Below are 288,358 nucleotides of genomic sequence, written 5' to 3' on the forward strand. Positions count from 1 at the left end.
AATAAATAGAGGGCATAATGTGACAGGGCTTTCCAATCTCAATGAATGCACAACCTATGCCATCTAGAAACTGTGCAACAAACAACCACTTGTGCAGGAAGTATCATGTGGTGGAGCTTGAGCTCTGGACTTTGGAGCTTGAGCAGTAGCTATTACCATACATCTGCATAAGTGAGATCTGCACGCACCTGCACGGATAGCATGTTTCAGCAGGGGGTCACTGTGCAACTTTCGAATGTGTGAGCAAGGAAGCAAAGGGTGAATATCACATTGACAAGAGGAACCAGACACACAATGCAGGAGTCCCCCCATTACAGCCTTCTCTCAAACCAATGTTCTGTTAAAGAATAAAGCATCGTCATAGTATGTTGAGCTATTGATAATCATAGCCAGGGAAATGCAAACAGAATTGAGTGATTTTTGAAGGATATTATATCTTTCAACCTGGTGTGTGGGAAAAAGTGAACTTCCACTGAAGAGCTGGAAATGATATTGTGGCAGCTTCTTCAATGCTACATGCTGGCCAGAAGGTTGGTATACAGGGAAATATTGTTATAAGGTATATTTTAGTTACATTAGTTAATGTAAAAATATCTTTCTTTCATATTATATATTAGTTGCCTGTTAATTAATATTTTATCCATCATGATTTCAGATTATTTATTACAGTAAGAAGTCTTGAATAGTTAAATCGCGTCTTTTCATTCTTTCTGTTGGTGAATACCAACTCTGTAATTTTTTCCAAACTATTTGCCTCCTTGGGGGCTGTAACAAAATCCGTAAGACTAAACAAATTTTAACAACTACAAAAACAGCAACCTAAATTTATACAATATCTTGGAACAAAGAAAAGCATTTTAAAAGAGGCTATTTGACAAAAGATTTGATGAAAGAGCCAGGTTTTAATGAAAGTCTTTAAGGAAGAGATGTGAGACGTGTAGAGAGGATCTTCCACAGATTGGAGTCTGAAGATACAACAGCTATTGGTAAAGCAACCGCAATTGGGAATGGTCAATAGGCCAGAATTAGAGGAAACTTGTTTATGGGACTGGGTGGGATCACAGAGATAAGGAGGAGAAACTATAGTGGGACTTGTAAACAAGGATTAGAGTTTTAAAATTAAGACTTGTCCGGACTTGTCCGACCTGCCTATCTTCTTTTCTACCTATCCACTCCACCCTCTCCTCCTTGACCTATCACCTTCATCTCCTCCCCCACTCACCCATTGTACTCTATGCTACTCTCTCCCCACCCCCACCCTCCTCTAGCTTATCTCTCCACGCTTCAGGCTCACTGCCTTTATTCCTGATGAAGGGCTTTTGCCCGAAACGTCGATTTCGCTGCTCGTTGGATGCTGCCTGAACTGCTGTGCTCTTCCAGCACCACTAATCCAGTATTTGGTTTTCAGCATCTGCAGTCATTGTTTTTACATTATTTTGAGGGAGCCACACCGGAGTGATAAGGGAATGGGATTTAATGTGAGTTAAGACACAGAACATCATATTGAATCAGACCATGTTTAATGGACCCAAATCATACAGAACAAAATAGATAAGCTATATTTCACACAGCTAACTACAATATCTGAATGCTGCTCCTCATTCATGAAGATAAATCCAAAATATTCAATGAGAACCATGCATCAAAGCCTCCACACAAAGGTCATATTTTAAATCTTTAACAAGCCCTTCACTATCCTTATCATATTGGACCCTTTCCTCATAAAGTATCTTGGATATTCCCTGATTTTGTTTGCCAAAATTCTTTAATTCCCTCTTCTTGTGTTTGTGATCTCCTTTTTAATTTCACCCCTGCACTATCAGTTTTCCTCTGGACTTTCTATGTGGAGTGGTCAGTATTTGGCAAAACTCCTTTTTGTTGTTTCATCCTGCTCCATGTTTCTGACATCCAGGTGTGTCTAGATTTGGGAGGCATACCTATTTACATTTTTCCAACGTGTGTGCCAAAGCTTATCTATTCTCCTTAAATACCTCACGGCCTCACCCGTGCTCGGACATTGATTTACCTTTAAGTAGCTACTTCCTGATTATTTTTATCAATTTGTAAATGAGATTAATAAAACTGACCTTTCCTTAATTTGAAAACTTTACACTTGGCTTATTTATGTTTTAGATTAGATTACTTACAGTGTGGAAACAGGCCCAACAAATCCACACCGACCCGCCGAAGCGCAATCCACCCAGACCCATTCCCCTACACTTACCCCTTCACCTAACACTATGGGCAATTTAGCCTGGCCCATTCACCTAACCTGCACATTTTTGGATTGTGGGAGGAAACCGGAGCACCCGGAGGAAACCCACGCAGACACGGGGAGAATGTGCAAACTCCACACAGTCAGTTGCCTGAGGCGGGAATTGAACCCAGGTCTCTGGCACTGTGAGGCAGCAGTGCTAACCACTGTGCCACCATGTCACCCACTGTACCACTAACTAACTAAATTAAAATAACTACCGCTAAATAACTACTAAGTTAAAATAACGAAAATAAAATTCTCTCTTACCAATTCTCCGTTCACCGGCCTAACTTCTTTCCTGGAAACTCTGTCCCTTTACTTATTAAACTTGCTAAACATTGGTTAAAACATTCTTCTGAGTACATGTTAAGAATGTTGTATCTGTTACACCAGCTAATATTAGAATAAATGAAATTCCTACTACTCCTGGCTAATTAACCTTCATTAGGCTAACACCATGGAGGTGGCTTCGCTGCAGCAATTGGTGTAGGGTGAGGCTGACGATTAGAGCTAATAGCTCCATGGCTCTGAGAGGCTATGGGCATGAAAGGCAACCCAAACAACCCGAACAATGCCACAGTGGTCTGTTATCTCAGTTGGTTGGACAGCTGGTTTGTGATACAGACTGATGCCAACAGCATGGATTCAATTCTCACACAAACTGAGGCTAGCATTAAGGTCCCACCTTCTCAACCTCAGCCTATGCCTGAGGTATGGTGATCCTCAAAATAAAACAACAACTAACCATCGCAATGGTCCAGATATACAGATAGGCTGAGATTTGTAGGAGCAGCATATTAGGACAATGTGGAATCACCGATGCAGTAGACTCTGTCAGAATCTCCTGGGAAATTGAAGATTCTGATGGGCAATCCCTTTACAACATGAATCCTCCAAAAGTATCCATTAAAGTCAGAGAATTTGGAACACTCTGCTTCATTTACCAGATTTCAGGAAAAGGTGGAGAACACGGATTTAACACAAGTGCCAAATGAACATAAGAGTATATGAAAGAAACATATTCTGAGATCTGAAATGCAGTGCCTGAGACTGTGGTGAAGACAAAAGAACTGCAGATGCTGGAATCCAAAGTAGACAAGCAGTAGGCTGGAAGAACAGAGGAAGCCAGGCAGTGTCAGGAGGTGCAGAAATCGACTATTCGGGTGTAACCCTTCTTCAGGAATGGGGGTGGGTGTGGGGGGAGCTGCAGGTGTTGGAGGAGGGTTTTGGGTGGGGAGAGGGGCAGAGTGGTGAGGTAGGAATAGGTGACCACAGGTAGAGAGTACGACCTGGTTGGTCGATGGGAGGAATGAATCTGGTTGGTGACTGGAAGGAAGGGTCAGTCAAAGGAATGGAAGGGAAGGAGAAGAGCTGAAAATGCAATAGGAGGATGAGAAGGGAGCTTATTCAAAATTGGAGAACTCAATATTGAATCCTCAGGGCACATTTCACTGATGTAAACTCAGGGTATGTTTAGCAGAACATAAAACTTAAGGCATGTTTTGCTGAGGATCTTAGACCGGCCCACTGAGGCTGACCTGACCTTCCAGTCACCACCCATTTTAATTTCCCTTCAAACTCCTTTTCTGACATGACCACCCTCGGCCTCCTTCGTTGCCACAGTGAATCGGACCGCAAGTTGGAGGAACAACACCTCATCTTCCACTTGGGTAGCCTACAACCCAGAGGACTCAACACAGAGTTCTCTAATTTCAACTAACCTCTGCCCCCCCCCCATCCTCCAACTCCCTTTCTAGCTCCTCCCCTCTCTTCTATTCCTCTGACCGACCCATCCTTCCAGTTACCAATCAGATCCATTCTTCCCATCGACCAACCAGGTCATACTCTACCTGCGTTCACCTATCCCCACCACACCACCCTGCCCCCCACCCCCATACCCACCCCCAATCCTGAAGAAGGGTTACGCCCAAAATATTGACTTCTCCACCTCCTGATGCTGCCTGGTTTGCTGTGTTCTCCCAGCCTCCTGCTTGTCTAACTGAGACTGTGGTGGAGACAGATTCAATCATGGCTTTCAAAAGAGAATTCGAAATCTGTCTGAAGAGAAAAATACTTGCAGGAAAATAGAGATTAGCTGAAGAAACATTCTGTGCTGTATCCATTTTATGATTCTGTAACATGCAGTCAGTAACATTACTCATCCTAAAAAAGGTGCTCAATTACGAATTATTTTCTGACAGTATTGCACTTAGACATAAAATACCACCTTGGCATAAAAATGGTGGAAGTAGACGAACAGACAGACCCTTCACTTGTCCATGCGGACCAGATATCCTAAATTAATTTAGTCCCATTTGCCAGCACTTGGCCTATATCCCTCTAAACCCTTCCTCTTCATATACCCATCCAGGTGCCTTTTAAATGCTGTAAATGTACTAGCCTCCACCACTTCCTCTGGCAGCTCATTCCATATACACAACACCTTCTGTGTGAAAAAGTTGCCCCTTAGAGTCCCTTTTAAATCTTTCCCCTTTCATCTTAAACCTATGCCCTCTAGCTTTGGACTTCCCCAACATGGGGAAAAGATCTTGGTTATTCACCCTTTCCATGCCCCTCTGTAAGGTCACCAATCAGACTTTGATACTCCAAGGAAAACAGCCCCAGCCTAATCTGCCTCTCCTTATAGCTCAAACCCTTCAATTCTGGCAGCATCTTTCTAAATCTTTTCTGTACTCTTTCAAGTTTCACAATTTCCTTCCTATAGCAGGGAAACCAGAATTGAATGCAGTATTCCAAAAGTGGCCTAACCAATGTCTTGTACAGCACAACATGATCTCCCAACTCCTATACTCAATGCACTGACCAATAAAGGCAAGCATACCAAACACCTTCTTCACTATCCTATCAACATGCAACTCCACTCTCAAGGAACTATGAATCTACACTTCAATGTCTCTTTGTTCAGCAACACTCTGCAGAACTTTACCATTAAGTGTATAAGTCCTGCCCTGATTTGTCGTTCCGAAATGCAGCATGTCAGATCTATATGAATTAAACTCCATCTGCCACTCCTCTGCCTATTGGCCCATCTGATCAAGATGCCATTGTAATCTGAGGTAATCTTCTTCGCTGTCCACTACACCTCCAATTTTGGTGTCACCGGCAAACTTATTAAGCATACCTTTTATGTTTATATCCAAATTATAGATATAAATGACAAAAAGCAGTGGACCCAGCACCAATCCTTGTGGCACACCGCTGGTCACAGGGATCCAGTCTGAAAAGCAACTCTCCACCACCACCCTCTGTCTTTTACCTTCGAGTCAGTTCTTTATCCATCTGGCTAGTTGTCTCTGTATTCCATGTGACCTAACCTTGCTAACCAGTCTACCGTGAGAAACCTGACTGAAGTCCAAATAGATCATGACCACTGCTCTATCTTCATTACTCCTCTCTGTTATTCTTCAAAAAACCCAAAGAGGTTAGTGAGACATGATTTCCCACGCACAAAGCCATGTTGACTATCCTTAATCAGTCCTCGTCTTTCCAAATGCATGTAAATCTTGTCCCTCAGCATTCGCTCCAACTGGTGTTTGGCTCACCAGTCTATAGTTCTCTGGCTTTTCTTTACCACTAAAAATGGAAAATTTGAATGTAGAGACAGAGACCAACATTTGGTCTTTCAAATCAGTGGAGAGGAAATTCAGCAGTTCTTTACGATCATGTAGTTTGTTTTTCTCATCTCAGTTTCCTCTGCTCTCAAGCATTGTGGCTATTTCAAGAGAAACTATTCCTCTAACTCATGCTTTTACCTCTAGAATATCCCTGCTTTTAAGCAGAAAATCAAACTTGAAGTCAGTCAGAAGTAAACAAAATCCTCTCAATCTCTTAGCTGCTAGACAAAAGCCAAACAAAATTGTTGTAAAACTCATCAAAAGCATTTCTGCTACAAGCATCTCTCATCATTCAGCTCGTACAAATATTGTGTTAAATTATATTTATTTTGTTAATGAGAAGTCACAGGGTTAACGCTCAGTCCGTGCTAAATGACTTGATCTTTGCCAACAAGATAATGTCATCAGATTTATTAATAACATTTGACTAACGTTTTGCTTCATATTATAGTACATCAGCAATCTGAATGGTTTGTGTATATTTTTATTTGTAAATATTGTGCATTTCCTTATACTGTATATTTAAACTGTTTACATTTTCAACCATTACAAGCTGTCAGTCACATGTTTCTTTTGTGTCTGTAATTTATTAAACAAAACAGTGCAGTACCACAGAAGTATCAACCAGTTATATGGAGATATGCAAGAACACGGTGCAGTATATCACCTTAATTCACAAAAAAACAACTTACTACTGAATCAAATTAAGCCCAATAGCCAAAGATAGTGTCCTGGCAGCCTTTGCATTTAGCTAACAGTCTGATATAATTCTAATGTGAGCATTATCTTTATCACTTAAAGTTATTTTAAAGGACATACATATTCCACAGTGAAAAGAGCCAAAATAGCCTAGTTAGCAATATCTTTCTGTCATTAGCTTGGCACTGACAAGTCAAATGCAAAGACAATGGTTCAATCCAGGCTGGGCTTGCTTGCTGAAAGTTGATATTTTGGATGTCAATCCTCAGCAAAATTATACCAAAGTGAGGAACAATTGCTCTTCTGGCTATTAAGGAAAACAAAACAAAAAGAATGTGAGACATCGTCATCAAAAAGGATTCTCATTGTTTGGGGACGGAAGGGCTGAGAGGCAAGAATCCAGAAAACTCAACTCAAATTTGTCACAATGACATCACGAGAAAATTGATATTTTCAAACAACACAAAATTACAACATCTTATTGCACATTTAAAAGGCAGTCAGCAAAAAGTGACCATAGAACTACTCAGCTCAGTGAAGGTGTCATTGTTCAGCTGGTCATTGGACTTGTTCACTTTGTAAAGAAATTTGTAAGATATAAGGTTCCTTTTTTTTAAATAACCAACTAAACATATGGAAAAAGGAAGGTACTCCGCTTCTTAGTGAATTAACCCTCTGAGGACTGATAAATTAATTTCTAAATTTTGCACTAACATAATAGCAAGGGGCACAGACCACAAAGAGACCATGTAAAACACACAAAAACAGCTTTCTGTATCAGTCAGTCAAAATATAAACATCCTATCAAGTTCAGGCACAGTGTCGAGATACTACTGCAGCCCTCAAAGGGTTTAATTGATTAACTTAACTTGAAACTAACAACCAATCATCAAAGTACAGACCACCATTGTGGCATTATTTCATGGAAGAGACAAACTTGTGCTTCAACATCCCAAGAGGGAAACATGTACCACAAACTTACTGGGAAAAAAGTCACACACTGCAAGAGAGTTACACAAATCTCCAAGGAAAGAACACAAGTCATCAATAGACCGTTAATAATGATCCAATTAAAACATCACACAGTGAATACTGAATTTCAGAGTCACACTTTGTTAGTTAAATCAGTGCAAGTCCACTTTACATCAAACCTATCCTGTATAATTTGAAAAGACAAGGTCATTGTCAACTTCAACTAGATTCAAGAATATTGTATCCATCACTTTACAGTCAGTGCAAGAAATCTCTGCTTCAACCCGCATTACTGACCTCACAACATAAGCAAACTTCAATGTGCTTTTTCTTTTAAAACGGGAAAAAACAGTAAGTGCCTATACGTTTTGTTAAACCAAGCAAGCTAAAGGTGTCTGATTGTGGTGCAGCTTCAAGATATTTCAGTCAGGAAATGTGTAGTAAATGGAAGATTTTTGAGAGAACTTCCATATGTGAGAAGATAGATGTCTTTTCATCACAAACACCAAAGTCTTTACACTCAACAGTACAGAAACTGAAGTCTGATTGACAATCCGCACACGTAATACATGCAGGAACCAGAGAAGGGAGTAATAGGTTATCAGATCAGTGTAACCAGAAGCAGCAGTGCTACATGTCTGACCACTTTATTGGCCAGACAATCTGCTTTTTCTTTGAGAAGGGTGTCTGAAAGTTTGTAAAACATGGCGCTGACACCACAAGTCCTATTTTCTCACTTTCTCGGTATGTCGTTGATCTGGAGACATTAACAGTTCCCATTTATTTTTTATCAGCAGCAAATAACTGATTAGAGCTCAAGCCATTTTCCCATCCACTGTTTGCCCTTGTTTGGTTCAAGTCTTAGTAAATGGGATAAAGACCACCCAGAAACAGTTGAAGATGAAGCAGTCAAATTTCAAACGTATCCGGGAACTGTATTCAAGAACTGCCAGAGCCCAAAGCAGGAACAGAGAGCAGTGAGAGCTCAGGAGCACTGCAGAGCAGGGAATAGTCGTAACCTGGGAACAGGTAAGAGTCTGAAGCCAGGACAGTCCAGAAGCATAGACGCGAGGGTAGCCTGAGCTAGGGAAGAGTCCTTGCAAGGACCTAACTTATTCTATAGATGATACTTCCGCAACAGTTCTAATTGCCATGGGTATTTTTGCTCTGGGAACCTGTCAGGTATCTTAATTTTTAGAAAATCTTGAATGCATTTCTCTAACTCTTCCTCAATTGTCAGTTTCTCTTTGATTTTCTTTTTGCATGCGTTGGATTCACGGGATCCACTGGTGAGTGTCCTTAACAGATCACTTTTCCTTCGGAATTCACTTTGCTGCACTTGTTGCACTGGCCCTTTTTTGGCTGGTCGGTCCAGGGTCTGGATATTGGATTGCCGGGTTACTGGACCACAGATCACTGTCTCCTGTGGAGAGCTGGCCTCAGACTGGCTATCACAGCTTGAAGTGGATAGTTCATTGCAGGACGTAATGCTTTCTCCATCCTTTTCACTTTTATCATTTCTGCAGCCACATTCACACTGTGGTGAGGGCCATCGGGAAGAACCACCTGGAGAAGCAAAAAAGAAAGAACACTTTCAGAATATTGTGTGAGTTCTGCAAAGTGCCATCAACTTAGAGGGATATTCACTTGTTGATTATTTTTCAAACCTTTTCTCCTTAAAATGGATAACAGATGCATTTTAAATGTAATAATATCACATTCAAGTGCCATGACAATGGATTTCAATATAATTTACATCACTATATTGTTTTCCCAATAAGCAATGGGATTGTCAGTTTCCATGAAGACCCTATCCCTCCAGAGAAGGTATCTTTTTATGAAAAATGTCACTGTTCCAAATACTAACCAGATTTTTTTTTGTTTTGACTTCATCTAAACTGTTCTTAGTGTGTACTTATTCAATTGTTTACAGAAAACTAAGTAAATAAAATGTTCCATATTGTAATGTATTATATTGCCACTGTCTATTCAGTCTCACCTTTCTCTTCTTTACTCAGAGGGAAGAATGATCAACATACCAAAAGGTATCAGAGACACCTTTAGTACATTGCCCCCAAGAAATTTTAAATTTGGATATTCTTTAACATCTTCCAGAAAAACAAATAAAAACAGGAAATGTGAGAAACATTCAGCAGATCAGGCATTTCTGTGGATAGAAACAGAATTAATGTTTCACATCAATCGCCCCTCTGTAGAACTATGGATGTTGCCTATCCTGCTGAGTAGTTCCAGCATTGTCTGTTTTTATTTCAGATTCCTAGCATTTAGAATATTTTGCTTTTGTATCACAATAACATTGTCTGTTTCTCCCTTAGATTTAAGAATCACAGACTGGCATTAAAAAAAAAGTAATTCCAAATTCCATTCTGCAGTGAAAGAATAACTGTATTGAAATATTGTTAATGTTATCCTGTTTTGTCCCCTTAGGTCAAACAAATACTAAACTAAATCTGAATCTAAAGTTGGGCAGCACCATTCTAGGTTCCAGCACTTGCAGGAATCTAGTAACAGGAGTTGTCTTAACTATCTTCATTGCCAGTGTTTGGAAAGCACCCTGCTGTGTGTCGATTGTAATATGGGAGTATATCCCTACAATACACAAGCAGGCACAAGTCAACAAATTGCAAATAAGAGAACAATGGCTTCCATTCTGTTTCATATCAAATGAAAAACTAGAATGTTTGATGATGGAACCATTGATTAAATTCCAACATCCAACAGCTGATCCAGGGACATTAAGCTTGAGCTGGATAAGTGGAGTGAGACGTCAAATTTTACAGAGATGTAACTTTTTAAAAAAACGTTTTGCCCGTGTACCAGCTATTTCCAAGGCTCTTGATCTTGGAGCTACATTCTTCTGGATGGCAAACCCTATCAAGAGAATCCATCTTTAGTCAATTCAGTTAGGATGGGAAATAGTTAGGAGGGGCATCTAAGGACCAGGCATTTGTATACTATTGGCAGGTGTCTGTGTCATTTGCAGCATATTTGGAAGACAGTAGTGTAGCTCTAATGTCACTAGCCTAGCAAATGAGAGACCTAGCTAAAGCGCTAGGGACATGGATTTGAATCCTACAAGGCAGTTGGTGAAATTTAAGTTTAATGAATATAAATATATACTGTATCTAGTTATGATGACCTTTGAGTCTATCATCAACTGTTGTAAAAAAATTATTTGGTTCACTAAAATTGCTTAAGAAAGGAAATATGCCACTCTTATTCAGTCTGGATTAAATAAATCTCAAGACCTATAGCAATATGGTTGATTCTTAAATGGACTAGCAAGTGAGTTCAACGCCCGTTAAAGACGGTCAACAATGCTAGCCTTGTCAGCGATGAACAAAATAAAAAGAGTGGAATGTTGTTGCAGTTTGGGTAGTGGAAGACAAGTCTAAGAGGATTAGTCTCAGTCAAATCACGCAAGACACTCTCCAATCAAGGAGTCCCAGCACAGTGAGTTGATGACAATGTTCAATATCATTTCACGGGCTTGGCTAGTTGTTTAGCTGGTATGGGCAGTCAGTGTTAGGATCACCTTTTCATTGCAGATGAGGAGCCACTGTCAGGTGCTCCACCACCCATCTTGGTCTTTTCTGCCCTCCTGTGGGCTGTTTTCTGCTGGAATTAGAGAGGTAAAGATTGAGATGTAAAATGCACAGCTGATAGTGCTAATGCAAGTGGGGAGTAGTTAGGCATGTCTGAGGCCAATCAGAGTTGGTGATGTGGGGAAATTGGATGGCTCAAAGTGAGTAAGGGGAGACGTCACATGCAACAGTCAGACTGGTAGAGCATGAGGCTTGATGGAAGGATTGCGCAACAGCAGACATCGAGTGGAAGGTAGGAGAGGGAAGATGTTGGCACTTATCCTGGAGGAACGAAGATGAATAATGACCTTCTTGCTACACTGCTAGATGATTCTGCTGATGGTCAAGACCACACTATCCCAAAAGCAACCTCGGATCAGGCTGGCAGGATCTGGTATTGTGTCTTCTTCTGCTGGTTATGGGGTAGAGGATATTCTTCCTCTGTGTCTCCCCTCCACCAGGACTTCCAGTTCCCTGGTCACCAAGTAGGGTGCTAATTTCTCCTTATGTGCCATATCTGGGGCAAATAACAGGAACCAAGCAGGGCAGCTCCACTGTCCTGGTGCACAATGGCCTTTTGGAAATGGTGCTAGCAGCAGGAATCATGACACTTCTGAGTTGCTGCCAGGTGGTCTATATATATGAAACCTAATGTTGTTGTTAGTTCCTTTATGGCTCCTCATTTACACCCATAAGGTCTCCACTATGTGCTTTTCCCTCATTGCATCCTCCCTCACCATAGAAATGGTTCTGTTTCTAATCAGTCATGCTAATCCATCCTCTCTGCTGTTTTCTCTATCCTTCCTGTATAACCTGGTATGTTTAGTTCCCAATCCTGACCATTGTTGCAGCTATGCCCCCACAATGGTTCCTACATCATAGTTTCCTATTTGAATCTGTGCCTGTAGCTCATTTAATTTGTTTCTTATATTTTGTGTTTGTATAAAGATCTGCAGATGCGGTTTCGGTATCCTTACTGTTGAAGTTCAGTGATCCTTAGTCTCCCATCGGTATACTCCAGAAACAACTGATGAAGGAGCAGTGCTATAAAAGCTAGTGCTTCCAAATCAACCTGTTGGACTATAACCTGGTTTTGTGTGATTTTTAACTTTGCACACCCCAGTCCAACACCAGCACCCCAAAATCATCCCATGGGTAATGGTATCTTTCCCACAGTGGGAAATGCAGTAGGACAGAAGGTGGTGATCAATATTTGGAGACCAAATACTCCAACTCTGGATCAGTGGTGATTGGAGCTCAGATTGAACCTGCAATCTGATCAAATCTGACTTTGGATTGTCAATGCAAAATGTAGTGATTCATAGTTTGTGAGAAGATTTGTAGCTCGGGTGCTCATTGTTGTGGTTCTGTTCGCCAAGCTGGGAATTTGTGTTGCAGACATTTCATCCCCTGTCTAGGTGACATTCTCAGTGCTTGGGAGCCTCCTGTGAATGCCAGAGGAAACATCACAGAAGCACTTCACAGGAGGCTCCCAAGCACTGAGGATGTCACCTAGACAGGGGACGAAACATCTGAAACACAAATTCCCAGCTCGGCGAACAGAACCACAACAGTAGTGATTCATGTAGGTTTGCTCGCTGAGCTGGAAGGTTCATTTCCAGACGTTTCGTCACCTTACTAGGTAACATCTTCAGTTGGGCCTCCGGGTGAAGCACTGCTGATGATTCCTGCTTTCTATTTATATGTTTGGGTTTCTTTGGGTTGGTGATGTCATTTGCTGTGGTGATATCATTTCCTGTTCTTTTTCTCAGGGGATGGTAAATGGGGTCTAACTCGATGTGTTTGTTAATAGAGTTCCGGTTGAAATGCCATCCTTCTAGGAATTCTAGGGATCTCCAATATCAGGGTTCTTAGCAGAGGCAGTAATGCAGAGACTTGAACAAACAGCTCTACCAATCATCCAACCAAAATTTTGGGTCCGCTGCATGGATGACACTTTTGTCATCACTAAACGAGACAAATTAGAGGAAACGTTCAAGACCATCAATAATGCCCTTACTGGCATAAAATTCACTAAAGAGGAGGGAAACAACAACAAACTGCCATTCCTAGATGTCACAGTAGAGTGAACAGCCGATGGGGAACTTCAAACCAGTGTCTACAGGGAAACAACACATGAACTAAATACTGAACTACAGAAGCAATCATCCCACAAATGAAGCTACATCAGAACATTATTTCAATGAGCCAACACATGCTGCAGCACAGAGGAACTATGCAGAGCAGAGGAAAATCACCTATACCATCTATTCAAAAAGAATGGATACCCAATGAGCACATCCACCGATTTCTCAGCAACAAACCCAAACAAGCAGACAAAACACATCCAGAAACCTTAGCCACTCTCCCCTACATCAAAGATATCTTGGAAATGACTGCCAGACTACTCAGACCCCTTGGCATCATGGTAGCCCACAAACCCACCAACCACACTAAAACAGCAGCTAATGAACTTGAAAGACCTGATACAGACAACAAGTAAAACTAATGTCATTTACAAAATACTGTCCAAGAACTGTAACAAACACTACATTGGACAAACAGGCAGTAAACTAGCTACCAGGATACATTAACACTAACTAGCCACAAAACAACACGACCCTCTCTCACTAGTATCCTTACATACTAATATGGAAGGATAACATTTCGACTGGGACAACACATCCATCAAGCCAAACAGAAACATGCATGAGAATTCCTAGAAGCATGGCATTCCATCTGGAACTCTATCAACAAACACAATGAGTTAGACACCATCTACTACCCCCTGAGAAAAAGAATAGGAAATGATATCATCACAGGAAATGACATCACCAACCCAAAGAAACCGAAACATATAAATAGAAAGCAGGAATCGTCAGCAGTGCTTCGCCTGGATGCCCACTGAAGCTGTTACCTAGTTGGGTGACAAAATGTCTGGAAATGAACTTTCCAGCTCAGCAAGCAAACCTACATCCAGAGCCTCAACCTAAGCTACAAATCTTCTCAAAACTTGCTATGTAGTGATTCATCAATTGATAGGTCTAGACATCTTCAAAAGAATTAAATCATGGCTATTGTTTTTCTGTTCAATTATTCTAAGAGAAAAGGCTCCAATTTAAGTCATTAATATAAAAAGTGCTAGGTTAGCCTCTTGTGGCTATCTAAATGCATAAATGTATCTAAGAATACAGCTCACAGCCCACCTCAGATGATGTTGGGGTAATGCTACAGTTCTACTATACTAATGTCATGTTGCAGATTAGTGGAAACAAATCAGCAGGGATTATGTTGTCACTCTTATGTGCCTCTGTCTGAACATAAATATACAGTGAAAGCAGAATGAATTAATGTTATTTTTGCCATAGTGCCATCAATATATGTCAGCAAAGGTTTAGGCTAAGATGAAGATGATGGAGAGTATGACGGAGAGAAAATTGGACATGGGCAATTTTAATAAGAGGCAGTTGTGATCATTGCCATTCTATTTTAAAGAAATCCAAACAACAGATTGGAATAAGATTCACAAATGCAATTTTTTCAGCTCTTCCCCAGAGCATCTCTTTCATGTACTACAGTAAATTCAATAAATCCATGTTTTTAGTGGGAGCTGCACTTGAAGGGAGCATAGGTTGTTGTAACCCTGTCTTTGATCTGCATGTCCTTTGAGTACATTTCACCACAGGGAATGTATGATAGATGAATTTAGCCTGTAATACATCCATCTGGCCTTTTTAATACACTCTTGAGAAAGACTTTGCAGAGCATTTAAAACCATCTTTTATTCCTCTACAGTTTATATCAGACTCTTGAAGCTTTGGATTGTTACAGATTTCTATAACAGCTGTTGTAGTCCGTTGATGCGTTTCTATTGACTGACTCTATTTATTGCAAAATTATCATTCATTTGGGATTGACCAGCCTGCACTCACTTCCGTGGGTTCTTCTTGTGACTTTTCCATTCATAGTAATCACCAGAGTTGTACAATATTCCACCGATATGCTTTTAGACTGCTGTCTGTTTATCAGTGACAGTTGTTTCCATTGAAGCATGCAGTAATAGCTTTAATGACTTGATACATTCCCCACTCTCCTTTGGAATCTGCACAGCTCTTCAATGTCGATGGTTTCTCAATAAGATGACAATCAAGTATATTAGCAGAATGATACTGCTCATAACCGTTTTGATGGATTTCTGCATTTTAGTTACATGAACAAAAAAGGATTCTACATTTTAAAATCTTTATATTCCAGTGATAAAAGTGATGCAGTGATAATGTACCCTTGAAAGTCACTGAAAGCACGTGGCACTGAAATTCCTGTATTAACCTATTTGTGTACTCGTGCACTTCAACAAAATCAACTAACTTTTATCGAGTAAAACATAATTTCAAAATGATGAAGTTGTTACTGCAAATTCAAAACCAAAAAAAACTGCAGATGTTGGAAATCAGAAACAACAACAGAAGTTGCTGGAAAAGCTCAGCAGGTCTGGCAGCATCTGTGAAGAGAAATGAGAGTTAGCATTTTGGGTCAGTGATGCTTCCTCAGAACTGACGAGAGCTGGGAAAAAGTTGCTTTTTATGCAGAAGATAGGGTGGAGAGAGGGCGTTAGGAGTAAATGATAGGTGGAGATAGAGACCAAAGAGAGAGAGAAGACTAGTTAAACAGACAAAGGAGTGGATAACAATCAGCTTGGGAGAATGAATAGCAACTAATGGGGACAATTAGTGGCTAACAATGGGTGGTGTGTAATAGAACAAAGAGAACAAAGAAAATTTACAGCCCAGGAACAGGCCCTTCGGCCCTCCAAGCCGGAGCCGAGCAGACCATTTTTGGAGATTTACAAAATCATGAGGAGCATGGATAGGATAAATAGACAAAGTCCCTTCCCTGGCTTTGGGGAGTCCAAAACTAGAGGGTAGAGGTTTAGGGTGAGTGGTGAAAGGTATGAAAGAGACCTAAGGGGCAGCTTTTTCATGCAGAGGGTGGTACATGTCTGGAATGAGCTGCCAGAGGAAGTGGTGGAGGCTGGTACAGTTGCAACATTTAAAAGGGATCTGAATGGGTATTTGAGTAGGAAGGGTTTGGAGAGATATGGGCCGATTGCTGGCAGGTGGGACTAGATTGGGTTGGGATATTTGGTTGGCATGGATGAGTTGGACTGAAGGATCAGTTTCCATGCTGTACATCTCTATGACTCTATGTGAAAGGAGAAAGTGAGGACTGCAGATGCTGGAGATCAGAGCTGAAAATGTGTTGCTGGAAAAGCGCAGCAGGTCAGGCAGCATCCAAGGAGCAGGAGAATCGACGTTTCAGGCATGAGCCCTCTATGTGATAACAAGGCCTAGTTGTGGGGGTTGTGGTAAGGACATGGAAGAAGGTGCTTCTAGCCCCAAGTTATTGAACTCAATATTGAGTCCAAAAGGCTGTAGAGTCCCCAAGCAGAAAATGAGATGTTCATAGAAATTTACAGTGTGGAAACAGGTCACTTGGCCCAACAAGTCCACACCGACCCTCCAAAGAACAACTTGCCCAAACCCATTTCCCTACCCTATTACACTACATTTCCCATGACTAATGCACCTAACCTGTACATCCTTGAACACTATGGGCAGTTTAGCATGGCCAATTCACCTAACCTGCACATCTTTGGACTGTGGGAGGAAACCGGAGCACACAGAGGAAACCCATGCAGACAAGGGGAGAATGTGCAAACTCCACCCAGACAGTTGCCCGAGGCTGGAATCAAACCTGGGGCCCTGGTGCTGTGAGGTAGCAGTGCTAACCACTGAGCCACCGTGCCGCAGATGTTGTTTGTCCAAATTGTGCTGAGCTGTGCTGGAGCACTGCAGCAAGCCTGAGACAGAGATGTTGGCTATGGAACAAGGTGGTGTGTGAATGCAAAGCAAGCATGGAGGTTCTATTGAAAGTTATTTCCACATCATTGGGAAGATACTATCCAATTTTCTCTAAAATTCTTACAAATATGCAATTGTAAAAGTACAATGGACAGTTAGAAAGAACCCCTTGACTCATGCTGGCCACAAAAGTACACTTTGATCTCTAGATTGTAATCCAAATATACATTTAAATGATATTTTTAAAGTCAGGAATAGCTTGAGCACTGCTAATCCAAAGAGTTTTATGTGTCCACACACACAAATCACCAAAATATTGTGGTCAAGTACAAAAGAGTAATGAAAGGGAGTATTAGAATGTTGGTCTTCTTATGAACCAGACCAAAACCTCCTCAAAATACAGTAGGAAATTATCCTAGATGCAAATTCTTTTTTATTTTGAAGGTAAGTGTAAAGCATTACATTCCAGATGTATATCGATTGGTCAAACTACTCAACTTTAAACAAAACACCCTTTTTTTTACACCATAGTTAAAATGCAGACAAAAAAATGAAATTAAAATATTGACTTAACTATAATTCTATCAAAATGCTTAACAAAATAATATATAAATTAACTACAACTAATTAATTGTTCCAATATAGTAACATCCTATAAACATACCGTAGCAAAGGCAAATTCAGGAAAATATATTGTCTCAAATGCAATTCTAGCAGCAGAAGGAGAATCCCAGCTTTTAGCTGTAACAAAGAGAGGAATTAAAACTTCCACATCCAATTTCAATACCCCAGCAACTGAAGAAAGCTATAAACTAAAAATTCTGGTTCTGTGGAAGTTTGACTCCACCTATTCAGGCTGCTTCTATTGTTCCAACATCAAACTAAACCCAAGGCCTCAGAAGCTGTTTATTTTATTGGCTTGGAGCAGACTGCTCAACAGCTCTATCTCAACCTTTCCTCATTTAAAAAAAGGACAACATACACTTCTTAAAGCCATGTATCATCAGAACCTTTATATCTTTCTGATATCAAGGTAATGTCATTGGACTAGCAAGCTAAAGACCCAGGATAATACTCTGGGGACACAGATTAAAATCTGACATATAATGGAATTTGGATTGAAATGATAAATTTGGAGTTTAAAAATTAGTCTCGATGATGGTGATCATTGTTGATTATTTTAAAGACCCAGCTGATTATCTAATCTCTAACCATTGCCCCTTGACATGCAATAGCATTACCATCATAGAATTCTCCACTATCAATATCCTGATGTTACCATTGACCAGAAACTGAACTTAATTTACCACATAAATACCATGCTATAACAACAGTTCAGAGACAGGGAATCCTGTGGCTAATTCTGAAAATTATCATTTGACTCCCTAAATCCCCTTTATCTATAAATGGTTATGGATCAGACCAAACCCTCTCAAGACCTGACAAGGAGATAGCCTGGATCCTGACTGTTCCTTATTTTAAAGGCAAGTGCCAAGCCTTGCATTCTAGATACAATTCAATTGGTCAAACTATCAGACTTGAAGCATAAGACACTTTGTTGATACACTATAGTTAAAATACAGACAACATAAAAAGAAACGAAGAGAATTGCTTAACTGGAACGCAATTGAAAAACTTAACAAAATAAAAAAAATACTCATTAACTCATATAGTAACATCCTATAAACACATCCTTGTCAAAGGCAAAGTCAATAAAATAGACTGTCTCACATACAATTCTAGCAGCAGGAAGAGAACCCAAGCTGAAAACTGGAGCAAAGAGAGAAAGAGATGTAACAGCTTTCATAACCCCAACAATTACAGAAAGCTAAATTAAAAATCCTGTTCTGTGGGAGCTTGACCCTACCCATTCAGGCTATTTCTATTATTACAACTCTTAAAAATATTCCAAGGTCTCACAAGCTGTTTACTTTATTGGTTTTGAGCAGACTGCCTGGACCTCTGTCCCAATCTCTCTTCATTAAAAGGAACAAAATATACTTCTTAAATCCATTGTACTACCACATGAGGTACAAGTCAGAAGTGTGATGGAATGCTTTCCACCTATCAGGATGGCCACTTGTCTCTGTATATGCAACTTCATTAACAGTCTGAAGCTCGACACCATCCAGGAAAAAGTAGCTAAAGACCCAGGATAATACTCTGGGGACACAGATTAAAATCTGACAGATAATGGAATTTGGATTGAAATGATAAATTTGGAGTTTAAAAGTTAGTCTCGATGATGGTGATCATTGTTGATTATTTTAAAAACCCCAGCTGATTATCTCATCTCTAACCACTGGCATTCTATCCACCACCATAAACATTCCGTCCCTCCACCACTGATACACAGTGACCAGCAGTATGCATCATTACCAGAAGCACTGCAGCGACATTCCAAGCTTTTTTTGGCAGTTCCTACCAAACTCATGACCACATAAAGCACAAGGACTGATGAATGGGAGTACCACCACTTACATGTTCCCAAACCATACACCAAACTGACTTGGAAATATATGAACAACTCTTACTGTTGCTGCTTCCCAATCCTGAAATGGTTTTCCTAACAGCACTATGGATGTCCCTCACCACATGAATTGCAATGATCCAAGAGTCAGCCCATCACTGCATGCTTTATAGCAATTAGAGGTGAGCAATAAATTCTGGTGTTGCCAATCATGCCCACATCTCCTAAAGAATTAAAACAACAAAAGGGTTGAATATAAGTGCAAGGATATTTTGGGACAGCTACATCAGAACCCATTGGGAGTAATGTCTTCATGTCAGGGCTCAGCACCTTAGAAAGCATATTTTTCTCTTGGAAAGAATGTAGTGTAGTTTGATCTACTAGGGGACCAAGGGTCAGAATACGAGAAGAAATTACATAAACTAGTCTCTTGGAATAGAGATGGTTAAGGGGTGATATAATTCAGTTTTATTTTCGGTCTTTCAAAGGGTAGATGACAGAAACACTTCCCTCTCTTGAGGATACAGGCACCTAACATTAAACTTAGAGCAGGCAGTGATAGAAAGGTAAAGCTGTTTCCTCCGAAAAGCAGATGTGAGCTCAAACAACAAACTGAATCTGTAACCGATAGATTTTCTTTCAGCCTGGGGTAAAAGGGATATGGAGCTGGGGTAGGTAGATAGTGTAGAAAAGTGCAGTTCACGCTCACATGTGTGAATGCTAACAAGATTTATTAACACAATGATATTATACAAGGTATAATAAGAGACAGGGGAACAATGGTTTTCTCCTTTTCCTTAATTTCTTTGGCAATTCAAACATGCATATTCTATAAAGAGTATCTTTTTTTTCAACAAATGATAGCAAAAACGCTTTGTTATTTTGCTACTGGCTGTTGTGGTTTGTACACAATGTATGCATAAGAAAGGCCCACAGCCTCTTGTGCCTGCTCCATCATTCAATAAAATCAATCCTAGTCTGACTCCCCCATAATCTTAACAATCTTCAATAACTTTTTACTCTTTTAATCTATCCAACTCTCCCTTTATATAAACAAGTATAGGCTAGTTAAATATAGCAAAGTGATAGCTAAATAAGTTAATACTTGACATGTTAATAAGTAATCTATGCCTTTCATGATACCATTACAGAGAGTATATTTGTTTTATATTAAATGTGTACTTTTTCATGTTGCTGTTTTAACTGACAACTGTAAACTGACAAAAGGTTCTCAGCATCAAGCAGTTCTCATGTCAATTCCAGCTGCCCAGAAATTATGATTTGTACAAATTGAGCTGCCACATCTGTGTCTAATAAGATAAAGGGTCACAAAGAAGACATTAATTACAAAATTTGCACCTCTTAATCTAATTCAAGTTTGATAAATCATTACACTTCCTACACTCCAATACACTTTCCAAAGTATATCTCCATCCATCCCAAATGGTTAGAGTTAACTCAATGGCTTTTAGTCTTGCTCAAACAAAAAATAATTTATCAAATCTATGCAAGTACTGAATTAACATTTTTTAAAAAACCCTGGCTTTCTTTCTGTTTATATGGACTAGAGAAAGAAATCTTCACCACTCTTGATTTCTTTAGTGATGGAAAATATCCTCAGTAATTACAAACAATGCAATTGATGCATACACACTAACCACAAAGCAGCTACAGTAAACAACATTCTTCCCCCCAACTATAAGACAATCTAGAATAGAAAGTGTAACAAATGTATTGCTTCGACAAATTTGCTTTATCATTAGATTAACTACCATTTTAAAATCTGAAGAAATATTCTGAATTGCAATTCCCCGCTTCTACATACAAGACAGTCAAAAGAAAATCTATAACATATCATCTAAGTTGTTTCGTCATTTTCCAACCTGTTTAGTTGATTCCGCTAACTTTATTTCAACAGTCATAGAGTCATGGAGATGTACAGCATGGAAACAGACCCTTCTGGTCCAACCCATCCATGCCAATCAGATATCCCAACCCAATCTAGTCCCACCTGCCAGCACCCTCCAATACCTTCCTCTTCATAGTACATAGAACATAGAATATTACAGCGCAGTACAGGCCCTTCGGCCCTCATTGTTACGCCGACCTGTCATATCAATCTGAAGCCCATCTAACCTTCACTATTCCATGTCCGTCCATATGCTTGTCCAATGACGACTTAAATGTACATAAAGCTGGCGAATCTACTACCGTTGCAGGCAAAGCATTCCATAACCTTACTACTCTCTGAGTAAAGAAACTACTTCTGACATCTGTCCTATATCTATCACCCCTCAATTTAAAGCTATGCCCCCTCGTGCTCGTCGTCACCATACTTGGAAAAAGGCTCTCCCTGTCCACCCTATCTAACCCTCTGATTATCTTATATGTCTCTATTAAGTCACCTCTCAACCTGTTCTCTCCAACGAAAACAGCCTCAGGTCCCTCAGCCTTTCTTCATAAGACCTTCCCTCCATACCAGGCAACATCCTAGTAAATCTCCTCTGCACCCTTTCCAAAGCTTCCACATCCTTCTTATAATGCGGTGACCAGAACTGTACACAATACTCCAAGTGCGGCTGCCCCAGAGTTTTGTACAGCTGTAGAATAACCTCATGGTTCCGGAACTCGATCCCTCTATTAATAAAGGCTAAAACACTGTATGCCTTCTTAACAACCCTGTCAACCTGGGTGGCAACTTTCAAGGATCTGTGTACCTGGACACCGAGATCTCTCTGCTCATCTACGCTACTAAGAATCTTACCATTAGCCCAGTACTTTGCATTCCGGTTACTCCGACTAAAGTGAATCACTTCACACTTGTCCGCATTAAACTCCATTTGCCACCTCTCAGCCCAGCTCTGCAGCTTATCTATGTCTCTCTGTAACCTACAACATCCTTCATCACTATCCACAACTCCACCGACCTTAGTGTCGTCTGAAAATTTACTAACCCACCCTTCTATGCCCTCATCTAGATCGTTTATAAAAATGACGAACAGCAGTGGACCCAATACCGACCCTTACGGTACACCACTAGTAACTGGACTCCAGGATGAACATTTCCCATCCACTGGATTAGTGGTGCTGGAAGAGCACAGCAGTTCAGGCAGCATCCAACGAGCAGCGAAATCAACGTTTCGGGCAAAAGCCCTCCTGATGAAGGGCTTTTGCCCGAAACGTTGATTTCGCTGCTCGTTGGATGCTGCCTGAACTGCTGTGCTCTTCCAGCACCACTAATCCAGTATTTGATTTTCAGCATCTGCAGTCATTGTTTTTACCGAGTTGATTTATTTCCCATCCACCACCACCCTCTGTTTTCTTTCAACAAGCCAATTACTGATCCAAATTGCTATATCTCCCACAATCCCATTCCTCCGCATTTTGTACAATAGCCTACTGTGGGGAACCTTTTCGAACGCCTTGCTGAAATACCCATATACCCATCCAGATGCCTTTTAAATGTTGCAATTGTACCAGCCTCCACCACTTCCTCTGGCAGCTCATTCCATACATGTACCACCCTCTGCATGAAAAAGTTGCCCCTTAGGTCCCTTTTATATCTTTCCCCTCTCACCCTAAACCTATGCCTTGTATCAATTCCCCATTCCAAAACTGCTTATTCAGGGATTTCTGTCAGTCATCAGTAACATCAGAATTGAGTTCCCCAAAAAATGTTATCTCATGCTTGCATATCTCTAACTCTACACAGAATATTACGTCATGGAACCAGCCCTAGCTCAATGAAGATTAGAAAATAACACTGCAAGAGTAGCAGCATAACATGGCAAAGTAACATGGCAACTCAATGAAGCCAGAGCAAGATGTAATACTATACAAGATACACTGCATCGACTCATCAAGCCATCTATGATAATATCTCCCAAACCTGCGATTGCTATCACCTGGAAGGACAAGGGCAGCAGAGACATGGAAACCCCATCAGCTGCAAGTTCCCCACCAAATCACACATTATCCTGACTTAGAGCTACATCATCATTCCTCCATTGTCAAGGTCGTGGAACTCCTTCTCTAACAACAATGTGGGTGTACGTAGCTGAGTTGACTGCAGCCTTTCAAAGTGGCAGCTCCTCACCATTCTTCCAAAAATTATTAGGAACGGGAAAGACAGGCTGACCTAGCCAGCAATACTCACTTTACAAGAAAAAAAGAAACCAGGTCTGGCTGATAATTAACAATTGCTTCCAGACAAGCAATAGCCAGCTTCAACATGAAAGAATATAACCACCCCTCCTTGATATTGAATAACATCACCATTACTGAATACACCAGCAAAAACTTCCTTCAAGAGTAGGTCAGATGCTTTGCAACAAGTAACTCATCTCCTGACTATCCAAGATCTGACCACCACTCACAAAGCAGAAGACATGACTGTGATGACACGTTTTCCCCTTATCTGGTAAGTGTGGCTCTAAACGTGACACCATCCGTTTGATTAGCAACCCATCCACTACCAAAGGTGGGGTGCAGCAGTTTGGAGCATCTACAAGATGCTCTGCAGTGAGTATCCAAGGCTCCTTAACAGCACCTTCCAAACTGATGACATTGACCAACTAGAGGGATAGGGGCAATAGTTGCATTGGAAAACCCCCACTTCCAAATCCTCCTTTAATTCTCAAACCACCCAGAATTAGAAGTATATAGCATTTCCTTTCCTGTCATAATAGTTGCTAGCATTGTCAATGATGCCCACATCCCATGAACAATTTTTTAAAAATGGTAAGTATTTGCCAGTTAGGATGTAACATGATCTCCTCCTGACGCAAGGGCCTGTCATTTTCCTGCTTTAAATTCTGAGAAGGAATATGATAAATATTTATTTAATTTGATGTTTGTTATTATGGAGGTATCTTGCAAAATCTCACAATGACCATAAATCAAAAATAATCTTATTGAATGTGAAGCATGCAATAAGCTCAGAAACTTTTCCTTCTGACAGGGTGCGTGTTCTCTTTTCTTCATTCTTTTTCTCTTCATTCACCAAAATGAATCAATGAATAAACATAATAATAAATACAAAGAAAGGCAGATGCTGGAATTCAGAATCAAAAACAGAAAGTACAGACGTGGCAACATCTGTAGAGAGAAAGCAGTGTTAACCCCAAGCTTCCAGTTGCCTGCTACTTCAACACACCACCATGTTGCCATGCCAACATTTCTATCTCAGGCCTCCTGCATTAGTCAAGTGAAACTCAACACTAGCTAGAGGATCAAAACCTCATCTTCCACCTGGATACCATACAGTCCTCAAGACTCAATATTGAGTTTAACAACTTCAGAATGTAATTACCCTCCTCCATGTCCTTTATCCTCTCCACACATCCCTAGGTCTTGCATTGGATGCATTGCTCCCTCATCAAACAATCCATTTTTAGTTAGTCACCCTTCTTGTTAGCACCCCACTTAACATTTATCACTACTTTGGACTACCAGTAGCTATCTCTTTGTTCATCGATCACTTTTTACTCTCTTTCATTGGGCTCCATCTCCATGTACTCTATTGACACCATCCATCCCCCCCTCCCCACCCATCATTATCATTAATGATACAAGCCTTCACAAGAGGCTCAGAAAGAATATTCAAATATGCACTCAGCATGCAGATGTCCCACTGGTCTACCACAGAGAAATTTAAAGGATGGTCTCGGAAAATCCACTGGAAAAGCCCACTATACTTACACACCTCTGCCCTTATTGAAGTGCCATTGTTCCCAGAGGGAATGCCTTTACCACCAAATCAGAAGGCTATGGGGTAAAAGACACTTTGATATCTCAGCACATAATTCAGAGATCAGTGTAATTCCAAGGTATAGGTGCATCATCAGAGGTTCTCCTTTTTAGTTAAGATGTTGAACAAAGGTCATGACTAACTGTTCTGGTAAAGTGTAAAAACCCTCACAGCACTATTCATTGAAAACCACGAAACTCTCCTGGATTCTTGGCTGACATTCCTTCCTCAACCTAAGACACCAAAGATAATTTACCTGGTTATTAATTTAACCTGCTGTTTGTGGGATTTTACTTGGTAATTACATAAAAATAATGATTATAATTAAAAAAAAGATAATTAATTGGATTTGCAGCATGAAATGCACTCAAGAAATCTTTCTTCTGATATGGCACATGTTCTCTCTTTTTGCATAATTTTGCTTGCCATTCCTTAAAATGAACCAATAAGCAAACACTCCTGATTTTCCCTTCCAAATTCTTGGAATTAGAATATTAATTGGCCAGACAATTGGAGAATTATGTATCAAAACATTATGATAGTGATAAAAATGGATAATCAATTTTTAACTTCCCCTAAGGAGATCTTTCTTGGATTAAAATGGTGTGTGTGTGTGTTTCCTTTTTATTCGACTCAAAAGAAGCTGGTAAATGCCTTCATATTTTACCTAATGTGTTTGTTAAAATATTGAAGTGTGATGCAGCTGTATGCGAAAAAGAATTAAAAAGCATTGCAGCGGCCAACCCTAAAAGAGTGAAGCTGATTCACCCCTCCTCACCAGGTTATAACAGTATTTACCTTTTCATCCCAGTGCATTTTGTTTCAAATGGTTCCTCATTTTAAAGAATCTTGGGCTTGGTTTGTATTTCCATCCCAGAAATTTGTTTATCGTTCGCAGTAATCAGAGAGCAATCAGAAGACTATTCAGCCAGAGAGAAGCTGCATTCTCTTCGTCGCACTGTAAATTTGGGCCATATCCTAGGCCGAAGCCTCAGCTATCCACTAATAAATATTAACAGTTTGATAATTTTTTCTGACAAAATACTAATGTCAAAAAATAGAAAGAGCTATCATTTTTTTCAGAATTTTAAGGCATCACCACTCACTCCACTTAATCGTATGATAAATGAAAAAAAGTGTTGTAAATGTTAAGATTCTAGTGAGTTTTTCTAAACAGCTTTTTCGTACAATTAGTTATGCTTATAAAATCACTCATTGAAACAGTTCCCTTGGAAAGTACGGCTGCACTATAATTCCAGCAATAGAATGAAGGATGAGATTCTGCATTTGTAATGTTAAATGCTGGGCTTTAACAAAGGGCCAATTAGCTGTCCAAAATGTAAAATATGCTGTGAACCTGAGGATATATCTTAAAGATTTTAAGCTGATGACAGCACTTAGAGCTATTTTAGAAAATCAACTGTTCCTTAAGACAGAAAGCTGAACTCACGAACACAGCTCAAGAAACTGCTGAATCTAATAAGCTCACAGGATAGTTAGAACACTGTCAGACAACAATACACTGTATCATCTTGCCCTGTCAGAAACACTAGCTATCTGCTAATTTGTGCTTCAAAGTGATTTGGTTATAAATTTAAATTGAAATATACAATTTTAAGAACAAATGCTCAGTAGTGATCATAAATCCATTACTGCAAAACAGGAAAGATTATACTTATGATTAGTATAAATTTGATGTCTAAAGAGAATAACATTGTACCTGTTTATCTATGGCTGAGGTGAGTTCTCTGCAAACGCTGTGCAATGTGCAAGCACAGAGCACAACAGTATTAGTTATAATAGAGGATGTCTGACTCTACCAATTCTTCCAGGGTCGGAGCTGTTTAAAGGTGATTGTATTGAGTTCACCAATCAGATTAATCGAATAGTACTGTAGCAACCCACCAAGTAACTAGAGTTCTCAATCAGTTGCAAAATGTTACAGCCTGATTGTTGATGATTATATCCCCTGTGCATATGGCTGAATTCATCTGAACAGCTCTCCGGAGGGGATAGAGTCCAAAATTTCCTATTTTCAAAGGATTAAGACGAACTATGAAACAATTACTGCATTCAATTCTGGTATCCATGCTCTAGGAAAGATTTTGTTAAATTTGAAAGGGTTCAGAAAAGATTTATAAAACATTACTTATTTTGCATAGTTTGAGCTATAGGGAGAGTTTGAAATAGGCTGGGGCTATTATCCCTGGAGGGTTGGAAGCTGAGGGGTGACCTTGTAGATGTTTATAAAATCAATAGGTGCATAGATAGGGTGAATAACCAAGGACTTTTTTCCCAGGATAGAAAGGTCCAAAACTAGAGAGCATAGGTTTAAGGTGAGAAAAGAAAGATTTAAAAGGAACATAAGGGGCAACTTTTTCACACAAAGATGGTGTATGTATGGAATGTGTTGCCAGAGAAGGTGGTGGACGTAGGTACTACAACAACAACAACATTTAAAAGGCATCTGGATGGGTATATGAACAGGAATGATTTAGAGAGGTATGGGCAAAGGGGTATGCACTGCTGCCTCACAGCACTGTGAATCTGGGTTCAATTCCACCCTCAGCTGACTGTCTATGTGTAGTTTGCACATTCTCTCCATCTATGTGGGGTTTTTCCAGATGCTCTGGTTTCCTCCCACAAACCAAAGATGTGCAGATTAGATGGATTGACCATGCTAAAATGCCCATAGTGTCCAGGGATGTGCAGGCTTGGTGGATTAGCCATGGGGAATGCAGAGTTACAGGATAGGGTAGAGGGTACATTAGGATAGGATTCCCTTCCGAGAATCAGCAAGGACATAATGGGCTGAATGGTTTGTTTCCACACTGTAGGGATTCTATGATTCTATGAAATGGGACTAGATCAGTTTAGGATATCGAGTCGATGCAGACGGGTTAGGCAAAAGGGTTGTTTCCATGCAGTATAACTCCATGACTCTATGTGCACAAAGCAGGAGGTTCCTTTCATGTTCAAAAAGACTTGCTATGTTTCAGAGGTTTTGGTGCTGAAAGTTCTAATGTAAAACTGTCTCATCCATGAACATTCTGTGCTTTCAGATTTTCAGCTGCAACTCATTGAAGGATGACTTCCATAGAGCAATTAACATAAATTTAAAAGAAAAGTACAGAATGATAATTCTTCTGAATAAACTCAGAAACTTTGATTTGCTATAATTAGCATTTGCTTTCAAAACTGAATTGCTGTAAGTCTTTCAGACTTAATTCTGCAAGGTAGTTTCCTTTAAAAGATTACAGACTGTGGATGTGCTCATTTATTAAACGATGCCAAGGGAAACAAGTTTGAAATCTACCATTCAGCACATGTACAATGCTATATGGAACCAAATCATTGACTCAGAATATAAATACATAAGTAAAACTGAGAATACATGTTTTCTTAGCACTCATCTATAACACTGACTTTCTGACAGATACATTTGATAGCTCCTGATAATTGATTTGAGAATCATGATATGTGGGTAATCAGAGTCTGTTGATTGGAATACAGGCAAAGTTCAGCCTACCCATTTTAATCATTTCAGCATTCAGCCAATTCCTGTTGATAGACTGAATGTAGCAACAGCAAGCCAATACTGAGACTGGTCACACCACTTAAACCTAGCCTGCACTTTATAAACAAAAGGGACATTTTTGCCGAAGAAGATGCATGCAGCCACTATGAAAATGAATCTTATGGAATATGGATCTTAAAGGGTTAAATTGGGCAGTTCCATTCAGCAGTATCAACTATGACAATGCCACTATCTCTATAGGCAGAATCTCAAAGGAGTGAGACCTAACAAAATCTCTGCAGCAAAGTCTATCAATTTAACCTATAATTAGTTGCTAAAATGCAATAAAACAATATCTTGTTAACCATAAGAAAATCTTCTAGTTATATCAGAGAATTCTTCTACATTTTAGACCAAGCAAGACCTGTAGTTAGATGGTGGCAGTAACCTTCATTATGAGCAGCAGCTCAAACAGAATAGTGGGTTAGTGAATGGTAAATGCATTTCAGGCCTTTTCAGAGAAACATGAAAGTTAGTTTCTCCTGGAGAAGGCGAATTAGCAACTCCAAAGCAGTGACAGGCTGCACTATGCATACCATGAATTATGGGAATGGACTTAAGTCAGAGTTTAGCAATGAGCAAACAGACATTGGGAATCTGTGAGTATAGTATGAAAATCTCTGCTGGGCCAGGAGAAACTTTAAAAGGGCATAGTAATTCAGGCTGAATAAAATGTGATGTTAGAAAATTTACTGGTAGCACAGGTTGAGCATCACCACCATAATGAGTGGGCATCACCACGCACAGTGACAGAAAAAGAAGTGGAAATAAATATTTATTTGAGGTCACAGGCCTGGGCAGATCACAAAGTCAGTAACTGAGATCATAAGGCTGGGCAGAGTAAAAGACAAAGCAGACTGTCTAACAGGGAAAGAAAGTCTGTTAAACCATACTCAGGCTACAGAAGAAGTGGGAGATAATTTCATCAGAATTTTGATTAATGGAGGAATCTTTTACCACGAAGAGCAGAAATTATTCAGAAAAGGCTGTGATTAAAGAAAGAATTATTGTTAAAGCCACAAACTGTGAATTCCTACGATAAAGTGGTGATAAAAGTGGAATGTTCCATTTACCCATGAAATGCAGGCATCCTCCATTTTAGATGGGTTAGGCAGGAATCTATCATTCTAGGCACAAGATAGTGGGAATGTTCTATTTGAGTTAACAAACATATCTCCAATATATCAGCAAAGATCAATACAATTGCTATTATTGTGAAATAAAGGTCTTCAAGCAAGTAAAACATATAATCACATTTGGAAGATATGGCATCAGAAATAATACCCTGAAGATTTAATTTCAGAGATGTACTGAGTAGAGCATATAATTGGACATCTTGGAAAATGAGCTTCCAGAGGAAGTGGTGGAGTCTGATACAATTATAACATTTAAAATGCATCTGAATGCATACTATGAATAGGAAGGGTTTAGAGGGACATGGGTCAAGTGCTGGCAAATGGGACTAGATTAATTTAGGATATCTGGTCAGCATAGACAAGTTGAACTGAAGGGTCTGTTTCTGGGTTTTGCATCTCTATGACTGTATGACTCTAAAACAATGTCTGAGATAGATTTTACATCAGATATTAAATCAGAATTTGAACAAGCAAATACGCTTCTATACAGAACTAGAATGCAGTTGATATTGTAACTTGCGAAAGGATAAAAAAAGCAACAGCTATTTTTGAATAAGTACCGAAAGCGTTTGACAATTATTGTACCATCAGAACTATACAACTTTTGAAAGAGCAATATTTACTGAGAAAAGTCAACATTCGGGGAAAACCATAAATGACTGGATCAATGATCTCTGCAGATCTGTGGAAAAGTATAGTTATGGTGACTTCAAGTCAAAATGCAGAAGAAACAGAATTTTTTTATGAATTGCAGATGAGTCTTTATCAGATGTATTACTGACTGAAGAAGACATGACTCTAGAGAAGCCATTCAGATCATAAATGAAGCAGACATCCAGAAGCAATGGTCAATTCTAAGGAGAGAAGATCAACCTTGGCACTAGAAATTAGCAAAGTCCATTCAATTCTCAAGATGGAAAACTAAAAATGACAAGTGAAAAATAAATACAGCAAGTAGGAGAAGCACCAGACGTTAAAGTCTTTTTATCAAAATTGTGGAGGAAAGAAAACTCACGAGCACAGGGAGTACCCTCAGAAATAATTTTTAAAATGAATACTTGATTAGTCTGATATGGGTCACTTTCAGAAAAACAAAGTGTGTAAGTGGGATAGTTTCAGAAAAGCAAGAAATCAGATAATTACCAACGCTAAGAGATTAATGGGTGGAACTGTCTACAACAGAAGGAAAACCTCAAGTGTTCCTGGGAAATTTGGTGATCCAGATCGCATATTTTGGCAAGCAGATATATGTCACTGTGATCTCACAAATTTCAAGTGAGACACCAGGCTGAATATCACTATTTTATCAGAGAGTGAGCCGTGGTTAAAGAAAATGTTTACAGATAACAATATTGCAACAATATGGTCTGGGAATACAACATTTAAGATTAGAGGAATGCTCCAAGCAAATCTCTATTATCGGGAATGTCAAACATTAGAAAGCCCATAAATACTTCACAATCATAAATTCTCCTTGAGTGTGAAAACATTTCTTGACTTCAATCTTCTTAAAATTGTGTCAGGGTTAAACTACATAAAATTAAAGAACAGCCAGTCAAGGAACAGGTGGTCAAAGAGCAACTCGTCTAAGGACAGTTGGTAGAAGATTTCAGAAGACTCCCCAGATGTATGGCAGACCCTAAACAAAAAACATTGAGATTAGTTTTGTTGGCAGAAGAGCTTGGTTTTATAGTGTCAATGAGATGGCAACCCGTGACTGCACTCAATTGGCAGAAAGGTTTTCCACTGCTACCCACACTGAAGTATGCTTAGATTGCGAGAGACAGCAAGTTTTGTGAGGAAAACATTCAATGAGCTACTAATGAGCAGCATACCTAACTTGAACCACCTGATGAATCTATAACTGAAGCGACTCAGGGTGTAGCACATGTTGGTGAAGATGTAGAAACGACAGTTCAAATCTGACACTAGAAGCTTAGAAGAGGCAAGTCTAATCAGAATATTTGACTTTCTTATCTTTCTATGAAAGATGTTCAATAACTGTGGCAGAGATTATGTCAAGCCAGAAGCAAATCTCAATGAGCAAAGCTAAGGAAATGAATATGTTAGTTTAATCAATAATGCAATTGCTGAGAGTGAAGGAGAAAGCCCAAAACAGCCAGCAAATTCAACGAAAAGATTTACATGTTTCAACACAAATCTGCAGGTGGATTGAGAATAAAAATCTACTGATGTCGATTGAAGATGCGGTGCATATAACTCCTAGTCCAACAATTCAAGATGCTGCAAAGAAGAAATTTTCTGTTATGGAAAGTCAGGATACGGTAAAGAAGGAAATGCTTGCTTCAGCATTCTCCCTGAAACAAACTGCAGAGTTTCAGAGCCGTCCAATTTAAATGGACCTACAGACTTCAGGCTGCCTGAAAGAAGACCAAAGGCAAAATAAAGTGCTAGTTTCTCGAGTTTGAAGCGGATGTGTTCTGGGAGAATCGTGAAACCACCAGATGGCCTGAATGTTAAAGTCAGAGATTTGGGAGGAGGTGGGACAGTGATGAAGGAGAGCATTGATATTACATTTCCATGTGTATAATGAGAACAAAAGCTGAGAGATATTGTATATGTATCTGAAACAGTTAATACTTTGCAATGTCATTATTGTTACCCACTATGACAATATTATCTGGACTTGTGTGCAGAGCAGCTTAGGGCCATGAGGAAGTGAAACCTAACACCTAGACCTCCTCAAAGTCTCTGTAATAATATCTATCACATCAATGTAATCTGTAACTAGTTGCTAACACACAATAAACTGCATTTTATTAACTACAAGAGACTCCACTTGTTAGATCAGGAAAACCTTTTCCTCTGTCACTCTAAACCAAGCAGACACTTTAGTTTCCTCCACTTCAAGATTTATGGTAGCTACCCATACAATGTAGCAAGCTGACATATCAATACAAGAACTCACTCAGTGTAATGAGCTGGTATATCTATCTACACAACAGCTCTGACCCAGGAAACATTGCTGCAGAACGACACAATGGATTAATTGCAGTGGAATCCTTAGATTAGGTGGTAGGCAAGAGGCGGTATAATGCTATTCACAGAAGGCCAGGATACCCTCCAGAAACAGACTCAGAATGCATTGTGGGCAGAAAGCCATGATTTGAGCCCTGAGGCATTTAGAAAGCACAGGATATTCAATTACCCGCACAAGTATGCAAGGTCAATGAATGCATATTTAAATATCACATACTACCAACTGCTGAGAGCAATGTTTCTTGTAGATTGCATATGTATATAGTACATGCAGTTAGGCAGTGACCAGTAGGTACCACACAGGCTGTTCACAAGTTGGTCCTTTCAAGATAACATAAAATTGCCTTGAAATGTTTAAAGGTATTATGCATGTAAACAAATAGATGACTACTGCTGTCTTGTGGCTATTGTTTGCCACCTCTACCAGTTGTTCATACTGGGTGAGGTTGTTTGATATAATGTTGGGCTTATCAAGTGATTACTAGTCAGGATACACAACTGTAACACATCTACAGGAGAGGCACTGTTCTTAGATAACAAAAATTATTTGTTACATTAAAACAGTAAGTTCAACTGCATTTGGTGCAGACCTTTGGAAGCTGATACACATACATCTGTTCCTTCCAAAAGCTAGATTAAGTCTCCTTGTCTCCATTCAGAGATCATACATGATAACAGGAGAATGGTTGAGCCAATGCCACATGAACATGAACTCCTTCAGAATCATTACCTCAGACAACACATGGAATTTAGAGGAGAAATTTGCTGACAGTCCTTTACCCTTTCTTGCTCACTTAAATCTATCATCATAACCTTATATTCCCTTCTCCCTCATTGATATTTTAAATCAAAATGTTGGAATACACTGCTGGAGTAGGTGCAGCCTGAACCCAGACCTCCTAGCACAGAGGTAAGGAAACTACCACTGCACAAGACCCTCCCTTCTCCTTCATATGCTTATCTCCCAATTCCCGAAGTTTGCGTGGCATCTGTTCATTCATACATAATCTCAGACATTTTTATACCCACACCTTTGTCAGGTTTATGAAGAAGTACTAAAGTGAGTAAAAACTCCTTTATAAATTGGTACAGCACTCTCAGTATCCTTCAGAATGATGTCAAATGGCAATTGGATAGGCATTCAAAAGACATCAACTTGTATGGCTTCAGGGATTAAACCTGGAAATGGCACCAATTGGATTGACTACAGAAAACCAGCATAGAGTCAATGGCCCAAATGGCCTTTTGGTTTAAGTTATAATGACCCTATGATTGTCTAACATTCCCACCAGTTTGGGATCCATCAAAAGTGTGTGCAAAACCACAGGTGAAATTTTAAAACTCTAAGAACACCTGCAGCGTTTAGAACACAAGCACAACGGATCCTAATTTTTCACCGCCTGTCCAACTCTGATATGAATCGAGTGTCTTGCCAACATAGTTGACATTTGGAGAGAGTATATGAGGCTGAGCAAAGTGGATTTTGGAATGCCCTAGTACTTCAATCAGGCTTATATGGCAGCTTCTGTTCTTATCTGTTGTAACACCTGTCACTTTAATACAGAGACTCAGTTGGGTTATATTCTGATTGACGTTGCTGTAGTATCTCTACATGTCATTCAGGTTCAGATGGAGCACAATCAATTGTTGTTTAAAATAGCAATATTTTTCATTTCAAGTATCAGTTCACTTTCTATTGTGCTAATATATTATACCTATGCATCAAGTTATGCAGATTTCATTTCTAAATGGTAAAATACATAATTCAATTTGGAAGAATGTTTTGCACCATATTGCATATTACACTTCATTCTATGTCCATATCCATATCCTCTTCAAACACTATAAACAGTTAATAAAAAGTGCAATTTGGAATAGGGGATGAGAGATGTTTATTTGGTCAGATTGTTCAATTTTGAATTGACTAAATAATTATATTTAGCCTGCTAGATTTGAATCTACAAAACATATTACTCTGCATCTTCAGTCAACAATGCAGAGGGCCTGGGCAGAACTAGAATTTGGAAGAGCTCCAGGAAGTGCTATGAATAGGTTCAAGAAGAGTGGGGGGGTGGGGGGGGGAGGGGTGTGGGGGGGTGCGCATCCAGATTCAGGGATGCTTCCCTTGAAACCCTCCGAAGTGCAGTCAGCAGCAGGAAGGACAAACCTTTCCTCAGCACTGGATGAAAGAAACCTGCTGCAAGTAGATAAAGTTAGGATTGCTGAGGACACGAGTGGTAGAAGCATTGCATTTTTGCAGTGGAGAAAACAGATTACTCATCGAACCAGGTCAGGAAAAGTGAGGACACTTGCACATACATGGGGTCATATTATGTGGTATTAAAACAAAACACTCCTTTCTTCCTTACCAAGTGTACTTTATCAACTTCACTCCTCACTAAGTGTCAGCACCAGCCACCATTCATATTCAATGCACTTTCCACCCTTGCATGCAGCTTTCTATGACAGACACACACCTCAACTCTTCCACAGTGTGATGCATCTGTCTAATTGTCCCTGTCATTGAATGTACTGCATCCACTGGGTATGTACGTGACCTTCAATCACTCACTGGTTGGTTATTTCACCATTTGTGGCAGAAGCAAGTGCAGAACACAGGGAGAGGAAATGGGCAAGTAAAGGGACAGTGGGAAGCCTTCAAAAATGAGATCAGGACAGTCCAGAGACAGTATGTTCCTGTTAGGTTGAAGGGCAAGGCAGATAATGTAGGAAATGCTAGATGACTAGAGAAATTTATATTTTGGTCAAGAAATAGAAGAAAGCATATGTCAGGTACAGACAGCAGGGATTGAGTGAATACCTAGAGGGGTATAAGGGCAGTAGAAGTATACTTAAGAGAGAAGACAGGAGGGCAAGAAGGGGGAAGTGAGATAACTTTGGCAACTAGGGTAAAGGGGAATCTAAAGGGATTCTACATATATGTTAAGGATAAAAGAGTAACTAGGGAGAGAATGGAGCCCATTAAAGATCAGCAAGACCACCTATGTGTGGGATCACAGGAGATGGGGGAGATATTCAATCCATATTTTGCATCAGTGTTTACTGTGGAGAAGGATATGGAAGTTAGAGAACTTGAAGAAATAAACAAAATCAAATTTGTCCAGATTACAGAGGAGGCGGTACTGGCTGTCTTAAAAAGCATAAAGGTGGATAAATCCCTGGGACCTTGATCAGGTATAGCCGAGACTACTATGGAAAACTAGGGAAGTGATTGCTGGGCCACTTGCTGAGATATTTGTATCATCGATGGTCACAGGTTAGGTGCCGGAAGACTGGAGGTTGGCTAACGTGGTGTCACTATCTAAGAAAGGTGGTAAGGAAAAGCTAAGGAACCATAGACCGGTGAGCCTAGCTTCAGTGGTGGGCAAGTTGTTGGAAGGATCCTGAGGGACAGGAGTTACATGTATTTGGAAAGGCAAGGACTGACTAGGGATAGTCAACATGGTTTTATGCATGGGAAATCATGGCTCACGAACTTGACTGAGTTTTTTGAAGAAGTAACAAAGAGGAATGATAAAGGCAGAGCAGTGAACATGATGTATATGGACTTCAGTAAGGCGATCGACAAGGTTCTTCATGGTAGACTGGTTAGCAAGTTTAGATCACATGGGATAGTCAAGTAGCCACTTGGATACAGAACTGGTGCAAAGGTTGGAGACAGAGGGTGGTGGTGGAGGGTGGCTTTTCAGACTGGAGGCATGTGACCAGCAGTGTGTCACAAAGATTGGTGCTGGGTTCACTAATTTTCATCATTTTTATCAATGATTTGGATGTGAACATAGAAGGTATAGTTAGTAAGTTTGCAGATGACACCAAAATGGGAAGTATAGTCAACAGCAAAGAAGGTTACCTCAGAGTACAATGGGAAATTGATTAGATAGGACCGATGGGTCAAGGACTGACAGATGGAGTTTCTGAAGAACATAAGAGCTAGGAGCAGGAGTAGGCCATCTGGCCCTTCAAGCCTCCTCTGCCATTCAATTAGATCATGGCTGACTTTTTCATGGCCTCAGCTCCACTTACCCGCCCTCTCACGGTAACCCTTAACTCCTTCATTGTCCAAAAAAAACCTATCTTAGCTTTAAAAACATCACTGAAGTAGAGTTTAATGTAGATAAATGTGAGTTGCTGGATTTTGGAAAGGCAAATCAGGACATGACTTATACACTTCAAGAGAAGGTCTTGGTGAGTACTGCTGAACAAAGAGATCTTGTAGTGCAGGTTCATAGTTCCTTGAAAGTAGAGTCACAGGTAGACAACATAGTGAAGGTGGTGTTTGGTGTATGTTTTCCTTTATTGGTAGGTGCGTTGAGTATAGAAGTTGACAGGTCATGTTGTGGCTTTTCAGGACATTGGTTATATCTCTTTTGGAATATTGCATGCAATTCTGGTCTCCCTCCTATAGGAAGGACGTTGTGAAACATGAAAGGGTACTGAAAAGATTTATAAGGATATTGCCAGGGATGGAGGATTTGAGCTATAGGGAGAGGCTGAAAATGCTGGGATTAAATTTTCTCTGGAGTATCGGAGGCTGAGGGGTGTATAGAAGTTTATAAAACCATAAAGGGCATGGATAGAATGAATAGCCAAAATCTTTTCCCCAGGGTAGGGGAATCAAAAACTAGATGGCATAGGTTTAAGGTGAGAGGGTAAAAATTTAAAAGAGACCTAAGGGGCAACTTTCTCACTCAGAGGGTGGCATGTGTATAGAATGAGCTGCCAGAGGAAGTGGTGGAGGCTGGTACAATCACAGCATTTAAAAGGCATCTGGATAGGTATATGAATAGGAAGAGTTTAGAGGGATATGGGTCAAGTGCTGGCAAATGGGACTAGATTAGGTTAGGATATCTGGTCGGCATGGAGTGTTGGACCAAAAGGTCTGTTTCCATGCTCTACATCTCTATGACTCCATGACTCTATGGCGAGAGGTGGTTCATCACAAGTTTTACAACTTGCAGATGCAGATCAAGAGAACCTGAAAATCAATGGCACCTCCTAACCTCTCCATCAGAGATGGCTGGACTGAGAACTCCTAGCTAGCTGGTGATAGATGTGCAAGTATCTCCAAAACATCTGCTGACTTTGTTTTGGGTTACACCTGAAACGTCGACTTCTCCACCTCCTGATGCTGCCTGGCTTGATGTTTTCTTCCAGCCTCCTGCCCTACTACTTTGTTTTATCAACAACAACTCAAGACCAAGTATAGTGATTGCCAAGAATGTTACTTTATCACAACTAATTCATAGTCTTGTAGGACCTTCATGCTTAAATCAAGAATGACCGGAGATGACTGAGTTTGAATTCTCAGAGGACCATGCACTGAGAAGAATACGCCATCACAGGATGTGGAGTCATGCACCAGTTATAATGCTTACATTTCAAGTGGGTCCAGTGAGATAGCTGATTAGGTTACAACCTGGTGATTCACATCTCACAAATGAGTATGAGCAGACACTGGTGGAAGGAATTCATATGGGCATGCATAGGGCCAGGAAATGTTTTTCAAATTCTGCTCAGCTTGGTATAGTTGCCAAATTTCATTAAGTGTTATTGGGTCAGATTGACCGATATGAAATTGAAAAATGATTAGATTATACAGTATCCCAATCATTGCCCCACTATCAATTTTTGGGTTCAGCAGCTCTGAACTCCACCTTCCTGTCCCCACTCCCTTACCCCATGTTCTTAACTGCTGGGGTGGAAAGACCACCACCCGTCATCACCACTACCATCCGCAAAGCTAATTTCTTTCTCATTTGCCATGCTCTGACACTTGACAAATCTGTCCTGTGATCCCACCTTCCCTCGCTCCCTCAACTGCCATGCTCGGACCTATCTTTTAGCCTAGAATCCCTCCTGAACCCTTCTCTATCTTGAACCTTCTCCCTTCTAATCTGAAGTGGCAAATCCTGCTCCATGCCCCAAGTCTTTTCCAGTTGCTGGGGACTGTCACCATCCACAAAATCTTACCATTTGTGTTCCTGACCTGGCAGCTGTCTGCAAGGTCCATCAGACTGGCAGCTTGTATGTAACAGAATAAAGGAATAACAATAAGGTCCTGATGTCAAAATTGGCAGCATCTCTGTGATTTCCAGAATCCTCCCCTTACTCTATTAATATGAAAACATTGAGGCAAATATATCAACTAAACTACAGCAGTTGATTTAAATTGTTGTGGGTTCCCCCCCACTGGGTGTATGTGTGACCTTCAATCACTCAGTTTCAGCACATAGACTGGTACTGAGGGAGTGCTGAATTATCCATAAATCTGTCATTTGGATGAGACATTGTATTGAAGCCTTGTCTGTACAGATAAAAGACCCCATAGCATGATTTTATGAATAAACAAAGTGTTGACTTGATGTCCTGGCTAACGTCCACCCCTCAAACAAAATAGATTAACTGATTATTTATCTCACTTTCTGTTTATGGAACCTTGCTATGTGCAAATTAGCTGCAGCATTTGCCTACACAGCAACTTGAAACATAATTTGCTGGCTGCAGACAGCTTGGGGCTGACCTCTGGGTATGAAACATGCTATGTAAATCCATTACTATTCCCCCAACAGATATTTCATAAGGCAAAGACAACATTCCATTCAGAGTCTATAATGCAAAGTAAAATGGCATCTCCTCATGTGGTATTGCCAACACTAATTAATTCACCTAATTCTCTGCCCACTAACTCTGCACTTCCATTAACAGGTACATGCAGATTACCCAGCACATTAAATAGCAGCATTCATTTGCTGCAATCTGCTAATACATTCATTAGCCAACACCACTTACTTATGATGTAATATCTCACACTAATTGTACGGACCCATTTAACTGTTAATAACAATATTACAATTCACTTGACGATAATTGTGGTACAAATTATAGCCAGTGAGTTGAGCAGAGTTTGCATTCCTAATATAAAATTATCAATTTTATATCTAGCCATCAGAATGAAGTTGCAAGGTTTAGTCTAAATTGATATAAACTGGATGATGAAACTAGTTAGCATGGTTAGTATTGGGAAATGACTTTGGAGCTCACTGTACTGTGGGATTAATAAAAATAACTTCTAATTTATTTTGTTTGCCCTACAAAGAGAGATTGAACAGTTTAGGCCTATACCCTTTGAAATTTAGAAGAATGAGGGGAAATCAAATTAAGGTATTCAAGATGATAAAGGCCTGGATAAAGGCTTGGAGCGGATGCTTTCTCTTGTGGGACACCCTATGACAAGAGGTCATCGTCTTAGGAGAAGGGGTAGCAAAGTTAAAACAGAGTTGAGGAGAAACGACTTCTCCCAAAGAGTTGTGAATCTGGAATTTGTTACCCCAAAGTGCTGTGGATGCTGGGATAGTGAGTAATTTTAAGGAAGTGTTGGACAGATTTTTAATTGGTAATGGTTGAAGGGTATGGAGAGAAGGCAGTAAAATGGGGGTGAGGAGCATATCAGACATGTTCGAATGGCAGAGCAGATGTGATGGGCCAAATAGCCTAATTCTGCTCCTATATCTTATGAACTTACAATGCAATATCAAAGTATAGGTTCAAAGGTTGATAGTAAAGCCTCATTTACATTCCATTGTTAGGTTGTTCAACTATTGTCAACAGCAGTGACAAGCTCCCCCTCCCCCCACCCACCGCCCCCCCACAATTTGAAAGGTGAAAAGTTCCTGACCATCAGCAGTTAAAATAATTTTATGAAGGATCTTTGCAAGATTCCTTAGAGGGATGTTTAAGGAGCTACTTTTTCATGTTCAGGAGCATATTTTCATTCTTTATTAGATGACGCACATAATAGCAAGAATTCTCTTCTGTATCTGTGTTTTCTTTTGAAGGAGGAGTTTGCTTCTTTAGAAAGATAAATCAGCATAAATACTAAACATTGAGTACACAAATATATGCATTATTAATTTTTTTAAAGTTGATGTCTACAAATAAATTGTTTCAATTAATTTATTACAAATAATGTTCTCACCCCACATCTTTTTATGCATACACCAAAATAAATAGTTTAATGTATATGTTATTTAAAAATGATGCAATATTCATGCTGATTTTCTAGGAGTTCTTACGTATGTAATCAGGAACAATAAAATTTGTGACTAGCTTTCTGAAAACCTTCATAAAAATTCAACGGAGAGTACAGACTATCATCTAGGTTAACATTTGCTGATTAGCTGCCAACTTGTATTCTGTTCCTGTATTTTTAAAATATGTAAGGCCTCAACCATACTGATTGCCTCCCCTTTACAGAAAGTTCTTTTGTGTGCACTCTATTCTCAGCATGATTGATTATAAATTTAGTCAATGATGGATAAAGCTAGGCAATACATGAAGGTTGTGTTACCTACTTTCCCCATCGTCCCAACCGTCCCTTGGCTTAGTGTTTGTGAAAGTATCCTGCAAGATCGTCAAGAGATAGGCCAGGTTAGCTCCTTCAGATTGGCCAAGCACACGTTCCTCATTCTGTCATTGGCTGCTCCAACAATTGCAGGTTCTGTCTCAGAGGAACAGCAAGTGTGAAAGATAGGAAAGGTGTGATTGGTGAAGCTGGAGCAACTGTATGCACTTGAGGAGTTCCTAGTTTCCCACTACAGGAGCAACATTTTTCCAAATGGTCACCCCTGTGATTGCAATTTTCATGATGTTTGGGGTTTTGGGGGCCACTTTCACCCACCACCCGCCATCCCCCAAGCATTTTGAGCATTGTTTACCACCCATTTAAAACATGATTGCATTTTTAAAGTGGGATTGTCATTTATCTCTGTGCAAACTTAGGGTTTCTGGGGAACAACATTTTGAAGAAACAACCAGCATGATTCTCAAATGTACTGCTTAATATACCTGTACTTGTACACATACAAGTTCTGTTCCCTTCAGATGGCATGTGGCTGCTTGAACAGGTGGGACTGGTGGCAGACAACTCAATACCTCACTTTCATGCTAGGAAATAACTTCCAATAGTTCCAGTGTATTTGCATATTATCTGGCTACTTGTGTCTGTTAATTCACCTTTCTAATGCACTGTCTATGCCATTTGGCTACTAACGTTAGTTCTGTTGCTTGGGAATGTTGAAACATGTAATTGCTCTTGCTTGAAAGGATTGTCCCCCTCCTGCATATGTTCTGTGGGGTCTATTTGCAAATATACAAGCATAAGAACAAGAAGCAGGGATTGTCCATTTTGATCCTTAAGCCTTCTCCACTATTTAATAACTTCATGGCCAATCTGATTGTTACCTCAACACCACTTTGCTACCTATTCCCAATAACCTTTCACTCGCTTAATTACCAAGAAATCAGCTACCGCCACCTTAAATGTATTCAAAGATGGGGATCTGACCACATTTTAAAGAAGAGAGTTTCAAAGACTCACAACCTCAGAGAAAACATTTTGTGTCTTCAGTATCTAAAATAGTTTCCCCCCCCTCTATTTTTTAATGGCGACTCTTAGTTCTAGAATCTATCCCAAGAGGAGACATCTTTCCATATCCAATCTGCCAACACCCCTCAGGATCTTACATCTTGCAAAACGTCACTTCTTAATCTTCTAAACTTCAGCAGATATAAGCTGAGCCTGTCCACTCTTTCCTCATATGACAGCCCACTCATTGCAGATGTTAGTCAAATAAATCTTCTCTGAACTGCTTCCAGCACATTTACATCTTTGACGCCCAGATCCCTCTGCATCCCAGAACTCTGCAATCTCTCACCAATTTCAGTATTTCAGTAAAATTCTTCCTTTTTATTCACAGTTGGACATGGCAGGACTGCAGAGCTTTGATTTTATTTGGTTTGATTTATTTATTATCATTTCTACCTTGTTACAAATAGAGTAAAAAGTGTTGCATTTTGTCAGCAATATCTGGTGCCATCTTAAGACACAGAAAAGTAAAACAAAATATAGAATATAAAGGCAGAAAAATAAAGTCTCCAACTTTACAGTACATCTTGTAAAGTGCTCATCATGGATCATGGGCTGGTGGTCAGGTATGAGTCCTCTTCACCACACCATCGCTTCTGGAATTAAAGTCACCACTCTTCAACACCATCTCACCTCCATCAACACCCTCGTCACTATGAGTCCTCTCTGAACCTCACCAACGCAGATGCCACCGATAGTGCTGGGTACCGCACCAGCCCAAACTCGACTCCGCAATGAGTCTGCTTTGGGCCCACCTTGCTGATGTAGCTGCTGCTGATACCACAGGGTCTCATACTGGGCCCAAACCTCTTCCATTGCCAGCTCCATGAATCTGCGCTGGACACAGGTGCTGACAAACAGCTAAGTCGGTAAGTTGATGTCAACTAGATTTTCCCTCTTGGTGGTTCTTTCGATGTGTGTTGTAGGTCCATTTGAGTAAACATGGTCTTCAGAACTCAACCAGCTCATTCAGTAATGGTGCTACAAAGCTACTTTTGATTTTTTCCTTGAAGTCCCACATCCAGGATACATTAGGTGCACTTACTACCTTTACTGTTTTCACGTGGTGCTCAGTGATATCTCACAGTTAATACCTGAAAGGTTTAACTATTAACTGACAACAGAAGATAAGTTCTAACAATCAAGATAAATAGTATTTTTCCTAGCAAGAGCTAACTAGAGTTTTGCATTGTGTCCTACGAGCTCTCCATATGTTCATCAGAGTTGCAGAGAGTTACAGAATGAGTGATTTTACTGTTAATAGCATGTAGCTGAAGCATTAATGTATATTTACTCTTAAACTGTGCCTGATGTAGGAATCCTTCTCCACGTGATCAGTTGTTCAACTAACTTTTTTATTATTCATTCGCAGATGTGGGTGTTGCTGGCTGGGCCAGCATTTACCCGAGAGGGCAATTAACAGTCAACCACATTGCTGTGTGTCTGGAATCAAATGTAGGACACACCAGGTAAGAATGGCAGTGTCCTTCCCTGAAGTGAACCAGATGAGATTTTCCTGACAATTGACTTTGGTTTCATGGTCATCTTTGGACTCTTAATTCCATGGCAGCATTTGAACCAGAATCTCCAGATCATTTCTGGGGTCTCCAAATTAGTAGTCTGGTGGTAATATCACTCAGCCATTGCCTCCACCTTACCAGCAAAAATTGGTGATGGTGAATCTACTAAAGATATCTCAGATGGTTCTGACAGAAACTACCATTTACAAATGCTGTCAGTTCTGGCACACAACATTACAATATTCAACATGGAGAAGTATTTGTTTTTCAGGTGACTTGTTAGGCAAGGGCAGTTGGATTTAGGGGGTAGGTAAAAATCAGCAGGCACTTTCCTGATCCATTTTTGATGCGGTGTCATGAGTTTATGCAGCAGGGTCACTCAATACTGGCTGTACACCACTGTGCCATCACCTCTGAAGAGGATGAAGGCTGTGCATCTTTTGACTGAATTCTGGATTAGTGGTGCTGGAAGAGCACAGCAGTTCAGGCAGCATCCAGGGAGCAGTAAAGTCGACATTTCAGGCAAAGGCCCTTCATCAGGAAGGGCTATCTTTTGACTAAAGACAGGACATTTCCTGGATAGTAATGGAGGAGCCTGAAATATTCATTAAAAGACATAATTTGACAATTGTGACTCCATGAGACTACTTTCCCAATTTCCCCAGACATTATGGAACAGGATTTTGCAGAATCAACGGGGCAGTATGTGTCTTAGCTTGTTTCCATTGGAAAGGTTGATGTTGGGTGTTCCACCTAGTTTTATTCAGCTTCAAATTTCTGTCAGCATTTTAAAATATTTGATTGGCTTGCAGGGCAGCTCAAAGTCAACCACTTTATCCTGACTCTGGAATCATATTTAAGTCAGGGAGGGACTAATTTCCCCAAGGTCTCAAACTGCAATGAAATATTTTATTTACCTCATTGATGCAGCGTACCAAAATAAACCAGATCTTCCAATCAGCACCCACACAGTGGTGTTGCCCATGAAGATTTATGCATCTCAACTATTTTGCAATGTTTCAGCTGGGATCCCTGACCACAGCTGAAACGTGAATTGTTCAACAAAGACAACACATGAAAATCGCAAAACACTAGGCACTAGCACAGACAGATGAAGACAAGACACGACTTATTTTTAATGAGCCTAGTTGCCATTTGAGGTATGTATGGAAAGGTCTTGAGACTTTTGATGATTAAATGAATGGTTAAATGGATGGTTGACTGAGTCTGTGGCTGGGTATGTTCAGGAGGTAGTTTATAGGAGTGTGGGCACTTTGGTCTCTCCAGAGGACTGCTACTCTGGAAGTCAGAAAGTAGCTAGGATGGGTCAGTGGAGTAATCTGGTGCTTGAGGCCGGGGGGAGGTGCAGTGGGGATTTGAGGTGCTGGTCAAGTTGGTAGTGCTATTGGAAGTTCAGGGTGAGGCCACTTTAAGATGAAGTAAGGTTGGGGAGGGTGTTTTTGGGTCAGGGGGTAGACAGGTGTTATGGAGGAAATTCATTTTGGGTCAGATTGGGGAGGCAGTTGGATGGCACTTGGGCCAGTGGATCTGCTGCTGCTGGTAGGGAGACAGTGTGAGGGTCAGGGGCACTGGAGTTGTCAAGTTGGGCAGTGGTCATGTTGGGTGGTATTGTGTTGGGGGCAGTCAAGTGATTGGAGTTAGTCTGGTCAGGTCAGAATGGGGAGGAAATCAGGCACCAGCTAGATGTAGTTGGGTTAGGGGTAATAGTTGAAGACGGTATTAGTTGGGTTGTGTCAGGTCAGGGAGACAGTCAGTCAGGGGTTGAGGGTTGATTGGGTCAGGACATTGTCAGATTGGATGGGTGTAGGGTTAAAGAGTAGTCGAATTGTCAGTGGGGTAGCCAGGGTGGGAGGGGTAGTCAGGTTAAACAGCAATCGGGTTGGCAAATAATTGGTAGGGGGTAGTGGATGGTTGTCAGATCTGTTGCTGCATCAAACGAGTATTAGTCAGTGAAACATTTCCAGGGGTAGTATGCAGCTAGGTCTATGTATCTGGCTAAGTCTCTGAGATTGAACTCAGTACACAAGAAGTTTGGGGATGATCTGGGCTATACAAAATAAAGCTAATTTGAAGTTTAAACTCAGCAGATAATTTAAAGGTCTGAGTGAAGGCTTCTTTGGAGTTCTGATATCCCAAGTTGGGTCCAATCTCTGACAATCCAGTCCAAAGATTGCAGGTTAGGCAGATTGGCCGTACTAAATTGTCCATTGTGCCCAGGGATGTGCAGGTTCGGAGGATGAACTGTGGGGAATGCAGGGTTACAGCGACAGGATAGAGAGGGCGGATCTGGGTGTGCTAATTTTCAGAGGGTCAGTGTGGACCCGTTGGGCTGAATGGCCTGCTTCCACACTGTAGGGATTCCATGATTCCATGATTCTATGATTCCAGATATGGGAATGTTTGGTCTAAGGTCTTATTGTAAAGTATCATGTAAGATATTAAAGGTCCACAGTATTGAAGCAAAATAAACCAGAAAAGTTCTGCAACAATTTATTTCAATCATGCATTTATTTTTGCAGATGAATGGCAAGTAAACGTTGTTATGTACTAAAGACCTTGAGAGAAGCAGAGTGAAAGAAAAGGAGCAAGACAGAGTGAACAGTGCAGGAATTAAAATCATTTTCATTGATGAATGCAGCCTTAATGTTCATTTGGGTCAATAAATTTGCTGAGATTGTGGAGTTATGAATAAGTAAATTTAATCTGTAAGGCTTTTCTTAAGGACTTGCTGTTCCTTGGTAACACAGTATATTAAAATGATCACCAGCAATGTGTTCTGAATAAGATTGCCCATTACATTTTACCACAAAATGACAACATTGTATTTAAATAAATCACTCTATCAATAAGCAATGGTTATCTTCTTAACACTTAGTCAAAGTACCATTAAATTAATGGCTTATCAGTACCCAAGAGTTAAAGTACCTGAATGCAGATAAAAATAGGTAATAGTAAAACATAAAGTAAGAAAATAAGGCATAGGCAATTAAGCTTGTCAGCTATGTACGATCTACACAATCTTTGAATGTACTCACAATATTTACTGTTTTGATAAAAGATTCTGGAAATTTTTTCCCTTGTGTTCTCTGTCAACACACTTCAACATCACTAATTAGTTAAGCAACTCCTTGTAAATTGAATAATAAACTTACAATGATAAGTTGTAAGTTTCTAATATGTGGCAGGTCGTAGACACAATTTCGATGGCATAGCAAAAACAACAAAGGCATATCCAGCTCAGTCAACCTCGCAAAGTCCTCCTCGTTAAAATGTGGGGGGCCTGTGCAAAATTGCATGAATTCTCTCACAGTCTACTCGAACATAGTTAAGTTCACAAAACCATATCTTTCAACCAATATTCCAGACTTCTCTGTAATCATCTCTTGGAATGTTTTGTCTGACCAGCAAGGCAGATGTACCAGACATTATGATGGCAAAGCAGGAAACCGTTCAGAAAGAGTATCCCTCTGAGTTCCTGATATTGAATTGAGAACGCATGAAGATTCAGGTCATCACAGAGTCATAGAGATGTAGAGCACAGTCACAGACCCTTCAATCCAACTCATCCATGCTGACCAGATATCCTAAACTCATTTAGTCCTAATTACAAGCACTTGGCCCATATCCCTCTGAACCCTTCCTATTCATACACCCATCCAGATGCTTTTAGAATGTTATAATTGTACCAGCCTCCACCACTTCCTCTGGCAGCTCATTCCAAATACGCACCACCCTTTGCATGAAAAGATTGTCCCTTAGGTCCCTTTTAAATTTTTCCCCTCTCACCCTAAACCAATGCCCTCTAGTTCTGGACTCCCCCATCTCAGGGAAAAGACCTTGTCTATTTACCCTATCCATGCCCCTCATGTTTTTATAAACCTCTATAAGGTGACCCCTCAGCCTCCGACAGAAAACAGCCCCAGCCTATTCAGCCTCTCCCTATAGATCAAACATAGGTAAAGAAACCTGTTTACCAACTACCACTCTACCTTAGAAAATGAATAATTTCTCCCTGTGCAGAACACCACCTCAAAGAAGTACTGAGGAAGCAAAGCCACAAAATATATAGCAGCTAATGGACTTCAATGTCTCCCACCAGGACTGGTTTAGAAGTATCAATACTGAACAAACTGGCCAACTCTTCAAAGATGTAAAAAAACAAAAATCTGTGAATGCTGAAAACAGAGATTGCTGGAGAAACTCAGCAAGTCTGACAGCATCTATGGAGAGAAAACTGTTAATTTTTCCGGTCCCATGATCCTTCTTCCAAAATCTCTTCAGAAGATATTAACTCTGCTTTCTGTCTATAGATGATATATAGGCCCACAGCAATTCCCAATAATTCTCCAGCAATTTTGTTTTTGTTCCTCAAGGATGTATCTGCCAGACTGAGTTTACAAAAAACAGCAAACAGCAAACAAACCAACACAATCCTTTGTGGGCGGCATGGTGGCACAGTGGGCGGCACCGTGGCACAGTGGTTAGCACTGCTACCTCACAGCGCCAGCGACCCGGGTTCAATTCCCGCCTTAGGCGACTGACTGTGTGGAGTTTGCACGTTCTCCCCGTGTCTGCGTGGGTTTCCTCCGGGTGCTCCGGTTTCCTCCCACAGTCCAAAGATGTGCAGGTCAGGTGAATTGGCCATGCTAAATTGCCCGTAGGGTTAGGTAAAGGGTAGATGTAGATGTAGGGGTATGGGTGTGTTATGCTTCGGCGGGGCGGTGTGGACTTGTTGGGCCGAAGGGCCTGTTTCCACACTGTAAGTAATCTAATCTAATCTAATCTAATCTAAACAATAAATACAGAATGATACAGCATGGAAACAGACCATTCAGTCCAAGTCGTCCACGCCAATCAAGTTTCCCAAACTAAACTAGTCTCATTGTGTACATTTAACCCTGTAACCCTTTCCTATTCTTGTACTTGTTCAAATGTCTTTTATATATTGTAACTATACTGCATCTACCACTTCCTCTTGCAGTTTATTCTACATTTGAACCACCCTCTATGTGAAAGTTGTCCCTTTTAACCTTTCTCCTCTCACTTTAAAAATATGCCGCCTAGTTTTGAACTCCACACCCTAGGGAAAAGATCTTTGTTATTCACCTTTTCTATACCCCGCATGAAATTATAACCCTCTATAAGGTCACCCCTCAACCTCCTATGGTTCAGTGAAAGAAGTCCCAGCCTCTCCTTATAACTTAAGCCCTCCAGTCCGGCAACATTCTGATAAATCTTTTTTGAATCCTCTCCAATTTAATAATATCCCTCCTATAGCAAGACAATCAGCCTTCAAAAGTGGCCTCACCAACATCCTGTACAACATCAACATGACTTCCCAAATCTTATACTTAATGGTCTGAGGAATAAAGGCAAGTTTGCTAAACACCTTCTTAACCACCCTGTCTACCTGTGGTGAAACGTTCAAAGAACTAAGTACCTGAACCCCTAGATCTCTCTGTTCTCCAGCACGACCCAGGCTTCTACCATTAACTATGTAAGTCCTGCCCTTGTTCGTTTTACCAAAATGTATTACCTTGCAATTATCCAAATTAAATTCCATCTGCCATTCCTCAGTCCATTGGCCAAATTGATCAAGATCTCTTTATAATCTTGGACCTTCTTCACTGTCCACTATATCACCAATTTTGATGTAATCTGCAAGCATACTAACCACGTCTCCTAAGTTCTCATCCAAATCATTTATACAAATGGCAAACAAAGTGTGCCCAGTACTGATCCCTGCAGAACACTGTGTTGGTCACAGACTCCAGTCAGAAAAACAATCCTTCACTTCCACACTCTGTCAAGCCAATTTTATATCCAACTGGCAAGGTCTCCCTGAATCCCACCTCATCTAAGTTTACTAATGCAGAACCTTATCAAAGGCTTTACTAAAGTCCACATAGACAACGTCTACTGCTCTGCCCTCATCATGAGTCTACCTGGTGCAGATGCATCTGTCACTGATATTGTTGCATCCAATCACAAACTGGAATCTTATGTTTTGACATATCCTTCACTGTACCATTGAGTAACCTTGATTCCATCAGGAGTGCAGAACAGCAAAACAAAAGCAGCACCAAGCCAACTGAAAAAGGTAGCAGTCTGGTAAAGCTCTGAATTGGATGCATGTAAAACAAGAGGCAATTTGTTGTAGACAGAGCTAAGCAATCAGATCAAATTTCTTACAGTTCTGTTACATTCAGTTGTGAAGGAGCCCATGAAATAATAGTTTGTGATGGATCACAGTTCTACTGCTGCTAATAACATCCAGTGCCTCATGCTGTCCTCAATGTGAAGATAGGACCTAGTCCTCACAAGAACTGTGGAGTAGTCCCTCCAGTTAATGCTGTTGCTGACTGCTGAGTGTGCAACAGGTTAACTGGCTACAAGGAGTGGCCAAATACCACACTGCCAGCAGTTATCCATCTTTAGTGAAATCTTTCAATCACCAGCAAATTAGTGGAATGTGCCACTGACAATGCTCTCAAGCAACATTTACTCGAAAGAAGCAGCTCTCTGTTTGGAATTCCAGATGTAATTTTTGCCTCAGTTCAAACGTGACACACCACACACCTCTTACCCCCAGAACATGGATAAGTGAAATGAATTTGCATTAGCAGATGCAGCAAACTGCCCAATGCAAGTTGAATAAACAAGCTTGATGAACGGACTTTGTCTTGTTTTGATTTTTTTTTCCATGCAGTAGAAATTGAAATTAAACATGTTGCAGAGAAGAGGGACACTTCAGAAATTAAATAATTAATGAAAATACGCGAATTATTTTACATCTCTCCCAGGTTTTATTAATTACATTTAAAAATACATAAACAATGTTGAGGCACTAGAGAAGATGAAATAAAGATTTGTTGTGATTTGGCAGTGCCAATGTTGGACTAGGGTGGACAAAGTTCAAAATCACACAACACCAGCTTATTATTTAGAAGCACTAGCTTTCAAAGTGCTGCTTCTTCATCGTCAGATTTGTTGGAATCTAAGATCATTCAAATAGATTGAGCTCTTTTCTCTAGAAAAGAGAAGACTGTGGTTAGACTGCAAAATGGTTTGATAGGGTAAAAAGAGAGATGTATGCACTTGTGGGTGAAACCAAAGATTGGGTCATAAATATAAGATGATAATTAATAAATTTGATAGAAATTTCAGAAGACCCTTTGTTAGCCAAAGGACATAAAAAGCCTTACATTTATACAGTGCACTGTTGTGATTTGGCGGTGCCAATGTTGGACTAGGGTGGACAAAGTTCAAAATCACACAACACCAGCTTATTATTTAGAAGCACTAGCTTTCAAAGTGCTGCTTCTTCATTGTCAGATTTGTTGGAATCTAAGATCATTCAAATAGATTGAGCTCTTTTCTCTAGAAAAGAGAAGACTGTGGTTAGACTGCAAAATGGTTTGATAGGGTAAAAAGAGAGATGTATGCACTTGTGGGTGAAACCAAAGATTGGGTCATAAATATAAGATGATAATTAATAAATTTGATAGAAATTTCAGAAGACCCTTTGTTAGCCAAAGGACATAAAAAGCCTTACATTTATACAGTGCACTGTTGTGATTTGGCGGTGCCAATGTTGGACTAGGGTGGACAAAGTTCAAAATCACACAACACCAGCTTATTATTTAGAAGCACTAGCTTTCAAAGTGCTGCTTCTTCATCGTCAGATTTGTTGGAATCTAAGATCATTCAAATAGATTGAGCTCTTTTCTCTAGAAAAGAGAAGACTGTGGTTAGACTGCAAAATGGTTTGATAGGGTAAAAAGAGAGATGTATGCACTTGTGGGTGAAACCAAAGATTGGGTCATAAATATAAGATGATAATTAATAAATTTGATAGAAATTTCAGAAGACCCTTTGTTAGCCAAAGGACATAAAAAGCCTTACATTTATACAGTGCACTGCAAAGCCAGTAAACATATTAAAGTTTATTAAAGTCAATGAAGTAAGTTTGAATTGTAGTCACTATTGCAAAGTCCGAAGAATGGTAGCCAATTTATATATAACAAGCAAACACAAACGGCAGAGTGATACTGATTAGATACTCTGTTGCAGGGATGTTGATTGTGATATCAATATTGGCTCAAATACAATGAATAAGTCTCCTGCTTTTCTGCATCTGGATAAGCAGGCAAATAAGCCTCTGTTTAATACCTCACACAAACATTAACACTTCCAATATGGACTGCAGTAAGGCGTCCGACAAAATTCCTCATGGGAGACTGGTCAGCAAAGTTAGGTCTCATGGAATACAGGGAGAACTAGCCATTTGGATACAGAACTGGCTTAAAGGTAGAAGCCAGAGGGTGGTGGTGGAGAGTTGCTTTTCAGACTGGAGGCCTATAACCAGTGGTGTGCCACAAGGATCGATGCTGGGTCATTTATATAAATGATTTGGATGTGAACACAATGAGGTATAGTTAGTAAGTTGCACATGACACCAAAATTAGAGGTGTAGTGAACAGTGAAGAAGGTTATCTCAGATGACAACCAGCTTTTGAGCAGATGGGCCAATGGGCTGAGGAGTGGCCCATTGAGAGTTTGCTGCATTTTGGAAAGGAAAATCAGAGCAGGACTTATACTCTTAATAGTAAGGTCCTGGGGAATGTTGCTGAACAAATACACCTTGGAGTGCAGGTTCATAGTTCCTTGAAAATGGAGTCACAGGTTGATAAAATAGTGAAGAAGGTGTTTGGTATACTTTGCTTTACTGGTCAGAGCATTGAATATAGATTAGGTTAGACTAGATTCCCTCCAGTATGAAAACAGGCCCTTCGGCCCAACATGTGCACACCAATCCTCCGAAGAGTAACCCACCCAGACCCATTCCCCTAACCTACATTTACAAATACAACTAACACTATGGGCAAGTTAGCATGGCCAAGGAGTAGGGAGATCATGTTGCAGTTGTTCAGAGCATCAGTTAGGCCACTTTTGGAATATTGTGCGCAATTCTGGTCTCCTTCCTATCAGAATGTTGTTGATAAACTTGAAAGGGTTCAGAAAAGATTTACAAGAATGTTGCCAGGGTTGGAGGACTTGAGCTATTAGGAGAAGCTGAATAGGGGCTGTTTTCCCTGGAGCGTCGGAGGCTGAGGGGTGACCTTATGGAGGTTTATAAAATCTTTAGGGACATGGATAGGGTAAATAGACATGGTCTTTTCCCTGGAGTGAGAAGTCTAGAACTCAAGGGCATATGTTTAGGGTGAGAGGGGAAAAATTTAAAAGGGACCTAAGGGGCAACTTTTTCATGCAGAGTATGGTGCGTGTATGGAATGAGCTACCAGAGGAAATGTGGAGGCTGGTACAGTTACAACATTTAAAAGGCTCTGGATAGATATATGAATAGGAAGGGTTTTGAGGGTAATGGGCCAAGTCGTGGCAAATGGGACTAGATTAGGTTAGGATATCTGGTCGGCATTGATGAGTTGGACCGAAGGGTCTGTTTCTGTGCTGTACATGTTTATGACTCTAGGACTCTTGTAGAAAACTCCTTCAATATTGCACTGGAGCCTTGATGAAATCTCTGGGATGTCAATGAAATTGGAACTGTCTGATTCAGGGAGAGGAGTACTACCAACTGGCTAACTCCTGTTCCTAATCTGTGTGCTTGAATGAAACGTGACTATGTGGACTCGAAACAATGGAGGCAACTAGCATACGGTTGTTGGTTAGCTTAATTAGCTGAATGGCTTGTTTGCATGGGTCAATTTCTACAATTACTGAGGTCACCATGAAGGTCCTGCTTTCTCAACCTTGTCCCTTACCTGAGATGTTGTGACCCTCAGGTTAAACTCCTCACCAATCATCTCTTTAATGAGAGAGCATCCCTATGGTCCTCCAAGACTACAGCTACTCTGCCCACATTAAACATGAATACAGATAAACACGTGACAAAGAATAGAAAGACATCTTGATGAGGTCAGATGAAGAAGGATAAGGGAATCTCACATACTATGAACTATGGCAAGGATCTGTTAGGCTGAATAGCCTATTTTCATGCAGTAAATACAGTGTAATACATTGTCATCCAGAAATTTAATTTAGGAACAGCTGAAATTCATTTTAGAGATTCATCCATCTCCTTGAGGGATTATTATAGTTTTGGGTTATGGAACTAAGACAGGTAGAAAAGGATTAATTAAGATATAAATCTAATTGGATGGCAGAACAGTTTCATGAGACTAAATGGCTGTTCCTACTTCTATATTCTCAGTTTAGTGCACTTTCATTGACTATCTAGCCAGCATGATATTGTAAACTTTTCTGAGGAGATAACAGGTTAGCTGGATAACTCTCTCAGCTCTCCAAGGTGAGAAAATGAAATCCTAGTCTTTGCAATGCACTGCCAGATTCTGAATCGAATTTAACCAAACAATTGACCAACTGACCTGATGGGAAAGAGTGGAAATAAAAGTAGAGAAGGGCATATGCAATCAAAGCCTCTCAAACTAAGCCTTATTTATTGCGTAAGCTGGAGGCAATCAGTGCATTGACGGAAAATAGCATGTCTGCTACTTTTTGTTCTGAGGCAACAAAAGATGTTTGTAACATTACGGTGATTGACAAAAAGTCCTTGGAATCTATATCTCTCTAGTTTTGCTAGTTTAATAGGTCATTGTTACACAGTAAATGCTGAAACTGAGTTGATGGGCACTTGCATTTACACAATGGTCAATTATACTCCTGTTTTCTCCATCTGTGTTGTCTATGCTTCTGTGGGTTATTTATCTGGAAAGAGTTCATCAGTGGTTTCTCTGTGATTAAAGGTGCACTGCTGCAGGCAAACCTTAGCATGAAATAAATTAAATCTCAGAGAGAAACACTGAATACTTCAATATCAACCCCTTAAGTCCTTTATTAGTCTAATGCTCCAAAATGCATTCAGTTTCTTGTTTCTTCAGTGTGGATTGGAGCAATGGAACTCTATTTATTATGTGAAATAATTATGCATGTCTAGTATATTATAAATGAAGAAAAATAGCAAGGTGATATTTAAGTATTCAAATAGCTCATCAGTCTTACCCAGAAAGTGCCAAATTCAAATCCCAGGGCTGCCCATCACTTGAACTCTCTTGCTTCAGTTAGAAGAATTCGATCAGCCCACAGAAGCACTGGCAAATTAATTAAGTGCTGTATAATAAGAAAGGCACTTCTTCTTCAGAGAAAGCAGTAAAAGCAGGCATCCTCCAGAGTAGCCAGATTGATTCCTGCTTTGTGCTACCAGGTTGAGGAGGATTACAACAGTCAAAAGAGATGTGCCATGAAAATAACTTCACTTTTCTGGCACAAGCAGCAATGGTGAGCTGTGTGAAAATGAAGAATTGTGCAAGAGAAAATGTTGAGATAGAAGATAGTAATGGCCAAATAAGTGCTATAGCCTTTTTCAAACCTGTATATTCCAGTGTTTTAATGAAATGTATGTCTTAAATTCTAAAAATGCTCCATTCATTGTCACACTTTTGCATATGCATTAAAGAAGCTTAACGAGATATTAAACCCATAGTATACTCGATCGATGCACATAAAAGGCAGCAAAACTGAAGTCATGCTCTTTTGGTAAGTACATTCATCCTAATAATTGTCCTTGATTTATTTTTTTGCTTGATGTAATTATATTTTTTTTATCATATTAGTTTGATTTCCACAAATTCAAAGTTTGTCTGACTGATAACATTTAAGAAAATTTGCTATTTTATAAAGGCCCTTCCAAAACTTGTTTGTGTTAAACATTCCGAATGTTTGCTCATTGCCCTCAAGGATTTGCTTTTTTCCACATCCTCCTCTGATGTACACTTATCCTTTTTTGTAACATAATGACCAGGCCATCAAAATTCTGCATGTGATAAGATCAGTCCTTTTTATGCCTTAGCACAACCTCTGTAGATTTATCTTGCTGCATAACCCAACATTGCATTTGCATTTTAATTACTTTGACACAGTGCCTCAACACTGAAAGTGATTATATTCCCAGATCCATTTCAAGTCTCTCTCTACTAATTATATTCCATTCATTGCATGCTTGTTTCATTTTTTTCACCCAAGGCTCAATGCTTTACATGTGAATATTAAATTTCATTTGTGTTTCCAATTGTCTAACTGATCTAAATCCTTCTGGAAATGTCTCTCCGAATCACAGGAGGGACTCACTTATTCCACCCAGCAGAAGTTGAAATGAAAGGATAATACTGCTTGGGCTCTGCCATGGGCCTTTTTGACTCTGCTATTTTCCTGGACTGCTAGAATATCTTTTTTTATTCATTCATGCGAAATGGGCATAGTTGGCTAGAGTTGAAGAGTATGGTGCTGGAAAAGCACAGCCGGTCAGGCAGCATCTGAGGAGCAAGAGAATTGACATTTTTAGGCATAAGCTTGAAACGTTGACTCTCCTGCTCCTCAGATGCTGCCTGACCAGGTATGCTTTTCCAACACCACACTCTTTGACTCTGATCTCTAACATCTGCAGTCCTCACCTTCTCCAAGTTGGCTAGGTCAGCATTTTTTGTTCAATTGCCCTGAAGAAGGAGGTGGCCAGCTGTCTTCTTGAAATGCTGCCGTCCTTGGGGTGTTAAGAAGAGAGTGCCAGGATTTTCGACAGTGAAGGAACAGTGATATAGTTCCAAGCCAGGATGGTGTGTCACTCAAAGGAAAACTTACTGATCATGATGCTCCGATGCACTTACTGCTTTTGTCCTTCTAGCTGGTAGACGATAGACCTCCACCCATCATATTATGATTTATTCCTGATGAAGGGCTTTTGCCCGAAACGTTGATTTCGAAGCTACTAGGATGCTGCCTGAACTGCTGTGCTCTTCCAGCACCACTAATCCAGACTCCACCCATCATAACCAAACATTTCTTTGTGTTAGATAAGACTATGACCAGCAGAGATTTCCCCAAGATCCATTGACTGCAGCTTCACAAGGATTTCTTGAAATCAAATGCTACCTTGATAGCAAGAGCAGTCACTCTCAATTCACCTCTGGAATTCAACCCTTTCCATCACTTTGAAGATCAAGAGTAGATTAATGCGGCAATAATTAGTTGGATGGAATTTGTTCTGCTTTTTGAATACGGGACATACTTGGGAAAATTTCCATATTGTCAGTGAGATGCTAGTGTTGTAACTGTATTGGAACAGCTTGTTTAGGGGTACAGCTAGTTCTGGAGAACAAGCCTTCAGTAAAATTGCTGGAATGTTGCTAGGGCCCACACATGCAAATACTTTAGCCCTGTCTTCTGCACTTATGTGCTGGGTCCCCTATCAATGAAGGTGGTGATATTTATTAAACGTTCAAAGACTGTTAATTGTTTAATTGTCCTCTCCCATTCATGACTGAATATCACAAAACTGCTGAAGGTGGGAACAAACTTCCGATAGAATCCGCTGAGTCCTAAGAATCAAATCAACTCTTTCTTCGAGGTTGGTCGTAGAAATTCCTTGATGGCCTTCATCTTTGCATTCCATGGGGTCAACCATTCATAACCGATGTTATGTCCCAAGAATGTCACCTCTGCTTTCGCAAATTCTGTTTTAAGTTTATCACCAGTTTTGCTTCTCATAGTCGTTCAAAGAGCTCTGCCAACTGTACTATATGATCTTTCCAGGATTACTAAAGATCACTATGTCATCCAAATAGACTGCACAGTTTGATAACCCAGCCACAACTCTGTTCATGAGTCTTTGGAATGTGATGGGTGCATTCTTCATTCTAAAGGGCATCATTTTAAACTGGTATAGCCCATTTGGAGTTACAAACGCGGAAATATCTTTCGCCAACTCTCATTAAGGTACCTGGTAGTAACCACGCATTAAGTGCAACTTGGTGATGTAACTGGCTTGTCTGATTTTCTCAATACAATCCTCCAATCTAGGAAATGTAATGGTATTGACCGTCCAATAATCCACGCAGAATGGTTGAGTCCCGTCGGTTTGGGAACTAAGACGATCGGCAAACTCCACTCGCTCTGAGTTGGTTGGATGATGTCCTCATCGAGCTTGGCCTCCACCTCCATCTGGACCTGTCTGGCTTTGAAAGACTTAAGCCGATAGAGGTATTGTTTTATCGGAGCAGTATTCCCTATGTCTACTTCATGTACAACAGTCCTCCCCATCTGATTCTTACAGATGTCCTTATACTACAGTAATAACTCTTCCAACTGCGTTCTATGCTCCTGAGACAGATAGCTTACTAACCTATTCCAATCCACAAAGACTTCTTCATTTTTTAATCTATTTTGAGGCATATCAAAATCCACACCATCTGGATGATTCCTCACACTGTGGGGCAGTAACTCACACCTGTTTCTCCAGTTCTTTCTCTCTAGTATAATATGGGTTTCAACATGTTCACATGACATACTTGATACTTTTTTTCTATCTGGCATATTTAGTAAATAGTTCACCTGACTCAACCTTTTCTCAATTTGATAGGCATCATTAAACCTTGCTTTGAAGGAATCTCCTATCACTGGTAACAGTACTAACATATTATCCCCTCTGGAAAGCATCCACATCTCCGAGCTTTTATCGGCCACCTGCTTCACTCTATACTGTGCCCTTTTTAGGTGCTGTTTAGCTAATTTCCCCTACTCGATTTAATCTCTCCCTCATGTCTGATACATAATCTAAGTGTGAGATCTCTGACTTTGGTCCTGTCAATTTTTCTTTAATTAAACTCAAAGGGAGTAAACTGAGTAGATTCATTTGGGGCATCTCTAATGGCAAACAATATGAATGGGGTACCTTTATCCCAATCATTTGGGTGGTCCTGACAGAATGTTCTCAACATGGTCTTCAAGGTCTGATGCCACCTTTCGAAAGCTCCCTGGGTTTCAGGATGATACGCACTGGATTTAAAGTGGTGTACACCTAAGCAATCCATAACCTCCTTAAACAATCGAGCAGTAACATTTGATCCTTGGTCTGACTGAATCTCTCTGGGTAGCCCATACCATGTGAGAAACACTACTAACTTGTCTATCATCTTTTTTGCCTAGATACTGGAATGGAATTGCCTCCGGAAATCTGGTAGCCACATCCATTATGGATTACATGTTTTAGTTCTTGGAAGGGGACCTACACAATTAATTATAACGCATGTGAAAGGTTCTTCAAATGCGGCAATTGGCAACAAAGGTGTTGGTTTTATTACCACCTGTGGCGTACCTACCATTTGGCATGTATGACACAGATGGCAAAAGTTAACCTCATCCTTGTGCATTCTAGGCCAATAAAACAGTTTTTGTACCTTAGCCTGAGTCTTTCATAACCTTAGGTGACCTCTTACAGGTAGTTCATGTGCTACCAGTAACACTTCCTGTCTGTATGCCACTGGCAACACAATCTGGTGCACTTCGGCCCATTTGTCTTCTGCACTAACCTGCCATGGCCTCCATTTCTGCCTTAGGATTCTATCTTTCAGATAATAACCCTCCGGAATATTCTCTGCCTCATTTTCAGAGTACGCATCCACATATATATCTTTTATCACCTTGTCTTGTTGTTGCAAGTCCATTGGCCTTTCAGATTTGAAGATGTTTCTCAAATTTGCCAAGAAAGTTTAGAAGGAAAGAAAAAGGCCATACTTTTAGAAAAAAACAAATAAATTAGATTTGGGTTTAGCCAAGGACAAAGGTAAAACTGAAATTGTAAGGGAATTACTCAAACACTTAGGTGTTTCAGAGAAACAGGAAAGAGTAATGGAGGTAGAAAAACTTAAATTATAATTGAGGAAAATAGAGTTTGAAGGTAAACAAAGCAAAAGATAGGAAAAAGAGAGGTTCTTGGCTGAGCAAAGAGAGAAAGGAAGGGAGAGAAAAAGAGACAGAGGAGAGAGAGGAAAAAGAAAAAGAGAGAAAGTTCTTAGCTGAGCAAAAAGAGAGAGAATTTGAACTTGAGAAGTTGTGACTTAGTCAGCAAAGTCAAGTTAACAGGATGGAGATTAAAAGAGAAGGTAGTGATATGTGTGTATATATATATATATATATATGCCAAAACACTGTCACATTTTGATGAGAAAGATCTTGAAGCATTCTTTGTTTCATTTGAAATATTGGCTAGGCAGATGGAGTGGTCTGAGGATTTATGAGTAATGCTAATTCAGACTTCGCGATTTTAGCGATTTTAAGAGCCATTTCTCTCACTTTTAATTTAATCAACCACAAGTCACCAAATTGTCTCACCTATGTTTCATTTAAAGATCTAAGACACTAACCTGCAAATGTGTAAATTTGTTGGTATCTTTCTTTCCCCCAAATCTATTCAAATCTGTCGAAACCAGTTCAAATCCCGGACAAGCCCCCAAACTATTATGACACGGAGTAAACCCTCCTGCTTAATTTAATACCAGCAACACAAAGAAGATTTATCCCATGCAGTAATCTGTAAATATTCAGTCGGTCAAGAACTATTTAAAGTAAAAATTAACAACTTTATTTCTTAAAGTATAACAGAGAATAATTAATTAACAGAGAATAATTAACAGAGAACAACTATTTACAGTTTCTTCCTCTAGCCTGTCTTTTATCTTTCCTTCTACAATACTAGTCCAAGAAAGGTCCCAATTAAGATTTAGAGAAAAATTCAAATCTTCAAACCAGCCAGTCGCCCTCCAGTTCTGGACTCCCCCAGCCCAGGGAAAAGACCTTGTATATTTAACCTATAGGTTAAATAGACAAGGTCACCCCTCAGCCTCTGATGCTCCAGGGAAAACAGCCTTAGCCTATTCAGCCTCTCCTTATAAGTTAAACCCTCCAACCCTGGCAATATTCTTGTAAATCTTTTCTGAACCCTTTCAGGTTTCACAACATTCTTCCTGTAAGAGGGAGACCAAAATTGCATAAAATATTCCAAAAATAGACAGGAGGTTCCCCTTCTAACTCTCAGGGCAAAACTTCCTAACCATATACCACTAGGCCACCATCGCTGGTAGGTCAAGATATATCCAGGGACAGTGAGAGTAGTGACTAGGACATTGTGTGTAAGGTATTATTCTGGAACATCAGTCTTTTGCTTGGCCAATCTGTGAGAAAACTCCCATTTCTGGCACAAAACCTTAGGCTTTGACAAGAAGAAGGTCATCGTAGGATCGACAGGGTTGTGTTAACCATTATTGTTTCTGGTATCGAGGTTCATGCTGGGTGAACCTTACTGTTCCAATTCATGTTGTAGACTTTGTAGCAATTTAACACAACTGAATGGCTTACCACACCTTTTCAGAGGGCAGTTAACATTGCTGTGTGCCTGGCGCCCCATATAGGCCAGACCTTGTAATGACGGCAGATTTTCTTCCCTGAAGGACATCAGTGAATCATATTTTTTTATGATTGGCACTGGTTACATTGTTACCATTAGGCTTACTTTTAATTCCAGATTTTAAAAATTGAATTCATGTTTCACTATTGAATGTTGGAATTCAATCTATGTTCCCAAAACATTAGTCTGGATTACTAGTCCAGCAACATTAACTACCACACCACCACCCAACTTAGGCAACTGTTCATAAATACAGTCAAGGTTAGAGTGGTGCTGGAAAAACACTGCAGGTCAGGTGCATCCGAGGAGCAGGAAAATCAACGTTTCAGGCAAAAGCCCTTCATCCTGCTGCTCAGATGCTGCCTGATCTGCTGTGTTTTTTCCAGCACCACTCTAATCTTGACTCTAATCTCCAGCAGCTGCAGTCCTCACTTTCACCTTGTTCATAAATATAAGCTGTTCAAGTGCTCCTCAAGTAATTTAAATGATCTATGTAGCTGGCCAGTAGGGGCAGGTGCAAAAGAGACTGAGGCTAGAAAAAGTAAAACCTATCATTATAGGGCACAGAAAAGCTTTTTGGTCTCAGAGGACTTTTTGGCCAGTTGATCCCCAGAGCACCAGATGTTTGATGGTCAGAACCGGGTAAGGTGTCTCTGCATTCCTATTTCAGCAGGCATCCCATTTATATAAGACTGGACTGTTAAAATAGATCATGCTCTTACAGAATCTCTCAGGCAGATTGCCTGCACAACATACATTGAAATTCCTCCTTCTGTCTCTTTTGCTGTCCTTTTGGAACTGTCAGCATATTTCACAAGCTTGGTTCTGGCATGTTAATCATTTGCGTTGGTTATTTCCAACAGATCTGAATACTGACTTCTATAGGACTCCACATTACGCTTTTTACTCAGTCTGGTGCAGCAACACTCCCAAGCAGACTTAAGGTTAAAAAGAGATGCAGGAAACCAAGTTGTCATCCAGTTCATGTTCCACTCTATATTCATATGGTTTTTAGTACAATTAGAGGGCTCTCGTTTTAAATTTTGCCAGCAACTTTCTGCACCTTGAAAAAACTCATAACCATATCCATTTTACACATCGTGATTTCAACAGAGATTTATCTGACAAGTTCTTTACTTTGAAGTTTTGGATGCTTCTCATTATGTAATTGCTATGAAAGGACATGCAGGCTAGAGAATGGTTTCCATTGATGTAATACAAAATTGATGCTAGGTTGCTGGACCTCTACTACACTGGATCTAATTAATTAATTTTCAAACTATAGATTCTAAATTATCCTATTTCTACACCTGCAAATCCTCCCCAGTGTCTACTGATCATTTTCGAGATATCATCATTGACTTTTATTTTGTATTCATTCAAGGAAAGTGCATATCATTGATAAGATCAGAATTTATTATCTATCCTTAGTTGCCCTTCACTAAGTGACTTGCTAGGCCACATCAGAGGGCAATTAAAAGCCAACCACATTCCTGTGATTCTGAAGTCAAATGCAGACCACAATCAGTAAGATCTGTACATATCCTTTGAAATGACACTTTTTATTTAAGTGACAATCTAACAGTTTCACAGTCACCATGATTGTTGCTAGATTTTCAGAAATAATTGTTATCTAAATGTCATTTCTCTAATTGCCCTGATGAGATTTTAATTTATATATTTGCTCACTAATATCCTTCAACCACAAAATTCACACTATTTTAATCCAATTGGAGTGTGGTTCTCCTGCATGACATAAACTGATCAGCAGAGTGTATTTTGATGTCAAAGATTAGGTAGCAAATTGGTATTATTCTCATATATAAATACATCTAGAAAACATTCATTCAGTTATAATAATCATTCTCTCCTCAATTATTTGACAGCTATTCTTATGCATCACTCTAAGTTCTTTAATGGTTTTCTACCCTTGTGATACTGGAAGAATCTTTTCACGATTGTGCTTAATAAATGGTATCATGCAAGTGTGTGAATTCACCCCTCAGGTTTTGGATTCACAGACACACTTCATCACAACAGATTTGAGGTAAGGCATGAGCATATAGTCAAGACAACTTCAGATGTAAGGCTGAAACTAAATTGTGAATAAACATAATCTGTGAATAGATATTCATTGAGAACTGTGCTATATTTGCCTATTCTGACAACACTCTATAATGTAGGGTTAACTTTAATTGCCAGAGTACACCAGATTAAAAAACCACTAGCTTGTCTTGACTTTTAAACCTCGGGTCAGATTGAGGCCATTGTGACACAGGGACGTGTGCCAATTGAAGTTCTAGGGTTTTCCAATTTATGGAGGAAGATGGAGGCAGCTGGGGGCAGTGGGTAGTGGGATGTCAGTGCAGGAGAGATGAGAAGTCTAAGATAAGGTAAACCTACGCTTGCCTTGTGGGGTCAGGAGAAATCAAAGATGATGTAAGGCAAAATGGAATCTTTTGGTGTACTAGCTAATCAAGCTTGATTTATGATCCCATATCCTTTCCACCCCACAGATTATTGGCTTTTGCTTCCATAACATTGAATTCTTAGCCCACTTGCTGCTGAAACCTTTGTCATGCCCAAAGTTGACTATATCCAAGGAACTGCTAATTGATACCCAGTTTTCCAACTGAAACTGCAGCCTGACAAAAATGACTAATGTCACAACTAAATCTTATGCCTCATTAATTTTAGCCTATCCTTCTTCACATGGGGTCCTTATTTAAGTATGAAGATTGTAGTTTGACCACAACATTGGACTGTCCATTTTAACCCCAGCCTATGTGGGAAATTTTCCAGCAGAAAATATAAAGTGAGAAGAAGATCCAAAGCAGAAGAGGCCATTCAACTTTAATTCTCTACTTTTCAAAATTCTCCTCATTAATTTTAATGGTCCTCTCACTTCATGCTCAAAAATTAATTCAAATAGACTGATTTTGGTTGATTTATTTGGTGCATCTCTAATCACAAAAAGCACAAACGGAATTCCCTTATCCCAATCATCTGGATCGTCTTGACTATCAACCCTCAACATGGCCTTTAATATCTGACGCCATCTTTCTAGCACTCCCTGTAATTCTGGATGGTATGCAGGACATTTGAATTGTTTTATTCCTAAACTGCCCATAATCTCTTTGAATAATTTCTATGTAAATTTTGACCCTGGATCTAATTGTATCTCTATCGGTCGTCCGTATCTGGTGAAAACATTGAGTAATTCCTCTACAATCTTTTTAGTTGTAATATTACAAATTGGAGCAGCCTCAGGAAATCTAGTCGACATAACCATTATTGTTAACAAATACTGATTCTCACTTTATATTTTAGGTAGGGGACCCAAGGAATCAATTAAGACTCTTGTATAAGGTTCCTCAAATGCAGGAATAGGTACTAAAGGTGCAGGTTTTATTACTGCCTGTGGTTTTTCAATTACCTGACATGTGTGACACATCTGGCAAAATTCAACTACACCCTTGTGCAGTCCAGGCCAGTAAAAAAAATGTTTTTGTATTTTAGCTTGTGCTTTTCTCACTCCTAAATGACCAGCTAGTGCTAGCTCATGCGTCACCCACAACAGCTCCTTCCCATACCCCACTGGCAATACAATTTGAGGAACTCTGCCCATTTTACATCTGCCTGAGTATGTGACAGTCTCCATTTCCTCATTAAGACATTATTTATAAGATAATAACATTCAGGGATACATTCAGATTCCTTTTCTGTGTATGCCTTTTGATATACAATTGCTTTAAGTTTTCATCTTCCTGCTGTAACTCAGTTAATTTATCTGAGCTAAAGATGTCTGCTGTGTCATCTATCTCCTCTTGGCTTGTCTGAACTATCTGATCAAACAGGGTCTCTGTTAATTCCTCTTCAACTTTTTTATCTGTACTCTTTGATCTCTCCTGTTTCAACTGGTGACTTTGTGACCTTGTTACCACATAGTCAGGAAAAATCCCAGGATGCGTGTCCTGCAATAGTTCAGTTGCCTGAGTTTTCACTGGCTTCTCAACCACAGTAGGCAGCACTCCTACCTGTGAATCAGCTACATCAAAGGACAAATTGTATTCCTGGAGCTGAGAGTTTGTCCAGTATTCCTACCACAACTTCTTCACTCTTCTCTGGACACTAAGCTCACTTTACATAATTGAGTGCTTCTTGTCTCACCGTGAATTCCCATTACCAGTACCTTTTCTGGCAATAGTCCAGTCCTCATATTTCAGCATCAGTTATCTCTCCATGCTTCAGGCTCACTGCCTTTATTCCTGATGAAGGGCTTTTGCCCGAAACGTCGATTTCACTGCTGGTTGGATGCTGCCTGAACTGCTGTGCTCTTCCAGCACCACTAATCCAGTATTTGGTTTTCAGCATCTGCAGTCATTGTTTTTACCTTGAGAGGATCCTGTGTCTGTTAATATTATAACCTCTTTACTTGTTATTCCTGGCCTAGGCGAATAAACTTGACCTTTGCAGCTATATGGTTTAAGAAGATCTGGCACTTCCTCCTTAACCAACCTCCGACCAGCTAGTATATCTGGTGCAGCTTTCTATCCTCCCATGTGCTTTCCATTACTACTCCAACACAATTCACTGGTTTATCCTGTTTTCCTACATCTGGCTTCCCAGTGCTTCTCCTAACCACCCATGTGATTTCATGTGGCCTGCCTTATTGCAGTGGAAACACCAGAACTTTTAAACTTCTCTATCTCCTTCAAGGGTTTCCTTTTTACCCTGTGGTAAGTTATCCTTATGATCTTCACCAAGATCTACCTTTCCCTTTCCATGTGAGGATTTCTCTTTTCCCCAGTTTCTATCCCTCATGGATTGAAATTGAATTTGGAAGCCAAACTTTGGTTTATGAACCAACTCATAATCACTAGCCATTTTAGTTGCTAATCTTGCTGTTTTAACTCTCTGCTCTTCCACATGAGTTCTCATTACTTCAGGAAGTGAATTTTTGAACTCCTCCAAAACAATTGTCTCTCTGACAGTGTCATAGGTTTGCTTTATTTTTAATGCTCTTATCCACCAATCAAAATTGCTTTGTTTGATCCTTTCAAACTCAATGTAGGTTTGAGCAGGGTCCCTCCTTAGATTCCTGAAATGTTGACTGTGGGTTTCTGGCACAAGCTCATATGTACTTAAGGTGGCTTTTTTCGCCTCCTCATAATTCCCATCTACCTACAAGTTTTGTTAGGATCAACAAAACCCACTGCATTTGTTTAGCCACTTTTTCAAATGAAATTAAAAAGACTTCCATATCCTTCTCATCAAATTTAGGCAATGCTTGAATATATTTAAACAGTTTCTCACCAGGCCTTTGGCTACCATGGGTTTGCTCATTCTCACTCTGTTCCTCGGTAAGCTTACCTTCCACCTTCATCTCCATCCTTTCAAGCTAACTTTCCTAAGTGCCAATGTCTGAAGTACAAACTCTCTCTCTTTATCTCTCTCTTCTGCTAAAGCAATTTGTTCTTTTTTCTCTTTCCTCTGCTTTAAATCATAATTCCATGTCTTTTCCCTCCAGCTCAAACTGCTTCATTTTCAACTGAAGTTTAACCATCTCAAAAGGTTCTGATGGTGTTTCCAGCAAAGTTAAATGCTGAGCTATTGCTGTAATTATCTTTCCTCATGGAAGGAGCCAAGTCCAACTTGTCTGCTAATTCCAGCAACTTGGCCTTAACCACCTTTTGCTAAATCCCCATGGTCACTTCTTCCACCCCCAGAAAACACATGGTGACTGAAAGAGCCATTGCTGTCTCAAGCACTGCTTAAACCAACCAGAATCAACACCCACAACAAAAGACATTAATACCCACCACTCACTGCCTTCAAGTCCAACAACCCTAATCCTAATTTGGAACTTCACAACAAATTCTGGACGTGCCCCCAATCCAGGGCCAGACCCCTCAAAACATTTCAAGAAGGTAGCCCAAACCCTCACTTTGATAATTGTTTTAAACAGGTGTAAAGTGGATATTCCAGGAGAAAATGCTGCTGGTCAAACAATTTAGTTTTAAACAAAACTGAATTATTTACAAGATTGCTGAATGAAACACAAACAAAAGAGAACAGAATACAGAATAATTTAACCTCTCTGAAAATCCAACAGATTATACCAACATAATGATGCTGTTCCAAATACTCACAACAATCCCCTTAAACAACCCTTGGCACAAAAGGTAGAATCAAACGCAGGGTCTTACAGGAGAGATGTCAGAGAAGAGTACCAGCTTGGAACTTTTCTTTTTCCCCACTGCTGTTAAAAACCAAATCAAACCAGAGTAAAGCTGAACTGGGAGAATTTGTCATGCCCCTTTCATTGTACAAGTGTTTGCCTTTTAAAACTTGAAACCATTCTGCCTGAGGCAGTATCTGTTTCAATCCTCAAATTGGCGCTAAAACCTCTCAACCCCAAGCTTTTCAGAGTCTGTGTCATTTACGACCTCTCTGAAAAAAAAGCCAAAGACAGCATAACCTTGTTAAAGGAGCAGCTTTCACACATATGAGAAAGGAAATTACCCACAAAAATCCACATGATTGAACAAGATCATTAGAATTTCCTTACATTCTAACATAGGGCTGACTCTCTTCCACAAAGGTGGGCTTTGCAGGTCAGGGTGGATCTTCTGCTACAAATCTGACTGCAACTCTTCGCTGAGGTGGGCAACCAGGTGTATGTTTTTATCCTCCTTGTCTCAGACCTTTCCAAATGTTCTGTGGCCTTTGGTTAAATGAGCAGGATTCAAAGCATCCAATGGGGTTGCGTCAACTCCCTTCACTGCTAAAGTGTAAAAGTGCACATCCTCAGGCACTGGCAGGAAGTCAAGGTTCCAGAAAGTCTGATTGATACTCCACTTATACACACCCCTCGGGCTGGTTGTAGCTTATTCCCCTTGAAAATTTGTGACCTCTTTCACCTTGTTTTCCACTGTTCTCTGTAGTTGATGGCTGCTGCCTGCAGTTTGATTTAATTTGGCCAATTTTCTGTCCGGCCTATTTTTTCTGGCTGTATGTCAATTTAGAATGGTTAATTTTGAGACTGTGGTCACTTGACCACAATGGACATCTGGTATGAAGATAAGATTAAATAAATGTCACTTCCATTGAATAGCACTGCAAATATATATTCAAAATAAATAATCAGAAGTGGATGTTACTCAGTCCCGTTTCATTGTGTGTCTGGGGTCTCACTCTAATTAGTCTCATAAGTACTAAAGTGCATGATACTTTCTGTAGGAACTCATTGCTTATGGCTCAGTAGAAACACACATTCTCTCAATGCTATGGCACAGCTACCATTCCTTTCTACTTCTCTCTATATGATCACATGACACTATCATCATTATACATTTCTGTTGGTGTTCCTTTGTTCTATGATTCCTTCATCCCACAAAGACTCTTTCAAAAGAATAATTTTAAAACATGTATTTGAAAGTTTCTGTGATAAGCCAGATTTGCAAATGCACAAATAATACTCTAATGTCATAAAACACAGCTACTGACCAAGCACTAATTGCGGTAAAACTGCACTCTATTCCTGATGAAGGGCTTTTGCCCCAAACGTCAATTTTCCTGCTCCTTGGATGCTGCCTGACCTGCTGTGCCTTTCCAGCACCACTCTAATCTAGACACAAGTACTAACTGCGCAGAGGCTGGTATGCCAGCACAAGTCACCCTTTATTTATATGTGCACAGCCAGCTTAAAGCCAGTCCCTAGACTGAGGAAACTTCCTGAACCTCCTAGTTTCTGTCAGCTAGGACTCCCTGATTGGCCCAGGTTAACAACCCCAATCAAGGATCTCATAATCAATGAGATCCAACTAGCCCTGATTCCCAATCACTGCAACCACCTTCACAACAATATTTTAATGGACTGCAATGCATAACATTTAAACTGGTCATCTAACTACACATCAGTGCACTAGACCCACAGCAATATTCATAATGCCTATGGTAAATTATCTCTCAAATCAAATAATTTAATACTCGGATTATCACTTCACAATTTACGTGTGACTTGGTATTTTATAGCTGAGTGTTGGGCCACAAAAACCAAGACAAAGTGGTACATTATAGGTTTGCACCAACAACTTCATAATGTCAAGCTTCCAATCTCACCATGTTTCCTGATGGAATACATAACTTAAGCAATTAAAAGCAATTAAAATCGAAGATATTTATAGGCCAGAGATAGAGGAGCACAAATCTCTTGGAGACTTTTGGAGTTGAAAGGGATTACAGAGATAAAGAAGAAGGAATTTGCAAGCATGGATGAGAATTTTAAATAAAAACAGGAATTGCTAAAAGGTTTCTGAAATTCACATGAGACATAAGAATTTTTGATCGCTGCATCTGCTCCTATTTTGTTTCTTTGCTGATATTGATTGTTCTCTTTTTCTCTATACTTGTGGTTTTAGATGGCAGCTGTTCACGATTCTGCCATCCACACCTCCCTCTGAACACAGCTTTCGTTTCTTTACTTGTCTCGTTATCACTTCCTCTAGCCTTATGCCATTAACCTTTTTTTTATTTCCCCTGCCTTCTATTCTATCGCAAAACATTTCCTTTGTTTATTATCTCTCTCTCCCACCCTTGCACTTGCTTAAAAATCACAACACGAGGAGTTCGTCAACCTGACACATGGATCAGTTTTTCCACCTTGGCGTAGATCCAAAGTGTATCAAGCAGGCTTTAAAAATAGTGGGTGGGTCCCAGGTCTGAGATACAAACTCCTATTTCTGATGATATCAATTGTCAGTAACACAGGAAAAGGTTGTTGGAGGTTCTCATGTTTCTTTTTGAACACACAGCACCAGTACCGAAGCAGCCATTCAGAACTTCTGCAAACTAAAAACCAAAAGAACTTTGGATACTGGGAATCAGAAATAAAAACAAGCTGCTGGAAAAGCTCAGCAGGTCTGGCAACATCTGTGGAGAGAAGTCAGAGTTAATGTTTCAGGTCCAATGACCTTTCCTCAGCACAGATGATGGCTGGGAAAAAATTGTTTTTTTTTATGCAGAAGATAGGGTGGAGGGAGGGGGTAAGGAGTAACTGATATCTGGAGATAGAGTCTAAAGAGAGAGAAGAGTTGTACAGACAAAGGGGTGGATAATGATTGGCCTCGGAGAATGAATAGTTACTAACGGGGGCAATTGATGGCTAACAATGGGCTGTGTGTAATAGCAGACCATGTGATCATTAGGCCTGGTGTATGGGGTTGGGGTAAGGACATAGGATAAGGTGTCTCAAGCCCTAAAATGGTTGAACTCAATATTGAGTCTGGAAGGTTGTAGAGTTCCTAAGTGGAAAAGGAGGTGTTGTTCTTTGAGAATGGGAATTCCTACAATTTGGATGGAGGCAGCTGAGTGATCCCAATTTATTTTAGCAGAGAGATGTTGTGAACCTGGGCTCAGAGGTAAGCACAATGTGAAATGACAACATAAAAGATACCGCCTGCATCGCCTGGCACTATGAAGGTGTAGCCCAAGTTATATCAGGTATCACCAAAGTGAGTGATGATCCTGTTTTGATTTTAAGATAGTATGTGAGCAGTAGTCTGCACCAGATTATTATTTCTGACAACTCATAAAAGGCCAAGAACAAGAAAAAAAAGGTCGGGATCAAAGAAAGAACAGCAATGTGAAAATGAGAAAGTCTTCAGATACATTAAGTATCACCAACATTGGATTGTCCAGTGATCAATTTACCCATACTATTTTGCCTTGTACAATATTGAAAGACAAAACTAGCCTGAAATTCAGATCTAATTATGTGACACTTTTTCACAATGTTTAATTTTTTCCCAGGAGGCCCTACTCAGCTATCTGTTTGGCTTATTCAAAAGGTTCAAATATCTGCCTGAGCTTTGATTTTGCTGCTAAAGGTTTCAATGGATCTTGTTCAATAGTGTCCGTTTACACAATGTTAAACTGAATGCTTGGCTTCCTTCTCGACTACTAATGGATCCTATACTTCTGAGTTTGTTTACATAGCTGTCCAGGAAGATGTGAGATTGTTTCTTTTGACAGATATATGAACTTCTGAAGAGTAATAATAGATTTCAAGTGGCTATTCGAGTAGGTTATTCATTTAATCTTTGTTTACTTCAACAGATTATATGTTTTCCACAGAATTTACAATGTTACTATAGGGCTTGTGACTTTCCTATAATGGACACTGGATAAATGGATTGGAAGTGTAGAGAGCATTAAGCGGGGTGGGGGAGGTGGTGTTTATAGGGAATTCTGGAATGTTGAGGGGCATGGGAGTAGAGAAATAAGGGGTAAAGGGGAATTGGGAAGATAGAGGTTATTAGGACATTAAGAGGAATGAAGAGATGGGGAGGGTGGTAAGGAAGTATTGAGGATTTGAGGGTGTGGTAGTTAAGGCAATTGAGTGGTAAGATGGAATTCAGTGATTGCTTGGAATTGCCATGCAAGGGGCATTGGTATGAGGGAGTGGGGGTGGTTGAAGGGAAGAATAGGGGGTGAGGGTTGGGGAATCCTAACACTGATCTGTAGAATGGGGTTGATATTTGTTAATGAAAGTTAGCCTTTAGATTCTTAACCTCAGCCTGTCTCCATCTCTGCCATTGGCTGCTCCCATCTGCATCAAATGAAAATTCCGTCACCAGGCATGCATGGATCAGAGATGGAATTACACAGGAAATTTCCTGACTCCCAGTTCTCACCTCTAACATGAAACCATCCTGACTTGGAAATACATCACCATTCCTTCACTGTCGCTGGGTCTAAATCCTGGAATTCCCTACCGAAGGGCATTGTGGGTCAACACACAGCAGGGGTACTGCAATGGTTCAAAAGTGGCCAGCTCACCACCACCTTCTCAAGTGCAACTAGGGACGGGTAATAAATGCTGGCACTCACTTGCTTGGCACGGTACAATAAATACTGCACTTGCCCTACTTCCTATAACAGAAATATGTAGCCCTGTATATTGTCTATCATTCCTGATGAAGGGCTTATGTCCAAAATGTTGATTCTCCTGCTCCTTGGATGCTGCCTGACCTGCAGTGCTTTTCCAGAACCACTCAAATCTTGACTCTGATCTCCAGCACTTGCAATCCTCACTTTCTTCTTAGCGCCTTAGAAAATGAAGAAAGGACCAAGAGTGAAATATTTGGTATCCAAAGTATTTAGTATGCCAATGCCACTCCAAGGCACCACTGTTGCAAACATCAAACTGTTCATCACACTGTTGAAAGGTTAGAACATTTCCAGTGTCCAGGATGACCACATGCGCAGGTCCATCGGCAGGAACTGGAAATCCACATTTCAAATCTGCAGCGGTGGCTGGAATCACAAGACTGAGATCTTCATGGAGGTCACATATAATGAGGTGGTCAACCTCCAAGTATAGAATGCACAAGTAGAAAGGAGTGAATGAACACTAGACAGAGTAAAAGCACCAGGCAGGTAGTGCAGGAGTGCACTGGGGCCATCTTGCTCTCTAACAGATTCTGTGTTTTGGATACTGCTGGGGGAGATGGTTTCTCAGGGCAATGTGGCAAGAGTCGAGTCTGTGGGACCAGGACAAGCTCAACTACACAGGGGGGCAGAGATAAAGAATTTAGGGGTAATACTAGTAGTGGATTCTGTTGTAAGATGAACAGAGATGTTTCTGTGGCTACAAACATGGTACCAAAATGGAATATTACCTCCCTGGTGCCAGGGTCAAGAATGTTACTGTGTGGCTGCAGGATAGTCTGAAGGGTAAGGGAGAACAGAGAACATGGTCTATGTTAGTACCAACCAGTTAAACAGGGATGAGGCCCTGAAAGTAGAACATAGGAAGACAGGAAATAAGTTAAAAAGCAGAACCTCAAAAAAAAGCAATTTCAGGATTATTCCCAGTGCTGTGAGCTGCCATACTCAGGAGAATGGACTAAATGAATGTGTAGCTGAAGGGGTGGTGTAGGAGGGAGAGATTTCACTTCTGGAGGCACTGGGACAGATTCTGCAGAAGATGGGACCTCTACAAGATGGACAGGTTACACCCCAGCAGGACTGAGACTAATATCCATGCAGGGGCATTCACTCATACCATGGTGTAGGGTTTAAACTAGGGTGGCAGGGGGACACAAAGCAGGCAAGTGTGTGTGGTGAGGAAGATAGAAAGAGTCTTCAAGGCAATTTAGACAAGTTGACTGAGTGGGCATATGCATGGCAGATTCAATATAACATGGATAAATATAAAATGATCCACTTCAGTTGGAAAATGAATGGCAAAGTATGATTTAAACAGTGATACTTTGGGACATGCCAATGCACAAAAGGACATGGGCATCCTTGTACCTGTCATTGAAAGCAGGCAGTTAGAAAGGCAAATGATAAATTGGTCTTCATTGCAAGAAGGTGTGAACACAGGAGCAAGATTTTTTTATTGCAGCTCCACAGAACCTTGGTGAGACCACACCTGGAAACTAATGTGCAGTTTTGATTTGAAAGAAAACATATATTTTTCCAAAGAGGAAGTGCAGTAACAGTTCACTAGATTGATTCCTGGAATGGCAGGTTTGACTTATGAGGAGAAATTGCACCAACTGGGTCTGTAATTCCCCGAGTTTAGAAGGGATCTCACTGAAACATAAAATTCTGATAGGACCAGGCAGAGTACATGCAGAGATGATGTTTCCCCTGGTTGGTGCATCCAGTAAATGAGATTAGGGTCATTGGATATGTAGCTGGGCCATCTTGGACAGATAGGAGGAGAGAGTTCTTCACAAAGAGGACAGTCAACATGCAGAATTATCTACCACAGCATGCCATGGAAGCAAAGTCACTGAATATAATTAAGAAATAGTTTTCTAGAAACTAAATGTACCAATAGGTATGGGAAGAGCATGCACATGTGATGTTGAAATAGAGGATCAGCCATGATTATACTGTATGGTGGAACAGGCTCAATGGACTGAATGGCTTACTTCAGCTCCCATTTTCTATGTATCTAAGCCACGGAGAAGGCGAAATGGATCAAATAGTAGAAGGCATTGGAATGCTGCTAAGTTAAGCAGGTTACAGCAGCTTAAAAGTCTTATAGGAGGAAGAAAAGCAGGTCGACGTTACCAAAAATGTAGATGACACCATTAAACCCAGACTAAAGAGATGGAACAGGGGTGGAGAGGGGGAAGAGGTCGGAGAATTGCCCTACTCCAACTGGTAACTCACTATCCCAGACATGCAGTCACACCCATCAGGCAATGAACAGCAGGAAGAAACTGAAAGCAGTGGTATGAACTTATGCTTCATTGAAAAACTGTAAAAGACCAAAGACCAGAGGTAAGAGTGTGGTGGAGAATTACAATGGCAAATGACGGAGTAGTCAGGGTTCTGCTTACAGGCTTTGTGTTCAGCAACCATATACAGCTACCTTAATGCAAGTTACAATCTCATTTACCTCTACCACATCACTTCTCAGAGCCTCAAGCTCTGCCTCATGGTTTGTATTTATTCCAGCCCAGCATTTTGTACTTGTTGTTCATGGTGCAGATTCATTCAGCAGGGAGAAAACAAATGCAGGTTATCTGATCACGAAGCTTACTAGTTATACAGAGCACATGATTATCAACAGCTAAAGTATGTTTGAGTAATTTGAATTAATTCCACCAACCAAACTCGGGATACTGAATCAGCTTCCTGGTTTACATACTGTCCAATCCTCTTTACATTGCCAGAAATTGCTGGAGAAAATCAGCAGGCCAAGCAGCATCTGTGAGAGAAAGCAGTTAACATCTTGGATCCAGTGACCCTTCTTGTCTGCTTTCTCTCCACAGATGTTGCCAGACATGCTGAGTTTCACCAGTAATTTCTGTTTTTGGCTCAGGTTTCCAGCATCCACAGTTCTTTATTTTTCTTTTCATTATGTCAAATAGAAACAAAAATGAAAGGAGGTGTAAATTGCAGTGATAAATTCATCATCCCCTGACAAGAAAAGTTAAGATTGCTCTCCGTGTGATTATAGATCATCTCTGAAATCTAATTATTCCAATGCCTTAAGGTAAAAGTTTAGAATGCAACTTAAACCTCCCGTATTTATTAGGCTTTTCATGAGCTAATTAGGCTAAAATAATATTTGGTTGCTTTTGTCCTTGTATTGTCCAAACACATTTTGACTTCTGAGAAGCAGCAAACACTAGAGTGTAGGTTAGACAATTTGTTAAACCAAAAGCAGGATAGTCAAGCCTTTGTATCTGTGCTGGGTCTCTGAAGGAGCATTTTACCTACAGCTGGATTCTCGTCACAATCTATCAAGACGACCTGCCAAATGGAATTGTCAAGAGGACCTGTCAAAGGCAACTGTCAAGCTGTCAAGCCATTTAAGGGTCCTGCCCTTCAAATCTTTGAGAAAAATAATTGTAGTGTTAGAGAAAATACTTACTACTTCACTCTGTTGACTTAAGCCTGTGGATTTCCACTTCTGGATTAGCACTACATTGCTGATTTCACAAGCATCTATTTTCACATCGAGGTGCCTTGCATTTCACTGTTTGATTGACAGCTGTAGGTGTTTATCTACTGCTGTCAGAGTCTGAATTCTATTGTTCCTTATTAGAAGAAATTGTGCACTTGAATGATATGTCTGTTGTTACAAGGCTTTACTTAGTTGAGGAAAGGGGTGGCATTGTGGTTCAGTGGTTAGTACTGCTGCCTCACAGCTCCAGGGACCCAGCTTCAATTCCACTGTCTGTGTGGATTTTGCATATTCTCCCCATGTCTGCAGGGCTTTCCTCCGGGTGCTCCACTTTCATCACATAGTCCACAAAGATGTGTAGGTTAGGTGGATTAGCCATGGGAAATGCAGGATTATAGGGATAGGGTAGGGATGGTGAGTCTAGATGGGATGCTCTTCAGAGATGTATGTACTGAATGGCCTGCTTCCTCACTGCAGCGATTCTCTCTATAAGATGTAAATATAGCAAATGGGTTTCATGAATGAGTTTTCTTTATGTCATTGTATGCATGGAGGGCCATATCTTGGCATGGAGTGTATGATGGACCATAGCATATTTAGGGGGCATAGCTATGTGTTGGGGGAGTGTGGGATCATGGAAGCTGGTGGGGGCATGACAGGAAATGTTGTCATGGAAAGGCCATGGGTAATGTGTGACAGGTGAAAAGGTCTGAGTAAGGGTTTAAGGAATATTTCATGTTTTAATTTTTACGCTTACACTTTGGACACTTCTACACTGCCCACCTACACAACCAGCAGCTTCCTCAGTTCTTCTAATGTAGCTTGTCACTGAATTTAAAATTACATCTGAGATTAATATTACATTAGGTTAAAAAAATTTTAAGGGATAAGATAAAAATACATATAGTCAGGTGACAGATCAACTATAATCTCATTGGAAGATTGAACAGACTCTAAGGATTTAATGGCCTACTCCTGTTCCTATGTTCCTAAATTTGGAACTATTTAAAACACTACCAACCCATGCATGTTTTAGAATCCTGGATACATGCACATAGTGTTTCTTGGTCAATAACCTACAACAAACTCATTGAAATTTAGTAACTTGGACCATGAAAAAATACAGAGGAATTTCACGCATTATCAGTGACAACACTGAACTCAATCCTGTTGATAATTTATCAAAACCAAGGTGGTATTGAAAGAGCAATGCTTTGAAGTAATAGACTGCAAGACTGCCACTGACTGAAATACAATGTTAAAACTGGAATGTGGAAAACAATTTGATGACTCAGCAAGTTTATTGAGTGACTGGTTGGAGGAATAGGACCTAAGGGTACAGCCCCAGAGTGAAGGGATGGCACTTTAGAACTGAGATGAGGAAGAATTTATTCAGCCAGAAGGTGATGAATCTGTGGAACGCATCACCACAGAAGGTTGTGGAGGCCAAGTTATTGACTGTCTTTAAGACAGAGGTAGAGAGGTTCTTGATTGGTAAGGAATCTAGGGTTATTTGGAGAAGGCAAGAGAAGTAGATTGAGAAAGGTTTCAGCCATGATCAAATGATGGAGCAGACTTGATGTACTGAATGACCTGAGTCTCCTCCTAAATCTCATGGTCTTATGGTTAATAGTTAAAGCACAGGTGGGGGGAGGGGTCATGGGTCACAACTCTTTCTAGTTACAGGGCATGTGTGAGTCTGTTGGGGGGGGTATAGTGGTTGTGGGGGCAGGGGAGACAGGACCAATTTGTTCCCCTCAGGAAAGGTGAAGTGGGGAGAGAGACATGTTTTATTAATGTTGCTGAATGGTTGAGGCCAGAGCAGCTAAGATTTAATATATTTATTATTCTACAATGGGTCATGTCACTTTAAATTCATCCAAGGAGAAAACCTTTTCCTTTGCTAGAATAAAAACAGAAAATGTTGGGAAAATGCATAGCGGGTCAGGCAGCATTTGTGGAAACTTAGCCATCTCTTCCCCCTCCACAGATAATGCCACCAGTTGCCAAATTGCTAACAGTTTTTTTTGTTTTATTTGAGTTTTTTTTTACACTTATGGGATTTTGATTTTCTTCAGTGGTTCATTTCTCATGTTGAGATTCAATTTGATACCAAGTTACCAAATCAGAGTGAACATCACCACTAACCTGACTATATCTATCATATATGGCTTTTGTTGTGACCAGAGAGAGACATGCTCACTCTGGCTGTTTCTGCTAGTGTTAACCATCTGAAAAACAGGTTAATGCTTTAACATTTCCCCTGTCATTATACTGGGTATTGATGCAAAACATTATACTGGAAATCCAGCTAAGTGTCATTTAACTTTCAAATTCATGCACAGTTGCACTGCATTTACCTGCTGCAACTAGCCAGTAAGAATTGTTGAAAATAGGGGAGTCAGTCTCATAATTTGAGACCATTGTACTTAAGAGTCATATAACAAAATTTGTTATAATGCCATCTGTAGGTACAGTAACTGTCGAAAATATCAGCCACAGTTTTCAACATCCACTATAACAGATATATCACGAGGACATTGACAAGTCAGACATTAGACTCAACTTTCCATATACAAGTTTCCAGTAGGAGACCACAAGAACCAATATATCTTCACATTCTTTTAATGGATTAAACTGTTCAGTTTCCACAACCCAAATGGATCAAATAATCTTTGATCCTTCAGTGTCAGTAAATACTCTGAAAGTGCCTCTTAGCTGTCAAGATGATAAGTTGACCACTGTTTGTGTGATTTCCCAGTTAGTCCTCTTAAACAAGGAAAATTCTTTCCAAGTCCCAGTTATTAAAATACTAAGGCTCAGAAAGCTAAACTGTTCCAAAACCCAAATTACCAACCTTTCCAGTTCTCTGTACGATCATCGGCATTTTTACATTTCAGAAACTACCAGGAAGGCTCCTAGCAGGAATATATAAAAAGTATTAACACTTGAGCAAAATGATCAATTTATTGTGTTTATCAACACAAATATGTAATTTTCCATTTCTCCAAGCCATTATGAATTCATTTTCTATCCTGAAGCAGCAGTGACAACTCCGTTTCCAACCATTTAACAAATACAGTTCCCCTTCTGATATCCAATGCCACATGGACGTATTTTTATGTTCACCTTCAAAATCTCAGCATGCAATGGCTATTTTCTTCAGTGAACACTCCAGACAGGAGAGTGTATATACATAAACTGTTAATAGTTCTAGCCACATCTCAAAAATCTTGATTCATACACTTAGAGTCATAGATGTCATAGAGATGTACAGCACGGAAATAGACCCTTCGGTCCAACTCGTCCATGCTGACCAGATATCCCAACCCAATCTAGTCCCACCTGCCAGCACCCGCACCCAGCCCACATCTCTCCAAACCCTTCCTATTCATATACCCATCCAGATGCCTTTTAAATGTTGTGATTATATGAGCCTCCACCACTTCCTCTGGCAGCCCATTCCACACATGCACTACCCTTTCACACCCGTGAAAAAGTTGCACCTTAGGTCTCTTTCAAAGGCCTTTTCACCCTAAACCTTTGCCCTCTAGGTCTGGACTTCCCCACCCCAGGGAAGAGACTTTGTCTATTTGTCTTATCCATGCCATTCATGATTTTATAAAACTCTATAAGGTCACCTTTCAGCCTCCAATGCTCCAGCCTCTCCTTATAGCTCAAATCCTCCAACCCTGGCAACATCCTTGTAAATCTTTTCTGAACCCTTTCAAGTTTCACAACATGCTTCTTCATATCATTATTGATTACCTTTAATAATAATTTGGAGGCATTATAAACTATGAGGAGAATATTGCAAAACTTCACGTGAACAGAGACAAGTTGGAGGAGTAGGCAAATAAGTGACAGATGTGGAAATGTGTGATGAGAGAACTTGGAGTTAATATAAAGAGTACAACACTAAAGGGGGTGCAAGGCATATCTCTACCACATTAAAGGATAAAGGCAGCAAATGTATAGGCACACTACCCCCTATAATTTTACCTCAAAGCCAGATAGCATCCTGACTTGGAAATATATTGCTCTTCCTTCACTGTTGCTCAGTCAAAATCCTGGAAATATCTTCCTAACTGCACTATTAGTGTCCCCATTCTCCAAGGACAGCAGCAATTCAAAAGGCAGCTCACCAAGAGCAATCTAAATATATGTTTGCACAATTTATTAAAACTGGCAGGACTGAGAGAGTAAATATCCAACATACAGTCACTATGCTTTATTAATATGGCACAGAGTAAAAGATCAAAGATATTGAAATTGTTTAAGACACTAGTTAGACTCTGCTGGAGAACTGCATTCAGATGTGAAGATGTTAGAGAAAGTGCAGAAGACGTTTATGAAAATGCTTCCAAGGATGAGAAATTTCAGTTATGGTGGTCAACATCAACAAAAACAGGAAAAATAAAGTACTCCAGATGCTGGAAATCAGAAACAAACAGAAAAACTCAACAGGTCTGGCAGGACCTGAGGAGAGAAAGCAGTGTTAGTGTTTCAGGTCTAGTGACCCATTGCTGCCAGATGCTGAGTTTTTCCAGTAATTTCTGTTTCTGTATCAACAAATGCATCTTTATTTCACATCGTGAGTGCAGCACAACATTACACTGCTCAATATACCAAACTTTCACTCAACCAGCAGTACACCTTGGCAGCTAGGACTTCCTGATGAAGAGCTTATGCCCGAAACATTGATACTCCTGCTCTTCGGATGCTGCCTGACCGGCTGTGCTTTTCCAGCAGCACATTTTTCAACTCTGATCTCCAGCATCTGCAGTCCACACTTTCTCCCAGCAAGGACTCATGCCAAACAGCAAATACCCACCCTCACTCACCTACCACACTAATCTTGAATCTATAGCATCACGAGTTGTCCCACCAGTATACTCGATGGTGTGCCTGCAGGCCCTGATTCACTTTCCTGCATTGAGTGCACAGAGATGGGTGACACTGCAACCAGCTCTGTGAACCTGACTTTTAAAAACAGGTACCCATTGATTTCCCATTTTTGGGAAGAGTGGGTTGGTATGTTGGGTTGGAAGTTGGGCCATCCGACTCATAAAGCTCAGGAGGCTGTCAGCTCCTGTGGTAGTCTGGGCAAGACATCTGCTTTGGAGCTCCAGCAATGGCCAGAAAATTTTAAAAAAAGAAACTATAAAAATATTCCTCTAGCCCGGACTTCAATTTTCCTAAACCCCATTGACTCTCCATGCCCCATTAATGCCAAACATTAACACCCAAAAACTTCTACACATCTGCCTTGGACCTTCAGACACCTGCTGCTAACTTACTGCCTGCTTTGAAACACCACTCTTAGTTCCTTTAGCTATTAAGCTAACTGAACTAGAATCCACAAGGGCTCAAGCACATAGGAGAACAAATAGTTCTTTTGCTAAAGTTCTGTACTGTGGACAGTATAGAACCAATGTTTTGGCTTCAACTACTTTCTGAGAGAGTGAATTCCACAGGCTCACAACTCATTTCTACATTTCTCCTCATCTCAATCCTTAAAGGTTTACTTCTTATCTTTAAACTATGACCCCCCCGGTTCTGGTCTCCCTGACCATTTGGAAACATCCTTCCTGCATCTAATCTGCCTAGTCCTGTTAGAATTCGATAGGTTCCTGTGAGATTCCTTCTTCTAATCTCCAGTGAATACAATTCTAACAGACTCAATCTCTCCTCATATATCAGTCCTGCCATCCCAGAAATCAATTTGGTAAACCTTTGCTACAGTGCCTCTATAGCAAGAACATCCTTCCTCAGATAAGGAGGCCAAATCTGCTTCCTAATTGCACACAATATTCCAGGTGTGGCCTCACCAATGTCCTGTATAACTGCAGCAAGTTATCCTTGTTCCTGTACTTGAGTCCTCTCATTATAAAGGCCAACATACAACTTGTCTTCTTTACTCCCTGCTGCAACTGCCTGCTTACTTTCACCGAATGGTGCACAAGAAACTCAGGTCTCATTGAGCAATCCTCTCTCTCAATTTACAGCCATTGAAATAATAATCCAACTTCATCCACATTTTACTATTCTGCCATGCCTTTGCCACTCATGCAGCCTATCCAAATCACACTGCAACATCTCTCCATCAGCTCACCCTTCCACCCAGCCTTTGTGTCATCTGCAAATTTTGAGATATTACATTTAGTTCGCTCACCTAAATCATTAACATATATTGTGAGTAGCGAGGCCCTCGTTCCAATCCCTGTAGTACCCCATTGTCACTCCTGCCTTTCAGAAAACTTTTTGTTTCCAGCCTGCTAATCAATTTTCTATCCACCTCAATAAACCCCAAAGACATGCACTTCCAGTAGATTTGTTAAGCATGATTTTTCCCTTTGTGAATCCATGTTGTCTGTGTCTATTTCTATTGAAAACAACAAATGCCAGAGATCACAGCAGGTCAGACAGCATTCATGGAGAGAGAGCAAGCTACTGTTTTGAGTCCAGGTGACTCTTCATTGGAGCTGAAGTGAAGTGTAGAGGGGACAGCATTTATGCTATAGTTTGTGGGGCAGGACAAGTGGGTGGGGTAGTGAGTCCAGGATGTCTCTCTCACCCAAACTACAACAGCACCACTTTTGTGGGCTGGTTTGACAACAAAGTTAGGGTTGCACCTAAGATAGTGAAGTGCAGCAATTTCAGAAGGGGACAGGTTAGAGTGGGTGAGAGGAATCCTGCACGAAGAAGTGAGCGCAGAGACGGAGACAATGGAAAGACAGTTCAACATCCTGACAATTCCAAACATCATTTAAGATGGGAGCATGAGGGTATGAAGCTGAGTTCTTTGCCAAGGACAGTATGGTCAGTCTCAGAGAGGGGAAGGTAAGGAGGTATGGTGACCACATGGCATGGGCTGGGGTGGGGGAGTGACCTCAGGAGGATAGAAAGTGATGGCATCTGAGGACTGGAAAGGGATGGATGCTAAGGAACAGTCTGCAGGATGGATTTTGGAGCCTATAAATTGCTGGAGCTTGTGCATTTGATGTCTGTAAGAAAGAGAAAAAGTCTTTTGTTGAGGCAAGAGATGAGGCGAAAGATGAAGTGAAATTAGGAACGGGCATAGCTTTGAAAGAGAATGAGCCGATGTTGCTGCAGAGTTGAGTCAAGTGTGCTCATACGGCGGCGCATCACAGATCACAGGATCCGGCCGGATCAGCAGTCCAAGGAACATTGTATGTCCTGGAGATATTTTTAACCCTGGGAGGATTCGGGTGTGCAAATCCTGGTTGTCTGTTTCTACCACTGTTTTCCAAGTGCTCTGCCATAAAATCCTTGATAATGGACTCTATCATCATCCCCACTACCAACATCAGACTCACTAATCTACACTTCCCCATTTTCGCTTTGCCTCCCTTTTTAAATAGTGGTGTTATGTTAGCTATCCTCCAACCTGTAAAACTGTTCCAGAATCTAAAGAATCTCAGGAGATGACAACTCATGCATCCACTATCTCTCAGGTCACTTCTTTAAGTATTCTGGGATGTACATTATCAGGCCCTGGAGATTTATCAGCCTTCAACCCCATCAATTTCTCCAACACCAATTTTCTACTAACACAGATTTGCTTCAGTTCCTCCCTCTCACTTGTGTTCTCTATCATTTCTGATATTTTATTCTTGTCCTCCTGTGTGAAGACAGAAGTGAAATATGAATTCAGTCTATCAGTCATGTCTTTGCTCCCCAATATAAATGTCTCCACTTCTGACTGTAAGGGACCTACATTAGTTTTCACTAATCTTTCTTTCTTCACATACCTGTCAAAACTAGAGTTCTTATGCTCTCCACAAGCTTGCTCTCATACTCCTATTTTCTCCTTCTTAATCAGTCCCTTGGTCCTCTTTTGCTGACTTCTAAACTGTTCCCTATACTCAGGTCTATGGTTTTTCTTGCCAATCCGTATGCCTTTTTTTTGCATCTAATACTATCTCTAACTTCACTCATAAGCCATGGTTTGGCCACTGTTGTATTGGACTCTTGTGTCAGACAGAAATAAACAATTCTTGTAGTTCACCCATTCGCTCTTTGAATGTTTTCCATTTCCTATTCACTGTTATTCCTTTCAGTAACATTTCCCAGTCCATCATAGCCAATTTACACCTCACATCATTGTAGTTTCCCTTACTAAGATTCAGGACTCGAGTCTCAAATTAACTTAATCACTCTCCATCTTATTTGATGAATAATTCTATCATATTATGGTCACATATTCCTAAGGAGTCTCTCACAATTACATTACCAATTATTAGCTTCTTATTGCATAACACTAATTCTAAGATGGCCTGTTCTCTAGTTAGTTCCTCATCATACTGGTCTGGAAAACCATTTACATGCTAGGAAATCCTCCTCTGTAGTATTGTGACTAATTTGATTCACTCAATCCATATTCATATTAAAGTCACCATAATTACAGACGTTCTTTTATCACGTGCATCTCTGATTTCCTGTTGAATGCCATTCTCAATGTCACCACTAAAATTTGGTGGTCTATATAGTACCCCTACTAATGTTGTTTGCCCCTTGGTATTTCTTCAATATATTCTTGGTATATTGAACCACAAAGCTACAAAGATTCTACATTACATGAGCTAATATTCTTTCCTCATCTACATTTCCGGCATTTTCCTCACAGCAAGAGGGTCCCCATCATGGTGAGAATCTACAGCTAACCGTTTTGATGGACAGTAAACCTGAATTGAAATAGTCAAAATAATTAACTACTTGCACTTTAATTACTTATACTTGAATAATTAACAAATAACATCTTGGATACTCTATCCAAATCTAATCTCCATATTTCTATTTATAAATGTTCAGCAATTCCATTTATTTTATTAATAGCATTAAAGGACAATTACAACTTGTTCAGTTTCATACTTGACAAACAATTCAATCCTGTAAAAGACTAGCTCACTCAGGAGAGCACACACTAAAACAAAAGGTTCAACCTACAGAAATCACATCCAGAAGTTAAAATATGATATTATTCTCAGCATTAATAAAACACAATACATCTTGCAGTGCTAGGTTATTTTTTTGCTCTTTAGTGCTTTGTGTGCTGCTATGAAATAGGATCTACATATCAGGTTGGTAGAAACAGCTGTATGAATCCTTGCTCATTTAAACTAGAGATCGAAGGTTGGTCTATGCATCCGCTTGGTAATTTCATACTCCCACAGCTTCATTCAACCCAGGCTTTTATTCCTTGTGCCCTGAAGAAATAATTCAGATTATATTGAGCTGGAGGTGGTGAAATCTAACTGAGCTGGGAAGTATAAATTAATTAATAGATCATAGATTTAATGATGCTCCCAAAATGAAAAATAATGCTTGTTCAAAAAACGGCTTATAGAAGGGACGGAGTCAACACTAAGATCAGGAAATGAAATCAGAATAGTGTAATTTATATTTCAATTCACAACAAGATACAATTACAACTTACGTGCAGGGATTTTACAACAAAGAAAGTGGGAGGAGTGAAAAAGAGGACATGAAGGGGCAAAAGCTGAGTCAAAAAGAAGACTTCAGGAGAGTTTTGAAAGCTGGTAGTGAGCTGAAGTAAAGGCTCTAGAAGAGGAATCTCCAAAGGACAGGGATATAATATTTGGAAGAGCAGTTACTGATTGTGGGCCAGAAAGTATGGAAACTGAGAAGCGGGTTGAGTTTGTTGGAGCAGAGGCTGTGGTGAAGGATATAAATCTGGAAGGAATGGCAAAGATAGGGACCGTTGAGGTTACAGATTGATTTAAGGCTGACATCAAGAATCTTAAAATCAATTCTCAGGCATGGGAAACCTGCAAAGCTTAGCCAGAGAACAACAGGTAATGGATAATTAATGCAATAAATATGCAAGTTGTAATGTGAGAGTCCTGATGAAGAAATTAATATGAGCTTTAAAGAAATCATGTTTGAAATAATAAAGGTGTGCATTCAGATTTCAGTGGGAGAAGCAGACGGGTGCAAATGGAGCTCAGTTCTCTTTCAGAGGAGAAGCAAACCTTTGTCTAAATGCGTTGAATGGGATGGAGGAAATTCTTAGTTAAGTAGGGTCAGCATAAAGCTGAGAGTCAAGACAGAAGTTTATACTGCTTGGGTGAACCAGAAGTGACTTCAGGTTTAACACCATTTACTGGTTGGAAGTTAAGCCTCATGCCAGGCCTTTACTTTGAGCTGAAGCAGATGGGAACAGGGGCAGCAGCATTAGTCTATGGAAATATGAAAATAAAGTGGAGTGTGGTCTTAGAATGTGATTTGCAGCCTGAACATTGGTCAGGCTTTGTTGAATTTGGACATGCACCTTTATAAGTATCCACAAAGTCTACTGTTGTGCTGCTTGTAGATTTTAACATGGTGTATCAGGACAGTGAAAAGGAATTAAGAAAGAGGAGGAATTCTGAAGGACATTATTGGGGATATCACTTCACACTGAATAGCATCTAACTTATCAAATCCTGATACTTCCTGATCAGATCACTGTTACAGCAATTAAATGTTCTAGATGTAGCTTTGCACATCTAAAACCAAACGGGTTAGTGTGAAGACTGGAAATTGGGATTGGGTGAGTTTTAAGTGCAGTGGATGAAAGAAAAGCATTAGAATAAAGAGCCAAAATTTTACAACCCTTGGAAATATTCAAGCTTTTGGTTGTCTTTGTTAAGGCTAAAGTAGAGGTGCAATGAGCAACAGCAAAAATGAAGTGAATGGAAAGCCATGCAGAGATACAAAATAACTTCTATGTGGAAGAGATTGAGCAGCTCAGCATTGATGGATGCTGAAGTAGAGGAGGTAATGTGTGACGTGTTGACAGGGAAAATAATCTTGTATATTGCAATGCATGATGGCACATTGACAATTTAAAGATCTGATTTAATCACCCAACATTCATCAGCAAACTATAGTGAATTTCCTGCCTGCTTCAAACAGAATCTGCCTGGTTCATTTTCCCATTAGCAGAAATGTACATAATCCATAAAGTGAATGATATGGATTGATACCCAATTTTATAATCAACTTGGCCAACTTATACCACTTCTAGAGTTATAAAGTGGTAAACAGATGAACTTGCAAAAATGGATTTACAAGTTTGCCAAAGAATGATGGCTTCAAACAGAATTTCTGCCAAATTAGGAAATTTTGGAACCTACCTACAAACTTCATATCATAATTCGCAGAATTATTTATCAGCCATTCATTCTAAAAACTAATCCAAAATGCTGAACAAAAATAGATTTTACACAGACATGATTTGGTTTTGAAGTGTTCTGTGATCACAGCAAGGTTGATTATATCCAATATGTCAAGCATGAACAAATGGATAATTGAAGAACATTGCATGCTTAGAGAACAATTTTATGTTTACATGTTATGGCCAAGAATATAACACAATGAGAGTGAATGGAAGTGGTTTGATTCATTGGAATATCACAACTGAAACAGATATAGTTGACTTCAAACATTTTTGATTTACGTAGCATTCCCTCTCCTTTCACAGAGTCAAATTCCAAATGTTATTATAATGAAGGATAAAAATTTAGAGCAAGAAAAATAAAATTCAAGGTCACTCCTTTCAGCAACTTGCTTATCCAACTTGCCTTGAGCAATTTGTTTTAACTTCTGATTCAAATTTGTTTAACATATGCACAATCTGTGGGTGGGTTATGTTGGGGTTGGGAAGGGGGAGCAGAAAAGGAGACAGCTCATCATCTAACCTTTGGTCGTGTTTTCGATTTATCCACTCATAAGCACTGGCTTTGAGTATATGTTACACGACCAATTTACATTTGGTTCATGTCTTTCACTTTGTGAGAATCTGGATTATAGCTCAGAGTTCTTCTCAATCTGTTTTCTTGTGATTCCAGCACTAAAATAAATATCTTTATTATTTTTGAACCTTCTTCACTGTATTGTAATTCTTTTAAATTTATAATATCTCCAATTGCATACAAACCTTTAAAATAAATATGAGCACATTAATGTATGCATGGAAAAAAAATCACTTCTGAACTATTTTCATAGGGGATTTTTACTCTGTTACCATAACAAATTGTATTTTTATAGCATATTTAATGTGGACATAGGACCTAGACAGCATGACCACCAGTGGTGGGGCAAAGAAGATGACGATGCACAGAAGATAAGATTTAGAGCATCACAGTTCTTGAAGAGCTGTAAGGCTAATGGATGTTACAGAGTTGGACAGAAGAAAGATAATGAATGGATTTCAGTGTGAAGTGAGAATTTTAGTATTTTATAAACCGGCAAGCAATATAGGACATGAGTAATGCAAGAACAGGTTTGTAAAATTTAAGGCAGTGCAAAACTGTTTTAGATGTGCTTATATTTAATGAAAGGAAAAAGGCTATGCAGCTAACCAAAGAAACATTGCAATGGGTGAGTCTGGAGACAACAAAAGTATGCATAAAGATTGCAGCAGTAAGCCTGTTGAGGCGGGACATATACAGGTGAGATTTTGGAGCTGGAATTAAACAATCTTTGTGATGCATACAATATCAGTTTGAAAGCCCAGCATCAAGTAAATACAGTAATTAAAATACTTCCATTAATACAGACAAAATAATTGTGTTTGTATATGATAGTCTTTGTATAATGAATTCAATATTAAATATATGGCTATAGCAGTGATCTGCATAAAGTTAGTAACTTTGGTATTGAAACTCAGTGGGATTTTCAATGAGTCCCCTTGTAATTCTGATGAGAAACTGGCTGAACCTCCAAAGAATCAACAGAAATTGCAGTCTCTTTCATTTTTTTTAACCCTGTTTTATTTGAATGAATCAAGGTTTTGGTGTTTGAGGGGATTTTTTAAAATCCAAACTGCACTCTTATCGATGAGTCCCAGCACTGACAGCACAGAATCACTATATTTCCTCCTAATATTCACTAGTAGAAGTTCATCTATTATTTGATAATGGATATAACTTGAAATTATTTTTAATCTTTCCTAGTCTCAGAAATATTTTCTCTCTTACTATAACTGGTGGCCATGCCAAGCCTTCCTGCAAGTTTTCTTTATAAAATGTCAAAGTCTACTTATTAGCATATATTTGATTGCTTAGGAGTTGCAACTACCCGAATGTATAGTGTAGCCAAACTGGATAAAAGCTAAATCTCACATTTAGTGGGGAGCATTACAATCACGAACAACAGTTTTCTACAATGAATAACAGTATTTCCTGCCTTTGACACTTTCAGTTGAATTACAAATCATGGAATAACCCAGCAACAAAGACATTTGCTGTTGAATCTATTGTCATGAATTTGAGTCAGTGCCCACCCTACATTTGACTCTGTCATTGGCCACAGTGTTTCTGTCTTCTAACACACTCTGCAGCAAAGTATTTTCCTATATGTAATAATTAGCTTGGCATTTGCCTTGCATCTGTGATCCACTCAAGGGATTCAAATAATGTCAGGAACAGTGAGAGTGAACTCATTATCTGAACTGTGACTTTATGTTACACCCTATGGTATTCGACACATGCCAACTGCGTTTATAATCATGTATGCAATTATCTGTTTTGTCCTTAAATTTTGCTTCTGCCATTGTCACAGTTAGGTTCTACCACTCAGGTTCAAAACTTCTGCACATATCCAAGAATTTGCTACTTTAAGAAAATTGTTCAGAAAATCTGACCCTGCCAATAGACTACAATTACTATGCCTGGAATCTGTCCATTTTCTGTTTTGCCATCACAGAAATATATAATTCCAAAGGATTAACAATGAGCTATGTTCAAGTTAATGTCTTTACTAAATTAAATAAAGCCTACCAAACTCGTTAATGTGGCAAATTCTAACATGTGGGCAGCATGGTGGCACAGTGGTTAGCACTGCTGCCTCACAGCGCCAGAGACCCGGGTTCAATTCCTGCCTCAGGTGACTGACCATGTGGAGTTTGCACATTCTCCCCGTCTCTGCGTGGGTTTCCTCCCACAGTCCAAAGATGTGCAGGTCACGTGAATTGGCCATGCTAAATTGCCTGTAGTGTTCAGGGATGTGTAAGTTAGGTGCATTAGTCATGGGAAATGTAGAGCAATAGGTTAAGGAAATAGGTCTGGGTGGGATACTTTTCAGAGGGTCAGTGTGGACTTGTTGGGCTGAATGGCCTGTTTCCACACTGTAGGAATTCTCTGATTCTATAAATTAGAGCCTTAACACACTGCCACTGGGATTAACCCCATTGAAAGTCATATGTCCCATTAAACCTAGGAGTGAGTTCCTCAATCAAAGGCACTCAATAACTGATCAAAGGACTTGATATATGGTAGAAGGCATCCAGCCCCACCCCAGCTTTGTTTCCAGTCCCCTGTACCACCTCCCACAACAATTCCCAACAATAGAATCCTATCTCTTGCCCCAGCCCAAATACCACTTTTCTTACATTGTGGTCCACTATGATCCATGGGATAGCAGGACTGATGTATGAAGGGATCCTTGATCGATTAGGACTATATTCACTAGAATTTAGAAGAATGATGGGAATCTCACAGAAACCTGTAAATGTCTAACAGGATTGGACAGGGCAAATGCAGGAAGGATGCTCCTGCTGATGGGACAGTCCACAATCAGGGGTCACAGTTTAAGGATATGGGTAAGCCATTGAGGACTAAGTTGAGGATACATTTCTTCAGCCAGAGAGTGGTGAACTCTCTGCCATAGAAAGTGGTTAAGGCCAAAACATTAAAAGTCTTCAAGATGGAGAGAGATATGATTCTCAGGGCTAAAGGGGTCCAAGGGTATGGGAAGAAAGGGGGAACCGGGGCACTGTGTTGAATGATCAACCATGAGCTTTCTGAATGACCCAGCAGGCTTGATGGGCTGAATGGCCTACTCTTGCTCTTATTTTCTATGTATCTATGATTCTGGATGATCTTCCTGCAGTAGGCATTACCTTTTCTGTGGCACTATCTTTGTTTGGCTGGCAGTTCTTACAGAGCAGAACTTCTGCTTCTGGGGTTCTAGTTCCAGGTGAAGGCATTGCTAATACCTTCCCTTAAGGAATCAGCACCGATTTCTCACTAGCTTTCCAACAAAGGCCTCCACTGCCTCCACAAGGTTCCACCAACAATATTCCTTAATTTCTAAGACATTGCATTCTGACAGCTGTGTAATAGTTTGAATCAATGCAAATTAATTTCCAATAATCAAAATCTATTTATTAACAGTCCAGTTCTACAATGTTATACAACCCTCGTTTCAGTACTAATTAGTTCTATATTTGCAAGCTCATTCATAGTTTCTGTGGGAATATTAACATCACAGAGGTGCAGTGGAGCAGTCTGTTTTGCTGATATGGAGGTTAAGATAGATCATGAAAGCAAAAACACTAGTTTACCTCTAACATGTGTTACAGTGATCTGACACGGTTTTATTGGAGTTAGGCAAAATCCAACCATGCATTTAAACTTATGCTGTACCTAACTTGGAAGAGTTTAATGTAACTGTTAAGATTGGATTTTACAGCGAATCTAATCCGTGACCATGTTACAATCTCCAGACAGCCTGAAAATATTTAAAATTAACTTAAACTTTCGGTTAATAGCTGAAAGAATGATAAATCAAGATTTCACATTTTAATACTTGTACTATAACAAATTATTTTAAAACACAATTGACTGAACCCTATTTTCTTTTCATTGGCAAACTTATATTTCAAAGTAGAGAAGGACATTCTTCTCTCATACTTAACACTCATCACCTTCTCCAAAAAGTAGTCTTTTGGCAAGCATTTCACAGTTAGTCACAGCTTCTAATGGGATTCTATAACTCCATGTCATCAAGTAGAAAATCAAAAGACCATCTTGCTCAGTTTGTGGGAAGTTTCCGATATCAACCATCAGCAATGAAGCCTGTTCTGATTATTGCTCTTCATTCTTCATTCAACTTGGTAATAACTGTCCAATATCCATCTGATATAAAACTAATTTTGATACATAATTGTGAGAGGCAACTCATTTTAAGTAATTGTTCCCATATATTTTGTTCCATCCTAAGATCTGTCTAAGTTTAAAAAAAAGACCATGAAACGGGGAGATACAAATGATAGAATACATGATGTACATACCTCTTCATGCGATATCAGGGAATCACATGAGATGGCTACAACAAACTCTTCATGATGACAAAGTCAATGCTCCCTGCACTGTTCATTGACTATGCCCCAGTTTGGTAGAGGAGAGATAATCCGGCTTCTCTGACAACAAGTAAAATTAGCATATACCTAAGGAAGGGATAGAGCACTCAGCTGATGAAAGCAGGGAATGTTTCTAAATAAAGAAATTGCCATGAACAGGAGGAAACGTGTCCATTTCCCCTAGCAGCAGAAACATGCTCACCCAGACGAAGAGGTTACAAAAGAGGTCACAAGGATATAGCTATTTTACTAAAAAAAATGTAATGACCTTTTAATATTCTTCATTCACAGGATGTTGGCATCAATATCTGGGCTAGTAGTCATTGCCCATCCCTAATTACCAGACAGCAGTTGTGAGTCAACCACAATACTATGGGTCTGGAGTCACATTAAGGCAGGCGAGGTGAGAATGGCCGATTTCCTTTCTGGAGGACATTAGTGAGCAATTGGGCTTTCACGACAATCAACATATGGTTTCATGGTCACCAGGAGATTCTTAATTTTAGATTTATCTTTTAATTGCACTCAAATTCCACCATCTGCCGTGGTGGGATTTGAATCCAGATCCCCAAAACATCAGCTAAGTTTCTGGATTAACAGCCTACTGAGTAATACCACTAGGCCATTGCCTGCCCACTAATTCATCAGAATTATCAAGTGAAGAATCCTAAATGGCAGCTCAACGCTTCACTGCCTTACTATCCAAATATTCTCACTTCTCACTTCCCCTCACACTCCAACAATTATTGCAACATATTTAATTTCATTTTTATCTCCTCATATATACCCTGTATCTTCCACTCTCACTATTCAATTCTCATTTCTCCACACACTTTGGTCAAGTTGTTATAGATGCACCATAGAAAGCACTCCAACAGATGCATCACAGCTTGGTATGGCAACTGCTCTGAATTGGACTATAACAAACAACAGAGAGTTGTGAGCACAGCCCAGTCCATGAAACAAGCCAACCTCTCAAACTTTGACCCTATCTATACTTTTCACTGCCTCGGAAAGGCAAGCAGTATAATCAAAGACCACTCTTATCCCAATTATAATCTCTTCTAATTTCTTCCTTTGACAGAAGATACAAAAGCTTAAACGCACATGCCAACAGATTCAAGAACAGTTTCTTCCTCATTGTTATTAGACTTCTGAATGGACCTCTCAAATTTCAAGTTTAATGTTGACCTCATTCTCAGTGCACCTTCTGTGCAGCCGTAACATTGTATTGCTCGCTCTGTTCTATTATGCTTATGAACTTTGTATCTGTCCACACTGCATGTAAAACTAAACTTTTCACTGTACCTAGGTATATGTGACAACAATAAATCAAATCGAAAAGTATCATCCCATGTTTCTAACTGATAGGCGCTGGCACAGATTAACTTCACAAAAGACAACTACAATAAACATAGGACCTTTGTTTAAAGTTTCATGAGGCATTTTATTCCTTTAAGCACCTGCTGTAAATGTCAAAGGAGATAAATAAAATATGGCAGGTGGTGCATTTCTGGTGGAAAATGAGGAAACACATGCCCACACATTACCCCCACACATTACCCCCACACATTACCCCCACACATTACCCCACACATTACCCCACACATTACCCCCACACATTACCCCCACACATTACCCCCACACATTACCCCCACAAAAATGCTCTGAATTAATTAATAAGCAGAAATACTGAAAACCGCAAATGCAGTGCTCAGAGTACAAATATTCTGTAAATATTATATTATCAATAGAACAGTTTCGTTACCTTACCATGACTTAGAAAGCCTTCAGTATCAGGATACCTGATGGTGTTTGCGTAAATACAAAAATAACTGGGCTTACATCTAAACAGAAGTCTAAGAATGAACAGTATAGTGAAGAAAGCCTTGAAAACGCTGATGCAAAAGTAACAAGGGCTACACATTAGGAGCTGAAAAGAAATGGATCTCAATGTCAAATTCCTAGAAATGACACTCTTCAAACTTAGCTGTAGAATTGGAAAATATATGTCAATAAATTCAGATCAATACACGGAATTACGTCATAATTGTTGGGCAAGGCAGGTTCTAATGACATACTACAGGAGACCCTGTCAGTGGACTTTCATGCCACATGCATATTGGAAAATTGTAGCTCAATGGTCCAGGATTTCCCATCCATTGAAATGACAGGCATCGCACCATCATTTTCCAACAGGTACTGTGTACATGTGACTCACAAAGCTTACCATCGAGAGTGATCAACACTTATATGGATTTCTGCAAAGGAAATTGAAAGTGAAAAAATAGGGGACTTATTTAAAAAGGCAATCATTTCTTTTGACAGTGTGCATTGAGGCAAGATTAATTAGTTACCTCACAGAAAAGGAGCCATTGGATCACAGTAATTATAATATGCTTGAATTTCACATTCAGCTTGTAAGAGAGAAGAGCAATGCTTTAAATTTAAATTAAGCCATGTACAAAGGTATGAGGCAGAGATGAACAAAGTGAACTGGGTCATGGGTTGAATCAATAGAGATGCAGTGACAGACTTTTAAGGAGGTATTTTGTAACGCTCAACAAAGATATATTCCAGTGCACAGGAAAGACTCAGATTAAGGATACACTATTTGTGGCTTACTGAGGAAGTGAAAGATAGCATCAAATTAAAAGAAAAGTATATAATTCTGTGAAGATTAGTTTTAGAATAGAAGATTGGACAAAATCTAAAAACAGCAAACGATTACTAAAATTAATAAGGATGTGCAAATTAGAGTGAGAAAGATAGCTAGAAATATACAAACAAGTGGTTAATAGGAAAACAATAAGGAAAGTAAATATGGGCCCAATTGATAGCGAGTCTGGGGAATTAAACTTGGGAAGAAAGGAAATGGTGGAAGAATTGAACAGATATTATGGGCAGAACATTAGAGGGTGAGGGAAGGAAACTCACTGGACCCAGAAAGAAGCCCTCCTTGCAGTTATAACATGTGGTGGATGGTCAGAAGTGCTGGTGTGTCAGACCTCCACCCTTCCTTGAACTCAGGTGTGGGCGCAGCAGACAGGCCCCAGAAGGGAGGTCCGATGAATCCCAGAATGAGGCAAGTCAGGAATATTGGGTAGGAAGCATTTGCCTACCTTATGAGAGGTATTCCCGATGTATAAAGTGCACCATCCAAATATAAATCCCGTCTGCTTCCTGCCATTTAAAAAGCTTACTTAAAATAAAAAGGGATGTCCATTCCAACTTACTTGCCTGCACTACCCATACTAAGCTGTAGGTAGGGTAATACTGGGGACATCTAAACTTTTAACAAGCTTAATTAACTATTTTTTAACATATACTGGTTGGGCTGATGATTTTGGTGCATTTCAAAAATGTGTTCAGGGATAGATAAGAAGGTGGTGAGTTAGCCACCCCACTGAAACCATATCTAGCCCCGTTTGTCTTTCTTCCCTGTAGAAGGCACAAAAAGCAATAATATTTGTAAATCAAGAAGTGAAAGGGAGGGGGGGAATTTAAAATAGAATCACCAAAGAACGATGCTGAGAACAAAAAGCTGAAATGTCCCGAAAACCTTACGAACTTCATCCCATGGTCTTAAAAGAAACAACTAAATTGCCCATAATGTCCAGGGATATGCAGGTTAGGTGGATTAGCCAGGGGAAATGCAGGGTTACAGGGTAAGGGCAGGGGTGGGTGGGTCTGGTGGAATGCCCTTTGGAGGGTCAGTGTGAATTGATGGGCTGAATGGCCTGCTTCCACACTGTAGGGATTCTATGATTCTATGAACTGCAGAGTTGTTGTTGCACTGGTTGTAATTTTCCAAAATTCTTTAGGGTCTGGACTAGCCCTTTCAGATTGGAAATGACAAATAAAATTCCTCCATTCAAGAACAGAACACAGGACTTTCAAGCAGAGGTAGATGATTTGCCTGGATGTTGGAGTGATTCATCTATGAGTCAATACTAGACAGGCTGGGCTTGTTTTCCTAAAGCTGAGGAGAGGTCTGATTGAGGTGTATAAATTTATGAGGGTCATATATTGAGTAGATAGGGAGAACCTTTTAGATGGATCAATAACCAGGGATACAGTTTTAAGGCAAGGAGCAGAAGATTTAGGGGAAATTGAGGGAAGTTTTGTATCAAGGGTGGTAAGTATCTGAAACTCACGGTCTTAAAGATGAGTAGGGGCAGGAACCATTTAAGAAATATTTTGATGAGCACTTGCCATAACATATAAGGCCAGAGACAAGGTGCTCAAAAATGGGATTAGGCAGACAGATGGTTGATAACTGGCACAGTTATAATAGGCTGAAGGGCCTTTTTCCATGCTGTGAAAACCTTATGACTCTCTATGATTCTAGTTTGGGCCTTTGAGCCTATTGCATTCATTAAGATTATGACTGATATAGTTGTAATTCCAGCTCCACTTTCCTGTCTGTGCCCTATAACCTTGACTCTCATGTCCATCAAAAATTTATCAAACACAGCCTTGAATAAAGTTTAAAACTCTGTCTTCACTTCTTTCTGGGGAATAGAATTCCACATTCACAAATGTTTTGAAAGGCAAAAATTTTCCTCAATCCTGTTTTAAAAAGGAGGTCACCTATTCTTAAAACACAGCCCTTAGTCCGACTTTTCCTCCACCAGAGGGGAATCAATCTGGTATTCAGTAAAAACAATGACTGCAGATGCTGGAAACCAGATTCTGGATTAGTGGTGCTGGAAGAGCACAGCAGTTCAGGCAGCATCCAAGTAGCTTCGAAATCGACATTTCAGGCAAAAGTCCTTCATCAGGAATAATATTCCTGAAGAAGGGCTTTTGCCCGAAACGTCGATTTTGAAGCTACTTGGATGCTGCCTGAACTGCTGTGCTCTTCCAGCACCATTAATCCACAATCTGGTATTCACCCTATCTAATCTCCACAAAAGTGTATATGTTTCAATAAGATTGTCTCTCATTTGCCTGAACTCCAGTGGATATAAGCCTTTCCATTTCAAACTTTTGCCCAAAGTAACACCTTCATCTTAGGAATGAGTCAAGTGAACCTTCTCTGAATTGCTTCTGAATCATTTCCATTTCTTTCAGATAAGGAGAACAAAACTCTACACAGTTTTCTAGTTGTTGTCTTACAAAGATTCGGTACAGCTGCAGTAAAACGTCGCTCCTTTTATATTCCATTCCTCTTGCAACAAATGACAACATTCCACTTACCTTCCTAATCATTTGCTGTGCCTCTGCATGTAGTTCTTGTACCAGGATATTCAGCTCCATTGTATCACTACTTCTGCAGTCTCTCTGTTTAAGTAGTAAACTGCTTTTATATTCTTCCCACATTATAAAGCATCTGGCAATTTTTTCATATTTAGTGAATGTATCATTATGTTATCTATCTTCATTTTTATATTGTAACAAAAGTATTTATTTCATATTGTGTAGAAACAGCTTTGCATACAGACAACAATGTGTTTCAATTCTCCACCACAGTGGAAGTGCACAGTTTGCACTGTTTTATCATCATGGGCCTGAAGATAGACACAGTCTCACTATCATAGGACTGAGAATGGCAATAAGGGAGCACAGACATCTGTTCAACAATGATGCAGTCAGATTCTACAAATGTGTGCTGTCTTCCTTTGGTTTTAATTAGCTCAATATGGATATGGGGTGTGTACACATTAGATCCCAAAAGCATGCCACAATGAGAGCTCAAACAGCTTTGTGGTCTAGCTACAGACTCAGGTGCTTTAAACATGCTTTCTTAGCCTCTCAGTATTTTCATATTCCATTCAGTTCAGTCAAAATGTAGCAGCATTTTTTTTCACTGAAGATTTTTTTTTTATTTCTCAGGTCTGACAATCTTAGTTGAGTCAGTATGGCTGAAAAGAAACATGATAAAGAAAACGCATGGCTTGGAGACAAGGCCATACATTAAAATCACTCATAGATAGCAATCTAGAAGCTAGCAAATGCAAGTCATTACTTTAAAAGCTCAAAACTGAAAAAACAGCCTTGATTTTAATTTGTACTCTGCAGCCACGTCTAGACAGAGAATCCAGTCATGTGGAAGCCCGCTTTGGAGCTTTCGACTGCTGTAAGAAATACCTAGCAAGGTATAGAGGCTTTCCTTCCAAATATTAACCAGAAAATGATACTCTATGGTTAAAAATTCTTTCATTGATTCAAATGCGAACATGATTCTGCCCAAAGGATCAATATAATTCATTGAGGAGACTCTTGTTAGTACTCGCAGAAGTTATTGTGTTGCTTTTGAAAAGAATTGTGATATGTACTGATCAGTGACTTCAATGTATTTATTTGTAGAATACCGATTATGAGGTTATGTCCAACAGCTTTGTACTTTGTGGCTCATTCACGCAAGAAAAATGGCTGGTCAAATATTAGGACATGCAAAAGATTCATAGTGATCTGATTGCCACTATTAGTATAATAATGCAATCAACAATCACATTGACATTGTCAGGAAACTCTAGACAGTTTAAAAGTGACAACATAATATCTTGTACTTGCTGATCAAATCAGTGCTGACAAATCAATTTTTCTAAAAATTGAAAACGGTATACAGAAATGATTTCATTCATCGTGTAATTACAGACTATAACTTGGGTTTTCCTTTTTGAGACACAGGTTCAATGACCTAGCTCTGACTCTGAAATCCATACAAACTGACCCACTTTCCCATAGCGTGGGCATGGTCAGAGACACAGCTTGCCCCCAGTGGAATTCTCACAGTGAATAGCAAATTAGATGCTAAGTGTTGAGCTGCTAAAAAGCAGTTAGTCCAGCAATGGTGACCCTTTAGAAGAGCAGTAGGGCATTAAAGGTCTAAAGCAACTCAAGTGTAAGCAACACAGCTTCCATTTATGCACTGGTGCAGCCCAAGATCCAGAAGGCAAGGTAGCGTCTCCAACAATTTGTTTTTCGTTTCAGGTTAAGTGGCCTCTTCCCTATGGTGTCCTCCGGCAGCTCCCAAAAAGGGAATAGAATGCCATGATGATTTCTTCTCTCCCCCACTACCAGTTTCATACAATAGATAAGGAGCCAAAAAAAAAATCAAAATTACTGTAAGTAACAAATATCAGGTCCCTGATAATGAAAATGTATAGGTAATTGAAAGGACTCCTGTTTTCCCATAGGTGGCAAAATCACATAGAACCAGATAAAACATTTATACAGACGAGCTTTGGCATTAAGACTGATCAAGTGTGGTCCTTTCATGTATAATGTAACTGGAGATGTAGGTACTTATGCAACTGGGCTGAACAACTTTGGCTCAGAATATGAAATAATTAGCAATTAATCTAAAAGACACCTCAAGATCCAAATTTCTAATCTGCCAAATGGTATAATTACTTTTCTTAAGCGATTGAGATCTAATGCCAAGAAATGCAACTTGAATAAGCACAAAGTTTCCTGAGATTAAGCACCTTATAGAGGTCTTTAATGGCTCAGGCCATTATGTCAGTACAGAGCTGTGAACATCAAAGAACATTCTACTTAATATCTTTATAAATATAAGAAACATCGATTTCGCTGCTCGTTGGATGCTGCCTGAACTGCTGTGCTCTTCCAGCACCACTAATCCATCTTTAGAAATATAGTCTGTTTTATTTCCATTCATAAATTCCAATGCATGTTGAATCAGAGGAATTTAATGGGGTGCTTTATTCCCACTACTGTTGACCATCCACTCAACCCCAAGACTCCCATGTGTTGGGAATATATTTTTCAGCTACAGATTAGGTGGCCATATGTCAGCTTTCTTACCCCAAGAGTTATCTTTCATGACCAATATCAATCAACAAAAAGGTCTAAATGAAATATCCCTGATTATCATTAATTTGAATATTAATTTTCACTGATACCTGTCATTTGACAATGGCTGCATTAGAGAAACATACATGTTGATGGGCTGGAATAGAGGATCTGACCTGTACACAGAACAATGCCTATTACATCAAGACTAATACCTTCTCCTTTTGCACCACTACCCCATTCCTGCAGCCACATATTCAACAAGGAAGCAAAATTTATAGCTGATCTATGTATCAGAAAGATAATATGCAATAAGTATTTGAACAAGACATCATTTTCTAAAAGGGTTATGAAATAGGAAAGTGCCCCATGCTATGAGCCAGACCCAATTGTGGAACCAGCAAATGTTTAATAATCATAATGGAAGTTCAAGAGACTACAACTGCTCACAACAGAAAATCCTTCAGAAAGCAGACTGTGTTTCCCTTAAATACACAATGAAGGCAACCACCTTATGTATTTTTTTCCCTAGACACATCACTCATTAAAATTGAAAACAGAACATCACTAGGAGCAACTGAAGAAGAAAGTACAAAACTGTGACATGAAGAAATTTGGAATATTGCATGCCACTCTGGTCTCCTTCCTACTGGAACAATGTTGTGAAACTTGAAAGGATGTGGTCAGGATTGGAAGATTTGAGCCATAGGCTAGGGCTATTTTCCCTGGAGTGTCAGAGGCTGAGGCTGACCTTATGGAGGTTTATAAAACCATGAGGGGCATGGATAGGGTAAATAGACAAGGCTTTTTCCCTGGGCAAGTCCAAAATTAGAGGGCATAGGTTTAGGGTGAGAGGGGAAAGATATAAAAGAGGCCTAAGGGGCAGCTTTTTCACACAGAGGGTGGTGCATGTGTGGAATGGGCTGACAGAGGAAGTGGTGGAGGCTGGTACGATTATAACATTTAAAAGGCAGCTGGATAGGTATATGAATAGGAAGGGATTGGAGGTATATGGGCTGGGTGCTGACAGGTGGGACTAGATTTGGGTGGGATATCTGGTCAGTATAGATGAGTTGGACCGAAGAGTCTATTCCGTGCTCTACATCTCTATGACTCTATGACTCTAGTAGAGGTTCTGTCCTTCAGAAAATCAGTACTAGTACAATGAAATAATAATGGAACAATTACATATTGCTGTTTTTGCAATCATCATCCTGACAGCTCAAAGATTTATGCACTTTACCCCTCAACAACAGAATGGTAGTTCAAACTTATTGTTGTGATGTCATTTTTGCTTTAATTGAAAATGGATCAGAGAAGTTACAGGACGCAATAATTTATGGTCCTCAAGTGTTTCATTTATTCAAAAGGGAAACCAGTGGACTCAAATATAACTCGTGAATCAGGTCCATCTAGCGAGTCGTAGAGAATTGCATTAACCAGGGGCCATCAGATGGGGAGAGTTATTTCAAGTAGATGTGTTCACTAATGATAACACATTAAAGCAAAAAGGCCTCAGTTTTCAGTGATGAACAGGCACCAGCAAAATGAGTCAGCCTTAGAGTAATGGGAAGAATTTTTAGAATGGAGATAAGGAGAAACTTCTTCAGCCAGAGAGTGGTGAATTTATGGAATGCAATGCCACAGAACGCTGTGGAGGCCAGGTCATTGAATGTACAGGGGAACCTCGATTATCCGAATACCAATTATCCAAAAATCGGATTATCCGAAGGAGATCTCGAGGTCCCAATGGAAACATTACTTCAAAGATGTGCTTCCAACAGTGATCGCGTCTTTTGTTACAGTGCTTAAACAACACCATCTCCAAATGACTGACCTCCTGCCCTCTCTTTCCCCACACTTTCCCTGGAGTTCTACAGAGAGGTGTACTCTAAACGCATTCTCCCCCCCCCCCCCCCCCGCTTCCCAGGAATAATCTCTCCAACATTGTCCTATACAGAGCAAATGTGGAAACTGTCAAAAATTTGCACTAAAAAGCTGTGTGCGCACGCTATTTGGAGACTTACCCCACAAAGGTAGCTGCAGCAGCAGTCTTGTTGTTAGTGTACAATCCGGATGCCCCGGAGACAGTGGGGGGGCGGAGGTTGGCGGTGGGGGCTCGTGTGCTTTGAGCTGGGGTGCGGGGGCAGGGTTGGACCAGGTTGGGGAGCGGTATTGAACGGGGTTGGGCGGGGCGGTGTTGGACAGGGGGGGTGTGGGTGTCGGTGGTTTTGGGGGCGGGGCCTCGTGCGCTGTGTGCTGCTGCTAGTCTCCTGAATGGAGAGCAGACTTTACAATTCAGAGCCCCAGAGGAAAGGCATTTAATCAATTTTCCAAATAATCGATTATCCGAACAAAATAGTGCCTGCCCATCTCAATCGGATAATCAAGTTTTCACTGTATTTAAGACTGAGAAAGATAGATTCTTGATTGTCAATGGGATCAAGGGTTATGGGGAGAAAGCGGGAGAATGGGCTTCAGAAATTTATCAGTCATGATTGAATGACAGAGCAGCCTCAATGGACTGAATGACCTAACTTCTGCTCCTATGTCTTATAGTCTAATGATTTTAGCTTGACCAAATTGAACAACACTGGATATATTTTGAAGCACCTGAAAGGTACAAAGGTGACAATTTAAACATTTGCTGGACTTTTTTTATTCTTTCATGATAATATGCAGTGCTGGTATTGTATTATGGCATAGATTCCAAACCAAACAGATCTGCTTCGTTCAGGCAGTTACATGACATGTGGCATTCTGGTACCAATGTACTTCAGTGTCACTTCAGCCACTCTCACTGTGTAATGGAGGGAGTATCATGTCTTTAGTCAGTTAGCTATGTATATGTAACGTACAGTTAGATTGGTAAGCATAGAAACCAAATTGTGGTTATGTATTCAATTGTAACATTGTAAGTAGCTAGCATTGTTAAGAAACTTCAAGACATCTGTCTCAACAAGAAGCTGACTCTCTGCAGTAAATGTTTTGTGAACTAACACATAGAAAATCACAAGATACATCAGCTGGTATGATTAGCATCTGTTGTCCATCCCTAATTACCATTGAACTGTGTGGCTTACTAGGCTATTTCAAAGTCAGATTGCAGTGGATTTAAAGTCATAGGTAGGTGAGACCAATTAAGGACAGCAGACATCACTAATTTTCACTAATGGGCTTTCACAACAATCTATTAGCTTTTAATTCCAATTAAATTTAAATTTCACATGTGTCATGGTGGGTTTTGAATTCATTTCTCCAGAGTATTAAACTGGGCTTCTTGATTACCAAATAAGATTACCACCATTATCTTTGTTCTGCTTGGCTTTGATTTTAACTTCAATAGGAAATTCACAGACTCTGATAAATGCCATCAATGAAAATCTTTAGCCACTTTCATCATTTTGCTTTAGGGTTCTGTCAATCATGCAACAAAATTGCATTGGATGATCAGGAAAAAAAATTCCATTTCAAGGTTTAAGGCTCATCAGATTAAATAAAAAGCAACTGAGTCATAATTTCTACATTTACTGTTTCATCTGTACTAAATTAGCCAATCAGGCAGTGTAGTAAGTCATACAGTCACTCTGGGTTCTGCATTCTAGAAACAGGAAGGAAAGACTGGAGAGTTCCAATGATTTCAGCTGACTGTACATTTGCGTGGATAACTGATGAGGCCATCATTAAGCTGGCTTGGAGACACCCTATGTTCAAACAACTTGTTAATGTTTAGCATATCAGAGAGTTCATTTAGGAGGCCGTCATGTTATCCTTGGAAACTTAAGTGAGTTAGATTTAATTTTGAAATCACCCTCTGCTTTGTCGTAGCAACTGTAGATGTCAGACAAACACAGGCATTTACCATGCCCAATGTTGCTAAGACACAAATCATGCTTCTGTCATTTGCATGTAATTATATTGTGCCCAGCCCATACACCATATGTTAATTCTCACAGAAATGTCAACAATAGCTGAAACGAAAAAGGTACAGGCTCCTGAAGCAGTTTCCATTACAATCCCCTGGAGTTATGCAGGGTAGGTCCCTACATCAAGTGGAAAATCTGAGCCATTGTCTTTAGGAGAGGAGGGAAGGGATAAATATAACAGAAAACAAAGGAGGATGAAAAATCAGGATTATTTCATCAGCATCATAAGTGAAATAAAACTACCTATGCATCATTCTTATTAAATTATTTGATGAAGAAAACTATAAACAACTGACAAAGTCCTCTGCATCTTTGAAAAGATAACTGTTCATGATCCACTCAAATAATTTAACAGATGGGCTTGGTTGGGAAATTGAAACAAAATAAAATCCCAGCTGTGATCAATTTTAATATAGTTCAAGGATCATTAAGATGGACCTTCCCAAACATTTCCCTCTGTGACCCCATTTCAAGGCTTGAAAATTGTGACCCCTCAGTGAGAACTGTTAGAGCAGGAAGATCATTATACAGCTGTTATCACTTGGCCATTGCCATTGCACAGTCTACAATTTTAAAATTTCAGCTCTCAATCTCACTGGAAATCCTGATCCCCACTGCTGCATTCATCAGATTTTATGCCAAAATGCCTAAGGACACAGATTGTTTGAGGCCAATGAATTGCATGAAAAAAAAACTCCACAGGAACAACTAGACAGTGACAATATAATTATTTGAAAAGCATTTTTAAATCACGATTATTGAAAGATCAAATTCATTAACCTTTTAGCCAGAAGTATCAAACATATTTCCTGTTTTTCTAAACCGCCATGTAAGAAAACACATTTTGTTATCTTGTGAGGTACTCCAGCAGATATTCCTAAATAAGTTTAAGTATCACAGGTATCTAAGTAGAGATCTCTGGTTACATAATTTCATGAGTTGACTAACTTGTTCAAGAACTGGATGAACCACCACAAGGACAGGACATCTGCAGCTGGTTTAGTTGTGACTTTAATGAATACTAGTGACTATACCTTGATACGTTTTGTCTAGTGTCTTTCCTTGCTTATTCATTTTCTGATGTCAACAATTACATTCTAAAGAATTAATCACATGTTGTACAACATGAAATTTTCTCCTTGTTGACTTCATATTTTACTTAATGGTATTCCACAAAAACAATTCATACAGTCACCTGGATAATTTCTTGTCCACTGAACTGGCATCCTACTTGAGAAAGAGATATGACTCTACTTCTGCTCATATTATGCTTCCTCCAAGACTGTGCAATGGCTGTTAACGGCAGGACGGAGATAAAAATTTAATCTATAAAATTCTTTTAAGTATTGCTGGAGATGCACTAACTATTCTCATTTAATCTAGTTAAAAATCACACAACACTAGGCTACAGTCCAACAAGTTTATTTAGAAGCACTAGCTTTCAGAGCACTGCTCCTTCCTCAGGCTACCTTGTGAAGGAGCAGCACTCTGAAAGCTAGTACTTCCAAATAATCCTGTTGGACTATAACCCAGTGTTGTGTGATTTTTAACTTTGTCCACCCCACTCCAACACCGGCACCTCCACATCTTTTTAATCTAGTAATTTTCCTTACCTAAACAATAACCTAAATTACACACAAGTGCAATTATATGATAATATTAAATTCAGTTGAAGTTAAATAAGTTACAGCTTCGCATGAGAAAAATGAGTGCTATGAGAGAGCTGGTAGTCCGATTCTTTGAGTTTGGAAGGTTGAAAATGCAGCCAAGGTCAAGAACAGTGAGAATTAGAAAGGCTGGAAGTTAGAAACACAAAGAATTGCAATGATAGAGAGGCAGCAGCGAAAAGAGACTCATGAAGGTAGAATTGGGACCAATAAGAAATGAGAGTCAGGATTGCTGAAACAATCAACTGTCAATAAATAAAAAGAATAGTAGACGTATTTGTGTATTGCATAATCAGATTCATTAATTTCTATTTGCTATATTCATATGACAGATGATCTGGAAGGAAATAAGTTACATATAAACATTAAGTTAGGACAATTCTAAAGCCGAGCTGCATGACCCAAATCCTGGATATTATCTTCTAAATTAGGTGCTTCTGACAATGAATTGCCTACGTACAGCCTTGTATTAACAATCATTATTAATATTGATCTTTGTTTTGCACAAACATATTTTCTGACACTATGCACTCCTGTACAGGTTGTATGTTGTTTTAGCTACTTATTCCTATTTTAAGTTCTACGCTTCATCAACACACTCATCAACACACTAATGCTGACAGGCCAAACATCTAAATTATTTGAAATGTTTTACATTTCCCTGGAAAATCAATTTCAAATAAAACATTTCAAGTTTTGACCTGGTTTTGCCATTTGGGGTTGATTGATTTTCAAGTGATTGCAGACTATACAACAAATTCCTAGCAGTTCTAGGTGCTCTAGCAAGATTATTTTTTAAAAAGTATTCAATCTTAGATCATGGCCAGCACATATTGTTCACCTCTAGATTCTCTGACTAGCTGGTGATGGTGGATCTACTTCTTGAATCAATCGCTTAGTGTAGTTGGATGGTTGCTATGTCACTTCATAGGCACTTAAGAGACGACCAAAATTTGGTGAATTTAACCGTACCATTCTCGTACTGATAACTGATACAAAGTGGATCTAAATCAGCACAAAGTAAGCTGCTTCTATTCTAACCTCTTCTTAAATTCTGCTTTGAACTGTGTTTCCATCGTTGTTCAGGACTTGCCTTTGATCACAACAAGTAACTCTGTCCCAGTCGCTTTCTCACTTGCTTTCCTATTGTTAGTGCTGGTCTGTATAGTTTCGAATAGGGGTCAGGTTTTCACGCACGAGCCAGGAAAGTCAAGTGGGAGACTTCCCAGTCTCACAGACATGTCTCTTTAAAAAAGGCTCTGCCTACACTATTTCCATGTATGACTAGTGGAGGTGTGATGGACCCAGGCCCACACCAGTACAGACAAAGACAGAGATGATGACACATGTGAGTAAGTGACCATTCTGTAAGTACATCTCCACTCACTGAAATTTCGTCCCAATTTTAAGGATGAATGTCAGATCTTCATCTCCGTGCCCATCCACTCCACATGCCCTCTCCTATGCATCATGGTCCCCCTTTACTTTGTGACACCCATGGTCTCTTCATTTACATAATATATATCACCCTATTCACTATGTGCTGACCTTAAGAGCCATGTCTTTGAAAGATGAAAAATAAAATAAAATTTCTAACAATCTAATAAATCTCCAACTTGCTTTTGTTTCATCAAATCCTTTCAAATTGTAAATCCCTCCAAATGGTCAATCCCTTATAAAAATAAACATCTGTTTTGCAAGCTACAAAGGCAGGTAATCCTTCAATAACTATTAAAAGCTATCAATCAATTCACTGATTCCACTGAGATCAAAGAGATGTTTGATCATTAGAAAGTCAATGTCAAAAGTTGTGGCACTGGAAAATCACGACAGATCAAGCAGCATCCAAGGAACAAGAGAATCAATACTTCAGTCATAAGTCCTTCATCAAAAATGACACAAAACATCAACTCTCTTGCTCCTCAGATGCTGCCTGACCTGCTGTACTTTTCCAGCACCATCCTTTTTGACTCTGAATCTCCAGCATCTGCCATCCTCACTTTCTCTCATTAGAAAGTCAGCCAAGCATTCATATTGAACTCAGCTACAATAGCAAATTCAGGAAATTGTAAACAATGTACTTCATTGAAACTGAAAGATGTATGGCCTTTTTCTATGTTGCATTGATATCTTAGCCAATTTTGTGAAAAGTATAAATTGTAGATGTTTTCATGGAGGATTCCCTTTGAAGCCTTTAATCATGCAATTTTATGCTATTCACCTCATTGAGTATGCCTCACACCTTCACGCATTGCTTACATGTAACAGGTTAACAATATTCCATGCTCCACAAGATTAAGTGCCACCATCTTCCCTCTGCTACCTCACACACACTCAAACTCTGCCATTGCACCTATCTCCCACCAAGGTTCATGGTCAACCACTCTCAATATCGCATGCAGCATCTTCCCTCAATAGCTCTTTTTCAGTCCATCCCCCAAACTACAAACCCTCCCGTTCACTCATCCAGAAGAACTCTCTATCTTTCCAAACTGATGAGTGACCAGCTGAGTGACTATAGTCCCCCTTCACTGATCTTTGTTGCCAAACATGACAAGCTGCCTGTTTATCTATCTACACTAAGGCAGAGAAGTTTTAAACCTGCAAGGAAGAATAAACTGAGTGAGCACTGAGTAAGCAGCTAAAGGTCCTGTTCCAATGCACAAAATGGGTGCTTGTACCTTCACACCAAGTAGCCTGGCAACATAATTGCAATGCAAGGTTGAAATAACTGCTCAGAGACCGGTACCCTGTCACCAAGTCACCCTATATTTACCTGTGCATAGTACACCTGCTGTGGCCAGCCAGCTCAGAGTCAGTCCCCTGAACTGAAGAGATTCTAAATCCCCCATTTATAATCTTTTTGTTTTACTAAATATTAAAAGGGAGAGGAGCGGCAAAACCAGACCCCAAACCCCACCGTTCGACCAGTTTTCAGGGAAATGAGGACAAACCTCAAATCCCAACCCCTTGTTTATATTTTATTTAGGTGTGAGACTCAGTGAAAGACACAAGGTGGACAAATCTTTATTCAGTTTCCATCACCAGGAAGAAAAGAAACACCCAAGAGGCAAGTGACAAGCAATGCCCTTGACATCAAAGGGCAATGCTGCATGACCATACAGTGAAGGGCAGGGCAGGGATTAAATCAAAATAGAGTTGGAGGAGGAAATAATGCACTCCACTCCCTGTAGCACCCACCTCTCCCTGAACAGCTCAAGGTCCCCCTGTTTATTTTTTCTTTCTTCTCTTTTTTTATTTCTCCTCTGGGCTCACTGCCATTTGTGGGAGCTTGCTGTGTCCAAATCAGCTTCCAAAATTCCCAAGGTACACACTTCACAAGCGCTTCACTGGTATGGGTTGGCCTGAGGCAGTGAAAAGGGAGATGGGTCTTTGACTTGTGCTACCTTCACACACAGCTTCACAGCTGGGCTGCCAGGGGAAAGTTAAAATATCAGAGTATAAATGTTCACCAGAAATACAGTGAGGAAAGATCCACAGTGACCACATCCAGGTCTGCAGTCCGCTAATGCAACTTTTAAAGTCAGGCTGAGATAACTCCACAGACACTGGTATCCCATCACTAACACTGAAAGACTGAAGTGACTGGGCTTGTATACCTTTGAGTTTAGAAGACTGAGAGGGGATCTAATTGAGACATATAAAATTATGAAAGGATTGGACACTCTGGCAGCAGGAAACATGTTTCTGCTGATGGGTGAGTACCGAACCAGAGGACACAGCTTAAAAATACGGGGTAGACCATTTAGGACAGAGATGAGGAGAAACTTCTTCACCCAGAGAGTGGTGGCTGTGTGGAATGGTCTGCCCCAGTGGGCAGTGGAGGCCCGGTCTCTGGATTCATTTAAGAAAGAGTTGGATAGAGCTCTCAAAGATAGTAGAATCAAGGGTTATGGAGATAAGGCAGGAAGAGGATACTGATTAGGAATGATCATTCATGATGATATTGAATGGCGGTGCAGGCTCGAAGGGCTGAATGGCCTACTCCTGCACCTACTGTCTATTGTCTATTGTCTATTGTCTATCACCAAGTCACCCTTTATTTACATACAGAGAGTCCTTGACACCGATCCAGCTCCCTTAGAGACAGCTCTCAGAGTAAACCATCAACCATAATGCAGTTGGCAAAGGCAAAAATATTACATGTGCACATGGTGCATGGGCAAAGGTTACCTGAAACAGCAATGGGAGCATTCTAAATTGGTGGAAATCCAGGTTAGAGTAATTTATTTGGCTAGGATGTCAGGTAACCATGGCTACTTAAGAGCAGACATTACCAATGAGTGGGAATTAGGTGCGTATGGGCGAGGTGAGCAAGAAGTTCAAATATTACTGCAAGCTTGCGGCCCAAGCACTTTTAACTTCTGTCTAAATTTCCAGAGGATATTCGATGTACATACATTTTCAGTGAACTAAGACTGTTTGCACATTAGTTAAACAATGATGAACCTGAAAGCAAGAGTGCATTCCTTGTTTTCAGCTGGAACACTCTAGCACCACAGATTGTCTGGACATCCTGTGGAAGGGCTCTTAAACCTGACAAAGAAAATTGACGAGGGACAGAACAAGTTGAGGCAATCAGGAGAATGTATCAAGTAAGAAAAGGCAACAGTTTACATGTCTCTACAGTCTTAGCTTGCTGTGTTAATATTGGACGCAGGAAACACAACTTCACTTGCATCTCATTGCCTCTTTTTCTCTTCATCTTGCTATGATCTATTTATGAGGTTGAAAGACATGGAGTTCTTCTTCTTCTTCATAAGGACTCATTCTTGGCTGAGCTTCTTTCACATACTGGAAATGAGGATTCCCTTGTGCATAATCTGCTTCTAACTGATTCTGAAGGCACATAATACTTCTGCAATTTATCCAAGTTGGTTTAGGGTCTGTCAGTGTGACTGATATTCTCATTTAATTACCTTAGAGAGTACCTTGTACACAATCACATACACTTTCCCTATGTGGTCCATTGACTAACTTTAGCTGTTCTTTTGAGTCAGCAGTCCTAGGTGTCCAAAGATTACATTTCAAACAAAGTCCATATGGTTTCTTGACATACAATTAAAATCAGGACTTAATGGGTTTAGCAATTATACTTTAGCAATGGCTGTCTAAACCAATGTTTTGTCCCCAATTCCGATATACAGGCATGAACATTTGAAACAAAGTTTTAAAAACTAATTATCCTGAGATCCTGAGGTCCCTTTGTGCTCTCGGTAATTTCAAAATGGAATGTCAACATGAATCTCAGTGGTTAGCAAATAGAACATTGTCATGCCTAAATACTAACTATAATTGATCGCTTTCCCTTTAAATGTTAACACAATTAGTTAATTAAATTGCAAGTATAATTCCCTTATGCTGGTAGAAGATGTCAGGGCAAGAAGATAGTTACTGTGTCCAGCAATTCCCAAAGCTTCTTCAACACATTATGCAGCAGTTTTGGAGAGAGGTGGTCAATAGAATCAATGCCATCAGCATTAATTGCAGGTTCTGCTTTACACACATATGTGCAGATGAGTGCCTCAGTCAATACTAGGTGGGAGGAGTGCAAATTCCAGGAATTGAATTTCCTGCCAGCTACCCCCAAACTAACATTTCATGGGAAGAGAATCTTAAACATACTATTGGATGTTGAAGTGCGTGTGCCACCTGACAAATGAAAAAGAGGCAAATCGACATAGTATTTTTATGGTTGGTCCAGCTCAATTTCTGGTCAATTGGAATCTCCAGGATGATGAAAGAGGGGGGATGCAGCAATGGTAATGCCATTAAATATATTGAGGAGATGGTTTGATACTAATTTGCTTGGGATGGTTATTGCCTAGCACTTGTGTGGTGCAACAGTTACTTGCTGTTGATCAGCTTAAACCTCGATGTTATCCAAGTTATGTTAAATATGTTAAAACTCACACAACGCCAGGTTATAGTCCAACAGGTTTAATTGGAAGCACTAGCTTTCGGAGCACTGCTCCTTCATCAGGTGGTTGTGGAGTACACAATTGTAAGACACAGAATTTATAGCAAAAGGTTACAGTGTGATGTAACTGAAATTATACATTGAAAATCACCTTGATTGTTTGTTTAGTCTCTCATCTGTTACAAACAGATCAATCAAGGTATCTTTCAAGTCCACACCAACCCGCCAAAGCACAACCCACCCAAACCCCTACATTTACCCCTTACCTAACACTACGGGCAATTTAGCATGGCCAATTCACCTTACCTGCACATCTTTGGACTGTGGGAGGAAACCGGAGCACCCAGAGGAAACCCACACCGACACGGGGAGAACGTGTAAACTCCACACAGTCTGAGGTGGGAATTGAACCCAGGTCTCTGGCGCTGTGAGGCAGCAGTGCTAACCACTGTGCCACCATGCCACCCACAGACTATAACCTGGTGTTGTGTGATTTTTAACATTGTACACCCCAGTCCAACACCGGCATCTCCAAATCAGGTTAAACATGGACATGGACTACTTCAGTATCTGAGGAGCCAAGAATGGTACTGAACATTGCACATTCATCAGCAAGCATCTTCATTTCTAATCTTATGATGAAGGGAATGTTGTTGATGAAGCAACTGGACCTAGGATACTTACTGAGGAACTGCTGAGGAGATGTACTAATGCTGAGAAGATTAGCTTCCATTATCACAACTAAATAAAAAATCAAAAGAACTGTGGATGATGGAAATCAGAAAGATAAACTGAAATTGCTGGAAAAGCTCAACAGGTCTGGCAGCATTTGTGGAGACAAAGCAAAGTTAACATTTGGGGTCCAGTTCTGAGGAATGGTCACTGGACCCCAAACATTAACTCTGATTTCTCTCCATAGATGCTGCCAGACCTGCTGAGCTTTTCCAGCAATTTCTGATTTTGTTATTAATCATAACCATCTTCCTTTGTGCCAGGTACGACATTAACCAGTGGAGAGACCTTTCCCAATTTCCATTGACTCCAATTTTGCCAGGGCCTCTTGATGTCACACTTGATCACAAGCTACCTTGATGTCAAGGGTAGTCACTCTCACTTCACCTCTGGAGTTCAGCTCTTTTGTCTATACTTGGACCGAGGCTGTAATGAGATCAGTAAGCAAGTTATAGCTGGGCCTACGTGAAGTTGGCAGTGAGGGGCAATAGTGCCACAACAGTACACCTCACCTGGCACCTATACACACACACCTCACTGAGGATTTTGACAGCTCCAGGTGAAAAATCTGGGGCCAAATTACCTTATGGGTCAATTAATGGCCATTAAAAGCCTACTCCCAGTATATTGTGATTTCTTTTAGCATGGGAGACCAGCACAAAGTATCCAGGCAAGCCCATGCTCATTGGAACATCTTGTCCCCAGTTAAGGTATTTCCTCCTACACATTCACAACCCTCAACAGGGCCTACGGACATAGACTCCAGCCTACCTGAGAATCCCGACTACTAGCTGTTTGTCTGGGAGGACTACATGCAGTATCACCAGCACCACTACTCCTGGCTGCACCAGTAAAGTTCCAGTGATTTGGTTGTCCATCATCTCTTGGAGGCACAGCTTCTTTGCCGATGTGAATAGAAGGCTAACCTCAGTCCATTAAAGACCTAATGGCCATTCAATGGCTGCCAGGAAAAGTGCAATGCACAGGTGGACCTAGCGTCAACTTCTGCACCCTCCGGCAGGGACCTGTCCCCTCACATAGAACTCAGCCCCAAGTTTCAGCATTGGACATAACACTCTAACTCATGAGACGAGAATGCTAACATTAGCTGCAGCATGAATAATTCATCATTATGCGCTGGACGTATTGATCTGCTCAGAATAATGAATAATCCATGTGACCCCTGGCACATTGTTGGCTCCAGAACCAGACATTAACATTTTTTTATATAACAGAGACAATTCCAAATATGATTATATTTTATTTTTAATTCATCTTGTCAGAAGAGGATGAGAGTGTGTAGCCCAGTAAAAAAAATTAAGAAAATTACTGCAGAACCAGTTTATGAAAGTAATTACATTTTAAATCAAGTTCCTTTTTATTTGCTTATGGCCATTTCAAATAATTACAGATTCTAAACCGAGTGTCATGCAAATTTTAAATTAGACAAAGGCAGAGAGTTATTTACTTCACATATAAAAAACGTCCATCAGACTATTAAACCTCTATCGGCTAGAAAATTGCTGATGGTTTTAATCTTCGTTAAATGATGAATGCAAGGTTGCAATGCTTTTATATCGATTCAGTTTCTGCATCTTTTAATGCATTAAATAATTAGATGACCCCCTTACTAAAAGCCCTGCCATTAATATTAAGGTGACATACGAGCTAGAGGAATTGCGTGGACAATGCTTGGTCAGAATCAGCCCTTGCAACTCAGTTGGACAATTAATTTTGAGTTCTGTGTTCTTCATCCTCAAGCCACATTTTGGACCTGGTGTCCACCATATTCCGCAATATCAACCTTAATTAAAAGGAAACTGCACAAATAGAAACTGAAGATGTTTTAAATGATTGACGGACATAGAGCAAGGGCTTTAATTTTATGATGCACCATTTGACTTATTGCTGGGTGCAATCAGGAACAGGAAAGGAAAACACATCCCAGCAGTGTAAGGAAGAAAACTGCAACTCTCATCAAAAAGGACTAATTGGTGAAGAAAGCTGAGGAGGTGAACAGCAGTAGGATGATACCCAGGCCTTTGACATTGAATGTAATGTAAAAAGTGGATTAATGCCTTAACTCAATCAGAAAAGACAAAGTAAAATAAAAGCATACTTTCTAAATTCAACTGCGTTCTTCATTTTAACACCCCTCTGTTTTCAGTCTATCCTACTCAATGTACTCAATTGTATCATTCCGCATTCTCACTTGTAAAGACCATCTTGAGTTTCTATATGTTTTGATTGTGGTCAAAAGTGGGAAGTGGACCATTTTAAAAGCCATGGATTGTGGAAAGGATAACTGCACTTTTTAAAAGAACGTTACCTGATATTCATTGTGAATGCTATTTACATTGCTGTCTCTTCAAGCAGTGGGGGAAGTTACTAGAGATGAGCTGAAGCCTGGGAGAGGGAATGAAGGGAGATTCAGCCGGCAGCAAGTAGTAATTGTTCTGTGGAGTGGTGACACTTCATTGATGTCAAAGACTTCTGCCTGCCAACATCTGTGTGATCGACTGACATGTAGTTGAACAATCTTTGGCTGTGAATGTCAAAAGTCGTCAGACCCCTAGAAAGGCATCATCCTCTCTGTGAAGTAAAAAAAACTCTCAAGCCTGAAGAAAGCCAGCTCATTTCCCTCCATCAGTTGCCCTATACTGTGGTTCTTAACTAATAGGTAAAAGATGTTATAAATTTCAATCAATCAATCAGCTTGTACCTCCTGCAAGCAACCGGAAATACCTGGAGAAGGAAGGTTGCGGGGCAGCAAGTTTGGACAAGCAAATAGAATCATCTCAGTGAACCCTGCAGACTGGAAGCATTGAACTGCCTTCCCAGTCTTTCCCTCTATCCACAATGTCCACTTGTCTTGTATCTGGTGTGTGTGTGTAGAGTTTTATAAGAGCTAACTCTAACTTGTAGAGTTGTATGATAGTTCCTTTTTTTTTATTCCTGGTTAGAATCTATTTATTTATACAAATAGCAATCATCAAGTATAGAAACCTGGTCCATATTTTCTGTCAACCTGGGCCTCAAAGCCAAGTAAATTGAGGAATTTTGTGAAATGAGACAAAATTTCTAACTTTTGTGACAACTCCTGGAATAGCAGGGCTTGATTTCCAATAGATTACCCCAGTGGGGTGTAATACATTCAGTTTTCAGCAGCAGTAGCCTTCCATTTTTATACACCTCATTATCTCAGCATTGCCATTCAAGCTAATCTTGATGTGATGTGAAGCATGTGTCATAAACATCCTCATCGTATTGAGCTGCATCCATCAGTTGAATACATGACCTTTATTTATTCACTCATACATATGTTTCTCTCCTCCCCTGCTCCCTACACCCTATGCCTTGTACAAGAGCTGGCAAAGCACAAAAAAGAGCAACATCCGACCATCACAAACAGTCAGCTGCAGAAGAAGAGACCACGGAGATAAGTGGCACATAGACATTGGCATTCTTGCCAAACGAAGATTGAGAGATGAGGAACTTGCAGATAGCCTGAGATAAAATCAGAAATATTTGGCCCACATCCTGACATTGTTTCAATGATTGAACTATAAGAAATGCAAAAGATTCTAATTAGAAAGATCATGACTTTTCTAAGCATCAGTTTTTCAAATGCCTTTCTTGAAAGTACAGCAACAATCTGATCATGTCTGGCAAGGCATCTTCAGTGGGGACCTCCTGCCTTCTAAAAGTGAACAGTCACAGGACTTGCAGTTGGCAAAACTGCATGTTATCTACGTTAAATCATCTGGTATTTAGAAGCTCATATACATTTTATAGCGTCATGGAGTTCCTCATTTTCAGTTTTGTTTGCCCTGAGCTTTCCTGTCCCATTATAGAGCCCAAGACCACACCCACAGCCAATTGCATGCACATTCACCAGGGAACATTCAATTCCACACCATGTTCCAAGTTGATTTCCACCTGAGTTTACAAAGCACGTAGGCCACAGAATAAGGCCATTTGGCCAACCAATCCATTCTCACTGACCAGTTCAGATTAAATCAAAATATTAACTCTATTTCTGTTTCTACTGTTGTGCAACCTGCTGAACCCTTCAAACATTTCCTATTTTAACTGCATAAATCTCTTTTAGTGGCTGAGTACCAGCTGAACATTGATGGACAAATAAGCCTTGTGGTTGTTAAAAATTCCTGCTTGCCATGGCAGTCCTTGGCTTGCACACAGGATGCAATTGATGGCACCCAGTATGTGCCAGTACCCAACCAGAGAGTGAATTCTAGTGCCCTGCCCTTCCACTGCCACCATATGGGAAATAATCAGTCATCCTGGCAACAATTCCTGAAACAAGTCAGACATGGATTGATGTTACTTAACTGGGAGATCCTTGACATGACTCAGATTAGGGTAAAGGATAGATACTGAAGCAGAAATGTTAGAGGATGCAATCTCTTTGATGTTGATAATTATGCATGGCCCTCAGGTCATCCTCTGCCTGTAGGAAACTGTCTCCATCTGAGAAGGAAACCTCAGTCTGCAGAGTTGCAGCTCTTCCAAAAGGCCAGAGAAACTGTACTTGAATAGTGCCCCCCCTGCAACCTCACCTCCTCTCCTACACATGTGCTGATCCTACTCCGACATATCACTGTAAGTGGTGATAGTCTCCCTCTTCTGCTGTGCTATTAAACACAGTTAATCTGCCTCTGATCCTGGTCTTTACTTGTCGAAATCCTTCAGGGTTGGAAAACTATGTATCTATTCAAATATTCTGCCAAAGGCAATGGAGACACCCAGCATTGAGTAAGTCTTTTACACAGGTATGACAATGACAGGTGGAATTGCTACTCAGACGGACCTCTATTTCCCAGGGAAAGTTTCCATGCTCTAGGAACACATGCTGCACAAGTTCAATTCAGAGCAATGTTAAAAAAATACTTTCAAAGCACTTCCTCAACATCTCCTGAGGATGGTAATTATGCCTGTCAGTGCCCACCTGCATATAATAATTAAACCTCTGACACTGGAAAATGATTTTCCCACTGGTGTTGAACTGCACCTCTATTAAATCTAGTGAAGCAGCCAGGTTGTAATGTAATTCCAAACTATCCATTATAGGGGGTTGGGGATGTCTGCAATAAATGTGCAATAGAACAAATTTCGACCATATGATCAAAAGAGACAGGAGCAGAAATTAGGCCATTCTCCCATCAAGTCTGCTCTGCCATTCAACCATGGCTAATAAGTTTTGCAACCCCATTCTCCTGCTTTCTCCCCATAACCCGTGATCCCCTTGACACTCAAGAACCTATCAATCTCAGTCTCAAATATACTCAATGACCTGGCCTCCGCAGCCCACTGTGGCAATGAATTCTATAGATTCACCACTCTCTGGCTGAAGAAGTTTTTCCTTATCCCTGTTCTAAAAAGTCTTCCCTTTACTCTAATGCCATCTCGTCTTAGTCTCTCCTACCAAGGGAAACATCGTCCTAACATCCACTCTGTCCAGGCTATTCAGTATTCTATAGGTTTCAACTAGATTCCCTTTTATCCTTCTGAACTCCATTGTGTAAAACCTAGAGTCCTTAAATGTTCCTCATATGTTAAACTTTTCATTCCTGGGACCATTCTCATGAACCTCTTCTGAATACACTCCAGGGCCGGTACATCCTTCCTGAGATAAGGGGTCCAAAACAGCATACAATATTCCAAATGTGGCCTGACCAGAACCTTACATAGCCTCCGAAGTACATCCCTGATTTTATATTTAAGTCCTCTCAAAATAAATGCCATAATTTGCCTTCCTAACTACTGACTCAACCCGCAAGTTTCCCTTGGGAGAATTCTGGACTAGAACTCTCAAGTCTCTTTGCATTCAGACTTCTGAATTTTCTCCCCATTTAGAAAATAGTCCATATCTCTATTCCTCCTACCAAAGTGCCTGACCTCACACTTTCCCATGTTGTACTCCATCTGCCACTTCTTTGCCCTCTCTTCCAATCTGTCCAAATCCTTCTGCAGCCTCCCCACCTCCTCAATGCTATCTATCCCTCGACCTATCTTTGTATTTAGCCAGAATGCCCTCAGTTTCTTCATCTAGATCGTTAATATATAAAGTGAAAAGTTGTGGTCCCAACACAAAGCCTTGCAGAACATCACTTGTCAACGGCTGCCATCCTGAGAAGGACCCTTTTATCCCCATTCTCTGCTTTCTGCCAGACTTCTATCCATGCGAGCACCTTGCCTCTGACACCATGGGTCTTTATCTTACTCAGTAGCCTCCTGTGCAGCACCTTGTCAAAGGCCTTCTTGAAGTCCAGGTGGATAATATCCATTGGCTCTGCTTGGTCTAACCTGCTCATTACTTCCTCAAAGAATTTTAGCAGATTTGTCAGGCATGACCTTCCCTTGATGAAACCATGCTGACTTTGTTCTATTTTACCGCACCCTTCCAAGCATTCAGAAATCTCATCCTTCACAATGGATTCCAGGATCTTACCAATAACCGGTTAGGCTAATCGGTCTGTAGTTTCCATCTTTTGCTTTACTCCCTTTTTAAACAGGGGTGTCATGTTAGCAATTTTCCAGTCCTGGTTATATTAGCAGTATCCATGGACCTTTTAAAGTCTGTCCATTTCTATTTCATTAGTCTCGTCATGAGTTTTGCAATTTTAAGTTATCTACGTTACATCCCTAGGTGTTTAGATGCTCATATACATTTTACAGCATCATGGAGTTCCTCATCTTCAGTTTTGTTTGACTATTCTATTCACAAAGTTGTTAATTTGTGAAAAGAAAATTATCTTTTGTTAACAAAATATTTGTATCCAGTCCATTCTCAGTATCTATCTGGTTGTAAATGTAAGAGAGCTGCAAGTGATATAATGAGTTTTTGTGGTGCAGATTATAGCATTGAAGACCTTTCCAAAACAAATGTGACAAAAATCTTTAATTTTTGAGCTTCACTATAGCTAACATCGAGAACTTACTGTACAACCAAGGATGTGAACAGTATTGCTTTCTCAAATAAGATTCCACCATTTTTTATGCATATCACAACATCCATTACAAAACTAGGAGAAATTTACTATCCTATGCAAACAGCTTTCTTAAGATATATGCTTTTATACAGCCTGACACTTTCATTTGCACTTTGAATAACAAAGCTGCAACAATACAGTTTGCTTCATATCTTATGCTCCCAACTGCATTTGAATCATCACAACTAGACATGAAGTTAACATCACGGGGACAGAGTGAGAGGGAATTTAATTATGCTTTTTGTAGTGCTTACATTTTACTTTCTTTTTCAATTTTATTTTCTTACAATATAAATATTTCTCAACTTATTTTGAAGGATGTTTTCCCCCTTTCTCATCACTGTTATCTTTTAATTTTCCTTTGAAAATTTTCATTTTCACGCTCCTTTCAATCCTTCAGATTGTTAGAACAGGCAGAGTAGGATGGCAGTGAAGGGAGAGGTGTTGGGGAATGCTTCAATGTAACAAAAAATATAAAGAAACTAATATAATTGAGAAAAAAGCAAGGAAAGAAATAAACACAGTAAAATGAAGAATGCGGTAAGGGAATCAAATAGCAATTCTTTGGTGAATGGCAGAAGAAAAACAAACAGTAAAATGACATGAAAAATGCAGGGCACTGAAATCAGGACATCCTTAATGTGGAACAACCACACCATTTATTTAAAAAGAAACTGGATTATAACAGAATGAATGCACCAGACAAACTTGATATTACAAATCAACCAAAATTTATCTATCGTCTCAATATTTTCACTTCCCACCCTGCAAAATATGAAGCGATTCTGTGAACTCTGATAATTTGAGGTGTTCACAAGCAGCAGTCTATACGCACTCATTTATGCATAACTTTTTATATACTTTTCAAAAAATTGTTTTACAGAACATTCATTAACAACTGTGGCACAAAAAACATTGACACAGAATTTCCAATGGTTTATCACCTATCAAGCAGACAGCACAACAGAAACACTCTGACCATGGATAACTTCTACAGCCAGCATTTTTCCAGTTAATCAAAAACAAAATCTGATTGTGAAAGCAAATGGCATTTAGGTCTGGCATTTGTAGCATATAGCAGTAGCTTTTTTAACTTTGTAAGTGATACCTTTTCTTTCTTAACACAATACATTGAGGAGAAGTCTAACGTGCAGCACTGCTTCTGGATTTATGTTGATTCCTTGGGGCACATAGCTAACTTTGAAAAAAGCCACACAAGCTACAGGTAGGGGCTGCAGTACTATCTGACACTGAGGAATCAATTCAAAATCTTTCAGAAGTGATGCTACTTGAACATGTTTCTTCTCTTGAATGTTTTAAGCTTAACTCTTATATGCATATTCCATGCCCAGTTTCGGGAATGTCAAAGTGGCTTGTTTAAAGATTGATCATTCCACCTGAATGGTCTCAAGAGATTCAAATTACGGAAGCTGATTCGAATGGGTCTTTTAATGCACAAAAAGCATTAACTCACTCAGGCAAGTAAGTCTATGGTATGCTTTGGGAAACGTGAAATATGAAACATTAACTATTGTACATTTTACTTTTGTTTCCTAGAACCGTATTTTGAACAGGGTGAAATTCCCTTTCTACTAAGTGTGACAAAATAAACCATTTTCAGTATGCGAAATTTTCATAATCTATGTTGTTCACTCTCTCCATGGCTCTTACATATATCCCATGCTGTTAGATATTTTTTCTGGAAACATAGAACCATATAAATCTCACTTGTCAAAACAAATTATAGAGAAAGCAATTAGATTTATTCAAACAGGATCAACTCTGAAATATGGCAACTCCTGCACCTGAACCTTGATTCAAAATTCCAATTCTAAATCATTACAGCAGCTTTACATTTCTAAATAAGATCATCCATTATGCTTTATGACCTATACTTGAATTGATGGATCTAATTTACTTCATTCAGGATCAGGCAAAGGGGCTTGTGTAATAGTTGTTGCTTAGATTTCTGAACTAAATGCCCTCGACTGATCTATTTCTCCACTTTATTACCGTATCTTTGTTGACAAATAATAAAAGCTTTTCAAAAGCAGTTAGTCAATGCCATGACATGTTAACACATTCTGCTAAGTGGAAAGAACATACATTTTTAAGATTGAATCAAACCACGGACTGACATTAAGAAAAGAATGCCTTAAACCCAGTTGCCCAGCAATTTAAATTATAGAAATGAGGTAATATCACTATAGATCAGACATTCCAGAGATCCAAACAAGTGTCTGTTTTCACCCAGAAAAGAGAGAGTATAGGAAGATGCCCTTTAAGAAGTGATTTCTCACATATGCCAGGCTCCCAGCCAGGATTCCCATAATCAAGATGGGAGCTTGCCATTGCCCCTGAGGGAAATATTGCCATTGAAGCAGTCAGGCTGCAGCATCACAAGAGGTCACTGCAATTTGCATGCAGCAAGCAGGCAAGGAAATGTCATCAGCGGCCCCAGCAAAGATGGTTTGGTTGGGGGAGGGAAATGCAGTTTTGGTAATGATTAGTTTCACTGCTTAAATTTCCCAACATTGTCTGCTGTGATCCACCCTGTTTTTGGATGAAGTCCCAGAGAAAAGTACAGCCCAATAAGAGAATAAGTCTGCACAAAGAGAAATTAGCCAAACTTACTAAGGCAATCAATCAATGGATTGTAACTCTTCCCCCATTCCCATTACAGGTCTTTTACATTGCTTATAGAGCAGGCTGCTGATAGCATCAAGGAAGAAAATAATCTTAAGGTGCCACATCATTTTTGTAGCCTGGCACTATTCTAGAGGGGACAATCAAAAATTGATAACCCTGATCCAGATATCAGGTCTAATAACAGTCATGTGTGGTCCAGTGGCATGGATTCAAGCAGCAACTACTCTTTATGTTTCGACATATCCAGACATTGTAGCAAACCCAAAAGTCTCAGGAGGCTACATAAGACCACTAGCATATAAACAAATCCAGAGTAACCATAATCAGCAGTTACTGCACCTCATTCATCCAAACCAATACCTGTGACAAGTAGCAAGCATAGGGTCAGTCTGTCCATGTGAAGGTTCACAATTAGGATCAACATAACTACAGCATGCAGTTTTTTTTTTTTGCAAGGCATCTATTTGCACCTTGACATCTATAGCTTGGCATTTTAAGCATAACGTGGCAAATATGTAATGCATAAATCACAGTAACATCTTGCAGATTACATGATCTCTTTTCTTTTACATCTCTTTACATGATTCACTTCCCGTTGCCAAATGATACTTTCAATACAATTCCAGTTTTTACGCTTGTCCCACCGAGACAATGATGAAGCCGTCCAAATGATGGTAGCCCTAGGCAGCGAGAATAGTCCATTTGGCCCTTCAAGTAGATTCCCTCTGCTCAAGGAAATATTCTGCTCAGGAGAGCAGGGCACCAGAAAGAATCCCAAAAGCAAACTGGACAGATATGAACAGTTCCACCAATCAGATGATACTAGGGATTATGCAGAAGATGTATACACTTAGAGTAAACATCCATCAAGAGTTTCAGCAACTCAAAGGAAAAATATTCAGAAAGGATTAAAGGAGCTCAAGGAGGAAATGTGCGATCTGGTAGCATCCCACCGGAGTCCCCTGAAACTGCTAGCGGCCAGTATGCAGGAGATGGTGGCCCAGATGACAGCTCCTCCTTGTCCAGAGCTGGTGGTTAGGGCAGAGGCTGAACCAGCAGGACAGTCCAGTTGTTCTGCTTCACAGGGGTGCACACAGAGTGGTTGGCAGACCTACAAAAGACAAGAGGATGGATCTGTAAACTTTGGGCAGAATACGATGAACTTTTTTTTGTATGCTGCACATGTTCTGCAATGCTACACAGCACATTTTCATTGTTGGTTACTTGCAACTGTGTTGGGCCAAACACTGGGGCTAACATATATTTGTATCAGGTTTTAGTTTGCAGAGGAACTTTTCAGTTCCTTTTAATCTGCTTCATTATTATGAGGATTATATTTTTTTGTGAAATTGAATAGCTCAGGAATTAGCTCGAATTTCATACTTGGGGACAAGAGTAAGAAGAATGTATTCACAATAAAAGGGATGCATCTATGTAATCAACAATCCGTTGGACTTTTGGAGAATCAATACTCACTCCATAGTAACCACCATCATGTAAACGCACTCCAAAGTTTCAGAAGTGATTGTCACTGTATTGACAACCAAGGTTCCACACCTATTCTCCTTCCGAAATTCAACAGCATCACACACACAAAGGCAATGTTCAATATTGCCAGGAACACAATATTCCCTCTGGGCACTGTTACAAAATATCCATTAGCAAAATTAAACATGAAAAGTATTTATTGAAAATTTCAGCTGGGGTAATGATCAATGATAGTGGTGTAATAGGGCAAGTAGAGTCAGAGGTTTTGGAGCACAGAAAAAGGTCCTTCAGTCCACTGTGTCAGTCATCAAACATCCATTTATTCTAATCCTATTTTCCAGCACTTGGCCCATAGCCTTGTATGCTGTGGTATTTCAAGTGCTCATTGAAACAGTTCTGAAGTGTCTTGAGGGCTCCCGCCTTTACTAATCTTTTAAACAATGAGTTACAGATACCTGCAACTGTCAGTGAAAATTAATTTCCTCAAATCCACTCAAAACTTCTGCTCCTAACATTAAAACTGTGCTCCCTCATTATTTATTCATCTACAAAGGAGAAATGTTTCTCCCGATCTAACTTGTTTATGTCCCGCAGAACTTTCTACACTTCAATAAGATCATCCCCCTCAGCCTTTTCTGCACTGACAAATCTCTTTTCAAAGCTGAGTCAGTCCAGTCCAGGCAACATCCTGGTAAATATGTTCTGCCCCATCTCTCGCATAATCATATCCTTCCTATAGTGTGGTGACCAAAACTGCACATAGTATTCCTGCTGTGACCTAAGATATACAGCTCCATTCTAACCTCCTTGTTTTTGTATTCAATGTCTTGACTAACAAAGTGAAGTATCCCATATTGTTCCTAATGTCTTAACTATGTGTCCTGCGACTTGAGGATCTGTGGAAATGTGCACCAAATTTGCTCTGCTCCACTGTACTTTCTGCAGTCCCACCATCCAACGTGTACTCCCTTGCCTCATTAGTCTTCCCAAAATGCAGCAACTCACACTTTTCAGGATTAAATTCCATTTGCTAAATGTACGCTATTAATTTGAAACTTTGTTCCAAGCATAGATTACCACTTTGGTCCCTGATGTGCCTTACTTTTTCCGTGGTTATTCTCTTGCCCTTAATATACTTATAAAGCACCTTTGGATTTTCCTTAGTGTTACCAGCTAGTGTTTTATCATGGCCCCTCTTTGCTCACCTAATGTATTTTTTGAGCAATCCTTGCATTTTTAACACGTATCTGGGGCATCCATTATTTTGAACCTTGGGTATCTACTACATGCCTGAATATCCACTCCACCTTTACAGATACATGCTGACCCTGTACTCTCACTATTACCCTTTTGAATTTCTTCCACTCCTCTGATGTGGATTTTCCTGCAACTAGCTGCTTCTAGTCCTTTTTGGTAGATGCCATCTTATCTTATTAAAAGCAGCCCTCCTCCAACTCAAAATGTTTGTTTCTGGTCCATTTTTGTCATTATCCATTACTGCCTTAAAACTTACCGAGTTGGGGTCACTATAGTCGAAATGCTCCCCCACGAACACATCTATCACTTGCTTGCCTTTGTTCTCTAAAACTAGGTCCTGCATTGCCCCCCTCTCTTTTAGGGCTTTCTATATGCTGACATAAAAGCTCTTCTGGACACTTTTTAAAAATCATGCTCCCTCTTTCCAACTTGGCCAATCCCCCAGTTAATATTGGGGAATTGAAATCCCCTATTATTATTCTAGCATTTGAGAATTGAGAATTGCCAACATATTTGTCCTTTCACCTCTCCCTGCCTGTTTGGAGATGTATCATACCAATGTGTCCAATGAAATGATTCCTCCATTTTGTTTGTAAGTTCTAACTAAGTGGCCTAAGATGTCATCCCTCTTTACTTCAGTAATTGACTCCTTAATCAATATTGCAACATCACTTCTTCTTTTATACCACCACCCATCCAGCCTGAGGATTCTATACCCCAGGGTATTGAGCTGCCAGTCCTTTCCCTCCATCAACCAGGACTCCATGATAGCAAGGATGTCATACCCTGAAATGTTAATCACCACTCTTGATTCATCAGCCTTCACACAAGGCTCCTTGCATGAAAATAAATACCATCAACTTTCCCAGGTTCCCTTGTACCTTAACTTGACTATATCTGCACTGCCTTCTCTACTGACTTGGTTCTTCTCCTACACTTGTCTGTCCATCACCCCCTACTGTACCACCATTCCACAAAATAAGAAATGTATCAGAGAATTAACAAATTCAAACAATGTAAAAATATTTAGTTTAGCTCCTAATGGTGCTAAATTTACCACAAATCAATCAATTGTAATCACACTGTTATTAAACATTCAAGTCAAATAAGGGTTTGCTAGGTTATCATGATTAACATTTAAAATTATTGTTTGCACTGGAGACAGATACAAATATGATGGTTGACAAATTTTTTTATGCTAAAGATCAGTTCATTCATTGCTATGCAGACCATTTTGCAATCAAGGTATGAAGCAAACCAAGTACAGATTGAATTTCATATTTTACTTTGAATTGTTGGTGATCAGAGATGTTGGATACTGGAGTACCTTTAAACCTTAGTTTCTCTGGGTAGTATGAGATCTAATTTAACTTCTATTATGGTAATTACTAGCCTTCCTCAAAGTGTAAACAATTTCTGGTAAATAAAGACAAAAGGAAAGTACAAGAAACCTCACAAGAATCATCAGGATCACTGAGATCATGATGCTCAATTGAACTGATGTCAAAGATTTATCTGCTGCCATATGTACCTTATTATCATTGTGGTGTTTAGGAAGAAAAGTTTTGTTCATTGAAAGAATGACATCTAACCTTCACCTGAAGGTGGGCAAATGGAAATACACATCAATAATTCATGAGTAACTTTCTGGTAGTCATCAGCTCAAAGGATTCAGACAAGAGGTCTCACAGCATAGATTTGAAAATCACACAACACCAAGTTATATTCCAACAGGTTTATTTGGAAGCACTAGTTTTCAAAGCGCTGCTCCTTCATCAGGTAGCTACCTGGAGTGCGATTTTCAACTTTGTCCACCCCAGTCCAACACCAGTTCCTTCCCCTCACAGCACAGATTGCCAGTCCAAAACTAAGGTATATTAACAGGGATGGAGGTAAAGTGAGTTTGAGAGGGTTCAGGGTACAAGCTAGCACCATCTTGGGAGGAAGACCAGGAGTTTCCCTAAATCAGCTTGAGAGAGGAACAAAGACTGCTGCCATCAAAAACTGAACCATGGAGACAAGCACCTCACTATCCCAAACCACAGAGGTTCACTGCCTCTGGCTCTCCATTCTACCGATCAGCTTTGGGATTAATAAAACGTTGCCATCTGTCACGGGTCGTATATTTCCTTTCTTTTTCTAATTAAATAATGTATTGCATCTAAAATTGCTTCTTTTTAATAAACTTCCATTTACTACCTGAAAATTTCTTACAAATAGTCAACTTCCTACATTCAGTCCCTGTGGTCACAAAATCTGATAGATTGAATACTCATTTATTTTCTTGACCAATGCAATACATACCAATAGATACTTGGGTAGTGAAACTTTGGCAATCAACATTAGAAACATATGCTATTGAAGATTTGCACTCAATTTAGAAAATTGAGCTTCAATCCAATATTTGTTCATTTTCAGGGCTAATTCAGGATTGTCAGCCATGAATATACTTTGGAAGTTGAGAGCACAGCTTTCATAATTTCAGAAGGAATCAAGATGTATTCTACTTTATGTATATGAATCAAACCTTGTTTCTCACTTATTGCAACAATTGTTATTCATAATAATTATAAGAGAACTATCGAGTGCGATTGTGCAAGATCCTAATAGATTGCATTTACCGAGTTGTAGAATCTTACACTATCATGAAAACATGACAATATTAATGGAATTCTGCCATATCACAATTAACAAATTGATGCAATGTGACACTTTTTGAATCATAGCGTTTAAAAGGTGACATTTTTGTTTTGTGATTCAAAATATTTCTTCCCAACAAATAATGCTTCTGCCAAGTTTCTAGGATAATTTAAATGTTATTGTCATTCCCTTTTCCTGCACATCCCAGTGCTCCCTTCATATAACACTACCTTCTTCACTTAACAAGGCAACGTGGTCTAATTCATAGGAGAATGTTGCACGCATATGTCTTCAATGAACACTGTCAAAATCATTCTTAAATCAATTTATCAACAGGCAAATTTAAATGATGTTGGATTTCTTCCAAATTCCCTTCTTTGAAAGAGTTTATATATTAAGATGTATTCATAATATTTTATTCAGAGTCAACTCATGATCTGACTGATTATAATACTATGCAGGAAAACCTAAGGCCTCACTCCTACACACTAGATTCACCTTGGTTTCAGAAATGTATTTGAAATGGTTATGGAAGAAGGGGTGGAACCTTAACTTACACCTAAAATGGATACAGAGCCATTGGAATAGCCATAGGATTTGTCTGATGCAAGGATCAGGACAGCCAAACAATACTTAGTTAGCATCTAGTTTAGGATCTTCCATTGCAACTTGCTGGTTATGTAGGCTAAAGGATCTCTCAAAAATTGGAAGGTTAACTATTAGGTCCAAATACAGTTTTAAAAGTTCATACAAGGGCCGAGATTTCTTGGGCTTTCTGCTCCTTCTGGCCATGATGTCTCTTTAATGTTTCTCCAACTGTCCTCAGGATGTTAACTCCCCATTTAATACAAGGATGGTGAGCATCTTAAGTGTAGCCACTTTATGTCAGAACTCTCCTGGTTTTGATATTCTTTAACACTGAAATTTTGCATGTAAAGTTTTTTCTTCTCAGATTTGGCTATCCCAGAAGTCCAACTCAATCTTTGTAGAATCATTCAGTTGCCATGAGTTTGATGTTTTAGCCAGCTCACACAATTTCCTCTTGGAAAGAGATTTTCCCCATAATCTAACGAGGTTGTTTTAAAACTAAAACCTAAAAACTGTTTGACACCAAAATCTGTTTGACACCCACAATGCACTCAACTCCCATAAATAACATCCAATTGGCCCTTTTCTATCAATTATCTCCCAGGCATCTTGGTCTTGCTCAGGTTCTGAAAGCAGCATGCCTTACAATAGCTTCTCTTTCAGAGAAGCCTATGTGTTAAAAGGACCAGCAGGTCATCATAAAATATAGATTTTACCCAAAAACACAATGATATTTTTTTTTGAAAATTGATACTCAATAACGCTGTTTTGTTCAGTTACCTTAGTGCAATTCAGTTAAAATTACATTTTACGAGAGTTTCCATTGATTTATGAAACTACGATCTACAATTACTAAAAATTTTTGCATTATTCATAACATCTTGTCTATGAATCTGTTTATCAAATCATAAAGTAATATTTTAAACAACAATATAAAAGTTTACTCTACTCAAAATACTATTCGACCTATCTGAAATACAAATATGCTGCAATACAACAGGGCAGTGTGGTCAATCCCTTAGGCCTGTAATGAAGTTACATCAGAATGTTGAACAAATGCCAAGTTCTCCATTTTGAAAACTTAATTAAAACCGCATGCACATTTCCTTCTTGTGCCTCGGGGTTACATAAAAAAATCCTTATAGCAAATAGCATGGAGCCACAGACTCATAAAATCAATAACTCCTGCTGCAAACAGGTCATCGAGGCCCAACAGAGCCATTATTTCCTGGTCCAAGTTTCAACTGCGAGAAAAGTAGTATCAATTCAGAAGTTTTTTTCATTACCATTGGTTTCAGTGGAGGTAAGTGGAGATATGATCAATATTAATGATAATTAGCATCAATCATTTATTCTACAATTTGCTGTCATGTAAAACAGGTCATTACAATTCAGCAAGAAATTCCCATCTAACTATTTCTGGGCTTATTAAAGTCACTAAGTTCATTATTTTAGTTTTAATTGTTAAGTATTGAATGATCACAAAAAATCATTTACAGTTTAAACTTAGAAACTATCAAAATATTTCTGTCCTTAAAGAATATACTGTGCTTCATAATAAAAATCATATCCACAATCATAAAAGGGTTAAGTTCTTTCAACTAAGTTAATAGAAAAGTAACTCTTAAGATGTTAAGTTCCCATTGCTCTGTGGGCTGATCCTAGTACTTGAGCACTAGCTTAAAGAATTTGAGAGAAAGTGCTGATTGCAAAGAATAGACTCAAAATTCTTTCAGAGTGAGTGCAATGATTGAACAATGAGTCAGGCTGCTTGATAAAGAGAATTTTTTATTGCCCCAGTACATTTATCTTACAAGGATACAGCAGTAGATCCCACAGGACTCATAACCAACAGCAGAACAAACAGAAAGCAATGACCAATGCACTTTGCATCTCTAAGGACAGCAGTGCTCAAGGCTGCTAATGTGGATATGTAATTCAAAATGAAGATGAATTTCAAGGATCATTGCTGGCATCTAATTCTATGAATATTTACATACCCATTAGAATGAACAAATATTTCAGAAGCACTTGAAGGAGCAGAAGAGAAATGAAAAAGGAATAACTCCAACAGCTAATGATTTCTCAATGAGGGGTCAACTCGTCATTGTGTGTATGTAAAAAAAAACAATTAAATTATTTCCAATCTGCCAGAAATATAGCCTTTATTGCTCAATCATCTAACATTAAAATATTCCTTCAGTTAATGGGAAATATGAACCTTTCATTTTGTGCTCCACAGCTTAAATTTTTGGAAATAATCACAAGGTCTTTATCAGTTTGGTGTTTGTATCTGACATGTAGTTCTTACATTTGATGCTACAAAGTCATGTTAATCTTTGACCTTAGACTCAGAGTCATAGAGATGTACAGCACGGAAACAGACCCTTCAGTCCAACTCGTCCGCGCCGACTAGATATCGCAACCCAGTCTAGTCCGACCTGCCAGCACCAAGCCCATATCCCTCCAAAACTTCCTATTCATATACCCATCCAGATACCTTTTAAATGTTGGAATTGTACTAACCTCCACCACTTCCTCTGACAACTCATTCCATACACATACCAGCCTCTGTGTGAAAAAGTTGCGTCTTAGGTCTCTTTTATATCTTTCACCTCTCACCCTAAATCTATGCCCTCTAGTTCTGGACTCCCCCACCCCAGGGAAAAACTTTGTCTATTTATCCTATCCATGCCCCTCATGACTTCATAAACCTTTATAAGGTCACCCCCGAGTCTCCGACAGTCCAGGGAAAACAGCCCTAGCCTATTCAACCTCTCCCTATAGCTCAAATCCTCCAAGCCTGGCAGCATCCTTGTAAATCTTTTCTGAACCCTTTCAAGTTTCACAACATCTTTCCGATAGGAAGGAGACCAGAATTGCACACAATATTCCAAAAATAGCCTAACCAATGTCCTGTTCTTGGATATCATCCAGAAATGAGAATCTAGGTGGTAATATTAAATATCAATAATTTTAGCTGAATATATTTGCATATCCTGATATTTCACTTTGCATTTACATGAGTGTTTGAAGGCAATTTACTAGAAAATTAATCATCAGAAAAGAACAAAGGCAATTAAGTATTACACTTTAGTTGCCATGGATTTATTTTGAATCTTGCTTCAACCTTATAAGGTCTTGGTCAGGTACAAATTAATTACCAAAAATAGACTAACATTCCTAATTAACAAAAGCAAGAATTGTGCCAGAAGCATTCCACTATAACTTATGTAGGAAAATTACTGTATTTTAGACATGTTATGACACCCTTCTGGAGCAGGTGGAACTTGAAGCTTGGCATTCCAGCCTGGAGATAAAGTGAGGACTGCAGATCCTGGAGAGTCAGTATTGAAAAGTGTAGTGTCGGAAAAGAAAAACAGGTCAGGCAGCATCCGAGAAGCAGAAGAGTCAACGCTTCGGAAAAGAGCCCTTCATCTGGTCTAGAGGTAGGAGCACTACAACTATTACAAGAGCCCTGAGAAAACAAAGTTTCTTTTCCGAATATATACGTAATTTACTGTTAATATACCATTATAATTGACCATTTTTAGATTGAATAGGGATGAGTGACAACCACTGAAGTCAAAGGCACCTATGTACCTATGTACATCACCAGACTTTAGGGGGCTCACAGTGGGTGGAATCTTTCCACCTTAACAATTGCCAATCCCCTCTATCACATCATCACACTAAGCCAATAATGCCCTCAGTCTTTGATGTTTTGCATGAATCTGGCTGTCAGGCCTTCCCTGTGTGAGGGAAAAATTGCTTGCTGCATCAGTTCAGTAGCACTTAAAGGACCTTACAGCAGGATTTGGCAAAACTGAAATCGACAATTTTCACCCTGCAGCAATGTGAACCAGCAGCCGGGCAAGGTAACCTAGTTTTCTGATGGGGCTATAGAAATTTTCTGACAGTAACAGAAAATTCAGATGGCCTTCACTGAGGGTGGTCCATGCAGAACATGCGAGATGTGTGAAAAGATATGGCAGGAAGTGGCAATCCATCTAACTAGAAGCAGAATCATTCTTTAGGCCAAGCCGCAAACACAGCAATGAGTTCACTAGGTATGTTCCACGATGAAATTACTAATTATGAATAACAAGACTGTTATCCCCTACTCAACATTCACACGCAACCTAAAATGGTGTAATTCACTAGAAAGGATTTCACTGCACTAAACTTTCCCACACATAGCTCCTGTACTGCTACACTGAACTGCAGTTTCCCGAATGAATCTTCCATTTACTGTGCCACCATGATAAAAAGAAATAACTATGCTCATTCCCAAACACATTCTTACCCTTTACAGGAATTTCTCCCTGAACTGACACCAGGGAATAATTCGGCACAGTCAAGTTGCTGGCAATGATACAGTGAAGTCACATCATCAGCCATTAACACAATATTAATACAGAATGCCGGTAATGCCAGGATGTTACTGGCATACAGGATTAGAGCAACATAAGAGCATTTCAATTTTAAATACGCTCTCAAATGAGTGAAATTGATTGTTGTATGATCAAGTTAATCCAGTTGGGTACTGGACATAGAGAAGTCCTTCTCCTTTATCCAATGTATTGCTAACTTTTGACCACAAGTGACCTCCAAGCCCAGGGTTACTTATTAACCAACTACTCCAGAGGTGCACTTCAAGTGTTGACAGCATAGACATTGGAAACACCAGGAAATTCACTGGGGTTAACAGCCTATGACTTGGACAGGCAGAGTTCCCACCCTGTTACACTTGTAATGGTATTACCACCAAAGGAGGAAAACTGTAGGGTCTGGGTATCTTCTAAAGAAAGAGAAGAATAACACCTTGAAGTAACAAAGAGGAAAACTGAAAGTGCAGCCATTTGCTTTGAATAGCTTTGTATTTCAAATGCAGCCTAGAAACCTAGGCCATACTACTTAAATGGAGGAGTTACGAATCAATATACTCCTAACCTAAAGATTAGACAATGATGTCAACACCTGAATGACAACACTTCTGCTGCAGTTCCATGTAATAACAAGCCTGTGCTCTTTTCTACTGGGCGTACCCATTCATTTCTACTCACTGAAATTTATATCCTTTGTATTTTGGATCTAATTCCAATGTAACTGATCTCTGCCTGCACTATCACTCTATAATACACTCATGGGATGTTCCAGGTGCTAAAATTAGGACAACAGAATTATCTTCATTTGAGAAGAAGGAAATACTAATTCTGTGAGGGAAAAGGCAAAACATTTAGTTTTTAAAAAAGTTACCACCTCATCAGTTAAAGGTAAGCAAGTGTTGCTGTGATATTGGAAGCTATATAATGGCCAAGAATCTGACACAGTGGTTACACCCAACATGGAACAAGTAGCCAACTGAAAGCTTGCATGATGTTGAGTATAATCCTGCACTGCTGAATCCAATTTTGGTTCAAAGTTTCCAGAGAACAGGCGTGTCAGCATTCATTGTACTGAAGATGAAAAATGTACCTTTGTCATATGTTTCTCTACAGTGTGCAAGTTAGATAAGTGAATAAAAGGTGAAAGCTTTAATATCTTTGCACCATCCTCACAGTGATTTAGTTCTTGATATAGCTTCTGCAGTTAAAAGTGAACGAGCTGATATCAATCCTTTGCAAAGTTAGGACAGCCAACACAGTGGGTACAAGTGAAATTATGAAGCAATAATGATTGTACCAAATAGGTATAGGGCTAAATGTTTGAAAGACACATAAGTAACTGCAATTACAGATCCCAAATAATTATAAACCAAACAAAGTTGACACACATTCAGCATATGTATATTCACCATATTCCCAGAGGACTGCTCTGTCATTAGAGATCGATGACTAGCGGTGAGTTTAACCAAAGGGTCACCACACATTAAGCAAGAGACAAGTTTGAGAAGACAGAACTTTCATGGTGACCTTAGCTGGTACAAGAATTGAACCCACTCACTCTACATTGCAAACCAGCTATCCAGCCAATTAAGCTAACTGACTGGAGAATGACAGAGAGAACTGATGCTGCAGACCAATCAAAGAAACTACTAACAATGTATCAAGGATACCTAGTGTGATAAAATAATGTCAAATCATATTAGTCTTGAAAACAACAGTTTTGAAGATGAAATTTAATTCAGCACTGGTGCAAAATAGCTGATAGTCAATTCCACCACCACCCCCCACCCCCCGCACCATCCAGACAACCCTCCACCGCACCTCCTCCATTTCCTGTTCCACCACTCCAAACCCTACCCCCTCCAACTACCCCATCAGTCTCCACATCTAATGTATCATCCTTAAACACTTCCACCAGCTCTAACTAGATCCCACCACCAACATCTTCCCCTCCCCACTCCTCTCTGCCTTCTACAAGGATCGTTCCCTCCACCGATCCTTGGTTTGTGCCACACACCCCACCAACTCCCCCAAACCTGCAGGTATCTTCCCTTGCGTCCAGAAAAAATGTAAAACCTGTTGGCACACTACACCCCCCTCACCTCCATCCAGGGCCCCAAACAGACCTTCCAGGTGAGACAGAGGTTCGCCTGCCTCTCCTCCAACCTAGTTTACAGTATCCAGTGTTCCTGATGTGGTCCTGTCTGCATCAGACAGACCAAACGTAAACTAAGGGAACATTTCGCCGAGCATCTCAGACAGGCCCACAGGAGCTGGCCAGACCTCCCAGTCACTGCCCATTTTAATTCCCCCTCCTATTCCCTTTCCAACATGACCGTCCTTGGCCTCCTCCACTGTCACAATGAATCAGACTACAAATTGGAGGAACAACACCTCATCTGCCTGGGCAGCCTACAGCCGGAGGACTCAACACTGAGTTCTCCAATTTCAAATAACTGCCCTTCCCATCACTCAACTCCCTTCTCAGCCCTCCACCTCCCTTCCATTCCTCTCATCAACCCTTTCTTCTTGGCACCAACCGGATTTATTCCCCCCATTGACCAACCAGGTCGTAACCTCTACTTGTCTTCACCTATCCATACCTCACCACCCTGCCCCCCACCCCCTTTATCTGCTTTTCTCCTTCCACCCATCCCCAACCCTGAAGAAGAGTTACACCCAAACTGTTGACTTCTCTCACTCCTGATGCTGCCTGGCTTGCTGTGTTCTTCCAACCTCCTGAAAGTCAATTTGAAGCAAGATTAGTTAAGATATACGATTGTCCAATCCATGACTGGCAAATTTCAGATTCAACTAGAATGTCATCCTCTTTGTTTCCTTACTTGGTTAAAGAGACAGTTCATATAACTGACACATTATTTAAGAGCCAGGTTTATACTTGTTGGGGTGATAGAAGGTGTAGGGATTTAGTTTGTATCGTCAGACACACATGGTTGCAAATTCTTTGGAAAGTTTTCAGTTATTGTCACGAGCAAAGTACGCAATATCAATAAAACCAAAATCACAATCTCATGGTAAAGCCACACTGCACCTGCCAAGGAGTTAGTTTCAGTGGAAACAATCTCCAATATTAAAAATTAAAATGTTCAATTTTTGTATGTGGTGTTTAAATGTTTTTAATAATTATGCACTGTTCAATTGCAAAACCTTCAATCCATCATGAAGCTCTGGAAAATTGATTCTTGTGATTTAATATTTTATTTTGTAATTCTTTTGTGGAATATCGATACGCTGTGTAAAAAAAAATAAAAACTACACTTATGATAATGAAAATGGGATAGATCTATCTTTGGTCTAAGGATAATGTTACAGGGTAAATTATTGCTTTACTTATGCAATCATATTTGCATTTTGTTGTAATGTTCAAACCACAGAAGTGCTAAGTGTTTAGATTAGAGTGGTGCTGGAAAAGGTGGAGAGCACCCTGGAGGCTCCCTGTCTCCATTCCTGATGAAGGGCTTTTGCCGGAAACGTCGATTTTCCTGCTCCTTGATGCTGCCTGACCTGCTATGCTTTTTCAGCTCTACTAATCTAAACTCTGGTTTCCAGCATCTGCAGTCCTCACTTTTGCCAAAGGAATGCTAAGCTTACTAACTGAAATGAAGGCAGAAACCTTCTGAATGCTGAATGCACAAATAATAAAACTCAGCTTGGCAGTCTCTTCAAAATTTTCCTGCAATGTTATCACTGGGATTACTACTTCAAAACTAGCACAGAATTAAAAATTGACCATAAGACCATAAGACATAGGAGTGGAAGTAAGGCCATTCGGCCCATCAAGTCCACTCCGCCATTCAATCATGGCTGATTCGCATTTCAGCTCCACTTACCAGCGTTCTCCCTGTAGCCCTTAATTCCTCTAGACAACAAGAATCTATCAATCTCAGCCTTGAAGACATTTAGCGTCCCGGCTTCCACTGCACTCCGTGGCAATGAATTCCACAGGCCCACCACTCTCTGGCTGAAGAAATGTCTCCGCATTTCTGTTCTGAAATGACCCCCTCTAATTCTAAGGCTGTGTCCACGGGTCCTAGTCTCCTCGCCTAACGGAAACAATTTCCTAGCATCCACCTTTTCCAAGCCACGTATTATTTTGTACATCTCTATTAAGTCTCCCCTTAATCTTCTAACATCCAATGAATACAATCCCAGTATCCTCAGCCGTTCCTCATATGCTAGACCTGTCATTCCAGGGATCATCCGTGTGAATCTCCGCTGGACACGTTCCAGTGCCAGTATGTCCTTCCTGAGGTGTGGGGAACAAAACTGGACACAGTACTCCAAATGGGGCCTAACCAGAGCTTTATAAAGTCTTAGTAGTACATCTCTGCTTTTATATTCCAACCCTCTTGAGATAAGAGACAACATTGCATTCGCTTTCTTAATCACAGACTCAACCTGCATGTTTACCTTTAGAGAATCCTCGACTAGCACTCCCAGATCCCTTTGTGCTTTGGCTTTATTAATTTTCTCACCATTTAGAAAGTAGTCCATGCTTTTATTCTTTTTGCCAAAGTGCAAGACCTCGCACTTGCTCACGTTAAATTCCATCAGCCATTTCCTGGACCACTCTCCCAACCTGTCTAGATCCTTCTGTAGCCTCCCCACTTCCTCAGTACTACCTGCCTGTCCACCTAACTTCGTATCATCGGCAAACTTCGCTAGAATGCCCCCGGTTCCCTCATCCAAATCATTAATATATAATGCGAACAGCTGTGGCCCCAGCACCGAACCCTGCGGGACACCGCTCGTCACTGGCTGCCATTCTGAAAAAGAACCTTTTATCCCAACTCTCTGCCTTCTGTTAGACAGCCAATCCTCAATCCATCCCAGCAGCTCACCTCAAACACCATGGGCCCTCACCTTGCTCAGCAGCCTCCCGTGTGGCACCTTATCAAAGGCCTTTTGAAAGTCTAGATAGACCACATCCACTGGGTTTCCCTGGTCTAACCTACTTGTTACCTCTTCAAAAAATTCCAACAGGTTTGTCAGGCATGACCTCCCTTTACTAAATCCATGTTGACTTGTTCTAATCAGACTCTGCTCTTCCAAGAATTTAGAAACCTCATCCTTAATGATGGATTCTAGAGTTTTACCAACAACCGAGGTTAAGCTGATTGGCCTATAATTTTCCATCTTTTGCCTTGATCCTTTCTTGAACAAGGGGGTTACAACAGCCATCTTCCAATCATCCGGGACCTTTCCTGACTCCAGTGACTCTTGAAAGATCTCAACCAATGCCTCTGCTATTTCCTCAGCCACCTCTCTCAGAACTCTAGGGTGTATCCCATCGGGACCAGGAGATTTATCAATTTTAAGACTTTTTAACTTTTCTCGCACTATCTCTTTCGTAATGGCAACCGTACTCAACTCAGCCCCGTGACACCCTTTAATTTTTGGGATATTACTCATGTCTTCCACTGTGAAAACTGACGCAAAGTACTTATTAAGTTCTCCTGCTATTTCCTTATCTCCCATCACTAGGCTTCCTGCATCAGTTTGAAGTGGCCCAATGTCTACTTTTGCCTGTCGTTTGTTTCTTATGTACTGAAAGAAACTTTTACTATTATTTCTAATATTACTGGCTAGCCTACCTTCATATTTGATCCTCTCATTTCTTATTACACTCTTTGTTATCCTCTGTTTGCTTTTGTATCCTTCCCAATCTTCTGATTTCCCACTGTTCTTAGCCACTTTATAGGATCTCTCTTTTTCTTTAATACATTTCCTGACTTCCTTTGTCAGCCAAGGTTGTCTAATCCCTCCCCGGTTAATCTTTCTTTTCTTGGGAATGAACCTCTGTACAGTGTCCTCAATTATACCTACAAACTCCTGCCATTTTTGCTCTACTGTCTTCCCGGTTAGCCTCTGCTTCCAGTCTATTTTAGTCAGTTCCTCTCTCATGCCCTCATAATTACCTTTATTCAACTGTAACACCATTACATCCGATTTTGCCTTCTCCCTTTCAAACTCCAGACTGAACTCTCCCATATTATGGTCGCTACTTCCTAAGGGTTCCCTTACTTTACGATCTTTTATAGAGTCTGGTTCATTGCAAAGCACTAGGTCCAGAATAGCCTGCTCTCTTGTGGGCTCCATGACAAGCTGTTCCAAAAAGCCATCCTGTAAGCATTCCATGAATTCCCTTTCTTTAGATCCACTAGCAACATTATTTACCCAGTCCACCTGCATATTGAAGTCTCCCATGATCAATGTAACCTTGCCTTTCTGACATGCCTTCTCTATTTCCCGGTACATGTTGCGTCCCTGGTCATGACCACTGTTAGGAGGTCTGTACACAACTCCAATTATGGTTTTTTTGCCTTTGTGGTTCCTCAATTCCACCCACACAGACTCCACATCATCCGACGCTATGTCATTCAATACCATAGATTTAATTTTGTTCTTAACTAACAAGGCAACCCCACCCCCTCTGCCCACCTCTCTGTCTTTTCGATAAGTTGAAAAGCCATGGAGGTTTAACTGCCAGTCCTGACCCCCCTGTAACCAAGTCTCTGTGATGCCTACTACATCATAATCATTCACTATTATCTGTGCCATTAGTTCATCGGCTTTGTTATGAATGCTACGAGCATTCAGGTAAAGTGCCTTAATGCTAACTTCCTTATCATCAGAGATGTTGGAAGTCATATGTCCTAAGTTATCCTTGCTTTTTTCTGCATTCTCAGTCTGCCTCAATTTTAAATCCGCCTGGAAACATGCTATCCTGCTGCTTATCTTTCCATTTACCTCCATACTCCCTGTCACTTTCACTTTCCCTTCCCCCCAACTCAGAAGTTTAAAGTCCTACTGACCACCCTATTTATCCTCTTCGCTAGAACATTGGTACCTGATCGGTTCAGGTGGAGACCGTCCCAACGGTACAGATCCCCCCTGTTCCAAAACTGATGCCAATGCCCCATGAAGTGGAATCCCTCTTTCCCACACCAATCCCTTAGCCACGTGTTTACTTGCCTAATTTTCTTGTCCCTATGCCAATTGGCACGTGGCTCGGGCAGTAATCCGGAGATTATGACCCTTGAGGACCTGTGCTTCAATTTCCTGCCTAGTGCTTCGTAATGCCCAAACAGGTCCTCCACCCTAGTCTTGCCTATGTTGTTGGTACCAACGTGGACCACAACAACTGGATCCTCCCCCTCCCGCTCCAATATCCTTTCAAGCCGGTCAGAGATGTCTCGCACCCTGGCACCGGGCAGGCAACACACCATGCGAGACTCCCGATCCGGCTTGCAAAGGATACTATCTGTCCCCCTAATTATAGAATCCCCTATAACCACTACTTGTCTATTAGCTCCCCCCTCTTGAATGGCCTTCTGCACCATGGTGCCTTGGTCAGTTGGCTCATCCTATCCAGAGCCCTTTTCCTCATCCGAACAGGGAGCAAGAATCTCGTACCTGTTGGTCAAGGTCAAGGGCTGAGGCTCCTCCACTCCTGAACTCTGGTTCCCCCTACCTGCCTCACTTACAGTCACACTCTTTTGTGCCTGATCACTAGCTGAGTGTGAATTAATTAATCTCCCAGGTGTGACTGCCTCCTGAAACAAAGCATCCAGGTAACTCTCCCCCTCCCGGATGTGCCGCAGTGTTTGAAGACCATAAATCTCAGTTCAATTTCTTAGATTGTTCTAGTTTCTAGGAATATGAAAGAAGTCAAATATAAAAGATAAGTCAATGCATCACTCTGATTCAAATTAAGATTCTAGTCTACTGCATTTGCTGTTCACAGCACAGTCTCCTCTCTATTTGGAGACCAAGAACAGACTGGTTGACCAAGTTGCAGAACACCTCTGTTCAGTCAACAAGCATATCCCTGACACTCTGGTCTCTTGCAATTTCCATTCACTAGTCAGCTCTCATACTCACATTTCCATCCTAGAATAGAGTCATAGAGTCAGAGAGATGTACAGCACGGAAACAGACCCTACAGTCCAATCTGACCATGCTGACCAGATATCCCAACCCAATCTAGTCACACCTGCTAGCACCTGGCCCATATCCCTGAATAGTTGCAGTTCTCCCTCAAAATCTAACACAAACTGGAGAAACCATACATAATTTTCAGATCTGTTGTGCTACAGTCTTCGGGAATCAACAACAATGAGTTTTACAACTTCAGAGAACCTTTGCCCCTTCTTTTGATATTTCACCCCTTCCCTATCCTTCCCTATCTGAGAAACTCCTGCAGTGTCTGTAGCTTACTTTCATGTATTTGCTTTCCATCAGAGCTGACCTTTATTCTGCCATGACCACATACGGTGGACCAATGCTTTGTTTCTTTGAGCCCTGGAGGTGGCAAGAAAGTTGGGGAGAAGGGAAAATAATTGGGTTAGTTGATGCCAGAGAGATATTTGACTCCTTCTTGCTATCTCACCATCAAGTGGTGGAAAGAAAGTATGGATTTTCTCAATTTGCCAGCAATTGAAGTCCATACTACTTAATGAGCTACCGCAGACCTCAAATCACCATTGGCCAGGTTCCCCATCATCCTGACAAGCAAAAAAGGCAGCTGGGAAACTAAGGTGACCTGACAACCATACTGTAGGGTGGGGCTCCATTTGGCCCAGTCTCCAGGCTATCAGGGACACATGTGAGGACAGGAGTTGTTCTCTGGAAAACACCTTCTTGCCTTGGCTCCAACCACCTTTACACACAGTCTTCATCTGATAAACAGCATCTTCTCATTAGTGGATCCCCTGAAAACCAGAGGTTGACTGAAGGTCTTTCAGACTCAGAAGTTGCTGGCCTCCATTTGACTGGCATCTTCTGGGGAGGCAGGAGTCCATTAGCAAGTCCTGCAATAACCAAGAAGCTATCTAGTCAGGCCTCAGCAAGCTGATAACTCTCTGGATCACTGGGCATTCTCAGCGATGGGGCTGGCAAGCCAATTGCAACAAAATGGAAAATCACAGCCTTCACTACAAGCATTACCTTTCCCTTTGTCATTTATTCCACTCGCTCCCCTCCTTTATCAATAGCACAAAACCCATCACATTTCTACCTTCCTTCAAGCCCAAAGAAGAATCAGCAACTTGAGTCTAAAGACCTTCAGTCAACATCTAGTTTGCAGGGGATCCAATAATGAGAACTTGGGCTTGAACCATTAACTCAATTTCACTCCCCAGAGATGCTGGTGGACCAGTTGGGTTTCTCTGGATTTTTGTTTAACACTGTTAATAAAGGCTTGCATCGTTTGAATACAAAACAGTCAGTGCAGTTCAAAAGTAATTTATTCTGATAAGCTTTCAAAATATTTTAGCATGTAATAAGGCATTATTAAAGTTATTTCTAAAATACCAGTTACTTCAATCTCCTTAGAAGATGCAGCCTTGGGTTAGAAAATGTCAAATTCAGTATAAGAAGAGTTGAAAAATAAAACAAGATTTGAATAGTTATTAAGCACTATCTCACCTTTATTAAACATGATAGCTGAATTTGATTAGCTCTAGAGATGCCAAACTTTGGGACTGTGATTGAAGGTGACAATAAAAGAATCATACCAGTAAAATAAACAGAAAGATCTTGTCACTCAGACCAGAAGTCCAAATATAGGTACAACAGCATTACAAATAATGAACACAGAAAATGGTCGACATGAAGTTTACAAGGAGAAGCAGTGGAAGGATAATCTGTCCTTTGTCCTCCAGATGCTCACAGCCTTCCTGTGATTATTGATTCCTTTCTGTTTAGATTGTAGTATTTTGGTGTTTGCAGGTTCTTCTCATTGGGATTAATTTTTTGTGTGCCTCTTTTATCAAATGGGCTGCTGCAAGGGACGCGATTACAGAGAGCACCCATTACAATGGAAGCAGTTTGGGACCAGAAATAACCACTTCCATTACCAAAACAAAAAAAAAACAAATCTGTGGGGTGGCACGGTGGCACAGTGGTTAGCACTGCTGCCTCACAGCGCCAGAGACCCGGGTTCAATTCCCGCATTAGGCGACTCTCTGTGTGGAGTTTGCACATTCTCCCCGTGTCTCCGTGGGTTTCCTCCGGGTGCTCTGGCTTCCTCCGACAGTCCAAAAATGTGCAGGTTAGGTGAATTGGCCATGCTAACTTGCCCGTAGTGTTAGGTGAAGGGGTAAATGTAGGGGAATGGGTCTGGGTGGGTTGCGGGTCGGTGTGGACTTGTTGGGCCGAAGGGCCTGTTTCCATACTGTAAGTAGTCTAATCTAACTGCAGATGCTGGAAATCAGAAACAAAAACGGAAATTGCTGGAAAATCTCAGCAGTCTGGAAGCATCAGTGGAGAAAAAAAGGAGTTAACATTTTGGATCCAGTGATCCTTCTTCAGAACTAATCGCAGCTCGGATCAGTTAGCTACAGTTGTAGTTACAATCAGTCCTGAAGAATGGTCACTGGACCCCAAAATATTAATTCTGCTTTCTCTCCACAGAGGCTGCCAGAGCTGCTGAGTTTTCCAGCAATTTCTGTTTTTGTTTCTCACTTCCATTACCATTCTGTCAGTGAACTGCTGACACCTCATGCAAAGGCCACTTTGTTTCTGCGCTGTGGATTTAATAATGGGAAAAGATAATACTTTGAACCAAAGAACTTTGGACGATGGTGTTGCATTTATTAAAAAAAAGTTACCAGGATTTGTTGTATGTTGTACTTACATGGTGAACATAGTCAAGCAATAGGGGTTGATGTACAACACCTCAGCTCTATGGGTGCATTCAGGGATGTTGTGTCCAGAAAAAGAATTCCGATCAATTTTTCAATCAGGACCAATTTTGGAGATGTGGGAATGTGGGGGACCGTGGGAGTGTGTGGGTATGGGTGTATGTGTGGGCGTGCATGTTTGGGTGTGGGAGTGTGGGTGTATGCATGGGTATGCGTGTGGGTGTATGTGTGGGAGTGTGTGTGGGGGAGTGTATGTGGTGTGTGAGAGTTGATGTGTGTGTGGGAGTGTGTGGGAGGGAGTGGTTGGGCAGGTGAGGGAGAGAGTGCTAGGCAGGCAGGTGTGCATGTGATACTTAGCATTGTGACAACTTCTTGATAGATTCCTGGTGAGTGGCTATAACTTTGTGTTTAGACAATACAGCAGAAAGATCCAGCCTCTTTCACTCTCCCTTCTCCAAGTTCAGATATGAAATCCTAAGCCGCTAATTACTCTCTTGCTGAAATTCCCTTCTTGAAAGGGTCAGAAATCACAAGCTTTTGGACTGCGGCTCATTCAGTAGAAGGAATCTTGAAAGGTAAAAGACACACTGAAAGGGCAAATCCTCAATTGGTCATTAAAAGGTTGTGAGTCAGTGTGACCTCCTCAAAAAGTTGAAAGGGACCAGAAGGAACCGAAAGGAATCTTCTTGATGCCTAGAAACTAAAATGTGCTTCACTGATATTTTTTGTTTCTTCACCATCCATTACATTTGAGTGTCATCTTTAATCTTTAGGTAATGAGGATTATGGGGTCTGTAATTCATGTTTCTGTTCTGCCATTGGTTAACAGCAATCTATTTGCAATAACTAATCATTTTCTTCCTAAGTTCAGAAACACAATGAGTGTTTTCTTTTAACTTCACTTTATCAGTCTTGTAGAGGGCTGGGGACTTTGGATAGTGTGATTAATTCTTTTCATATTTGTGACAATTCTGTGAATTACGGAGTTTGAATTTCAGTGCACCATCCCAGTGAGTTGTGATATGTGGAATTGCTCTCCAGCTTAAAGAGAAAGAATATCTGGTGTTTCATCACAGAGTCAAGCCAATCCACTTAAGTTAAAAAGAGTCCTGGGGAACAGCCACAGACATCAGGCTTAGTGCGTGGGTCTGCAGAGGTGGAGCATGACAATCCTGAGAACATTTTGAAAACTCTCTCTAAGCAGCCATTTTAATGACTGCTGGTTAGGTCACCAAATGCCCATCATATACAACATGTGCTCTAACTGTGGCATTTCAAAATTGCTTCAGGGTCAAATTGCATTAATTTTGTCTTGATTTAAAAGGACTAATGAGGCTTCCACTACCTTCCAATGACACTTGGCTCACTTATTTCAAGGCTTCCAGAAGACTCAGGAAAGAAATATTGTTTATTGCTGAACACCACAATATCCAATCCTTGTGGTGTGCAAAGGCAAGTCCCAACCCGGGACAAACAGTTCTGTACACTAATCCCTGAATCTGCTTTATTTATATTTTCTGATCAACATATTCAAAAATAGTAATACACACCTCTGGAGCAAGTGGAACTTGAAACCAGGCCTCCGGGCTCAGAGGTAGGGTTTCGAGCACCACAAGATCCCCAGGTCCACTTTATTTGTTTATATCCGGAAGTGTTATTACACACAACTAATACAGCTTTCCCACTGCCAAATCACCATGTTTTTTGTCTTTAATTATTAACCACCTATTAACCACCTCTAGAAAAATACTCGTGTAGCCAGGTGGATCTTTGTAAATAAAGCCCATTAAAGGCAATGCAAACCATCAAGAGTGAGGGGAGGTAGGGACAGAGGGAAAAGGCTAAAGCAAAATGAAATTCAAGGGGGAAATAAAGCGCTGTACTCCCTGCAGTGCCCACCTCTCTCGATAGGCATTCTGAGTATTAAAAGACCTGGGTCTGCTTTCATTTTCCTCTTTCTTACATCCGGAAGTGTTATCACACACAAGCAAATGGCTTTCCTGCACCTCATCACTGTGACTTTTTTTTGGGACAGTGCATACATTTTCACTGGAGTGTAGGAGACTGAGGGGTGACCTTATAAAATCATGAGGGTCAAAGATAAGGTGAACAGCCAAGGTCTTTTCCTCAGGGTGAGGGAGTCCAAAACTGAAGGGCATAGGTTTAAAGTGAGAGGTGAAAGATTTAAAAGGGACCTAAGGGGCATTTTTTCATGCAGAAGGTGGTGTGCATATGGAATGAGCTGTCAAAGGAAGTGTTAGAGGTGGATACAATTACACCAGTGAAAAGACATTTGGACAGGTACATGGATAGCAAAGGTTTAGAAGGATATGGATCAAAAACACGCAAATGGGGCTAGTTCAGTTTAGGAGACCCAGTTGGCATGGACGAGTTGGGCCAAAGGGTCTGTTTCCATGCTGTATGACTCAATGACTCTATTCGCATCCTTCTGCTTCTTCGAGCTTTTTGGCCCTTTGACATTACAAAAAATAGTGTGTTGATCTCTCAATTATGGTTGAACAACAAGAATCTTTTTCCCTTCAAAACATTGCTAATAATAAACTGTTCCTCCTTCAGATTTTCCACATTCAGTTGAATAACTGCTATTTTCCAAACAGTAATTTCTTTTATGCAAAAATTATTCCTCACAGTTGTTTTTTCTCCAAGTTTTACATAATTATATCAATTCTTGTTTACTTCATATCACATTTTAAGCTTTATTTTAGAATCAGAGGTGAGAATTTTCCATTCAAAGCAAATTTTTTTCCACCTTCCACACAGGGCTTTTATTCACAGGTACTCACACGATAAAGCAGCTTTGACAAAGGGTCAGTTAGACTCGAAATGCCAGCTCTTTTCTCTCCTTACAGATGCTGCCAGACCTGCTGAGATTTTCCAGCATTTTCTCTTTTGGACTTTTATTCACATTGGATGCTTGATATTGGTCTCTGATTCTGATTCTGATTTTTCTCCTTACAGCTTTGACTCTGATTGCTCTTCACCAGCGTTTTCAATATTTTTCATTGTTTCCAGCTGATTTGAGCATCTACAAGCATGCTACAGCTCCTGCAGCTTTTACTGTAGGCTGCTGTTTGCACAGAAGCTGTCAGGCTCTGTGTGCTTTTAAACTGCTGAATGTTCAGAGGTACATTCACAATTTTCTATCGGGGGCTTTTCACTGTATTGACAAAGAATGCCACTGTTAGTGAATATCTGCAGCCCCACTAATAAATTAAGGTGATCTGTGAACAAGATTAACAAATCGATAGCATTGTTAAGAATTGAATATTCATAGAAACAAATGAATATGCATAGAAACAAATGGATATGCAGAACAAATGAAAGTTTGATGCTCAAGTTGAGTATAGTATTTTCCCAGACTCAAAAATAACACACTGTTCCAAAAAGTCTTGAGTAAGAAAAGTTTTGCAAATTTGTTGACCGAAACTTTGATATATTTATTTAATCTATGTCTTTATCCTTGTAAGGTTCCACCTCGTTACCTTGGCACAGAAAGAAAAATCTTTACTTATGTACCTATCATGGTGTACTAAATACAAAAGTTTTCATGTCTTAATCATTAATTTTGGGACATAACTGCTTTTCAATGAGAACATCCTCTGGACATTACATTTCGATGGGAATAATGGTGAGGCACTCTATTATTGAGCATTCATCCCTAGAATGGAGACAAATGTTGACAAATGCAGATACCTGGAACCTGCGGTCCAAGTTAGCCTATTCCTTTATCGGTTGCGTTTTTATTCTGTCTCACCAATGCACTCAATATTAATATCCATATAAGGGTATGATTTTCTGCCATTTAACCATTGCTGATCCAATACACATACCAGTGAAATTTAGAGCTGGTGTATCCAGTTGTATTTACATAATTGCAGCCAAAATCCTAAGGCTCTGATACATAATTTTTACAAGTGTGGATTCACATTCCTTCAGAATTTGATTAACAGTGGAAACATTTTTAATTTTTATCTTTTCTATGTATTTTTACCTTTCTCTTGAATACGTTTTACTTTTCCAATCTTTATTTTGTCTTCTGTAGTTAAATCCAAATTATGCTTCCTACTGTTTTAATTAAATTGGTTGAAGGGGTATTGCTGTTCTTTACTCTGTACACAGATGCAACAGATGCCCCTGTGGAGGGCAATGTACTGCTCAAAGGTTAGTGAAATGAGTGTGGACAACAGTTAGCATAGTGAAGAAGAAGCACTATTCCTGACTGCAAAATCCAACGGCAATTTTGTCTACCATTTCATCTGGAAACCTTATTATTAGTATTATATACATAATTGTATCACCTAATAAAGGGGTTAATAAGAATGAAAAAACAACCTTGAGACAATCTCAAACAGCCAATGAAATTATTTTTATCTGAGCTGCCTTTAGTCAGATCCGATCTTTGCCTATAGAGATATCCAAAACACAAGTTTACATTTTAAACCATGTAAGGAAAGATCTAAAAATCAACCAAAGTTCTTTGGAGCGATAATGTACCATTTTGGAGAGGTACTATACCCTTTCACAACTGGTCTGGAATATCATTCAAGAGATCATGTGCCATTTAGGACATATAAGGAATTCTTTGGGATTGTTAAAAGTAGTTATATGTGTATAAAAGATAGATAAAATTATTCAAACTGTCAAGAGAACTGTTAAGCTCATTTCATTTAAAAACCAATCCTTTCAATATTTTTAAAAAGGATGTGCACTGTTAAAAAGGCATTGTTTCCCACTGTCTGTTGACGTAAACCACCAATTCTGTCTGTTGAGATAAAGTGAGGACTAATCATTAAAGGAAAAGCACTGCATGAGGGCTGATGCCTGAAACGTCGATTCTCCTGTTCCTTGGATGCTGCCTGACCTGCTGCGCTTTTCCAGCAACACATTTTCAGCTCTGATCTCATAACTTATCATTATCACAGTGGACTGCCTGCCTGTTTACAGTTGATTCACAGTTCTGAATGCTTATAAATTCTCTAAAGCCTGATTATGAATATTAGTGCTTGTTATAAGGAATTATAAATTTCAAGGAAGTTAATTTAAATGTTTTTTTAAAATAAATAAGTGGTCTTAATAGAGAACACATCAAGACATGTAAGAACTTTGTTTAATTTCAGAATGAATCCTGAGGTATGCCAATGTGAATGCCAGATGAGTTGACTTGGAGAGTATAAGGCCAAAGGATGGCAGGTGAGGAAAGCATAGGTTAGTATGAGTTGCCCCCAAGTTGGTGTAGGAGCTATGAAGGGCTATGTGAGGAGTAGGGCTATAGATGACATAAAGGGCATGAAGGACTGTAAGGATGGGTAATGTTGACATGATAGGGCAACTGAAGGAATGGCATGGGGAATATGTGGAAGGGTTTGAGATAAATGAATGTGTTTTCTTAGCATGTCAGAGCACTAATGCAGGCCTTTTCATTAGTCTACCTTCCCATACCCCAGTTCTTATGGCTGCTTCCAAACTGTTCCAGGCAATGGTTCACCTGATTCACATTTCACCCCACTCTGCCACAGAATGAAAACTCAAATCCCTTGAGCACGTTTTCCCAGATCAGATTTGTGGAGCCAAGAATTGTCCTGACTCTTTACTCATAACTTGTGAGTGAAAACTCAGCCCAAATTGTATACATAAGTGGGGACAAAATGCCATGTAAGGATTAATATTCAGGACACTTGTAACTGCTGTAAATCCTAGGTGTTTCTGTTCACTTATCCATTTATCTTTTTATAAATCCATTGAGTAGCTTATAACATAAGCCCTACTCTATTGAAGTAATTATTCCATCTCCTTCCTAAGCCAAAGAGAATTACTTGAAGATTCATGATATAATTGTTGAATCAAAATACAGCAATTACATTTTGTTGTTCATCCCTGGATTGCTGCAAATTATTTAGATATTGGATGGATAATAAGCACAACTTGAATGATATGAAATAAATGTTTACCTAAGAGATTAGCCTGCAAAGCTCAAGCTGAAAACATATCTGGAATAAAATCAGAACACAAGATAGGGTATAAAGAAATTGCAGAAAGTGTAACTTAATTGAACATCCAACAATTTAATACAATGACTTCTACCCCACAGATTGGAATATTTTGCAACTGTATATGCATCCAAAAGGCATAAGTACTGTCCTTTGATGCCAGCTTTTTTAAGAGGCTGTCTGATGTAATCTTTACAAGTGGACCCAAAAGATGACATGTCAAAATATGGTTAATTCTCATCCTAAATAAGCTGGCGTCTATTCATATTATATTGCAGTATCACAGTTCCACAAAATGGTACACAGAGCTGAAGTGTGATGTTTTAAGCAGTTACAACAGTTTTCTTTGGAACATAGGCAAAGGACCAAGCTATTCAGCCCTTTGGAACTTGTGTCATTCAGTCAGGGCCTCGTTGATCTGTAACAACTCTAAAGCCATTGATATGTTCATCTAGCAAACGCTATCAGACACAAATTTAAAATTATTAATTAAGCTCAGATTTGCTACTTTTGTTGGAGAGTTCTACACATTTAGTTTATGTAATTACTCCTGATTACCTAATCTTTGGAACACTGGATATATTCTGAAAAGAGTGCAGCATAGATTTATCAAAGCAATTACTCTTTAATGTAAAGTGCCCAGAACTGTTGCCAACTTTGCACAACTGCTGCAATAGTCTTTCCCATTCATATTCTAGCCCTTCAATTATAAATGTTAGCATGCCACTCACCTTCTTGATTTTTGCTGTACTTAACATATTTTAGTGATCTGTATACATGGGTCTTTTAAGAAGTTTTAGTCCTCCATTCCTAGCTTCTCACCATTCTCACCAGTACTTAGATTGATCCTTTTGTTGGTACACAATGGGGGTGAATGGGACTACAAGTTCACCAATTCACTGAATTTATCAGTGTGGCTTAGTAGTTCCATGTGTAAGCCTGATTAAGAATGTTTTAATATCTATATTGCTCTGACTCCATCTACTAATTTACTATTGTCTATGTTAGTGTTATATCTCTCTCCCAGAATTTTACACACACCAGTATTACTCTGTAATATTCTCCTCTAATTCACACATCACTGCAGGGTCCTCAACAACACGAGCAAAATGTTCTACAAGGAACCTAGTCCTGGCCCTGGTCAGGTGTAACCTTTTTGGCTGAGACAGGTGTCATCTCCTCTGGATCAAGTCCAGAGTGTCCCAGGTATTTGAAGCTCTCCCTCCTGCACCACCTTCCCAGCCCTGCGGTAATCTGATTTATCCTCCTATTTCTATAATCTGCCATGTTACTAGTAGTGATCAGAGGTGACTATTTTTGAGGTTCTGTGTTTTCTCATTTTCTACCTAGCTCCAAAATTCCAACTGCAAATGCATTCCCCTTTCAAGCTGGCAGCAACATGGGCCACAAGTTCACTCTGATCATCTTCTCCCCAAAGAATTTCTAGCAGCCAGCCTGTGACATATGACCTGGCACTAGGGAGACAACATACCACTCCAGGCTATCAGCCATGCTGCAGACTTTTCTCTTTCACACTTGTGCTCTTCCACACCTTTTGCTTCTGTCCTGAATACCTGGGCTTGCCAGCAATGCCATAGTCCTGCTCTTGCTGCTTTCTCCTGAGGAACCAATGCCCTCACCAGCATTCTTCAGCAGGTGCTCAGAGCACTCCTGTGCTATCTGCCTGGTGGTCATGCCTGTCTGCCTGCTTCCTTCCTTCCAATTCAAGTGTGGACTCCATTATATAATTCCATGCTTCTATTTCTGGATTGCCACATGACAAGGAGAATGCAAATGAGAACACATTGTGTTTCCTGTCATTTATATTTTTTGAACATTGGTCACAAGGCTTTTACAATCAGCATTCTGAGATTGTGAGAGAGATATAGTGATTGGAACGAGGTCAGCCAGGCAGATATTATGGAATATGAGTTCCTGACTGGGGCTGTTAACCTGATCCAAACAGGGAGCCCTGGCTGACAGGTATAAACAGGAGGGTCAGAGGTTCAGTTCACTCTGAGCGCTGGGTCTGAGCTAGCTGGGTCAGTATCTTGTACTTTGCATATGTAAATAAAGGGTCACTTGGTGACGGGATACTGGCTTTCATAGAACATTTTCCAGGGAAACCTATGAAAAAGCTATGAAAAACCTCAAGAACAAAATGTAAAACACTGAAGGGAAATTCTCTCAATGAGCACCTCACTAAGTATTCCTCGCTCCCAGTGTGGTAAGTAATTGAGTCTGGCTGAATTAGATATACAACCTCACCCAAATTTGTGCAGTTCTCAAAAATAAACCGAATGTAAATGTCTCCAGGACCAAAATATAACCAAAAGCAGCAGGGCAACTTGAGTGGTTAACTTGAGTGTGGATGTTACGGAGACCTACAGAGACAACAACAGTGGCAACATCATTACTTAGCACCTTTAACATTGTAATGTATGGCATGATTTGATCGGCCAAAGGTACATTTCAATTAAGAAAGGAGGTCAAAAAGCTAAGGCTTGTTCCTGCAAATGAGCATAACAGTAGTAGATTACATTTAGATTCCCTACAGTGTGGAAACATGCCCTTCTGCCCAACAAGTCCACACCGACCTTCCGTACAGCAACCCACCCATTCCCCAACATTTACCCATGACTAATCCACCTAAGACAATGGACAATTTAGCATGGCCAATTCACCTGTCCTACACATCTTTGGACTGTGGGAGGAAACTGGAAGGAAATCCACACACACACAGGGAGAACGTGCAAACTCCATACAGACAGTTGCCCAAGCTGAGAATCGAACTCAGGTCCCTGGTGCTGTTAGGCAGCAGTGCTAGCCACGGTGCCGCCCCTCTAGTAGAATAGAAAGAAACAAAAGTACAAGTAGTCTGTGATATGAAGGCAACAAGCACAATTTCACATGATCCACATCTTAAAAAGCTGAAAGGACTTTAATTAAGAACAGAAATTAAAGCATTTTTTGTATCGGGATAGTTTTTGAGACTATCTATAAATCTAAACTTTGTCAAATGGAAATAATAACTAAACGATTTGTCTCTAGTCTTGATTCAAGGCCAACCTCTAAATCCTGAACTTGTCTTAACACTTACTGAGAATTTGACCTCCCTTGTTTAAACCCAGCCATGTCAAAGATAATTCTTTCCACTGATAAAATTGATTTAGAAGCAGTGATAATAAATAATAACAGCAATATTACAAATATGCTTCCAGTGAGGAATATGTCTCACTGGTCTGCAACACATGTAAATTCCTTAAATGTACTGCCCGCAACTTTTGACTATTGTTATGAATAGTTTGCAAAATTCTAACTTTGAAATTATCCCCATAAATGAAGATTTTGCAGTGTATTAAGATTTAACCTGAAATTTCTAACTGTTTCTAGTGGCCTGACAACCTTTGGAATGAAGATCTTGCTTTAAGAACAGTGATTTAAACAAATGCAAGAGCCAGTTCTTTTCTGATTCAGGGCAGACATCATCAGGTTGAGGAGCCTCACCAGGCTTTAGAAGGTCAAGTGTAGAATCAAATTCTAATTGAGTTAATGAGGCAGAGATGTGGTTCAATTAGGTTATGTTGAATCAATGTCAGCAACGTGCTTGGTTAACACAATGCTGTAAATCCAGCAGTATACTCCATTCAAATGTTGATTTTGGAATTTTAATTGTGTCCTCTGTGTGTCTCAGCTGAAACATTGCTTCAAATACTCATACTGCATTTAAATTCCATCCAAGACAATTTATCTCAGCAGTTAGAGGTTTAGACAATTTATTAAGGCTTTTTATATTTTAAAAAAGAATTGATTTTACTCAGGTCAATGAATTGGACTTACCAGCAGTAATGGAAAAAAACTGTTATATCCACTGGAAAAAGAGATGAAACAATCCAAACCAATTTTATTTCAGAACCTTCAAATCATGTGTAATTAATGTATACTGTAATTTGATCGTATGCTGAGAGGGGAAAAACAATCAAGAAACCCAGTTGTTTAGGCTTCTTGCAATTATTAGGTCCCACTGCTTATCCAATTAATATCAAAGATTGACTGATATTATCTTACCTTTTCTGTGCATTGCCACCTTGCTGTGGTGGAGAGGCTCAGTTGTTCCCTTGATCCTAAGCGCGATGCTATCAAGAGTTCTCAATTCCTGGAAGGCCATCCATGATGGCAAGGTTGGAGGGGATGGAACCAGACAAAGTGCAATCCAAAACAAGTCCTTAACTGGGATTCAGTTGGAAGATATTCATGTGATATCAATGATTGCAGATGAGTCTGCAGTGTGAGGAAATCCTCAGTAGCAAGGTTTCCTCACTGGGAGAAAGTGAGGACTGCAGATGCTGGAGATCAGAGCTGAAAATATATTGCTGGAAAAGCACAGCAGGTCAGGCAGCATCCAAGGAGCAGGAGAATCGACGTTTCGGGCATGAGCCCTTCTTCAGGAATGAGGAAAGTGTGTCCAGCAGGCTAAGATAAAAGGTAGGGAGGAGGGACTTGGGGGAGGGGCGATGGAAATGCAATAGGTGGAAGGAGGTCAAGGTGAGGGTGATAGGCCGGAGTGGGGGTGGGAGCGGAGAGGTCAGGAAGAAGATTGCAGGTTAGGAAGGCGGTGCTGAGTTCGAGGGATTTGACTGAGACAAGGTGGGGGGAGGGGAATTGAGGAAACTGGAGAAATCTGAGTTCATCCCTTGTGGATGGAGGGTTCCTAGGCGGAAGATGAGGCGCTCTTCTTCCAACCGTCGTGTTGCTATGGTCTGGCGATGGAGGAGTCCAAGGACCTGCATGTCCTTGGTGGAGTGGGAGGGGGAGTTGAAGTGTTGAGCCACGGGGTGGTTGGGTTGGTTGGTCCGGGTGTCCCAGAGGTGTTCTCTGAAACGTTCCGCAAGTAGGCGGCCTGTCTCCCCAATATAGAGGAGGCCACATCGGGTGCAGCGGATGCAATAAATGATGTGTGTGGAGGTGCAGGTGAATTTGTGGCAGATATGGAAGGATCCCTTGGGGCCTTGGAGGGAAGTAAGTGGGGAGGTGTGGGCGCAAGTTTTGCATTTCTTGTGGTTGCAGGGGAAGGTGCCGGGAGTGGAGGTTGGGTTGGTGGGGGGTGTGGACCTGACGAAGGAGTCACGGAGGGAGTGGTCTTTTCGGAACGCTGATAGGGGAGGGGAGGGAAATATATCCCTGGTGGTGGGGTCAGTTTGGAGGTGACGGAAATGACGACGGATGATACGATGTATATGGAGGTTGGTGGGGTGGTAGGTGAGGACTCCTCCGTCCTTGAGCCCCACCCCTCCAATCGCCAGCAGGACAGAACCCCACTGGTCCTCACCTACATCCCACCAACCTCCATATACAAGAAATGCAAAACTTGCACCCACACCTCCCCCCTTACTTCCCTCCAAGGCCCCAAGGGATCCTTCCATATCCACCACAAATTCACCTGCACCTCCACACACATCATTGATTGCATCTGCTGCACCCGATATGGCCTCCTCTATTTTGGGGAGACAGGCCGCCTACTTGCGGAACGTTTCAGAGAACACCTCTGGGACACCCAGACCAACCAACCCAACCACCCCGTGGCTCAACACTTCAACTCCCCCTCCCACTCCACCAAGGACATGCAGGTCCTTGGACTCCTCCATCGCCAGACCATAGCAACACGACGGTTGGAAGAAGAGCGCCTCATCTTCCGCCTAGGAACCCTCCAACCACAAGGGATGAACTCAGATTTCTCCAGTTTCCTAATTTCCCCTCCCCCCACCTTGTCTCAGTCAAATCCCTCGAACTCAGCACCGCCTTCCTAACCTGCAATCTTCTTCCTGACCTCTCCGCCCCCACCCCCACTCCGGCCTATCACCCTCACCTTGACCTCCTTCCACCTATCGCATTTCCAACCCCCCTCCCCCAAGTCCCTCCTCCCTACATTTTATCTTAGCCTGCTGGACACACTTTCCTCATTCCTGAAGAAGGGCTCATGCCCGAAACGTCGATTGTCCTGCTCCTTGGATGCTGCCTGACCTGCTGCGCTTTTCCAGCAACACATTTTCAGCTTCCTTGCTACTGGAATTAGATCCACCTTCTGTTGAGGGCCATGTGTCTGATGATGTGCAACAGTGTTCCCATATTTAAAAATGTCCTACACAAGGCATCCACCTAGAGAAATTCAAACTCCCACAGAACATGGAATAAGTCCCTTACCAGGGGAGCCACCTCTCATCTAAGGCTGGCATCAATGCAGAAAGCAAACACCACATCCAATTCACGAGTGCCACCTTTGGACACCTCAGAATGAGAGTATTTGATGACCTTTACATTTGTACTCATACCAAGATCCTATGTACAAGACCACAAGGTCTTTCCAAATCTTCCATATGGCTGTGAAGCTTAATGTACGTATAGACACTGCCTCAGGGCCCTGAAAAAGTTCCATCAATGTTTCAAGATGGATTCACACATCAGATGGGAGGAAGGGCATCGTAATATCAGCATCCTTAAATGAGCCAATAGCACAAGCATCGAGGCCATGATCATCGAAAACCAACTCCGCTAGAACGGACACGTGTTTAGGATGCTTTAGTTCCAACTACTAATGAAAATCTTGCCCAGCTCAAGGAAGGGACTCAAACAAGAGGAAGACAAAGAAAGCATTTCAAAGACTCCCTAAAGGCTTGCCTCAAGAAATGTAACATAGATCTCAATGCATGGGATGCCCTTACTCATTAGTAACCAACTTTGAGAAAATTCCTGTGTGAATACACACAATTCTTTGAGAACACTCAGTGGCAAGAGGAAGTGTGGCAAAGGAATCTGAGAAAGGAATGCCAATGATTTTGAGGCCAAAGACCAATTCCACCACTCAGAAACACTGACCAAATGTGTAGTCAGAGATGTAGCTCTTGGATCAGGCTCATCAGCAACACAAAGACTGACAGAACTCATAACCAGTGACACAGAATATCCGAGGAGGAAAATCATATTTGATAGCGAGTAATTGCCAACAATGATTATTTTACATTGTGTTTCAATACATTATGGATGGCACGGTGGCTCAGTGGTTATCACTGCTCCTTCACAGTGCCAGGTACTCAGGTTCGATTCCACCCTTGGACCACTGTCTGTGTGGAGTTTGCAAATTCTCACCGTGTCTGTGTGAGTTTCCTTCAGGTGCTCTGGTTTCTTCCCACAATCCAAAGACGTGCACATCAGATGAATAGGCCATGCTAAATTGCCTCTAGTGCATTAGTAAGGGGTAAATGTAGGGGAATGGATGTGGGTGGGTTACTCTTCAGAGAGTTGGTGTAGACTTGTAGGGCCAAATGGACTGTTTCCGCACTGTTGGGGAATCTAATCCAATTTTAAAAGAAAAATTGAGATAATGGCCTGGAAGTTGTCTTCCTTCTCTTTCTCAATCCAATTTACTTCACTTTATACATTATTCTTTCTGCACTCACTTTAATTCTACCTCATTCTGTCATTCCTCTTTATTTCTCCAATTCTAAATGTCACTGGATAAAGAGAGAGAATCAACACTCTAAAGTCCCAGATGATCTGCGAGCATTGTGTGCTATTATCGGCTCATACATCCAGCAATTCATGGTGTAAAGTATTTGCAAACTGAAGGGAAGAAAAATGATCTAACCAATGAAGCGCACCATGGATGCCTTACTTCAGCAAACATTACTCTAATAATCATCTCTTCAATATAATGTCATCACTGAGTATATGACTATAATCTGCCTATGATTTGTACCCAGCCCGTTCTAAATTAACACTGTTTACACAAACTTATCAGGATAAATATTAGTGTTATCAAAAGAATCATCATAGATTACACAAACAGACCGGTATTTGATATATATTTCAGACAGCAGTTTTGCAAGGAAAGAGTTACAGCTTGGAGAAGCATAAAACTGAAAATGGGGTACTTTCTGATTTTTGTTGTACAAAGAAAAGTAGAAGATTTTGTTTAACCTAATACAAGTCATAGAATCCTTACAGTGAAGAAACAGGCCATTTTTTAAATTCGTTTTTGTGTGATGTGGGTATCGCTGGCGGGCCAACATTATTGCCTGTCTCTAGTTACCCTTGAGAAGGTGATGGTAAGCTGCCTTCTTGAATTGCTACAGTCCACCTGTTGTGGATTGGAATTTGGCCCAACAAGTCCACACTGACCCTTTGAAAAGTATCCCACCCAGACCCCAACCTTATCCCCATATTTAGCATGGCTAATCCACCTAGTTTGCACATCCCTGGACATTACAGGACAATTTAGCATTGCCAATCCACCCAACCTGTACATCTTTGGACAGTGGGAGGAAACTACAGCACCCAGCAGAAGCTGCAGAGAACGAGCAAACTCCACACAGAGAGTCACCCAAGGCTGGAAGCGAACTGGGGTCCCTGATGATGTTAGGCAGCAGTGCTAACCACTGAGCTACTGTGTCACTTTGGCCCGCAGGTTAGAACACAACTAGTCGCTAGAATTAATTACTTGCTTCAGTGGTCCTGGCAATTGCTGATTTCCTGTTTGATAATTGGTGAACTGAAGGTACTAACGCATTAGAGGTGTAAATTGGGAACACCATTAAGCAGATTATGGTAGTGAAAAGGCAGAGGGGAAATGGTCTTAAACTGCACTATAATTACAATGTGACTTGTGTGGGAACATCCTTACTTTAATTAGCACAGATCTGCAACTGCCTTGATGTTCGCCCGCAGTCTCCAGTGGCTGTCCTTGCTTATCACCAAATTGTTTACCAGGGTCAGCAGATGGGTTTGCCGCACAATTGCTCATGCAAGCAATCCAACTCAGATCCCTGCTTTCACCCTATATAAATCCAAACATTAAAAAACATAGAGATTGGGCACTTCACAAACAACCTCCAATCTAATCTGGTCACAAGAATTAGGGGCAGGGGGAGGTCATTCAGCACCTTCAGCCCACTCTGCAATTTGATAAAATCATGGCTGACTGAGTTACTACCTCAACTTTGCTTTCCTGCTAAACTCCATCACCCTCAACTCCCCTGTCAATCAAAAATCCATCCAACTCAGCCTCGAATAAATTCCAAGACCCAGTCTCCACTCCTCCTTAGGGAAGAGACTTCCACAGAATTCACAAAGAAATCCTTCTCACCTCTGTCTTAAATTGGAGAGTCCTATTTGTTAAATTATGTTCCCAGGTTCTAGACTTCCTCATAAGGTTAAGCTTTCTCTCAGCATCCATCATGTCAAATCCTCTCTCCACCATCTTATATGAATCAATGAGATTAAATTACTTACAGTGTGGATACAGGCCCTTTGGCCCAACAAGTCCACACCAACCCTCTGAAGAGCAACCCACCTGGACTCATTCCCCTACACCTAACACAATGGGCAATTTAGCATGGCCAATTCACCTAGCCTGCACATTTTTAGACTGTGGGAGGAAACCCACACAGACACAGGGAGAATGTGCAAACTCCACACAGGCAGTTGCCTGAGGCAGGAATTGAACCCAGGTCTCTGGTGCTGTGAGGCAGCAGTGCTAACCACTGTGCCACCATGATCAGCTTTCACTCGCTTAATCCCCAGTGGGTACAGGCCCAACCTTCTCAATCTTTCATCATAAGATAACCCTTTCCTCTCAGGAATCATTTGAGTGAACATTCTCTGAACTGTTTATAACCTAATTTATCTTTTCTTAAGTATAGAGATTATAAATGAGACACAAAGCTCTGGATTGGGTCTAACTAAAGCCCTGCACTGCTTTTGCAAGACTTCCCTACTTTTGCATTTCATCTCCTTTACAATAAATGACAACATTCAATTTGTTTTCCTAATAACTCTTCAGCTTCCTCAAGAAACTGTGTAAGAGCTCTTCATCATTCTCCTCATTCGCCCCGTCTTGCTTGTGAATATTTCAATTACAGTCAACTTTATGGTAGAACAGCAGACAATATTCATTTAGTTCAGATTCTACAGTGAAGAGTTAACAGGAAGAAAAAATGCTCCAAAAAATATAACAGAACTTTTTATAAAACTGCCAACAAATAATGATGCAACATTAAAAATACACTTTAAATCAAAGAAAAATCTTAAAAGCCCAGAGTTTAAACAGCTCCATTATTCATTAAGTTTCCCTGAGGCCCTTGCAGATCAGTGAAGTGAGCATCTAGTTCAATCTCAGCCTAAGCAGATGGAGAATCATACTAAATTTCAAGCAGATGTGTTCTAATGTTCAGTGAAGTTTTTACTCTTTTTTGAGACCACTCTAGGTCAGTCAAAATGCTTTTTGCAAGATTAATTAAAAGTGCAGTTATTTTACTCATCAATCCCCCAATGCAATAAAAGCTTTAAACAATCAGAAAATCTTCATATGTATCTACAAAAAGACACTAGTACATCAAAGAATATTCAGTAACAATTCTCGATTACCAGAATCGTTATTGCTAGTGCACAGTATTACAACGTACTTTACCATAGATATTAACTGAGAGGCAGGGCTGGATTGTTATTAAAAAAATATATTTTTCCCATAAATTTAACAGAAATGTTAAACAAATTAGCAGAAATGCCTCATTGAAACATTCGAGAGAAATTTCAAGACACATTAGTTCGCACACTTCTGTTAGTGTCCCATGATACAGACTAATGGGAGCAATTACATTTTTGTAAAAAAAGGATGTTTTTCCAAATTGTTAAAAGTGCTGAGGAAAATGGATAATAAGGATTGAAGCAAGTAGATCATTTAATTTGTTCTATGAGAGCATGAAGCAAATGGCCTTTTCCTGTTCTGTGATTGCTGATCTCATGTAATTTTGTCAACTAATGCAATGTGACATTGTGCCCTGAAATTATACCATGTGACAATAGTGGATACATGATATTCAATTTGTTTCAAATTCTTTTCTCCATCATTTTCACAGTTCTTTACTTTAATTAGGTCAATACCTCTGCTAAAATACCAGATGGAGGAAATTTACACAAGCACATCAATGCTCATTGATTAATATTGAGTCCATAATTTCAAAGCCATTGCAATGCACTGTATTAATGTAAGGTAAGATGGTATCGAGTTGGGCACTGTTTAGTCTTCAATCAGTAGAAATCTCAGAAGATAATTCCTCTTAATGTCAGCTAATTTATCCCATTCCCTTCCTCTCTCTCTTTCTCTCCCATTCCCTGCCCCTTTCTCTCTCTCTCATTTGAGTAAAATGCTGAATTTAACATTGCCATGCTCACTATTTTGAAATGTTCGAGCTTTCTAAATGAAGTGATATTTGCACTTCTGTCATCAGATGCAGCGATGTGGTACACTACAATATTTAGGCATGTTGTCTCACACACACGAGCAAACATTCATTTGATGGGGCCAGATTTCTTCCTACTAGTGTGAAACAACCTTGTTAACTGATTACTGGACATTTATTTCAATAAGCTGACAGAATTTCATTGGTCAATAAATCAAATGAGAAAGTAAAAAGAGGAATGTTGTTAAATCAGAATGTAAGTTGATTGACATAACATCCTGCAGTTACAATCTTAATAATTATTTAGTTATAATGAAATACCTGCTGCTTAAGTACTTTTCAGTTTGTTTCACATATCTGTGAGTGAGAGCAAAACAGAAACAATGAAGGGAAGTGTGAAGAGTACTGACTGCCTATCACAATGCACTGCCACACTTCCATCACACATCTGTGGGATTGATTTTCATTACATTCTAACGGAATATTCTAAATACTAATTAAGAACATTTGACAGAACGACACAACATATTGTAATTCACAGTGATCCTGGACAGAAGGTTCTGCAGGGCAGCTTATACTGACATCCTTCTTAGTGATCACAGCACTGCCATTGTGTTAATCCTGATGCTAATGTCAAACACATTACTGGCATTTAAAATTTAGAAATATTATTCTATACGCATTAAGAATTCATATTGTGAACATATGATCATTGCTATAGAACAAGACGTGTCTGAACAAAATAATTTTTCCCATCCCATAAACTTAATTTACAAAAGATTAACTGTTCAAGGTATCCTAAAAGTAAAGAAAATACAAACTAGCTTGAAGCCATTTCAGGAAAGAATTTTCCATCTTAATGTGGGAAATGCAATTCAGGAAAATTCACCTTTGCGTCCTTGTTCCTACACAGTGAACTAATAGCCTGCTGTCACCTAGATTTCATTCTAACTATAATATTTCATTTAGGCTAACCCCAGAAACTACCACAAAGTCAGTCCACTTCAGATGGGGCAAGCAAAAATTTCAAACAAATTCTACTCTTCAAATAAGACTATTTAGCTGTGTTCGACAGATATCAGTCAGTCACATTTGCAAAAATGCATAAACTTTCAGGAGTCACTGGCTACTAAGCAACGTTGGAACCTTTGGAGTCGTGTAACCAATGCATTAACCCACTTGCTGTCATTGAAATTGAGCTACATCAACAACAGCATATGGATTTAATTTGGGCTCATAAGATTTATAACACTGGACAGCAACAACTAAATGCTAACCATCAAAATAAAGTGCTTAAAAGCTCAACAGCTGAGTTTACTTGTAAAATAAAATGTCTTATAGGAACACAGGAAAATAGAGAATCCATAAATTATCGGATGGAATGGATTTGAGATAAAGGAATGTAAAAGAAGGTTGTCATATTTGGTATAAAGTGAAACAAGTTCATTAGGATAACAGTATAGAGGCTACAAATCATGATGGGAGGAGCAGTAATGCCTATTTCAAAACTCATGTACTGGCAATCTATTTTGCATGAAATGTACTGAGCTGACCATGTCTGGCAATGTAAAAGGAGTCAATAGGAGAATCGACGTTTCGGGCATAAGCCCTTCTTCAGGAATGAGGCTGGTGTGCCAAGCGGGCTGAGATAAAATGTCGGGGGGAGGGAATTTGGGGGAGGGGCACTGGGAATACGATAGGTAGAAGGAGATGAGGGTGAGGGTAATAGGCCGGAGAGGGGGTGGGGGCGGAGAGGTCGGGAAGAAGATTGCAGGTCAAGAGGGCGGTGCTGAATTCGGGGATTGGGACTGAGATAAGGTGGGGGAGGGGAAATGAGGAAGCTAGAGAAATCTACATTCATCCTGTGTGGTTGGAGGGTTCCTAGGCGGAAGATGAGGCGCTCTTCCTCCAGGCATTGTGTGGTCAGGATCTGGCGATGGAGGAGACCAAGGACCTGCATGTCCTTGGCGGACTGGGAGGGAGAGTTAAAGTGTTCAGCCCCGGGGCGGTTGGGTTGGTTGGTGCAGGTGTCCCAGAGGTGTTCTCTGAAACGTTCCGCAAGTAGGCGGCCTGTCTCCCCAATGTAGAGCAGACCACATCGGGTGCAGCGGATACAGTAAATGATGTGCGTGAAGGTGCAGGTGAATTTCCGATGGATATGGAAGGATCCATTGGGGATTTGGAGGGAGGTGAGGGGGGAGGTGTGGGTGCAAGTTTTGCACTTCGTGCGGTTGCAGGGGAAGGTGCCAGGAGTGGAGGTTGGGTTGGTGGGATGTGTGGACCTGACGAGGGAGTCGCGGAGGGAGTGGTCTCTCCGGAACGCTGATAGGGGTGGGGAGGGAAATATATCCCTGGTGGTGGGGTCTGTTTGGAGGTGGCAGAAATGACAGAGGATTATACGATGTATCCGGAGGTTGGTGGGGTGGAAGGTGAGGACTAGTCAGGTTCTGTCCTGGTGGCAATTGAAGGGGCGGGGTTCAAGGGCGGAGGTGCAGGAAGTGGAGGAGATGTGGTGGAGAGCATCGTCGACCACGTCGGAGGGGAAATTGCGGTCTTTGAAGGAGGCTATTTGGGTTGTTCGGTAGTGGAATTGGTCCTCCTGGGAGCAGCTGCCAAAGAATTTAAAAGTATTGCTCCCTAAATCTTTGAAAAAGAATAACAGCAAAATATTGAGGATGCAGGAAGTCTGAAATGAACACAGAGAATGCTGGAGAAACTCAGCAGTTTTGGCAGCACCTATGGAGAGAGAAACAGTGTTAATGTTTTGAGTCCGGCATGACTCTGATCATAAGATCATTTTATGATTGATATTAAGTGTGTTGTTATGATGGAGGCAAGGACAAAGGTTGATGAATATGGGAGAAGACACAAATTTTGGGTTGGTAATGGTGGTATCAGCAGCTATGAGAGTGGATCCAAGGCCGAAGTTTGCATGGATTGGTATGAGGGGATTGTGAGGGATACAACAGAATGTGAAGTTTAGAGATCTGTTTTATTTTTTATTTATTTTTTTTGAAACTTCAAAACACTGTTAGTGTACAAAGGCAGGCCTTTTGCCCATTTCCACCTCCACACCAGAATCCTCCTCTCATTCCAGGGATGCTCAGAAAGATCTGCTCATCTTTAAACTTCACAGAAGTGCCATTCAACTACAGCCATTTATAGAATCAATGACAAAAGCTTTAGTCACCTTAACATTTCTTCTGCCCAAATTTATGAGCCAGATGGAGAGTGCACTGTCTTTCTCTAGTTCCAGACTCCAACATGTCATATGATGAATTTAATCGTTTTACCAAATCCCTGATACAAAATTGTATATTTCATTTACATTACAATTAAAGTAAAAAAAGGTTAATCAACCAGGTTTCTTCAGTAAACAAAATTATTGATATATTATGAAATAAAAAAACCTATTCAGTGAAGATGTAAACACTGATGACACATTTAATTTCTAAAATAACCCATAACAATTAGAGACACATACACAGGACACATTCTGGTGTTGCCACATGTAATGTCTTTGATAAGTATATACCTGTAAGGCAGAGAGGAAGTTATCGAGCGAGGGAGCCGTGGTTTACTAAAAGTAAGAAGGAGGCTTATGTTAGGATGAGACATGAAGGCTCAGTTAGTGCACTTGAGAGTTACATGTTAGCTAGGAAAGACCTAAAGAGAGAGCTAAGAAGAGCCAGGAGGGGACATGAGAAGTTGTTGGCAGGAAAGCCCTAAAGCTTTCTATAGGTATATCAGGAATAAAAGAATGACTAGAGAAAGATTAGAACCAATCAAGGATAGTAGTGGGAAGTTGTGTGTGGTGTCAGAGGAGACAGGGGAAGCACTAAATGAATATTTTTTGGCAGAATTCACACTAGAAAAAGACAATGCTGTCAAGGAGAATATTGACATACAGGCTACTGGACTAGATGGGTTTGAGGTTCACACGGAGGAAGTGTTAGCAATTCTGGAAAGTGTAAAAATAGATAAGCCCCCTGGACCAAATGGAATTTATCCTAGGATCCTTTGAGAAGCCAGGGAGGAAATTGCAGAGCCTTTGGCTTTAATATTTATGTTGTCATTGTCCACAGGAATAGTGTCAGAAGACTGGAGGATAGCAAATATTGTCCCCTTGTTTGAAGAAGGGGAGTGGAGACAACCCTGGTAATTACACACCAGTGAGCCTTACTTCAGTTGTGAGTAATGTGTTGGTAGGTTGTGCCTCACAAACCTTATTGAGTTCTTTGAGAAGGGATACAACAGGTGGATGAGGGTAAAGCAGTTGATGTGGTGTATATTGATTTCAGTAAAGTGTTTGATAAGGTTCACCATGGTAGGCTATTGTACAAAATACAGAAGAATGCGTTTGAGGATGATTTAGTGGTTTGGATAAGAAATTGGCTAGCTGAAAGAAGACAGAGGGTGGTAGGCAATGGGAAGTGTTCATCCTGGAATTCAGTTACTAGCAGTGTACTGCAAGAATCTGTTTTGAGGCCACTGCTGTTTGTCATTTTTATAAATGACCTGGATGAGGGCATAGAAGGATGGGTTTGTAAATTTGCGGAGCGTGTTGCTGGAAAAGTACAGGTCAGGCAGCATCCGAGGAGCAGGAAAAACAACGTTTCAGGCCAGAGCCCTTCATCAGAAAAGATTCCTGATGAAAGGCTCTAGCCTGGGACATCAATTTTCCTGCTCCTCGGATGCTGCCTGACCTACTGTGCTTTTCCAGCAACACAATCTCAACGATCTCCAGCATTTGCAGACCTCACTGTCTCCTAGTAAATTTGTGGATGATACTAAGGTCGATGGAGTTGTGGATAGTGTCAAAGGATGTTGAAGGTTACAGAGGGACATAGATAAGCTGCAGAGCTGGGCTGAGAGGTGGCAAATGGAGTTTAATGCATACAAGTGTGAGGTGATTCACTTTGGAAGGAGTAACAGGAATAAAGAGCTAATGGTAAGATTCTTAGTAGGGTAGATGAGCAGAGAGATCTCAGTATCCATGTACATAGATCCCTGAAAGTTGCCACCGAGGGTGATAGGGTTGTAAAGAAGGCATAAGATTGTTAGCTTTTATTGGCAGAGGGATTGAGTTTTGGAGCCACAAGGCCATGCTGCAACTGTACAAAACTCTGGCACAGCCCGCACTTGAAGTATTGTGTACAGTTCTCCTCACCGCATTACAGAAAGGATGTGGACGCTTTGGAAAGGATTCAGAGGAGCTTTACTGGGATGTTGCCTGGTATGGAGAGGAGGTCTTATGAGGAAAGGCTGAGGGACTTGACTTAGATTACTTACAGCATGGAAACAGGCCCTTCGGCCCAACAAGTCCACACCGACCCGCTGAAGCGCACCCACCCACATCCATTCCCCTACAGTTACCCTGCACCTAACATTATGGGCAATTTAGTATAGCCAATTCACCTAACCTACACATTTTTGGACTGTGGGAGGAAACCAGAGCACCCGGAGGAAACCCACGCAGACATGGGGAGAATGTGCAAACTCCACACAGTCAATCGCCTGAGACATTGAGACATATAAGATTAGCAGAGGATTAGATAGGGTGGACAGTGGGAGCCTTTTTCCTTGAATGGTGATGGCTAGCACGAGAGGACATAGTTTTAAATTGAGGGCTGATAGATATAGGACAGATGTCAGAGGTAGTTTCTTTACTCAGAGTAGTAGGGGCATGGAATGGCCTGCCTGCAACAGTAGTAAATTTGCGAATTTTAAGGGCATTTAAATGGTCATTGAATAGACATAAGGATGAAAGTGGAATAGTGTAGGCTAGATGGCGTCAGATAGGTTTCTCAGGCTGGTGCAACATCAAGGGCCGAAGTGCTAGTACTGCGTTGTAATGTGCTATGTTCTATGCTTTATGTTCTATAAGCAGTTATCTCTGGATCTTGGCAAACACAACTTGTTCAGGAGATACAGTATTGAGAAGTTTTTCAGCCACTCAGAAGGACAATCAGAATTTCACAACAAAGAGACTCTTTGAGAAACCAGTAAGCTGAGGAAAGGAGTTTGGAGGTGCAATCAATAACATGTGTGATTGTATTATTTCTAGATAAGGCACACTTGATAGATGATGTAGCCTTTTCCCATCCTTTCGGTTTATGGTTCCATTAAAATTGTAAATTATAACCTATACTGAGGATAAAGGGATGATTTTGAAATGTACTTTCATTAAATAGAAGTAACCTTCTTAATGTGTACTGAACAAAGGTTTCTGCCTGGCTGCTTTTGGCTATAGATTATACAAAAATGTTCTTAGCCTTTCCAGGTGAGTATTGTTGGCCATGTTATAAAATGTTCCAAGTCAAAACCAGAATCAAAACACAAGCTGCTCACTTAATTGAAATTAGGGACTTCGTGATGAACACCAGTAACATATATTCGATGCATTGAAATGATTCCTAGCAGTTCACAGGACCATTATAAGTCAAAGTATGATAATGAATCCCATAAGAAGATATCAGGTCAGATCATCAAAAGTTTGATGAAACAGGTGATAGCATGGATAGAAGCTTGGCTGTCTGGCAGAAATCAGCGAGTGGGGATAAAAGGGTCCTTCTCAGGATGGCAACCAGTGACAAGTGGCATTCCGCAAGGCTCTGTGTTGGGACAACTATTCACTTTATACATTAACGATCTAGATGAAGAAACTGAGGGCATTCTGGCTAAGTTTGCAGATGATATAAAGATGAGTAGAGGGACAGGTAACACTGAGGAGGTGGGGAGGTTGCAGAAGCATTTGGACAGGTGAGGAGAGTGGGCAAAGAAGTGGCAGATGGAGTACAGCGTTGGAAATTGTGAGGTCATTCACTTTGGTAGGAGGAATAGAGGCATGGACTATTTTCTAAATGGGGAGAAAATTCAGAAGTCTGAATGCAAGGAGACTTGGGAGTTTGAATCCAGGATTTTCTCAAGGTAAACTTGCAGGTTGAGTCAGTAGTTAGGAAGGCAGATGCAATGATGGCATTTATTTTGAGAAGACTTGAGTATCAAAGCAGGGATGTACTTCTGAGGCTCTGTAAGGCTCTGGTCAGGCCATATTTGGGGCAGTTTGGGTCCCATATTTCAGGAAGGATATTTTAGCTCTGGGGCAGAGCAGTGGACGTTCACGAGAATGGTCCCAGGAATGAAAAGCTTCACATGTGAGGAATGTTTGAGGACTCTGGGTCTATACTTGATGGTGTTTAGAAAGATGAGGGGGTATCTAATTGGAACTTACAGAATACTGCATGGCCTGGACAGAGTGGATGTTGGGAAGATGTTTCCAATGAAGACATTAGAACCCGAGGGCACAGCCTTAGAGTAAAGGGAAGACCTTTAAGAATGAAAATGAGGAGAAACTTCTTCAATCAGAGAGTGGTGAATCTATGGAATTCGTTGCAACAGAAGGTTGTGCAGGCCAGGTCATTGAGTGTATTTAATACTAAGATAGATAGGTTCTTGATTATCAAAGAAATCAAGGGTTATGGGGAGAATGTAGGAGAATGGGATTGAGCAGACTTGATGAGCTGAATGGCCTAATTTCTGTTTCAATGTCTTAAAGCCTTATGGTCTTAGGTAAGTTGAATAAGAAAGCAAGGTGGAGAAATTTAACACGTCTGACAGCATCTATGAAGAGAGAAACAAAATTAATGTTTCATAATCCAGTATGATTCTGCAGCACTTTTGCAGTACGTAGCTTTTATCTGGAAGATGGAAAGTTATAGAGAGGGAAGTTCTGAAGCTGGGATCTAGGCAATTGAAGGTATGGTCAGCAAGGCTACACAATCATATATAGAAATCCAGAATTTTAAAAACATAGTCATTTCAAAGGTTATGGAGTTGCAGATTACAAAGCTAAGGACTAAGTTAATAAATGTTAGTACCTTCCAAATGCTACAAAACAGTGTATTGCATTTTAAATCTGTATGACATGCAGATTGATTTTATATTCCGGCATTTAAGGTTCAGAAAAATAATTTGTAGTAATGACTTTTCTTCGAATACTGTTTATGCATGCTGCATATATTACAATTGACAGTGAATGTTGGGTTTTAGTTTTATTTTTAAAAAGCAGACATTTGTCACCTGAATCTCGCTCCATAAATTAGTACTCATTAATGCTGCATCGCAACAACTGTAGGTAAACACCATAAATGTATCAATTTGATTTTTTCTTTCCGTTATCATTGTTTATTGTCATAGCATTGCCAGTTTTATTTGCAGAATTCATTATCTACACTATTTCTAGATAATGAATAATTCAGTAAATTCTGGTGATAATTATTTCTCCTGCTTCATTACTCTCTTTACATTTATTTATGTTTTGGTTCCGAAAGTGTCGTCCTTAGTTTCCAAACAAACAACAAGTACATAACCAAAAGCAAGACATGAACGTGGGAGTGTCGGTGAGGCATTTGTTCTGTCTTCCTGGTGATTGCGGCACTGCCAGCAGATAATGGCCCTTCCTGATGGTAGCTAATTGGGCTGGAACATCTGCCTAATTATCCAGGTCCCAAAGCAAAAAAGCCAACTGACCCACTGGAGCAGAAAGTTTCAGGTTTCTTTTAACCATTTGTAACTTATGGTACACAGGCTCCATATCCTCTACAATATTCAGTAGCCTATAAAATTTGCATGGTAAATCACTGTGTCATCTATGGTGAATACATCCAGGATACACTAATTTGATATCTTATATTATTTATTCTTCAGCATCAACTCCATATCTTAATATTTTGGAATTTTAACCTTTTATTGCACTCACAAAATAAATTTTAGAATTCTCCTCAATATATTTTTCTAAACTCAGTTCTCAAATCCTATTTACATCACTAAAATAACCTTTAACTTAAAAAAAACTCAACCTCCTTATTAAACTCTAAATACAAATTTCCTCCAGCCGCATTCTGCTGTCAGATGTACTTGCGGCTGTCATTGTGATCAGGTTGACCTGGTTCTGAATTCCAGGCACAAGTTGATTAAAATAAAAAGGCACCTAGAACTATTACACCAATAGGGTGTCTGCCTGCAGAGAATGGAATGGTGTGCTTATGGGTTAGTGTGCAGGAATGTCGAGACAAAGGATCACATCCCGTGAATGGATAGAAAGAGTCCTTGAATGAGGAAGTTCGGTAAAGTTCCAGGAATTTGGAGAAAAAAAGGAAAGGGTGAAAATCAGGGACTCCAAATTGTTCGGCCTAGAAGGGCCAGGAAGAAGCCACAACAAGGAGAAGGTATGGCAGGAAGGCTGCAAATGCAGAATGGAGCACATTCCACTGGGTGTCTATTCTCACTTTGTGGCAACAATGGGTCGCCTATCATGATCATTGATAAATTCATGCTGAAGTAAGGCTCAAGTGCACATTTACCGCTTTCCTAAGTTGTTAGACCTTCTACTGGAAAATGAGCACTGAGCCCCCAATTCCATTAATGTAGTATGTAGCTCATCTCTCAGAGAGTAGTGAGCCTGTGGAATTCTTGACCACAAAGAGCCATAGAAGCAAGGTAGTTAAGTACATTCAAGTCTGAGATAGACAGGTAGTTAGTCAATAAGCGAACCAATGGTTATAGGGAATAAGCAGGAAAGTGGATTATCTTTGTCATCACTGTGTTTGTTCCAACTCTTTGAACAGTATCAGGACAGGGGAAAGAGGGCACAAGGAACAAGATCTTATAATAGAGACCCAGTTGAACTGTGATCTATTGCACATTTGTAATCCTTGTACCATGCCTTTTTCCTTGTTGGTTCCTTCCTTGCTTTTCCTTTTGACACTCAGCAGTTTTGATCCCCAATGTTCAGCCCTCCCTTCCTTTCCAAATTGCTAGAATGTAACAATAGCTTAACATTATCACCAGTCCTCATTCAAGTACTCAATTTTTTTTATTCATTCATGGGACATGAGCATCACTGGCTGGGTCGTTCCTAGATGTCTTGAGAAGGTGATGGTGAGCTGCATTTTTGAAATGATGTTCAAATCTATATACTGTCAGTAGATCCATAGAGTTCCACAATTTTGTCTAGCAACACTGAAGGAATGGCGTTATATTTCCATATCAGGATGGTAAGTGGCTTGGAGGGGAACTTGCAGATGATGATGTTACCATGTATTTGCTGCCCTTGTCCTTCTAGATGAAAGTGGTCAAGGTTTGGAAGGTGCTGTGCAAGGAGCATGGGTGAGCTTCAACATAGCTCTTTCACTAACGCCACACAACTTAAAATTACCAATGCTATCCATGTGACTGTGACTAAGACTACCAACTACTAACTACCGAGCTGTTTCTTCTGATCCTCCTTGACATGTCTGTTCACTGTAACACTGTGATCACTCCATCTTACTCTAAATCTAAAACACTCTCTCTTCTGGGTCCATTCTTATAATAAAAGTATTACATTCCAGTATGACTTCTCCAATTCCCAAGTAGTCATTTATGATTAATCTCAGAGTTTTATCAATTATATACTTGACCTCTCTAATATCATCTGAAAGCATAGGGTTAACATACAGCAACCCTCAACTTTACACTCCTGTCTTCTCATCAACCCTGAGGCTGTTCACATATTTACCAACATCTTATCTGACAAAGAGAAGTAGAAAAGCCAAAACTTCACCTGGTCTATTAGAAAACTAAGACAATCCTTTTTGGTGTCTATGGGCTCCAATGTGGCTTGGGTCTTTTCTCTCTCAATGGCACCAGGCATAGCCCAGAGATATAATACACTTGTAGCTTATGAATTCCCAAGCTACGTGTCCCCACATGTAATCCATTATAAAAATAGAGGAAGGCAGATTTGTTAATGTCACAAATTTGTAACACCACCTCTTCTTTCAGCTGCATAAACTAATTTTCAATTGCCTTTAGGTTTGCAGTCCTGACCAGTCATCACAGGTTACAACTCAGACTATCACAATTCATCTGTAAAATATTTCCCACCCATTCTTCCTTCACTGGGTTCCACAAACTTCAGCAAATTGAAAAACATGCTAACCATCACTTTAAAATCCTTCATATTTTAAATGATCCTTTATTTGGTCCTTATTACTCTACTTTTCTTGTCTCAATCAGGTTTACTCAACTCTTTCTACTAATCCTACCTGTACATTATTCCTAATCATGGAGTCATACAGCATGGAAACAGACTGTTCAGTCCAACCAGTCCACACTGATGATCTCCTCCTGCCTGTGCTTGGTCCATAATCCTACCAACCCTCTCCTATTCATGAACTTGCCCAAATGTCTTTTAAATGTTGTAACTATACCTGCATCCACCACTTTCTCTGGCAGTACATTCCACACGTGAACCATTCTGCCTGTGTAAAAAAGATTCCTTGCATGTTATTTTGAAAATCTTTCTCTTCTCACCTTAAAAGATATGACCACTAGTTTTGAACTCACCCCCCACACCCCAGGAAAAAAAAGACCCTAGTTATTCATCTTATTTATACCCCTCATGATTTTATAAACCTCAACAAGGTCACCCTTCAACCTCCTATGCTGCAGTTAAAGCTCTCCCAGTCTTTCCAGTCTATTTTTTTTATCAAACAACTCCTCCAATCATCTAGCCCATGCTACACTTGAGAGGCAATGAGCTAGTGTTGACATTTACCAATTGTCATGAGTGTATCATTGGCCATAAAAAAGTACCAATTAAAAACTAAAGAAATTAATATTGTAAGTGATTGAGAGTGTGATGCAAGACCAAAATGAAACCAAAAATGTTTGCAAAAAACCAAGGAAGTATAAATTCTCCAAGAATTTCAATGTCATACTAAAATATTAATACCTGTTTTTAACCACGACTTCAAATGCTTTACATTTGACAGATTGATACAATATTAATGCTCTGGAAGGGATTATCAAATCAACTACGAAGAGCCATCACAGTTGACAGGACTCCAATAAATCTTTACACCTTCTGGCATTCTCACAGCAACCCTAATAACACCTCAAAAACACCAACCCATCAGCACATTTCACATTTTTTTAAAATAAGTGATTGTATCAGCAGGTTGAAGCTGAAATAAAAATGGGTCAGATACTCCCTGGGGTATGCCAGAGGTGAGCATTACCTGAACACAATTTTCTACCAATCAGGTTTAGTTCACTTATGTTTCTGCAGGTCAAGGCTAAGTTATCAGCCAGGAGATCACTGTAGTCCTCATGAAATTTCAAGTTAACACAGTGAATCAAAGTGATTACAGGGTGCTGGGCTTGAAAGTAGCCACAGCAGGATATGTCATACTGTAGACGATGATTGTGCCATTTTTATTCATTCAAGGGATGTGGGTATTGCTGGTTAGGCCAGCATTTATTGCCCATCGCTTATTGTCCTACCGAAAGCAATGGTGAGTTTCTATCTGCTATCCTTGTCCTTATCAATGGTTATGCTCATGGGTTTGGAAGGTGCTCACGAAGAAGCATCGTTAAGTTTTTGCAATGCAACTCATAGACGCATTGCTGCTTCTGTGCATCAGTGATGGAGGGAGTGAATGATGGAAATGGTGGATGTGTGTCAATCAAGCAGTCTGTTTTTTCCTGGATGTTGTTGAGCTCGCATGTTGTTGAAGGCATACACATCCAAGCAAATGGACAGTTTTCCACCACACACATGACTCATATTTTGTAGATAGTGGACCAACACTGACATTGCATGGTGGGTTGTTGGACAGATCAACCCCCGAAATCGACCATAAAATTTACTCACAGAAAAATCCCCCTGTATCCGGAATGCTCAGAATCTTCAAAAAGCTGTTAATCAAATCAGAGTCTGATCTGTCTTGTGTTTGATGTGATACTCAGTTTGCTCAGCAGAAATGCAATGAGGAGATGAGTGCTGGCAGTGAGCAAGGCAGGACAGCCTAAGGGCAGCAAGGCTGGAGCATGCAACCAAGCAAACGTGGGGCTGGAGGGCAGTGGTGGACACTGAAGCCAGTTTACAAAGGGAGAGAGAGATAGAGAGAGAGAGGGAGAGAGAGAGATGGAGAGAGAGGAGGGAGAGAGACAGAGAGAGAGAGATTCAGCAAAAGTGGGGGGGAGACAGAGGCAGAAAAGGACTGAAAGGCAAGGCAGAAAAGATTGCAAAGGGAGAGAGGGGCCATTTATGGTTGGGTAGAGATGGGCAAAGGTGGAGTGGGGGCAGCATAGGTCAGGTAGAGAGGGGCAGCAAAGGTCAGGTAGAGAGGGCCAGCATAGGTCAGGTAGAGAGGGCCAGCATAGATCAGGTAGAGAGGGGCAGCAAAGGTCAGGTAGAGAGAGGCAGCAAAGATCAGGTAGAGAGGGCCAGCATAGATCAGGTAGAGAGGGGCAGCAAAGGTCAGGCAGAGAGGGGCAGCAAAGCAAGGGAATGAGATGAGTTGCAAAACGGGAGGGAATTTAAAGGGACAGATGTAGCTGCAATGGGGAGAGAGCAGTTTTGAACGTTTCAACAAAAGGAACTTACATTGTGCAAACATTAATATTTGTAGTAAACACTTTCAATTGGATAATTTAACCATGAAAAAGTTCTTTTAGATTAGATTCCCTACAGTGTGGAAACAGGCCCTTCGGCCCAACCAGTCCACACTGACCCTCCAAAGAGTAACCCACCCAGACCCATTTCCCTCTGATTAACACATCTCGTACTATGGGCAATTTTGCATAGCCCATTCACCTTGGCCTGTACATCTTTGGAATGTGGGAGGAAACCCACACAGACACAGGACAAACATGCAAACTCCACACAGACAGTTGCCTGAGGCTGGAATCGAACCTGGGACGCTGATACTATGAGGCAGTAGGGCTAACCACTGAACCACCTTGCTGCCCAAAGTTCTACTTGTTATGACACGGGGTAAACCCTTCTGCTTAATTTTCATGAGCAACACAGAAAAGATTTATCCTGTGCAGTAAGCTTTGAGCATTCAAAAGGCCAAGAACTATTTCAAGTAAAACTTAACAACTTTATTTCTTAAAGTATAACAGAGAATAATTAACTAACAACTATTTACAACTCCTTCCTCTAATCTATCTTTTATTTTCCCTTCTATAATACTTGGTCAATAAAACTCCTCAATTAAGGTTTACCAAAAATTCAAGCCTTCAAAACCAGCCAACTATCAAATCTTCTATTTGATCCTCCTTGTGTCTTCTTTTCTTCTTCTTAGAGATTATGCTTCACTTGTCACGGATCAATAAAGGTACCTTTAAGAAAGCTATTTTTTGGGCAGCCTCTACATGCTGATGACGTGGCAGTTCTCCTCTCAACTGTTAATTTACCCCAGTTTTATACTCCCAAAGCATTGAATTGTGTCATTGGCTTTTAAGATTGCCAATATACTCATTTTAAATTTTATTGCAAGTTGGTTTTTTGGGGGGGGGGGTATAATTTAAACTGATTGGCCTAATTTGAATTTGTTTTTGTCTTCAGGCAACCAGCTACACTAACTGCTGGACCACATGCTATGTTGTATTTTGTTGGGAACACTTGGTGCTGTCCAGTCGTTCTGCCAGATTTTAACTTTCTTAAAGACACAATACACTCACATCTTCACAAGATACGGCATCTAAAGGAACTCACATACTAAAATTAATGGCAATGCAGTGATTTTATGAGAGACAAACTTCCAACAATTTATCTATGATCCTCTCAGTCTGTAGAAAGCAGATCTCCCAATATGTTTATAGTGAGGTTTCTTTATGTACTAGTGTGTGTATACTTTACTTTGAAAATAAATTGATGCTCACTTTTGCCTACTTATTTATTAGTGTTAACTAATGATAATTTGTTACTTGAACTTATGCTTTGCTTATGTGTTATGACTTTTTGTTTAAATGAATAAAAATGATACTTGAGGATACTGTTGCATCTGTTTGTCCAAATACTCCATATTTCAACACAAATACAGAAGGTCATATTACTGCATGATTATCATTATTAAAGGAATTAATGAGAATGAGGCAGGAAAACCAAGTAGCTCCCAAAAAAGTCAATGAGTAGCTTTGAGAAAATCTCAAAAGGAAACCACAAAAAGGAAAAAATGTTTAATACGTTGTAGTGGAAAAACATTTGTGAGTCAGGAGATGAACTATTTAATGCAGAATTCCTCGTCCCTGATCTGCTGTTGTTGCCATTATAACCTTCACAATATTGATTGGGGCAATTCAGTAATTCTTATTGAACATCAAAGGGCAATGGTTAGGTTATCTCTTGTTGGAGATGGTTGCATTTGGCACATATGTTACTTGCTACTTATTTGCCAAAACTGTATGCACAGCACTCCAGATATAATCTAAACAACACAAATAAAGCAAGATATCATTTCTCCTGTACTCAAATTCTCATGATAAAAGTGAACATTCCATTCACCATCCTATCACATTGGTGTTCTGCATGTTCATTTTCAGTGACATTTTCACAAGGACACCCAAGTCCCTGTGCATGTCTACACTTCGCAACCTTTCACTGTACTATGCACATCTGTTTCTCCTATAAAAGTGGATAATCTCACATTTTTTCATGACATATTCCATCAATCATGTTCTTGCCCAATCACTAAGCTGTCCAAATCCTCCTGAAAATGTTTTAAATCTTCCTCACAACACACATTCATCCTTAGCTTTGTATCATCTGCAAATTTGAAAAAGAACTTTCATTCCCACCACCAAATCATTGATCGATGTTGTGAATAGTTGAGGTCCAAGCCCTGATCCTTTTCATAAACCACTAATCGCAGCTTGACAATGCAAGAATAACCCATTGATTTATACTATTTGTTTTCTGTCTGTTAGCCAATCCATGCCAGTACATTACTATCTTTCATTGCCAGTATACCATATGCTTTAATTTTGATAAACAACATCCTCTGGGTGACCTGATCTAACGTCTTCTGAAAATCAAAATGTATTATCTATCTATCTATCAACTCCCCTTTATTAAGTTTGTAAACAAGTTTTCCAGTTGTAAATCCGAACTGACAATGCCCAAAAAAAGCATTTATATCCAAATGTCCATTTACCATGATCCCTAATGATAGCTTCTCGCAATTTTCCGATTACTGATATTATCTGCAGATCTGTTGTTCCCTGTTTTTTTTTCCCTTGCTCCTTTCTTAAATAGTGGAGTGACATTTGCTTCCAATCTGTTGGAATCATTCCACAATTTCTGGAATCTTGGAAAATGATTACTAATGTACTGACTATCTCAACTGAGATAGTCCCAAACATACCCAACCAATACATTCTCACAAAAACTTGCAACAGTGCCGAGGTGCGATTCTGAAATTGGACGACAGTTGCTGGATAATCTTGAGTATATGAAGAATACGCTGACACTCAACCAAGTGTAGTCAGCTGGGCTTGCAACGTGTTGCAGTTACATGCCCTGGAGACTACATATAGTAAAACACAGGACCCTATTCTTTGCATACTGCACCGGTTTCAACTCAGTAAAGCAGGTGACAACCAATTGCTGGCTCATTTATCAGGGCAATGTCCTCCCAATCAATATGCAAGATTTAAAATTTAAACAAAGCTTGATAGCTAACTGTCAATCAAAATAAATGGGCACATTCTCTTTCACGCCTCTACTAATCAGAGTACATTCATAACCAACAGCACTCTCCTCCCATGCAGTGTAAATGTCAGCTTTCCCTTTGAATTTATATTCTTATAAATGTCCTGTTGAGTGCAAGATGAAAAGTTTAATCAAAATGTGTCATTTTTCAGCAATCCACAAATTCTATCCTACCAATCACCTATCAACATAAATTTTATTTACTCAGCCTGTCATCATTGGACAAACACTAATCCCAGGGATCAATCCAGTGAACTTTCAGTAGACAGCCTTCAATGTACATGTTCTGATTCACAGAGTTTTAAGGGGGGGACAGGTGGTGTTGCACTAATATCCCTTTGGGCCAGAAAGTCTAGCTTCATGCCATCTGCCCTAGAGGTTTGTTGTAATGTGTCCAAACAGTTTGACTAAAGAACTCAGACAGTGTAGTAGTAATGTCACTAGACACGTAATCCAGTATCACAGACTGATGTTAGTAATCTTGTTGTGAAAGGGTAGTGTCCCTATCTGTAGGTTTAAATCCCACCGATCCCAGAGGTGTGTCATAATATGTTAAAAGCGTTAATTCAATAACTACTTTTCCTTAAATGTGGAGACCAAAAATGCATAGGATATTCTAGTTGTTGTTTCATCACAACCAGAAAAATTCTAGCAAGACATAGTTATCCTAGACCCTCAATTCCTTTGTTATAAATACCAATACACATTTTGCGTTCCTAATTGTCTACCGTACCTGTATGGTAACCTTCAGCATTCTTTGACTGAGCTCACCCAAGTCTCTTTGAACATCAATACTTACACACTGCATGCCTTTTATAAAATATTTTGCAGGTGTCAGATCTTGTGGTGGGAGAGCATTTTGGTGATAGTGACCACAACTGCCTCACATTCTATATAGCTATGGAGAAGGAGAGAAGCAAGCACAATGGGAGGATATTTAATTGGGGAAAAGGAAACTATGATGCTATCAGGCATGAGTTGGGAAGCATGGACTGGGAGCAATTGTTCCATGGAAAGGGCACTATAGACATGTGGAGACTGTTTAAGGAACAGTTGTTGCGAGTGATGCATAAATGTGTTCCTCTGAGACAGGCAAGAAGGGGTAAGATAAAGGAACCTTGGATGATGAGAGCAGAGGAGCTTCTCATCAAAAGAAAGAAGGCAGCTTACGTAAGGTGGAGGAAGCAAGGGTCTTGCTCAGCTCTAGAGGATTACAGGCAGGCGAGGAAGGAGCTCAGAAATGGTCTGAGGAGAGCCAGGAGGGGGCACAAGAAAGGCTTGGCAGGAAGGATTAGGGAGAACACAAAGGCATTCTACACTTATGTGAGGAATAAGAGAATGATCAAAGAAAGAGTAGGGCGGATCAGGGATAGCATAGGGAACTTGTATATAGAGTCTGAGGAGGTAGGGGAAGCCTTAAATGAGTTTTTTGCTTCTGTCTTTACCAAAGAAAAGGACCTTGTAGTGAATGAAACCATTGAGGAGCAGATAAGCATGCTGGAACAAATAGAGATTGAGGAAGCTGATGTGCTGAAAATTTTGACAAACATTAAGATTGACAAGTCGCTAGGGCCAGACCAGATTTGCCCTCGGCTGCTTTGGGAAGTGAGAAATGTGATTGCTTCGCTGCTTGCGAAGGTCTTTGCATCCTTGCTCTCCATCAAAGTCATACCTGAGGACTGGAGGGAGGCAAATGTAATTCCTCTCTTCAAGAAAGGAAACAGGGAAATCTCCGGTAATTACAGACCAGTCAGTCTCATGTCTGTCGTCTGCAAGGTATTAGAAAGGATTCTGAGGGATAGGACTTATGACCAGCTGGAAGAGCATGGCTTGATTAAATGCAGTCAGCACGGCTTTGTGAGGGGCAGGTTATGACTCACAAATCTTATTGAGTTCTTTGAGAATGTTACTAGAAAAGTTGATGAGGGTCGAGTGATGGATGTGGTGTATATGGACTTCAGCAAGGCATTTGATAAGGTTCCCCATGGTAGGCTCGTTCAGAAGGTCAGGACGAATGGTATACAGGGAAATTTAGCTGTCTGGATACAGAATTGGCTGGTCGACAGAAGACAGTGAGTGATAATGGAAGGAAAGTATTCTGCCTGGAAGTCAGTGGTGAGTGGTGTTCCACAGGGTGTTCTTGGGCCTTTACTCTTTGTAATTTTATTAATGACTTGGATGATGAGATTGAAGGATGGGTCAGCAAGTTTGCAGACGACACAAAGGTTGGAGGTGTCGTTGACAGTATAGAGGATTGTTGTAGGCTGCAGCGTGACATTGACAGGATGCAGAGATGGGCTGAGAGATGGCAGATGGAGTTCAACCTGGATAAATGCGAAGTGATGCATTTTGGAAGGTCAAACTTGAGAGTTGAGTACAGGATTAAAGACAAGATTCTTGGCAGTGTGGAGGTACACCGGGATCTTGGTGTGCAGGTACATAGATCCCTTAAAATTGCCACCCAAGTGGACAGAGTTGTTAAGAAAGCATATGGTGTTTTGGCTTTCATTAACAGGGGGATTAAGTTTAAGAGTCGTGAGATCTTGCTGCAGCTCTATAAAACTTTGGTTAGACCGCACTTGTAATACTGTGTCCAGTTCTGGTTGCCCTATTATAGGAAAGATGTGGATGCTTTGGAGAGGGTTCAGAGGAGGTTTACCAGAATGCTGCCTGGAATGGAGGGCTTATTTTATGAAGAGAGGTTGACTGAGCTCGGACTTTTTTCATTGGAAAAAAGAAGGAAGAGAGGGGATCTAATTGAGATGTACAAGATAATGAGAGGCACAGATAGAGTTGATAGCCGGAGACTTTTTCCCAGGGCAGAAATTGTTAACACAAGGGGTCATAGTTTTAAGCTGTTTGGCGGAAAGTGTAGAGGGGATGTCAGAGGCAGGTTCTTTACACAGAGAGTTGTGAGAGCATGGAATGCGTTGCCAGCAGCAGTTGTGGAAGCAAGGTCACTGGGGACATTTAAGAGACTGCTGGACATGCATATGGTCACAGAAATTTGAGGGTTCGTACATTAGGTTTACCTTACATGAGGATCAATGGTCGGCACAACATTGTGGGCTGAAGGGCCTGTTCAGTGCTGCATTGTTCTGTGTTCTATGTTCTATTTTGCTTTTCTATTCTGATGGCTAATGTGAACAAAACTCACATTTCCACTGCCCATTATAGTCCATCTCCTACACTGTTGCTCATTAACTTAGCCTGTGTACATCTCTTTACAGCCTCTTTGATGTCTTCCACACAACTATCATTCCAATCTAGCTTTGTGTCATTAGCAAATGTTGGATATGTTATTCTCTGTCACTCTGTCCAATCAATATTAAATCATTAATTCAGATTGTGAATTGCTGAAATCTCTGCACTGACATTTATGGCAACCCGATAGTCGCAGCTTGCCAACTTGAAAATGTTCCATTTATCCTTGCTTTCTGCTCCCTATCCATTAACTGCACATCAGGACCTGGAGCTGTACACTTTTCAAGCCTATGAATTTTACAATAATCCAACAACAGATTTCAGGAGCTATGATACATGAGCTGTACTCCAGGAAATTGCTGCATGTTTGATACTGCACCACTATCAAGGAAAATTTAGATGTCAGTTAAAAATGAACAATCTACTCTTTGTTCTTAGACATTGCTACCTACCATCAATCCTAGACATAACAACACCCAATCTTGATTACACAATTAATGTTAATGTTAACTTTGAATAGCTATCAGTTATCCATTTATCTGGATAAATGAGAGTACTATAAAGTTGGAATATTGCGTGCAATTCTGGTCTCCTTCCTATTGGTAAGATGTTGTGAAACTTGAAAGGGTTCAGAAAAGATTTACAAGGTTGTTGCCTGGGTTGGAGGATCTGAGCTACAGGGAGAGGCTGAACAGGCTGGGGCTGTTTTCCCTGGAGCGTCGGAGGCTGAGGGGTGACCTAATAGAGGTTTACAAAATTATGAGGGGCATGGATAGGATAAATAGACAAAGGCTTTTCCCTGGGATCAGGGAGTCCAGAACTAGAGGGCATAGGTTTAGGGTGAGAGGGGAAAGATATAAAAGAGACCTATGGGGCAACTTTTTCACTCAGAGGATGGCACGTGTATGGAATTAGCTGCCTGGGGATGTGGTGGAGGCTGGTACAATTGCAACATTTAAGAGGCATTTGGATGGGTATATGAATAGGAAGCGTTTGGAGGGATATGGGCCAGGTGCTGGCAGGTGGGACTAGATTGGGTTGTGATATCTGGTCAGCATGGACGGGTTGGACCAAAGGGTCTGTTTCCATGCTGTACATCTCTATGACTCTATGAACTTGTAGATTACAGAACAAGATTAAAGAACAGTACAGCATAGGAACAGGCCCTTCAGTCCACCAAGACTGCACTGACCCATTATGCCTTTTCAAACGAAAAATCCTTTGCCTATACATGGTCCATGTTTCTCTATTCCTTGCTTCCTCATATATTACCTTTTAAACATTGCTATTGTATCCAACACCACCGAGCCCTCTGGTAACGTGTTCCAGGTACTTACCATCCTCTATGTAAAAAATGTGCTTCTCACATCTTTAAACTTACCTTAAACCTATGTCCCCTAGTTATTGACATTTCTACCCTGGGTATCCATTCTATCTGTGCCTTTCATAATTTTGTAAACTTCTGTCAGATTGTTCCTCATCTTTCAATGTTTAAGTGAAATCAAACCAAGTTTGATCAATCTCCACTCATAGTTAATACCCTCCAAATCAGGCAACATCCTAGTAAACCTTTTCTGTGCCTTCTCCAAAGCCTCTACATCCTTCTGGTAGTATGGAAAATAGAACTGTGCATAATATTCCAAATGTGGCCAAACTAAAACTCGATGCTGCCTGACCTGCTGCTTTTCCAGCACCACACTCTCGACTCTAATATCCAGCATCTGCAGCCCAACTTTCACCTAATGAAAACACTATACAGCTTTTTTTACTCTATGGCCTGACAGAAGTAGGCAAGCACACCAAATGCCTTCTTGACCACATTATCCATTTTTGTTGCCACTTTCAGGGATCTGTAGACCTCTGTGTCTTTACCCCTCTCTATGTCGATGCTACCAAGAGTGCTGCCATTTACTATATGCATGCCTCCTGCATTAGATCTTCCAAAATACATTACCTCATATTTGTCAGGATTAAACTTCACTTCTCCACCCAAGTCTCCAGCCTAATTATATCCTACTGTATCCTTTAGCAATTCTCTTCACTATCTGCAGCTCCCCCAATCTTTGTATCTTTGTAAACTTACTAATCAGGCCACCTACAATCTCCTCCAAATCTTTATATATATATGACAAAGAACAGGAATCCCAGTACTGATCCCTGCAGAATACCACCAGTCACAGATCTCCTTTCCACCACCACTCTGTCTTTTATGACTAAATCAGTTCTGTATCCAATTTACCAGCTTATCACAGATTCCATGTGACTTCATTTTTTTGTATCAGCCTGATCATTTTGTATCATGAGGAATATTGTCAGGCCTTGCAAAATACCATATGGACAACATCTACTGCCCTGCCTTTATCAATCATCTTTGTCATTTTGTCAAAAATTAAATCAGGTTTGTGAGTCACAAACCTCCCTAAACAAAACCATGCTGCCTATTGCTAATAAGACCTATTTTTCCAAATGTGAGTAAATCCTATCCATAAGAATCTTCTCCAATAATTCTTCTGTCACTGACATAAGGTTCACTAGCCTGTAATCTCAGAAATTATCCTTATTGTCCTTCTTAAATATAGAAACAATGTTGACTATTCTCCAGTCCTCAGGGACCTCTCCTGTGACTAAAGAGGATATAAAGATTTTGCACAAGGCACCAGCAACTTCCTCACCTACCTCCAGCAGCATTCTAGGACAGATCCCATGAGTTCATTGGATTGGATGCTGCCTGAACTGCTGTGCTCTTCCAGCACCACTAATCCAGTATTTGGTTTTCAGCATCTGCAGTCATTGTTTTTACCTCATGAGTTCATTGTCTGCCTAAACGCTCCTCAAAACACCTAACACCTACTCTTTGTGAATACCGATACAAAACATTAGTTATGGACCACACCCACTTCCTCTGGCTTCAGTGAGTTGGAAAATCACAACAACGATCAGAGACAGAAAGCAAAGCATTACAGGCCAGTTGTCCTAAGTCTGTCATTGAGAAAATACTGGAATCCATGGCAAAGAAAGTTGTAGTAAGACATTTAGAATATCATAATACAATCAGGTCGTGTCAACATGGATTTGTGAAAGACAACAGTGCTTGACAAACTCATTTGAGCTGTGTGAGAAAGTAACGGGCAGGTTGGGTAAAGGGGAAGCAGTAGATGTAGCATATTTGGATTTCCAAAATATATTTGATACAATATGTAGGTTCCTAAAAGCTCATGGTGTTAGGATTGATCTATAAGCGTGGGTAGAAGTTAGGCTAAATAACTGGAATCGGACAGACTTGATAAATGAGTCATTTTGGTTGGCAAATTGTAATTAGTAGAGTGCCACTCCTTGCAGATGAATTATAAAATGCTAGCATGAGGGCCCATCAAGTAATTAGGAATGTCAGTCTTTATTGTAAAGGATATGCAAGATAAAACTAGGGAAGTCTTGTTGCAACTGCACAGGGTTTTGGTAAGACTACATAACATGGTTCACTGTGTACAATTTTGGTCTCCTTAAAGAGTGATATAATCGTATTGGAAGCAGTTCATTGATGTTCATTCTGGATGAAGGGTTTGTTTATGAGCAAAGGTTGGACAAGTTGAGCCTTTAAAAATTGAGAGATAGTCTCATTGAAATCTACAGGATACAGGGGGCACTTAATAAAGAGATGCTGAAAGGATGTTTACCCTCATGGGGAACCTAGAACTGGAGGAGGGGAGGGAACGGAAGCACAATGTAACAATAAGGGCGCACTCATTAAAGACAAAGATGAAAGATTTCTCTTCTCAGAAAATTATAAGTCTTCTGAATTCTCTTCCCCAGTCAGCAGTGGTGATTGGGCCATTAAATATATTCCAGATTGAATTACACAGGTATACGGATACTTGGAAGCCTTGTAAATTATGATATGGACAGTGTAGAATTCCAAAAGTTGGGGGTGGAGTGGGTGAATAGAGTGGCAGTTAAGTTTCAATGCAGAGAAGTGCCATGTGATGCATTTTGGTCAGAAGAACACAGAGGGACAATATAACCTAAGGGGTACAACACTAAAGGGGTGCAAGAGCAGAGGAACATTGATGTATATATGCACAGATCCTGGATGGCAACAGGACAGGTTGAGAGAGTAGTAAGCAAAGCATGCAGTATCTTCAGCTTAATTAACAGGAGCAGCGAGCATATGAGCAAGGAGGTGATGTAGAATTTGTTCTAACTCAGCTGGTGTGCTGAAAACAGTTCTGAGCATCACATTATATGAATGATGTGGACACACTGGAGAGATTGTAGAAATGATTTACATGAACAGTTCCAGGATAGGAAGCTTCATTTACAAGGATAGATTGAAGAAGATGGGACTGTTCTCTCTGGAAAGAAGATGGCGAACTGGAAATTTAATAGAGATGTTCAAAATCAGCAGCAGCTGGATAAAGTAAATAATGAGAAACTGTTCACATTTGGAAAAGGGGCAGTAATAAAAGGGTACAGATTTGAAGTAATTTGCAAAAGAAGAGTGAAATGAGAAAATGTTTATTTTGCTGAGAGAGTATTTAGAATCTGAAATGCACTGCTGTGGTAGTAGGTTTCATTGCAGCTTTCAGAGACACATTTAATGATTACTTGGATAAAGATAATGTAGAAAGGTGTGGAGAATAAGTAGGAGATTTCTATGATGCTTGTTTGAATAGACAGCACAGGCAATGTAGGCCTAAATACCTCTTTCTGCACCATAAGACTTCTGTGATGCTATTTCAAGAGATTTAGAGTTATGGGAAAGTAAAGGGGGCAGGGTACGTTGCAGGCAGGAAAGTAAAAATAAGACCCCAATCAGATTAGCCATGAACTTACTGTATGGTGAAACAGTTTTGATGATTGCAATTCTGGTCTCCCTCCTAAAGGAAGGATGTTGTGAAACTTGGAAGGGTTCAGAAAAGATTTACAAGGATGTTGCCAGGATTGGAGGGTTTGAGCTATAGGGAGAGGTTGAACAGGCTGAGGCCGTTTTCCCTGGAGCATTGGAGACTGAGGGGTGGCCTTATAGAGGTTTATAAAATCATGAGGGGCATGGATAGGATAAATAGACAAAGTCTTTTCCCTGGGGTGGAACTAGAAGGTATAGGTTTAGGGTGAGAAGGGAAAGATTTAAAAGGGACCTAAGAGACAACTTTTTCACACAGAGGATGTTGCATGTGTGGAATGAGCTGCCAGAGGAAGTGGTGGAGGCTGGTACAATTACAACATTTAAAAGGCATCTGGATGGGTATATGAAAAGGAAGGGTTTAGAGGGATATGGGCCAAGTACTGGCAAATAGGACTAGATTAATTAGAATATCTGGTCGGCATGGGCGAGTTGGACTGAAAGGTCTGTTTCCTTGCTGTATATCTCTATGATTCTCTATGAAATGGCCTACTCCAGTTCTTATTTCTTAAGATCATTTTCACAGCACTAATATTACTCTACCATGAACCAATGCAATCATTCAACATTTAAGAACAATAAAACAAAGAACTTCATTTGTCAATGGTCAGTTTTAGGGTGAGAGGGGAAAGATTGACAAGGGACCTAAGGGGCAACCTTTTCATGCAGAGGGTGCTGCGTGTATGGAATGAGCTGCCAGAGGCAGTGGTAGAGGCTCGTACAATTACAATATTTAAAAGACATCTGGATGGGTATAAAAATAGCAGGGGTTTAGATGAATATGGACCAAGGGCTGGCAAATGGGACGAGACTAATTTAGGATATCTGGTCAGCATGGATGAGTTGGAGTGAAGGGTCCGTGCTGTACATCTCTATGACTCTGACTCAAAACATTAACTCAGCTTTCTCTCCACAAATGCTGTCTGACTTTCTGCAGAAATTTCTGGGTTTTTTTTTAACATTTAACAACAAATGTTTTAAATTCTGCTTTAAATCATGTTGCTTAACATAAAGTTTAAGTGTGGTAACCTGGTTTAGTTTTATTAATACAGCCAAAGTTTTGGAAATATGAGAATTCTGTCCACCAGTTGTGAGGAACTTAATTTTTAACTAAGTTGACTTTTAAAAAGAGACCACTTTATTAATCCCATCAGCATTTAATAGTCAGTGTCTTCAGAAATTAAAACTTTAAAAAACATTTAGTTGGTTCCAATAAGCGCCCTTGCATTAAAAGTAAACTGAAAAGACTACTTGAAACTCTGAAAGCACACATAATTAGCAGAAACTTGAGTAGGTAACTAGCTCAATCAGAAAGTGTGACCAGCCTTGTGGGAGGAAGCAGTTCTTAACGTGATTTTTTTTTAACCAGTGCAAAAGAATAACTAAATCTCAATTTGAATTGGATGCAATTTGCACTTCAAATTCGTCAACATTTTGCAATGGTTCTGTCAATTTCAGGCAAATACATGTGCAGCCTAATGGGAACTCCAGGTCCTAACCTCCTTTACTACACTAGCTCCAAAATACCATTCAAGGATTTTCCATTTTCATCAGTTTATCCTCAAGAGAAACATGTTTTCTTCCATGCCATCTGTTGCTATAGCAACAACTGCAGAATACATCACTGTACTTCATGGTACAAAAAGAAGAGAGTAGACAGCGGGCAGTGAGTTAGAAATCCGTACTTCTCAACAGCTGTGCTGAGTTCACAAAGAGGCAGAACAAAGATTGCACACTTTGAGAATATTATTAGAAACCTTCAGGCTAAAATTAAAAACTTAATGCCCAGACTTCTGTTTTTTACAGAGGAATAAGTAAATATCACATTTATTTTTCAAGTGTTTTGTGGTGAGCAGATTAAGGGCATTTTAAATGCATAAAGTCGGGAGTAACTAAGATGATAGCTGAGAGGGATTAACAATTGAGAAAACTCCAGAATGCCGTGCTGATGTTGCTTCATAATCTTGGGAGCTAAATTTGGAGTATTCTAACTTTCAATGTCAACCTATCCATCACACATCACAGTGCTGGCTTCGTTTCCAGAAATTATTTAATATGTGGTTGCTGTCTGCCACCAACACTCAAACGTTCAACGTCCCACCTTTTCAAAAATGCTCTTGACTATATTTCCACTTTCCAAAGCTACTCAATGAAAACAATGTTAACAGAACGCTCTCAGAATGCTATATTCACTATCAGTAACTAATTCTGATCGAGTTAGTTATCTACTCAAGATTCTGCTAATTATGTGTGCTTTCAGGGTTTCAAGTAGTCTTTTCAGTTTACTTTTAATGCAAGGGCGCTTATTGGAACCAACTAGATGTTTTTAAAATTTTTATTTCTAAAGAAACTGACTATCATATGCTAATGTGATTAATAATAGAAGTATATGTAATAATGGTATACAGTAATCAGAGACACTTTAAACTTTATAAAGACTGGGCACATCAAATTTGAAGTAATAGTATGATAAAAGAGTTGACAGAATGCATACACAATTGTTTCTAGATCAATGAGTTTTATACAAAATGATTGCATTAAATCAAAAAATAAAATCTTAAATCAGAAGAAAGCAAATTATGTAGATATGAGAGATGAGTTGGATAATGTAAATTGGAAAACTAAATTAAGGTAGGTAACAGGATAAGCATTAGCACATATGAACTCAAATTTTGCAATAAATATATAGTTACTTAAAGAATAAAAATCCTAAAGGAAAAATTATCCAAAAAAGCTAACAGGAAAAGTTAAATGTAGTATTAAATCAGATAAAAATAATTACTTTCTTGCCAAAATAGTCAGAGATTGTTATCATGGATTTGAAGGATAGAAATCCTGCCTGATTAAACTAATCAAGTTTTTTTAAGGTGACTAAATATATTGATCAGGGTAATGCAGTTGATGTGGTTTATGTGGACTTAACCAAGGCCTTTGACAAGATCCCACATGAAAGGGATACAAATAATGGACACAAAAAAAGTCAGTCATGCAAACTGGAAATAAGAGCCACCATGTTGTAGCACTAAATCTATTTGTGGAAGTAACATTAACTGCTTGATGCAATTTGCATGTTCATGTCTCATCACACAAGGAAATCAATCAGTAAGTACAATTAAATATATATCCGTTTTGAGGTTTACTGACAACATTTTGTAAACCTATGGTATTATTTTCATTTGATCATAATTGTGAAGTCTTACAAATAAATCAATCTTGTTCTCTGTCCAAATCTGCCTTGCCAGATGATGAATTGTATAATACAATATAATTGTATTTGTATACAACTTGTAAATTTGAGTTTTTGATTTATGAGATGAGAAACACTTTATTTAAAAGCAATTTATATAAAAATTACATAATTTTCAGATAGTATAAATTGGACTGCTTGTATGGACATTTAGCTCTACTTTGTAACACCATTGCTTTGCTAGCTCAGATTCATTCATAGCATGCTGTACAATCATTATGTTCATCACAGTTCCTTTCACAGTAATTGAATCTGCAGTCGTTTTACTGTCTTCATTGTATTTCAGAAAAGAAAGTTGAGTTGGTTTGTCCTTTGTTAAAGGATGTTATAGATCTCACTAATGGCTGTCTAACATCAAGTTGAATGCAAAGAATAAATATTATGCTTACTGTGAAATTTAATTTTCAAACATTCTATGTATTGGAGTTAACATTTTGTAATGTTAATTCAACGCTGATGCATGGATGTATTCCTCTCACAATAATAAAAATGGAAAATGCAAAAATATTTCAATACTTCGCATATATGCTTCTCACCTTGATGAAAAAAGCATTCAAAAAATGTCTGTGTAAAGGAGAACATAGCAACAGTACCATCGACTATTAACAAAAAACAATCTGAACTGTATCTGAATTAGGCAGCTGACCTCAAACACATTTCTTAAATCTGTAAACATATTTGGATTTAGGCTCACTCTGTTAACTCAATGCCTCTTATCCTCAATCACCAGCTGCCTTAAACAGTTATTTGATAGAGTTCTGAAGGTGCCTGCTCAATTAGGCTTTCCTCTACATTTTTCACATGATCTCCTCTGCCAGCTGGAGTATTTTGCATGATGAAGAAAATTTAACTGCATTATCAGTGTCCAACGGGAGAAAAAAACAATGTTGGTTGTTGGAACACAAAGCAGCCTTGACAACCCCAGGTAATGGGCCATGGTAGTCATAGTATGAAAGCATGGTACTAATTACTTAGAATCTGATCGTTGCACACACTCGTCAAATCAAAATTTTCTAGTTTAATAAAAATTCTCCCTTTGTTTTAATGTTTCTGAGAATTCACTTCATTGATGCCATTAATATCATACAAAATATTTCGGCCATAATCACAGGTGCATAAATCTTCAACACATCTATACAGTATCAGTAAAACCAAGATTCAAACACTCCCACACCATAAATTAGGAAAAAACATAGGTATCACCACAGTCAGCATTCTTTCAGCTAGGAATATAGATGAGGAATTCTGGGCACGAATATATAGCATTCTTGGTCAACATTATTGATATGTTTTAAGATACTATACAGAAGTGTACAAGCTCCATGGAGTTTTAAAGCCTCCTTCCCTCGGAGCATTGCTGAGACCAATTCACTTGGGATCTGTTATTTTGAGCTTTCCATATTTTTTTCTCTGAACAGTTACGGCTTATAAATCATTTTTTCCACGTTGCTTGTAACATAAACATGGCTTTGATAACAGCACTTGACACTCCTCTGACAAATCTCAAGTTAGTTGGGAACAAACTTCCCAATTACTATGGATGCACGAGTGTGCAGAGTTCTATTTGAACCTTGGTTTCCATCTGTGCATGAATAAACCTTACATGCTGCTATACAATTTTACTGTTGTCAAGGAAACTGTACTAATTGAGATTTCAGCCACAAGGGTGCCAAGGAAAGCTTGCCAATACATTACGGCAGAATCACAATCAGTATACCACACTGCAGCTCTACCCAGATAAAATTCTGCATCTCCTACTGGAGATGATGTCCCAGTTCACACTGAGTCCTCATGTATGTTGCAACACAGTTTGAAGTGAAAAATACTCTACTAGTCTGTCTTCACCTCTTCAGTTAAATTCCTTGCTGCCAAAGAAACACAGTCATTAAATATCTTTTGGTAAAAGAATACTTGAAATTATAGTTGAGCTGTTTAAGGTGATCAAAGGATTTGACAGTTAGAGAGAAACTATTTTCTCTGGAGAGGGAGGAGAAAACAAAGGTTCATAACCTGCAAATTACAGTAAGGCCTTTCAGATTGCTCTACTTTGATGAAAGGGTAGTGGTAATATGGAACTCTTCATCAAAATCCTGCTGAAGACAGGGGCTAATTGAAAATGTCAGAGTCACATTAATAGAATTTTGTTCGAAAAGGATATTAAGAGTTGTTAAAATCCCACAGGTAAATGGGAGTCAAGATAGAGTCATTCATCATCTAATTGTAAGGCTGAACAACTTGAATGGTGAAATGACCTCCATCTGTTCCTAACTTCCTGTAAAACAGGAACTTGAATGATTAAACTCTGGTGTAGATTCGGGAACGAAAAGTCTAGTGATGACCATGAAATGATCAGTTGGTCATTAGGAAAACACAGCTGATTCACAAACAGGATGTGAGCCTGCCATCATAACTAAACATGACTTCAGGCCAACAGCCTTATGGTTAACTCTGAACCACCTTCTGAATGGCCAAGCAAGCTATCTATTTGAATCAAACTGCTGAAAAGTCTCAAAATATGAACAAAGTCAGACTAGTCACTTGCCATCAACTTAGACACCAGAAATAACAAATGTATATCAGCCCTGTCACTCTTGCAAGGTTCTCTTTACTAACATCTGGAGACTGTCTATGTGGAGTATGCATGCTCTCCCTGTGTCTGCATGGGTTAACTCCAGGTGCTCTGGTTTCCTCCCATAGTCCAAAATGTACATGTTAAGTGGATTGGCCATGCTAAATTACCACATAGTGTCCAGGAGTGTGCAGGCTAGGTGGATTAGCCCTGGGCAAATACAGTCATTAAACATGGGTAGGGGTGGTGGGTCTGGGTGAGCTGCTCTTTGAAGGATCATTGTGGACTTGATGGGCTGAATGGCTTGCATCCTCACTGTAGGGATTCAGTTAAAAAAATTGGGAGAGTTGTCTCACAGACTAGTCAAGCTATAGCCCAACATAGTCATACTCACTCAATCACACCTGACAGACAAAGTCCCAGACACCACCAGCACAATCCCTCAGTATTAGAGGACAGACCCAATATAGGTGATAGTATAGTGCTATACAGTCAGGAAGGACCTGGGAGTCCTCAAAATCAATTCTGGATCCCAAAAGGCCTCATGGTTATAGGTAAAAAATGACAGAAGAAAGCTTGTGCTGATTACTGTGTACTGACCCCCCCCCCCTTAGCTGATGATACAATGCTCCATATTGGGCACCATTTGGAGGATGTACTGAGGGTGTCAAGGGGACCGAAAATTCACTGGGTAGGGGACTTCAATGTCCATCACCAAGAGCAGCTCATCAGTGCCATTACTCACTGAGCTGGTTGAGTCTTAAAGGAGATAGCTGCTAGACAGGGTGGGCAGCAGCTGGTGAAGGTAGCAACAAGATTGAAAACCCTACTCAATGTCATGGTCACCAATCTGCCTACCACAGATAAATCTGACCAAAGCAGTAGGAATAACTTCCACATAGTTCTTTTAAGACCATAGGATATGGGAGCAGAAATGGCCATTTATCCAAGAGTCGACTGTACCATCAAATGAGATAATGATAATCTGAAACTCGTCAACTCCACTTTCCTACCTTTTGCCTATAAACCTTGCTTCCCTTGCTGATTAAAAATCTGCCTATCTCAGCCTTGAATGACTGTGCCTTGATAGCCCTCTGCACTAAATAATTTCACAGCGTCACTACTCTCAGAGAAAATAAATTCCCCCACATCTCTGTTTTAAATGAGTGACACCTTATTCTGCAACTATGCACTCTGGTTCTACCAAGTGAAACAACCTTTCCACATGTGGCTTATCAATTATTCTAAGAACCTTGAATGTTTCAATAAGGTAGCAACCTCATTCTTCTAAACTGCAATGGATACAGACCCAACCAATTTATCATCCCCTCTTAAGAAAGTGACTCCAGCCAAGTGAAACTTCTCGAGACTGCCTCCAACACCAGTATTTCTTTCCTTAGAGAAGGGGTCCAAGACTGTTTACATAATTCCAGCTGTTAGCAAAACGTAAAGGCCAACATTCCATTTGTGATCCCTGTTGTCTGCTGAACTTGGGCGCCTGCATTTTTTGATTGATGTACAAGGACTCCCAAATCCTACTGTTCTATTGCTCTCTGCAGTCTTTCTCCCTTTAACTAATATTCAGCTCATCTATTCTTTCTGCTGTTTAATCTACTTCACATTTTCACAGAATATCTTCCATCTGCCAAGATTATGGCCAGTTGCTTAACTTTCAATATCCCTCTGCAGACTCTTTGTGTCAACCTCAATATTTATCTTCTTGTCTTTTTTATGTCAACTGCAAGTTTGGCAACACTGTCCTAATCAAAGTCATTAATATATTGTAAATTATTGTGGGCATAGCACTGACTCCTCTGGCACTCCACTAGTTACAGGTTGCCATCCTGAAAATGCCCCCAGCCCCACTCACTCTCTTCTATTGGTTAGCCAATCCTCTATCCATGCTGATCTACCACCTCCAACACCATGGGCTCTTATCTTATCATGTAATCTAACATGTGGTACCTTGTCAAATGTTTTCTGAAAATCCAAATGTATTAAATCCACTGCCTCCCCATTACTGTCCAATCAGTCTATTCTAGCTCATCAATAAAACAACAGAAGAGGACATTAAGAGTGCAATCAAGCAGCGCTTGATTAGGAACAACCTGATTTGGAGATGCCAGTGTTCGACTGGGGTGTACAAAGTTAAAAATCACACAACACCAGGTTATCGTCCAACAGGTTAAATTGGAAGCACACTAGCTTTCGGAGCGACACTCCTTCATCAGGTGCTCACTGATGCTCAGTTTAGTTTCGGCCAGGGCCACTCAGTTCCTGACCCCATTACAGCTTTAATTCAAATATGGACAAAAGAGATAACTTTCAGACAGGAGGTGAGAGTGACTGCCATTGATATCAAGGCAATATTCGACTATGTATGGCATCAGGGTGGCCCAGAAAAACTGGAGTCAATTGGAGACAGGGGCAAAATTCTTCATACCCAGCTGAAAGGTGGTCGTAGTTGATGATGTCAGTTACCTCAGCTCCAGGACATCTCTGCAGGAGTTTCTCAAGGTAGTTTCCTCGGATCACTTATATTCAGTTGCTTCATTAATGGCCTCACCTTCATCAGATTACCAGAAGGGTGAACGTTTACTGATAACTGCACAACGTTCAGCACCATTCACACCTGCTCAAGTACTGAAACAGTCCATGTGCAGCAAGAACTGACAATATCCAGTGGCAAGTGGTAAATCATATGCCACGCAAGTACCAGACAATACACATTTCCAATAAGAGAGCATCTAACTATCATCCCTTGTCATTCAATTGCATTTCAATCACTAAACCCCCACAGACAGAGAACACAGGGGACATATTGTCTAGCTGTCACCATTGTTAACAGCTAACCCAAGAATGCAACTTTTTTAAAAAAACGTTTTGTGATTTACACATGAAAGAAGTGAAACTATCACTGTATTCTAACAGATGAAAGGCTTAACAGACAATCAATTTTTCAATGTATAATTTCAGTTACATCACACTATAAATTTTTGCTATAAATTCTGTGTGTTAGGATTGAGCCCTCCACTACCACCTGATGAAGGAGCGTCACTCCGAAAGCTAGTGTGTTTCCAATTAAACCTGTTGGACTATAACCTGGTGTTGTGTGATTTTTAACTTTTTAAACCCCCACTAACATTTAATAGGTGTACTTCCACCAATGGACTGCAGTGGTTAACAAAGGTAGCTCATTATCACCTTCTCAAGTACAACTAGGGATAGGCGATAAGTACTGGCCAGCCAGAGAAGCTCACACCCCCTGAATGAATAAAAACAAACTGTCTAAGGTTGGGTAATGCCAATAGATTAACAATTTATCAAATCACCTCAGTCAAAATATACATCCCTAACACTGATCAATCGCATGACAAGTAATTAGGAAGTTATCTGTCAAAACAGGAAATGATGGATACCACTGCAATTTAACACAGGTCTCTCCTAAAATTAACAGACAACAAACAGTGCTGTATCACAAGTGGACTGCTTATCCAGAAACATAAATCTCCAGAACTACCAATGCACTTGAGAATCTACACTGTCAAAATTACAGAAACCTAAACGTTAATGGATACAATGAATGGGCTAATTGCTATTAAATCACTGCAGCTCCTATAAGATAAGCAGGGTACAGAAGATTAGAAATCTAAAATAGCTTTGCCTTATTTACACAGTTGTATAGAGACAGACAACATTCATTCCAACTTTATTCAATCAATGTAAATACACTCAAATGAATTTTGATGAATTAAGGATAAATCGAGCAGGAACAATGCATTTTGAAGAACCCAGACGATAATCTTTCTACTCCTTCATACAAGAGAAGGAGTAGAACTAGGTAGGTTGACTGCATTGGCGCCACCTCGTGTTCCCGCGAAGAGGTTGAGCAATTCATCAACTTCACCAACACATTCCACCCTGACCTTAAATTTACCTGGACCATCTCTGACACCTCCCTCCCCTTCCTGGACCTCTCCATCTCCATTAATGACAAGCAACTTGACACTGACATTTTTTACAAACCCACCAACTCCCACAGCTACCTGGATTACACCTCTTCCCACCCTACCTCTTGCAAAAATGCCATCCCGTATTCCCAATTCCTCCGCCTCCGTCGTATCTGCTCCCAGGAGGACCAGTTCCACCATAGAACACACCAGATGGCCTTCTTCTTTAGAGACTGCAATTTCCCTACCCACGTGGTTAAAGATGCCCTCCAACGCATCTCATCCACATCCCGCACCTCTGCCGTCAGACCCCACTCTCCAACCATAACAAGGATAGAACGGCCCTGGTGCTCACCTTCCACCCTAACAACCTTCACATAAACCAATTCATCCGCCGACATTTCCGCCACCTCCAAACAGACCCCACCACCAGGGATATATTTCCCTCCCCACCCCTTTCCGCCTTCCGCAAAGACCGTTCCCTCCGTGACTACCTGGTCAGGTCCACACACCCCTACAACCCACCCTCCAATCCTGGCACTTCCCCCTACCACCGCAGGAACTGTAAAACCTGCGCCCACACCTCCTCCCTCAACTCTATCCAAGGCCCTAAAGGAGCCTTCCACATCCATCAAAGTTTTACCAGCACATCCACTAATATCATTTATTGTATCCGTTGCTCCCGATGCGGTCTCCTCTACATTGGTGAGACTGGGCGCCTCCTAACAGAGCATTTTAGGGAACATCTCCGGCACACCCTCACCAATCAACCACACCGCCCCGTGGCCCAACATTTCAACTCCCTCTCCCACTCTGCCGAGGGCATGGAGGTCCTGGGCCTCCTTCACCACCAGACACCTGGAGGAAGAACGCCTTATCTTCTGCCTCGGAACACTTCAACCCCAGGGCATCAATGTGGACTTCAACAGTTTCCTCATTTCCCCTTTCCCCACCTCATCCTAGTTCTAAACTTCCAGCTCAGTAACTGTCCCCATGACTTGTCCGGACTTGTCCGACCTGCTTATCTCCTTTTCCACCTATCCACTCCACCCTCTCCTCCCTGACCTATCACCTTCATCCCCTCCCCCACTCACCCATTGTACTCTATGCTACTTTCTTCCCACCCCCACCTTCCTCTTGCTTATCTCTCCACACTTCAGGCTCACTGTCTTTATTCCTGATGAAGGGCTTTTGCCCGAAACGTCGATTTCGAAGCTACTTGGATGCTGCCTGAACTGCTGTGCTCTTCCAGCACCACTAATCCAGAATCTGGTTTCCAGCATCTGCAGTCATTGTTTTTACCAGGTTGACATCACTTCTGCAAATTTAAGTTGTCCTTTTATTTATGAATTGAACATTTCCAAATTTATCAACATAAAGAAGGAGTAAATGGTTGAGCTACAGGATCCTGTACCTTCCCTCAATTTGACCTTGGCTGATCTCCATCTTACTCCACAAAGAATTTTGGATTTGAGCTAAACAACACAGACTTCCCACACTGGTGTTACTCTTCACAACATTAAATAGCACATTAAAAAGCACAAAGAAAAAGAAACAGCATTCCTGGTGCTAGACTGGTGTTGTAATGGGTCATTCAATAGCAAGAGGGCCAATCAATTTCAAGAATTTGGCAGAAAATTTAATATGTTAATGGAAATTTACAAAACAAGATACACTTCACTTTCCCAAATATAACTAGATTTCTGTTACTTTTTTCCATTTCTATTTTTTTTGCTCCTCAATGCTTGTTTCATTTCTTTGAAGATTTTTTTTAGAATATAATGCACTGTTGCTTTGTTGAAGATATCATCAATAAGTAACATCCTGAGGGCTGTCTGAAAAATAAAACTGCCTCAAGTTGTATTTAATCACGTATTTTGTAATGTATGGTTACCATCAAGAAGGAAATCTCACAGCACCCTTCAAAGGAATGGGTGGATATTGAGCAGAAGATGAAAGAATTTGGTTTGGAGATTGAAGTCACGAGTAAATTAATAGGAGGCTTAAAAGGCAAAAATAACAAACAGCAAGGTTGAATCTGTTTGAAAAAGAGCTTCATCAAACTTGATGTAAGAATATAAATGGCAGTCTCCATCTATAATGTGGAAGGGCAAGTAGTAATCCAAAGTTAAGGGAATATAAAACTGGAATGTACAAAGAAGAACATTTTTCAACAGGATGATGTACGATCATTAGGGAACTGCAATGCGAAAAGGAAAGAGACTGTCAACAAATTTGGGCTAGTGAAGGATAAGAAAAGATAGAGATGATGATGCCAATTGTGGTTTGCATGGGAGATTACTTGTTCTTCACAATTTTGAATAGTCTGAGGTCATAAATGTAGTGGAGTCAGCAATTTGGTAAGAGTTTCATTGTGGAATAAACATTGTGAAAGCATAAGCAAAAGGAAAAACAGAAATTACTGGAAAAACTCAGCAGGTCAGGTACACATGCAGAGAAAGCAGAGTTAACATTTCAGGTCCAGTGGCTTCAGAACACATGATTGAGAGTTTCAAAATGAAGCAGCTAACAATGTTCTAAAGTGGAAACAAAAGTGACTGTAAAGCTACACTAGAAGTAGGGCAGAGAGGTTAGCTCAGGTCATGCTGACTGTCTAAGTTATATCACTAAACTTGTCACAGGATGAAATCAGAGTGGTTGGTATGTCAAAGGCTGAAAAATGTGTTGCTGGAAAAGCAGCATCCAAAGAGCAGGGGAATTGACGTTTCGGGCATAAGCCCTTCTTCAGGAACAAAGGCACAAAGCTGGCAACAGCTGAAACAGGAGGCTTCAGCTTTGCCAACAGTCAGCTGAAAGATGTTTTGATGCATCCACCATTTAATGTCAAAAAGGCATTGAATAACAGAGTGACAGCCTTGGGGGTAATGGTGATAATTGGAAGATGCAAGGTGGATTTCATCTGCGTACATGTGAAGATGAACCGTGTTTGCAGTAGCAGCGCTCTGTAGATAATCTAACAGAAGGGTTTCAAGAATGAAACCTCAAGACTGACTGGAGATGACCATTTGGGCAGGGAAAGAGGTGGAAATGTAGTGTCAGCATTGAAACAGGTTGGGGTGGACCTGTGAAAGAGTAGTGCCATATTTAACAGGATACAGAAAAGTAACAGAAACATTGAAAAAGTCAGACGAAACCACAAACCATGGCTACAGGTATGCAGGATGCAATTACTGACGTTAAGCAGAATATTTGAAGAACTAAAGAAGATCAAAGCCCAGATTTCAGTGATTTGAACAAGGCTAGCAAGGAAGATGTGTCGTTAGGTGAGTTACTACAATGTCATCAAAGACTAGAAAGAAAGGTAGATCAGATGGAAGTTTTCAAGGACAGAAAGCATGGTGAAACTAATAAAAGAAGTCTTCAAAGGTATGAGAAAAGGACGTGAAGGTATGTGAGAATGGCAATGTTAGCAAACATATGCAGAGATGAAGAATTTGGATAAAACACATGTGGGAAAGCAGTTGAGAAAATAAAAGGAAACAGTTCAAGAAGGTGAGAGAGACAGGTCTGGGTCTGAAGTGAGGTAGTGAGGGGAACATATGCAGATATACCAATTCTTCTAATTTAGGAAACAAGGATGCTCACGAGTTCATTTAGCAAGAGGGAGGTTGGATATCGTCAGCCGTGTTTGACAGTGAGCCACAATCGAATCATAAATTAATTTCCAGTTACAGAGAAAAGTCCATTCAGCCTTTTGTGCAGTACAAAGTGATATTATACTTCACTAAGTATTTGAATTATATTCAGTCAGTATGCCAACTACCCAAGAAATGAATCATTGAACAGGTATATCTGCATTCAACAGAGCCAGACCTAAACAAGATAGATTATGGTTTATGCACATTACCTAAGGTAAGATGATTGACCAATATCCAAGTTTTGATTCTTTTTCCTTAAGATATGGACATTGTGATTTTAGTTATTGCCACATTATGCCAAGTCGCTGTTTTAAAATTTTCCAAACAAACAAAAGTGTTTTTTTATATAAAGTGTTACAACTCCAGAAAGTGCTAACAATGATCAAAAACACTGGGTTCAGGCGATGGTGTTACAGCATGGGAATATTGTTGCAAATAATGAATAATGTAGCACTCAGAACAAGATTTCCTACAACTAATTTTGAAAGACTTTGGAACAATAGGACGTAACATCATGGTAATGTCACCGGACTAGTAATCCAGAGGCCAATGAACTGGGGACTGTTCAAATCCCACCAAATTAAAATCTAAAGTATAAAATGACACTCCATAATGGTGACCATGACAACAATCAACAAATGCCATCAGGTTCTCTAATGCCTTTTAGGGAAGGAACTCTATTTTTTTTTAATGCACCCATAGTGTGTGTGTGTGCGCAGGTGTGAGACACAGTGAAAAGACACAAAGTGCACGAATCTTTATTCAATTTCCACCACCAGGAAGATAGGAAAAACACCCGAGTGGCCAGTGACAAGCACTGCCCTTCAAACCACAGGGCAATGCTGTGTGAGCAAAACAGTGAAGGGAAGGGTAGGGACTAAATCAAAATAGAGTTGGACGGGGAAATAATACACTCCACTCCCTGCGGCGCCCACCTCTCCCTGAACGACTCCAGGGTGTCGGTGGACACCGCGTGCTCCTTCTCCAAGGACACCCGGGCTCTAACGTAACCCCGGAAGAGGGGCAGGCAGTCGGCCCTAACGACCCCCTCCACGGCCCGCTGCCTGGACCTGTTGATGGCCAGTTTGGCCAGGCCCAGGAGCAGACCCACGAGGAGGTCCTCGGACCTGCCCTCCCTCCTCCGTACCGGGTGCCCGAAGATCAGGAGCGTGGGACTGAAGTGCAGCCAAAAGCAGAGGAGAAGGTTTCTGAGAAAATCAAAAAGGGAGTGCAAACGCCCACACCCAATATATACATGGTCCACGGACTCCACAGCGCCACAGAACAAGCAGTTGGGCTGGGAGTCCGTGAACCACCGCAATCTGCGGTTACAGGGGACTGCTGCGTGCAGCACCCTCCACCCCAGATCCCCGAGAGAAAGGGGGAGGACTCCCGCGTAGAGAGCCCTCCACTGGGGATCCCCACCGCCCGGTGGCAAATGGGCACGCCAAGGCGTGTCCGGACGGTGGATGAGGGAGAAGACGTGGACGGTGTGCAGCAGCAGTCGATACAGGGCCTTCCTTTTAATATCCCTGAAAGGGACAAAATTAAAATTCCGGAGGCGGCTCAGGTTGTGGGGCACAGGCTCCCGCGGGAAGTACGGGACCTTGGGGCCAATGTGAAATTCCGTCCGGGCCGGGGTGAGCGCGGACGGGATCCCACCGCACACCTGAGCGTCCTCCAACTGGTGCACTACGTCGGGTCCGAGCACCGCCGTTTTAAGGCGTCGGATGGCGGTGGCCACGTACCGGACGTCTACCGCTGCCCTGCTAGCTATGTCCTGCGGCAGCGTCCAGCCCAGGCCCCCGGCACCCAGCACGTCCCCGACCCTGGTCGCCCTCGCCGCCACGGCCCTCCCCTCCGACAGCCACTCGAACCCGCGAGTACGGAGGTGCGGATTCCTGAGCAACGGCTCCCTGACGACAGCCGCTACTCCAGCCGGAGGGTAGGCGCGACGCGATTCGACCATGTTCCAGACAGTGATCAGGTCCTGGTAAAAGACAGGCAGCACCTTGAGGGAGACCTCCAAACCGTCACGGTCGACGAACAGGAGCTGCGTGTCGTAGTTGAGGAAGGAACTCTATTTTTTTTTTTTTTTTTTTTTATGAAAAACACCCGAGTGGCCAGTGACAAGCACTGCCCTTCAAACCACAGGGCAATGCTGTGTGAGCAAAACAGTGAAGGGGAGGGTCGGGACTAAATCAAAATAGAGTTGGAGGGAGAAATGATGCACTCCACTCCCTGCGGCGCCCACCTCTCCCTGAACGACTCCAGGGTGTCGGTGGACACCGCGTGCTCCTTCTCCAAGGACACCCGGGCTCTAACGTAACCCCGGAAGAGGGGCAGGCAGTCGGCCCTAACGACCCCCTCCACGGCCCGCTGCCTGGACCTGTTGATGGCCAGTTTAGCCAGGCCCAGGAGCAGACCCACGAGGAGGTCCTCGGACCTGCCCTCCCTCCTCCGTACCGGGTGCCCGAAGATCAGGAGCGTGGGACTGAAGTGCAGCCAGAAACAGAGGAGAAGGTTTTTGAGGAAATCAAAAAGGGAGTGCAAACGCCCACACCCAATATATACATGGTCCACGGACTCCACAGCGCCACAGAACAAGCAGTTGGGCTGGGAGTCCGTGAACCACCGCAACCTGCGGTTGCAGGGGACTGCTGCGTGCAGCACCCTCCACCCCAGATCCCCGAGAGAAAGGGGGAGGACTCCCGCGTAGAGAGCCCTCCACTGGGGATCTCCACCGCCCGGTGGCAAATGGGCACGCCAAGGCGTGTCCGGACGGTGGATGAGGGAGAAGAGGTGGACGGTGTGCAGCAGCAGTCGATACAGGGCCCTCCTTTTTATGTCCCTAAAAGCAACAAAATTAAAATTCCGGAGGCGGCTCAGGTTGTGGGGCACAGGCTCCCGCGGGAAGTACGGGACCTTGGGGCCAATGTGAAATTCCGTCCGGGCCGGGGTGAGCGCGGACGGGATCCCACCGCACACCTGAGCGTCCTCCAACTGGTGCACTACGTCGGGTCCGAGCACCGCCGTTTTAAGGCGTCGGATGGCGGTGGCCACGTACCGGACGTCTACCGCTGCCCTGCTAGCTATGTCCTGCGGCAGCGTCCAGCCCAGGCCCCCGGCACCCAGCACGTCCCCGACCCTGGTCGCCCTCGCCGCCACGGCCCTCCCCTCCGACAGCCACTCGAACCCGCGAGTACGGAGGTGCGGATTCCTGAGCAACGGCTCCCTGACGACAGCCGCTACTCCAGCCGGAGGGTAGGCGCGACGCGATTCGACCATGTTCCAGACAGTGATCAGGTCCTGGTAAAAGACAGGCAGCACCTTGAGGGAGACCTCCAAACCGTCACGGTCGACGAACAGGAGCTGCGTGTCGTAGTTGAGGAAGGAACTCTATTTTTTTTTTTTTTTTTTTTTATGAAAAACACCCGAGTGGCCAGTGACAAGCACTGCCCTTCAAACCACAGGGCAATGCTGTGTGAGCAAAACAGTGAAGGGGAGGGTCGGGACTAAATCAAAATAGAGTTGGAGGGAGAAATGATGCACTCCACTCCCTGCGGCGCCCACCTCTCCCTGAACGACTCCAGGGTGTCGGTGGACACCGCGTGCTCCTTCTCCAAGGACACCCGGGCTCTAACGTAACCCCGGAAGAGGGGCAGGCAGTCGGCCCTAACGACCCCCTCCACGGCCCGCTGCCTGGACCTGTTGATGGCCAGTTTAGCCAGGCCCAGGAGCAGACCCACGAGGAGGTCCTCGGACCTGCCCTCCCTCCTCCGTACCGGGTGCCCGAAGATCAGGAGCGTGGGACTGAAGTGCAGCCAGAAACAGAGGAGAAGGTTTTTGAGGAAATCAAAAAGGGAGTGCAAACGCCCACACCCAATATATACATGGTCCACGGACTCCACAGCGCCACAGAACAAGCAGTTGGGCTGGGAGTCCGTGAACCACCGCAACCTGCGGTTGCAGGGGACTGCTGCGTGCAGCACCCTCCACCCCAGATCCCCGAGAGAAAGGGGGAGGACTCCCGCGTAGAGAGCCCTCCACTGGGGATCTCCACCGCCCGGTGGCAAATGGGCACGCCAAGGCGTGTCCGGACGGTGGATGAGGGAGAAGAGGTGGACGGTGTGCAGCAGCAGTCGATACAGGGCCCTCCTTTTTATGTCCCTAAAAGCAACAAAATTAAAATTCCGGAGGCGGCTCAGGTTGTGGGGCACAGGCTCCCGCGGGAAGTACGGGACCTTGGGGCCAATGTGAAATTCCGTCCGGGCCGGGGTGAGCGCGGACGGGATCCCACCGCACACCTGAGCGTCCTCCAACTGGTGCACTACGTCGGGTCCGAGCACCGCCGTTTTAAGGCGTCGGATGGCGGTGGCCACGTACCGGACGTCTACCGCTGCCCTGCTAGCTATGTCCTGCGGCAGCGTCCAGCCCAGGCCCCCGGCACCCAGCACGTCCCCGACCCTGGTCGCCCTCGCCGCCACGGCCCTCCCCTCCGACAGCCACTCGAACCCGCGAGTACGGAGGTGCGGATTCCTGAGCAACGGCTCCCTGACGACAGCCGCTACTCCAGCCGGAGGGTAGGCGCGACGCGATTCGACCATGTTCCAGACAGTGATCAGGTCCTGGTAAAAGACAGGCAGCACCTTGAGGGAGACCTCCAAACCGTCACGGTCGACGAACAGGAGCTGCGTGTCGTAGTTGAGGAAGGAACTCTATTTTTTTTTTTTTTTTTTTTTTTCTTCTTTAAAACCACAGGGCAGTGCTGTGTGAGCAAAACAGTGAAGGGGAGGGTAGGGACTAAATCAAAATAGAGTTGGAGGGAGAAATGACGCACTCCACTCCCTGCGGCGCCCACCTCTCCCTGAACGACTCCAGGGTGTCGGTGGACACCGCGTGCTCCTTCTCCAAGGACACCCGGGCTCTAACGTAACCCCGGAAGAGGGGCAGGCAGTCGGCCCTAACGACCCCCTCCACGGCCCGCTGCCTGGACCTGTTGATGGCCAGTTTGGCCAGGCCCAGGAGCAGACCCACGAGGAGGTCCTCGGACCTGCCCTCCCTCCTCCGTACCGGGTGCCCGAAGATCAGGAGCGTGGGACTGAAGTGCAGCCAGAAACAGAGGAGAAGGTTCTTAAGAAAATCAAAAAGGGAGTGCAAACGCCCACAACCAATATATACATGGTCCACGGACTCCACAGCGCCACAGAACAAGCAGTTGGGCTGGGAGTCCGTGAACCACCGCAACCTGCGGTTGCAGGGGACTGCTGCGTGCAGCACCCTCCACCCCAGATCCCCGAGAGAAAGGGGGAGGACTCCCGCGTAGAGAGCCCTCCACTGGGGATCCCCACCGCCCGGTGGCAAATGGGCACGCCAAGGCGTGTCCGGACGGTGGATGAGGGAGAAGAGGTGGACGGTGTGCAGCAGCAGTCTATACAGGGCCTTCCTTTTAATATCCTTAAAAGAAACAAAATTAAAATTCCGGAGGCGGCTCAGGTTGTGGGGCACAGGCTCCCGCGGGAAGTACGGGACCTTGGGGCCAATGTGAAATTCCGTCCGGGCCGGGGTGAGCGCGGACGGGATCCCACCGCACACCTGAGCGTCCTCCAACTGGTGCACTACGTCGGGTCCGAGCACCGCCGTTTTAAGGCGTCGGATGGCGGTGGCCACGTACCGGACGTCTACCGCTGCCCTGCTAGCTATGTCCTGCGGCAGCGTCCAGCCCAGGCCCCCGGCACCCAGCACGTCCCCGACCCTGGTCGCCCTCGCCGCCACGGCCCTCCCCTCCGACAGCCACTCGAACCCGCGAGTACGGAGGTGCGGATTCCTGAGCAACGGCTCCCTGACGACAGCCGCTACTCCAGCCGGAGGGTAGGCGCGACGCGATTCGACCATGTTCCAGACAGTGATCAGGTCCTGGTAAAAGACAGGCAGCACCTTGAGGGAGACCTCCAAACCGTCACGGTCGACGAACAGGAGCTGCGTGTCGTAGTTGAGGAAGGAACTCTATTTTTTTTTTTTTTTTTTTTTTTTTTTTTTTTTTTTTTTTTTTTTCCCCCACACTACCGCCTAAGTGCGGTAGTGCTTATTTTTATTCCCCAGCACCCATGGTGTGTGTGTGCAGGTGTGAGACACAGTGGAAGGACACAAAGTGTACGAATCTTTATTCAATTTCCACCACCAGGAAGATAGGAAAAACACCCGCGTGGCCAGTGACAAGCACTGCCCTTCAAACCACAGGGCAATGCTGCGTGATCAAAACAGTGAAGGGGAGGGTAGGGACTAAATCAAAATAGAGTTGGAGGGGGAAATGATGCACTCCACTCCCTGCGGCGCCCACCTCTCCCTGAACGACTCCAGGGTGTCGGTGGACACCGCGTGCTCCTTCTCCAAGGACACCCGGGCTCTAACGTAACCCCGGAAGAGGGGCAGGCAGTCGGCCCTAACGACCCCCTCCACGGCCCGCTGCCTGGACCTGTTGATGGCCAGTTTGGCCAGGCCCAGGAGCAGACCCACGAGGAGGTCCTCGGACCTGCCCTCCCTCCTCCGTACCGGGTGCCCGAAGATCAGGAGCGTGGGACTGAAGTGCAGCCAGAAACAGAGGAGAAGGTTCTTAAGAAAATCAAAAAGGGAGTGCAAACGCCCACAACCAATATATACATGGTCCACGGACTCCACAGCGCCACAGAACAAGCAGTTGGGCTGGGAGTCCGTGAACCACCGCAACCTGCGGTTGCAGGGGACTGCTGCGTGCAGCACCCTCCACCCCAGATCCCCGAGAGAAAGGGGGAGGACTCCCGCGTAGAGAGCCCTCCACTGGGGATCTCCACCGCCCGGTGGCAAATGGGCACGCCAAGGCGTGTCCGGACGGTGGATGAGGGAGAAGAGGTGGACGGTGTGCAGCAGCAGTCTATACAGGGCCTTCCTTTTAATATCCTTAAAAGAAACAAAATTAAAATTCCGGAGGCGGCTCAGGTTGTGGGGCACAGGCTCCCGCGGGAAGTACGGGACCTTGGGGCCAATGTGAAATTCCGTCCGGGCCGGGGTGAGCGCGGACGGGATCCCACCGCACACCTGAGCGTCCTCCAACCGGTGCACTACGTCGGGTCCGAGCACCGCCGTTTTAAGGCGTCGGATGGCGGTGGCCACGTACCGGACGTCTACCGCTGCCCTGCTAGCTATGTCCTGCGGCAGCGTCCAGCCCAGGCCCCCGGCACCCAGCACGTCCCCGACCCTGGTCGCCCTCGCCGCCACGGCCCTCCCCTCCGACAGCCACTCGAACCCGCGAGTACGGAGGTGCGGATTCCTGAGCAACGGCTCCCTGACGACAGCCGCTACTCCAGCCGGAGGGTAGGCGCGACGCGATTCGACCATGTTCCAGACAGTGATCAGGTCCTGGTAAAAGACAGGCAGCACCTTGAGGGAGACCTCCAAACCGTCACGGTCGACGAACAGGAGCTGCGTGTCGTAGTTGAGGAAGGAACTCTACCATGTTCACCCAGTCCGGCCTATAGGCTGCAAACTATAATAATGTAATTGACTAATAATTGCCCTCTGAAAAAGCCTAATAAGCCACTTAGTTCAAGGGCTATCAGGGACTGACAGCAAAAACTGGCTTTGAAGCAATTCCCACATCCCATGAAAGAATAGTTTTCAAAATGTTTTCTGGACATGTTCTCAAATTCCACTATGACAGTTCTAGAATTTAAATTACATCAATCACTCTGAAACAAAAAGCTTGTTGCATTATTAGCGACCATTAAACTACCTCTGCTTGGCATAAAAATCAATCTGGTTCTTCACTAGTTCTGATAATCACGATCATCTCTTAGGGAAGGAAATCTATCATTCTTACTTGGCCTGGTCTACTTCTATTATAACTCCAGAGCTACAGCAATATGGTTGACTTTTAATTACCCTTGAAATAGTTGAGCAAGCCATTTAATACAAGGGCAATTAGAGGTCGGCAGCAAACAGTGATACATTATAAGAAAAGAATAAAGAAATAAAAGGCTTATCAGGAAAACTAATACATGCATAACCATCCACGACTTCCTGATGATGTGATAGTAACTAAGAAAAACTAAGATATCAAAATGTGGTAGAAGAAAATATAATTCAGTCTAGCAAATTTAATGCAATATTCGCTTGCATAATTGTGAACTTTCCCCAATCATTTAAGTATTAAGAGATTAAGTATTTGAGAAACCAACCATAGATAAGAATTCCAAAATAAAAATTACTTGTAAAACTTGTCCGCGACTTAATGAATGATTTGGATTAACAGCTGTGCATAATCTAACAGTGTAGCACGATGATGGGAAGGATGTCATCCTCATGGCCCTGGTCAGACTGATTATAAACAGATCCAGGCAGCGGCTGTGAGGGGGTCATCTCAGCCAATCACCAGCCCCTCTTCTGTGATTACTTTAATGCCTGGGTGTCACTGGAGAGGGAGCACATAGTATCCAAAATTAGTCTCAATGCCTTTTGAGGGGTATACAGTGCTATACTTCCTCTTCCAACTCCATTTTGATTTAGTCCCCTCCCTCTCTCCGTCTCCCTACTCCCCTGCCTCTCACTTAGTATTTTTCGCACTGCTGTTAACAGGCTTTGCTTCAATTGACATGGTTTAACATGGTTGTTTTCCTGGTGGTGAAGAAAATATACATAATAATAGGAAAGCAGAGAGGGAAAGAATTCTCAGCTGTAATCTAATCAAGAACCTCTGATTAGCTTGAGGCTATGAGAATGAAAGCTAGGAACAGATTAAGGCTGCAAAATCATTCCTTTACTTTGTACTGTACATCAAACACTGGACATTTTGAATTACAATTCAACTGTCTTTTTGGTCCTGAAGCTAAGCATGGTAAGCAAGCTGCAAACAAGACTCTCATTAACAATATTTGCCTTTTCTTTGTTTGTTTCTTGTTGATTTATCTGCCAGAATGGCAATTGCAATTTCAGTTATGTTGCTCTGATATATGTCAGTTTCTGTGACCAAGTGACAATTTATGGATAGAAATTTGAGAAGTTTGTGGAGAAATAATCTGCAGTCAATTTCAAAACAGTAGAGTATTTAGTGTCTCAGAGGTCTGCAGAATTGTTTTCTTAAAAGATTCCCACCTTTAGTTTCATCACCATGCACAACCAACTCAGAGAAATTTGGATGAAAGCTGAATAGGTTTGTTCCTCCCATTTTACATCCTTGTGGTTATTATAAAAACATCATGCACTTAAACAGTGGGCTTAGAGCCTCTGGCAGCACAGTGGTAGTGTCCCTACCTCTGGGCCAGAATACCTCAGTTCGTGTACCACCTATTTCAGAGATATGTCATAACATCCCTGAATAGGGTGACTAAAAAAAAAGTGAACTTGCAAGTAAATTAAAGCACTAAAATGGAAAAATATTCTTGCCATTTATTGATATGCAATGTCATAACATCACAATGCAAAGAACGGTTCTTTTTCTATGAATCATTTATCTATCATCAATCACCCTATTACGTCCCAAATCCTATTTACTTGATTACTATAGCATTCATCTGTATAGCTTTTCTAAAGTTGTAAATCATGGTGGGTTTGGATTCAGATTTCATCTCAATGTGCATGTTTTGTAGGTTTTCCAAAAAAAACTATCAAGTAATTATTCTAAAATATTTGCACTTGCCAAAATAATGGATGATTAAATCAATTTCAGTGTTTATGTAACTAGGAAGTTAACAATGGCAAAGTAAATGGTGACATGGCTTTATTAATTTATGCCCTTCTCTTTAATATTGTTAATTAGAGATTATCAAGTGGGAGCTAATTGTAAGTAAACATCCCCAACAACCAGCACAGCCACATTCAAACATATAATTAATCAAACAGAGAAAGCATAAAATGAACTGGGAATGTCTCTTGAACTGCCCTTTTTTCAGTTCATCATCATTACTAAGCACCACATACCAGGTAGATTCCAGTTTTACTTTGGATGTGTGTTAAAATGGCTATTCTCAGCTGGACAACAGTAAAAGCTTTTCGATTGGAAACAGTATTTCCAGATCAGGAATGAGCATAAATTACCTATATATCTTGCTAAAAAAAGAGTCTGCATTATGGTCCTTCCAGGCTTATGAATGATCAAATGGTCATGGATTACCTGTTTCCAGACCTGCTGAGGTCCTGCTGGGCTCTGACTGTTAAGAAATGTATTGGTTACAGAATGACTTGTCTAAATTAGAACAACTTATATTTATACAGAGCCTTTAAAGAAATGAAATGACTCAAAGCACCTCCCAGGAATCTTATAAATCAAAGAATGATATTGATTCACATCGTAGGTAAAAGGGCAGATGATCAAATGCTTCATCAAAGAGACCAGTTTTAAGGAGTGCATTAAAGGAGGAAAATGAAGTTGCGAGGAAGAGAGGTGTAGGAACGTTGTTGCAGAACATGAGACCTAGGCAACTGAAGGCATAGCAACCAATGCAATTAAATTTGGGAATGCATAAAAGTCCAGAATTAGAGATGTACAAATATCTTGGAGAATTCTGAAGTAACAGGAAATCACAGAGGCAGAAAAGCACAAGGCCATAGTGATATGAAAATAAGGATGAGAATTTTGATATCAAGAATTGTCGGCATGGGAGTTTATGTCAGTCAGCAAGCACAAGTTGAATGCGAATTGGATCACTGACAGTTAAGGTACAAGCAGCAGAGTTTTGAATGACCTCAACTAAAAGGAGACTAAAATGTGGGACACCAGCCAGGAATGCAGCAAAATATGGACCAGTGGGTCAAGGAATGGCAGATGGAGTTTAATGTAGATAAATGCAAGGTGTTTCATTTTGGTCAGACAAACCAAGGCAGGACTTAGACAATTAATGGTAGATCCCTGGGGATTGCTGTCCAACAGAGAGACCTGGGAGTGCAGGTACATAGTTTCTTGAAAGTAGTGTCAAAAGTAGACAGGGTGGTGAAGAAGGCATTTGGCACGCTTGCCTTCATCGGCCAGGGCATTGAGCACAGGCATTGGTAAGACTATATTTGGAGTACTGCATACAATTTTCTCACCCTTCTGTAGAAAGGATGTTGTTAAACGGGAAAGAATGTAAAAAGGATTTACAAGAGCGTTATCAACATTGGAGAGTTTGAGTTATAAGGAGAGGCTAAATAGGCTGCAACCTTTTCCCTGGAGCATAGAAGACTGAGGGATGATCTTATAAAGTTTCATAAAATCATGAGGGACATAAATAAGGTGAGTAGCCAGGGTCTTTACTCCATGGTAGGGGAGTTAAAAACTAGACAGCATTGGCTTAAGATGAGAAGGGAAAGACTTAAAAGGGACCTGAGGGGCAACTTTTTCAGAAAGAGGGTGATGCGTGTATGGAATGAGCTACCACAGGAAGTGGTAGAGGCCAGTACAATGACAACATCTAAAAGACATTTGGACAGGTAATGGACAGGAAGAGTTTGAAGGGCTATGAGCCGAATGGAGGCAAATTGGACTTGTTCAATTTAGGAAACCTGGTCAGCATAGATGAGTTGGGCCAAAGGGCCTGTTTCCTATTATAATAGTCTCTCCTTGGGGAAATAAAGGCACAAACAAGCACTCAGGCAGCAGATGAGCTGAGATAGGGGAAACTGGGCTGTGAAACAGAAGTGGACATAGTCAATCTTAGTGAGACAGGAATGTGAAATCAGTAGCCTATCCTGGGATCAAACATAACATTAAGGTTGTGAACACATGGTCTTAATGTCATACTATTGCCAGGGAGAAGACAGTGTCAGTGGCTAGGAACCCAAGTTGTTAGCAAGACCAAAAACCATGGCTACAGTTATTCCCAATATTTAATAGAAAGGAAGTTGTGCTCACCCAGATTTGCATATTGGACAATCATTCCAATAATTTAGCAACAATGCAGGAGTCATGAGAGGTAGTGGCGAGGTGGAGTTAGGTGTCACTTGCATATGTTTGAAAACTAACACTATATTTTCAGACAATCTGATTGAAGGGCAGCATGCAGATTTGGCAAACGAGCAGCTCAAAATGATAACGTTGCAGGAGCAGGAAGGGAAGCCTTTGAAAGTGATTCTCCAGTTAAGATTAGATATTTTGAAGTAGAACAAGCTAAGAGCTGTCCCAGCCAGCTGGATTTTTGCATGACTACTTTGCCTCTGGACTATTTAACTTTTTTTTCAAATGAGCCAATGGAATTTACTTAAAACTCATGATAGCTTCAAAATTCAAGTGTTTTCGCTTTTAATTTTTGTCATTTTGCAGTTGCCAGATAGAAGGTGCTTAAATAATTGAGATTAATTCAATTTGATTGCACAGGCCTAATTAAAAGTATTAAAGCAAGCCCTCCAATCCATTTTGTTCAGTTTTTAAATCTGACCCCATGATTAGGACAGTGTCTTATGCATAGACTAATAAATCAATAGACCTACCTAACAACTGAGGAAGTGCTTCCCAAACCTTTTCTCACTATGACCTGACTTTGAGACTTGAAAATAGTTTCTACCCTTAAGTGAGAACTGTGAGGGATAGGGGAGGGAGAGAGACCTTTGAGAGTGAAGAAGGCTCACTTGTTTGAGTGGGAATGCAGCTATTAGAACTCAGTCAGGTTAAAGTCTCAAGACCTGAGATGAGAAAACATTTTTTCACTCACAGGGTGGTCAAACAAAATAATTCAGTACCACAGGAGGCAGTGGAGACTGGGTCACAGTACATTTTAGAAAGAGACTGATAGATTTTTTAAAAGATATTAACAGCAAGGATAACAATGGAGAGAAAACAAGAATATGATATTAAAATAGAGGATCTGCCATGATCATATTGAATGGTAGGGCAGGCTCGAAGGGCCAAAGGGCTTACTCCTGCTTCTAGTTTCTGTGTTTCAATTGCTGCATTGAGGCTCATAAACCCAAAATCTCAACTCGGGACCCCACTTTAGGTACTAAGCCCCACTATTGGAAGCCCTGAACTAAGGACTATTTAACTGACTAACAGCACGTACAGAAATGTATACTCATCAGAAGCATCCAAACAAACTTTAAACTGTATCGCCAATCAGAATTCAGCTTATAGACAGGAAATCTTTCCTTCCCTGAGATAAAAGAAAGCTCTAGATTTTGCACGATCAGGAATGTGGTTCACAGACAGAAGGATCTGCCTATGAGAATTGCCTGAGAAATTAAGTTCACTTAAATCAATCTAAATCTCAGTCTGAAGCAGAAATGGCCTCAAGATAGATGAAATAATAATGGCTCTTAGAACCTTCTATACCTAATCCTGGGATTAACATTTTTTTTCTCTCCAAGCAGTACACAGAGAAGCTAGAGTACTTCTCCAGAGAGGAGTTTTGAGAATTTGATCCATTCTAGTTGAGAATAGGTATTAGTTTTATAGGGATATTATTGCTTATGTTCATAATGAGATGAAACTTAAGACTTAGAAGTCATCAAAGGCTCGGGAACTTTCGACATATACTGTGTATCATTTTGTATGTAGAGATAGTGAGGCCATTGGAGAGTTGTAAATGAAATGATAATATAAATGCCACCAATAAAGGGAAGGAGTTGAGACTTGTCTCCATAATCATGAAACAATTATTAAAAGCTCCCAGATTATACTGTCAGGAAAATATGGTAAGATGAAAAGCAGAGTTATGCGCTCAAGAAGTAAATCATTATAAAATGCATTTCAAGAAAGCAGCAAGAGAGAAGTTATTTACTCCATTAGTTTGAGGACACCAGATATGCTTTAAGAGAGACAGCATATGATGGAGATACAAAAGCAGGTATCTCACATTACAGAACGTTCTTTGAGTTAGAAGGAGCAGTAAAATATCAGAAAGCTCTAATGAGCCCATTTAAAAGAATAGGTGGTGAGGAGAATATTGGGCATTTAAGAAACAACATGTGGAGTTCTGTGCACAGTACTGATCACCTTATAAAGATATAAATGCATCAGAAATGGTTCAGAGAATTGTTTATTAAACTAATAGCTGGAACTGGCAGGTTGTTTTATGAGGAAAGGTCAGAAAGTTTAAATTCGTATCAGCTGGAGTTGAGAAGAGTGAGAGGTGACTTGGTTGAAACAATTGAGATCCTGAGCGGTCTTGACAGGGTGGATACAGAATGCATATTTCTTCTTATGAAAGCATCTAGAACTAAGGATCATGGATTTAAAAATAAGGAGTCACCATTTAAGGCAGAGTCATAGAGACGTACAACACGGTAACTTACCCTTCAGTCCAACTAGTCCATGCCAACCAGATTCCTAACCTAATTTAGTCCCACTTGCCAGTACTTGGTCCATATCCCTCTCAACACTTCCTAACCATATACCCATCCAGATGCTTTTTAAATGCTGTAATTGTACCAATCCCCAACACTTCCTCTGGTAGCTCATTCCATACACACACCACTCTCAGTGTGAAAAAGTTGTCCCTTGGGTCCATTTATACCTTTCCCCTCTCACCCTAAACCTATACCCTCTAGTTCTGGACTCCCCCGATTTGATTTTGTTCTTCCTTCAGATGGTCATAAATTGTTCAAACTTTGTTCCTTGAAAAGTAGTGGAAACAGAGGTTTAAAGTACTTTTAAGGTAAAGATGGACAGATGTTTGTTAAGCAAATGGTGAGGGCATTGGGGTGGGGTGGGGGGGTGAGGCTGGTGAAAAGTTATCAGTGTTAGGCAGGAAGTTGATATTATAGTCAAATCAGCCATAATCATATTAAATGGCAGAGCAGGCTAAAAGGGCCAAATGGCCTATTGCCTATATGGAATGTTGGCACCAGAATTAGAATTTGAATGGAATCTTCACAATCAGGTTGACAGAACCAGGAGGAACTTGGTTCTATTCCACCAGAAAAAAAGTAATGCTCTGTGTAATGCAGCAGCTCCACCAGTGCCTGCAAACACAGCAAGTCCCCAGGTGATGAACAATGTCACTCTGGCCACACCAGCTTACACAACTTCCCCAGTCCCAGTGAATCTGGGAACGTCAATGCAAACACTCACGAGCTCTCCAGCAGCAGTTCCTGTCTGTCTCATTCAGTCCCTAATATCCTCAGAGTTCCAGCCTCATTTTTGACTGGAGAGCCACCCCATAAGAGCCAACAAACAGGAAAACAAAGATTAGCCCCTATTTCAGAATAGGTGCAATTAGTGGAGGAAATGATCTCCTCAAATTAAACAAAATGTCAGACCACTTAGTATGAGTTCATTCTAAGTTGGGGAACAACGAATTAAAGCAATCTTAGGGCTGATTGTTCGAGAGTTTTAAAGGAAAATACCAACACTGCAGTTTTTGATTGGGCTACATCTGCAGAAGTGATAGCCCAGATGCTGCATGATCCCAGAAAGAGAAAAATGAATGAAACCCTCCAATGCCTTGGGGAGACTGCCAGTGTTATTTGCTACCTGCTTGTATGGTTTGCTAATGAGACTCACAACATGTACAACTCCAAAACCTCACACAAGGAAAGAAACAAACTCATGTGAAAAGAACATTTTTAATACCAGAAAGTTAACTCAACTTTGGGAATTAACCCAAAATGAGGAGCATCAGCACACAACTAAAGCAAATGCCAGAGCAGCTGTAATGGCCATCCTTAGCAGAATCCTCAATCAAACTAGAGTCAGCCCCTGTGACAAAACAAGCCCCTGCAGTATAAAGAGCCAAGGCAACATCAGTTAATATGGGTGCCCTGGAAACATGATTCAAACAGTAATGTAACTCGCTTTTCCTGTGGTGCATGAGGCCATCTTACAAGAGGTCACAACAGGACTCAAGAAGCTAACGATCACCATAAAGAAAGCCCCTTACATATATAAATGTCACAGTACAAGAAATGCCCAAAATTCCCAGTCAGACCAAATGGAAAGAATCAAATGATTAAAGGATGCCTGATGTCTTACAGCCTGTTCTACCCACATAGGTAACATAAAGGTAAGCATTAACTATTCCCCAGCCAGATGCCCCAGAAACCACAGACTTTCCAAAGAGGGCTCCAATCAAATGGCCAGTGGTGGAGTTCTCCCACAATTGTAACATTAGGCCAATTGCTTTTGTTGTTGGGAGGGAGCTGGGGGAACCAACAAAATATATTATTCAACAAAGGTGCCAGTGTAATACTCATCCACACTTCCTTGAATACTATGCCATAACAGACAGGTGTTATAGATTGTTGTAGCTTATGACAGTATTTAAAAAGATGGACATGATGGGAGAGTCTTCTGAATTCTAGTTATGTCTCAGCTCAATATCTAAAACAGCAGCATAAGGGAATTTGCCAAAAATGGGAATAATATCTGCAAACAGTGATTATAGTAACAACTGTCTTTGATTGAAGGTTTGAGTGAGAAGACAGCACTGAAACAGACCCTTGGGTCCAACTCATCCATGCCAACTAGATGTCCTAAATTAATGTAGTCTCACTTGCCAGCTCTTGGCCCATTCCCCTCTAAACGCTTCCTATTCATGTATCCTTCCAGGTGCCTTTTAAATGTTGCAATTGTAACATTTTCAGATTTATTTGTATCTGTCATTAGAAGAGCTTTATTTTACAATCCTCCTAAGTATGAGGATGAAATGTTGGAGCGATCAATTGAAAATCACTTTTGTTTACTTTTGATCACTAGTGAGCATGATAATGGTAGAACAAAAGGTCAGATTCCCTCATTAATTTATTTAAAAAACCTAATCCCAATTCAGAGTCACTCAAATAGTAAGGAAACACTTGTTAAGCAGGACATCGTCAGACAAGACACTTCATGGCAAATCCACAAATTAAGCCCATTAGGAACTCTAATTGTAATTGGAAACATACCTTTAATTATTGGAAATGTAATTCTGTGACGACATAATTCTTGTTGCACAGTCATATCCTTACTCTTCTGTCAAGTACTCAGTTAGTGCGGAACATTTTCCACCATAGGTATTTCAAATGGAATATCTCAGTTAGTTTCAAGGATCAGTGCAAATCTGCTTTAACATTTGAATGTCAGAATTACACCCATGTTTGTGCAAGGGGTTTCACAACACTGCCACCATATTCCCCAAGTGACTGGCAGCATAGAGTCATCGAGATGTACAGCATGGAAACAGACTCTTATGTCCAACTTGTCCAAGCTGTTCAGATATCTAAATTAATCTAGTTCCATTTGCCAGCTCTTGGCCCGTATGCCCATAAACATTTCCTATTCATGTACCCATCCATATGCCTTTTAAATATTGTAATTATACCATTTTAAAATACTTTTGTAGACCTGAGTGCTTGTTACAAATGTAATAGGAGCACCAACATTTCCAAGTTCTTATCTAAGTCACATAGAGTCATAGTCATAGAGTCATAAAGATGTACAGCATGGAAGCAGACCCTTCAGTCCAACCCATCCATGCAGATCAGATATCCCAACCAAATCTAATCTCACCTGTCAGCACCCGGCCAATATCCCTCCAAACCCTTCCTATTCATATACCCATCCATATGCCTCTTAAATGTTGCAATTGTACCAGCCTCCATTATTAAAGAGATGCTGTCCTCCGGTGACAATGTTTTGTTTTGTATTGTTTGCAGCTTTTGGAGTATTTTAGCAATCACCAGTTACACAACTTGTGTAAAAATGTGATTGCACTCGATTTTAGGTCAACTTGTAGCCAATATTTTGACTTTGTAACAAAAATAATACTTTCATGTCATGAGCTGTGCCACTGCACCCTCTTCTGTCTACAGTTCTGTAAAACACTGTCAGCTGACAATGAACCTTGAAATGGTAAAATTCATTCAGGTGAGCCAATGTTTTTGCTAACCACTCAAGGGAAGTATTATTTGTCTATGAACTGAAAGTAATGTTCATTCACTGAAAATAAGTAAAAGATGTTGCAGTGTACTGGTATTTCAGAATTTTTAAAAAGATAAATGAAAGATCCCACTTAAAAATGATTTAAAATTTATTGTTTAACATTGCCAGTTATAAATGGTACCCTACTCTGTCCAACTCTGAAATAAGAATGGACAGCAGCTTATTGATTACCGTGTGTTTAGAGGTCAGTGAACAAAATGTCAATACTATACTTTATAGAACCTGAAGAGTAACCTAATACAACAAATCAATTTCTCAGTACAGAGAAAGATACAAATTTTAGTTAATGTTGATGAGCAGCTTGAATTACTAGAAAGCTTTTTTTAAATCAAATTTATGAATACCTTTCTATAACATAGAAATACAAAGCCCTGAAACTATTTGCCAGCTCTCAACTTACAATTTCCATCTTAGGGTAACTTATGAAGTCATTCTCAGTTTTAAAATGTTGAAATTGCATTGGATCATCAGGATGGTCTCTAAGGCTGAGTAGAAAGCATTAGTGAGTCATTACAGAGTCAGGCATCCATCCATTCTAGGGCAATTGTTCCGGAATAAGATGCAAGAATACATCTTATGTGGGTGGTACAGTGGTTAGCACTGCTGCCTCACAATACCAGAGACCCAGGTTCAATTCCTGCCTCAGGCAACTATCTGTGTAGAGTTTACACATTCTGCATGGGTTTCCTCCCACAGTCCAAAAATGTGCTGGTTAGGTTAATTGGCCATGCTAAATTGCCTGTAGTGTTAGGTGTAGGGGAATGAGTCTGGATAGGTTGCTCTTTGGAGGGTCATGTTGGGCTGAGGGGCCTGTTTCCACACTGTAAGTAATCTAATCTAATAGACCAATATCCAACAAATAGGTCATAAAGTAACAGCATTGTAGGTGATACTAGACAGGAAATTATTAAAGAACATTTTATGCCACACAACACTCATAACATATTATTTGGATGTGGGTTGAATCCATCATTTCTGTGATGGGAAAAGCAAAGAGAATTTCCACCCAGACTATTGGGAGCAATGCTTTGTAAATCATCTAGGATTTTTACCAACAGTGTCTGAAGAAATGCATCACTGACCTGTTCAGCCTTTGGTCACATGACAATCAGTCCATACCAAGGATCATCTTAGTGAACTGCCTACAACAATATGAAATCTTTCCTTAAGTAAGGGGACCAAAACTGTTCAAAGCACTCCAGATGTAGTCTCACCAGTACCTTGTACAGTTGCAGTAACACTTTCTTACTTTTATACTTCAACCCCCTTGAAATAAGGACCAGCATTCCATTAATTCCTGATTACCTGCTATACTTGTGTGCTAGCTATCTGCGTTTCATGCACAAGTACTCCCAGGTACTTGTTCACTAGTAATTATAAACATACTACTCTGTTCACAATCCAGCTACACCTTATGCAACAATATGCAACATTTTAAAAAATTACAGTTAAACTAATAGTTTAAAACACTAAGTGTCATTAGCTCAGCGATTTGTAATTAATACAGTTGGGGCTGGGGTGATGCCGTCTTCCATAGCACACCCATTGAAAAAATGCACAATCACGACTGGATTTCTTTCTTCTGGTAAATCTTTGAAATGAGAAGGATGTTTGCCATGAAATACATTGCATGATAAGAACGTGAACACAAACATTCTTAATATAGTAAGGCTGTTGCGTTATAGCTACAACATGATTCTCGCTGCCATCTAACATGGGGATAGTGGAAGGATTTACAGGTTGATAATCAACCGTTTTAGCTGTGTCATGAACCCGATTCTGTTGTCATCAAGTTCTTAGAATGGGACTTGTACCCTGAGCCTCTGGTTCAGAGGCAGAAACACCACCCATTGCATCACAAGACCGCCTACAAGATTTACACATTTAACTGCATGAGAGTTTACTCCAGAGGTTTTTGTCAATTTCAGAAGAATAATGATGTTGATGCTTTATTCTAACTGGAAAATCCCAGCCACTGTCTTGTCTTAGTTGCAGCATAACCATCACAATAGCTAACTGTTGGCTGAGGCAGAGCCAATAAGTGGCAGCACCTCCAAACTATTTTATATTGCACAATGAGCTCTGCTATTAAGTTGAGATGATTACGTTGATTTTTTTAACTGATCATTCAACATGCCTTCTACTGTTGACTCCTGGTGGTGCACAGTGGGGTTTTCAAAATGAATGAATTGTCTTTTTACTTAACCAATGACTATGTACAACTGTTCAGGATGGAAGGGGGAATATGCAAATAGCAGCTGTAACACTTCAAATGTTACTGGACTACTGGTATATCACGAGTGGTGCTAAGTTGTCAGCAGATCTTACCAAAGTCCAACATAAAAATGTCTCTATGTGAACAAAGAGCAATGAAGAGCACTTGTGGAATGGTTAAAAAGTCTTCAGATTTGACAGTCTGGGATTATTATTTTTAGATTGTTTCATTAATAAATTTATTTCTATTAACATTGCACTCAATTGTAATTTTATTCTATATATTAAATCAACAGATTCAAATCCTGATTTGACTAACCATCTTTAAAGATACAATCACTGGTTACTAACCCTACATTTATTCTAAAATTAAACTATTTAATAATTTACAAGTAAACACTATACCCCCCCCCCTCACCACCCCGCCCCAGTTGACAGCTTCAGTCCTTTCACTGGCCTGTTTTACTTGAATAACTAATAATATCTGTGCAGTAGACAAAGAGAACTACTATCATGTCTATTGGGCATTAAGATTTTAATGTGGAGCACTAAGCAACAAAGAAACTGAAGTACATTCAAAAGGCTCAAACAAATAGTTTGGACTTCATGGAAAGAGTCAGGTCATGCTGACATGGGCCATTAAGAGGCCATCGTATTGTCTCAATACTCTCAGGTTGAGACAGCCTCCACACAGCAATTAACATCAGCTGATTTCACTTACCAGAGGGAAATATGAACAATTCTAAGTTTGTAACATAAAGGATAGAGCTTGCCCTCAGTACAACCTGTAATCTTCAACTGCAATGACTGGACATTTGTTAATCAATATTTGACATTGAAAACACGTTAGCCTTGTTCTGCCATTGTTGCACCAAATTTGTTGATCCTGTAACTACATAACACAAATTATTTAAAGAGCGAGAAGCCTTACAATCCCATTGGTAAATCCTCTACTATAAAAGATAAAAACGAAAAAGCAATACAACAGATCCTATCCCGGTTCATACAATTTATCGCTAGATCATCAATAATACCTTATCAAAATACAGTAAGGCTGGACCAAAGGGATCGCATATTAAACATGACCACGTACACTCGAATTTGTAAACCCCTTGAATGGACAAGCTGTCCCTCCTGCCTGATCCCGATGTTTGTTGTTTTATCAGCTAGAAACTGCTTTTTCATTATTTCTTTCATTGCAGATACTTCAGGGCGTTCTAAGACGTGTAAATGACGACTGCTTTAGATAAACGTTGTTGCTTTAAAAAAATGCCCTGATTAAAGAGACCTGATGAATTAGGAAGTGTTTGCCAGTGACATTGTGAAGGCTGCCATCTGAAACTCTCGCGTATGATTGAGCGCGCTGTGGTTTTTTTTATCGTAAACCTGCAAAAGTGTGTTATCCGTGTCTCAGCCCGACAACACCAGGACTTGAAGAGCACTATTTCTTTTTCACGCTACAGACATGCCCCTCAGATTTAAAGTTCTAATCTTTCCAGTGGACTGTGTCCCAATTGTTCATGACTAGCTTCCCTGCCGGCGTCCCATATTCGCAATAATCATACTCATAACATCCAAGTGTGGTAAATCACTTTCCCGAAACTGAATCTCATCCTGGCTTTCGCTTTCTGTGAGTCCGAGGATTGCACAGACCCTGACCCGCCCTGGCCAGCGGAAAATACAGCCTCCTTTTGATCAAACCCACTCGGGCTTTGAGCTCCATTCGCAGCCCTGGGACACAAAGTAACTTTGGGAGAAGCTGGCTGGTGTTGCTAGCTGCTGAAACTGCTCGTTTCCCAGCCCAGTCAGAAATTAGCCGCTCCCGCCGCAAGAAAGTGCAGCGAGCAAGACACATGGGGCAGGATTACACTTTCGCAAGTTGTTACTACAGAGAACGTGTTACATTCCCCACGATGACAGGCAGGCGCTGTCCAGGTGCTGAACAGCTCCTTCTCGGAGCGGGAAGGACTGTTACAACTTCATTCCTGCACTGTATCTTTTTACCGGCAATACCGCTAATGGTTCCCCTTCCACACAGACTCAGCGGCCGGCGGGTACCGGGCTCTTTCCCCTGGGCTATTAACACAGAAACGCTCGGCGTATGCGCGGAGCACAGCATCCCTGTCCAGCTTTTGTGTTCCGTGATCACTTGAACCCTTACCTCCTGTTCCGCTGTGACAGTAGCGTTTGTCCTGTTCACCATCGAATATTATTTACTGTAACATTATTCTTTTAGTTTCTCTCCATAAAAAGGAGCAGCGGGCTTGGAGCTCCCTCTCAGCAAAGAGTTTCAGTGCACAGTCGGTGCTGCCAGGGTGCTAGTGCTCGGTTTGGGTTCGAAATGCATCATGCTGGCGGCTCAATGTTGCCTGAGGACGGAAATGTACTCGATACTAAACTACTGCGTCTCAGCTCACAGCAACGTGTTGGATAGTGGATGTGGATCGGACTTGGGCGCTGCACAGGAGATCTCCACTGTGGCTGGGTGCTACATAGTGGGTGCACACTGGAGTTGGGTGCTACATAGTGGGTGCTCACTGGAGTTGGGTGCTACATAGTGGGTGCACACTGGAGTTGGGTGCTACATAGAGGGTGCTCACTGCAATTGGGCGCTGGGCAGTGGGTGCTCACTGCAATTGGACGCTGGATAGAGGGTGCTCACTGCAATTGGACACTGGATAGAGGGTGCTCACTGTAATTGGGCGCTGGATAGTGGGTGCTCACTGCAATTGGACACTGGATAAAGGGTGCTCACTGCAATTGGACACTGGATAGAGGGTGCTCACTGTAATTGGGCGCTGGATAGTGGGTGCTCACTGCAATTGGACACTGGATAGAGGGTGCTCACTGCAATTGGACACTGGATAGAGGGTGCTCACTGTAATTGGGCGCTGGATAGTGGGTGCTCACTGCAATTGGGCGCTGGATAGTGGGTGCTCACTGCAATTGGACGCTAAGTAGTGGTGCTCACTGCAGTTGAGCGCTGGGCAGTGGGTGCTCACTGCAGTTGAGCGCTGGGCAGTGGGTGCACAGTGAATAGTGTGTGCTGACTGAGGTTCGGCACTGGTACCAGATATGGGCAGCATTTGGGCGTCGGGGACTGGAGCTGATGTTGGGTAATGAGTGCGCACTGGGACATGGGGAATAAATGGTGTGCACTTACAGGAGTTGGAGAGCGGTGTAGGCAATGTGCGAGTGCAAACAGGAGTGTACTCACGGTAGAAGAGGTATTCGGTGTAGCTGCTCCATGCCCTGTCGTCAATCGCCTGTCCGCACACTGAGCCTGTCAGAGACGAGTTGCTGCCCAGTAGAGTGAAGCCAGCTTCGGCCAGGGTGTCGAAGGCTCTCTCCAGTTGGCGGTAGCGGAGGTAGAAGCGGGACGTGTACCTGTCCGGGGTCCGGTCCGGGTCCCTGCTCTCATTCACGTTGTCTCCGAAGACTTCCTTGAGGAGGCCGATGCGCCCGCAGGCGAGGATGCGGGGGACCCGGCGGAAGAGGCGGGCATCCCCCTGCAGGCTGTCCCGGCCCAGGACACAGGAGCCGCGGTAACCCAGCGTGATGAAGCCGGCGCGGCGCTCCGCCGCCTGGCTGCCGGCCCGGGGGAGGTCACTGCCCTGGGACAGCTCATCCAGGTCGCTGTGTGAGGGCTCCTCCAGGCCGGGGCTCTGCCCTTCCTCCGGGCTCAGCATGCGGACCAGCTCGGGCAGCTGGAAGAACTCCGCCTCCCGCCGGAGGCGCATCTTCTCCGGGAAGAGCTCGGGCAGCACCACCGCCCTGTCCCGCAGGTAGTCCAGGATGTAGCGGAATAGGAAGCCGTCCCGGTCGATGAAGAAGCGCCCGCGGTTGTCCCGGGCCAGCTCGGGGCCCGCCGAGTTCCTCTTGTGACCGAACATCCTGCCGAGCACCGAGTTCGGGAGGCTGGTCAGGGTGGACAGGCGGGTGAAGTACACCTGGCCGCCCACATTCAGCTCCACCACCTCGGGCAGAGGGGGCCCCCCGCTGCCGCTGCCGCTCTCCCGGGCCGCCAGCGGCACAGGCGGCCTGCAGTTCGCGTTCAGAGCCATGGCCCGGAGCCCCGAGCCAAGCTGGGGCCAGCAGGGTGAGGCCGCCTGCTCCCTTCCCCCGGGCGGAGGGGCAGGGCACTCACTCAGAGAGCAGCCTCCCCGAGCCTGGCCAGCCCGGGACACCGGCAGGCTGCCAGCAGCTCCGCTTACCCCCCACTCCAGCTCCTCCACAGTAACGGGGGTGAGGGGGGGGGGGGGTAAATGGAGCAAAAGCCGACCACCCCCCCTCCCTCTCAGAGGGGGTAAGGAAGGGAGGGGGAGAGAGGAGGGAGGGGCTCTGCCCGTGGAATGGAGTCACCCTCCCTCCCCGGTCGTTTACCTCCCTCCCTCCCTCCCTGCCTCCGCCCTAGGGATGCTCCTGGTCCCCAGCTCCGGATAGACTGCTGTCAGCTCCCGGTTTGTCACATCTCCCAGAGAGAGAGAGAGAGGGAGGGAGAGGGAGAGTGAAAGCAGCTGGCAAAGCGTCTCTTACATCATCTTCCCCCAAAAGAATCTCTCTCTCTCACACACACACACACACACACACCGCCTCCTGCCGAGCTCCACTTCTCCAACTTGGAGAGTCGGGGCGGGATGATTCAGGGTGAACGAGAGAGAGAGAGAGAAACAAAACGCCAGCTCCCGCTTCCCCGGGCTCCTCACTCGCTTCTGCAGCTCGCCAAGAATCTGTGGCGCTCTCGGCTACTTCAGACTCCACCACTTCCAGGCTCCGCCTGTCCAGCTTCTGGGCTGTGTGTGTTTTTTCTCTCTCTCTTTTTCACGTCCCCCTCATCCGCCCCAAACTCCCTCGGTTTCGCGGAAACCTACGAGACGGGAAATAATTGTCCCCTGAGGGTCAATCACAGACACAAAGTTGTCATTGGACGTTAGTCACCAGGAAACCGGCTCCCCCGGGGTAAAACGCCGCAGCTCCAAGCAGTCTCCTTCCTCATTTGTCATTTCATTCTGTTCTGGGGTTGCCAGGGCTCAAATCCGTCGAGAGGCGATGGAGTATTTTAGGACTGTGGAATAAATAATTAAGTGGAAGTGTGCAGATAAGATGACCCAGTAATCCACACAGTCCCGGAGCCACATCTGAATCAGTTGCTGCCAGCGATTCAGGGAAACAACAGAGGTACGAGAGAGGGCGAGCGCTGGCGTCTGGAGAGACCGCTTACAATGCATGAACTAAAAGTTGGGACTATCGCTGACATATGCGGTCACCGTAACTAGAATTAGCATCAATAAACACGGATGTACTTCATAGTGAGGATAAATATACCAGCAGCGAATTATTACCGACCATCACTGGTATGCAAAGGATTCCGAAAATTCTGCAAACAGTGCCTAACACATACACCTACCAGTAATCCCACACGGCCGTCACTAAAAATAACATCATTAAACATGTAAATAAAATGGCATTTCTTCTCGCAGAATCAAACTATGTCATTAACAAAATAGCCTATTCATAAGTGATGATTGCTGTGGTTAATGTCAGTGCGTAAAAAGGATAGTCAGGTTTCAGATTCCTTTTATTCAACGCCAGTCACCATTCTCCATGGGTGCCATTTCTTACATTATTGTGAAACAGCTTTGTGGGAGGGGACACGCACACACCATATGAGGCTCTTTATGTTATCGGAACAGAACTATTTCAGGGTGATGCTATTTATACTGCCACAGGTGACATTACAGAAGAGACCAAAAACGCTTACTCAAAATTGGAATAAAATCAGAAAATGTTGAAAGTCATCTACATGTCGCAATATTGCGTTTAGCGCTTGCCAGTAGTCGTTTTAAATGTTAACTTACTTCTATCTCTCTGTAGTATTGGACCCGCTATCCCGTTCTACTATTTTCTGTTCGCTCTTTTAAAAAGTAAATATAGTCTTAAGGTAAGTTTATAAGTAGCAGCTCTAACATAATACAGAAGCAATGATTGCATCCCGACCTGCCAGAAGCTTGGCAAATTACTGTCATATAGTCACAATCTAGAGACAAAGGTCCCTTGGACTCCACATACCCTGCGGTTTAGACAGACAAACCTTTTAGCTTTACTGGCCTACATGTTTTTTTATTAACATGTCACAAGGAATAAGGATTTAAGATATCATTAAGTCAGTACATGTCTTACACCATTGTATGTGCTCATCCAAGATGCTACGCTTTTGTTAACAAAACTCATTTGTCAGCTCAGAATGTATGAGTGATAGAGAACCACCAGAATAAATGTATAATCCCTACGTCATTTTCTATATATACTGAAACAAATATTTTATTTCCCCATTTTATAACTTTGTTTACTTAAAATACAATTTGATTTGTATATTTCAAAGTCAAGAGATTCTGCTCCTTTATACCATTTAAAATCGTATCATACAGACTGTACTTTCCTTTCACCGATCTTCCTTCTAAACATATTAGTTATATTTCTGTATATTAAACAGCTCTTATTTGTCCATTCTATCTGTTATCCCTGTTAGTTGAGTAATGTCATAAATATCGTCACAATTTGGATCTTCCATGGATGTCTTATTAGATTCAATGGCAGCATTAGCAGATTCCGTACGCTTACTGACAAGTGAACTCTCACAGTTCAATAGCTGTTGGATGGTGTGACCCTAGGGGTGTAAGAATGTGGCCCCCTTGATACATGAACTGGACACAATGTTTTTACACATGCTCTCATGGGTGCTTTTCCAACATCTCAGGGCAGTGGGCCATTTATACTTTGGTAAGTCAAGGCTGCAACAAATAATTATAGCTGTTTTATTTCGCAAATAGAGACTGAGCGTAAAGAACAATAATTATGACTGAACACAATGCAATCAGTGCAAAATAATAATTCTACTTATGCATCCCTCCATCAATAAGTCAGCTTACTTGACTTAAACAAGACAACTTCTAACTTCCAAGTGATAACCTGCCTATTGGCTTTCCATTAAAACATCACTTTATTGGTGTGTTCACCACTGACGGGAAGATCTGTGCCAGATAATGTCGGCTAAGGATCTAGAACCAGTAACTTCCCAAATCAATGGGGCTGTGGTATTTACTGATTACAACATTTTCCGTCTTTAGAAAATCAAATAATTACCTAACACATTATCTTTGACAATCTTTCATCTCAGCTTTTCTTTTAACAACGCATCTGAATACATCTGAAAATTATCAATTTTTTCAGTTTTGGAAAAAAAAAGTCAGAACGTTATCAGGAAATTTAAGTCCAGATTCAGAATGGAAACGGATTGATAAGTTATGACATTAGTTATGTCATATGACATTATGACAATCAGAGTGTGGTGTACATTGCTTAGGAACATGGCTTTTGCATGTTTTATTTTTGTGCCATAATAAAGGACAAAAGGTTTAATTAAAGCCACAGTTTCTCTCTGCAATTAGTAAGAACCTGTGTGAAAAGTATTTGGTCAATCATAAACCAGTGCCAGTTGTTATCAATCCACAAAATAAACTATCTATAAATTAACATACTTTCTCAAGACAGTACATATGGCTAGTAGAAATAAACCAACATCATGGGGCTAATGCCCAAAAGCTAGGTTAATGCTGGGTCCCATAAACTTGAAATGATCCAAAACGCTGCTGCTTGTGTCCTAATTCATATCTTGCCCTATCCATCGCTGTGCGAGGTAATCTATTTTGACTCCCACTCATGCAACACCTGGATTTTACAAATTTTTGTTTTCAAATAACCTGTCTGTGGATTGGCCATTTCAATTTCTGTAATCACCTGTTCCTCTATCCTCTGAGATATCTACACTAATCTCTTCCAGCTACTGGACCATCCTCAATTTTAATTGTTCCAATAATTGTTGGCCATGACTCTGGGCTGCAAGCTTTGGAGTTTTCACTTGACATTTCTCTACCTCTATAACTATACCTTTGGACATCCGACCTAACATATCTTTATGCCACTCAGCACTTATTGCCCATGTTTAACTGCCCAGAGAATTACTCTCATTTCTGTAGGTCTAGAGTCACATGGCTTCCTTCCCAAAAAGGCATTAGTGAACCAGCTGGGTTATTTTTATGATTTAATTGACAATGGTTAAGTTGTCGTCACCAGGCCAACTTCTAATTCCAGATCTTTATTGAATTCAAACTTAACCATCTATGACCAGATCATTATTAGTGACTTTGCCACTACACCCTGCCTCCCCTAGGATGACAAGGTCTAGATTCTGAATATTAAGAGGTATTTGACATTCAAGAATAATAAAAATCTAGGTGAAGATAAAGGGCTAGTTCTGATAAACAAAAGTGGAAGTAGTACAATAGTTAAAGATGATCTTGGTTCAGGAGATCAGGGATTAGAATTAGTTTTGGTGGACATGAGGAATAATAGGGGGAAAGAGTCCCTGGCTGGAGAGATCTACAAGCTATAATGTGGGATGAATCATACAAGAATAAATATTGGATGTTTGTGATAATGGGATGGCATTAATTATGAGTGATTTTAATCTACAAATAAATTGGAAAAATCAATTTATATTAGTAGCTTCAATGGGGAGAATATGGAATGGTTTTGAGATAGTTTCTTAGAGCAGCACATTCGAGGTTGACCTGAGAGTAGGCTAAACTAGACTTGTCAAATCTAGTGTGACAGGATTAATTAATGACTTCAGAAGAAAGGTACCTTTAGATAGCAGTTATTATAAAATGATTGAATTTTTCATCTAACTGAAGAGAAAGGTGAGTTTAAGATAATGTGTTAAACTTAAAAAAGGGTAACTATGTAAGCATGAAAGCTAGGCTAGCTGAAGTGTATGAAAGCCAGGCTAGCTGATGTGCACTGGGATTTTAGACTAGTAAATAAACCAGTTGAGAAGGAGTAGCTGACATTTATAGGGTTATTTCAGAATACTCAGAATCAGTACATTCCAACTATATATTTTTTTAAAAATCCAAGGGGAAGACCTACCATCTGTAGTTAACTAAGGAATGAAAGGGACCTTCAATCTTAAGGAAAATGCATTAATTTTACAAATACTAATCGCAGATCTGATGACTGGTCAGAATACAAAGAATGGGGCCAAAAATCAGGACAAAAAATTAGAGTGTAAGAGGAAGCTAGCTAGAAATGTAAGAACTCATAGCAAGCATTTCAACATAACACAGAAGTTATTGCACAAAGAAGAAGCCAATGGTATAGGGTTAACATATTAGAAGATTGACTCACTGGCAGAAAATATTTATAAATAGGTCTGTTTCACATTGTCAACACATGACATCTGGGATCCACCATGGGACTATATTGAGCCCTTGAATCTTTAGAATTTATAACAATGACTTTGATGAAGAGATTGAAATTAATAGTGGTTAATTTCGCAGATGACACAAATGCAGGTAATAAAGAATCTTACAAAAATGTCATAACAAAGATGCAGACTCATATAGTTAGGTTAAGTGAGTGGGCAAAAATCTGGCAAAGGGAGTATAATGTGGGAAAATATGAAGGTGTTCACTGGCAGGAGGAATAAGAAAGCAGAGTATGACTTAAGTGGAGAATGACTTCAGAATTCTGAGGTGCAGAGGTGTTCTTGTTCAGAAGTCAAAAAATGTTAGCATGCACAATACGGCATGTAAAAAGGAGGGATAGAGGAACTTATTGTTCTAAAAAGAATTAAACATAAAAGTAAGGGTGTTCAGTTTCTGTTATACAGGGCATTGATGATACCCCTATTTGATGTGCAATGAATAGTTTTTGGCCTTTATATTGAAGGAAGATGTAAATGTATTGAAGGCATTTCAGAGGAGGTTTACTAGATTGATACCTAGAATAAGCAAGTTAGCTATCTTGAAAGATTGGGTAGTTTATGTTTGTTTTCACCAGAGTTCAGAAGACCATAATGAGATTTGACTGAATTTCATAAGATGCTGAATACTGTTCATAAGGTGGATATGGATACAATGTTTACTCTCATTGTTGAGTCCAGAACTGTGGGGCATTTTTAAATTTAGGGGTCACCATTTTAGGACAGAGGCAGATGGAATTTGTTTCTCTTAGAGGTTTGTATGACTTTAGAGCTCTCTAACTCAGAAGGCAAGGAAGTAGGGTTATTTGATATTTTCAAGATAGAAATAGATTGATTAGTTTCCCTGGATCTAAAGTTATCAAGGATAGCTGAGAATGTGGAATTTATAACACAATCAGATCAGGCATGATCTTATTGAATGGCAGTGCCGGCTTGATGGACTGAATAACTTCCTTCTATTCTTAAATCATATGTATCCATGATTGAAATTTATAATGATAGATTACTACAAAACCATAAACCCCCATACATACACTGAACAGTTGAATTTAAACAATTTGATTAGAGACAAAGTTCTGTAGCCACCATGACATGTAATTCCTATTCCACTGCCTCCACCTCCATACCTTCTTTGATAAAGACTCCCAACCATGCTCAGAGGACCACCTTCTCCAGTCTCCACCCTTCCTCTTCCTCTTGGACACCCTCTCCCTGCCTCTTACCCACCCTAGACCATTTTATTGCTGACTACCAATGCGACATCAAGCTCCTCAATTTCTCCACACCCTCACCTACACCAACCTCACCCTCTCTGAATGTGTAGCACTCCACTTTCTCCACACCAATCCTGATTTCACTATTAAACCTGCTGACAAAGGCTGGAGGACAGACCTCTATGTTGCAGAAGCCGAACACCAGCTCTCCGACATTACGTCCTATCTCCCCCAACCATGATTCCACCATGGCCCGTCAGGTCACCATCACCCACAGGGTCCATGACCCCATTACTTCCAGTGACCTCACCTCCATCACATCCAACCTCATAATCCCCCAGCCCTGCACTGTTCAGTTCTAACTGCTACCTAAGAACCACAAGCCCAACTACCCTGGCTGACCAATTGTCTCTGCATGCTCCTGCCTCACCGAACTCACTTCCTCCTACCTTGACTCCATTCTCTTCCTATTGGTTCAGGCACTTCCCACCTATATCTGGGACCCAAACCACACCCTCCAGCTCTTCAGGAACTTCTAGTTCCCTGGTCCCCAACACTTCATCTCCACTATGTCCATACCCCACAATGATGACCTGCAGAGCTTCACTTTTTTACTCTCTAACAGAGCCACCAATACTCTCCTTGGCCTTGCCAAATTAGTCCTCACCCTCAATAACTTTATCTTCAATTCTTCCCATTTTCTCCAAATCCAGGGGGTGGCCATGGGCATCCACATAGGCCCTAGCTATGCCTGCCTCTTTATTGGCTAGGTCAAACAGTCCCTCTTCAGTACATACATAAGTACTATTCCCCGACTCTTCCACTGTTACATTGATAACTGCATCAGTGCTATAACCTGCATCCAGGCTAAACCGGAGCGGTCAATCAATTTTGCCAACAACCTCCACCCTGCCCCCAAATATACATGGTCTATCTCAGACACATCTCTCTCCCCTTTCTTGACCTCTCCACTTCCACCTCTGGCTGATAGTTTACAGGCCAACATTTACGATAAAACCACAGATTTCCATAACTACCTGGACTACACCTCCTCCCACCCAATATCCTGCAAAATATCCATCCTGTTTTCCCAATTCCTCCGTCTCCATCAGATCTGCTTGGACGAGGACATGTTTCACTCCCAAGCATCCCAGATATCCTCCCATTTCAAACAAAATTTTAAACTCCTCCTCTGTCATCCAGACAGTCCTCCATCACACCTCCTACATTTCCTACTTCACAGCTCTGAATCCCTCCCCCCCCAAACATAATAAAGAAACGGTCCCACTTGTCACCACTTTCTACACCACCAGCCTCTGCCTCCAACATATCAGCCTCAAACTCTTCTGCCAACTCCAATTAGAACCTACCACCCAGAACATCTTCCCCTCCCTAACCCTGTCTGCCTTCCACAAGGACCGTCTCCTTCACTGCTCCCTGGTTCGCACGACATACCCCACCAAACCACTCCAACACCCCTGGTACCTTCCCCTGTAACCAAACAAGATGCAACACCTTCCAGTCCACCACCTCCCTCCCCTCCATCCAGGACCCCAAACAGTCCTTCCAGGTAAGACCAGGGTTCATCTGCATCTCTTCCAACCTAGTCTACTGCATCTGATTCTCTCGATGTAGTCTTCTCTACATCAGTGAGATCAAACATAGATTAAGTGACCATTTTGCTGAGCATCTTCGCTGGGCCTGAAACGGCCAGACTGAACTCCCAGCCACTGCCCATTTCAATTCCCCTTCCCACTCCTTCCCTGACATTTCCATCCTTGGCCTCCTCCATTGCTAAAATGAATCAGATGGCAAATTGGAGGCACAACACCTTACCTTCCACCTGGGCAGCCAACAGCCCCACTGATTTAACATTGAGTTCTCTAATTTCAAATAACCTTCCCACCCATCCCTCGGCATCTTTTTCAGCCCCACCCCTCCCTTACATTCCATCTACTGACCCTTCCTTCTAGCTACCAACCAGATTCATCCCTCCCAATGACCAACTAGGTTGTACCCACTACCTGTGACCACCAATCACTACCTCACCATTCCACTACTCTCCCAAACCCACCCTCGCCTCTGTCTTTTCTGTAGCTCCCCATACCCCACATCTAGTCCTCAAGAAGGGTTGACTTCTCCACCTCCTGATACTGCCTGACTTGCTGTGTTCTTCTAGCCTTCTGTTTGTCTACCTTAAACAATTTGACATTAGCCTCTATAACAATAAAATCATAGGAAGGAACATGACAAACAGGCATCACAGAGTTAAATACAGACAAAACTTTCCAAAGTTCTTTGTCACCAGTGTCCTCAGCTGCAGCATACCCTTTATTCAAAATTTTAAATGCATTATCCATGTCTTCTTATTTTTGTTGGTACAAGGACCTCATCCAATAAAATAGTTAGTAAGTTTGCAGATGACACCAAAATTGGAGGTGTAGTGGACAGCAAAGAAGGTTACCTCAGAATACAATGGAATCTTGATCAGATAGGCCAATGGGATGAGGAGTGGCAGGTGGAGTTTAATTTAGATAAATGTGAGGTGCAGCATTTTGAAAAAGCAAACCAGGGCCGTATGTTCTTGTTCCACACTGTAGAGATTCTATGATTCTATATATTACTTATTTCAAACAGGGTATCTGGCAAGTAAATGACATGAATATAACTCAGTGTGAGCCTCAGTAAATATCATGGAATAATTTGCAGATATTTTAAGTTTATGGGCACAATAAATTGAGTGTTATTATAGCAGCACACAATTCAGCAGAGTTTCCAATCGCATTTGATGTAGTATTCAGATTTAGCACATTGGGTGGCATGATATTATATTTCAGATTTTGACGCAAATTTAATCCAAATGACCAAAGACAAGGAAAAACTACACACAACATACATGAAGCATGCATCAAACCAAAGAAACCTAAATTCTGGGTGTGCAAACTTTAAACAGTGAATTTCAATGAGATTGCTGTTGAAGCCCCCACCATCTCTATTTGAAATCGAATTTTATAGACAAGTAGTTTTTTTTTCTGGTCAAAGTTTAAATGTAGCACATTCTTTTTAAATGCAAAATTGAAGTCCTTGCAGAATCCAACATATTAAGGTGGGAGCATGTACATAATTGCAAAACTTGGCAGGCTTATGACTAATATCATTCTGTTGTGTGAAGAGCCTACGATCAGTCCAATGTTATACTACAACTGGAAACAATTTGAAAAGCATTGGTACTCACCTCAGGAGATGTCTTTCCTCATTGTTGGATCAAGTCTGAAAGATTTAGCAGCGTATGATCTCAGTTTTACAAACAGAGAAAAGGTGTGACATTTTCAAAATCTGCATTTTCAGCAGATCCACTCTACTTAATGATTCAATCCCCTTTCATTTACTTTAAATGCTGATGGTACAGATCCAGAATCTGTGATTTTCTTTCTGATTGAACCACTGATCCTGAAGGATCAATTTGTCTGAACACAGTATACAGTTGATCATTGAAAGTGTATTTTCCTCCAAAAAAAGCAGATTATTCAAAGTTTGAATTAACTATTTGATATAATAGGAAAATGAAATTTAGCATAAAATATAAATTACCAAATAATTGCAATTAAATGGATAATTTAAAATGATTACTGTATTCTCAGTGATCTGCTTGCTGTGGCCACTTCTTTGAAAATGATTATTCTTCCTTATTTTCAATGGTAAAAGCAATGCTTAGTTTGATGACTTGCCCATTTTAAATGAATCCCATCATTTAAGTTCTCACTTCACAATATCAGACCTCACAACAATGCGCATGCACTATTAACTTTATCTACCCATCAGCATACTAATTCCTTACTCCATATTCCCTGTAACTTCAGTTTTTCTTCACTACAAGCTCAGTGCATCTTCACAGTAATCCCTTTCCTTCAATTGTAATCTTGTTCTATCTGGTTTGTTTTTCTGCAATATGATAATACTGTTGCCACACCCTCGACTCATTTCTCTACGTTTTTCATGTTTCATGTTTGAACTGTTGTTAACACCATGACTCATTTCTATATGTTTTTCATGTTTCGTGTTTGAACTGCTGTTAACACCACCCCCTTCTGGCCACAGAACTTTATTCAAATGCATGCTTTAATCAACTATATTTCTAAGAATTATTTTAAAATGAAATAAAGATAGACAGTTCCAAAATAGTTCATCAGAAGAATCACTGCAATTTAACATAATTCAAAAGGAATTTCTCACAGATTAACAGAGTTCTTTGTAAGATGTGGTTCTCACAGCTTTCTGCCAACAATGTGACCAGCAGTGTCCCATGCTGATGCTGGCCAGACTTCACTTAAATCCATTTGTGAATCTCAGATGAATGGAGTTGAGATAGCAAGAGAATCGACGTTTCGGGCATAACCAGGAATGTGCCTGGTTTATGCCCGAAACGCCAATTCTCTTGGTCCTTGGATGCTGCCTGACCTGCTGTGCTGTTCCAGCGCCGCACCTTTCGACTCTGATCTGCAGCATCTGCAGTCCTCACTTTCTCCCATTTGAGATACAATGAACACTGAACCTGGACTCTCTATGACATTAAAATATTTAAACATCGATATTTGCTACTGACAGAGGCTTAAATTGCATATGTATTTTCATCAGCTAACAACTACAATATTAATTTATGTTTCAATACAAAATATAACTTTAGAACAAGTTGTAGAGACTACACCTGACCATTTATTTACCCAGTGTATCTGTGCAATTTTAATCGCTCCCACCATTGGCAGCTAGGCTAGTCTTTAAGTTCTAGGATTTCCTCTACAAAACTTTCCATCTTTTTATAATACTCCTTAAGCTTCCTTTTTGACTAAGATTTAAGTCATTTGTCCTCATATCTCCTTCTGTAACTGAAGATGATCTCTCAAACAGGAACCAAAGATAGAATAGGTATTGGAGTCTGTAAGTTTAATATCTCTCAAGATCTTGATGAGAAGTACTACAGAGGGCTAATGGTTGAAATAAAATTCTGAAACAGCAAAATGGAAAACAACCAAGAAAAATTTTCTTATTGTAAATGAATAGACTCTCAATTATTTTGAGGTGAATGGGATGGGGTTTCACATCCTCACTTTAAAATTAATTGACTTTTCTTTAGTCCAGTTTGATGTATTTTCATTCCTAATCTTAAACATAAAAGCATGCATGAGGTACAACTCCCCATTCCTGATGCACCTCCTCTAGTATCACACATGGATTCTGTCTAGTTTATGGCAGTTTGGGCCCAGTGCATCTAATTGGGATACAGGTACTGACTTACAGGTAGGCTACATATCTACACTAATTTCTGCCAGTAAAGAAGCAAGCTTTACACTTCCTTCTTCAGTTCTATGCCAGAAGGAAGTTCGGATCCACAGCATCATGAACTCCACCATGGGCATGACAAAGAGGCAGATTTCAGTGGAATAGGAATCAAGCCCTGTGCTGTTGGCACCAAACTGTCCAGCCAAATGACCCAACCAGTCCTCAGAGGAGTCTCAGTTACTTTGGCAACATGGACTTTCACTTGCCTGTTCTAACCAGGATAGTGATGGTAGAGGATAATTTACATTCAAGCCTTTACTACTTTGATGAAGGTTTATGACATTTTACAATTGTTTAAGTGAATGGAACCAAATTGTCAGATTGGCAAAGTGTTCAGTAATGGGTCAATAAATTGCAGGAAATTTATTACTAGTATCAAAATTTGACCTGAATTACTGTGGCCTGGATTTTTTGGTTCTGAAATACAAATGCTGAAAAATGCATGATTAAAACTTATATTGTGATAACAGCTTCTGACATGTACCTTCTCCAAAATCATAAATCTTTACTGCACAGGAGACTATTTGGCACGTTTTGTCCTTTCCAGCTCTCTATCACAACAACTCAGCTAATTCTACCTTTTCGGTTTTAAACCATTCTAGTGACTGAATTTCCTCCTTTGATACCACATCCTGGGCAATACCTGTCTCATAAGCAAAGACAGACACAAAGTATAAAATTAAAAGCACTATGCTGCACCTCCTAGATCCATGTGCAAGTCCCATTTTAGTTCCCTAATCAACACAACTCCTTTTTAACACCCATTTATATTTATGAGTTTATTGAAGATTTTGGGATTTCCCTGTATGTTAATGTCAATCCTTTTTTGTAATCCCTCTTTGCTTATTTTTTATTTGCTTTTTCACCTCCCTTAGCTAGGGATGTGACTTCAGCAAGAACTACAAATTAGTTCTAAATAAAAGTCATTGAACTCAAAAGGTTAACAATGCTCCCGAATTTTCCCCTTCCTGGTGTGGCGTGGGTAATATTGAAAAGGTGGTAAAATGCAGTTGAATGAAAAAAAATTAGATTCTTTAATTTGAATCATAGAATCATGAAATCCCTACAGTGTGGAAACAGGCCATTTGGCCCACTGCACTGACCCTCTGAAGAGCATCCTCCACCTCCTCCCTGCCCACACCCCATCCCTGTAACCCTGTATTTGTCATGGCAAATTTACCTAACCTACACATCCTTGGATACAATGGGCAATTTAACACACCAATCCACCTGCCCTGCACATCTTTGGACTGTGAAAAGTCTCCCTGATTTCTCCCCTAATCCATAAATGGCAACTTCAGAAACTCACCATTGAGTTTAGACTATCTTATTTGCAGCTCCTTAAAACGTCAACTTGATAAAATGTCATTTTCAATCTCTTCTCCACCAAAAAATTGGATGGGGCAAATTCCCAACAAGTAAATCAGAACAGCCGCATTGGCAAACCACCGACCTCACTACGTCATTGTGCCAGCTCTCAGACTAATTCACACACTACCTCAGCCCTTCAACACTTTACTTTGGAGTTCAGTAACACCCAGGACTTACATGAATCTGCCAGGTTGCTTTGCATACAGACACAGATACACACATTTCATATAGGTGCACAGGTTACATCTCATAGCTTTCTTAGCTCTCAATCACATCATTACTTATTTGGGGGCCACCACTCTCTGAATATTTAACATTGCTTTCTTAATGCACATTCACTGACTTAGTATCTTAGAGTCGTAATGCTGAACAGCATGGAAACAGATCCTTGTATCATAAATTAATCTAGTCCCATTTGCTCGCTTTTGGCCCATTTCCCTCTAAACCCTTTGTATTCATGTACCCATCCAGATACCTTTTAAATGTTGTAATTGTACCAGTCTTCACTACCTCCTCTGGCAGCTCATTCCATATACTCACCACCCTCTGTGTTTAAAAGTTGCCCCTTAGATCCCTTTTAAATCTTTCACCTCTCACCTTAAATCTATGCCCTCTAGTTTTGGACTCACCCACCCCAGGGAAAAAACCTTGGCTATTCACCCTATCCATGCCTCTTGTGATTTTATAAACCTCCATGAGGTTATCCCTCAAGCTCTGATGCTCCAGGGAAAATAGCCCCAACCTATTCAGCCTCTCCCAATAGCTCAAACCGTCCAACCCTGGCAGCATCTTGGTAAATCTTTTCTGCACCCTTTCAAGTTGAACAACATCGTTCCTATAGCAGGAAGACCAGACTTACATGTTGCCAGCCTCTGTGTAGATCACAATTTTCTTGTGCACATAGGATCTTTAGTGCTACATTTCAGGCTGCCGCATCTGTAGTTTGCATTGATTTTTAAAGCAGAGCAAGAGACATGCAGTGAGTAACAGCAGGAAGCATTGAACTGCCAGTCTAGCAGCCAGATACGGAGTGCACATATTGCTATGCAATACCTGCTGTGCCAACAAAAGACCCGTATCATTAGTCAGCACCTTACATGGCAAACGTACAATATGTATGTCAAACAAATAATCAGGTCTGAAAGTCACATGGAACTGGGGTGAAAAAGACCTACAGTTAGACAGGGGTATTGCCACAGTCAAGGGGCTTGTTCTATTCCAGTCCAGAAGCTTGATTCTACCAGAGTCTGGGGATCCATGCCCTTGCATATGTTGGATTGGGCCATGGTCAATCCTTTAGGTCAAATTCAACCTGTCCAGGAAATATAGGTAAGTCAGTCGGTGTGCTGTTGAGACAAGGGTCTATGGGGTGAACCATAGTCAGTCCTGAAGGTTTGGTCACTAATGAATATGGGGTTTACCCGGGAGATATCAAGGAGTCCTGGGAAAAATGGACAAGTCTGAGATGGACACCATTGTACTGACTCATTGAGGGAATCATGACAGTAAGAGGGACAATTGTAGTCAGCAAATTGATACGTCATAATGAATAGGAGGTGACTGGGAGCTCCAGCAGTGAGATTCAGATAGGGTCAACGTAATTCTTGCTTCTATGTGGTGAAGGCATGGATGTGCCATTCTCAGATTTCCTTACTGAGACACAATGATGACTTCCCTGGGAAGCCACTACACCACACTGTGTAATGTACAATATTACTATGAATATGAGAGCTCAGAAATTCCTTCATTAAAATTGAGTTATCTATCTGACAGAGAGCTCATATGGAGAATGCAGTAACTGGAGTAATTGTGGCTTTGGCACTGTTCTGGAGGCAATATAGAAGAATACTGTGATTACAACTATGTCAGCAAGTCAAGCAGGAACTGTTTTCTCCAGCTGCTGCCTCATAGCCTCCAGAAGGAGAAACAGGAAGTGAAAATCCATCAAGAACACAGAGGTGTCTTATAAGGCCATGCATCTACCAGGCCTTGCTGAAATTTCCAACAGCTGTCAGAAAGACAGTGCAGGTGCTGATTCAAGATATTTTAGTCATACATCTCTGAACAGTACCATCTGCCGGAGGAGGACTTGTGCTCAAAAAGTGTGGGTGGCAAATCCATCGTGGTAACCACCATCATCACTATTGCCCAGCATCTCATTTCAAAGAAGAACTGGGGTCCTGTGCTGCATTTCTCAATCAATATCTGGGATGTTATTAGGATGTTATTGATGCAATTTTTTCCAGATCATAGCTCTTCATATTGCTTACACTTTGATGAAGACAGTCAAGCAGATCAGATCATGGGATTCTCCACCTCATCCCAGATCCAACCCTTCAACTCAACACCACCCTCTTGAACTGTCCCACCTCTCCATCTTCCTTCTCGCCTATTCACTCCATCCTCCATTCCAACCTATCACCACCACCCCCCATCTGCATCTACCTGTCGCCTTCCAAGATACCTTCCCCTCTGCCCCACCTCCACCTCCTATTTATCTCTCAGCCCCCTTAGCCCCCACCACATTCCTAATGAAGGGCTTATGCCCAAAATATTGACTCTCTTACTCCTTGGATGCTGCCTGACCTGCTGTGCTTTTCCAGTGCCACACTTTTCAACTCTGATCTCCAGCATTTGCAGTTCTCACTTTCTTCCAGTTCATTTTCAGGAGAATTGAACTAGCCCAATATTGATATGCAGGATTCTATAATGGTGATGTAATTGGATGACAAGGGGAAATTATTAGATTCTCTCCAGTTGTAAATGGTCATTGCCTGACACTTACTTAGTTCAAGTAGTACTTGCCTCCTTTTAACCAAGCCTGGAGATAATCAGGGGTTTTCTGCATAAGAATGTGGACTGCTTCAGTATCTAAAGAGTTGTATATGGTTCTAGATATTGAGCAATCATCAGCAAACCACTTCACTTCTGACCTGCTGACAGTGGGATGATCATTAATGAAGCAAATGAGAACAGTTTGGCCCAAGACAGTTCCCTAAGAAAATCTCATGACTGAGAAGATTGAACTCAGACAACCATAATCATCTTCCTTTGTGTTTGGCATGACTCCAAATATTGGAAGTTTTATCCCAATTCCTGCTGAGTTCAATTTTACTCACGTTCCTTGGTATCATACTTCATCAAATAATTCCTTAACATCAAAGGCAGTCACTCTCAATTTCTCTCTTAAGTTCAACCCTTTGTCTCTATTTGAACAAATATTGTAAGGAGATCAGAAGCCAAATGGTGCTGGTAGAGTCCAAACATTAATGAAGTGTTTAGTACTATTTAACTTAATAACTAAGTCAATGACAGCTTCTATCACTTTGTTGATGATCAAGAGTAGACCGATGGGACAGTAATTATCCACATTAGAATTGTCTTGATTTTTGTGGACACAATGTACCCAGAAAAGTTTTGACACACAGCCAGGCAGATGTCAGTACTTGAAAAGCTTGACCAGAAGAGTAGCTAGTTCTGGAACACATGTATTCAGTATTAGTCATTAATAGAATGTTGTCAGTGCCCATAGTCTTCGCAGTTTCCACTGCCTCCTGCCATGTTTTGATATAAAACATGGAGTAAATCAATTTGGCTAAAGATTGGCATCTGTGTATGTAGAACTCAGAAAAAGGCAGAGATATATCATACACCTCACACCTCATGTTGAATATTGCTGCAAACACTTCAGGTTTGTGTTGTGACTTAACTGGGAAGAGTACACCAAACATCATGCCTCACTGTACCATAAATCATCACAGAACACAGAATGTTTAAATGTGGGAAAACCCCAATGAAAACACTAAAATGACCAACTTCATTGACGGACTGATATTCCTGAAAAAAAGCTATTCATACAAAGGTTGCTTCAGTAACAGAAAAGAAAAACTGTTGTTTTGTGACACACTTTACCTGACCACAAAAATGAAAAGAGAGGATTTGTAATTCATGTAATGTAAACAATACCCCCTCAAATCCCCAACACACACACATTCAATCACAATTAAGATAGGGAAAAGACAAATGGTTTTACACATATACAACAGTTGCAAAAATAATTCAGACAGGCTAAACAAACTTCCGAAGAATAAAGGTCCATAACCAAGTTAGTAAATTATTTTCCTCACAGCTTAGTGATTTCTGTAAGTTGATGCTTTTTCCTTGTATGAATTCTTTCCTGTAAACTTTCTTGGATTTTCTGTCCTTCCCCACACAGATTGAGACAGCAGAAGAGTTGAATGCCTTCTGTTTGCAGGCTCAGCTGTGGATGCTTCTCCCATACTGCTGCTCTTGGGCACATAAAATATTTAAAACTCTGTAGCTCAGTCAATCAGAGTTGTTGTCAGGCAGAATTGCCTTACCTTGAACGGCTGTTGGTGTTATTCGATCTCAAATTCTCTCTTGTCCTGCTTCTAAAAAGTAAAGTAACATTGTGTTGCACAGCTCAACAATTTGAAAAATTTGATTTTCAAGCTGTAAAACAGTCCTGGCTTTCCAGGACTATAGGAATCAGTCAACTATCAAATAATAGTCCCAAAAATAAAAAGATGTGGTCTTTTACATAGTCTTTCACACTGATGTGCTGAGCTCCTCCATCACTGAGTATAGACATATTTGTGGACCCTCCTTCTCCTGTGTTTTTTAATTATTTGTCTATGGGATGCAGGCATCATTGGATAGGCCAGCATTTCTTGCTCATGCTAATTGATCAGATGGCAGTTAAGAATCGACCACATTATTATGGATCTGGACACAAATGTTTCCTTAACATCAAAGGCAGTTATTCTCAATTTCCCTCTTAAGTTCAACCCTTTGTCTCTAAGGCAGGTAAGCACAGCAGATTTCAGTTCCAAAAGGACATTCTGAAAGATCCAGATAGGTATTCACAACAATCAACAGTAGTTATAAGAATGTTATTTATTGAATTTAAATGTCACCATGTACCATTGTGATATTGAAACCCATGTCCTCAAAACATCAGCCTGCCGTTCTGGATTACTAGGCCAATGACATTACCACTACACCATCATCTCTTCATAATTGTTCAATTATCATGTTGCAGGATTACAGATCATTGATCTGATCCTTAGCTCTATACAGAATCCAGCTCTATCTATATCATAGTTAGAGACAAAAAAACTGTAGATGCTGGAATCCAAAGTAGACAAACAGGAGACTGAGAGAATACAGCAAACCAGGCAGCATCAGAAGGTGGAGAAGTTAATGTTTCAGGTATAACTCTTCTTCAGGACTACTTTGCCTACTTTAGCTATATGATAGTCCTGTTTGTAGCATTACCAGCTTGATACCTCAGTTTTCAGCCTGACATCGCTTCTTGCAGTTTTATCGAACCAGGATTGATCCTTTGACTTAATGAATAGAACACAAACAAAAATAATGAAAGAAGGACTTCAGCAGTTCCAGAAGGTAGCTCAGCACCAATTTGTCCAGGGATATTAGGGATAGGCAACAAATGCTGGTGATACCACATCCAGTGAATGAATAAAAACATTCAAGATGGCGGTGGCAGAGTAGTCCGCGTCTGACTTTTGTGCCTGGGCTTGCCCTCTTTGTCTACTTTTTCTTTTCTTTTCCTTTCTTTCCCTTCCCTTTCCTCAGTTTTTTTTTAGTTTTTGCTTATACTTAACTTCTAAAAAGGCTCTTTTGTTGGAAGGCGGCCTCGATGGGCTCCAGCATAGCAGCAACTTCAGAGGCAGCATGATTACCTGGGAAGCCCAGGCTGGCATTCTTGCTTTGGCATGGCATGGTCTGGTGAAGCCCAGAGCAGGTCTCTGGCAGTGGTGTGGAGTGGGTGGAGAAGCAAGAGTTGGCCTCTCTTTAAGTTATCTTTATTTTTTATTTTATTTTAGGTTCTTGAGAGTGACACCGATGCATGGTGACGATATAAACTTTTCACTGTATTTTATATTGAATACATATAACAATAAATGATTCAATCAACATTACCATTAGATATCCTAAAGTGTTTTCCCTTAATAGCATAGTTCTATTATTTAGTCACTGTGTAATGTAGGAAATGTGACAGCTAAATTGTACATAGCAAGTTCCCACAAGCAGTAATGTCACAATGCCCAGATAATCACATTCTTTATGACGTTTGTTATGAAGATTTGGGGGTACTGTACCTTTAAGAGAGTTAAAAGCTAGCAGATCTACCTGACAGCACCAAGCGTTCTGAACAAGATACAATGTAACATGTGGTCCAGTCGCTAGGGTAGCTGGTTGCCTGGAGATAAGAACAAATTTGAATTAGGCCAATCAGTTTAAGAAAAACATCAATACCGAACTGGAGAGCACATCTACAGAGGAAGATATAAAAAGAAGATTCAACCGCTGGCTGGTTTTGAAATTTGAATTTTTGGTAAATCTTAATTGAAAGTTTTATCGGACTTGGACTGTAGAAGGGAAAGTAAAAGATAGGTTAGAGGAAGGAGTTGTAAGTAGTTCTTAGTTAATTATTCTCTGTTATGCTTTAAGAAATAAAGTTGTTAATTTTTACTTTAAGTAGGTGTTGGCCTCTTGAATTTTCACAGATTACTGCATGGGATAAATCTTTTCTGTGTTGTTGGTTTAAATTAAGCATGGGGGTTTACCCTGTGTGATAACATGTTGATTGAAGCATAAGCATTGGACACCAGAGGTAACTCGTTGCTGTTCTTCAGTGTATGAGTTCATTTACATGCATCCAAGCATGAAGATGGAGTCTCAGTTGAACACTTTATCCGAAAGATGGCGCATCCAACAGTGCAGCAGTATTTTGAAATGCCATTGGAGTGTTATCATCGATTTTTGTGCTCAAGTCCTGGGGTGGGAACTTTGTGACTTGGAGGCAATAATGGCCCATGGTTCACACATCTATAAAGAAAACCCTCCATAACTAAGAGGAAAACAAAAGGCAAGGAAAACTCCTCCCCCAACACCTCCAATTTTGTGTCTGAGCATCACTCACAAAATGGGTGCATAAAAGGAAATCCTGTCTGTGACAGCGAGCACCTCACTGCCCCTGGCGTCCTCCCCAACGCCATGATCTAACCCCCACATTTGCCAAAGACATGCCCACCAGTTGTCTGGCACTCTTTTCATTCCTTCACAAAGGCTACATTATTGTGAGTAATAAACATTCCCCTGTGCAACCCCCTGACTGATGCAGTGTATTGGTTTAATGTCACCCATGCCTCAAGCAGGGCTGCAATGGAGCAGTGTATAGGGCGATTGAAGATTTGGGCCTTTTGCTTAGTCTGCAGTGGGGAAATCCTGCAGTATAGTGTGTGCTGGACGGAGCGTGCTACATTACCCTGGTGTACTATGCTGTGCACTATAGGAGCAAACAATGCGGAGATGTGTTGGATGCAGAGGAGCTGAGGGATTAGAAGCAGTCTTTCAAAGAGTGACATTGGGGAGTTAGTGGAATCTTGGAAACAATTTTGAAGCTTTAATAGAAATGAAAATGTGCATGGGGCAGTCTATAAAATGACAAAGTAACAAAAATTAGCAGGTTTTGGGAAAAAAAAACATTTACTACCTGGAAGACAAAAGTTATGGCACCACAAATGTCAGAACAGAGGAAGAGGTATCATAACTTTACTGATGGAAACCTTAAAGCACTTGTCAATGAGGCAAGAGAAGAGAGGCAACATTGGTAACACTTAATGTAGGGCACCCTCATGCCTGAGGGTTGCAGAGGCTGTGACTGTGATTGTTAAAGCACAGTTCCATTGACTCTATAACATGTAACATGATTTCATGTAACCTGCAAAGGTTTGTAAAATAATCAGAAAACTTTTCATTTATATGTTCTTTACAGATATAAGCAAAATTTTGGAGCAATTCTTTTGCAGGGAATGTTCAGTTAGAAGTCAAGTGGTCTTAACATTGAATTCTATAAGAAGCAGACTTCACTAACTGCTCATTAAGGTCCTTTGCCCGTTGCTCATTGAGTAAAAGTGCAAGCTTGCTCTCCATGAATGATACCTGACTCACTGCCAACAATTCTTGCCCAAAATAAAAAGGAAGCAGAGAATAATTTTTTTAATTTGCGCGGCTTTTGGAATAAGGTGGCTTCATACTCTCCATCGTGGTCCTGTTTGAGGCACGGGTGACATTAAACCCATATGCTGCATCAGTCAGGGGGTTGCACAATAGTGTCAAGATCCACAGTCGCAGTGGGTAGCCCTTGTCCCCAGGAACCAGCCTTATAATGCACTGGAATGCTCAAATGCAGCAGGTATGTGAGGTTCTTCCAATATGTAGGATTGTGGGCACACACCTTCAATAAGTGGTAACAATGATCACCTGAGTATTAATCAAAATGAATTCCTTCTTGTTGATGAACTCTGCAGTGGTTTGATATGGCCCTCTCAGTGCCAGGTGGGTGCAGTCAATGGCAATCTGCACCTGGGGAATGCCAACAAATTTCCCAAATCCTTCTGCTCAGGCTCAGCACTAATATTGTCATGGAAGAATGAAATGAACCAGAAAGACAAGTGGCATCATTCACTGTCCTGATGGATTGTGGGTGCACGACTGAGAGATGCTACATGGGTCACCTGTCACTCCCAGGAAGGAGTCAATAGCAGAGAGGTTCAGAGCAGGAGTGTCCCTCACGGCCACTGGGAGGGGACAGCTTTGTATTCATGTAGCCCTCAGGTCCTGGTCCAGATTCCAATAAATTTCCATCACAGTGTCCTGAGACATATTGGGCTGCGCTGACAGTGTGCCTAGCTCATCCCTAGGAAATGGCCAGAAAACTCTGAGCCTCCTGCGCACCCCATGCATCCTGAAGGACACATCTTCACGTGCCTCTGAGCTAGGTGTTTTCTCTCTTTCACTCATCCTCCATAGGGGTCTATTGCTGCCCTTGCTTCTCCTCAGTCCTGGTCTTCATTGCCTTCTTAGGCAGACAGCCACAGTGAGCAACATTCCACTGGCAGCAAGGTCCATTGTTCTTGGTGGAAAGGGCCTCAAGTGGGAACAGAAGGGTTGAAAGAGTTTCTTAGATTTCAGTGCTGTCATCGATGGCATAGCTTGCAGATAATGGCTGAGAGCATTTCACCAGATAATGAGATATGCTAACCGTGATAACAAGTACATGTACCCTTCATCCATCCACCTTCAGGCTGTGTGTGCAGAAATGTGGTGAAGCAACTGATGGTTTGCCCAGTGTTATCAAGAAGGCAGTGCCTGCAGCGGTCTGACTCATGACCTGCTCAAGATGCATGTCAAATGATCACTGCATTCAGTGTAGATCATTGCTACACTTACATTATAATGAAATAGCAATGGTGCATGGCTCACATAGGACCTTTAGAAGTTGCAATCTAATAATTCCCCTTCAACCAGCATTGGCATTTTGTAGCATTATTGTGGCCATCTTCCACATTATTGAGATGCCAAAGTTCAACTTGCAATCACCAATGGCATTTTTCAAATTGCCTTTGACCAGAATCATAGCCCTGAACACCTTCACTCTACATGCATAGCAAATGGGCAATGAAATGATTGCAGCTTAAATGTAGTTGCACTTTACAAGCAGCTGCTTCACGTATTTGTTGTGATATTGATGTAACGTCCAGTAAGTTTGGATCCTGTGCTTTCACCCATCAAACTGATATTTAATTCTCCCACCCTGGGAGTTGTTCTAGTAGTACCTCATACCTAGAAAATAGAAAGTGATGGCAGGGAACACAGCTTGTGAAGGACGCCCTAAGCACCAGGCTTCACTTGGCCACCAGGCATGCGCCCCCAATGGCTCCTTGCCTCCTGTTGCCTCGCACTACTCCAACAGCTTATTTCTACCCATCCTCCCAATATGGAGACCCACCATATTGAACTCTGTCTACAACTGCCCTCCCTGACCCTTGAACCTCGGCATTACGCCTTAATGATGCCCACTATGCTCTCCCAAGTGGAGGCCATGTAGTGATCACTTCCAATTACTTTGCTTCCTGTTGTCGAACATGCCCTGTGCAATATTGCATATCTCCGCAATCTTCTTGAGTTTACCCCATTACCATTTTTATTCCCATCTCTACCACTGTCACCGTTTTGCTTCCCAGCCTTTACTCCCACACCCTTTCTGGCTGCGACATCCCCATTGCCTCTATAGCCCCCTCCTGAATCCTCCTTAAAGGCTAATGGAAGGATACCCTGGACCGTATTCATTCCAAGTCACTGACTGACCTCGAAAATAGCCGCTAAACATAAGAGACCAGATTCCTGACTGATGGAACATGATTCAAACTGTTTGTGCTGGTACTACCACCACTCACTCCCTCGACTAGACTTGGACAGCTCCCCTGACCATGAGCATGCTGAAAGAAACTGCTGTCTTTGAGACCCTGACATTGTGCAGAATGTGCCCTTGACTGATGGTACTTGGACACCCTGACTGGCAGCAGCCACCCCTTTGACTGGACTGAGGATTAGCACCTGTTCCTGACAAGGCTAGTTGGTTGAATACAGTGTATTTGCTGCTCAGGGTGCTGAAATGTGAAAGTGTCACATTGACTTGTTGGTATGCTACTCACCAATACATAACCATGGCAGACCCCAGCCAGGCAGATTCCTGCAGATAAGCATGACAAGTAGCCTGACCGTGTGTCAATGCAAAGGAGCCTTCAAAACAGCAGTACTGACAGTCTTTGGCTCTAGTGAAGCACCAACATGCTAATAGGCATTACATGGCAAGTCAAGACAATACAACGTATGGATTGTGCAAGCAGAAGGTAGATTCTAATTGTGCAAGCCCTAGGGGAGCAAGAGAGCAGCCCTATAGTCCAGCCTGGTTTAATCTTTGTTCTGGGAGCCTGTCCATGTGTAGAAGGCAACCTGAGCAGTCTTTCAGTACTAATTGCTGGTATGCCTGGCAATGCAAATCTATGCTTTGTAAGCAGCCTGCCAGTGAATCAGAGAATTGACATGATGGTAGTGTTGGGTTGGCAGATGCTCTATGGCCAATGTGTGTGGTCAAATGCATGCAACTGCTGCCTGTGTATCATTCCCTTAGATGCAGCTGGTTGTACATGCACATGGAGGTTATTCACAGCAAGTGGAGAGCTGAATTCCTGAGATATCCACACCAATTTCCATACCGAGTTGTCATAATGTCTAGCTTGTTGGTGAGTTTGATAAAAATAGGAAGTTGAATATTAATAAGGCAAGTTGTAGCATTATCAATGCATTTAACAAGCAATAATCATCTTAATTAGCTGCTCAACACTGTCTAGCTAGAAACTTGCCTCACCACTTGTGAAAAGCATAAAAGATTAAGCAAATTGTTCCCACCATCAAGATGAGCCTTATTAAACTTCACATCTGATTCTTGCACAAATCTCACCATAGCCACATTTCTCAGGACCTTATAACTTTCAGCCTAGGGATTTTGTAAGGAACACTGAACCATTAAGAGTTGAATAATTCTGCTAGTGAGATTGACAATTTGTTTATGTTAAAAGAAGCTCAAGTTCTTCATTCCAAATTGTTTGGTTTTTGAGAACTTGTCCCCAGATTTACAAACAGTGTCCTCTTACCACAATATATTATTTAAACCTTTTTCTGTCCTGACCCCTCCCTCCCAAATCAGCAGCACTAGTTACTCTCCCAAGTTAGTACATTGGTCCCAGCTTTGCTCCACCTAGCCTATATAAGACACACTGTTTCTGAACTGTTCCAGGAATTTGAAAGCTTTCTATGAATTTGGCACTGGACATAAACCATCCCACTGATACTTTGATCCAAGCCCTTTCATATCTGCTACTTTTAATTTCACAACCAGGATTTTTAGTATTCAGTTTCTACATTAAAACTGTTACTATTCTGCAGACCATCTACAATTCAAAACCTTTGATCTATCTGTTTTATGTAGAGTCTTCCTCTTCCTGACTCCAGTCACCTGCCTGCACCCATCTGCCTTTTGGCATCTGTTACTCTTGCTTACATCTCCCACTATAAGTTCACACCTCCCACTGCTGGCCTACACATCATCCACATTTTGCTTCCCAAGTAACTGAATACTTCATTCCTCCCACAGTCTCCCTGAGAAATCATCAGTTGATTTAATTAAAAATACTTACAAGGCTATGCTTCTCTTTCCAAACCCACGGTGAAATTAAGGCAGCAATTATCCTCAGCCAATTAGATTAGCAACTAGTATACAAACCAACATTCTAACTTCATGACAACTACTGTCCATCTTTCAGATACAGTAAACTACTCTTGCATGCTCTAACAAACTAAACAGTTGGATTGTCAAAATCGCTATTAGTTTAACTACTTTCCATTATTGATTTAAGATTAAAGTAAAACAAAAGCTCTATACAAATAATTCTGTTCCAATCGCTCTTGCACCTGCATTCATGTTTGCAATTGTTCCCCACCTGGACCATGAGAATCATGATGACCAGCAGATAAGGAGGGGGATCTCAATGATGTTATGGTTTTTTGCATAAAAGGCCATAAATACAAGATGATTACTATTATGTCCAATAAGGAAAGAAATAGTTTTACTCATGAGATTAATTAGAATGTGAAACTTGCTCCTTCAAGAAGTGGTTGAGACAAATAACTCAGACGTGTTCAAAGAAGTTAGAAAACACATGGCAAAAAATGAAGAAGAGAAATATGCTGAAAGTCTGTGATAAGGTAGTTGAAAATAGAGGTGACTTGTGAAGTTTCAGCACCATTGCAGTTCAGTTGAATTTAATATCTTGTTTATGACTGTAATGTTATTTCTATGTGACTATATAAAGCAGATGATCAGTAGGAATTTCAAAGTGTACATGCTCAAAGGCAATAAGAATCCCTCAAGATCAGATCTTGCTTCTAAGATTGTTAGTTGTGACAGGAAAACATGAAAGTTTTTCATAGATCGGAACATCAGAACTTGTGGCTGTTCTCTTTGTATATACTATTTATATTCTTGAATGGTAAAGTCAGCAATTTTGGTGTTTTCACAGCAATTTGATCTTGTGTGCTAAGGTGCACTCCCTGTCACATATGGATTCTAACAAAGTCAAAAATCATAATCACATCAGGTTATAGTCCAACAGGTTCATTCAAAACCACAGGCTTTTGGAGCTCCCACTCCTTCTTCAGGCAGCTAGTGAGACAGAATACATCAGACACAGAATTTATAAGTAAAAGGTCAAAGGATCATACAACTTATGCAAATACATTGAACAAACCCAGATGGCTGTTAAGTCTTTAAGCAGTTAGAATGGAGGTGCAGGTTGTGACTGATTAATATGTAAATCCAGAAATAAAACCAGTGTGACTCCAGGTTGAGATAGAAACAGACTTGAAACATGACCTCACACCTAAAATGCATTGACTGACCTGAGGTGTCACCTTTATTCTCAAAAGCTGAAGTTATCTTGGGGCAATGACTTGAAGGTAATTCTGGGATTTACATATTAATAAATCGACACATGCATCTCCATTCTTACTGACTAAAGATTTAATAGCCATCTAGGTTTGTTCAATACATTCACACAAGTTGTATGACCTCTTGATCTTTCACTATAAATTCTGCATTCTCTCTCACTAACTGCCTGAGAAAGAAGCAAAGGCTCCGAAAACTTGCAGTTTCAAAAAAACTTCTAGGCTATGACCCGGTGTTTTTGTCTTTGTCCATCCCAGTCCAACACTGGCACCACCCTATCATGGATTCTAACAAGGCAATCCTTGTGACAAAAATGAAGTTCATGAAAGGAGAACATTTTGATGTGAGAATCACAGTCCTATTTTTCTCATTAGTATTGATACTTCAATCATAGTCAAGTTTCTAGCTTCCTGAATGAATAATATTCAAAATATTCTGCTCAAGATAGGCAGACATAAACTTCAGGTGTCAGCTTTTACAAACATATGGATATCCAATTTTTGAGCACAGGAGGACATTCAGCCCCTCGAGCCTGCTCCACCATTCAATAAGACCATGACTAATCTGATTATGGTGTCAACTACAAATTCCACACTGCCACAGAAGACTTTTTCCCTTGTTAATGAAAAGTCTATTTGGCTCTGCCATTTAATGAAGCTGCCTCCATCATACTTTGGGGAAACACATTCCAAAGACACACAACTCACTAATGGAAAAAAACTCTCATTTCTGACTTAAACAGGAAATTTCTTAGTTTAAATTCTATTCCCTTGTTCTACCCTACTTCATAAGGGAAACATTTAGACCCTTTTCTGCAGTGTATTACTTTTAGGGAATGCTATAAATCACTCCCACAAGTGACATCGCACCTTTACTATTTTTCATCACTATCCAAAATAATTATATATCCTGATCTCCAGAACTAAAGTTATGTCTCTTTATTGTTATATGGATATGGCATTTAAATGCCATCCTTAATTAATAGAACTACACCTCTGCATTTTCCTAGTCCTTCCTAAATATTGTCTGCCCTTGAATATTCAGGTCCCAGTCTTTGTCATGTTGCAGCTACATTTTAAAATGGCTACCATATCACACATTATTACTATTTGAGCTATTAATTAATCTGTTTTGTTGTGAATACTATTTGCATTCAGAAAGAGGATCCTGTCTTTTTACTAATTTTGTGAACTGTAGCTTGATCTGCTGGTGCACTGTTAGGTTTGTATGTTCTGTCCTTTCTGCCATATTGCTACCTTATTCCCTTGCCTTGCCTTCTCTATTTAGTTCATCACAATTATTTACACAAATTAGTTTGAAACTCTCTCTACAATCTTAGTTACATAACTTGCCGGTATACAGGTCTCAGACAATTCAGGTGAACTGTCCCAACAACACAGCTTCCACTTTTCCCAGTACAGGTGCCAGTACTACATAAATAAAAACCGATCTCTCCACACCAATCTTTAACCAGCACATTTACCTCTCTAATCTTACTTCTGCCACACCAATTTGACTATAGCTTATTGCCTTTGAGATTATTTTTTAGTTTTACCTCCTAGCTAGTCATACTCGCTCAGCAGAACCTCATTCCTGTTGCTACCTACGACATTAATACCCATGTGGACCACGACACCAGATTTTCCCCTTTCACTGCAAGTTCCTTAGCAGCCCAGAATACATGTTCCAAATCCTGACAACAAATAGGCAACACAGCCTTCTGGACTCTTGCTCTTTGCTGCAAAGAGCATGTCCCTGACAGGACAATCCTCTACACCAGCCCTATAATTCATCCCTTTTGGTTCACTGTATTGTGATGCAATGGTCAGTTTTCTTATTCACCCTGCAGCCCTTCCATACACGTAGCAGTAACTTCAAGCACGCAACGCTGAGGTTCATCCATTTCAATTTTCTGGATCATCACCTTTCTCTCTCTCTCTCACGTTTCTATTGATCAAATCAGAAGATCCTTTTCTACATTGCTTTCCTGGTGTTTGAATCAAGGACATCACTGAATAGAGAAAGGTTTATAGTGGAGTTGCTCAGGGATTAGTGTTAGGACTCATGGTCTTCCTGATGCATATTAATTACCTAAGCCATGGTGTGCAGGAAACAATTTCAAAATTTCACGATGATATAAAAAACTTGGAACTATTATTAATTAGGAGAGTGCAGAACTTCAAAAGGATGTAGAAATGTTGGAGGGATATCCAGTCAAGTGTCAGATGAAATTTAATGCAGTACACTAGGTCATTTAATTTGAAAGGAAGAACACGGAAAAAAATGGTAGAAAATAAAAAGGTATAATTATGAAGGGGATTCAAGGAAAGAAGAATCTGGTTGTTTATTTATATAAATCTTTTTTTTGTGGCGGCACAGGTAGAGAGTGTGATTAATTAAGCTTTCAGTTTTTTGGGGTTTTATCAATAAGGGCTTCCAGTATAAAGGCAAGAAAGTTATGTTAAGTTTATATTAAATATTGGTTCAGCCTCAGTGGAATTCGGAATCCAGTTTTAGGCATTATACATTAAGGTCAGTGTAGAAAAGGTCACAAAAATTGTTCCAGGATGACAAACTGAGTTTACATATGATGATTGAAGATTCTGGGACTATTTTCTGGAAATAAAACGATCGAAGGAATTTGATTGAGGTATTCAAAATTACGACAGGTCTCCACAAAGTAGATAGAAAAATTGTCCCCATTAGTGGAAGGACCAACGACCAAAAGGGCACAAATAAAAACAATGTTAAAGTGTGAAAAAGCTTTTCCACATTTCAAGTAATTAATGTGTGAAAGGGTGGCAGGGTGGCTCAGTGGTTAGCACTGCTGCCTCACAGCACCTGGACACAGGTTCAATCCCAGTCTCAGGTGACTGCCCTGTGTGGAGTTTGCACATGAATTTCGTCTGGGTACTCTGGTTTCCTCCTACAGTCCAAAGAAGTGCAGGTTAGGTGAATTAGCTATGCTAAATTGCCCATAGTAATCAAGGATGTGTAAATTAGGTCCATTAGGTAGGGATAAATATGGGGTAGGTGGACTGGGTCTGGATGGATTACTCTTCTGAAGGTAGGTGTGGACTTGTTGGGCCTGTTTCCATACTGTAGGGGCTCTATGATAAGTAGGAACTGAAATGTGCTACTTGAGAGTGTGGAAGAATCAATTAAGGCTTCCAAAGACTATTGGATCATAATTTAAGAGACAGATGAATAACAGGAGTTGAGACGACAGGCCAGCTCAGACGACAGGAAAAGTGGCTCCTTTTTATGCTGTAGGCATTTAATGATTCTAGCTCATACACAGCCTGAAGAATCAAATTCTAAATGGAATGATAAAGCAGTAACGTGAGCTCAAGCCCCATGGAGTATACACTTCACACAAGAGCAGAATTTGTAGTAGAAAGTGGCAGAACACTTTAGTATGTGTATAAAAAACTCAGTATAAAGGGGCAGAACACTTGAAACAAGGGGACAGAATAATTAATAATGAAAAACCACAAAATAAGTTTATTAAAATGAATGTTATCTCTTTTTTTCTCTCCACAAATTCAACCATTCTACAAAATGGTTTTGTTCTTAGTTTCCCATATTCATTGTATTGCTTTTGAGAGAACATCCATTAAATTAAAATTCAACATAGATGAACAAAATGCTTGCACAATGTAAAAAGTATCCATCATAAAATATGAACTGTTGGGCTTGATATTTAATTAATTCATTTGTTCGTAGGATATGGGTGTCACTGGCTGGGCCAACATTATCCATTGAGAGTTGCCCTTGCGTAGGTGATGGGAAGCTGCCTTCTTGAACTACTGCAGGCCACATGGTGTAGGTGCACCCACAATGCTGTCAGGGAGAAGGGCCACAGTTCTGACCTAGTAACACTGAGGGACCAGCAATAAGTTTCCAAGTCAGGATTGAGTGTGATTTGGAGGAAACTTGCAGGTAGTGGTGTTGCCATGCATTCACCACCTTGTACTTTGAAATGGTAGGGCCATAGACTTGGAATGCATTATAGAGTTATAGAGATGTACAGTACAGAAACAGACTCTTCAGTCAAACTCATCCATGCTTACAAGATATCCTAATCAAGTCCCATTTCAATGCATTTGGCACATACCCCTCTAAACCCTACCTATTCATGTATCACTCCAAATGCCTTTTAAAATGTTGTAATTTTAACCAGTCTCCACCATTTCCTCTGGCAACTCATTCCATACACACATCAACCCGTGGGCGGCACAGTGGTACAGTGGTTAGCACTGCTGCCTCACAGCACCAGAGACCCGGGTTCAATTCCCACCTCAGGCAACTGACTGTGTGGAGTTTGCACGTTCTCCCAGTGTCTGCATGGGTTTCCTCCCATAGTCCAAAGATGTGCAGGTTAGGTGAATTGGCCATGCTAAATTGCCCATAGTGTCAGGTAAGGGGCAAATGTAAGGGTATGGGTGGGTTGCGCTTTGGCGGGTCAGTGTGGACTTGTTGAGCCGAAGGGCCTGTTTCCACACTGTAATGTAATCTAAAATCTAAAACCCCTGCATGAAAAAGTGGTCCCTTTTCAACCTTTCCCCTCTCACCATAAACCTATGCCCTCCAGTTCTGGACTTCCCCATCCCCAGAGAAAAGACCTTGTCTATTTACTCTATCCATGCCTCTCGTGATTTTTGTGCATTTCTGCAACGCATCTTTTAGATGGTACACATTGCTGTTACTAAGTGCCAGTGAGAGAAGGACTGTGGTGCCATGCTAACAGGCTGTGCGGTCAAGCTTCTCGAGTGTTGTTTGGAAATGCACCCATCCATGCATCACGCTAGTGACTTGTGCCTTGTAGATGACGGAGAGGCTTTGGAAAATAACTTAGTGAGTTACTCGCCACCGGATGCCTAGGGCTATCCTGCTCCAACAACCACAACCATCTTCCTTTGTACTATGACTTTAAACAAAAGAGAGCAGCCTCCCCCATCCATCCTCTGCCCCCTCACTCCATCAAATTCCCAATGACTCTAGTTTTGTGAGGGCTCCTAGGACATTGAGGAATGACCAGGTAAAGTGTCTACATGTCAGGTTTATTAGTTATTGGATGAATTCCTTTACATAAACTTTGCCACAAAAATATACCAGACACTAACAAAAGATTACAGACCAAACTGCAGACATTAAAACATAAATCTGTTGAGGCCCTTTAATAATAAATTCGTGTCTTTTCCTCTGCAGTATCCAGCTGTCCTGGTAGGGCTACTTGAGGTTTCAGAGTTGCAATCTCTGGGGAAAATATCACATTCTGCAGCCAACAAATGGACCCTCATTTCACCCCAAGATATCCAGGTCCCAATGCCCACAACAAAGTGTTTCTCATTAGGTCAGAACCCTGCTAAAGCTAACCAATTATAAGCAGTAATGCTAAGTAATGAGCCTATGTTCTCACTTTTTAAAAAATCTATGATTCCTGAGGCCACAATCAGTAACTTTCCCTTTACATGTTAAAAGTGATCCCAATCGTCATCCAGCATTATAACTAAAGGTTATTCTTGGAAATCCAGAAGAGCAAGCAATGATTATGGATTGCTATTGAATTTAGAGACAGTAAGATAAGGCATATTAAAAGTCTAACTCATTGGGTTTACAGTGATTTATGATAGTGCAATTCAAAATTCTAAGAGTCACTGTTTAATTGGAAGTAAAGGAGAGCAAAGACTTCTGCATGATGTGTGCCAATGATGTTGACATTAAGCCTAACTGCTTGTTTCCCATCTGTCCCACCTACCACTTCTTCTTGTTCCATCTGTCCACATTTTTGTAACTGGCCTCCCGTTTATACCTTATTGAATGGTTTCTTCAGTCACATACATTTACCACATTTCCTTCATCTATCCTGTGTATTTTTCGATATTTTCTAATTGACCTGTTTAGAAGTATTACTACACACCTCTAAAGCAGGTGGGACCTGAATCCTGGTTTCTTGGCTAAGCGGCAGGAACATTACAACTACACCACACAATCTTCACAATGCCTTTCCCTTTTCTATTAATATCTGGTTTTCTTTTCCTGCTATCCCAAATACATTGATCCCACTGCAGTTCATGACTTTGGAACATCCCCACTGCTATTTTTCACCAGCTATAGGAACAAACTTTCAGGTTTTGCCATGAAATGCATAGAGGTTGGGCATATTCACCATGAGTGAATTATTTTGAATCATCTCCACAAGCCATTCACACTTGCACTCAAGATCATATGGTTTAACTGGGAGCACAGAAATAATGAAAACACTGAAGAATGAGATGTCATCAGAAAGATTATTTTTAAAAAGAGATAATAATGGCAGTGATACCTGAAATAACTATTTCAAAACAAAATATATCTGGTTCCCAACAACCTTTTGAATATTTGTTTTGAAGATATCTTTGAAATACTTAAACCACATTACAGAACACTCACAATTGAGATTTTTTTTACAAGAATTATTTTATGAAAGCACTGTGGCACAAATGTTTAGATTTATTTTATATAAAGAAAGCTAATCTGTCTTGAAAATGGACAACATATCTTACAAAATGACTCTCAGAAGTCATTTGGCACCTTCGCCAGATTAATCTACAATCAAGCAGATTGACTGTTAAATTAACATATAATCTATCGTAAAGGACCAATAAATAATTCAAGGATTCCTGGTCAATCCACTCAAACTTTAAATGATGTGAAGACTCAAAGCTATTGTTTCGAGGAACACAAAACTGTAGGGACATCACAAGGAATCTCAACACAACTGGTATGCTTTGTGGAACAATAAATCAAAGTTAGCATTTGCTGTCTTTTGCTTGACTTACAAAAGTTGGCCAATTACAGCAATCAACAGGAATAGCATCTGACCACACCATGAAAGACTTTTAAATCAGTAACTGTTTCAACAGCTAGAGATAGGAAAACATTCAAAATAAACCAGTTAAAAGGGCTGCTTTTATAAACCAGCTACTGGGCCAGAGGTCAACACAGTTGCCTCTCTCTGCACCAGGACTCCTCAAGATTTTCTCAAGGGCTATGTTTTGATTCTCCGGTAGTAATGTTTGATGTCATTTTACATTCTCACTCCTTTATCATTAGGTGAAGTCATGTGGTATCATTAGTTTCTGTGTTTATATTGTCCTAATGAGGTACTTGGACTCATACAAAAGCAGAAGTGAAACAATGCACCAATATTTTCAACAGTAAACACACCTCCATTACAACCTAAAGCCACATGTAAGTAAACACTAAATTTCTTATCATTTAAATTGCAACAAGATAACAGCCAGTTTTCTTTTAAATGATAACTGACACTTGCACAAGAAGCTATTACTCTAAATACTTCTTCCACAGACTGAAGTTAGTTAAATAGTTGCAAGTTTGTCTCCAACTGTCACTACATCTCAAATAGTTCACAGCATGATGTGTTTTGGATTGTGATAATATATAAATGCAAATATTCATAGAACAGAACTGTTCAATATTGAATTATTCAATTGATAGGGTCCATTACAATGAAATTTATAATGCTTCTTCACCCCCCATAGTAGTCCCTGAACTTTAACAGCCTTAAGCTAGTCTCCACAGACAATTACCAGAAATTCAGGATCTTAGTGTCTTCAAGATTTCCTAGTTTTCAATCAGAGTATTCTTTTGTTAAAAAGTTTACATCTGTTGTACCCTTGCAAACTGACCTCATTTGCATACATAACCTACTGTTCCCTGAAATATTTGCATACAATTATTAACTAACTGTCATAATTTACAGAAATAACTTTCAGGAACAGTTGCTTAATAAATTAAGTTTTAACTTTATTTAAAACAAAAGTGAGCTGCTGATTATTTTTAAAGTAAAGCACTCAAAATTTTAAAAAGGGACTCCTTAAAATACCTACATATCTATTCAGAGTTCATTGGCTACTGCATAAACACAACTGATTTATGGCATAATATTCCACAGGTATAGACAGTCCTGCAGCATCTTACTCAAATGGTCTTTTATTAATGCATGATCTGAGATGGTGAATATCAACAGGCAGATATTGTGGAACATCATGTAACAGCCAAAAACTACAAATAAATTTAAAGATTTGTATATAGTCTATGCTCTGAGACAATCACAGTCATTCTGGATTTAAAAAAAAAAGAATTTTACCTATTAACACGAATGATTGGGAATTGGAATATATAGGAAGGGACAATTACATATCTCGAGCAAGATTGTTTTGTGCTGATTTACAGATTTCAGGGACAAACTTTAATTAGATGGTAAACTACCTAGCCAACAAGTTGGAAAGCGTCTGTTTGAATTTTGTCATGGACTTCTAGGTTGCTTTTAACATTCTGACGGACAAATTGCCTTCCGGTGCACTCTAATTATAAACACGTTTAATTATCAATTGCAACTTTTCATTAAGTTGATCAGGTCTGACTGATTAAGTCTCTATCATGAACAGGGTTTGTATTTCAGTTCTGTGCAATAAGTTAGAGTTCTTGTTATTGGAACTTGTTCAAAATAGTAGAAATTTAAAACTTACAATGAGTCATAGAGATGGACAGCATGAATACAGACCCTTCAGTCCAACCCATCCATGCCAACCAGATATCCCAACCCAATCTAATCTCACCTGCCAGCACCCGGCCCATACTCCCCCAGACCCTTCTTATTCATTCACTGCTCTACAATTATAGTAATTAGTGGCAGTAAGTTTTGTAGTGTGTATTTCTTTTATCAAACACTGTACACAAAGTAACAGTGAATCTCATTTTACCTTCTCATTTGAAAAAATTTTTATAAAGAACCTAAATGTGTGTCAACACTGAATACTGAACATTAACTTATGGTTGATAGAAATGCTTTCATTACTAGTACAGTAGTACTAAAATAGGATAGCCTTAGTACTTCCAACAAAGGGAATTCTATTGCCTAGTTCAGCAAAGGGTTCCACCAAAATAATTGCACTACTATGTGTTGGATGAGAGATTAACCAATTTATTACAAATGTACTGCACAGGGCAAGATGCTTAAACAGTAGAAACAAAATAAGCAGTCAATTTAAAAAAAAAACTAAATTATCTGTAATTTACAGAATGGAGCTGGAATGATTGTTTATTTCCATGGGCCAGATAAACACTGTGGTAAAATAATGTCTAACTTGCAAACTGTAATTACGCTGTAAAGCAAGACATGAAGTTGCTCTCTTTATAATGGGATCTTACTTTGACAATGTCTACATGTACAACACGTTTTCTAACTCTTCTCTTTCCCAATATTGAATTTTGTTGCTTGAGAGAAATTTATTATGGTTCATTGACCAAAAGGAACTGATGCCTATAGAATTTTGATTTAAATATTGAGTTTTGTTTTTTTGGTATTGCACGCAGTTCTTGCTATAGATATAAATATCACAGGGTACTGTATATTTCTCTATTTACACTGCACGTGAAGGAACACTTTCCAGCGGTCCCAACAACCCAGCAAACAATAAAAATAACTTGCATGTCTGAACCATGTGAAAATTTCATCTGAACTTCATAACTAAACTGTGTTTCAGGATAAAGGTAAAACCATTTAATATATTTTAATCCCCATCAGTGAAGCATGTTGTTGAAAGCAAAGGCAAAACATTCAAATTAGCAATCTATGCTTTAGACACCTTCAATCACTAAAATGGGTTTCTTTGTACAACATTTAAAGCAGGAATTTAAGAATACAAGACATATGTCCAATTGTTCCCAAGAAACTTGGAATCAAAGAATTTCAACCACTTTGTTGGCAGGCAACTGGAAAGTTTTTAAACCACTTGAATGATACTTGAGACTTGCATCCATTTGTCTTTTGAGTTCAGAACATGGACCCTTGTTCCATTCACAAAGACATTTAGAAAACTGAGATAAGAGCAAAAACTCCATATAACAAAGCACAAGGATATGCCACAAGTAATTGCTGTCCCTCCATGGCCAAGGCAGAGATGAAGATCTTAGAAGCTGACAAACTGCACCAGCCAATAATCATAGCAGCAATAATTACGCCCAGCATGCCTCTATTGGAAAAAGAACACAACAATATTAGTTGTTCCTCGTGAATTTTTTTAAAGAATAATTGCCTTTCTGATTTAGCAACAATTTCCTGAAACACACATCTTTATTTGCATATAATTTAATTTTGTTACAATATTAAGTACACATTTAGAGAACAAGATTTCCTACAGTAAAATTGAACATAAGAAACTCAAATCCATTTCAACCATGAAGGCAGCTCATGTAGTCTTGATCATTCCCAGCAGACAGCAGTGCAAATATGGCATAGATATGCACACAATTTTTCCGAATTTCACAGATAAAAACTTTACTAAAAACATAGGATTGATAAAACTCAACAGTATTCAGAGTTGAGAAAAATATTCACATTTGTTCAATTGTTAAATAAAGATTGTATTTTACAATGGTACTAATGGGCTGAAGTGTGTTTATTTCAATGCAAGGAAGATTAAAAGGTCAGGCAGATGAGCTTGGAGCCTGTATCAGTACATGGAACAATGATGTTGCAGCCATTACAGAGACTTGCTTGAAAGAGGGGCAGGACTGGCTGCTCAATGTCCCAAGGTTTTGTGGTTTTAGACGAGACAGAAGATAAAAGAAGTGGAGGAGTCACATTACTTAATCAGGGAGTGTCGCATCTTCACTCTGGGACATAGTACAGGGCTCAGCCACTGAGGCAATATGGATAAAATTCAAAAATAAGACAGGTGCAATCAACTCTGACAGGATTATACTGTAGCGCCCGCCCGCCCGCCCGACCCCCCCCCTCCCTCCCCTCCCCTCCCCACCACGACATTGAGAAACAAATACGTAGATAGATTGTGGAAAGATGCAATAAAAACAAAGTTGTCATAGCAGGGTGACTTTAAATTCTCCAATATTGATGGGACTAACTTAGATCAAGAGGCTTTGATAGGGCAGAATTTGTTAAGTGCATCCGAGGGTTTCTTTAAATAGTATGTGGATAGTCTAACTAGAATAGGGGCCATATTGGTCCTTGTGCTGGCTAATGAGCCTGGCCAAGTGACTGACCTTTCAATGGGAGAGCATTTTAGAAGCAGCTATCGCAACTCCTTAAGTTCCAAGATAGCTATGAATAAGGATAAGTCGGGACTTTGTGGCAAGGTACTGAATTGGGGGAAGGCAAATTATCTCAGTATTACACAGGAGCTAGGCAGTGTTAATTGGGAGGAGCTGTTATCAGGCAAGTCCACATTTGATATGTGGGAATTGTTTAAAGACCTGCTGATGAGAGTTCAGGAACAACATGTTCTAGTAAGGAGGAAGGACAAGGATGACAAGGTAAGGGGTTTAGATTAGATTAGATTCTAATTAGATTAGATTAGATTAGATTAGATTACTTACAGTGTGGAAACAGGCCCTTCGGCCCAACAAGTCCACACAGCCCTGCCAAAGCGCAACCCACCCATACCCCCTTACCTAACACTACAGGCAATTTAGCATGGCCAATTCACCTGACCTGCACATCTTTGGAATGTGGGAGGAAACCAGAGCACCCGGAGGAAACCCACGCAGACACGGGGAGAATGTGCAAACTCCACACAGAGTCGCCTGAGCCAGGAATTGAACCCGGGTCTTGGGCACTGTGAGGCAGCAGTGCTAACCACTGTGCCACCGTGCCGCCCACAATGGTTCTTGGTTAGCTAATGGTTCTTGGATAACAAAGCAGGTTATGAATTTAATCAAAAGGGAAAGTAAGCATATGCAAGGTTGAGGAAGCTAAAGGTAGGCCAGGCCCATGAGGAATATAAAGAAAGCAGGAAAGAACTCAAGTAGGGAATTAGGAGGGCAAGAAAGGGCCATGAAATAACCTTGAAAAATAGGATTAAAAAGAATCCCAAGGCATTCGAAACATACATTAAAAATAAGAGGATAACTAGGGAGAAGATAGAACCACTCAGGGATAAAGGAGGGAATTTATGCTTGGAGACAGAGGTGAAATGCTAAATGAGTACTGTGCGTCAGTATTCACCCAGGAGAATGATATGGAGGATAATGAGATTAGTGTGGAACATGCTAATATGCTGGGGCATTTTGAGAACAGTAAAGATGTGGTGTTGGGTCTCTTGAAGAGCATTAAGGTGGATAAGTCCCCAGGGCCTGATGGTATCCACCCCGATTACTGAGAAAGGCAAGAATGGAGATTGCTGTGGCTTTGACCAAGATCGGTGATTAGCTAATGTTGTTCTTCTGTTTAAGAATGGAAATAGGGACAATCTAGGAAACTATAGACCAGTAAGTCTCACATCAGTGGTTGTGAAGCTATTGGAGAGAAATATTAGGGATACAATTTACCCACATTTAGAAAAACATAGCCATGCTGACTGTCCCTAATTAGACCTTGTTCAGGGCAAGCCATGTCTTTCTAACTTGATTGAATTTTTCATTTTTGGTCGCCACATTACAGGAAGGATGTGGAGGTTTGGGAGCGGTGCAGAAGAGGTTAACCAGGAAGCCATCTGGATTAGAGGGTATGACCTATAAGGGGAGGCTAGAAAAACTCAGGTTGTTTTCTCTGGAGTAGCAGAGGCCTAGGACACTTGATTAAAGCTGATAAATTATAAGATGCATAATAGGGAACAAGATTCTGACCGTCAACCTGAGTTGAAATATCAAAAATTAAGGGGCATGCATTTAAGATGAGAAGGAAACAATTCAAAGGAGATGCAAGGAGCACATTTCTTTACACAGACAGTGGTAGGAATGTGGAATGCATTGCCAGGGGTAATGGTGAAAGCAAACTGGATAGGGACATGTAAGAGACTTTTAGATAAGCACATGAATATGCAGGAAATGGAGGAATATGGACCAAGGGTCCACAGCAGAAAGGATTAAGTTTAAGGTGGCATCAGATTCAGCACAACATCATGGGGTGAAGGACGCGTTCCTGCACTGTACAGTTCTGTTTTCTAAAGTCGGAATGACAGACATGATGATAGATATTTACCACCTACCTTGTGTGCCTGCTGTCACTATAAAGCAGACGCACAACAGCATTAACGTCTGCAGCTTATTAGTTAATTAAGACACTAATTTGTGAAGGAACTTCAAGAAAAAATTAAATGTTTAATTAAATCATAGCTTGCATGAACACAGCTTCCTATTTTAAACTGCTCACTTTTATCAATAAGCTTTCTACATACGGAAATCAAACTCCCGTAAGCTGCAAATTAATGTTAAACAGATGTAGTCTGATGGGTAGTTAAAAGGTTTGGATATTTTTTCAAATGAAGTGTTTAACACCTCATCACATTGTGGCATCTAAACCTGGACAGCAGAGCTTTAGCAGCTTACAAAAGAAGCTTTCATTTTGTCATAGTCATTGTCAAAAAATGAGTCTGCCTTTCCAAGAGAAAATCATAAGCCATTTTTTGGATGTCTCATTATTATTCATTGACATTAATGGACATTCAATGACCCAATGTCAGATAGTGGAAGCTTAAATCCAAATAAATCCTCATGACACAATTAGTCATTAGTCACTAAAACCAAGCACACTCACAAGAACACTGCTCATGGCTGACCAATCAGATTGAATCAAAGATGGAACTTAAAAGCGAACACAGAGGCCAGGATTCATCTAATTTCTCCTGATAAATCAACAAGTATAACCTCTAATTGACAAGGTGGTCTTAGTGGGACAAGCAGCAGGTCTGGCAAGCTTCCATGGATTTAGCTGGTTAAATCCTTCCAACAGTACTTCTACACATCTGTTGGTCCTGAACTTTGGATCTGCCAACCTACACACTAGCAATCTGTATTTGGCTTTCAATGCGAGGTGTCAAGATGAGATTTAGATTTATTGTCACATATATAAAACAATACAGGGAAATACATGCAAAGCACAAGGTGTCATCATGCTCCAGCACCATCTTGAAATACTGAATATAATGCAAGATTTTACTGATCTTTCCTCTCTCTGTTGACCTCTGCTACTCCTCCGTTTGCTGCTTGACATCGGCCAGGGCCTCTGTAAAGGGCTCCGGGGTCTCAGTTACAGGCCCAGGCTGGAGGCATATGCCTAGTCTCATACAGTTAGATTCTCTCTATCGGAGATGATCACTGTCTGGAACGTCTTTGGCATGAATATTACTCACCACTCAGTTGCTCAAGTCTGGATATTGTTCAAGTCTTGCCGGAATGGACAAGGACAACTTGCCTATTTGAGGAATTATAAACAATGCTGAACAATATGCAATAATTAGGGAGCAGCCCACTTCTAACCTTATGACTGTGGAAGGGTCATTGATGAAGTAGCTGACTAGGGCACCATGGTGAGAATCTTTTACAGTGATGTTCGATGACGGAGATGATTGACCTCCAACAACTACAACCATCTTCATTTATGCTAGGTATGATTCCAATCAGAGAGCTTCCCAAGTTTTGCTAGGGCTCCTTGATGCCATACTCAGAGGCTGCTTTGAAGAACAAGGGTAATCAGACTCAATTTACCTCTGGACTTTAAAAATCTTTTCCCATTTTTTGACCAAGACTGCAATGAGGCCAACAGGTGAGTGGCCCTCGTGGAATTAAAACTGAGTATCAGGGAGTAGCTCATTTTGTTTGCGAGTGCCACTTTCTAATATTATCAACAATCACTTCCATCAGCTGATGATTGACAGTACACTTACTGGCCATTAGTGATCAGGTTGGATTTATCCTGCGATGGCTTTGGACACACCAGAACAGTTTTCCATGCTATCCGATAGACATCAGTATTGCAGTTATACTGGAAGAGCTTTCTCGGGGCACAGCTAGTTCTGCAACATATGCATTCAGTACTATTGCCAGAATGTTTTCAGGACCCATCACGTTTGTAGTTTTTTGCAGGCTAATTTAACTGAAATGTTAAATCTATGTATTCTTCACATTAGCATACACCATAATGTATTTCACTATTCCACATGTTTTATTATAACAAGACAACGTACAAACCTAAATGTAAACAATCTCCATGCCTACTCTATTCTGCAACAGAACTATGTACATATAACATACACAACCCCAAGTTGTAATGAAACAGTAATGCTCACATAAGAATCTCTCTCAAAATCAGACGGACGGACATCATAAGTTTTTACATTTACAAGCGAAACATTATATCTGGGAAATTACATTAAATAGTTTACGCTATTGTTCATATAGATACTTACTGCAAAGAGAAAATCACAGCAAAACTTGACAGGATAATCATTGGAAGCAGGCAATATCCAAGAACGCTGGCCACACAACCAAAGGACACTCCGGTCATACTCATCAAGTTCAACAAACAGTACATGCCGAGACACCCGATAGCACTGATCCCATACACATAACCAAACTGGATTTTGCCAACCTAAAAGGAATTAAAAAGGCGACATAAACTCTTATATAGAAATACTTTACATAATCACAAGGTAATGCAATCTAGTTTCTATATTATTTATTGGGCAATACTAAAACCATCAACTTGTAGGTTGAATTAATGTTGCAATTCTTTTACACAAAAAACACACTCAAAGCAGTATTAGAAGTTCACACGTGACCCTATGCTGCCCACAGTTGTCAGATTCAGTGTATATGATGGCACATAAAGGACTGAAAGTTAACTGCAAAGCACAGAACAACCAGATTATTGATTAAAATGTTAAAAATTACTTGCACTTTCTGCCATTAATTTTACTCCTTTGTCACAGTTTTTAAGTTACATTTGACTGTAAATGAAATCATGAAGTCTGGCCATCGTGATTATCAAAAGGCTTTTCTCTTTGACTTGGGGATTTGCCCGAGGATTGCAACCATTGTATATGTGCATAAACAAAATCCCTGGGCAGCACCAGAGGAAAATTACTAGCATAGAATAAAATTGCTATTGTAAGTCTGTTTTTGCAGTTCAGATATATGCTTTTTAGCACTTTAGAAGCTCTCGCTGTGACCTATTCACACAGCATCTGATCTTGAACTCAATAAGAATGTGTGTAAAAAAAAATCTTATTTTCAGGACTACAGTCAGTTTCCCTGGCACACAAAATATTCAAGTTTTTTCTTCTCTACCATTTCACTTAAAAAAATGCTTATGGCAGAAAATATTTGAACAATTAATAATTCTTCAAATGTGTATAAGCAACTTCTGGCAAATGCAGAAAATATGAATTCAGTCACAGGGAATTAAGTATGGCCAAGTATGGCTGTACATTTTGCCTCAGCTAATGTTCCCGGACCATTCTCATCAACAAGGGTCACTGGGTGGCAATCAAAAGCCTAAATCTTGGTTGGTTTCTCTGACCTTATAAAGACAGGAAATGAACAGTGGTTTTAGGTGTCTGGGCAATTTCAGTCAGGTTAACAACAACTATATTAAAAATGTCAAGGAAGTTCAAAACAGAATTAACGGTTGAAAAGCATATCCTGAATGTGAAGTCAGATCATATATCATTAGTACATTCTGAGATAAAGGAGCAGTTGCTTTTTAAAAATCTAAATAGCGTTTGGTTTAACTCGGGAATTACAATGATTTTCGCTTAGTGTTAACTATGCAATTCCAAAACAGGTACTGGAAGTGTGGAAAAATACACAGAATTTCCGATGTATAAAAAAACAAGACAAACTGCCTTTAACATAACACAACATCCCAAAACACTTGACTGGAATGTTGCCAAACAAAGGTTTACACAGAAACAAAAACAGAAGTTGCTGGAAAAGTTCTGCAGGTCTGGCAACATCTGTGGACAGAAATCAAAGTTAACATTTTTAACCCTTCCTCAGAACTCTGCCACTGCCAGACCTGCTGAGCTTTTCCAGCAACTTCTGTTTTTGTTTCTGATTTCCAGCATCCGCAATTCTTTCCATTAAAAATTTAACAGAATTGCTCAAGACAAAATCTTAAAATGAAGGAGCAGTTAAAGGAGCGAAATGAGGTAGAGAAGCAGAAGATTTAGGGATGTAATTCTAGAGCATGGGGCTTGGCAGCTGAAGGAATGGCCATCAATGTTGGAGCATCAAAAGTCAGGCAAATGCTCAGGAGACCAGAATTGGAGGACTACAGGGATCTCAAATGGTTGTGAATTTAAACAAAGACTATAGAGAGAGGGAGCAGCAAAGCCATGGAGGAAACAAAGTCTAAAATATTACTGTGAAGGCTCTTCTGCCTAAGAACTAGTGAAGATCAATGAGTAGAGCAAAGATAGGTAAATAGGTTCAAGTTACAATACAGAGTTTTCAACTGACTTCAGTTTGTGGAGAGTGCAGATTGGAGGCCTGGTCAGGAGAACACTGGTCCAGCTGAGTCCCAAGATATTAATAGTAGGGATGAGACTTTCATTAATAGATAAGCATGGGACAGAGGTGTTAAAGAGACTGAGGCAGACCATCTTAGATATACGGTAGATATGAAATTGAAATTTAGGTCACTATCAAGTACACAGTTTGATTCAGATATTGACTAAGGAAAATGATGGAGTCAAAATAAGAATCATGTGCATGCTAAAATTTTGAATAATGAAGCAAAAATGCTGCAAAGATTCAATAGAGTAGACAGGATGTACAGAAAGAAAAACAGGAGTTAATGTCATAGGGCAATGGGTTCTGACATAAGTCCACGATGTTAGAAGGTTAACTCCTTTTTCTCCTATGAAGAGGCTGCTTGGCCAGCTCAATATTTCCAGTTTCTATTTCACAAACAGAGGTGAAGTTGGCATCAAGGGAATATTGTCTTCAATCTCTGCTGTAAGCTATATCTGAATATTTAGGTAGAGCATGTTTCTGTGTATTCACTACTGATTGTCAGACAAGCAAGATATCATCAGTATTATGAACCTTAAGCCCAAAGGAAGACAAGATGAAATACATGATTAGTACCTCAGCAAAGAAACAAATATTGCATACCAGTAATAACGTGGCTCCAAATGCCAAACAGAACACCATGGGCCCAGCCAGGTCAGTTTCATTCATAATGGTTCCATCTGCTGCTTTCAGTGGATGGAGGACAGTCAGTGTTTTCTGCCAGATGTGGTCAAAATTAATTCCTAATTCTACAAAATTATAGAAAATCAAAGGCAAATAAGGCATTAAAAACACAAATTAAAAATTGCAGTAGCTACTTGATAAAAGTACTGTCAGATCAGATTATAGCTTGACTGCTACTTTGGATTTTAAAAAAAAAGCACGCAAGAAAACAGAAATAAGATTCAAACCCATACTCTTCTCTGGATATTATGGTCAAAAGGTCTGGCCAGTATTGAAAACCCTGTTTCAGACAAAAAAAAACACTTGCATTTAAGTGGTCAGGTCAGGAAGATGTCAAATCAGAATTGGCTCAGGTTAATTTTTCACATCCAACAACAGAAAAAGGGTCAATTCTTGTGGGTGTGGGAGTGCTTATGTCTGTTTAATGGTTACCCTTGTGTTACAGCAGGCTTTTAATCTTCTCATTCCCACTGGGTAGTATTCCTTAACCTTAACTTAGTTGCTGCCCTTTGAAATCTTTGACTTTGAGAGACTTCTACGAACATTTCCAAATGCAGGCAAAATGGCAATCAGAATTTCTCTAACAATTCCCTTGTTTCCAGCTGCACTATCAATTCAGCAAAGTCCCAGTGTCCAACTCCAATCTGAGCTGCTACAATGACCGGTCTGGTCATCAAAATGTCTGGGCTGATGTTGGTAAAGTAACCATTTAACAGAAATATTACTGTTCTTTAGATTAAATTAAAAAGTTAAGATTTTATTCAGTAATTGATATGGATAAGAAGCCGAATCATATCTGACAACGGTACCACGTAATATATCCCTAGCTCAAGGCGGCTAAAGGTCACAAATTTAATTGTTAATCTGCAATTGTTTGGTGCCAAGTTCAGTTTCTATAGCTGATGTCAGCAAAGTGCAGTCTGAAACACACAATAAAATAGATATTCAACATCTAGGTCACAAAAATGAATGAGTGATCTCCCTGTCCTGTAATTAAAGTTCTTATGTTGAATTTCAAAATTTCTTACTCAAAGTTATCAACTGCTAGTTTACTGAAGAATATTGGAAACAACTGCTTCCTTAGCCTTGGAATTACACATTTACATCAATCACCGGTGCAGGAACAAAAATCAGGCAGAATTTTCAAGGAATGGTCAAATGTTGTTTACCATTTTATAAAACAAATTTATCAGACAATATTTTGTGCATCTGGGCAGAACTTTATGCCTGCTGCAATTTCATGTTCACTATTCCCAGTGTTAAAACCTGAAATAATTCTGAAATAACATGATGAAATTACAAAAGGAACTCAAGCACTCATAAGTATTATCCAACTTCAGATCACTCCTAAGAAAAATGTTTAAAAATGATTGGTGAACATTATACCAATATGCTAAACTGAAGATCCACCCAATGGGGTTTTGGTACATCCATCTGGATTAGTGAGCACAGAAGTTAAAATAAACAACATTCCAGCATATGTTTACAGCAATTTAATTTTTGTATGTTTCTTACATAACACTAGAAAGCTGCATTTTTACCTTCCAATAATGGGGCTTCGTCTTCAAAACTGTTGCCATATACTGACTGTGGAGAGCTAGGAGTGAAGGTTGGTGTAGGTTGATAGATCTGTCCTGTGTATGGCTGTTGGGACCCTGTTGGATAAAAATATCCAGGCTGCTGAGTGTGACTGTCATACTGCCTGTATGCAAAAAAAAAGTTAAAACAGCATTAGAGGTCCTTGTTGTTAGAATTTCTGGTCACTGTACCAATAAGGATATTTGTCAAGTATCTAGATGCTGACATTTTCTAAATGTCCCATTTTTAAAACGGTGGTCTATACCAGACTGCAGCTTTGATAAATGCCCCTCTTGCTAAGCTTTGAAGATTTCCACTTCTAACTTGAGATTTTAGGTGCAGAACCGTACCCAAACTGTCTTCAACTATAGAGAGATTGGAAAAGATGGAGTTGTTTCTAGAGAGCAAAGAATATTAAAAAATGTTCATAACCATAGGGCTAATAAGGAGGCATAGTTTCCAATAAGTAACCAAAGGACACAAATTTAAGGTGATTAGCAAAAGACCAGAGGTGCATTAGGACTTCTGCTTTTTTTTAAACAAAGAGACATGCACCTGAAATGTATTACCTTAGAGTATGTGGGACAAATTCAATAACAGCATTAAAAGGTAATTTGATAAATACTTGAAAAAAAAACTGCATGGCTCTGTGGAAAAATGGAAGAAATGGATTAACTGGGTGGCCATTAGATGAAGAAGAATTTCTTTTCTCAGAGTCTGGAATCTGTGGAATTCTTTATCCCAGAGGACTGTTGAGGTTGGGTTATTAAGTATATTCTAGGTGGAGAGAGAGATTATTCATCAGTAAGAGAATCAGGGGTTATGGGGTAAAGGCAGGAAATTACAGTTGAGGATTATCAAATCAACCATGATCTCGCTCAATAGCAGGGGAGGCTCAATGGACTGAATTGCCTACTCCTGCTTCTACATCTTATTCTCAAATGGCTTTCTGTCCTGCATCATACTCTGATTATATTTTCAGCACCCTATGTCTCACATTGTTTTACTGTAGCTACTTTCCCCTTTAATTCTTTTAAATGTTTAACTTACTATAAAAAGAATGACAAAATTCTTTAATCATTTTCACTCTCCAAAATTATAGATCCTCTTTCTCATCTTCACATCCATTTAAGAAAAAAGAATGGTAATATGTAAGTAAGTTAGCTCGCTGAGCTTGAAGGTTTGTTTTCAGACATTTTGTCACCATACTAGGTAACATCAGTGAGAGTCTCCTGTGAAGCGCTGGTGGTATGTCCCACCTGTCTATTTATAGGTCTTGGTTTCTTAAGGTGGGTGATGTCATTTCCGGTTCTTTTTTCAAGGGAAGGCAGATAGGATCTAAATCAATGTGTTTATTGATGGAGTTCTGGTTAAAATATCATGCCTCTAAGAATTCTCTGTGAGACCTTGTTTTGCCTGTCCTAGGAAGTACATGTTGTCCCAGTCAAAGTGGTGTCCTTCTTTGCCTGTATGTATATTACCTAGTATAGTGACACTCACTGATGATGTTAACCTAGTATTGGTGATGAAATATCTGAAAACAAACCTTCAGGCTCAGCGAGCTAACTTACAAATCATCAACCTGAGCTACAAATCTACTCAAAAATCACCAGAATAGAAATATCTCCACACTTTTGAACTTACCACAAAAACACAAAGTTGGGAAAATCAAAAATTATTTTGCTCAAGATTCAAAGTTCTCTCTGAATTTTGTTTTAATCCACATGTGCATGTGGAAACAATGTAACATGTACCATTTCCAATGTTAATCAACTTTAGAAACAAAAATCCTACATGCATACTTTTAAAAGTTACCAAAAGCATGGAAGAAATAAAGAATAAAACAAAGGATAATTAGCATGGTATTCAAAATGGTAATTCAATATGAAACCAAATAAAAATAAAACATTGCAATATTTTCCATAGTCTTTCAAATTCTTGTGTACCTATTTCTTTGAGTACAAGACAAATTATCCATTTTCTTGTCATAGTTAAATAATTTAATTGCATTGACGCACAAGATAAGTTTTACACTTTCTTTATGCCAGACATGACAAACTGTTAGTAACTTACTTCTTGCACCCTGTTTTGCACCTCACTGCCCCATTTGTTGCTTCACCAAGTCTCTCACACTCAGAAGCAGGAAGCAGGGAAGTCTGCAAGGCTGGAGGGTTTGGGCAAGGAACCAGTAAGTTGCGATTCTTTCAACCCAACCCGACCGCCTTCTCTAAACACAGCCATTTCTGTATATCCATATGCCCCTCACCCACACTAGACCTTTACCAGCCAATGTGAGCAGCCACACATCTAAAGAGATAAAAATCAGTCAAACAGAGCATTGTGACCCAAAAATATATTTACATCCAAAAAGCTGAGGATCCCTCAGAAACCCTCATTAGTTTACAACCAGACAAATTCCTCAAATGATGGCTCCTTTTTGCTACCATCTCCTACTTTGAGAGTTTTCTGTATCCCTGCACTCTAAATGGGCAAGCTGCCAAACAATCACCTTGTGCAGCTTCAGACTCCATTGGAAATTTGGCATTGCATGGTATCACAACTTCATGAAACATCAATTGGTAGAACAGCACATTACTCTCCACAAGCTTAGACAGTAACACTTATAACCAAGTGGGGGGCAGTTGGTGGACTGGTGTGCAGCTTAAAGAGAACCTGTCATGAAAAGAAAAAGGATCAGATGAAGTGATGCAGGTACTTAATTTCATATAATGCCAAGACATACAATTAAAGATGACTGAAGGTGAACTACTTTATTTTCATAGATCTGATCCTTTTTTTCTTTCTATGACATGTTAAGTTGCACACCGTCCAGCTGTACTCCAGTTTTATTTTAATTTTCATGGCTAAGAACTGAAAGGTGTTATGTTATTATGAAATACATTATTCAAATGAAATGGCTAATGACCCACAGAATGAGATACCATGAGGCCATTCAACATACCATACACAGGAGAGCATATAAAGGAATTATTTTATAAATTGGAATATGAAAAGCTTTGAAGTATTACAAAGAACACTGTAAACATTCAAACTGTCCTGCTTCATTGATACATCCTGTCTCTGTCAGCAGATACAGAACTAGCACCAAGTCTAAGTGCCAACAGTGATGAGGATGCTCCTGTGCAATCAAGTCAGTGATTTTAACTGCACATTTGTATTTACAAAAACAGGTCAGTATCAGCAGTAAATGGAAAGATACTAAAGCTTCAAGTGAGCCTGTAACCGCTGAAAGGGGATTTCAATCGCTCACCTGTTTTGGAAAGGATCTCCTGCTGCATTGTAGTCATAAGTTGATTGCCCTTGGTCATCAATGCTATAGCTTGATTGGAAGAAATCTGTGTTGAAATTATTGAACTCAGCCATTGCAACAATTCCCTTCAAGAAACAGAAACAAGTGTTTAAAACTTCGAATAAAATAATTAAAAATATTCTTGATAGCCCTGACAAAATTGACAATATTGTTCACAATTCAATACGAGCTAAAACATTAAAAGCACAAACATCTGGAATAGAGCAAACTGCATAAAAAGCATCCACACAAGTATCCACTAAAATAAAAAAAAGAGCTGCAGTTACATTCCTGATCAAAAGCTTATGTTTGAAACGTTGACTCCTGTGCCCCTCGGATGCTGCCTGACCTGCTGTGCTTTTCCAGCACCACATATTTTGACTCTGATCTCCAGCATCTGCAGTCTTCACTTTCTCCCTGCAGTCTAGCATATCACTACCACTCTAATCCCCAATGCCTGGAGATTGAGGATATGATAGAATAAAGATGTATTTTAAAGATACTGTGTGCTTATACATACAAGAAATCCCTCCATGTCTGAAATAAGGTCAGGTATATTAGAAGGAATTAGAAGCTAACAATCAACACATCTAGTTACATTATAACACACACCTGCCTGGTCATGTCATAAAATGAGACTTGAACCTGCCATAGGTCCACACATCATTTTAGCCACATACATTTACTTTATAAATCAACTTACATGGAATTTAAGAAACTGTATGTTGCATGTAAATTTATTTGATAAACTACCACCAGGTTTAGAATCTTTGGCATAAACTGAACACATCGCAACAACGTTGGAAGTTTTTGTCATCTGGAGTCACAATTTTGATTTCAGAGTGGCAGCTGAAAAGACAGACTTGCACAAAGATTCCATCTCTTCTTCATGTGGCTTGCAATTGAATGTTTTCCCTTTATCACAGCACTATGAAAGTGCACAGCACTGTATGACTACTCAGAGTTGCTTTCTTCACAGACTGGAACCAGTTATTCCAGTTGGATAAATCGGCTCTCCCCTCTCTATGTAGCGTACCAAGCAATTCCATGATGAAGTATGACCAATTTTTCACACTATTTTAATAACTGAACAACATGTAGTAACCAAGAAAATAACTCACGAATATCAGTTACACTTCAAATCGACTATTCACAGAAGTGAGAACAAAGTTTCGACTGAAGTTTTATAGTTCAGACACAATTTAGGAATATTACTGCTCAAAATAAACATATGTATTCCTTATCTTAGCAGTAAATTACTTAAAGCACAAACATATAAGACTAACTGCGAACTTGTGTGTTAACACCAATACCCACTGCAAAACTTTGACTGACATGGCATTTCCAATGGTCAGGACTCTGGGAAACACATACCTTGGCCTAAGTACACAGGAAAAATAATTCAAATCAAAAAGGTTTATTGGGCATATTAGTGTCACTGACAACCCTAAGAGAACGTAAACACGCTTCGACGTAGTGCATGTCTAGGTCAGATTAGACTTTTCAGAAGGAAAAAACCATACAGAATAATGCGAGGCACTGAGTTGCCCCAGACGGAGCACTAATTCAGGGCAGAGAGAGGAAGGGGCACTTTGGGTTGTGGGATATTGACGTGGAACAGAGCGGCCTGTCTGAGTGCTGCAGTAAGGAGCAGAGGGGGGGAGGAACAATGCAGCGGTGCCAGGGTCTGGGTAGTGCAGTGGTCACATTACCAGGAGATAGATGAATGGCCGCAGTGCTGCTCCTACCTGATCCGTATCCACTCACTTGGACACTTTGTTACAAACTGGGACAAAGCGCCCACAGGAAGCCGCTCGAGCGCTGACGCCGACACCACCACATCACTTCCGCCACTCGCACGCCTGCGCAACAGCGCGAACCCCCCCCACAGAGCAATGACAACACCGGTCAGCCGACGTGAAAGACTAACGACTAAGTTTACAATTCACAGTCGGGTACAACTCCCAGCGTCGCAAGAACAAACCTGAAGTCTCCGTAAACGATTGGGACGCGGGTGGTGGGGGGGGGTCGAGTCACGCATGCGCAAGAACGGGCCTGCAAGCAAGTCGACAAGTCGGTTGGACTCGTCTATGTGGCGGCGGAAGTGACGTCAGATGTCCGAGCTCCCCCTCGTGGAGAGGACAGGCAAGGAGACGAGGTGTCTCTTCTGAATGAGAGTCTTACTGTCTGCCTTTCTGATGTCCTGCACAAATACATCCCAGTCTCTTTGAAATCAACATTACAACTTTCACACCTTTTAAAGTATTTTCATATCCAAAGAGAATAACTTCACATTTCACGAAGTACTCGCATCTTGAGTTTTACAGTACAGAAAGAGGCACTTTGTCCCATCGCATTCATGCTCGTCCAGTTGTTCTAATCTCATTTTCTAGAACTTTACCCATAGTCTCGGATGATATGGCTTTCAAGTGCTCATCTAAACAAGCCTTAAATGTCTTGAGAGTTCCTACCCCTACCACCGTTTTATACAGTGAGTTCCAGATGCTCACAACCTCCAGGGTTGAAATTGTTTTCTTCAAATTCCCTCTAAACTCCTTATTGCTCATCTTAAAATTGCATCTCTTAGTTATTGAACCCTGTATTAAAGGGAAACCTGTCACTCTACCTATCCTATCTCTGCCCGTCAGAACTTTATATATCAAGCTCTTCAGCTGTCTCTGCTCTCAGGAAAACAACACCAATCTATCTCGTCTCTTCATAGCCGAATCACTCCAGCCCAGGCAACATCCTGATAAATTTATTCTGCACCCCCTCTAATACAATAATATCCTTCTTATTGTCATGGTGACCAGTATTCCATCTAAAGCCTAACAAAAGCTCTGTAATAAGCCCTTCTGTTATTCAGTGCCTTGACTCGGTGGTTAGCACTACAGCCTCACAGTGCCAGGGACCCGGGTTTGATTCCCGACTCGGGTGACTGTCTGTGTGGAGTTTGCACATTCTCCCTGTGTCTGTGTGGGCTTCCTCCCACAGTCCAAAGATGTGCAGGTCAGGTAAATTGACTATGCTAAATTGCCCATAGTGTTAGGCACATTAGTCAGAGGGGAAATGGGTGGGTTACTTTTTGGAGGGTCAGTGTAGACTTGTTGGGCCAAATGGCCTGTTTCCACACTGTCAGGAATCTAATCTAATAGTTAAGTATTGCATATGCCTTATCTACTTGCATTGCTGCCTTCAGGGATCTATGGATATGCAGACCAAGGTCCTGCTGATCATCTGTACTTCCTAGGAACCTATCATTCCCAAACCTGTTGTCCTCCCAAAATACATCATCTCATACTCTTCAGCATTACATTATGTTTGCTACTGTTCAATCTTTCTGACCAGCCTGTTTATATTTTCCTATGGTCTAAGACTTTCATCCTCATCAATTATCATACTATCAATTTTCATGTCGTCTGCAAACTTCAAATTATACTTGCTACATTCATGTCTAGATCATTAATATCCACAAAAAAAAAGCAAGGGACCCATACCTGCCCCTGAGATATGACACTTGACACAAGCCTCTGGTCAAAATAAACCCATCAACAATCTCCATTGCTTCCTGCCTCTAAGCCAGTTTTGGATTGGATCAGGTCTGGCAGGGATCTCAGGGAGTCAGACCTGATGGCAGAGGCTGAGGCCCATGTGAAAATTGAAGTGCAGGGGGGTTTGGGTCTTATGGCGGGTATGTCAAGTTCCCAGGCTGTCAGATCCCCATAGGATTGTTGGGTGTCTGGGGTATCAGGTCAAGGGTTAGTAAGTGGTCTGTTGTGGAAGGTGTCATTTTGTGTGTGTGTTATCCCAGTCCTCTCTTGGCGAGCCTTCCTTCTACCACTCCTCCATAAATTTGAGCCCATTCCACATCAGCTACCAATAGCCTAACTTGACCAAGTTCCATTCATCCCTTTATTCTCTGACTTACAACGGCTTCTGATCCAGCAACATCTCAAATGTCAATTCTCATCCTTACTTTCAAGTCCCTCCTAACAGAGATAAAAAGCAACAAGATGCTAGAGAGATTTGAAATCAAGGATGAAAATTTTATAATGATGACATTGGTTGTCAGAGGGCCAGCCATACACCCACAAGGACAGATTTTAGGTGTGTTAAGAAATAAACAGTAAAAGGTATGATAATCTCTGCTTTGCAGAGAGTAGAATGAAGAACACCATGTTGTACTTTTATTTAAGAATAGCTGCAAGGAAAAAACAAGGAACTATAAACCAATGAGTGTAATGACAGTGTTGGATATGTTAGATTAGATTCCCTACATTCTGGAAACAGGGCATTCGGCCCAACAAGTCCACACCAACCCTCCAAAGAGTAAGCCACCCAGACCCATTCTCCTACCCTATATTTACCTCTGTCTAAAGCACCTAACACTATGGGCAATTTAGCATGGCCAATTCACTTGACCTGCACATCTTTGGATTATGGGAGGAAACTGGAGCACCCAAAGGAAACTTACACAGATACAGGGAGAATGTGCAAACTCCACATAGACAGTTGCCCACGGCTGGAATCGAGCCCACGTCCCTGGCGCAGTGAGGTAGCAGTGTTAATCACCGAGCCACTATGCCTCATGGGAAATGCACAAATGTTATGGTTTCGTTTGGTAGACTGGTTAGTAAAGATTGATCACATGGGATCCAGTGAGAGCTAGCTACTTGGATACAAAATTGGCTTGATGGTAGGATTCAGAGGGTGGTAGTAGAGGGTTGTTTTTCTGACTGGGGCCTGTGACCAGTACTGTGCCACATGAATTGGTACTGCATCCCAATTTGTTTTTATTTATACTTGTGTTTGTTATTTATATAAAAGATTTATATAATGGAAGTTTGGTTTATGGATGGCATCAAAATTGGTGGTGTAGTAGACAGTGAAGAAGGTCATTTAAGAGTACAAGGGGATCTTGATCAATGTATCGATGAGTGGCAGATGGGGTTTAATTTAGATAAATGTGAGGTGTTGCATTTTGGTCAGACAAATGAGGACAGGACTTACATAGTTAACGGTAGGGAGTATTATTGAACATGCTGTATTATTGAACAGAGAGAATTAGGGGTGCAGGTACATAGTTCCTTGAAAGTGGTGTCGCAGGTAGACAGAATGGTGAAGAAGACCTTTGACACATTTGCCATCATTGGTCAGAGCATTGAATATAGGAGCTGGGACATTGGTAAGGTCACTTCTGGAGTACTATGTACAGTTCTGGTCACTCTGCTGTAGGAAAGATGTTATTAATTTAGAAAGTGTGCAGAAAAGATTTGCAAGGTTGTTACCAGGACTGGAGCGTTTGAGTTATAAGGAGATGCTGTATAGGCTGAGATTTTTTTTCTCCCTGGAGCATAGGAGGCTGAGGGGTGACCTTATAGAGGTTTATAAAATCATAAGGGTTATAGATAACATGAATAACAAAGGCCTTTTCCCAATGTAGGGGAGTTCAAAACCAGGGAGCATATTTTTAATGTACAAGGGGAAAGATTTAAAACGGATCTGATGGGCAACGTTTTCACACAAAGGGTGGTGTGTCTGTGAAATGAGCTGTTAGAGGAAGTCGTAGAGACAGATACAGTTACAACATTTAAAGGACATTTGGACAGGTAGATGACTAGGAAAGGTTTAGAGGGATATGGGCCAAATGCAGGCAAATGGGATTAGTTTAGTTTCGGAATCCTGCTCAGCATAGATGAATTGGACCAAAGGGTCTGTTTCTGTGCTGTTTGACTCTATGACCAACCAGGAATGCATTGCATAATCAAGTCTAGCACTAACTATATGGATGGGGGTTTCAACAACAGCAAAACTGAGATGGATGAAATTAAGGAGGTCAAAATTGGCAATCTTAGTAATGGCATGAACATGTTTTCAGAAAGTCATCTCAGTCAGATATCACACCAAGCTTGTCGACAGTCTGGTTCAGCCTCAGACAATAGCCAGGGAGAGACTTAGTAGCTAGGGAACAGTGTTTGTGGTCAGGACTGAAGACGTGGCTTCAGTTTTCATAATATTTAGTTGTAGGAAATTTCTGCTTATTTATACTGAAGAACTTGGAGTTCGTGGAACAGTTGGGAGGGACAGTGATAAAGCAAAGCTGGGAACTGATACTGTAATTTTGGATGATGTCACTGGGTGGCATGCAGCCAAGAAATAGGGGACAAATCTAAATCCTTGGGAGTAGTGTGGGACTTGGAAAAGAAGTAATTGCAAGTGAGAATCTGGCTACACTAGTTAGATTAGAATGGAACTACTCAACTGGATGATACTGGAGATACTGCCATCAACCATTACACAGGCACGTAGGTCAATCACACTAAACTGCATAAATCTCCTCTGCTCTCAGCTGATTATTTTGTTCCAGTTATAACACTTCAGAGGAGATGAGCAGTTTCCATTGTTGATGACGAGGCTGAAATTGAAAGGATATACTTCATTGCTGCAATTCGGCACTGCCATCTGGTGGCAATGAGCCCAAACTGCTCTGTTGAGAAAACGCAACATGGCCAAAATGTTTTTGGCCAGCAAATCTCAGTAAATGCCCCGTTTGCTAGATTAACTTTCCTCACATTCATTTCCAATTAATTTTGTGCTACCAATTTCCAAGAAGCCAATTTGCTTATGGGTCCCTGGGACCCTGATAAATTATGGACTTGTAATCTATCTTCTCAATTAATAAACATATGAATGGAAGTAGGTCGTTCAGCCCCTCCAGCATGCTCCTCCATTCTAGATCATAGCTATTAATCAATCACAACACCACATTACCACACTATCTCTACATCACTTCATACCATTAGTAACTGTATGAAATTTAACCACTCCAAATTAGGAACCACAGAAGATGAAACTGAGATTAATTTGAGTTAGATGAGATCTATAAAGAAAAATGAAAAGTCAGAAAGAAAGATTAGATGAACAGAAAAAAAACACAAAGAAACGAACAGTACCACAAAAATGAAAAAGAAAACATAAATGAATTGACTGAAGGAATGAGACTCCAATGTTTAATTTGTTTCCTTTCTGATCCAAAGAGATTGAGTAGCACTGTAGGAACCTAAACCTATTAATTGAAAGGCCCTTATGCAACCAAATACCTATCTAACTTTCTGTGGCAAGTGCATTTGAATGGCACCACTGATAATCATGGAGCAGTTGACTTTTCCAGCTTTAATCCAGTCATTAGAAGAGTGGTGCTTTTCTTATTATTTTTCTATGAGTTGTGGTATTATTTTGATGCACATCCCTAATTGCCCTGCAGGAGGCAGTGGTGACCCACCTTCTTGAAGCACTGCCAGTACATCCAACGTGCTATTAGAAAGAGTTCCAAGATTTGAATACAGCAGCAGTGAAGCAATGGCAGTGATATAGTTCAAAGTCAGGTTGATGTGTGGCTTGAGGGGAAACTTACATCTGGTCCTGTTCCTTTGCATCTGCTGCCTTCTAGGTGGTAAGGATCATTGGTTTGGAAGGAATTGGTACTGGATGTCTCAGTGGGCTGTAGTATTGTATGTTGGTACAAACTGCTAACATTGTGCACAGGTAGTGGAGGGAGTGAATAAATAAGTTAATACGTAGTGTGCCTTTCAAATTATCTGCTTTGGCCTCAATGATGTCAAGCATTTTTACTGTTGTTGGAGCAACACTCAGGCAAGTGGAAAGTGTTCCATCACAATCCTGACTTGTGCCTTTAGATGGTGAACAGACTGAAGAATAAGGAGATAAACTACTCACTTCAGAATTCTAAATTTCAGGCCTGCTCTCATTTCCACAGTATTTATATGGTGGTTCCAAATCAGTTTCTCATCAATGGTAACCTTCAAAATGTTGATGGGTGGGGAGTTTGGCAAAGGAAATGCCATTGAACATCAGGAGGAGGTGGGAAGATTCTGTCTTGTTGAATATATCATTTCTTGGCACTTTATTTGCATGAATGTCTAATGACACTTCCAGTTGTCAGCCCAAGCTTGAATGTTGTCCAGGTCTTGTTATATATGGACATGAACACCTTAAGCATCTGAATAGTTTTAATTGATATGTAATCATCAGTGAATAATCTCATTTTTATGATGAAGAGAATGCCTTTGGTGAAACAGCTGAAGCTGGTTGGACCTGGAGCACTATTCCTAAGGAGCTCCTGCAGAGATATCCTTCATGATTGTCATCCAACAGCTACAACCACCTTTCACGCTTCTGTGCCAGACTCAGTCAACTGCCGCCTTGGTGTCAAATGTGGTCACTCTTCATTCTCTTTTTGAATTTAGGTCTTTCTTTAGGTTTTTCTTCTAGAGACCAAGGTTTAATTAATTCAGGAGTCAGAGCCCTGGTTGAACTGAAACTGAGCATTCATGAGTAGGTTATTGCTACAGAAGTGGTGCTTTATAACACAATTGACAATAGCTACCATCAGGTTGTGTTGGATTTGTTCTGCTTTTTTGTGCACAGGTTTTAGTCCAACAGATTTATTTGGATTCTTTTGCTATAAATTCAGTGATTTACGGTCCTGCTACACAACCACCTGATGACGAAGCCACGCTTTGAAAGCTAGTGCTTCCAAATAAACCTGTTGGACTATAACCTGGTGTTGTGTGGTTTTTAACTTTGTACACTCCAGTCCAACACCAGTACCTCCAAATTATATTTGTTAAGTCACTTCAAAGAATTTGGTCAGTAGGGTCTTCCCACTTCTCCTTTTGTGGGAATCATTTGCTAGATTATTTGAATTGCTGTGATTCGTGTGTTTGTTTCCAGTAATTATTTCACCAGTGAAATAAATTACTTGTACAAAATTGGTTATCTGAATGGGATTATTTTCGAGTTTCACATCAGCTTGGCTCACTTTCAATCCAGGAGTATTTATTTGCTGTAAATCTTCTAATTTTGACTGTCAGCACTGTAAGATAGGGTTTCTTTTCCAATAATTAGTTTTAAGTTATTTATTTTGACTTAAACTAGCATGTAAGGAATTAAAATTGTACTCAGTGAAATACTACTGCCATCACACCAATTGGTTAAGTGGAATATGTAATTTGCTGTTGAGTCAAAATAAACAGATCCTTGAAGAGACCATTTTAATGGTTTTATTTGTCACAGGAAAAATGACAAATCATTTTGAACTGAAAACAATGTTATGTTTCCGGACACAGCTATATCCTAAGTTAGTTTAATTTTGTAACCTATTCTGTAGCAGACCGATAGAATACTTTGGAATTAAGTGTTGTAATAATTTTGGATTGCAATTTTGCCATTTATGTATTTGTTAATTCTTGCAATATCATTTTGTTATATTGTGTGACACAAACTTTAGGATGGTGATAAGGTGTGATTCTTGTTAATGTGACTCCTATTTCTCTGGAGAACAGAAGAAGAAGGTAGTCTTTTCAATGTGACATTTTAATTAACTTAGTAAATAATCCTTTTTAACAATAGGATAGCTTTTGGAATTTGGAGTTTTTCAGAATACTTTAATGCATCAATTAGACATTTTGGAGAGTATTAATCATAAAGAGGTGAGAGTACATATTCTTTAGGCAGACACAAACTACACTGGGAGTGCCTCATTATCTTCATAAAGATCTTAAAAGTTAAAATGCTAAGAGGAACAAGCTGTAATGAAAGACAATAAATGACTGACATGTCAGGGAACTAGGCAGGAAATAGTAGGAAGTGATATCATCCCTCTTAAAGTGACCAGTCTTGAATTGGGCATAGAATATCAGGCCAATCTGACATTGATTGTATGATGCTCATGCATTGGTGAGCCAATTAGAGTTCAGACATGCCACCGATAACGTCGAGGGGGTAGTGGCAAGGGTAAAAAAGTCATAACTCTTAGCATTACAGTGTTTAGTAAGAAGACAAGACCAAAGGAGAACTTCAGTCAACAGAACAAGACCGTTTAGTCAACCAGAGATCGCAAGTTGGTATCCCAAAGTGGATCGACTGAAGACTAATACCTTTATTGAATCTAATTATTTTCTACTTTTATGGTTAACTTGGTAAGTTCTGGGAAACTTGTGAAAACATATTCGTACCGAGAGTGGTCTCATAGCTAATCAGGACTAGTAGACCTTTAGATTGGCTCTGACGATGCACTCTTAAGTTGTAATTGACTTAAAAGTCTTACAATTAAAGTTCAAATGCACCCCAAACTTGACAACAATTTATAAATTACATCCTTAATATCAATTAGGACTAGGCTACGGGGAGAATGTGGGTAAGTGGAGTTGAAATACCCATCAGCCATGATTGAATGGCGGAGTGGACTCGATGGGCCGAATGGCCTTACTTACCCTTCTATGTCTTATGGTCTTAATTTGATTGACCTATCCTTGAGAATATTTTTGACTTCCTTACTACTCTTTGAAAAGGATAGTAAGGCCATTGAGGTTAATGCAGTATTTTTTCAAATGTCGTTTCCAGAGAATTTATCCAAGAAAGCAATTTTAATTTACTACCAATGTTTGACTCATCTTTATTTTAGTGGTGCTGGAAGAGCACAGCAGTTCAGGCAGCATCCGAGGAGCAACAAAATTGACATTTCAGGCAAAAGCCCTTCATCAGGAATTACCTATTTTAACTCATCTTTACTTTAGACCACATTTACATCCTGAAAGTATCTTGATTCTCCTTTCACATTTGGCTGCGTACATTACACTATTTTATGTGTTTAGCTTCTGTAACACCATTGACTGTCTCAGTTTCCAGACATTTTTTAAATTAATATTACATTCGAAATTATAACATATCATTCATTAAATGCAGTATGTAAGAAGCTTGCAAAAGATTTCTCTTCAAAAAGGCTTCACTGAAAGAAATATAATTTTACTTTGAGGATTTAACACATTTTCCTGTCATTTCAGATATTTTTCATGCATAATATGGATTTGTGAAACAGGTATTAATCTCAATGCTGAAATTGCACTAAAATTAATCTTTTCATTAGTAATATCTTTTGAAATTTGTTAATGGGAACATTTGGTCATTTGCAGACACATTTTCTTATTCAATGGAAAATTAGACCTTTGTAACACTGAAGTTCACTGCTTTGCAATATATTTTCAGCCAGATCTATACCTATTATAAACCAGATCATTAAAATGAAGGAACAGTCTTTCAATTTTAGCATTTTAAATTACAATTGATTTTAATCAAACAAGAATTCCATGAGCAATTAGAAAATTAGTAAAAATGTATAAATTGACATGCAAAGCTTGACATTGGGCTGAATTTATTCTGAAAATTTTGTTACTATAATTTCTTAGTTGTAGAAAAAGCGTTGGATATCAGAAAATGAACAATGGCAATGTTTAAAACCTTGCTATCGTTTTCTTTAATTCAACTCTCACAAATATGGAACACAGCATTTTGCTTTATTGATGTTTGACAGAACATCCATTTCATATATGGTTTGTTCACTTTCATATTTTAATGTTTCTTTTAATTTATACACTTTTTCTAGATATTAGTTTAGATTAGATTACTTACAACGTGGAAACAGCCCTTCGGCCCAACAAGTCCACACCAACCCGCTGAAGCGCATTTACCCCTTCACCCAACACTACGGACAATTTAGCATGGCCAATTACTACGGACAATTTAGCATGGCCAATTCACCTAACCTGCACATTTTTGGACTGTGGGAGGAAACCGGAACACCCGGAGGAAACCCACGCAGACAGGGGGAGAATGTGCAAACTCCACACACAGAGTCGCCTGAGGCAGGAATTGAACTTGGGTCTCTGGCGCTGTGAGGCAACTGTGCTAACCACTGTGCCACCGTGCTGCCCATATTGGTTTAAGTAAATAATTTTGACTTATGTAATTTTAACATGTAGTTAAAATATAAGGTTTATAGTAGCCTATAGGAGTTATGTCATCTAATTTATAATTTGTGTAATCGAATAGTATATTCTTAATTTCTAATTTACTGGTTTTGATGTACAAAGGAACTAAACTTGTTAATCTTTTTGAATGGGTGAAAAGGTTGTGTAGTGATAACGTCACTAGACTAGTTATCCAGAGACCTAGGCTAATGCTCTGGAGAATGAGCTGAAATTCCACAATGGTAGATGGTGATATTTTAATTGAATAAGTATCTGGTTAGTCTGATGGCATCATGTCACCATTGTTGATTGTTGTATAAGTCCACCTGGGAGGATAGGTACACCAACGTCAGTGTCTTCGAAGTAGCCAATAACACCAGCATGAAGACCATAATAATCTGAAAGCAACTCCGCTAGGCAGGTGACATGCTTAGGATGTCTGAGCTTCAAGTATCAAAACAAATCTTCTCCAGCTCAAGGAAGCCACTTGAGTGAGAGGAGGACAGTGAAAGCATTTCAAAGACACCTTGAAAGCTCCCCTCAAGAAATGCAAGATAGATGTCAATGCATGGGAGAACTTTGATCAGAAGACACTCACTTTGTGGAAGCTACTATATGAAAAGAAACAATTCTTTGAGAACCTCTCAGCAAGAGAAGTTATGGAAAAGGAACCAGAGAATGGAATGCTAGTGATCCTAACGCCAAGCACCAATTTCACCTTCGAGAAACACCTGCCAAATGTGTGGTCAGAGGTGTGACTGTAGGATTGGGCTAATCATCCCCATTAGAACCCACAGAACACGTGACTAGTGACATAGAATTTCTAAGGTGAACAATCATACGTGTTAGTGAGTGATTGCCAAAGACAAAACCCGTTTGTTTCACTAATGTCCCATTTGGGAAAGAAATCTATCATTCTTGCATCTTTTACTCTACATGTGACTTCAGACCCACAGCAATGTGGCTGAATCTTAGCTACTCTCTGAAATCGCCACTAAGTTCAAGGGACAATTAGGGCTGTACATGCCTCATAAACCAGTTATGCCCAAATCTCATAAATGAAAGAGAACTACATAAAATAGCAAATAAAATCAACAATTAAGATACAAAACATACAATTAGCAGCAACATTAGTTTTGCCTTAGTGCAACAATACCATGGAGAAATATGACAAATTTTAACATTTCTAAACTGTAAAGAGGTGACACAGATTAGAAATGACCAGTGAGTCCAAAATAATACAAATTAAAAGACTTATGATTTAGCTTCTGAATTGTTTGTAAAAAGTAGATAGTAGAATATTAACGATTGAGCAGTTGATTTTGTTCAGATAGGAGATGTTGAAAGTCAAGCAGTTGATTTCAAGGTTTTTAACTTTTCTGCTTGAAATACTTCTGTCCAGTTTACATTTGACTGGCTTGCTGGCAAGGTACCTTCTAGCACTCAGACTGAAAGCATACTTTATTAGCAACACAGAGGTGACTCATGGTTGGACTTTGGCTGAGACCTTCATAGCACACTAGCACTCAAGCCCAGGCTAGTCTACAAGAGTATCTCATCTCACTAGCACACGGAGACCAAAGTTGAAGTGGCTTTAAGCAGTCTTCTTGTGTATTCCTGCAGGGAAAATAACTCAAACATGCCTGTCTCTCTTTTGCTATATTTGATGGATCATATTCACAGTCTGAGATATCTCCCAGGAGATTATAGATCTGCTTATAATGCTTTTTCTTTTTTTAAAATCCATCTCTTTGAACCTTCCTTGACATCTCACCAAGTGAAATATTTCAGTGCCTTTCTCGAAGTGTATTCCTCTCTTTCTCTCTCTCTCTCTCTCTCCCTTTCTCTCTCTCCCCTCTCTCTTTCTCCAGTCAGCCACTGAATTTACATCCACTGTATTTTGGCTGTATCAGTCATCTTTTAAAAACACATGTTGGCATTGAAGTTTGATATGTCCATAGCTGACCTGGGGTTTTAATACATGGTCATGCACTTCTCCCACACAGTAAATTGATATTGATAAACTGATAAGTTGATAGATTGATTCGCATAGACAATAGTCACAGCCTTGAAAGTTATGACACTTCAAGTGCTTATCCATGTACTTTATAAAGTTGTGTGGTTTCCCCCTCTACTACCTTCCCAGTGACTTCCAGATTCCCACCACCCGCTGGGTAAATCATTGTTTCCTAAAATCCCATCTAAACCTCCAGCCCTCCACCTTAAAATTGTGCCCTTCCATTATTAACCCTTCACTAAGGGGAACAGCTGCTACCCATCTACCCTTTTCATGCCCCTTATAAGTTTACAGATCTCAAACAGACTCTAAAGAAAGCGAACAAAGCTTATCCGGCCTATCTTCATAGCTAAAACTCTCCAACCAATATTCTGATGAATCACTTCTTCACCCCCTCCAGTGCAATGACATTCTTCCAACAGTGAGGCAACAGAAGTGTAGACAGTATTCCAGCCATGTCCCAATGAAAGATTTGTACAGCTCCAACAAAATCTCCCTGCTCTTATAATCTATGCCATGTTGAGAAAAACAAGTGCCCTGTATGCCTTCATAACCATCTCATTAACATGTCCTACCACCTGCAGGGATCTGAAGATGAGCATCCAAGACTCCTCTGTTCCTCTGAGCTTCCTAGTGCTGTGCCATTCATTGAGTACACCCTTGCCTTGTTACTTCTTCCAAAGTGCATCAACTCACACTTTTCAGGGTTAAATTCCTTCTGCCACTGATGTGCCCATCTGATCCATCTATATCTTCCTTTAATCTAAGACCTTCTTCCTCATTATTAATTACCCAGCCAACCTTCATGTCATATCATAACACCCACATTCTCATCTATAATGTTTATAAGGCACCCTACTCTGATCGCTATTGTACTCCACAGGACACCAGCCTCCAGTCACACAAATGTCATCTATCAGTAAGCTAGATCCATCTTGCTAAATTACCCTGAATCCCATGTGCTTTTACCTTCTTGATCAGTTTGCATGTGAGACCTTGTTAAGGCTTTGTTGAAAGTCATATGAACTGCATAAATTGCATTACCTTCAACTGCACATCTGATCATCTCCTCAAAAAATTCAGTCAAATATATTCAGCTTGACCTCCCTTTGATGAGGCCATGCTGATTATCCCTGATCAACACTTGTTTCTCCAAACGGGGATTGATTCTGTCCCTAGAATTTTCTCCCAACAGTTTCCCAACCCTCTTTGAAATAAGGGCCAACATTTTATTAGCCTTCCTGATGATCTGCTTCACCCATATACAAGTACCCCAAGTTCCTTTATGTTGCAGCTTTCTGCAGTTTTTCTCCATTAAATAATACTCATTTCTTTAGTTCTCTCTTGCAAAATAAACAACTTCACATTTTCCTACATTATACTTTGTTTGCCCACTTCCTTAAGCTGTCAATATCTCTCTGTAATTTGTTTGTGTCCCTCTTGCAACCTGCCTTTTCATCTATTTTTGTGTCATCTGTAAATGTGGCTATAGTATATTCGCTTCCTTTCTCCAATCATTTATATATATTGTTAACAACACTGATCCCTGTGAAACCCCACTGGTTACACAATGACAACAAAAAAAAACACCTTTCTCTGTTCCCTGAACATCAGCCAATTCTCTATCCATGCCAATATACTACCTCCAATACCATGGGCTTTTATCTTATGACTTAACCTTTTGTCAGTCATCTTATTGAATGCTTTCTGGAAGTTCAAATACAACACATCTACTAGTTCCCCTCTATCCACTCCTCGAAAAATTCTGATAAATTAGTTAGGCACAATTTCCCTTTCACAAACCACACTGACTCTGCTTTATTAGGTTATGATTTTACAAATGTGCTGCTATTATTTGTGAGAGGGGAAAGATATAAAAGAGGCCTAAGGGGCAACTTTTTCATGCAGACAGTGGTACGTGTATGGAATGAGCTGCCAGAGGAAGTGGTGGAGGCTGGTACAATTGCAACATTTAAAAGGCATTTGGATGTGTATATGAATAGGAAGAGTTTGGAGGGATATGGGCCAGGTGCTGGCAGGTGGGAATAGATTGGATATCTGGTCGGCATGGACGGATTGGACCGAAGGGTCTGTTTCCATGCTGTACATCTCTATGACTCTATAATTGATTCCAAAATATGTCCAAAAATAAATGTTAGGCTGCCAGCCTCCAGTTACCCACTTTTCTCCTCTGTTTTGAATAAGAGTTTTGCATTAGTAACTTTCCAATCCTTTGGTACTTCTCCAGAGTCCAAGAATTTTTAGAAAATTACAACTGATGTATCCACCATCTTTGCAGGTACTTTTTTTAGGATCCTAGGATGCAAAGCATCAGAACTAGGGGACTTACCTGCCTTTAGCTCCAATAGTTTATCTGATACTGCATCTCTAGTGATGGTGATGGTACTTAATTCCTCCCCCATATTCATTAGTGATTATAGGGTGTTCGAACTATTTTCCACTGAAAAGACTGACACAAAATGTCTCCAATAGGCCCTCCTTTGACTTGCTGCCTTTGCATCTGCTAAAAATTGCTCTTTTCCTTCTGAGCTAATCCTGGATATTACTGGGCATGCAGAGTTCTCTGGAAATGTTGTTCCTGCATTTCATCCTGAAGGGAGCATGTTGGACCTGCATTTCCTTTTTGAATGTCCTTACTATTTTGGTGTAGACTTTTCCTCAAGTATCTGCTACCTATCCACTTTGGTCTTATTTTAATAAAACTTGTCTTTTGCCATTCTAAAGCCTTTTTTGCAGACCATCTTTTTCTTTTTCCATAACAAACTTCTTCTAGCCTCAGAGAGGTAAAAACAATAACTGCAGATGATGGAAACCAAATACTGGATTAGTGGTGCTGGAAGAGCACAGCAGTTCAGGCAGCATCCAACGAGCAGCGAAATCGACGTTTCGGGCAAAAGCCCTTCATCAGGAATAAAGGCAGAGAGCCTGAAGCGTGGAGAGATAAGCTAGAGGAGGGTGGGGGTGGGGAGAGAGTAGCATAGAGTACAATGGTTGAGTGGGGGAGGAGATGAAGG

At 40.6% G+C, this 288,358-nt stretch overlaps 2 protein-coding genes across 7 annotated transcripts; both read right to left on the reverse strand.

Annotated features, from left to right (window-relative positions):
- Positions 1–6,242: 6,242 nt before the first annotated feature.
- Positions 6,243–223,381, reverse strand: LOC140492049 (BTB/POZ domain-containing protein KCTD16-like). 2 transcript variants are annotated; one of them, XM_072590701.1, is made up of 2 exons: positions 221,159–223,376; positions 6,243–9,129 (listed from the first exon to the last, which is right to left on the reverse strand). In XM_072590701.1, the coding sequence occupies exons 1-2, from the start codon at positions 222,003–222,005 to the stop codon at positions 8,681–8,683; spliced, it is 1,296 nt and encodes a 431-aa protein (XP_072446802.1). In that variant the 5' UTR covers positions 222,006–223,376; the 3' UTR covers positions 6,243–8,680. The 2 variants fall into 2 exon arrangements, with proteins under 2 accessions (XP_072446802.1, XP_072446803.1); XM_072590702.1 differs by lacking the exon at positions 6,243–9,129 and adding an exon at positions 119,505–122,633 and having other exon boundaries at positions 221,159–223,381.
- Positions 223,382–257,560: 34,179 nt separating this feature from the next.
- yipf5 (Yip1 domain family, member 5) lies at positions 257,561–273,588 on the reverse strand. Of its 5 annotated transcripts, none has more exons than XM_072590703.1 (7): positions 273,463–273,588; positions 271,440–271,564; positions 268,132–268,292; positions 266,510–266,655; positions 263,800–263,981; positions 263,278–263,406; positions 257,561–258,627 (listed from the first exon to the last, which is right to left on the reverse strand). In XM_072590703.1, the coding sequence occupies exons 1-7, from the start codon at positions 273,517–273,519 to the stop codon at positions 258,465–258,467; spliced, it is 963 nt and encodes a 320-aa protein (XP_072446804.1). In that variant the 5' UTR covers positions 273,520–273,588; the 3' UTR covers positions 257,561–258,464. The 5 variants fall into 5 exon arrangements, with proteins under 5 accessions (XP_072446804.1, XP_072446805.1, XP_072446806.1 ...); XM_072590704.1 differs by lacking the exon at positions 273,463–273,588 and adding an exon at positions 273,227–273,396; XM_072590705.1 differs by lacking the exon at positions 273,463–273,588 and adding an exon at positions 273,191–273,310.
- Between the last annotated feature and the right edge of the window lie 14,770 nt (positions 273,589–288,358).

The sequence above is a fragment of the Chiloscyllium punctatum genome, chromosome 20, assembly GCF_047496795.1.
Source record: "Chiloscyllium punctatum isolate Juve2018m chromosome 20, sChiPun1.3, whole genome shotgun sequence".
In the NCBI taxonomy this organism is placed as follows: domain Eukaryota; kingdom Metazoa; phylum Chordata; class Chondrichthyes; order Orectolobiformes; family Hemiscylliidae; genus Chiloscyllium; species Chiloscyllium punctatum.

Coding starts and splice junctions, on each gene's coding strand:
- LOC140492049 (XM_072590701.1), bottom strand. CDS start 222,005: ATGGCTCTGAACGCGAACTGCAGGCCGCCTGTGCCGCTGGCGGCCCGG. Junction 9,130..221,158: donor CACCGAATACCTCTTCTACC/GTGAGTACACTC, acceptor TTGCTTCTCCAG/GTGGTTCTTCCCGATGGCCC.
- yipf5 (XM_072590703.1), bottom strand. CDS start 273,519: ATGCGTGACTCGACCCCCCCCCACCACCCGCGTCCCAATCGTTTACGG. Junction 263,407..263,799: donor GCTGTGATTTTCTCTTTGCA/GTAAGTATCTAT, acceptor CATATGTTGCAG/AACTAGCTGTGCCCCGAGAA. Junction 258,628..263,277: donor AACCTGATCACTAATGGCCA/GTAAGTGTACTG, acceptor TTTTTCCAATAG/AGGCATGCTGGGCGTAATTA.